This window comes from Giraffa tippelskirchi, chromosome 12 (assembly GCF_054371585.1).
Source record: "Giraffa tippelskirchi isolate mGirTip1 chromosome 12, T2T-mGirTip1v1.2.pri, whole genome shotgun sequence".
Classification (NCBI taxonomy): Eukaryota; Metazoa; Chordata; class Mammalia; order Artiodactyla; family Giraffidae; genus Giraffa; species Giraffa tippelskirchi.
Window position 1 is genome coordinate 1937246 of NC_137286.1, and position 251075 is coordinate 2188320.

At 51.2% G+C, this 251075-nt stretch overlaps 6 protein-coding genes, 5 long non-coding RNA genes and 1 other non-coding gene across 88 annotated transcripts; 7 read left to right on the forward strand and 5 right to left on the reverse strand.

Annotated features, from left to right (window-relative positions):
* Positions 1–18239: 18239 nt before the first annotated feature.
* On the forward strand, positions 18240–95318 carry PPP1R13B (protein phosphatase 1 regulatory subunit 13B). Of its 24 annotated transcripts, XM_081548567.1 has the most exons (19): positions 26727–26821; positions 52582–52736; positions 54275–54423; positions 58703–58850; positions 63978–64097; positions 68406–68482; positions 77359–77460; positions 79640–79814; positions 80914–81110; positions 83008–83148; positions 84591–84771; positions 88252–88421; positions 88779–89280; positions 90288–91048; positions 91530–91667; positions 91746–91879; positions 92483–92649; positions 93649–93848; positions 94354–95318. In XM_081548567.1, exons 4-19 carry the CDS (start codon positions 58703–58705, stop codon positions 94393–94395), a joined length of 3255 nt encoding a protein of 1084 aa, XP_081404693.1. In that variant the 5' UTR covers positions 26727–26821; positions 52582–52736; positions 54275–54423; the 3' UTR covers positions 94396–95318. The 24 variants fall into 24 exon arrangements, 19 of the variants coding, with proteins under 19 accessions (XP_081404696.1, XP_081404681.1, XP_081404683.1 ...); XM_081548570.1 differs by lacking the exons at positions 26727–26821; positions 52582–52736; positions 54275–54423 and adding exons at positions 18240–18862; positions 19128–19330; XR_014070873.1 differs by lacking the exons at positions 26727–26821; positions 52582–52736 and adding an exon at positions 26515–26614 and having other exon boundaries at positions 93657–93848.
* On the forward strand, positions 28165–38650 carry LOC145529056 (uncharacterized). Of its 2 annotated transcripts, none has more exons than XR_014070876.1 (2): positions 28165–31682; positions 38440–38650. It is a non-coding gene; the product is annotated as an uncharacterized LOC145529056 (long non-coding RNA). The 2 variants fall into 2 exon arrangements; XR_014070877.1 differs by having other exon boundaries at positions 38451–38650.
* LOC145529055 (uncharacterized) lies at positions 48414–56754 on the reverse strand. Its single transcript, XR_014070875.1, has 3 exons — positions 56615–56754; positions 56164–56303; positions 48414–49900 (listed from the first exon to the last, which is right to left on the reverse strand). It is a non-coding gene; the product is annotated as an uncharacterized LOC145529055 (long non-coding RNA).
* A 235-nt stretch (positions 95319–95553) lies between the features above and the next one.
* ZFYVE21 (zinc finger FYVE-type containing 21) lies at positions 95554–105643 on the reverse strand. Of its 6 annotated transcripts, none has more exons than XM_081548573.1 (8): positions 105449–105643; positions 98388–98438; positions 98072–98240; positions 97669–97744; positions 97486–97583; positions 97143–97178; positions 96207–96349; positions 95554–95999 (listed from the first exon to the last, which is right to left on the reverse strand). In XM_081548573.1, exons 1-8 carry the CDS (start codon positions 105584–105586, stop codon positions 95883–95885), a joined length of 828 nt encoding a protein of 275 aa, XP_081404699.1. In that variant the 5' UTR covers positions 105587–105643; the 3' UTR covers positions 95554–95882. The 6 variants fall into 6 exon arrangements, with proteins under 6 accessions (XP_081404699.1, XP_081404702.1, XP_081404701.1 ...); XM_081548576.1 differs by having other exon boundaries at positions 95554–96111; XM_081548575.1 differs by lacking the exon at positions 97143–97178.
* A 315-nt stretch (positions 105644–105958) lies between these two features.
* Positions 105959–117480, forward strand: XRCC3 (X-ray repair cross complementing 3). Of its 13 annotated transcripts, none has more exons than XM_081548611.1 (10): positions 105959–106162; positions 107040–107171; positions 108195–108276; positions 108599–108684; positions 111158–111295; positions 111591–111803; positions 114353–114507; positions 116041–116253; positions 116326–116372; positions 116471–117480. In XM_081548611.1, exons 4-10 carry the CDS (start codon positions 108630–108632, stop codon positions 116673–116675), a joined length of 1026 nt encoding a protein of 341 aa, XP_081404737.1. In that variant the 5' UTR covers positions 105959–106162; positions 107040–107171; positions 108195–108276; positions 108599–108629; the 3' UTR covers positions 116676–117480. The 13 variants fall into 13 exon arrangements, with proteins under 13 accessions (XP_081404737.1, XP_081404744.1, XP_081404736.1 ...); XM_081548618.1 differs by having other exon boundaries at positions 116914–117480; XM_081548610.1 differs by having other exon boundaries at positions 105959–105994.
* KLC1 (kinesin light chain 1) lies at positions 115019–185224 on the reverse strand. Of its 28 annotated transcripts, none has more exons than XR_014070888.1 (17): positions 184937–185224; positions 162290–162551; positions 160415–160645; positions 156963–157041; positions 156375–156594; positions 152844–152931; positions 152142–152243; positions 149822–149995; positions 149578–149677; positions 143545–143594; positions 142941–143008; positions 141276–141384; positions 130981–131115; positions 126585–126635; positions 124421–124551; positions 115522–115594; positions 115019–115318 (listed from the first exon to the last, which is right to left on the reverse strand). XR_014070888.1 is itself a non-coding variant. In XM_081548580.1 (17 exons), exons 2-17 carry the CDS (start codon positions 162548–162550, stop codon positions 115290–115292), a joined length of 1950 nt encoding a protein of 649 aa, XP_081404706.1. In that variant the 5' UTR covers position 162551; positions 184937–185224; the 3' UTR covers positions 115019–115289. The 28 variants fall into 28 exon arrangements, 18 of the variants coding, with proteins under 18 accessions (XP_081404706.1, XP_081404717.1, XP_081404711.1 ...); XR_014070885.1 differs by having other exon boundaries at positions 130954–131115; XR_014070886.1 differs by having other exon boundaries at positions 130981–131091; positions 156369–156594.
* Positions 185225–197882: 12658 nt separating this feature from the next.
* COA8 (cytochrome c oxidase assembly factor 8) lies at positions 197883–228876 on the reverse strand. Of its 6 annotated transcripts, XR_014070890.1 has the most exons (7): positions 228721–228876; positions 214879–215076; positions 213869–213932; positions 213634–213712; positions 212202–212339; positions 207212–207302; positions 200568–204240 (listed from the first exon to the last, which is right to left on the reverse strand). XR_014070890.1 is itself a non-coding variant. In XM_081548620.1 (5 exons), the coding sequence occupies exons 1-5, from the start codon at positions 228841–228843 to the stop codon at positions 199918–199920; spliced, it is 534 nt and encodes a 177-aa protein (XP_081404746.1). In that variant the 5' UTR covers positions 228844–228876; the 3' UTR covers positions 197883–199917. The 6 variants fall into 6 exon arrangements, 2 of the variants coding, with proteins under 2 accessions (XP_081404746.1, XP_081404745.1); XR_014070892.1 differs by lacking the exons at positions 200568–204240; positions 212202–212339 and adding an exon at positions 197883–199975; XR_014070891.1 differs by lacking the exon at positions 212202–212339.
* On the forward strand, positions 219253–221231 carry LOC145529061 (uncharacterized). The gene is made up of 2 exons (XR_014070893.1): positions 219253–220753; positions 220921–221231. It is a non-coding gene; the product is annotated as an uncharacterized LOC145529061 (long non-coding RNA).
* Positions 223128–228639, reverse strand: LOC145529062 (uncharacterized). Its single transcript, XR_014070894.1, has 3 exons — positions 228477–228639; positions 224267–224733; positions 223128–223639 (listed from the first exon to the last, which is right to left on the reverse strand). It is a non-coding gene; the product is annotated as an uncharacterized LOC145529062 (long non-coding RNA).
* LOC145530787 (U6 spliceosomal RNA) lies at positions 223633–223739 on the forward strand. The gene has a single exon (XR_014072079.1). It is a non-coding gene; the product is annotated as a U6 spliceosomal RNA (small nuclear RNA).
* An 86-nt stretch (positions 228877–228962) lies between the features above and the next one.
* Positions 228963–234906, forward strand: BAG5 (BAG cochaperone 5). 4 transcript variants are annotated; one of them, XM_081548604.1, is made up of 3 exons: positions 228963–229213; positions 230418–230611; positions 230695–234906. In XM_081548604.1, the coding sequence occupies exon 3, from the start codon at positions 230723–230725 to the stop codon at positions 232064–232066; it is 1344 nt and encodes a 447-aa protein (XP_081404730.1). In that variant the 5' UTR covers positions 228963–229213; positions 230418–230611; positions 230695–230722; the 3' UTR covers positions 232067–234906. The 4 variants fall into 4 exon arrangements, with proteins under 4 accessions (XP_081404730.1, XP_081404726.1, XP_081404727.1 ...); XM_081548602.1 differs by lacking the exon at positions 228963–229213 and adding an exon at positions 229505–229713; XM_081548600.1 differs by lacking the exon at positions 230418–230611 and having other exon boundaries at positions 228963–229713.
* Positions 234907–244806: 9900 nt separating this feature from the next.
* On the forward strand, positions 244807–245985 carry LOC145529065 (uncharacterized). Its single transcript, XR_014070895.1, has 2 exons — positions 244807–244925; positions 245464–245985. It is a non-coding gene; the product is annotated as an uncharacterized LOC145529065 (long non-coding RNA).
* Positions 245986–251075: the final 5090 nt, after the last annotated feature.

The following is a 251075-nucleotide window of genomic DNA, read 5'->3' on the forward strand; positions in this document are numbered from 1 at the left end:
TCTTTCACCAAGCATAGTGCATTCAATGGCAGAACCTGTCTCAGTACTAGATTCCTTTCTATAGTTGAACAATACTCCCTTCTGGGCTTCCCAGGTGGCTCAGTGGTAAAGAATCTGCCTGCCAACGCAGGAGATGCGGGTTCAGTCCCAACTCAAGAAGGAAGTGGCCACACACTCCAGTATTCTTGCCTGGGAAATCCCATGGAGAGAGGAGCCTGGAGGGCTGCAGTCCATGGGGTCATGAAAGAGCCGGACGTGACTTAGCGACTAAACAACAACAACATTCCCTCTGTGAACAAGCTGCATTTGTCTCACCGCTCACCAGCTGCTGGACATCTGAGTTGTTTTCCCCTTTTTTTACAATTGAGAGTCATTCTGCTATGAACATTAGTGTACAGGTTTTTATGTGGACACATGTTTTCATTTCTCTTAGGTATATACGTAGCAGTGGAATTGCTAGGCTATATGATAGAAAGAAGGCTTCCCAGGTGGCACCGATGGAAAAGAACCTGTCTGCCAATGCAGGAGACATAAGAAATACAGGTTAGATCTATGGGTGGGGAAGATTCCCCTGGAGGAGGAAATGGCAACCCACTCCAGTGTTCTTACCTGGAGAATCCCACAGACAGAGGAGCCTGGAGGGCTACAGGCCATGGGGTCGCAAAGAGTCAGACGTGACTGAAGCGACTTAGCACGCATGCACACGGCAGAAAGAATGTGATTTAAAGTCACCTAGAAAGGGGTAGTTTAGGAGTTTGGGATGGACATGTACACACTGCTATATTTTAAATGGATAACCGCCAGGCTCCTCTGTCCGTGGGATTCTCCAGGCAAGAATACTAGAGTGGATTGCCATTTCCTTCTCCAGGGGATCTTCCTGACCCAGGGATTGAACCCAGGTCTCCCACATTGCAGGCAGCCTCTTTACCAACTGAGCCACCAAGGAAGAATGGATAGCCAACAAGGACCTATTGTCTAGCACATGGAGCTCTCCTAATGTTACATGGCAGCCCGGACGTGAGAGGGTTTGAGGGGAGAATAAATACATGTGTATCTATGGCTGAGTCCCTTCCCTGTTCACCTGAAACTATCACAACATTGTTAATCAACTACACCCCAATACAAAATAAAAAGTTCAAAAGTAAAAAAAAATAAAGTCACCCCAAAAGCAGTAGAAGAATAAAAGTAACTCTGTGAGGGTCTTGTAAAGCAGACTCTTGAACAACATGGATGTGAGCTCTGTGAGTTCACTGATACCCAGGTTGTTGTTTCCTTCTTCACTCAGGACCTATCAGTCCTGTCTGACTCTTACGGACTGTAGCCCACCAGGCTCCTTTGCCCACGGGATTCTCCAGGCAAGAATACTGGAGTGGGTGGCCATGCCCTCCTCCAGGGGATCTTCCCCACCCAGGGATCAAACCCACGTCTCTTGAATCTCCTGCAATGGCAGGCAGGTTCTTTTACCACTAGCGCCACATGGGAAGCCCAATACCTGCCATAGCCCTACCCAATCCAAGGTTGGCTGAACCCCCTGATGTGGGAGCTCAGACGGGAGGGCCGCCTATAAAGTTATGTTCAGAGTTTTGACTGCAAGGGGCTCAGTTCCCCTGTTTCATTGTTCAGGGATCAACTGTGACGTAGTTGAATTTCCACCTTTCCTATTGAGGAGACCACGGTGTCTGAAATTTGGAAGGTCAGAGACAGAGTGTGTAGAGCTGCAGGGGCCACGCAAACCTCAGGGAGAGAGGAGCAGCCCTGGGGAGGGCCGCCGGGATGGGCAGGTGGGTGGGTGCCACGCGGCTTGGTGCCATACGCACCTCTGTGTCATTCATCTGCGACTGAGTGTATTGCTTGCAGCAGAAAGATACTTTGTTAATTAGAACATATTTGGAGTCACAGACAAATTTTGGAACTGAAAATGTAAGTTAGCAGGAAAACCGGTTCCGTTTACCATTTGTCAGGAACACAGCAGGAGAGGAGGCGGATTCTAGCATTTGGCTTTGCCTCAAGACACCATCTGCCTCCTTCCCACTTCCCCACTAGTCCTGGGACCATCGCTAGAGTCACGGGCTCAGGAGGGAGTGTGCTTGCCTTTTCCCAGGAGAGAGCCCTGCAAACCCTCAAAAGCAGCTCTCTTGCTCCCGTGAGGCTTGTCTGCTGCAGGCTGAACTTCACCCACCTCCTCAGCTGGTTAATGAACAGCCTCTATGATTCCTTTCTGGCCAGGCACCCTGGGGCACTCAGGGTGTGCAGGGAGGCAGGGGTGGTCTGCTGGCCTCTTGTAAGGAACACAATATTTGCCCCTTCTCCGGCCATCCACCCACCCATCCACCCACTCACCCTCCCACTCACCCATCCATCTACCCATCCACCCACTTACATATCCATCCATTCCTCCATCCTTCCATGCTTCCCCCATGACTTGCTGAAGTCTCCTCAGAGCCACCCCTTGGGCTCTATCCTCAGAGAGAGTCCAGTGAGAGAACCAGACACAGCTGTAAGCCAGCAGTGACCACCTGGGCTGAGGGGAGCCAGGGCAGAGGTCAGCCCTGGGAGCATCAATGGAGAGTTTCTGCTTGAGGGACCCAGAGAGGGAAAGGCTTAAATAAACAGCCTTGGAGTCAAAGCAGCAGAGAGCTGGAGAAAGGGGGTTGCTCTGCGGGGAGAGCAAACCTGACCAACCCAGGGGGTCAGCTTAGGATGGGAGCAAGGGTGCTACCAGCTGTAATGGCTCCTTCAGGGGGCACTCTGTTTTCAGGGACCACCCCCCAACCCCAGCTCCAGGACAGCAGGCAGTGAGGCCCTGGGGCTTTGGAGCCCCTCCAACCGGAACTTCCCAGTTGCGGGGGCTGGGGATGCGTGTGGTGCGCCCCTTTCTCCTGGAGACCCGGTCCTGTGGCCACGCAGAATGTCTGCTGAGGACCCTCCCAGGGCGGGGGCCGGGAAAGGCGGGGGACAAAGCTCTCCTTATCGTCTACGTTGTCACTGTCACCACGTCTAGGACACGGGATCGGAGAGGGGGTGGCTGTGGGCAGGGAGGGCCTGGCGCCGGGGAGGGGGGAGCGGGGAAGAGCAGCGCAGCGGAACCCCGCCTGGCCAGACAGAAGCCCCCGCAGATGGCAGCGTGACCTGCAGGAGGGGACTTCCGGTTTCCGACAGTAGGCCCCGCCCCGCCGGCCGAAGCCACGCCCACCGTCGCGTCCCCTCGCCAGTGTCTGAGCATCGGTCAGTCAGGCTTCCCTAGTGACTCAGACCGTAAAGAATCTGCCTGCAATTGCAGGAGACACAGGTTCGATCCCTGGGTCAGGAAGAACCCCTGGAGAAGGGAATGGCAACCCACTCCAGTATTCTTGCCTGGAGAATCCCATGGACAGAGGAGCCTGGCGGGCTACAGTCCATGGGGTCGCAGAGGAGGACACGACTGAGCGACTAGCACTTTCACTTTGGCCTCTGCAGACCCAGAGCACGCTGGCCACCCTCCTCGCCTTCTGCGTGGCGGTCCGCCCCCGGCCCAGGGGTGCCCATCCTCACTGGACCCTCCCAGTGCGGTGAGGCTATGCTGCTGACCCACTGCAGCTCTCTCCACCTGGGAGAGTCACAGATTCCCCCCGGGTGGGGAAGCCCAGCCTGGGCTCAGGACAACAGAAGCTCTAGGGCTGAAGCGGGTCGTGGGCCGGCCCTCCTGCCCCCCCGGGAAGAAGAGCCCAGCCACTCATGCGGCTCCAGCTGTCTTGGGCAGAATGTTAGGCCAGAGCTGAGACTCCGTCTGCAGGGGTCAGAAGCCCAGTTCTGGGTCTCATGTGCCATTCTGACCAAGGCCACACTGTTTCCACCGGGGTCCTCCAAGGCCCAGGCCTGGGGGTTGAGGGGGGAATTGACCGTGGGGCCTCAGGAGCTCTGGTTGCTAAGAGATAGTTGGAGGGAAAGCTGGTCCCAGGCTGTGTCCCCAGCAGCAAAGCTCTCAGGAGTACCCTACAGCGGCTGGCATCATCACTGGACACACCGTCTCACACCCAGCCACGCTCACAGATACCCTCTCTCACACACACAAAGGCCCAGCTGCTCCGTGCCATCTGGGTGGCCCATCCACTCTGGACAAAGCCCAGCACCACCACCTCCTGCCTCAGGTGGCATCTATGTCCTCTTAAGGGCAGTCCAGACACTGGCAGCAAAGATGGGGGAGCTGAACGCCACGTACAGGAAGTCAGACTTTATCCAACAGGCAGGCAGGAGTCAGGGTGGTCTGGTGAGACGCGGGTTTCAGCAGGCTGCTGTGTGAGCCCTCGGGAAGGGTGGGGTTGGGGACAGCATGCACAGTGAGTGGCCCTGCTGTCTGTTAAGGGGGACGGAGAGGCCTTGGCTCGGGGACTAGTGGACTGTGGCCGTGGGGCTGGGGGCTGGGGGCTGGGGAAAGCCGAAAGGCCTCTGACACTCTCCCCAGAATGCCTGGGAATGGCGCACACCTCCAGGGGTCTCTGGGGCCCCTGCCCTGTTCCCTGGAGACCCAGCCTTCCAGAAGCCCTCTGTGGAGTGTGGCTTGCTCCACTACTACCCCAGCCACGCAGGCTGCCGGGGACACTCGGACACCCAAGCTGCTGTCAGGGCAGGGGCAGGACAACACCGCAGTGTCCCTGAGACGCACACGGGCCTGAAACTGACCCGTAACTGCAGCTCCTGGAGGCTTCCGGAACCCAGATCCCCACCTGAGATCAAACCAAAGACCTGGTTTAAGGTCCCTCACTCGGCCTGCAGCCTCCCGACACTGACCCACTTTGCTGTGTCCTCGGGCCTCCCCCCGACCCCCGTGGGCCTTAGCTTTCGCATCTGTAAGATGAGAGGGGGCCTGAGATGTCTCGCTCACCCTCACTCCCATCCCACACACTTCTGGGTGCCAGGCCCTTGCAGAGTGAGGGTGTCAGGGAGGGACAGACAGGCCCTAGGAGGCTGACACCCCTGACAGTGACAATGGAGAAGGGGAGTGAGGAGTCTGGGGTGGGACATCAAGTGCTCCCAAGGCTGCAGTGAGGCAGGGCCCGCCCTTCCTTCCCTGGCACCCAGCTCTTGCCCACAGGCCTGGTTGATGAACAGACAGCTTGTCTTAGTAGCAACTACCAGCCACCACCCATAGGCGTGAAGCCTGTTGAGTTACAGAGGCCTGACTCACTGCAACTCCCTCTACCTTCCAGCAGTGCTCACCTGGGCCTTAAGGTAAGTCTAGGTTACCTCTAATTCAGAAACGAGGCGGCAGCGGGTTTGTGGGGTGCATGTCGGTGAGCGGCGGTGTAAGGCGGCCCTGAGCCTCGGTGGGGAAGGAGTGCAGGCCCGCGGGCCTGCGTGGACGGGGCCTGAGAACCCCTCCTTGCAGCCCCGGGCAGCCGGCCGCGAGAGCCTGTGGAGCCCACACCTTCCCTCTGGCCTGCCCTGAGCTTCGGAACAGGAAGTGGTCAGCCGGTTGCTGTGAGGATGTCATGAGATCAAGCCTGCCGGTTGCTTAGGCAGATGCCCCGGGTAGACAAGATGAGAAGGGGGTGGGCCGGGGGTGGCTTTGCCGAGTAGGATTCTGAGCAGGGAAGATGGGAGCAGGGGGACACCGGAGTCCAGAGACAACAGGAGCAGAGGCACGGGGTGGGGCAGGGAGGCAGGGGAGGGAGAGACCAAGGGCAGGCTGGAGGGGGCCGGGGCCACACCCCAGAGGCGCGAGAGTGGGGACCCCGGGGATCAGGAGCCAGGCCTCCATCGGCACACGCCCTGCCCACCCCCCGCCCCCGGTCAGCGCCAGGTGACCTCTGCGCTGAGCTCTGAGGGGCACCAAGGAGGCCTGGCAGCACCAGTCCCTTCCAGACCGCACACCACTGCCGTTTGCCTGCCAGGCCAGCCCCCGAGCAGTCCACTGGGGCTGTCTGGGACCCAGCCTGGTCGGTGGCCTCTGGCCAGGAGGCTGTGGAGGTGGCGAGGGGACCAGGGGCCCCAGCGGGCTGGTGGAGGAGATGAAAGTCCCTCTGTGATGAGAAATCTGGGCCAGCATGTCAGCAGATGGATTCTTTGCTGCCCGCGGGCCCAGGCGTAACTCCACGCTCCAGCCCCACCCTACCCGGCACTGCCTGGCACCTGTGTTCAGCTGGGCCCCGGGCAGAGGCCTTTGCTGCTGGAACCACAGACAGTGCTGCCCACAGGTGTGGGCAGTGGGCTCCAGGCCCCCTCCTGCGGGTGTGATTCCGGATGGGAGGTTACCTGTCCTCTCTGGCCTCAGTCTACTGATCCATCAACTGGGTATGTGGTAGCAGCACTCGCTTCCCAGGGATGGGAAGAGGTGAGGATATAAGATGCTGTGTGTGAAAGTGCCCTCAGGGAGCTAACAGGAGGCAGACTCAAACAGCGAGCATGCTGCAAAACCGTGTCAGAGTTACCCGACGAGTCCGAGGTGCTGGGAGGCTTCCCACAGGCAGCTCCTGGAACACCGGCCCCCGCAGAGGCCCTGCAGCATGGAGCGGCCCCCTGCTCCCCGCGCCTTCGGGAACTGGCCCTGGTTCCTCCTCTCCTCTGGGCGGTGGGTCCCGGCCCCTCCTCAGCACTAACCCGGGCCTTTGGGGCTGAATGGCTGGAGCTGCTCTCTGCCAGGTCTGGCCTGTCACCCTCGGGGGACAAGGTCCCCTGCACAGCCCCTAACCTGGGGCCTGTGCCGCTTGGGTGGGGGCAGGCCTGAACCCCTCTGCAGCCCCTCCACAGCTTGGAAGCACCCCAGACTGCTTCCTCTTAGGATGAGGGCGGTGGGCATCACCCTGCCCAGGCCCTAGAAGCCCCGGGGAAGAGCAGCAGGTTCCGCTGACAGGCTCCAAGCACTCAGTCACCCCAGAGTCTAATCCCAGTGACAATACAGGCTCCCGGCAGGAGGCTCTGCCAGGGCAGGCGCTCCCCACCCAATTTGTCTAATCTGGACAAGCGCCCCGCCAGGGGCAAGGGAGCAGTTAGAGCCAGGGACTCTGCAGGCTGGCGCTCAGGTTCAAGTCCCCGCCCAGACACTGGCAGCTGTGCGGCCTCAGGCAGGTTGCTCAACCTCTCCCACTCACTTCACCCACCCAAACAGCAGGCTGGCCGATGGTATCTTTGTCTGAGAGTCATAGTTTTACCAAGTTGGCAAGTGCCTACAAAAGAGCCTGGCCCTGAGGGCTGAAAAATCTGAATTTCAGAGGAGGGGCAGGACTGAGAAAGGCCAGGGCTGGTCAGACCGGCCCGCGTGGGCAGCGGGGCCCGGGTGCCACTCTCCAGAAGCCTGGAGCACCGAGGGGCTGGCCGCAAGCCCACGAAGGCAGCAACAGGCCAGGACCCTGAGCCGAGAGCGCAGCCCTGGCTCTGAAGGCAGAGAGCAGCGGGGTGAGCCGGCAGGCCCAGGAGGTTGCAGAGGCATGCCCATGGGAAAACAGCCCATGCAGCCACTCATCCACTCCCTCGCTTTCCCGTGCACCCATTCACTGAGCGCCTCTTACATGCTGGCGGCCTTCTGGGTGCAGGGGAGAGTCCCCCACCCCACCTCCACCAAGCATCTGTTCCGGAGGTGGGTACGGTGCCAGCTGGAGTGCAGGGAAAGGGCGTGCCAGGCAGGGGGGAGGGGTCAGGGGCCTCCCTGATGATACTGAGTGAGGAAAGCACATCCAGGGCCAGCTTCGTGGACCAGCAAAGGGTCCTGCCCCCGGGCATACGCTCTGCCCGCTGCCCTGAGAGCCTTGATCATTCTACCCTTGAATGTGTGTTACACGTGGAGTCCGACGCCCCGGGGTTGGAGCCGGGCTCAGTCTTCATGCCCACTGTTTCCCTGCCTCTCAGCTGCCCTCTTCTCCGCTGGCTGGTGCCCCAGACCCCATCAGAGCTACATACACACACACACACCAGCCCAGCCACGGCTAAGACCTCCTGCCCCCAGTGGGAACCGCAGTGCAGGGAGGGTCAGGGATGGTCACGCCTGTCCCGGGGTGTCTCAGGGTAGGACGTGGAGGTGGCCGTCCCTGCCCCGGGCTGGCAGCTACGCGGCATGTTCTGTAGGAGGTTTGGCAGGGCCAAGGTACTGAATAGTTCCTGAACAGAGGTGGTAACCCCTGGGGGGGTCGCCCATGGGAAGCGGAGACTGTTTCTCTAGTAGAGGTGACTCAGCAGCCGGAGATGTGTATGTATGCCGAGCGTGGGACCCTGGGTTCTCGTAAGGGTCTGCAAGTTCAGCAAGCGGCCCTTACAGGGAGCACAACATTAAATAACTTATTTGTTATTAATAACTTATTAATATATATATTAATAACTTATTTATATATATATATTTTGCTCTTTGAATAAGGAGTCCCACTGGGCCCCACAAATGACACAGCCAGCTCTGGTCATGCGGTCCTGTGGAATCTGGGCGGACTTCCCAGAACAGGAAAGGGCAAGTGCAAAGGCCCTGAGACAGAGTGTGGTCGGCATAACTGAACAAGGCGGCCGTGTGGCTGGATTAGACAAGGGGAGAGCTGCTGGGCATGAGGTGACAAAGGGGTTGGCCCGTGGCATTTGTGTCCACCCTGTCGGCTCCGGAGGGACTTTTCCTGGGTGCGATGGAGAGCCGGTGAGAGTTTAGAGGGGTGAAATGATCTGGTTCATTCTAAGAGGATCATGTGGGGTGATAGGAGGAGGGTGGTTGGTTCAGTGGGCAGCAAAGGCAGAGAAACAGAGGCATCATCTTGGAGGCCGGTGTAGTGATCTAAGGAAAGGGTGATGCCTTCCTGGCCGGGGTGGTTGCAGTGGAGGGGGCGAGACCTGGCCAGATTCTGAAGAGGTTTTCAAGGTAGAGCTGAGTGTTCTGGTAGACCGGATGGATGTAGAGCATGAGTCAAAGAGGACCCCAGGCCCACTGGGAGGATTCGTCCTGAGCTGTTGGAAAGACGGGGGTGCCCTCAGCCAACCTGAGGGAGGCTATGAGGCAAGTGAGGTGCGAATACCAGTTTCTGATGGCTGCTGTAACAAATGACTGCAAACTCGGTGGTTTAAAATGACCCTTTTTTTTTTCTCTTATAGTTATGGAGGCCAGAAGTTTGACATCAGCTTCGCTAGCCTAACGCTAAGGTGTCAGCAGGGCTGGCTCCTTCCGAAAAGCCGTGTCCTTCTCTTTCCTCGCTTCTGGAGGCCACCTGCATTCTTTGCCTTCTGACCCCTCCCTCACGTCCCTCCAACCACTTGCTTCTGCTGTCACGTCTCCTGCTTCCTGCTCTGACCTCTCCCCTCCCTTTCATAAGGATGCGTGTGACAGCGTTTAGGACTCAACTCATCTCCCTGCCTCCAGAGCCTTAACTGAATCACACCTGCAAGTCCTTTTTGCCATATAAGGTAATATCCATGGGTTTCTGGGATTAGGATCTGTTTATCTTTTGGGGGCCATTATTTGGCATAGCACAGGCAGTTAGAAACTAGATGTTCAGCTTTGGATATATTAAGCCATAGATGCTTATTAGATATGCAACGAGAGATGCTGAGAAGTTGGTTGTATAAAAGAATATGGAGTTTAGGGGAGAAGTCCCGGCTGGAGATGCAAATTTGGGAATCATGAGCGTGTAAACAGCATTTAAAGCTGTGAAACTGATTAAGATCATCTCGAGATCATCATTTCCTTGAGCTGAAGAAATCTCCCAAAAGACAGAGGTAGGAATGAGGAGAGAAAATTTAATGAGAAAATTAAAAGACCAAACCAGGGAGTCCCACGTCCAAAATGTCAGGAATTCCAAACACACAGAGAGAGAGAAAGAGAAAACAAAGAAAATTATCAAAGACATTTTTAGAAAACCTCCCAGAGGGGACTTCTCTGGTGAGCCGGTGGTTAAGACTCCAAGCCTCCACTGCAGAGGGCACAGGTTCAATCCTGGTCAGGGAACTAAGATCCCACATGCCATGTGGCATGGCCAAAAGATTAAAACAAAACAGAAACAAAACCTATTTTAAGGACTCCCCAGGTGGTACGGTGGATAAGAATCCGCCTGCCAATGCAGGGGACACGGGTTTGATCCCTGGTCCGGGAAGATCCCACAAGCTGCACAGCAACTAAGTCCGTGTGTCACAACTGCCGAGCCCACACGTTACAGCCCACAAGCTGCAACTACTACAGCCTGTGTGTCTAGAGCCGGAGCTCCGCAGCAAGAGGGGCCGCCGCCGGGAGAAGCCTGGCACAGCTCACCGCAGCTAGAGGAGGCCTACAACCAGCAACAACCAAGCACAGACACAAATAAACATTTTAAAAAATAAAAACTGTTTTAAGTAGTTGAGTTTATTGAGGTAAAATCTGTACACAATCAAATCTTTTAAAGTGTACAATTCAATGAGTTGTTAAACATGTAAATAATCATATAACCTCCACCACTATCAAGATATAGAACTTTTCTGTTATCCCCAAAAGCTGCCTCTGACCCCACGGCAGTCATTTCCCCTTAATCCTTCAGGAACTGCTGATCCGATTACTGTCCTTATTGCAGTGCCTATGACTGTCAGAATGTCATAGAATCATACAGTATGTAGTCTTTTGTGTCTGAATCCATTCACTTAGTGCAGTGATATCTTAAGTAAGTAAGTGTTAGTCGCTCAGTCGTGCCCAACTCTCTGCAACCCCATGGACTGTAGCCCACCAGGCTCCTCTCTCCATGGGATTTTCCAGACAAGGATACTGGAGTGGGTTGCCAGTTCCTTCTCCAATGCTATCTTAGACGCCTCCATTTTGCTATGTATACAACGGTTCATCCCCCTCTTATTGCTGGAGGCATATTTCATCGTATAGAGGTACCACATTAACCATGTGACTGAAGTTGGGTTATTCCCAGTTTGGGGTTATTATGACTAAAGCTACATTTAGGCAGGTTTTTGTACACAGGTCTTCATGTGAATTTATACCTTCATTCTCAAGGGTGAATGACTAGAAGTGGAATTGCTTATCATTTTACACACACTCACGCAGACACAAATTCCAGACTGAGAGCCCAGAAATAAACTCACATACCTATAGTCAATTAATCTGTGACAAAAGAGGCAAGAGTATACAATGGAGAAAAGACAGTCTCTTCAACTAGCGGTTCTGGGAAAGCTGGACAACTACATGTAATTTAACGAAATTAGAACACTCCCTCACACCATATACAAAAATAAACTCAAAATGGTTAAAAGCCCTAAATATAAGACATGACACCTTAAAGTTCCTGGAAGAGAATGTAGGCAAAACATTCTCGGATATAAATCGTAGCAATATTTTGTTAGATCATTTTCCCAAGGCAAAGGAAATAAAAGCAAAAATTAACAAATGAGACCTAATCAAACTTAAAAGCTTTTGGATGACAAAGAAAATCATCAACAAAACAAAAAGACAACCTAGGGAATGGGAGAGAATATTTGTAAATGATGTGACTGACAAGGGATTAATATTCAAAATAAATAAACAGCTTGTAAACTCAATATCAAAAAAGACAAACACTCCGACCAAAAAATGGGCAGAAGACCTAAATAGATGTTTCTCCAAAGAAGACCTACAGACGGCCAACAAGCACATGAAAAGATGCTCAACATCACTAATAGAGAAATGCAAATCAAAACCACAATGAGGTATCACGTCACACCTATCAGAAAGGCTATCATCAAAAATCTAAATAATACACGCTGGAAAAAGAAACTCTCCTACACTGTTAGTGGGAATGTGACTTGGTGCAACCACTATGGAGAACAGTAGGAACAGACCAGTATGAAAGTTCCTTATAAAACTTAAAATAGTTATCAAATGATCCAGCAATTCCGCTCCCAAGCATATACCCAGAACAGATGAAAACTCTAATTCAAAAAGATACGTGAACCCGGTGTTCATAGCAGCACCATTTACAGTAGCCAAGACGCGGAAGCAACCCAAGTGCCCAATAAGCAGACGATTGTTGTAAGATGTGATATGTAGACAGTGGAATATTATTCAGCCATAAAAAAGGTTGAAATATTGACCTTTGTAGCGACATAGATGGACCTAGAGATTATCACCTAGAGATTATCAACAGTCCGTACACCGGAGAAGGCAATGGCAACCCACTCCAGTACTCTTGCCTGGAAAATCCCATGGATGGAGGAGCCTGGTAGGCTACAGTCCATGGGGTCGCTAAGAGTTGGACACGACTGAGCAACTTCACTTTCACTTTTCACTTTGATGCATTGGAGAAGGAAATGGCAACCCACTCCAGTGTTCTTGCCTGGAGAATCCCAGGGACAGGGGAGCCTGGTGGGCTGCCGTCTATAGGGTCACACAGAGTCGGACACGACTGAAGCGACTTAGCAGCAGCAGCAGCAGAGATTATCACACTAATTGAAGTAAGTCAGACAGAGGAATACAAACATTTATATGTGGACTCTAAAAAATAATACAAACGAATATATATACAAAACAGAAACAAGACTCTCAGACATAGAAAAAAAAACCCAAAAAACCTTACAGTTACCAAAGAGGAAAGGGAGAGGGGGAGGGATCAGTTAGAAGTATGAGATTAACATATACAAATTAATGCACATAAAATACACATAAAATAGATAAGCAACAAGGATTTGCTGTATAGCACAAGGAACTATAATATATTATATTAACCAACAGTGAAAAATAATCTCAAATGTAGATATGTATATATACATATATATATACACATACCTGAATCACTTTTCTGCATACCTGAAGCCAAGACAGTATTGTAAATCAACTATACCCCAATGTCTTAATCAGCTAATTCTATTTTTACCGCGCCGGCTCTCCTTTGCGCGTCTGGGCTTTCTCTGGTCGCAGTGAGCAGGGGCCTCCCTTCGCTGTGGTGCACAGGCGTCTCGCTGCAGCGGCTTCTCCTGTTGCCTGGCGCTCCGGCGCTCTAGAGCCCACAGTGGGCTCAGTAGCTGTGGCGCACGGGCTTCGTCGCTCCATGGCATGTGGAATCTTCCCTGACCAGGGATCAAACCCACGTCCCCTACATTAGCAGGCAGATCCTTATCCACCGTACCAACAGGGAAGTCCTACTATACCTCAATTTAAGAAAGTAAAATACAGAGGGGAGAGGTGCATGAAAAGAGTAACATGGAGACTTACATTCCCATTTGTAACGTAGATAACCACGGGAATTTGCTGTCTGGCTCAGGAAACTCAAACAGGGGCTCTGTACCAACCTAGAGGGGGTGGATGGGGAGGGAGAGGGGAGGGAGGTTCTAAAGGGAGGCTGATCCATGTTGAGGTTTGATAGAAAACAACAAAATGCTGTAAAGCAGTTATCCTTCAATAAAAAGTAAAGAAAATAAAATACACAACTTTTCCCAAGGGGCTGAACCATTTTGCATTCCCAGCAGCCCTGTATGAGAGTTCCACATGCCCCACTTCCTTGTCAACACTTGACATTGTCATTCATTCATTTTAGTCTTTATAGCTGGTGTGTGATGGTATCTCACGATGAGGACCAATGATGATCTTTTCATGTGCTTATATGTCATCTCTATCTCTACTGAAGTGTCTCTTCAAAATCTTTTGCTCATTTTTTATCGGGTTGTTTGTCTTATTATTGAGTCATAAAAATTCTTTCTATATTCTGGATACACATCCTTTATTAAGATTATATTTTGCACAAGTTTGTAAGCAGAGCCCTAATACACACAACAATGATACTAATAAAGATACTAACACAGTCATTTCTCCTCTGGCATCAGCATCTAGTCTCCCTATGCAGTCTTCGCCTTCAGGCTTCTGTTTCCTTCTTAGAGATGTTGACCCTTGAAGATGTTCGCCTCTAAAAGAGATCAGTTTAATCAACAATAAAAATACAGTCTGGAGGGCTTCCCTGGTGGTCTAGTGGTTAAGAATTTGCCTGCCAATGCAGGGGACATGGGTTTGATTCCTGGTCCAGGAAGATCCAACATGCCCAGGAGCAACTAAGCCCAAGAGTCACAACTACTGAGCCCACACACCACACCTACTGAAGCCCACCAGCCCTAGAGCCCCGTGCTTTGCAACAAGAGAAGCCCTCACACACCAATGAAGACACAGCACAGCCAAAAATAAATAAACCTTTAAAAAAAATACAATCTGGAGGTAGCTCTGTTTATCCATCAAAAACAAAACGTCTTGAGGCATCCCTAGTGGTCCAGTGGTTAAGAAACCAGAGGCAGGTTCCATCCCTGGTCAGGGAACTAAGATCCCACATGCCCTGGAGCAACTAAGCTGGAGTACCACAGCTAAAGAGACTGTGCACAGCCATGAAAGATCCTGCCCGAGGCAACTAAGACCCAAGGCAGCCAAATAAATTTTTTTTTTACGAAGTGTTTTAATAGAAGGGCACATGTTTGGAGCTCCTTCATTGGCACACTCAGTTTCCCCAGCCAGACCGAACACGGAGAGGAGTGAAATGGCCCTATGGTACATCTCTTGCACTAAGGGAAGACTTTCCTGTGGGATTTTCCAGCTTACCTTAACTTTTTAAGGCCTTCATATATTACTAAGGACCTCTTTTAATTGTTGGAATTCTTGTCTCTGCTGACCTCAAAAACATTAACACACTGGGGAAAATTGTGTAAGAGAGACCCGAGTTGTGCTGACGTCATGGCTCTGCCCACCAATCACCCATGAGATGTGCGTTAACAAAACACTTGTCCTAGCAAAACAGTCCGTACACAGCTTAGCTCAGCTGTGAACAGTATTTCAGTTCAGTCGCTCAGTCGTGTCCGACTCTTTGCGACCCCATGAATGGCAGCACGCCAGGCCTCCCTGTTCATCACCAACTCCCAGAGTTCACCTAAACCCATGTCCATCGAGTCGGTGATGCCATCCAACCATCTCATCCTCTGTCGTCCCCTTCTCCTCCTGCCTCCAATCCTTCCCAGCATTAGGGTCTTTTCCAATGAGTCAACTCTTTGCATGAGGTGGCCAAAGTATTGGAGTTTCAGCTTCAACATCAGTCCTTCCAATGAACACCCAGGACTGATCTCCTTTAGGATGGACTGGTTGGATCTCCTTGCAGTCCAAGGGACTCTCAAGAGTCTTCCCCAATACCATAGTTCAAAAGCATCAATTCTTCGGCGCTCAGCTTTCTTTATAGTCCAACTCTCACATCCATACATGACCACTGGAAAAACCATAGCCTTGACTAGACGGACCTTTGTTGGCAAAGTAATGTCTCTGCTTTTAAATATGCTATCTAGGTTGGCCATAACCTTCCTTCCAAGGAATAAGCGTCTTTTAATTTCATGGCTGCAATCACCATCTGCAGTGATTTTGGAGCCCCCCAAAATAAAGTCTGCCACTGTTTCCATTGTTTCCCCATCTATTTGTCGTGAAATGATGGGACCAGATGTCATGATCTTAGTTTTCTGAACGTTGAGCTTTAAGCCAACTTTTTCACTCTCCTCTTTCACTTTCATCAAGAGGCTCTTTAGTTCTTCACTTTCTGCCATAAGGGTGGTGTCATCTGCATATCTGAGGTTATTGATATTTCTCCCGGCAATCTTGATTCCAGCTTGTGTTTCTTCCAGCCCAGCATTTCTCATGATGTACTCTATAAAAGTAAAATAATGAAATTCTGAATATTGCTTAAACCAGATATATGATATAGTTGTGCTGTGAAAAGGGAAAAGACGTTTTGGGAGAGGCAAGTAAGGTTGCTAAATTCTCATTTGCCATAGTAGGGAGACAGTTGATAATACATCGAACTGAAAACAACATAAGCATAATTTTCATAAATATGAAGGTCTCTCTCACACACACACAAAATAATTGACAGAGATTCCCCCTGGGGCATGTGAGTCAGAGATGGGCCTGTGAGTCGTCCATCAGAAGTATTGGCATACTATTTGCAATAGCTAAAAATCTGGTGAAAAATCAAGTCCAGAGAGTACTTCCCTGGTGGTACAGTGGGTAAGAATCTGACTGCCAATGCAGGGGACACGGGTTCGATCCCTGGTCCGGGAAGATTCCACATGCCACGGGGCAGCTGAGCCCGTGTGCTGTAGTTACAGAGCCCACAGCCTAGAGCCCGTGCTCCACGAGAGGAGCCACAATGAGAAGTCTGTGCGCCGCGTCAAAGACCCAGCGCAGCCAAAATTAAACAGGTAAATACCATTTTTGAGCACTCAAGTCCACAGATTATTTTGATAATAATATAAATTGGGGTTTTGAATTGGAACTTGAATCAGATCTTTCTGACTGTAATCACTTGTTACAAGTAGGGAGCATTAGAAGCTGATTGGGGAGGTGAGAAGCAAGCGATGGGCTGTGACCTATACATGTGTGTGTGGGTGTGTGTGTGCCCACGTGCCGTGTACATATCCCCCTTATGGCCCAGCAGGGCCCATCTGTCAAGGCCAATGTTCTCCAGCAAGGCTCCCACATGGCCTTGCCGCGCTCTTCACAGCTCATTCAGCAGCACCGCCCTCTTTGCTCAGGCAGGCAGGCTCTAAGGGTTGGCGATTACCCTTCAGGGTCACTCGGAGGCATGGCAGGTGTCCTTCTTCACTTGGAGGAAATTCCGAAACTTGTGCAGAATCGTCTCAGGCACCTGGGTACAAGTGGTAGCAGTCAGTCACTTTATCCCCATGTACCAAGCGGAGTGCCACCAGCTGCCTTCTCTGGGGGTGGCAGAAGGACAGATCGCCCTGTTCCAGCTTGTGTGCTGTTGTGTCTGTGCGGAGGAGGCTGAGGCGGGGGGCCGGGGGCAGAGAGACAGAGAGAGAAGAGAAGGCTCCGCTCTTCAGCCGGTGGGGGCTTTTTAAGGTCAGGCTGGCATGCCTAGGCACCCAAGGCTGCAGAACAATGGATAGGGGCAGTGGCTCTGAAGCCAGGGACCCTCCTGATCTGGAAACAGCAGCTTACCCAGTTCAGGGTGACAGCAAATGCCCGCTTGGCATTCACTGTGTGCCACACTCATCACTGTGTAATCCAGACAAAAACCCTTGAGGAAGGCACTGTTATTACCCCTATTTTACAGATGAACAAACTGAGGCACAGAAAGTTTACATAACTTACTCAAAATTACACAGTCAGACCTAAATAGCAGGTGGTGGAGCTCCACTGTCCAAGCACAGGTCCTGTCTGAAAGCTCATCTGGTTAACTTCTTTCCACAAAATATCCAAGCAGTAATTGTGAAATGGATTCTAAGCTCATAAAATAAGGCAAGGTGTGTATAGAGTGCAGGATTTAGCATCAGAACTATGTTTGAATCTTGTCTCCTGAGGGAGGAAGCCTATCTCCATGGCCTGTATCCACAGCCTCCTGGCACTCAGAACCCAGTGGGCTGGCGCAGTGAAGTGCCCTAGTGGGAGGTCAGGGGGCTTTGGACAGGCTGGTACTTGATCGAATGTCATTGCTCTCAAGGTCAGGGTCAGGTGTCCGCTTGGTACTCTTCTTTTTCATTTGCTGGGGTCTTCCCCTGCTGCTCCCCTCCAGCCCTGGGGTTGGTGACTGTCCCTCCTGCACTGGTCCTGGAGGGGTGGACTCTTCTGCTGGTTCCCTTAACCGCCCCCCCCCGCCCCCCGTGGCCCTGCCTATTTGGTAAGTAGTCAGTCCCCTTTGTAAATAATCCTCCTGGAATTTCCCTGATTCGCGGAAGCCATCTGTTTTCCCACGGGCCCCTGGCTGATGTGACAGCGTCGTGAATAATGGGGGAACTGGAAGCACCTGAAATGTGGGAGAGCAGGGGCGGGGGGGCGGGGAGGGCTGGCTGACCGGGGGCCACTGCACAGCGGCTGGGCGGGAGCGGGGGCCGGGATGTTGCGGGAGTGGAGGAGGGAACCAAGGGCAGGACGCTTGAGGAAGAACAGAAACCCGGAGACGGAATTGCCCAACCTGCCCTGGTCACGACTCCAGCAAGCTTCCTGAAGGCAGCGAACGGCAAGCTGAGGGCCTGGAGACCAGCACGGAGGACACAGTCAAGGCCGGCAATGAATGGATCCATAAACGACGGAATGAGTGTCCAGGCCCAGCACTGCCGTCTCTTCTTCCCATGGGGGCCCTAGGTGGACCCCAGGAAGAGAGGAGAATGCGATTTAGGCCTCACACCAGGACGAGGGGTGTGTGTGTGTGTCTGTGAGAGAGAGAGGGAGAGAGAGAAAGATGGGTGTGTGGTGTGTGTTATCTAGTGTGGTGTAGGGTGCTGTGTGTTCGTCTGTCCGTCAAGGCAAGGTACCGCGTGGACCCCCCAACCTGGGGTGAAGCCCCGCCCACCTGGAGGCCCCGCCCACCCGAGGCGGAGGCGGCGGCGCCGAGAGCCCCCGAGGCTCCGAGAGCGAGCGCGCCTGGCACCGCGGCCGCGGGGCGGGCGTCTGCTCTGCCAGGTTTAGCCCCGGGCACTGTAGGCCCCCGCGCCCTGGCCCTGCACAAGTGACGAACCCTCTCTGGGCTTCAGACGACACCGGCCTCACGAGGTGCCCGCAGGGATGAGCCGAGGCTTCGGTGTACAGGGCGCCGGCCGCGTCCTGAGCAGGGGCGCCCCTCCGCCAACGACGCCCCCCGCCCCCGCCCGCGCTGGGGCGGTAACCCAGCACCTCGGCCCAGTGGCAGCAACAGGGCCCTGTGTGAGCATGGGCACAGCCCCCCAGCTGCTCCCGCGCTGAGGTTCGGCGGCCTGCAGCTGCGGGCTCGGCCGTGCGCTCCCGAGGCGGAGGCGGCGCTGGGGCGCGCGGTGAGCGCCACTCGGTGCTGGGCGGCGGGGGACCCCGGGGCGGACACACCCCCGCAGGGCCGCGTCCAGCAGAGCGAAACGGAGACACAGACCGCTGGCTGCCTTCCTATCAAGTTCTTTTCTAACCTTGATCACAGAAAATATTATTCAGATGCCCCAGAGGAGCGAACGGAACCACGATTGGTTCGCAGCCAAGGTTTGTGGAAACCGGTTTCCCCGGGAACCGCGGGGGCGGAACACGAGCCTCCTTCCCCCGCGTTCCTCCCACACAGCCGGTGGGGAGGGGAGACGCAGCGATGGTGCGGGTGGAGGGCTGCCTGGGGGCGGAGTGGGAGGGGTAGGAGTTGGCCTGGGGCGGGTGGAGGTGGGAGGGCCTGTCCCGCAGCGGGTAATAAGCCTGGGCACAGAAGGCCTAAACCCCCAGGGCTTTACCTTATCCCTTGCCACCTTGGGTTTCGCAGGTGGCGCTAGTGGTAAAGAATCTGCCTGCCAATACAGGAGACACAGGAGACACAGGAGACGGGGGTTCGATCCCTGGGTCGGGAAGATCACCTGGAGGAGGAAATGGCCACCCACTCCAGTATTCTTGCCTGGAGAATCCCATGGACAAAGGAGCCTGGTGGGCTACAGTCCATGGGGTCGCAACGAGTCAGACACGACTGAGGTGACTTAGCACACCTTTGTCAGCAAAGTGATGTTTCTGTCTCTACCCCCGAGGAAGCCACTGAGGGGTCCCTGAGAGGCAGTGGGCAGGTATGATTTCCACATTAGAAAAACCCCTTTAGCGGAAAAAGGTCTGAGTGGAGAGGAGAGGTGAGGATGTTTCCAGTTGGGAGTAGGGCAGGGGGAGAAAAGGGCCGGGTGGGCAGCAGTTGGGGGGTGGGCCGAGCAGGGGCCCAGGCCTGGCCTGACTGCCTGCAGTGCTGCGCCAATGAAAAGGCCCCGTGGGGCGCGGACTCAGCCTGCTCAGAGGACAAGGAGTCCTGACTTGTGTGTGGCCCTTTGATGGGTATGACAAAGCAGGATGTCAGCACGGGACCTACTGGCTCCGGCTTGCAGGGGGCTCTGTGGGCACCAGACAGCCTGGTCTGACCCCCGTGCCCCAGCACCGGGCAGAAGCCTGGGGGCTGTCCCAGGTCCCTTTCTCTCCTTCCCAAGTCCCACCCTTCAAAGCACATTCCGAAGGGGACACCTTCCCTGCACCCAGCACCTCCACCTTAGTCCCCTTAAGGGGCCTCCCCTCGCCTCCTGCCATATGCCAGCCAGCCTCGCCATGGTGGCCACTGGGCATTGAAAAACACCAATCTGGTCTTTCTCTCCACCCAGAATAAGAGCCAGACTCATGGCCCACAAACCCCAGCCTGACCTCACCTCCCTCCATTCTCCCCTGCTCTGCCCGCTCCGCCCCCAGGCTGCCCCCAGAGCTCCCCTTCGCTCCTTCCTTTCTCACCCACTCTCCTCCTGCTTCACACACCCCTCCCCGGGAGCCCCAAAAGGCTGCCTGCTCAGTGTTCAAGCCCCATCGCAAATGTCACCTTCTCCTGGCAAAAGCAGCCATCTCTGTTACATGAATCTGGGTTTATTTCATTTTCTTTATATGCTTACCAGCATTTGAAGAGTTACTTTACTTGTGTTCTTGTTTACCATTTTCTCCCAGACCAGAATATAAGCTCTCTGAGGACAGGGACCATGTCTATCTTACTCAGGTTTACGTTGCCAGAGCCTAGACGAGTGCTGGGCACATGGGAGAATGCCAGTGAACGCTTATCACCCAGACGAGCCTGCTGGCCCCTGGGGGAGACAGATATGTCTCCAGATTGTGATGAGTGAGCCAGGTCTAAGCAGTCTGGGAGAAGGTGGCAGAGCTGAGCCCTCCTGGGGGAAATCTGGAAAAACCTTGAAGAAGAGGAAGGATTTGAATTGTGACAAGAGCAGGTAACAATTCCTGAGGAAATTAGCAGAAGCACCTTTGCAGGAGTAGGGTCCTGGAGGAGAGGAGGGCCCGGCCTCTGGATGGCTGACGTATAAGATCCAGATATGTGGGAATTCCCTGGTGGCCCAGTGGTTAGGACTCAGAGCTTTTGCTTCCTGGGGCCCAGATTCAATCTCTTATTGGAGAAACTAAGATTCTACAAGCTGAGTAGCCAAAAAAACCCCAAATAACAACAACAAAAACCAGGTGTGGGGTGCTGGGGGCATAGGAGATTAACCTGAGAAGGTAGACTGGGGCCAGGCTATGAACTGTCTTGTTAGGGTCTGAATTGTGTCCCTCACAAGATTCATATGTTGAACTCCTAACCCCTAACACACCTCTGAATGTGACTGTCTTTGAAGATATGGCCTTTAAAGAGCTAATCAAGATTAAACAGAGATCCTATGGTGGGCCCTAATCCAGTAGCCTGAGCATGCATGCTAAGTGGCTTCAGTCGTGTCTGACTCTTTGTGACCCCATGGACTTGTAGCCTGCCGGGCTCCTGTCCATGGGATTCTCCAGGCAAGAATACTGGAGTGGGTTGCCATGCCCTCCTCCAGGAGATCTTCCTCACCCAGGGATCGAACCGGAGTCACTTGTGTCTCCTGCATTGGCAGATGGGTTCTTTACCACTAGCGCCACCTGGGAAGCCCCAGTAGACTGATGACCTTATAAAAAGAGGGAGAGGGACTTCCCTGGTGGTCCAGTAGCTAAGGCTCCGAGCTTCCAATGTGGTGGACCCAGGTTTGATCCCTGGTCAGGGAACTAGGCCCCATGCTGTAACTAATGATCCTTCATGCCACAACAAAGATTGAAGACCTCACAGGCTGCAACTAAGACCTGGCACAGCCAAATAAATAAAGATTTTTTTAAAAATAAATAGAAAGAGGGAGAGACACCAAGGACAAAGAGACACCATGCACAAAGAGAAAAGACCATGTGAAGGGCTGGCAAGGTGGCAGCCATCTGCAAGCTGAGGAGAGAACCCAGACTTGCCAACATCTTGAGCTGGGACTTCCAGCCTCCAGTACTGTGAGAAAATAATTTTCTGTTGTTAAGATTAACACAGGTCTTAAGATTGAAATTTTTGAAGTTTAAATCCTACTATATTAACCTGGTTCAAAAATCAAACAGAAAAAGTCATAGTGACTAGATGATGAGCAGGTCAGCATCAACCAGTGAAACTGCATGTTGATAGTATGTGATGATCATGGCATTTTATCCCTGTGATATTCCTCCCCAAATCCCATAAACTCAAGCGAATCATGAAGAAAATATCAGATAGATCTCAAATGAGAAATATTCTCAGTTCAGCTCAGTTCAGTCGCTCAGTCATGTCCGACTCTTTGTGATCCTATGGACTGCAGCACGCCAGTCTTCCCTGTCCATCACCATCTCCCAGAGCTTGTTCAAACTCATATCCATCAAGTCGGTGATGCCATCCAGCCATCTCATCCTCTGTCATCCCCTTCTCCTCTTGCCTTCAATATTTGCCAGCATCAGGGTCTTTTCCAATGAGTCAGTTCTTCGCATCAGGTGGCCAAAGTATTGGAGTTTCAACTTCAACATCAGTCCTTCCAATAAATATTCTACCAAATAGCTAACCAATATTTTTCAAAATTGTCAAGGTCATATAAAATAAAGAAGGTTCAGAAAACTGTCACAGCCAAGAAGAACTGAAGGTGACATGATGGCTAAATGTAATGTGTCCTGGATGGGATCCCAGAGTAAAGGATGCTGGGTAAAACTAATGTGTGTGTGCTAAGTCGCTTCAGTCATGTCTGACTCTGCAATGTCATGGACTGTAGACCACCAGGTTCCTTTGTCCATGGGATTTCCCAAACAAGAATACTGGAGTGGGTTGCCATGCCCACCTCCAGATCTTCCTGACCCAGGGATCGTACTCGAGTCTCTTAACATCTCCTGCATCGGGAGGCAGTTCTTTACCACTAGCACCACCTGGGAAGCCCAAATAAGGTATTGTGTTCAGTTGCTAAGTTGTGTCTGACTCTTCACGACCCCAGGAACTGCAGCACTCCAGGCTTCCCTGTCCTTCACCATCTCCCTGAGTTTGCTCAAACTCATGTCCATTGAGTCAGTGATGCCCTGGACTTCAGCTATAAAAAATGTATTGATTTTGGTTCATTAGTTTAAATGAATGTACCACACTAACAGGCTTCCTCAGTGGCTCAGCAGTATAGTATATGCCTGCAGTGCAGGAATTGAAGGAGATGAGAGTTCAATCCCTGGGTCAGGGATCCCCTAGAGGAGGGCAAGGCAAGGCACTCCAGTATTCTTGCCTAAAGAATCCCATGGACAGAGGAGCCTGGTGGGCTACAGTCCACAGTATTGCAACGAGTTGGACTCGACTGAAGCGACTGAGCATGCATACACCACACAAATACAAGCTGTTAAAAGTAGGGGAACCAGAGTGGGGTTAGGGGAAGGAATATGGGAGCTTTGTATTATCCTTGAAAGTTTTCTGTACATCTAAAGCTGCTCCAAAGTTTATTTTTAAAAGTAACACTGAAAATGCTCACTCTGATTTCTGACCTAATCCACCCAGTTCCCAATCCTGCCTGCAATCGTTTATTAGGGTTCTTGCTCCTTCAAGAATTCCTTTATGCAAATTTGACTCTATACTTTCTCCCCAAATGGGCTTTTTGACTTGCTTGAAAGAGTATTTAATCATTTTTAATATAAAATAGTTCAAACATACAAAGTAGAGAGAAAAGCACATCCCAGGGACCCATCACCCACATTCAACAGTTGTCCAGGATTTGCCGAGTGCGCTTAGGCTGGATAGGATCTCCTGCCTGGCTCTCTCTCTCTTTTGCTGAACCATTGTGCATCTTTCAACAACCCAGATGTCTTCTTCCACCACCCTAAGAACCATATCCCACCATCAACAGTGATTCCTGAAGGGCTTCTTGTGAACTTTAATCTGGGTGATGTGGAAACACAGACGTCTTGGCAGGGTGTTTATCCATGACCTAATTATGTCCACGTGTGGGATGGTTTGGGCGTGGAGGAGGTCAGAGCTGGGAGGCCAATTATGCATGCCCTTGCTCTAGATACCAGGTGATGGACCAGGTGATGGGGCCTGGTGCTTGGAGGTTGCCGCAGAATGGAGAGGAGAAGGAGGACTAGCCAGAGCCCTTGTGGCCGGCCGCCGAGCAGCCTGGCTTCACATGTGTGCCTGCCTGGAGGACAGAGGGTACCTCGGTGTGAGGGCGGGGCAGCTGCCTCTGTCTGTGCCCACAGGTCCTGCAGGCAAGAGTGGGGACCCAGTGGCCTAGCCTCCCCTTCTTGGGAGAGTGAGCTCGTTTTGACCACCTCATTCCAGGTGGCACTTCTCTGCTGTGCCCTGACAAAGCCTGTTCTTGGCCTGTGCCCACCCCTTCACGACTCAGGACTGGAGCGTGTCAGAGCTGAAAGGCCCTCAGCAATCACGGACTCTAGACTTGCCCCAGTTGGACATGGGAAAACTGAGACCCAGAGAGGAGATGCAAGCTGCATAGGGCCACACGGGGAGCCAGAAGCAGGGCTGGAGTTAGAATCGGGTCTCTGACCTTCAACCTGGGATCTCCTGTTATTACCTAGAGCTCTCTCTTCTCTCCAGACCCGGTTCCCAGAAGAAATGTGTCACTAGCCATTGATGCCCAGCATGTATAAATTTAAAAATCTCTGTGTAATCCCTCTCCCAGGGGATTACTTGGGTTACCTCTGTATACTAAGCCTGCTTGCTAAGGATAGCATAAATACAGAAAACTACTATTTATGGAGCCGCTTCCATTGCCCACAAACTGTGTTGGGAGATTTTCATACACATCTGAATCTTCCTAAATCCCATGAGGCAGGTGTTATTTCTGTAATCTCCCATTATCAGTTCAGTTCAGTCACTCAGTCGTGTCCGACTCTCTGCGACCCCATGAACTGCAGCACGCCAGGCCTCTCTGTCCATCACCAACTCCCGGAGTCTACCCAAACCCATGTCCATCAAGTCAGTGATGCCATCCAACCATCTCATCCTCTGTCGTCCCCTTCTCCTCCCGCCCCCAATCCTATCCAGCATTAGGGTCTTTTCCAATGAGTCAACCCTTTGCATGAGGTGGCCAAAGTATTGGAGTTTCAACTTCAACATCAGACCTTCCAATGAACACCCATTATAGAGATGGGCAAATTGAGATACACAGAGAAGGTGCAGCTTGTCTAAGATCATACTTGAGGGCGTGGTGGAGGCAGTGTCTGTTTGACTGGAAAGTCTACACTCTCAACCACTAACCAACCACCTTGGCCTCTGAAGAAGCAGCCAAGAAGAGGATGGTGGTGGCTCCCCAGCCTCCTCCCTCTTTGTCCCTCAGCCCCACCCAGTGGCTCAGGCCCCTCAAAGGAGCAGACAGGCTACAGACAGACTCTGATCATCTCTGTCCCTAGAGATGTCCCTCTGACATCACCTGCTGTCATCTACATGGTCCATTCCCAAGGTGGGTTTAAACAGACCCCCACGCTCCTGATGCCCCAGAAGTTTCAGTGCTGCCTGCGGAGTGCACTGGTCACCGTCTCATCTCCCGTCAGGGTTCAAGTGAATGGCGCACAAAGGAGGCATGCTCACTGGGCAGTGAGGGTCTGTCTGCTCAGCCCCAGCCCAGCCCTGGACACGTGGGTGGCCCTGCCCTGGCCTCTGTTACTCAGGCTCAGACCGGGGTGCTGGTGAGACAGGGCTGTAAGGAGAGAACAGGGCCCTGCAGAGGAAGACTGCGTGCCGCCCGGGATGTCTGCGCCTCTGAAGGATGCTGGCACAGGTGCTGCAGGCGTCCTGGGCCGGGAGTACCGCCTGCGGGAAGTGCCAAGGCTGAAGAGCCGCCATGTGCCCGGGAAGGTTGGCTGGCCGTGGGGAAAGGGCCCCGGGAGGGTCTCAGAAGCCGCGGGCAGGTGGTGGTGGCGGGGAACAGGTGCCCAGGGCCCGAGCGCCACGCCGGCTCGTGGGTCCGTACTGAGCAATGCGGAGCCAGGTCATACGCGTGGTGTGGGGCGCACCCACCCCCTTCCAGCCCGAGCCCCGCAGCCCCCCGGGGCGCCGGGAGGCCGGGGTCAGGACACGGTCAGAGGGGCGCGCGCGCGTCGTGCCCGCGGGATGCGCCCCGCCCGCGCCGGGCCTCCCGAAGCCTGGGTTCGAGCCGTGGCCCCGCCGAGACGCGTTGCGGTGCTCCGGCCAGGTCCTCCCTCCCCCGGGCCTCGGTTTCCCCCACGCCCGAGGTCTCGGAGGAGCCGAGACCGCGGCGGCGCACGGCCAGGGGCCCACAGGCCGGCCCGCGGGGCGGGGCAGCGGCCAGGCTTCCGCACCGCGCGCGCCCCCCGCCCGCGGGAGCGCGGACGCGCTCGTACCTGGCCGCGCTCGGGAGCGAGGCGGGGCGGGGCGGGGCGGGGATGCCCCGCCCCCGGCGCGGGCGAGCCAATCCGAGGGGGCGGCGGGCCCCGCGAGGGGCGACGCGCTGGGGGCGGGGCCTGCGGGCGCTGAGGAGAGTCCGCGGGCTGGCGGCGAGAGGCGGGCGGCCGGAGGCGGTGGCAGCGGCGGCGGCAGCCGGTCCCGGGACAGCGACGCAGCGCGCCGGCGGCCGCGACAGGGCCGGCCAGGCTCCGCAGCCCGCCGCAGCCGCCGCCTCCCCTTGAGGGCCGGAGAGCGCGGCGGCGGGCGCGCGGCCTGTGAGGGCGACCGGAGCGGCGGGCACGGCGCGGCGCCGAGCGTCCTGTCAGGCGGCCGAGGGCGCCGCGGACCCGCGCCGCGATGATGCCGGTGGGTGCGGGCGGCGGCGGCGGCGGCTTCCTCCGCGGGCGGCCGGCCAAACCTCCTTCCTCTCGCGCCTCCCGGCCCCCGGGGGCCCGCGCGAGCTCGGCGGGCCGGGCGGGAGGGGAAGGAAGTGGCCTGGCGGGCGCGCCCGGTCCCGGCGCCCCCCCCCCCCCGCGGGCGGGCAGGTGGGGCGGCGCCGGCTGTCAGCGCGGGCTGGGCCGGGGGTCCGGGGGTCTGGGGTCCGGGGGTTGCAGCGGGGTCCGGGAGCGGGGGTCTACGTGGTCGGGGGCCCGGGGGCGGGGGGGGTCCCTGGCCGGCGCCCCATCGGCCGCCAGCGCGGCCCTTGCCTGCGGAGGCTCCGCGGCCGGGCTCCCCGGGAGGGGAAGCCGGAGGTGGGATTGGAGCCGCTCAGTTCCCCCCACCCCGCCCCGTCCGTCCTGGCGGGGGGTCGGGCGGGGAGGCAGGGGTGTCGTTTAGCGCTCGCCCCGTTTCAGGGTCTCGAGGCGCCTCTGCCCCCTCCTGTGCCTGAAATTTGCTGGTGTCGTATTTGGAGTCGGCAGTGTGGGCACCTCCGTGTGGTGTTCCCACGCTGGAAACCCACATTTCTCCGTAGTCCTTTTCGTGATTTCTGAAATCCTGTTGTATTTAAGAATTTACTTGGGGACTGGATTTTGAGAGCCATTTTAAAAAGGCATTCCCTTTTACCGTATCTTCGAGATTTGTACGTTTGGCGTTATCTGGCCTGTTGCCACCGTTTTGAAGGTTGAGCTAGGTTCATTTGTGGTGTGGTGCCGCCTAGTCCTGCCCTCAAGGATGCGTTCCACCGGCAGACAGTGCTCGTTAGATTGCCAGGCTCCTACCCGAGCTTTTCCTTTACCTATCATCTAAAGAGCCATGAGTGCTGAATTATAATTTTTCTATTCTGGCTTTTTGTGAAGTAAATGTCTTGATTTATGAAAAAATGAAGGGCTGGTGGTACCCAGTTGGATGTATTGGTTTTCTGAGTGCCTATATATTAAGTAAAATTCTCAAAGGCATTTGTAGTAAAGTAACAATTTAGCCTACAATTTCTACATTGAAAATCCATTTCAGAAGGAAAGTACCGTTTCTCTGCATTTTCTGCTTGAATACTATTATTCCACCGTGCTGCACCCAAGGACATTTAGATTAGAATTTTTTTCTCCCTGATCTTTCAGATCATTTCCTGTCTCTTGGTAGTCTCTTCTGCCCTTTTTGAACTGATTCCAACGCATTGCCTTTGCAGAGTCTTAAGATTTGACCTAGTTGATCCTTAGATACTTCTTTGGCATCAGAGCTTGTTGTATTTCTAAATGTTTGGTTTTAAATGAATGATTGTCTTGTAAAGAAGGAACTGGATCAGCATCAGAAGATCCAGAATCCAGTACTGGTTCTGCTACTTTTTAGCAATGTGACCTTGAACAAGTCAAGGTCTCCAAGCCTGGAATTAACTCGAAAGTAGGGATAAAAACAGACCAGTATCTGAGGGCTGTCCTGAGGATCAAAAAGGATGATGTGTCCAGAAGTCCTTGTTACAGAATGCCATGCAGATATGTTTTATGGTTAATATAGCTCTGAATTGTCAATTTCTAATTTTAACCTTTGCAAGATAAGGCATTTGGAAACAGTTCTCTCCCTAATTCTCACTGGCTACATTTGGAAAAGGCATTATGGTGTTTCGGAATTTTGAAACCACGTTTAGCTAAATCCTGTAATTGATACTAATAGTAATATTGAAGCACACCTGTAAAGTTTTGACTGATTTCATCATTGTATGATGTTTCGTTTTCAATACTCTGTTAAGGAATTTGGCTTACATTATTCATATGATACATTCAGATGTTTTATTTCTCTGCTCCACATAAGTAGAATTTCTAGTCTTTACCTTACCAAGTTTTCCTTTTCAGAATTTTGCTTGGCTGGCAGCTGGGAAATTTCTTTGTGATACTCATAATAATCAAATACTGTTTTTAAAAAACAGGCCTATTAAGTATTTAAAACACACTGCTTTTATTTTAAAATGCCTACTAAAAACAGATGGTATTTCTCTTAGTCCCACTTTCAAGGTGTTTACTTTTGTATTTCCTTCTTGTTCCCTAAGTATGATTTTTAAGATTGAGTCCTTCCTCTATAAATGTAGTTGGGGGTTGGTTGTAAATTTCATAAAAGTTTTAAGAACATGCCATTCTTACTTGGTACTATCTTAAACTATGCACCCAAGATATAAATAAGATTTTTCTTTATTATATATTTGGTGTTCATCATCATCATCTTGAATCATTGAAGGAAGATTAGATCATATTTTGCAGAGTTCATATAGAGTAGCACTACCCAATAGGAATGTAATGAGCCACACAGATGCGATTCAAATTTGTCAAGTAACTAGTATTATTTTTAATAGTTTATTAACTCAATATATTAAAGATATTATAACTAACATATAATCAGTATGAAAAATTTACTCATGTGATACTTTACTTTTTTTTTTGGTACTAAGATGTTGAAATCCAGTGTGAATCCAGTGTAAATCCAGTGAAGTTCTATATATATATCACACCTCAGTTCAGAATAGGACATTTCAAGTGCTCAGTAGCACATGTAGCTAGTGGCTACTATCTTGAACAACCCAGGTTTAGAGTGTGTGTTATTTTACTTATTTGAGAATTGGCAATTAGTGTGTAGTGTCTGTAATAACTTTTAATTGATCAGATGACTTACTGCAGCTGACTTACTCTCAGCTGTTGGAAATGAGTATCTTGCCATGTTCTCATCTGACACAATAAGGTCTTTGTAGAAGTCTTCAATTTGCTTGTTACATCAAGTTTCATGACTGTCAATTTTAAACAAAGTTATATTTTGGAATTTTCTGTTATTAAAATATCATTGCATTCTAGTATGTGTGGTCATTCACCTTTTTTCAATGGATAACATTTTAAAACAGTTTCCCGGGGGGAAAAAGAGACCACAGTTTAAAGATGACTTGTTGGCTGGTCGCTAACGTCTGGACCTGAAATCATTTAGGCCATAGCTAAACAACTTTGGTAGAAATAAGGATTTTAATAAAAGTAACCTGGTTCAGAGCATGAACAGGCTGAAAAACTGCCTTGATCATTAGCATCATTCTTTTGTACAGAATGAACACTTTGCAGCTGTAGAGCTTTTTCTGCACAGGTGAAATGTATCTGGAGCATGGTGCTAAGGGTACTTTTTCTCTTTCAAAGGACTGTTGACTTGGGTAAAGGAAGTTCTGTGGCTCTGAAGTGTGTATTATTTGTAAGAAAGGCTCTCTGGTGGTAGCGTTTCGGTCATGTTAGCAGTGGGACTCCTTACCTCCAGTAGGCACCATGCAGTGTGATTAGTTGATTCCACTTATTTCTGTCCTAGGTGCGCTTTCAACATATTCACTGTGGGCTGTGGGCTACATTGGTTTGTGCTCAATATTTAGCTCTTATTAAACAAACATTCACTTACTTCAGGTATTCACTTTCAATGATGTAGAAAACATTTTGAGGTTCTGAAATAGATTCCTTTTGAAACCATCAGTTTTCATGTAATTGACAAAACAGTGAACTGGAAGCAGAGAGGCTAAGGTTCTATTCCCCACTTGTAAATAACTCTGTGACCTTTGGACTTAAATTTCTTTCCTGACTGTAAAATGAGTTGGTCCTGGTCTTTTCCAAGTGTTTGTGTTTGGTCTCATAGTTGATATGTGGCAGATAGTTTAATGAGAGTCAGTAATATTCTCATTGGCTGCATCAGAGGTTGACACAACCTGTCACTTGTTTTGGCAGTCTTTTAGTAAATGCATTCGCTGCCCAAGTATTTTTGTGTGATAGAACTGATAGAAGAAGCTCAATGGATGTTCACTATTATTGTTAATAGTTAAGTCATTTGATCGGCTTTAATTTCTAGCCTAACTGTGTAAACAAAACACTAAGGACTGGAGATTATTATTTTTTTAATTCTAGTGACTCCTTGAACTGTGGCCCTTCAGGCTGCTCCAGGCTTCTCTGTCCATGGGATTCTCCAGGCAACAATACTGGAGTGGGTTGCCATTTCCTTCTCCAGGGGATCTTCCTGACCCAGGAACCAAACCTGAGTCTCTTGTGTCTCCTGCATTAGCAGGCGGATCCTTTACCACTAGCGCCACCTGAGAAACCCAGTTAAGTCATTTTGATGGGTTTTATTTTATAGCCTAACTCAGTAAATACAACACTCAGGGCTGGAGAAGTTTTTTGGTTTTTTTTAAACTCTGGTTTCTTTGAGACAAAAATTACAAAGATATTATTACCACTTAAGATAATCAAACTATTTCTAACCTTTGGAGTGCCAAAAAGTTCACAGAAGGAAAAGGAAAGCTTCAATCATACAAAGATGCATATATAAAAGGTTTATTATTACAGTTTTATTGAACTTAAAAATAATCTTTAGGAATAACTCTTCTAAAGGCTACAGTATTAAGTACAGCAATAAAGTTTTCCAGCTGTTTAACTTCCTACAATTTAATTTAGTAGTAATGAGCACTCAATGAATGGTGTTTGTCATTATGTGCTAAAACACTGTGTCCTATGGGCTTCCCCTGGTGGCTCATTGGTAAAGAACCCACCTGCCAGTCGGGAGATGCGGGTTCGATCCATGGGTCAGGAAAATCCCCTGGAGGAGGAAATGGGAACCCACTCCAGTATTCTTCCTGGGGAATCCCGTGGATGGAGGTTCCTGGCAGGCTGTAGTCCGTGCGGTTCCCGAAAGAGTCAGACATGCCTTAGCAACTGAACAACAAGAGCAGTTGCGTCCTGTAGGTTTTGTGGTGGTGTCTTCATTTTTATGGAGAACTGAGGCTCAGAAGGAAAAGAAACTTGGCTAAGGGCCCGCAGCTACTAAGTGGTAGAGCACTGTTTGAAAACAAACTATCTGACTTGGAAGTCTTTGCTCCTAGCCTTTGTGCCAGTCATTTACAGGAGTTTGCTATAGTCAAGGCATTTTGCTAGTGGTGCTAATAAATTGAATTAGGCTAAATACTTTCACCTGATGCTTAGCTCAGTTAGTGCTTAATATTTAAAAGGATCTCATGGTGAACCCACCTGATAAAAGACGACAGCTTTCGCCATCTTGAGTTTGGGGACGACTCTGTTTTAAACGTAAACGTAGGGCTTTCCGGGTGGCTCAGTGGTAAAGAATCGGCCTGCTGGTGCAGGAGATTGAGATTTGATCCCTGGATTAGGAACATCCCCTAGAGTAGGAAATGGCAACCCACTCCAATGTTCTTGCCTGGGAAATCCCATGGACAGAGGAGCCTGGAGAGCTACAGTCTGCCCGGTCACAAAGAGTTGGACATGACTGAGCATGCACAGACATGTTACATGTATCTTTCCTTTCTCAGCATCCTGCTTTGAAAAGTCTATGTCAGTGTATATGTCTAAGAGTTCCTTACAATTTTTAGCAAGACAGAAACTTAAAATATCATCAGGTTGCTGTGTTGAAGTTACATAACTGGTTGTCAGTGTGCATTTTTGTGTGTTTGCACAGATGGGCAGTAACTTCTCAGCAAAATTTCGGTGGGATTTTGATGTCTGAAAGTGCTGTTGCCATAGTTATTTCACAAACTGTGGTTCTAGGGCTGAACAGAAGAATGGTGGTATTCGGGTTCTATTGTGACGCTTTCTTGGCTTAATTGCTTTGTTTTACTTCCCTGCAAAGATAGCCATACGACTGTTGTTCATACTAATTGGTAAGCAAAAGCTGCTGTTACTATATTTTGTAAAATAAAAATCTTTGCTAGGTGACATCATACAGAACAATAAAAAACTAGAAAATGAGGTAGTTTTGATTAAAATTAATAAATGACATTCAGAATGTTAGTGTACAGTTGAAAACAGGGTCTTGCTAGCAGTATCATGTGTCCAGAGAAACTGTTAACTGAAGTTTTGACCGAACCATGCTTTATAACGTATGTTGTGATTGTAATCGTTGTAGCTCAAGCAAATGCAAAGGCCCTGTGGTAGGAGTAGGCCCAGCATACTGGAGAAACAAAGGGAGGTCTCTGTAGCCGGAGCAGAGTATGTGAGGGGCAGAGTGGAGGAGATGAAGTCAGGAAGGTGTTGGTGGTAACTGGATGGGTTAGGATCTTACAGGGCCTTGTGTGTTAACTATAAGGGCAGAGGACATGGAGAGAAATTTCTTTTGGAAGAAATGAAACACAGTGGTTTACTTGTTAAACACAGTGGTTTACTTATTGCATCATAAGTAGTTCTGAATAAGTAGTCATTGCCTGGGGACTTCACTGTAGTAGGTAAGAGTATGGGCCCTGGCATCCATTGGCTTAAGTGTGGATTCTGGCATCACCAATTGACTCTCTGACCAGTCCTCTGTCTTTAAACTGAGGATAATAATAATAGTAATCCTAGGGTTGTTAGAATCAGTGGATTATTATGGTGAAAGTGTCCTGTTGTGTAGTCAGTGTTCAGCAAATGTTATATGTAATAAGTTAAATTTCCTTTGGGTAGCTTTCTCATCTTTGCCTTAGTGAAATACATCAGTAGAGGCATTCAACCTGGTTGGCTTTTTTTTTTTTAAGATGTAATTCACATACCATAAAGTTCACCTTTTGATGTGTACAATTTAGAAGTTCTAAGTTTATAAGATTGTGTTGTAAGACAATCTTTGTATTACCTTGTTTTGTATTGTAATGTAATACAACCTTTGCTACTGTCTTTTCAGAACATTTTGCCTGTTCTGCCTTTGCAGTACTTGTAGTTGCTGTCTTAAACATTTGTTTGTGTGACTAGTTAATGTCTTTTTTGTCCTAGACTGTAATTTTCATCGTGGCAGAAGCTTTTTACCGTTTACCACCAGTGCCTGTCCCAGCGACTGGCCACATAGTTGGTGCTTGGTGACCCTTTGTTGAATGAAAGAAGGCACGATGTGGAAAGTAGTGTCAGCTCCCTTTGTGAAGAGGTGTGCATGTGGTCTGATGGGGTTTGCCCTTGATCCTGTGGGTGATCAGAAACCACCAAACGTTTTTAAAAAGTGGAGTGATGCAGTCAGATTTGTATGGTGGAGGGAGAATTCTGAAACCAAGGCTGGAGGAGTGGACCACGGAGTGAAGTGAAGTGAAAATCACTCAGGCGTGTCTGACTCTCTGCGACCCCATGGACTCGTCCATGGAATTCTCCAGGCCAGAATACGAGAGTGGGTAGCCTTTCCCTTCTCCAGGGGATCTTCCCAACCCAGGGATCAAGCCCATGTCTCCCGCATTGCAGGCGGATTCTTTACCAGCTGAGCCACAAGGAAAGCCCAAGAACACTGGAGTGGGTAGCCTATCCCTTCTCTAGGGGGTCTTCCCGACCCAATAATCAAACTGGGGTCTCCCGCCTTGCAGGCGGATTCTTTACCAACTGAGCTGTCAGGGAGGACCATGACGTGAGGCAAATTAAAAAGAAACAGGAAAAACAGTTAGGAGACCAGTTGGTACAGGTCAGACTTGACCGGAAGGTGAAGGGAAAGATCCAGTAGGAGGTAAAAGAGATCGGCTGGAGTGAGAGGGTGTGTGGAGTGTGTGTACATGTGAGTGTGTGTGACCAAGAGGAAGGAAGTACAGTGGCTGGAGCTGAGGATAACAGGTTTATTACTTCAGCAGCCGGGCTTGTCTTTCCTGTGATTAAGCTAGAGAACATGTAGAAGGAATAGGTTTAGAGGGCTAAGGGGATGAGTGAGGTTTATTTGGAGTATGTTGAGCTTGAGACGTCTGCTGTATCCAGGAAGATGTTACTCTTAAAGTAAAATATGTTAAGTTAAAAAAATCATTTGTCGTATATTAAGTGATTTTTAATGTTGCATTTTTGATGTTTGCTTCCTGGGCACACCACATGGGTATGGCATTCCTTGTAGTTGTTATTTTGCCTGATCAGCCCCACCCTGAGCCCCCACTAGACCCCCTGCATGGGGCAGTGGCTGGCCTGGGCCTCCGCCATCTTTATGGAGTTTATACACACACTGTTTATAGTAGTGTAACCTGTATCTCCGCATGGATGGTTTATGTTTTGCTTGTTGTTTACATTGCATGCTTATGTTTCTACCTAATGGCAGTTTTGAAAATAATATCAGTAAATAACAACTAAACTCTTGAATGATCAAAATATGAAGACAGATGAAGTAAAATTTGATGGCTTTAGGATTAATAGTAAAAAAGCCCAACGATAGGAAAAAAGAACATTTGTGATAGAAATACAGATGTAAACAGGGGGCCTAGTGGTTATCAGCCCAGACTCTGGAGCCAAGACTGTCTGGTTTCAACGTCGAGCTTCGCCACTTAACAACTCTGTGACCTTGGACAAATTATTTAACCTCTCTGTGCCTTATTTTCCTCTTTAAAAAGGGTTTAATAAGAGTATGTTTCAGAAGGTGGTTGTGAGGATTGCCAAGTGCTTGGTGCATTCTGTTAATGTAAAATAGCACTCAGTTGTACCTGCTCCTCTTAACTTTTCTCCAGTAGCTGCAAGGCCTCACGTCAGAGGATCCTCCGTGCCCTGTAGCCCACCTGGGTAGAACGGCTGTGTTCTTCCTCCTGAGAGAACTAGGTTGTGATTGTGACATCTGTCAAGTTGCTAGGACAGAGAGGGACGGTTTGCATTTCTCAGAAATAAAAGTTTACCTTCTCCTTCCAGTACCCTGTGTTATCGAGACCACAGCTCAGACCCAGCTCGTGTTCACTCACTCAGTTCTCTGTCCCTGAGTGGGAAAGCCAGCCCTTTCTTTCGGTCTCTACCTAGTTGGCACATTCCCGAGCACCCTGTATAAAATGCCCTTCCCTGACTGCGCTCTAGAGTGCTTATGGCCACCTGGCAGTTACTTGTGGAGACTCCGTGAGAGGGGGGCTTCGTTCTGTTTCCCCACGGCAGGATCCCCAGTGTCTCTGGTCGACACTCATTAAGTGCTTGTTTACTGAATGGCCTCAGCAGGCATTTAGGGAGCATCCCTTTATGCTGGCTCTGTGCCAGGGCTGGCATAGTCCCTGCTCTCAGGGAGCTCACGGTGGGGAACAGGCCTGTAAACAGTGCCGCTCTGGAAGATGGAGGTGGCATGAGGGGCAGAGTGCAAGCTACGGCAGGCTGCAGTAGAGGGGGGGTCTTCTTGCCCTTGGGACGGCAGGAGGGTTTTCACCGGAGGTGACGTTTGAGTGGAGTTGAGAAGGATGAGGGAGAAGGGGTGGGGGGGTGGGGAAGGGATTTCGATAGAGGCCTTCGCTTTTGTGGGCTTCGCTCATGGCTCAGATGGTAAAGAGTCTGCCCGCAACGCGGGAGACCTGGGTTCGATCCCTGGGTTGGGAAGATCCCCTGGAGAAGGGAAAGGCTACCCGCTCCAGTATTCTGGCCTGGAGAATTCCATGGACTGTATAGTCCATGGGGTCGCAAAGAGTCAGACATGACTGAGTGACTTTCACGTCACATTTTCAGGGCACTGAGATCTGAATTGGTGTGGTGTGTTGAGGGAATTGCTTAGAGCTTAAGGCCTGATGCAGCAGGGGGGCTGGTGAGGTAGACAAAGGTCAGATTCCGAGGACCTTGTATGACCTGCATACGAGTTTGAACTTCATCCTGAGAAACATGAAACTGTTGAAGTTTGTTTGTTTTTTAATTGTGTTCAAATATACATAAAATTGACCACTTTGGCCATTTTAAAGTATACAGTTCTGTGACATTTAAGTACGTTCACGTTGTTCAGCAGCCATCACCACCATCCATTTTCAGAATTTTTTCATCTCAAACTGAAACTGTTGCAGGATTTTAAGCAGAGTTGTAAATGCTCTGGTTTCAGTGAAAGTTGGCGCTAAGTGTCTGGAATCCATGAGAAGAGTCTGTTGGGATAGTCGAGACAGGAAAGGTCTCTGAGCAGTCAAAACAGTTGTCAAAGAGTCATACGTTGAAGGCAACTTCTCCAGAAGACCCTCCTCAGTCCTCACTTACCCTTGACTCTAACATGTTGCACAGTTTTAATTTACCTGGCTTTTAAATTTTTATAGAGGCTGCAGTCAAGGTTGCTGAAGGGGTATAACTGTGAGCGGACAGGCTGCTGGAAACCACAGAAAGAAACAGCTTTAAGAAACCCCAAGCTTGTGGTCTGAGGGTGGGCATCCTGACCTCAGTCACCACCAAAGATAGCAAGATGACAGATTACAGACTACACACAGGGTGGTGGTTAAAGTCCTCATGATGACTGAGTCATCAAGAAAAGGGTAAATAGCATCAGTAAATAGACATCAGTTGGACACATTTAGATGAGCTCTGTCCAGTAGCAACATAAGATGCGCCACAAATGCAGTTTAAAATCTTCTGGTAGCCACAGAAAAAAGTGGAAAGAAATGAGCGAAACTAATTTTAATGATATATTTTAGTTAACTCACTATATCCAAAAATTATTTAAACATGCAGTTAATATTAAAACATGATTAGTGAGGTATTTTATGCTCTTTTTTTCATACTAAGGCTCTCAAATTCCAGAAGTTACTGTATTTATATAGCACATCTGATTTGGACTAGCCACATTTCTAGTTCTCGATAGCTGTGTGCTGGTGGCCACATTGAATGGCCAGCACAGTTTCAGATTTGGGGCTCAGACAAAGGGGCTAGAGCCTCAGCTACTCAGAGAATGCTGTCATTCATAAGGATTAATTCCTCGAGGATTATCCATGGCTGGTGTTTTATTGTAGCAGTTTTCATTAACTGATTTCTGCTTTTATGTTTGAAAAACTGTTGAGAGACAATGTAACGCAATAGTTAAAGAGCAGGGATTTGGGGGTGAATGGGTTTGAATCTCAGCTCTTTTATTTCCTACCTGTGTGATCTTGGGTGAGTTACCTAATCTCTCTCTTAGTGTCCTCATCTGTAAAATGGAGGTCATGAAAGGACCTACTTTATTAGGTTTTGCAAGGATTAAATGAATTATTATATGTAAAGAACCTGTAACAGTGGCTGGTGTATGATCAGCACTATAGATGTGTATGTTTATCCCCCACATGTTCGGTATCTCCAAAATGTTGAATGAGCTTGATTCAGTAGACTTAAAAGACATTTTTGCTTTAGAGATTGCTTAGATAGGTATTTTCACAGATAAAAACATGTTAAATTGTAATTTTGTGAGGATACGTTCTAATTGATGTCTTTGGGTAAATAACTTTGTTTTCTGCAACATTGAGGGTGCTTAACAACCACAGAAATAGTGTAACTAATAATTAAAGGATTTAGGATTATGAATAAAATTAGGAAAATTTGAAGGGATGATTTTATCAATATTTAATTACTAGTACTGTTAAATTAAACTACTCTCTCTCAGAAATACTGTATCAGCCCTACTGTGTCTGAGAAGACTACCTAGTTCTAACTTTTTTCCTTTGGTATATTCAGCACTGAATTATTTTGAGAGTTTCATCTTCTACTCTTATTTGCAAATAAAATAGAAAAGAATAGCAAAAGTAAAACCAAAATATAAAAATGTCACTGTTTAGCATGTGGCAGATGTTTAAAAGGAGGTCCTTTATCACCTTTAAGAGTGAAACATGACTGGAAACATAACCAAATTAGGGTATGGTTATTTAAATGTCAGATTTTTGGCACAGAAGAAAGAAGTGCCTAATGGAAGTAATTTAATCATGGCCATTTTCACCTGTCAGTGATTGGTGGTCTATGGAACAGTTAAGCAGACTATCTACTTAGAACATAATCTCCATACGTAAAAATAAACTCAAAATGGATTAAAGACCTAAATGTAAGACCAGATACTATAAAACTCTTAGCAGAAAATATAGGCGGAGCACTGTCTTGACATAAATTGCAGAAAGATCTTTTTTCATCCACCTCTGAGAGTAATGAAAATAAGACAAAAATAAACAAATGGGGTGGATTTCCCAGGCGGCACAGTAGTAAAGAATGCCAGTGCATTCCCACAGAGATGCCAGTGCAACCCACAGAGATGTGGGTTCTGTCCCTGGGTCGGGAAGATCCCCTGGAGAAGGAAATGGCAGTCCACTTCAGTATTCTTGCCTGGGAAATCCCATGGACAGAGGAGCCTGATGGGCTACACGGTCCATGGAGTTGCAAAGAGTTGGACATGACAGAGCGACTTAGCACACACATACAAACAAATGGGACCTTATTAAACTTAGGAGGTTTTCCACAACTGTGGAAACCATCAACAGAACAAAAAGAAAACCCACAGAATGGGAGAAAATATTTGCAGTCAGAGTGACCAGCAAGGGATTAATCTCCAAAATACACAAACAGCTTATGCTCAAAATCAAAAAAACAAACAGCTCAATTAAATGGGCAGACCTAAATAGACGTTTCTCCAAACAAGACATCCAGGTGGCCGAGAGGCACAAGAAAAGATGCTCAACATCACTCATTATTGGAGAAGTGCAAATCAGACCTGTAATGAGGTATCAGCTCACACTGATCAGAAGGGCCGTCATCAAAAGATCTGCAAACAGTAAGTGCTGGAGAGGATGTGGGGGAAGGGACCCTCCTACGATGGGGATGTACACTGGTGCAGCCACTATGGAGAACAGTATGGAGGTTCCTTAGAAAACTAAAAACAGAGCTACCTAACCTTCAGTCCCACTCCTGGGAGTATATCTGGAAAAATCCATAAATTGAAAGGATACGTACACCCCGGTGTTCACTGCAGCACTGTTTACAACCCAAATGCCCATCGATGGAGGAGTAGGTAAGGAAGATGTGGTACCTACATACAATGGGGTATTTCTCAGCCATAAAGAACGAAATAATGCCATTTGCAGCAACATGGATGGACTTAGAGGTTGTCATACTGAGTGAAATAAGACAAATACCGTATGATATTGCTTATATGTGGAATTTAAGGAAATGGTACAAGTTTACAAATTTACAGAACAAAAGTAGAGTCAAGATGCAGAAAACAAGCTTGTGGTTGCCGGGGGGGAAGGTGATGGGAGTGATAAATTGGGAGATTGGAATTGACGTATATACACTGCTATATATAGACTAGGTCTTTAATAAGAACCTGTTGAATAGCATGGAGAACTCTATTCAGTACTCTGTAATGACCTACATGAAAATAGAATCCAAAAAAGAATGATTATATATTTACATATAACTGACTCACTTTGTTGTACAGCAGAAGCTAGCACAACATTGTAAATCAACTATACTCCAATAACCTGGAGGAGGAAATGGCAACCCACTCCAGTATTCTTGCCTGGAAAATCCCATGGAGAGAAGAGCCTGGTGAGCTGTAGTCCCTGGGGTCACAAAGAGTTGGATGCAACTGAGTGTGCACCCCAGTTAAAAAAATGGGGAAAAAACCAATAATCTGCCTGCCTCCTGCCTCCTGCAGGCACTCCCACCCCCCTTCATGGCTGAGTCCTCAGCCTCAGCCTACATTTTGCTTCCCTTGGCAGGTCTTTCCTGACGCTGGCATCCAGATCAGGCAGTCCTCCTGTGGGTCTCGTGGCTCACTGCAGTTTCCCACTGGAGTTTCCTGGTATCTCTTTGTCTCAGCTCCAGGTTCTGTGAGGGGGCAGTGTTGACAGGATGTGCTCAGGGCCTTGTTGGGCTCAGTAAAATACTCCTAAATGAATGAGTGATCGATCCTGTTAAGTGTGTCCAATTTATGTTATATACATTGTCAGCCTTTGCTTGACACTAGGTTTTGGTTTTATGTGTCTTATTACACTGCAGTGTCTTGTCATAAAACAGACTCAGGAGTATAATTTTAATCTCCTTATATGGTTATTTGCCTCTAGAATTGAACAGATCCTCAAATATTGTTAACAGGGAACACCTTATGGTCCAGTGGGTTTCTGGTAGGAGTCCTCCTGCAGAATTGCTGATAATCAGATAGGAAGGCTTATATGGGGTAACTGAGAGGGAAGGTGGGCTATTTTTATATTAGTGATAGCAGCTACTTATGCTTTCAGTAGTCAAGTCACAGTAGTTGAGTTCCATGACTAAATTTAATGGAAAGTTATCTTTTGTGTTTGTTTTGCCAGCTTTTTGTTATGCAAAACTGTTATTAAAGTCTCTTAATCTGCAGCTTTATGGTTAGTGATGCAATAGTCAGTGAGGTGTTGGCTAATATTCAGAGAAGTCTGATGCTAGAGGTTGCCAAGGTCAGAATTCTGCACCAATGAAGAGTCAGGACTGTAAACTTAGGAGTAGTAATTTTTTGGAGGCTCAAATACACATTTAGATTTTTGTATTAAATAAAATTTCACTGCCTTCTTATCGCGCCATCTCCCTCCCTGAGTGGTACATAGCAAACTCTTCTTTAAATGCCTTTCCTTTTGTTTTGAAATTTTCAATTTCTTGTAGATTGAAGCCTTATTAGTTTGTCATAAAACTGTGGATTACTCTCTCCATTACTACAAAGTGAGGAGGGGTCCAGGATGAATAACTGCTAAGGTCCTTTCTAGTGCTAGCTTCTTACGGTGTTATGTTAGTTGAGCAGAGGGGCCTGCATGCGAAAGCCCTCTCAGGGAAGTTCCTGGAGAAGCAGGTGGCTCTAAGCTTGCGTTGCATATGAATTCTGAGACGGAGAGGGGCCAAGTGGGCCAGCTGAACAGGAGGCAGTTCCCTTCTGGGCAGAAGAGCTGTACTTTCAGCAGGTACGTTCATGCCTCTGTGATGCGCCAGGGCACTGTGACAGGTAAGAGTGGCATGGGAGGGAAGGTAAACGTGGTGCCAGAAAACTGACGTTCAGCAGCTGTTTATACAATTGTTTATTAACTTTGATTATATGCCAGTGCAGTGCTGGGGATTGGAGACTGAAAGACACTGATTCACTATCTTGAAGGGGGTTGTAGTCTAGTTGACAGAAACATTCAAAACAGGTGTCCTGTGGGACCCAATGTTTGAGAACACAGGCTTTGGAATCAGGTAGGCCTGGGTCTAGCCCTGCCCCTGCCACTTACTGTGTGACCTTAAGTCACATGCCTGTCCCAGCTTTATCTCCTCTCGCTCAATCAATTCTGGTGTGGCCATAGGGAGAAATAATATATAACCTTTTTTAAAAAGAGGCAGAACTGTGTAAATTCTTGTGGAAAAATGCCTCAATTGAATTGTTGGCTGGAAAACCGATTTTCTATTTAATGTGGTCTCACTGGGAAAAAGAAGAAAAGAGTTTTGTGGTGAAGAGAAAGGTCTGCAAGGATATATACCAGCTGTTTAAAAGTGGGAGTCATTGGGGGAACTGTCTTTTTATTGCATCTGTTGTTAGATTAAAGAAGATTACATGTGTGTTAATTTGCTGCCTAAAAAATAAGAATAATAGCAAAAAGAAAAACCTCTTCCCCAAGATGTGTGGCAGGACTGGACGATATTATGCGTGGAGAATGCTCAGGTGAGGTCTAGCACATGGTGAGTGTCAGTCAGTGAGTGAGTGTTGTTACCACTGTTGCTGGACACAGCAGCTGAGGAGGAGGACAGCAGAACCCTTGAAGGTTGAAGCTAGGTTCTGTGGTTTGAATTTCCAAGATTGGTTGATTCCTTGATTGTAGGATCTTGGTTGTGTATGGGGGTCCTTGATTGTCCCCTGGGGCCCAGATCTGGGGACGAGGGTCCTTGTGGTCCTGAAAGAGGAGGCCCCTCAGAGGGGTCAAGTGTGCTAAGCCTACGTGAAGACCTCTCCACGCCTCTTTCCCTTTTTTGAGTATAAGAACGGTGCCTGGCTCATCCTGAAGGGAAGGAGAAAGGTGGCCTGCCAAGCTGTGATAGCTATCCTGAAAGAGTCCTGGGAGTCTCAAGGGCCTTGTGCCTTTCAATGTCATCCCTGGGTTTAGATTCGGACCTTGAGCAATATAATCCTCTCTGGACCCTGCTCCTTCTTCCGTAGAATGGAGATGAAGCTCCTGCTGCTCTCACAGACACGGCATAGATGGTTCTTTTCCTTGTCTCTGTTGGATGAGGGTGGGTACGAATTTTTTTGAGGTAGGATTGATGAGTCATCTTATAAGGCTTACTTTTCATCTGCTGGTGAAGTAGATAGTTGGAATGAATCTTCACTAAAAAAAATATATATCGGTTTCTGTAGTTTTGTTTTCTCTTTAGTCCTGATTTTTAAAATATTTGCTGCTTCGTGGGACTCTTCCCTTCAGAGGTTTTGTTGCCGGTGAAACAGTGTAGCTCCCGAGGTGTGATTTGCACTGAGGCCCGTACACCCAGGTGTACAAGAGACTGTCTTAGGTTGTTGCTTGCTGTCCTGGCAGTCTGTTTTGTTAGCTCCTTTTTTTTTCACTCAGAGTGGCCATGGTTTTAATTATATGGTCACCTCAGTTATATTCCAGTTGAATTCCTGGGACTTACTTATTTTTAACTAATAGGGTCACCAACCTTTGTTTTTCAGGATCCTGTTGATGGTCATGGAGTCATTTTCAAATTTTGTTACAGGGCTGATTTATGATCAGCTACCCTTTATAATTTGCACATGATAATATATTCCTGTGTCAGTTTTGTTTCATGGTTCTCTTTTGTAATTTAGTTTCAGTTCATTTCTGTAATTTTTAAAGTTCTAGAGTTTTTCTGGTTTTCACAGTGCCCAAAGCTGTTGCCAGGTATTTAAATAAAAAGGGGAGGAAATTAGATTTGAGAGAATATTGTATGTCAGACTTCTTGCTGGACAGTTCACAGACCTTCTCCTTCAATATTAAGTCAACAGTGTAACTAAATAAACTGATGAAAGAGAGGAAGCCTGCCTGGCTGAGAATCAAGAGACCTGATTCAGTCTTGGTTTTGTTACTAATAAGATTTATTAACCTTGACAAATTATTTCCTTCTCTGGGCTTCTGCTTCCTCATCTGTAAATGGGGAAAGAGGGGTGGTTATCATAGATAAGGCTGCTTTCTGGCTCTAGGATCTGATGTCTCATCTTTCTGATAGCTTAAATTTTAAATTCTCAGTGTATCTCTTTTAATTGCATTGGATTCCTTTACAAATGGATTAAGAAGCAAATGGTCACTCATGCTAACTCAGACTACGAAAAAATATTTTTTATCTTTTCCCGCTAACAATTTTAGTGACTATTGAAAAGAAAATCGAGGCACCTGTGTACTGTCCTCTCAGATTTGCAGCTTAAAATGTATACGTTTAATAGGACTGGCGTGAATGTTACCTTAGGGAACACATCATTTTATTTTTGTGTTAAAATGTGGATTCTTGTGAGCCACTGAGTGCTGAGCCAACAATAGTAACTTCTTTGCTGGCAGAGAGGGAAGAAAACGGTTTTGTAGCAGTGTATGGAGCAGCAGAATTTGGTTCCATAGGCCTAGGGGAAAGAGAGACTCCTGGAGGGCACAACAAAACCTTGTGCGCACCAAAACCTGAGGAAAGGAGCAGCGACCCCATAAGAGGCTGCGCCAGGCTTGTCGATGCGTGTTTGGGAGTCTCCTGTGGAGGCGTGGGTCAACAGTGGCCTGGCCTGTGGTTGGGATGCTGGCAGCAGCAGTCCTGGGGGCCGCAACGTGTTGGAGTAAGTCCTCTTTGAGGAGGTCTCCATTAGCCCTTCCATAGAGCCTGTAATGCTACCACAGGGACTGCAAACTGCAGGACAGGGCCATCTTGGGCCAAACTACAGGGAGGGATCACAGCCCCCACCCATCAGCAGAAAATTGGATTAAAGATTTACTGAGCCCTTTAGTGGTAAAGAACCCGCCTGCCAGCGCAAGAGACTGAGAGAGTCAGGTTCAATCCCTTAGAAGGAAATGGCAACTCACTGCAGTATTCTAGTCTGGAGAATCCCATGGACAGAGGAACCTGGTGCTACAGTCTCTACGGATCGCAAGTCAGACAGGACTGAAGCAGTTTAGCACACATGCACGCAAGCGTGAGCATGGCCCTGCACACCAGAGCAAGACCTGGTTTTCCCTGTACCCAGTCCCTCCTATCAGGAAGCTTGCATAAGCTTTTCATCCATCAGAGGGCACAGAAGCAAGAACTGCAATCTTATGGCCTCTAGAACAAAAACCACGATCACAGAAAACTAACCAAAATGATCACATGGATCACAGCCTTGTGTAACTCAGAAACTGTGAGCTATGCCATGCAGGGCCACCCAAGACAGATGGGTCATGGTGGAGAGTTCTGACAAAATATGGACTACTGGAGAAGGGAATGGCAAACCACTTCAGCATTCTTTCCTTGAGAACCCCGTGAACAGTATTGTTGGTGTTAAGTTGCTCAGTTGTGTCTGACTCTCTGCGACCCCGTGGACTGCAGCACACCAGGCTTCCCTGTCCATCACCAGCTCCCAGAGCTTGCTCAAACTCAGGTCCATTGAGTCAGTGATGCCATCCAACCATTTCGTCCTCTGTCGTCCCCTTCTCCTCCTGCCTTCAGTCTTTCCCAACATCAGAGTCTTTTCCAATGAGTCTGCTCTTCGAGTCCGGTGGCTGAAATATTGGAGCCTCAGCTTCAGCATCAGTCCTTCCAATGAATATTCGGGGTTGGTTTCCTTTAGGATTGACTGGTTGGATCTCCTTGCAGTCCAAGGTACTCTGAGGAATCTTCTCCAGCACCCGAGTTTGAAGGCATCAATTCTTCAGCGCTCAGCCTTTTTTATTGTCCCGCTCTCATATTGTACATGACTATTGGAAACACCATAGTTTTGACTATACCGACCTTTGTCAGCAAAGAAATATCTCTGCTTTTTAATACACTATCTAGGTTTGTCATAGATTTCCTTTCAAGGAGTAAGGGTCTTTTAATTTCATGATTGCAGTCACTGTCCACAGTGATTTTGGAGCCAAGAAAATAAAGTCTCTCACTTTTTCCATTGTTTCCCATCGATTTGCCATGAAGTAATGGGACCAGAATGATATGAAAAGGCAGAAAGATATGAAACTGGAAGATGAGCCCCCAGGTCAGGAGGTGGCCAGCGTGCTGCTGGCGAAGAGCAGAGAAGTAGCTCCAGAAGGAGTGAAGAGGCTGGGCCAAAGCGGAAATGACGCCCAGGTGTGGATGTGTCTGGTGGTGAAAATAAAGTCTGATGCTGTAAAGAACAGTATTGCATAGGAACCTGGAGTGTTAGGTCCGTGAATCAAGGTAAATTGGAAGTGCTCAAACAGGAGATGGCAAGAGTGAACATCAACATTTTAGGAATCTGTGAACTAAAATGGACAGGAATGGGCAAATTTAATTCACATGACCATTGTATCTACTACTGTGGGGAAGAATCCTTTAGAAGGAATGGAGTAGCCCTCACAGTCAGCAAGAGTCCGAAATGCAGTACTTGGGTGCAGTCTCAAAAACGACAGAATGATCTCAGTTGGTTTCCAAGGCAGACCATTCAGTGTCACCGTAATCCAAGTCTGTGCCCCGACCACTAATGCTGAAGAAGCTGAAGTTCAACAGTTCTGTGAAGACCTACAAGACCTTCTAGTTGTCGTTGAGTTGCCAAGTCGTGTCTGACTCTTCTTGACCTCATGGACTGTAGCACGCCAGGCCTCCCTGTCCTCCTCCTGCCATCTCCTGGAGTTTGCCCAGGTTCATGTCCATTGCATCGGTGATGCCATCCAGCCATCTCATCCTCTGTTGTCCTCTTCTCCTCCTGCCTTCAATCTTTCTCAGCGTCAGGGTCTTTTCCAGTAAGTTGGCTCTTCATGTCAGGCGGCCTAAGTATTGGAGCTTCAGCATCAGTAATTCCAATGGGTATTCAGGGTTGATTTCCTTTAAGATTGGCTAGTTTGATCTCCTTGCTGCTCAAGGGACTCTCAAGAGTTCCTCTAGCACCACAGTTCAAAAGCATCAACTCTTTGACACTGTGCCTTCTTTGTGATCCAGCTCTGAGAACCATATGTGACTACTGGGAAGACCATAGCCTTGACCATATGGACCTTTGTCAGCAAAGTGATGTCTTTGCTTTTTAGCACACTGTCTAGGTTTGTCATAGCTTTCCTGCCAAGAAGCAATTGTCTTTTCAATTTCATGGCTGCAGTCACCATCCCACCATCCACAGTAATTTTAGAGCCCAAGAACAGAAAATGTGTCACTGCTTCCACCTCATCCCCTTCTATTTGCCGTGAAGTGATGGGGCCATATTTGGTGAAAGTGAAAGAGGAGAGTGAAAAAGTTGGCTTAAAGCTCAACATTCAGAAAACTAAGATCATAGCATCTGGTCCCATCACTTCATGGGAAATAGATGGGGAAACAGTGTCAGACTTTATTTTTTTGTGCTCCAAAATCACCGCAGATGGTGATTGCAGCCATGAAATTAAAAGACGCTTACTCCTTGGAAGGAAAGTTATGACCAACCTAGACAGCATATTAAAAAGCAGAGACATTACTTTGCCAACAAAGGTCCATCTAGTCAAGGCTGTGGTTTTTCCAGTAGTCATGTATGGATGTGAGAGTTGGACTGTGAAGAAAGCTGAGCACCGAAGAATTGATGCTTTTGAACTGTGGTGTTAGAGAAGACTCTTGAGAGTCCCTTGGACAGCAAGGAGATCCAACCAGTCCATCCTAAAAGAGATCAGCCCTGGGTGTTCATTGCAAAGACTGATGTTGAAGCTGAAACTCCAAAACTTTGGCCACCTCATGTGAAGAATTGACTCATTAGAAAAGACCCTGATGCTGGGAAGGATTGGGGGCAGGAGGAGAAGGGGATGACAGAGGATGAGGTGGCTGGATGGCATCACCGACTTGATGGACATGAGTTTGGGTACACTCCGGGAGTTGGTGATGAACAGGGAGGCCTGGCTTGCTGCGATTCATGGGGTCGCAAAGAGTCGGACACGACTGAGCAACTGAACTGAACTGATGGGGCCGTATGTCATGATCTTAGTTTTTTTAATATTTAGTTTTAAGCTGGTCTTTTCACTCTCCTCCTTCACCCGCATGAAGAGATTCTTTAGTTCCTCTTCACTTTCTCCCATTAGAGTGATGTTATCCCCCTATCTGAGGTTGATGATACTTCTCCTGGCAATCTTGATTTCCAGCTTGTAACTCATCCAGCCCAGCATTTCTCATGATATACTCTGCATATAAGGTAAATAAACAGGGTGACAGTAAACAACCTTGTCATACTCCTTTCTCAATCCTGAACCAGTCTGTTGTTCCATACAGGGTTCTAACTGTTGCTTCTTGACCTGCATACATGTTTCTCAGGAGGCAGGTAAGGTGGTCTGGTATTCCCATCTCTTTCAAGAATTTTCCACAGTTTGTTGTGATCCACGGAGTCAAAGGCTTTGGCATAGTCAATAAAGCAGAAATAGATGTTTTTCTGGAACTCTCTTGCTTTTTCAATGATCAGTGGATGTTCACAGTTTGATCTCTGGTTCCTCTGCCTTTCTAAATCCAGCTTGAACATCTGGAAGTTCACAGTTCACGTACTGTTGAAGCCTCGCTTGGAAAATTTTAAGCATTACTTTGCTAGTGTGTGAGATGAGTGCAATTGTGTGGTAGTTTGAACATTGTTTGGCATTGCCTTTCTTTGAGTTTGAAATGAAAACTGACCTTTTCCAGTCCTGTGGCCACTGCTGAGTTTTCCAAATTTGCTGGCATATCGAGTGCAGCACTTTAAGAGCATCATCTTTTAGGATTTGAAATAGCTCAGCTGGAATTCCATCACGTCCACTAGCTTTGTTTGTAATAATGCTTCCTAAGACTCACTTGACTTCACACTCCAGGATGTCTAGCTCTAGGTGAGTGACCATACCATCATGGTTATCCGGGTCATTTGGATCTTTTTTGTACATTTCTTCTATGTATTCTTAGCACCTCTTCTTAATCTCTTCTGCTTCTGTTAGGTCTTTACCATTTCTGTCCTTTATTGTGCCCATCTTTGCATGAAATGTTCCTTTGGTATCTCTGATTTTTCTTGACGAGATCTCTGGTCCTTCCCATGCTATTGTTTTCCTCTATTTCTTTGCATTAGTCATTTAGGAAAACTCTCTTATCTCTCCTTCCTGTTCTTTGGAGCTCTGCATTCAGATGGGTATATCTTTCCTTTTTCCTTTTCCTTTTGCTTCTCTTCTTTTCTCAGCTATTTGTAAGGACTCCTCAGACAGCCATTTCACCTTTTTGCGTTTCTTTTTCTTAGGGATGGTTTTGGTCACCGCCTCCTGTACAGTGTTACGAACCTCTGTCCACAGTTCTTCAGGCACTCTGTCCATCAGATCTAATCCCTTTAGTCACTTCCACTGTATAATCATAAGGGATTTGATTTAAGTCATACCTGAATGCCCTTGTGGTTTTCCCCGTTTTCTTCAATTTAAGTCTGAATTTTGCAGTAAGATTTTTTGCCCAGAGGCCATCCAGGCTGTGGAGTAGGTTCATCTTTGGATTCTGTAATGAATCTCTGCTAATTTACTCTTCTGTATTCATACTTACAATGTTTTGCTTTTCAAAGAAACATCTGCGTTATACATTGGAGTTCTTCAATTTTGAAAACAATAGTTTGTTTGTATCTCATAACTTTTGAATAGAGATTGTTTCTTACAGTTTCATAGGGAAGAAGAACTTGAATAGTTCTGTGCTTTGTTTTGTTTTAGGTGTTCACTGCTTTGTTCTTAAACTCTTCAAGTAGAAACTTAAGCTTTGAAGTCAGACACTCTTGGGTCAGACACTCTGGCACTTCTTAGTCATATGACCTTGGGCAGTCCTTTACTCTGTCTGCAGTGACGATCATCCCAGCACCTAGTTCCATAGACTGTCGGGAGAGTTCAGTGATATGATATGGGTAAATAAAGAGCCTGTCTGCGAACATAGGAAACACTGAAATAATAGCCATTTTTACTATTAACAAATTGTGAAAGTCCTTTGAAGTGAAGTATCTTGTTATAAACTTCAGTTCTCGTTTTAAGCACCTAAGATATGTCAGTACCAGCAGAATTAAAAAAGAAACAGTGCGGCTCTGCGTGTGTCCTCCTTCCGGCAAGCAGTTTTTGTGAGCATAAAATAGAGACAAGCTATTTGTGATGAAAACTTACTTAAAAACCCTGAGATCTTGATTTTTTAAGTTAACAACAAAACTTAGGCAAGTCTTTAAAAAAAATAATGGGTTTTGTGTGGAAATTAGTAACTTAATGGTTAGTTTTCCTTTTATAGTGATTTCCAGATCCTGGTTACAGTTATTATTGAACAGTGCTAACATCAAACTTTTTCTTCCATGGACCTCACCTAATTAGGTGAAACCCTATCCACCATATCACTCTGCTGTACCAACAGTGGTCTGTCTTGTTTCATTAGGACATCTTATCATGGTTCACGTCATTAGTGCCTGAATTTAGATTCCATGAAGCCCAAGAGACATCTTTTGAAGTATTTTTTTTCTTTGTAAATGGCATAGATAATCTCCAGGCACTGAGACTTTTGTTTTCTGCACTTGAGTTTTGCTTAGTTTTTCCAAAGAGGAGAAACATTTTGAGAATGGTAACTCAGAGCATTATAAGCAAATTCAAAGTAGCATCGTGGTTTTTAAGAGCTGGCTCAAACCTGAAGGACAAAATAGAGTCATTTGTAAAAAGGTAGGAGGGCTATTGGACTTACTTTTCTTTGTAAATTGTGTTCTGATTTTGTACAGATAGATAGTATTGTCTGTACACATGATTATATTAAAGTGCTCTTCAGAGACATTGCTTTACTAATTATTCCTGTTTTGAGTTTTATTTCCTGCTGGCAAAAGGTTTAGTGCTTGACTTTTGGTATTAGCAGACATGAAAAAACAGGATTTATCTAATTATAAATCTTTATTACTAGAGAAAAGAAAAATAAATACAAAGAAATGATATAATATTTATTTAAAGTCGTTTCCATTGGGAAAAATACTGATTGAATAGGTTGAATAATTGGTATAGCTAGATATTTTTAAAATAACAGTTTATTGATATATAATTCACTGTGATATACTATCACATTCATACCTTTGAAGTATGCAATTCAGTGGTTTTAATATATCCACAGATTTGTGTAAACATCAGCACTAGCTAAGTTTAGAATGTTTTCATCACCCCAAGAAGAACTCTGGTAGCCATTAGCAGCCACTTCCTGTTCCTCTTTGCTTTCACCCCTGGTGACCACTAATCTGCTTTCTGCGTGGATTCGCCTGCTCTGGACGTCTTGTGTAAGTGGGGTCATACACGTGTGACCTTTTGTATCTGGCTTCTTTCACTTGGCATCGCGTTTCGAAGGTTTATCCATTATCTAAGGAATGTAGCATTCTCTTTGTTCCTTTTTATGGTCAAGTAATATTCTATTGTATAGACAGATATACAACATTTGTTTATCCATTCATTGGTTTTGACTGTTTCCACTTTTTTGCTGTTACGACGGTAACTATAGTTATGCTATAATTTTTTTGTTCCAGTTTTTGTGTAGACATACTTCTCTAGGGTATATACCTAGGATTAGATCAGTGTTTTTCAAAAATACATATAGGAGTATATTTTCTTGAATTTTACAAAGAAATATGTAGAAAGAGGAAGCCTTATTCTGAGAATTGTTAATATACCTAATTTAAAATTTTGTAAGGTCAATAAAATGTAATTAGAACATCTATTAGGAGATCATCTTTATAGCTGAATAATTAGAAAAAATGCATGATTCTTTATTCTGGTTCCCTTGTATGATTAACTCGTGCATTTCGGATAGTTTCAGCTGTAGACACTAGGTGAAACTTGGTTAATTGAGAAGTTATTTAGTAATGGCAAGTATATTCTAAGTACAAAGGTATCTATTAAAATTTTGCTGTTTTTTCTTTTGGAGTGGTCTAGAGACCATAGCTTTGACATCAGTCAGATCAGGGTTAAACCCTGGTCCGGCATTCGTTAGCTCGACGACCGTGGACAAGTTATTTAACCTCTCCAAGTTTCCTCTCCCTAATCTGTAAAGTGAAGGGTGGTGTTTGTCTCATCGAGTTGGTGTGAGAATTGAGAGTGTGTGGAGTGCAGATGGCAGTGCCTAGGGGTAAGCACTGGTAAACGTTGATGGACGCGCCCTCCCCCGGGTGGTGATTGTTCATTTGATCCTGGTGGGTTTCCTGAGGCCCTGAAAGCAGTATCTTCCAAACTTCATGGACCATGACCCACACTTAGAAACACGTTTTACAGGATGCCCCAGACTTACACTGGAGAAGGCCATGGCACCCCACTCCAGTCCTCTTGCCTGGAAAATCCCGTGGACGGAGGAGCCTCGTAGGCTACAGTCCATGGGGTCGCTAAGAGTCGGACACGACTGAGCGACTTCACTTTCACTTTTCCCTTTCATGCACTGGAGAAGGAAATGGCAACCCACTCCAGTATTCTTGCCTGGAGAATCCCAGGGACGGCAGAGCCTGGTGGGCTGCCGTCTGTGGGGTCGCACAGAGTTGGACCCGACTGAAGCGACTTAGCAGCAGCAGCCAGACTTACACACACTCTTGTGTCTTTCTACATGAATACAGGCAGTCAGTATTTCAGGAGATAGCACTTAACTTTTATCATGTGTAGTGCACTGTCTTATTTGTTTTTACTTTAAATTAGTAGACTGTTCTCTAGAACAGTTTTAGGTTTCAAGAAAAATTGAGGCCCAGTTTTCCCTATTACTAACATCTTGCTTTAGTAGGATACATTTGTTCTAGTTAATGAACTAATGTTCATACATTATTAACTAGAGACCGTAGTTTCCATGAGGGTTCACTATGTCTTTTGTACAGTTCTGTGGATTTTGACAAATGCCGAGCATCTTTTATCTTCCAATATAGTATCATACTGAGTAGTTTCACTGCCCTAAAAAATTCTTAGTGCTTCATTTACTCATCCTTCCGCCCTCAACTCCTGGCAACCACTGATTTTTTTTTTTTTTTTTTTACTATCTCTACAGTTTTTTATTTTTCAGAATATCATTTAATTGGAGCCATAACAGTATGTAGCCTTTTCAGACTGCTTTCTTTCACTTAGCCACGTGTGTTTGTTTCCTGTGTCTTTTTGTGATGCGATAGCTGTTTTTATTACCGCTTGGTATCGTGTATCTGGCTACAGCACAGTTTATCCGTGCATTGACCTACTGAAGGGTATCTTGGTGACTTCCAAGCTTTGAGAGTTATGAATAAAGCTACTATAAACATTCATGTGTAGGTTTTTGTCTAGATATAAGTTTTCAACTCATTTGGATCAATACCAAGAATCTTTCATTGTTAGAGCCCATGGTAAGAGCACGTGTAGTTGTGTAAGAAACTGTGAGGCTGTCTCCCGGAATGGCTGTGCCGCTTCACATCTCCACCAGCGAGTTCCTGCACCCCGCTTCCCACCACCGTGTGGCATCCTCAGTGTCCAGATTTGGGATGTTCTGTTAGGTGGGTGGTGCTTTCTTTGATGAGGTGTGTGGATCTTTTATCCACTTTTTGATTGGGTTCTTTGTTTTCTTATTACTGAGTTTTCAGTTGTGTATATTTAGAATACAAGTTCTTTATCAGTTATGTGTTTTGTAAATATTTTCTCCCAGGCTGGTCTTTTCATTTTCTTAATAATTTGTGTGTGTGTGTGTGTGAGTGTGTTTGGGGTTTTTTTTCGTTTTTATTTCATACTGAAGTATAATTGATTTACAGTGTTGTGTTATAAGATTGTTTTATATTGTTCTGCTCCATTAAAAACAAAACTGGCCCCGAGGGTACTAACTGATTATACAGCATGTTAGTAGGTCACAGCCTGTGGTTGAAAATCAGTGTTTGTCCTGTTTCCATAATGGTCACATGAACAGAGTCAGTAAAGCAACGGACATTCTGGGCAGTGATTCCCAACATTGATGAGTAAGGGTGTCAAGAGTTGATACTGCCCTTTTCCTATTCAGGGATTCTTTAAGTTTTGGAGACTAGATTAAATTTGCTCAGCTTGCTTCACCCCCACACATGCTATGGTCTTATGGCATACCTAGTCTTCATGAGAAGCTTCATGAGTTTTGCATTTCTACAAGGTTTTAGACAGGGTCCCCTAAAATGCATATGCTTTTAAATACTGGAGGGACTAAATAAGTTAGGTGAAGGGAAGCCGAGATGAATATTTTGTATTCCCAGGAATAGTGTATAGCCAGATTTCACCAGTTCAGGCTACTGAGAGGAAGTTTTCATGTGATGGAATATATATTTTTAAAACACTAAATTATTAAAGCAATTAAAAACATTGACCTTAACTTAACATAATTGATATGCTTTTTGAGGATCTAATTTAAAGGTCAGTTAACTGTATTAGTTTCTTCTTATGAGTAGATGCAACTCAAATAGTTAAATATATCTGTCCTCTCAAGAGTGTTAAATGTTTCTCACTTATTTAGGAAAAAAATTTTCATTGTTCTTCAAAGGCTAGTTCTAGTTCTTTGCCAAAATAATACAAGTTCTAGTCATGGCAATTGAATTTAATATGATCTTACTATTCATTCTTCTTTGGAGTGAGTTCTTTTCCCCAAAGTTTGCGGGAGTGTGTATGTGGGGAGAGAGGGGGCACTCACCCCCGGGCACCCTGCAGTGCCACCTTGTGGAAAGCGGGAAGGCTTTACCGAGGGATATCTGTGATGTGGAAGTTTGAGTGGGATCTGTCAAATATCACATACGTGTGTACAGGCTTCTGACTTTTACACTAGCATTTTAAAAAGGTTCTTTTCCTTCTTCTCATGTGGAGTAACTCAGCAACTAGAGGGATATAATATTGGTCTTTTTTTCCTATTGGAGACCTTGAAGATAGTATAACAAGGCAGACAGCTACCCTTTGTGACACAACCTACTTTAGAAATAATTATTTTATATACTTGGGGGAGTTTATTGAGTGCCTACTATGTGCCAGGCTCTACTCTAGGCAGTAGTGATAAGGCAGAGAACTAACTAAATCCCTCCTCTTCCAGGAGCTGAAGTTCTAGTGGAAGGAGACAGAGGATAAATAAATAAATACAGAGCTTACACAGGGGTGTAAGTTGGTGGTGAACGTGAGAAGAAGCAGAGCAGCCAGAGGCTGCAGTGAGACGGGGGAGGCCGCTTCAGATGGGCCGGTTAGGTGAGCAAGGGTCCTAAAGGCTCCACCAAGGCGATTCCTTACATCAGTGGTTGATTCCTAATGACTTTCTCTATGTGGCTCAGATGTTCTTGAGAGTGAGGATTAGGTGCCCTCTTAAGGGACTCGATGTGGTTATGCTGGTAGCTGCCTGCTAGGCTGCCTCCATCTTTCATTTACCCAACACCACTTGTTAATATATTTCGCTCAGGCGCTGAGTTAGAGAACACGAGTGCTGCTTGCAGTGGCCTATGGCTGTTCGGGGTTTTTAAACAACTTTTTAAAAAGTAAAAATATGTACAACTTGGGACACACTTAGATAATTTTAAGAGCAGGTAATGGGGTCACAGCTCAGCCCTGTGAGTCACAAACACTGTTTCAGTAGAGGATATAATCATGAAAACCATTGATAATTTAGTGCAAGAATGTTGTGCCAGAAATAGCCACGGTCTGTTATAGGAGAGCAAAAGAGGAGGCTCTGACTCTCACCAGGTCAGGATGTGGAGACAGTGTGTCAGGAAATGCTCCCCAGAGGAGGTGGACGATTGCGGATGATGGAGAAGGAGGGACAGGGCCGGCAGGGTCTGCCAGCGTGGCTGGTCTGGGCAGAGGGGACGGTTTGTGAAAAGGCGTATAAGGCGTCTTATCATCGTGCGCCTACTTGTCGGAGCACACGGTGTAAATCTGTGTGTGTTTTTCTAACTGCAGTTAACCAGACCTTTTATTTTCAATATATTAATCTTTTAGGGAGAATAACATTAACTTCTTTTTTTTCTTTGTCTTCTTAACCCTTAACCCTATTTGGTTTCATCTCTATACATACTATTAAGAAAGAAAGAAATGGCACTACCCCTTAGATTGTGACATGCTGTCAATTGTAAGATATCTTGTGATTTCAAAGATAGTTTAAAACATGTATCTAGAGTTAATGCACATGTTACTTGTGTTGGAGATCCTTCCATTTCTTTTAATCTGGGGAAACCTTGCTGCAGTAATGGTAGCAGCCCCATGCCTTTTCAGCTCTAATTTTAGGAGATGCTTTAGGAAGTATGTATCATCCAGGTCAATGCCAGCTTAATTTATCTCAAAAGCTTTTAAATCTCATGATTATAATGAAGTTAGCTTTGACTGAGTAGTAGACATTAGAGGAACTGGATTTTGCTAAGATTAGGAAAGATAGTGTTTAGTAAAGGCTTTAAAATGGAATTAAAAACTGAAATAATGTGTAGTGACTTTTGGATCAGTTATCTGGGAGTTCTTAACATTTAAGAGTTAATGTTCAGACTCACACCTTTGCCATTCTGCCTCCCCTCGGCTTCTCCCATCACGTTGAACTTATTCACGAGTCTTGGTAATTCAGAAAGCATCCCCAGAGTGTCATGCCGTCATTCATTCTGACAGCAGGTTCCTAAAGAAAGCTGCTTTCTGAGCAGAGAAGCACAAGCCGTGCCTTTATGGATGCCACTGTGTGCCCGTGGTGGGCGTGAGCATGCGAGACTGGCTCTGGCCGGAGGCCCAGCATCCCGAAGCACATGGTTGTGTAAACCTTCACTAGCTCAGAGTATGGAGAGCAAACCACAGACCCTGTAGTGGGTGTGGGGGTGCAGGATGAGGATGAGAGGGCTGAAGAACCGAGAGGCGGGACCCTCTCCTGGTTATTAGTGAGCTGTAGTTACAGCACTTAAAGTATATTGTTAGATCTTAAAAAGCATAGACTGTGGAGTCACATGGGAAAATATTTACCGCGTGTGGATTCGTGCTCAGCTGTGTCCAGCTCTGTGACCCTGGGGACTGTAGCCCACCAGACTCCTCTGTCCATGGGATTTCCCAGGCAAGAATATTCCAGTGGTGTGCTATTTCCTACTCCAGATTTACCATTAGAACTGTAAAATAAATATGTGTAAATAAAAATAAAAATCCATTCTGATGGTTCTGGTGAAACTGGTATAGCATTAAGGCCCTTCAAGTTCTGGACTCGTTTGTGCTAGATCCAGGACTTATCTGTTTTATTCCAAATTATACAGATTCCAAGCCACTTATGTTAGTATTTAAAAGACCCCCGACTTTTAAAAATTTGTCTGGATCAGTGAGCAGAAAGAACTGTTTCACTTCTTGTAAAATAGAACTGTGTTTATAATGTCTAGAAGAACTGAGTGAAAATGCTTGTTTACCGAATGGATTGGGTGTATCTTACTTAGAGCATGTGCGATATTTCTTCAGTTCTGTGGTGTGGAGATTTAACATTTTGTGTGTCATTCGTGGAGTTGACCAGATTTCAGGGAGCCTCGAAGGCATCAGATACTGATCAGGAAGTGGAATGAAAGATTCAAAAGTGAATTGCCTGGAGCCTAGTGAGGGAGGCAGACAGGTTAGCGCTGTGATGTAATAAAGATGTGTGTGAAGGGTTACTGGATCACAAAGGGAGGAACATGTAGCCTCCCTGGTGAGAGGAGGTGGTGAAGGGAGGTTTTGCAAAGGTGGTAGCATCTGAGCTGAATTTTGAAGGGTGAACAGGAGCTTATAGGCAAACAGGAAGGGCTCTGGGGTAGAGGGCCAGTGGCCTGGGAGAACTGGAGAGGAGGGAGCGAGGGTGAGCACAGGAAGGCACTAGGCCTGGAAGACCCGGAAGGTGGTGAGGAACGCTTCCCTGGATAGGAGCCTGCGGCTTATTCTCCCGTGCCGATGTCAGCCTCTGAGCGCTCAGGAAAGAGCCCGGTTTCCTGTTTAGAAACGAGAAGAAATGTTTGGGGAAGGATGGCTGCTAGGCGGTACAAGGCTCCTGAATGTTTTAAGCCAGGAAGTGACTTCACGTGGTTCACGTTTAGAGAGGGAACTGGTGACCGCGACGGGGCAGGTGGGGTGAGAGGAGACGAGGGGCAAGAGAGCAGCTCGTAACTGTGCCTGGTTTTGGTCAAATAAAACCTGGCCACCAGTATAAAGGTGTTTAAATCTCAAAAGTCAGCAGTGTAGGGCACTTCTAAGAAAAAAATATTTTACCAATAAACTATACTAAGATACTCAGTTGACAGCTGAGATTTTTGAGAAGGGAATTTGGGGACAAATACAGATTTTGTTTCTGACTTGGATCAAAGATTAAACAAATATTTTATGATATTGTCTGACTAAAGAAAATCTTTGGTTTAAATTTTACTGTGGGAGTAATGTTTTTAAAAATCCCTTCTCACAGGATCTCTTGAGTTCTTAGGTCAAAGTGATAGGTTTTTGGGTTTTTTTTTTTAAGATTTTTTTTAAAAATAATACTGGACAGTTTTTATTTTTTGAAATTATAATGTGCTTTCATTTAAGAAACATTTTCATTTTTTTACTGTGATATATTATTTCTTCAATTTAAAAAAATAAATTGGATTTTTGGTCTTTCTAGTACCAATTTTTAGGAGCCCTTTAGATACTGAGGGCTTCCCTTGTGGCTCAACTGGTAAAGAATCCACCTGCAATGTGGGATACCTGGATTTGATCCCTGGGTTGGGAAGATCCCCTGGAGAAGGGAACAGCTACCCACTCCAGTATTCTGGCCTCTAGAATTCCATGGACTGTATAGTCCATGGGATCACAGAATCGGACACGACTGAGCAGCTGTCACTTTCACTTTAGATATTGAGATTGACTTTTTATATGGAATATTAGTTGCAAATATTTTTCCCCAGTTTGTCTTTTTTGCTTTGTAAAAGATCCTTGTATTTAATTACTTGAATATATCTTACAATGGTTTTTCAATCATAGTTAGAAAGGGCTCTGTACTCCAAGATTGCAAAAAAATTTACCCAGTTTTAGTTTAGAATTTTTATAATTTTGTGATTTATTTTAAAATATTTGATTAGGAACTTATTGCTTGTATATAATATGCAATATAAATCCGTTTTTTTCCAGCTGGGTATATTAATTACTCAAGCGTCATGCACTGAATAGTCTCTCCCTCGTCAGTTTTGAGGCACCTCCTTCACCATTTGCCATTTTATGTTTCTGAACTTCATAGTCTGTCTCACTGATCTGTTCATGTTCTGGTACCTTACTGTATTGAGGCTTTATAATGTCCAGTAGTGCTAGTTCCCTTCTAATACTCCTCTTTGGGCATTTTCCTGACTTGTCTTACATTTTAATTTTTCAACATGAACTTTAGAGTGAGCCTAACCTGTCCTGTAAGCATTTTGGCCAGATGGAGTGGTGGTAGGAAGGTGGGGAAATCATTTTTAATTTGCAAGTTAATCTTTTTATTGCTTAATGACTCTAAGTTGTAGCTTTAATTTAATCTTTTTTCCTACAGATGATATTAACCGTGTTCTTGAGCAACAATGAACAGATTTTAACAGAAGTTCCTATAACACCCGAAACAACATGTCGTGACGTTGTCGAATTTTGCAAAGAACCTGGAGAAGGCAGTTGCCACTTGGCTGAAGTGTGGAGGGGAAATGGTACGTATCAGGCTCTATAAAGGTGACCAAGGACATGAAATCCGATGTTTATTGAATGCAGAAGGTTGTTCCTGGTTCTCTGTTATCTGAGGTAATAAGGAACTGAGAAATTAAAAACTTGTTATATCACATGGGGATAGGATGTTATAAATGCTATTTTCAAAAAAATGTGTTATAGCAAGGAGCTCAACCCAGTGCTGTGTGACAACCTAGAGGGGTGGGTTGGGAGGGACGTTTCAGAGGGAGGGGGCGTATGTGTGCTCATGGCTGATTTATGTTGTACGGCAGAAACCAGCACAGCACTGTGAAGCTGTTATCCTCCAGTTTTTTTTAAAAAGTGTTTTGTGATTTGCCCCTCAGCATATTCGTCTGGAATAAGCTGGGAAGGCACATCTGGCTCTTGTGTGAAGACTTTCTGACATCACTGCTGACCAGACGAGAGTTCTCGGTCTGCTGAGACCTTACAGTGTTTTGGTTTTTGCGTGTCAGGTTGTTCATCTGCTATTCTTTTCCCCAAAACAACTTTGTGAAGACAGAAACATTATTGCGTTCCCCTGTGTACAAAATCTTTTAAATATTAATAGTAAGCCCTTCATAAATATTTATTTATTAAATTGAGAAGAGTTAAGGCTGGCTCTTACATTTAAGGATTTGTCAGCTAGCTGGGCAGAGAAGATCAGTGCAGGTAATATGATTACTGAATGCAGAAAATTCTGCAAAATAACATGGACTCTAACGGAGGGGTTGAATTGAGCTGGGGTGAGATATGCTAGGTGAGAAGCAGTGTGAAGGAAGGACTGAGGAAGAGAATGGACAGGGTGTGCCCCTCAGACAGCACTGAGAGGAGGGGCCGCGGAGGGCGGGGCTGAGATGGGCAAGGCCTCCGCTCCAGCCGCGAGTGGAAACAGGGGCGGTGTGCACACACAACTCCGCGTCAGGGAGCAAGAGAGCGGCCAGTTGGACATGTTGCATTTGAGATAGGTGTCCCGGTGGATGTGTTTAAAGGACGCTCAGGGAGAATCAGTGAATTCTAAACACTTCTTAAAAACAATTTTTAACTGAGGTGTAATTGGCGTACAACGTTATGTTTGAAATGTACCACATAATGGTTTGATTTTTGTGTCTGTTGTGAAATGATCACCACAGTAAGTCTGGTTCACATCCATTGCCGTACACAGTTACAGAATATTTGTTCTTGTGATGAGAACTTTTAAGATCTACTCTCTTAGCAACTTCACACATGCAGTATGTAGTATTAACTATGGTCACCATGCTGTACATAACATCCCCAGTAAGAGTTCTTTATGTATTCTAGATACACGTCCCATATCAGGTGTATGATTTATAAATATTTTCTGTGTTATCCTTCAAATCTGGAGTAAAAACTTTAAGGACATGTTGAGAGAAACTTGACTTTGACAAATGGAGGACCATCCCCGAAGTGGCAGGAAGAGGCTAGGTGCTCAGGTGTCAGTCTGACACACAGGAAGGGGGTGAAGTATGGTGGTTTTAGGGGTGAATGTTAGAGCCTGGTTGTTCCATCATCGTGTGCTCTTCTCTAGCCTCTTAGCACTCTTGTCTTTGTTGCTTGTTACCACTTCTAATTCCTGGTCGGCCTCTTATATTAGCTTGGGAGAGCCCCGGTGGTCCCGGCTGCTGGAGGATGCTAGTCTCTTATGTGAGTCTTGAGCTGGTGCTGTCCCTGGCTCCACGGCCATCTGAAAGCATGACCCGGGGTTTTACCTCATGGAGAATGAGGCCTGCCTCCCCCGACACAGACGGTCACAGCCTGCCGCTCCCATTGTCTAGAGCAGTCCCCAGCACCCAGCCCCCCAACTTTTACTCTCCTTGCATCTTGGAGGGTGTCACATGCCCCTCCTCTTTGCTTCAACACTGTCATTGTGTTTACCAAAACAGGACAGTGGCTTTCACCTCTTCCTCTCTCATTGGACTAAAATTGCTGAAGGTGGGGACTTGTTTACCATCATACCTCCATGCGGTACCCAGCCTGGCGCTCATAGCGGGCCCTGAGTAAACACGTCGTTGAATAGATTGGAGCTGCAGGGTGAAGTCTTGGCAAGATGGGGGTGGACGAGGTTCAAAGGAAGGGAGAAAGCGCGGCCTTCCTCGGTCTTTTTACCCTGGAGGAGTGATTCAAGTGATTTTCAGATTTTGGAGAACCCTTTGCATAGAATTACTGCATCCATTATGCATGGTATACTCAAGTCATCAGTGTTCATAAATAGAATACTCCAATATAATCGTGAATGCTTTTTTAAAAGTTTTAGTATTTATTTGGCCATGTCAGGTCTCACTTGCAGCACGCGGATCTTCACTGTGGCACAGAGGGCGCAGGCTCAGTAGTTGTGGCCCGAGGGCTCAGTTGCTCTACCACACGTGGGATCTTAGTTCTCCCACCGGGGATCGACCTCACATCTCCTGCATCGCAAGCACCAGGGAAGTCCCTGTCAGTCCCCTACTGAGAGGAGAGTGTTTCTGTGTGGATCTGCGTATTACTCTGCTCGGGCCACCACAACAGTACCACAAACTGGGTGGCTTAACTGACAGAACGTCATCTATCTTTTCGCAGTTCTGGAGGCCAGAGGTCTGACTTCGGGGTATCAGTGGGGCTGGTTTCTCCTGAGGCCTCTCTCCTTGGCCTGTAGATGATCCTGCCTTCTCCCTGTGTCCTCATATGGCCTTCCCTCTGCGTGTGTGTGTCCTCATTTCTTCTTAAAGGGACACCAGTCACATTGGATTAGGGCCCACTCTAGTGACCCCATTTTTACTTTCTACCTCTTCAAAGATCCTGTCTCCAAATAAGGTCGTATTCTTATGGAGGACTAGGTTCAGGACTTCAGCATATGGGTTTCTGTGTGAGGGGACAGAGCCCAGCCTGTAACAGCCTGTTCATTTGACCAGCTTATTATCCCGCACTCATCTGGTTCCCTTCCTCAAATAGGGTGTCAGCTTTAATGCAAATCAGGTGGGCAAGTAGGACCTTCAGATTTTCTTTTTGGGAAATCTACTTGGTGTTATTTTTTTGCCTTTTCCAAGAATGCCTGAAAGATGTATTATAGATTTCTCCATTACATACAATACTAATGAGGTATAGTATTTATTACATGATATGTGCAGGGTAGTTTTGTTTTCACTTTAAAACACAAATGACATTTTAGTTAACCTTTATTTTAAAAAGCTACTGAAGCTTAGTTTGCTTTTCTTAAAGTTAATCTTTAAAATGTTTTTGTTTGTAAGGGAAAAAATTTTTTTTAAATAACTGGCTTAAGGAAAAATTAGATTTAATATTTATAAAGTTATGCTCAGACTTGGTAGATTTAAGTGAAGATTATGTGAAAGTCGCTCAGTTGTGTCCGACTCTTTGTGACCTCATGGACTATACAGTCCATGGAATTCTCCAGGCCAGAATACTGGAGTGGGTAGCCTCTCCCTTCTCCAGGGGATCTTCCCAACCCGGGGATCGAACCCAGGTCTCCCGCATTGCTGGAGGATTCTTTACCAGCTGAGCCACAAGGGAGATTGTAAGTTGATTTTAATTAATGTGAAAAAAATTTGTAAGCCAAAACAACAGTAATAAAAATATGGCCTAAGATAAAATTTTATCTTAAACTGAGGGACATGATTAGTCTTAAATTCCACAGCTATAGCATTATAATATACATGTTTTTAAAAAAATTTTTAGAGGCCTATATCCACAAAAATTGTTACTTTCTAAACTTAAACTAAATCATGTTAAGGTTGCACAGAAAACAACAAAGTTCTGTAAAGCAATTATCCTTCAATAAAAAAACAAAAAAACTAAAAGTATAGAATGGTAATATTGAATACTTCTTTAGTGTTCAATTTGTGCTTGCTTCTTGCCGTACAAATACTCAGTTTTGAGTTGAATTAACCGAGATGAGACGATTTATGTCCTTGCCTTTGAGGTTTGTTGACTAAGACAGAGCTTTCCTGCACATGTAGGAAGATGACACGGCAGCGGCATGGTGTGCGCCGTGTCTCTGTGAATGGTGGGGTTTTCTTCCTTGTGGAAGCCTGGCCCTTCTGTCGGGCGGAAAATTAAATCACACCTTGTGCTGCCACACGCGTGGCTCTTTCTCCTGACTTGATCTGAGCAGGAGTCTCTCACTCAGCCACGCTCTTGCGTTGAGAGGAGGAAAAGTACAGTTCGGCTCTGTCCTGCTCCTCCCAGGGCAGGCCGTTTTCTACCAGCCTCGGGACCTGCCAGTATCCTTCCTCACTTTCAAGCACAAGCAGCAGTGGGAACGTTTGAAGATTTCCTTTCTTTCCCTTTAAATTGAGATAAAATTCACATTGCATAAAATCCCCATTTTGGTGCACAACTTGGTGGGTTTTAGGACGTTCTCTGTGTCGTGCAGCCACCTGCGAACTCTGCCTCCCGTTCTCCCACCGCGGCCCCGGCACCCCCTGCGTCACCGTCTGCCTCTGTGAGCTTGACTCCTCTAGGTACCTCCTGTCGATTGGATCTAGAGCGTGGGACTGATCGGGCTGTTTTTCACTTAGCTTGCTTAAGATTCATCCATGTTGTAGCACTCATCAATACTTAATTCTGCTTTTTGGCTGAAATTACCCATTGTATGATATATACCGTTTTATTTATCCTTTCATCAGTTAGTGGACACTTGGGTTGTTTCCACTTTTTGGCTGCTGTGAGTATTGCTGCTGTGAACATTCTCGTGCAAGTGTTTGTGTGGGCTAGCTGCATTGCCAGGAAGTGTGTGTCAAGCCTTTGTACATCTGATTGCCACCTGTAACATTTTAGTGAATAATAAGATTGGGGCGGTTTGTTAATGTGTTCCTTTGAAAGAGTGGGCGGTACACTGCTTCATGAGAAATATAATAACGGATATTTTTTCCAATGTTCCCTATTTAATGTTGCAAAATTGCTTTTATGATTACTTCTTTGTGTTATAGTCTTGCTTTTATTTCATTAAAATAAAAATTTAGTGCTTGTAATATCCTTGAATTCTAATATATATGTGTGTATGTTTATTTAAATTTATTTTTATCATTTTTTACTTTTGATAGGATTCATTTTGTTTGTCTCTGGGAAAAGTAAGAATTTTTTTCTTTGTTTTTTCCTAGAGCGTCCCATACCCTTTGATTATATGATGTATGAACATCTTCAGAAGTGGGGGCCACGAAGGGAAGAAGTGAAATTTTTCCTTCGACATGAAGATTCCCCAACAGAGAGCAGTGAACAAGGTAGATAAGTGCTTTCCCCCCGTTTGCTAATTCTTGCCATGAAAGTTAACTTAAGAAAAATAGGAATAAATGTTAAATTATTCCCCTGTTCACTCACAAGCGGTGAGAGGGAGAGTTGGTGTCTCATGGGGTTTTGCCCCTGTTACTGCCGTTTATGGTTACTTCACACTTTAAGGTTTCCAGCCCTTGCCTCCTCAGGATCCTGAGTCAGTCACATAATGCATGAAACACGTGAGTGGGCCTGCTGCCAGAAGGGACTGTTTTTGATAAATGTCACATGGGTGAAATCTCTGGATTTTAAGAATAAATGAAACCATGAAAGCATCGTAAAAATTCTGAGAAATATATATATGTGTGTATATGAAGAGAGAGAAAGAACAAAAAAAACAAGAACACCACCTAAGTGAGGAGTTCCCTAGTGGCCTAGTGGTTAGGATTCCAGGCTTTCACTGCCATGGCCCAGGTCCAGGCCCTGGTCAGGGAACTGAGACCCTGCAAGCCTTGTGGTACAACAGCAACAACAAAATATATATATATATATATATACACACACAAGACCTAGGTGTGACACCAAGCCATAATAGAAAAGACAAACAGTTATTTCAACAACAACAAAAAAAAAACCTGCAGGCAGTAACCACCCTAAAGCAAAGTCAAAAGACAAATTATAAACTGGGAAACAGCATTTATAGCTCATAGTGCAAAGGGTTAGTTACCTTTATATAAAATGATAAGAAAAAAGCCAGTAAAATAAAATGGGCAAAATATGCAGACATGTAGTTCATAGCAAAGGAAACATGCACGGCCAGATGCCCAGCCATACTCCTAAAGAAGAAATGCAGGGCGAACACTGAGAGACTGTATTTCACCTGTCGCGCCGGCAAAGATTAGGACATCTGATAAGTGTTGGCAAGCACGCTGAGAAACAGGCAGTCTTCCACACTGTTGGCAGCGTCTGTAGAGGGCAATTTAGCAATATCTATTACACTTACAAAAGCATAAAACCTTTTACCTGGAAACCTCACTTTTGAGAATTATCCTATAGCTGTGTCTGCACACATACAGAATGACACATCCACAGTGTTACTCATGGGGCACCGCTGGTAGGAGCAGCCGTCATTGCCTCCAGGGGTGTCGGCTGAAGAAACCGGAGTGCGTCTGCGCTGTGCCCTGTCCCGAACCACCTCCTACACTTGTGCCCTGAGGAAGCACAGTGTACACACGTGCTGCCTTCTTTGTAACAGAGGAAAGAGTAATGGTGTGTTCTGCATTGGCTGGTGTGTGTGTGTGCAGTATCTTTGGAACCATCAGTAAGAAACTGGTCACATGGCTAGCCTCGGGGGAAGGAGAGAGGGAAAACTGGTCATGTATACCTTCTTGTTCCTTTTGAATTTTGAACAATGGGAATATACTACTTGTTTTGAAAACTTTATTGGAGTATAGTTGAATTACAATGTTGTGTTAGTTTCAGGTGTACAGCAAAGTGAATCAGTTGTGCATATACATATATCCACTCTTTGAAGATTCTTTTCTCATATAGGCTGCTACAGAACATTGAGTAGAGTACCCTATGCTACACAGTAAGTTCTTGTTATCTATTTTATATACAGTAGTGTGCATATACCAATACCAATCTCCCATAAATTACTCATTTTTTAATTAAAATTTAAATACGGGAATCTTTTTTTTTTGGAAAGCATGTACACTGTACAGTTAAGAAAAAAATCCCTTGTTGTTTAACAGTGATTGTGGATTACTTCTGGTATTAAAAAAAAAAAAAATTGGAAGGACATCCTTTTGTCAAAAGATTATTTTATTGCAGATTATCCCTGTTTGTTTCTTTTTGTTTTGGGCCGTGCCATGGAGCACGTGGGATCTTAGTTCCCCAACCAGGGATCGATCTTAGGTCCTCTGCATTGGAAGCAAGGAGTCTTAACCACTGGACTGCCAGGGAAGTCCCCATTTGTGTTTTTTTTTTTAAACCAGTTTTTGTTTTTTTTTTTAATGGGAAAAATATACAAACATGCTGCTGCTGCTGAGTCGCTTCAGTCGTGACCGACTCTGTGCGACCCCACAGACGGCAGCCCAGCAGGCTCCGCCGTCCCCGGGATTCTCCAGGCAAGAGTACTGGAGTGGGTTGCCATTGCCTTCTCCAATGCATGAAAGGGAAAAGTGAAAGTGAAGTCGCTCAGTCGTGTCCGACTCTTGGTGATCCCATGGACTGCAGCCCACCAGGCTCCGCCGTCCCTGGGATTCTCCAGGCAAGAGGACTGGAGTGGGTGCCATTGCCTTCTCCGATACAAACATGCAGTTCATAGCAAAGAAGAAATATATGTGGCCCGGGAATATACGGAGAGACGTTCATCCATACTGCTAAAGAAAGCAATGCAGGGAGCACAGTGAGGCACCGTATTTCACCTGTCACGTCAGCAACGTTAGAATGTTTAATAACAGTGTTGGCAGAAGTAAAGGACATCCCCCACTTCCAAGAGTCGGAATTCTCTCTGTGGAAGCTAGAGGGGAGCGTGGAGGACGTTTCCTTCCGTCACCTTTACACTTGGGGGAGCAGGAGCTTTGTGTGTAAAGGAACTCGACGCAGGTCATGTGCAGAGCGTTGACGAGAATGCGGAGCTGATGGAGTGGAGTTTGGAGTGGAGCCGCCTGGGTTCAACACTAGTCCTGCTGCTTGCTCAGTGTGGACCCTGGGCACCTGACTTCACATTCCTGTGCCTCCGTTTCCTTATGTGTGTGGTTCGTAGGGTTGTGTGGCAGTTAATGAGGTGTCCTGGTGCGGTGCTCACTAAACGTCGGCTCTTAACTATTTTCTGACTTTGGAGTGCAAAATCATCACATTTCTTCTTTACCATCAGAGATTAAGTGACACTTGATATAATTTCTCTGTGTTTTTATAGTATTCTAATTTGATTGTTTATTGTTTGGAAGAAGCAGCAATTATAGAATATTAAATTAACCCGAGCACCTTATTTCTTAAAAGTACTATTAACTAAGAATTTAATTTACACTGTACACTGATAGATGCCGTACCCCAGGTGTGTGTGTGTGTGATTTCCGCTAACAGAAAATGGCTTTGATGAGGCCCCTTTTGTGGACTCTGTGACTGTGTGCGGGTGCGTGCTCTCTCATTCCCACTTATTTAACCTCAGTTCCATTAATCGCCTCCCTAAGGGCCCTTGATTGGATATTGTATTCTTACTTGCCCTGTCTTCTCCATCAGATGTACTGTGTGTCTGTTTATGTACTCAGTAGCTTTGCTTTATGCATAAAAAGAGTAAGATTTTTTAATCTCCTAAGAGCCAGTCTTTGCTTCCTTGGGGGTGATAGCACTCTCTGAGAATGTATGGCTTAAGGTGAGGCAGTATTTTCCGTAATATAATGTTTCTTCAGAATTTTCAAAGTAGCAGGAAATAAATAGAAGAAAACATGTTATTCTTTTCTCTTTAACATTAGGTTCATGACCCTTTGAAGTTATGTTTTCTTAGTAATAAAGCAGGCTCTTGGGTGTGATAATTCTCAAAACAGCATCAGGTAAAGGCTGGAGAGATGAGTGAAGGTAGGAGCAGGCATTCAACACATCACAGTCATTTATATGACTTTAGATTCACCTGGTACAAAATTGTGCAGCACACTTCATTTGTTTTAAAAAAAAATGACAGGAGAATTTTGCCAGTTTAAATTTGAAACCCTTAAAATTAAAAAAATGTGTATTTTTTTATAGAACAAAGGAGAATTCAGAAGATAGTATCCCATTTCCGTTCCAACGCTAGCAGTGAAGATCAGTTTTGTGCATCAGTTTTTTAATTATTGGATATTATAAGTTCTATTTTTGTCTCTTTTAAAATTTTTATCAAAATATAGTTGATTTACAATGCTGTGGTAGTTTCAGATTTACAGTAAAGTGAATCAGTTATATATATACACATATCCATTCTTTTTTAGATTCTTTTCCCATATAGGTCATTATTTTAGTCTCCTAAAATAATAAAAGCTTTAATTTTTAATAAAAATAGATAATATGTGTAAGATACACATAACATAAAGTTTACCATCTTGACCATTTTTAAGTGTTAGAAACTTTTTGATATAAATCAGTTTCAAGATTCTGAAATAGAATATAGAAAAAAAATTCATTTAAACAACTTTATGTATACAGGTTGATTATATTTTTTCAACTGTACTAATTTTTGAGTTGTCCAGCCTGGTGTTTTATGCTTGTGCTTAGTAAATATTTGAATTAGTGAAGAAGTTATAAAATACTGTTTTTCTAGTATGGCACTCTCATTTCTCTAGGTGGCCGTCAGAGCCAGGAACAAAGAACTCAGAGAAATGTGACAAATGTACCTGGAGAAAAACGCACTGAAAATGGGGTAAGTAATATGAATTTTGTTGGAAAAGTTTAATTGCCTTTTATAGGCACTAATGAATTTTGGTTATAATTTAATTGTTAATGTTTATTTTGACGGTGCTGAATCTTCATTGCCGTGTGCAGGCGCTCTCCAGCTGCAGTCACCGGGGGCTTCTCATGAGGTGGCCTTTCTCGTTGCAGAGCAGGGCTCGGGGCACGTGGACTCAGGGCTCGGGCTCGGTAGCTGTGCTCATGGGCTTCGTTGCTCCCCAGCCTGTGGACTCTTCTTGGGCCAGGGATGGAAACAGTGTCCCCTACATTGTAAGGCAGATTCTTAACCACTGAACCACCAGAGAAGCTGTATAATCTATTTTTAAAGAATTACTTTTTGAGTAGTACTAACCTAAAACAGTAAAACTACCAATTATTTACCAGCAAAACAAGTTTATTTGGAAACAGCAAAGAACTGTAATTCAAGACATGCAGCTATGGACAGCCACATGCAAGTCCTCTAAAACAAGAGGAAACACTTTTTATAGAGGAGAAGGGGAATTTGGGAGGGGCTGTTATCAACAAAAAGTCTTTTGGAGGAAACTGGGAGTTTGAAGTTTGGTGGCTTTTCCGTAGCTGCATTGTTGCCAGGCAAGGAGGAGGTGGTTCTTTTCTGCTGGTGGCCGTGAGTGGCGTTTCTTCCTCTGGGGACACGGCACGCCTCTTCCTGTCGGGGTGGGGTCTGCATTGGTGTCTAGAGCTGTGTATGTGGGAGCTCCTTGCTGGGGCCCTGGCCCCGTCACCACAGGCTTCCCCGTGTTCTCAGTGTGTGTGTGGGAGCTCCCTGCTGGGGCCCCTGGCCCCGTTGCCGTAGGCTTCCCCTTGCGCTCTCACGGTGGCTGTCGTCGTCTCTGTTGAGCATCTCACTCGTCTCTGGGAAGGTGTGACGCAGCCCTCCTGAGCGGTCACGGTTTCATCATCCTCACGGTGCCCGTGCACTGGGTGGTCCCAGCAGGGCAGCGGCCTCCATGCCCTTTTCGTGCTGCTGCCACAGCAGGTCCTGGAAGAGCAGCCGCGTGCCTCGGTCCCCCGGAGGCAGATGAGCTCGTCGTCTCTGGACCGAGAGATGGCGTGCAGGCTTGCTTTGTGCCGTCAGTGTTGATGTCTTGATCCTTCTGTCAGATTTTAAAAGACAAGATGGCTGATGGGTTGAAGTCCATAGGTATCTCCAGGAGAGAGGATTTCCTTTGTCATATGGGATAGAGTTGGAGAAAAGGCCTAACATCGATTATAGGGGAAGAAGTTTGTCCAAGCAGATGGATTCTTTTTAAGAAATATGTGTTGAAAGAGCAGAAATGAATGAATGACAATGAGTGAATGAGAGAATAATGAAGAATGAGAGAAATTTTCATCATGGTCTTTTCTGGAAATTTTCGTAGTAACTTTTCCAAATAATTTTCAGGCTAAAGAATGTTTCTTTTTCTGGCCCTGCCCTGACTGGATTGTAGCTTCAGCAGGTTACTGCCTAGCACAGTGCTTGGCACGGCCACACACAGGTGAGAGGCACAGATCTGGAGTGCGGAGGGCCCATCTTCAGACACTGGCTTCAGAGCTTTCTAACTAGCTGAATTGGAGCAAGTCACTTTGCCCCTCTACTTTCCAACTTCATGTTACTGGCTTGCGATTTTCTTTTATTGGTTACCATTGTGACTTTAAATGATATACTTATATCTCTGTTTCTTTGTAAAATCAGCTTGAAACCATGTCTCTGGACCTCCCTTCTTGTAAGACGAGGGTGTCAGCACCCCTCCCCTTTTCTCCATCTCCCTTTCCCTCCTACCTTCTAGCTTTTTCAGCTGTACTTTTATGTTGTCAGTGCTGACAATATTTGTGTACTTTTATCTAAATATAATTAAAGACTTCTATACTTTGTTTATACACTAGTTATCAAGTTGACAAGCATTTAATGGTGTTTTAGATTTTTCAAATACTAGCCACTGTAGGGCCAAGTGGTGAACTAGATTATATTTTCTTCTCTTGAGTGCCCTCAGGGAGAACTGTTCCTCATGTCAGGATTAAGGAATCACCTTCCTTATACTCCAGTTGCTAAAGATCATTCCACAAATCCTCTTCTCATTCCTGCCTTCTGACTTACTGGTCCACTCTGAGTCTGAAGCCTCTGAGGGGTTCTGGCAGACGTATGTGCTTCAGAAAGTCTTAAGAAATAAAGGCCCAGGCCCCACAGGCAGAACTTTCAGTAAGACTGGGATGGGCCTGGAAGACTTCATATGACTGTTCCCCTGCCAGGTGTAGGAACCTCCAGGGTGCGTGTACCCACTGTCGGAAGCATTCAGAACTTACCTGTCCAACAGAATCTTGAAGATCCCTTTGTGTCCTCAGATTTCCTGTGGACAGATTTCCCCTGAACTTCAAGGGAGGTGAAATAAGTATATCAAATAGGCGGGGACTGTGTGTGTGTTTATATCATAAACGGAAGGGACTCAGGAGGAAAGGAGACCAGTAATATAGTATGGTGAGTTTTGATGCGATAGGTCCTTGATCTTTCCAGGATGAAGTTGTTTATTGTTAACGTGGAGATGATGTTTACATGTCAAGATCAACAAAACTGAAACCTGAAACCAAAATTAAAGCTGTGTTTGCAGCCTGTATGCGAGCTTATAATTAGAGGAAGGCTGAGAGCTGGCGAGGAGGCATGACTCTTGTGCTGGAAGCATGACATCTAAGAGGCATGTGTTTATGGCACACACATCTGCCTTTTAAGCCTAATAATACGTTACCTTTGTGAAGCACTTTATTGTCTACAAAGCACTTTTATGTGCATTTTTTAAAGTTAATAAGATGTTAAAAATATACTTCTCCAAAAATGTTTTTGTGTGCACCCTGGACCTAGAATAACAGCACCTGAGCCTGTGTGCCCCATGACTGCTAGCAGGTGCTGAGGCAACTGCTCTCCGCGAAGTGCGGGTCACAAAGTCAGGTGTCTAAGAAATAAAGACCCCAGCCCCACTGGCAGAACTGTTCATTCAGTAAGTGTGAGGTGGGCCTGGAAGGCCCTCATGTGACACTGTTGCTCTGCCAGTGTGGGAACCTCCAGGTTATATGTGCACACTGCCATAAGCATTCGGAGCTCACTTGAGCAATAGAGTTTTGAAGATCTGGTTTGACTTTATGGTGTAAAGGCAAATTGCTTTGTCCTTACTGTGTATGCCTGTATCAGGGGGTCCCAGGACCACCCCCAGTGTCAGCAGTTTGCTTGGAGGACTCACAGAGCTCAGCATATGGCCGTAGTCATGGCTGTGGGGTCCCCCAGCCAGAGGATGCCGTGCAGGAGCCACAAAGGGAAGAGGCACGAGGGCTGAAGAGGTGCGTGGGGTGACGTCTGGGGAAACCTGCCCAGCTCCCAAGGGTCCCCCCCCAGCGGAGTCACACGGGACGCGCTTCATTCAAACTGACTGTTTGCTTGAAACTAGCATCACAGTCGAGAAGGCGATGGCCCCCTACTCCAGTACTCTTACCTGGAAAATCCCATGGACGGAGGAGCCTGGTGGGCTGCAGTCCATAGGGTCGCGAAGAGTCGGACACGACTGAAGCGACTTAGCAGCAGCAGCAGCAGCGTCACAATATCATTTCTTATTCTGCGAAGAGTCGGATACCACTTAGCGACTGAACAACAACAACACAGCGTTTATTTAATGTGTTTTTGAATGAGTCATTATGCCAAAAGAAAGTTGTCTGGAATATGGCGTCATTTTTAGGAACTGTGGCGGTGAAGAGTCGTTAACTGAACAGATACTGTGCGCGGCGATGAATCCTTTTGTTTTCGTAGACAAATTTGCGGTCTTTGATAGTTTTTGGCACATATTGGAAAAATACATTTAGCACATGTTGGCAGAATGTTTTCATAGTACAATAAATGGGATATAAAGCAAAGTCTTTTTACTAATATTTGAAAGACTAAGTATCGATAAAAACATGTAATTAGAGGCTTAGGATGGAAGACAAGTATATTGCGTAATTGTCTACAATGGTTTGCGTTGAGAAACCTTATTATATGTTTTTAATAAATGAATTATTACAGAACCAATTTCAAAATTATATATAAAACAAATGATTTGAGGAGATGAAAATACATTTGACTAAAGCCATGTTATCAACTGACTTGTGATCTTGCGCTTTTGACCATAACTATCAAGTGAGTTGTAGTTAATATCTAAAAAAAATCTAGTTCTGATAGCCTATTTGTCAAGCATACATTATTTTGTTAGCTTTCTTAGTTGTGATTCAACATAATTAGTACAAATGAGACATTAGCCAATAAGTCCCCCTTTACGTCTAACTTTTAGCAAATTGAGCTAGCTTATTTACTGGAAATCTGATTATACTGCATTTGTGGTTGATAGCTTAATTAAGAACATTTTTATGCTTACCTTTTTCATTCTTATCAAAATAAAATACCATTATATGAGATTCTTTCTTCACCAAGAGGTTAACATTTTATTTTAAAAAGAGGATAATTACAGTATAAACCCTGACAACATCAAATGTCAGCAAAGATGAGGTGAAGCTAGAACTCTTGTATATGCTGGGGGAGTGTAAAATGATGCTTCACTTTGGAGAACAGTTTGTCAGTTTGTGTAAGTGAAACAAATGCTTAACCACACAACACTCAGTCCCCAGCTTCACTTCTTGACATCAGTTACCCAAGAGAAGCCAAAACATTTGTCCACATAAATACTGGTACGTGAATGTTCAAGATGGCTTTATTCCTCATAGCTAAGGAGTGGAAACAACCTAAATGCTCATCAGCAAATGAACGGGAAAATAAAAACTGTGGATACTACTTGGCAGCAGAAAGGAAGGAATTCCTGGTACAGGTAACAGCATGGATGAATCTAAAACGTTGTGGTGACAGACAGAAGCCAGACTCAAGGACGTGACCCTGTCTGGTGAACTTGTCGAGCACACAGGACTTGGTGATTGTGGCGCAGCCACCCCCAGGCCCACGGGTGGGATGGAATTGCCTGAGAAGCGCACTGGGGAGCTTTCTGGGATGACGGAGCCATTGTGCTGACCGGGTAGTGGTTACACTGCAATGTGCGGTGGTCAGCTAATGCAGCAGCATATTCAGATGGTGTGCTTATGGTCTGTAAATGATGCCTCAGTTAAAGTAAATGTGAAAAATTTCACTGTGTGTTTAATATACTAGCCTGTCATTTCATTTTGTTAACTTAACTACCATTATATGTTTTTGAAGTTTTGTATCAGAAATGGGTTAGAATATATGCTTATCAATTTTTTTAAGTTGCTAATCTTAAATTTAGGAACATAAAAATTAGAAAATCATGAGATTTTTATTAAGAGTGCTATGAAATTTTATATATATATATTTTTAAATAGCACATTATAGTATCTACATAGTTTCTAGGGGTCAGGAAATCAGGGCTTAGCTGGGTGACTTGGGTTCAGGGTCTCTTGCGACATTGTAATCAAGGTGTTGGCCAGGATCACAGTCATCCAGAGCTTGACTGGGCTGGAGGATCTGTTCTCAAGCCCATGAGATGATATTTTTACGCAGAATTTCTGTAAAGTCAGAAACAGTAGTGTAAAGAGGGCTCGGCTTCTCATCTGGACTCGTTGCTTTGGGGTAGGAGGCTTTAGGAGGCGATGTGTGTTCTCAGGCCTGCAGGTCGTAGGTGGACCAAGGTAGCTGACTGTGCTCCTGCTTCTCTGAGCTGCTTGCAGGCTTTCCGAGATGGTGCCGGCTGACAGCACACCTCTCACAGGGGCGCACGGGGACGTGCGGGTCCTCACCGCTGTGCGGGGAGAATGCTCTTTCTATTTCACAGGGAGAATATGAGGATAAAGAACCGAGCTCCGGTTCCATTCCTCATAGTTACACTTGGTGGGTAACCTAATTTCCTCCCATGTGAGGTTCTTACCTCATTCAGCAGAAGAGAGGCTCGCTCGTTAGGAAATAGGGAGCAACTGCATTTTACTTGTTTATTACTCACAGTGTCTGGGATTATATCTGGCATATCAAGGGCAAATGACCTACCATGATATCAAACACATATAGTGCTCAAACCAAAAAACAACTCAGTTCTCCTGACCCCTTCACCCTGTCAAGGCTGGAGGGCTGAGTCCTTTCTCTGGGCCTGCCGAGCTGTCCCAAGAGAACTTTCCCACTCATTTTACTGGTCGTGGAAGTGACTTGTCTTCCCTGTAACCTGGAGTTGAGCTCATCAGATAACCACCATAACGAGGGGCCTTAGAGCGCCCGAGGGAGCGGGCTTTGATTTCTCCTCATTAGATGCAATGAGAGAAATAAGTGAGAAATTAGGTCATAGGTTTGTCGGAATAAATTGAGTTCATATGGAGAATTTAAAATTATTCCTCTGGGGTTTAGTTTACATGGAGAGAATACATGCTGTTAGGCCTGTCATGAAAGGATCGAATTTGCATCAGAGGTTTTTGTTTTCTTTAAAAAAAAAAACCAAAAAGATGCTTTCTGCTAAATTTTCACATTGAACAAATTAGGGAATTTGTACTAAAGTATAAAATGTTGCATATCTGTTGACTTACAAGTTTATGGTGGCTTGTGTTTTTATAACCCATTTAAAATGAAATTAAGTTACATAGGTGTGTTCACTTTGAAGTAATTCACTGAGTTGAACACAGATTTATACAGTTTTCTGTTTGTAATATCTATATCAATAAAATTTCTATTCAACTTCAGATTAAGAGCTTTGTGTTGGGCTGGCCCACGTGACATATAGATGTTGTGAAAGTGAAGTGGCTCAGTTGTGTCCGACTCTTTGTGACCCTGTGGACTGTAGCCTACCACGCTCCTCCGTCCGTGGGATTTTTCAGGCAAGAGTACTAGAGTGGGTTGCCATTTCCTTCCCAGAGGATCTTCCTGCCCCAGGGATTGAACCTGGGTCTCCTGCATTGTAGGCAGACCCTTTACCATCTGAGCCACCAGGGAAATTTTCTGTTAAAGATATAATATCTGAATTACTTATGTCAATAGAATATATCTTAGTTTTATAATTAGAGATACACATAACATAATGCATACAAAGAGCGCTGTCTTGTTCACAAGTATAAATATCAGAATACGCAACAGTTCAGTTTCTCCACTGTCTTCTTTTCATTGTTATCTTAAGCCGTTGGTGGGGAGGGGAGACCAAAGAGGTGAGTTTTTGGTATTTTTCTTCAAGTTGTAAAATTATGAAATTAATGTAAATAGAAAGATTTGTTACAGGTACTTCATTTTTCTCTAGTCTAAAATATGTTTCTGAAAGTTTCAAAAATACCATTGGTTGAACTTCCCTGATTAAGAATCCACCTGCCAGTGCAGGGGACATGGGTTCAGTCCCTCGTTCGGGAAGCTTCCACATGCCATGGGACAAACTAAGCTTGCAAGCCACAACTGCTACAGCCCACACACCTAGAGCCTGTGCTCTGCAGGGAGAGAAGCCACCGCAGTGAGAAACCCACGCATTGCAACCAGTAGCAGCCCCTGCTCGCTGGAACTAGCGAAAGCATGCGCAGCGACAGACCGAGCGCAGCCAAAAATAAATAAATAATTTAAAAATTTCTTGTGGTGGTGATTGGAAAAATCTCCGTAGATGGAAAGTAGAACACTTTATTAGTAGTAAAGTAGAAATTTGAGTGCATTGTGACAGTTGGGGCATTTTTATGGAATGAACAAATCTCAGATGAAGTTTCTATAACCTGGCAGTTTACAGTATCTGGTTTAGAAGAGGGACTTGCTCCCCATTGCTTTCTCAGGACTTTAGATAAACAGAATGGAGGCTCCAGTTAATTAAATCCTGACTCCACTTTCTAAGAGTCCAGAATGGGCTTACTATCATATGATTTGGGGAGGACTGGAGTCGGAGGAACAAGGCTTGGTACCCTTGTGAAAAGTTACAAGAGGCTCAGAGTATAGAGGAGCCCAGAGATGGACAGTGGAGCTCCAACGAGGGGCTGCGCACCTGTGTGGCGTGACCCACGGGGCTGGAGAAGGCTGGAGGAAGACAGGCGTGGCTGGAGTCGGAGCTCTGGCCCTTTGTCAGCTCTGTGTCCTTAGCCATGTCCTTTCACTTTTCCCTAGGATTCCTCTGCAGTGTGGGCTCATCTGCCTGCAGAGGTTTGTTGTGAAGATTGTGTGATATAGTACACATCACATGTCCAGCCTAGAAGGGGGTGCTGTAAGAGATGGTCAGGAACAAGCCTCTGCATCCGTCTCTGTCTGTGCAACTGAGCTAGGGCACATTATTTGAACTTCTCCCTGCTTATTTTCTCATCTGTAGAATGGAGCTGTAATGATCTCTGCCTGAGAGTGTCATTTTAAGGCTTAAATGAATTCATAAGTGAAAAGTAATTACTTTAGAGCAAGGTCCATGATGAACACAATAAAATTGCATCCTGTCATTAACAGGATGGGGACATACTTTCAGATTCCAGCAGTTGCCCCTCCTCCGGATGTGGATAATGCTCTGTCGATCGTGGGTCAGTCTTTGGTGTAGGCCATACCTGTGGTGTTTTTAATGAGATATTTATATTTCAGAATCTTTGATGCATTTCACCTTCTCAAGACCAGGTGGCAGTGAAGTGACATTTGCCCTTAGGTGTCACCTGCACATTTATTTTTTAGTTTGTGTACTCTTAAACATTTGACATCCTCATTTACTCAAATAAATTTAATAGAAGCAGTCAACAATAAGGAAAGGTTCTTAGGAGAAAGTAAACTAATTTATGTTCCTCTAACTTCTAGGGAGCCTATTTAAAAATCTTGATGTGTGTGCATTCTGACATTAGAGAAGAATGATGATGCAGACAAACATCCATTCAATTCTGAGCGTGTTTTGTTCTCTGTAGGTTGGGAATCCACGTGTTGAACTTACCCTCTCAGAACTCCACGATATGGCAGCTCGGCAGCAACAGCAGATTGAAAACCAGCAGCAGATGTTGGTCGCCAAGGTACGTTCCTAAGCAGCAGTGGGGAATGGTCAGCAAGAGTGTTCTTCAGCATTATTTTAGATTCCATGGCTGACCCTTGTAAGTAGAACTGTGCTCCCACAGCAGTGAACACAGTGTCCCTCTTCATGATCTCTTCTGTGATAAGAAATGCACACTGTGGCTTCTTGACATTGAGGAAGTATCGGGCAAGAGCATCTGACCCTTGACTTGCACACTCAGACCCCCAGGACAGGAAGCGGTTGAACTTAACCCAGTTGTAGATAAAATTTGGAAAGAAAAGATGCTCTCCATCGTCCCCTCCTTTTTCCTCTGGGTGTGTTCTCAGCTGACGTGATTGGCATTAGTGTTCTAGAGGAAGCCAGCAATCCGCGATAAGACACTGGTCATGGGCCCCGAAGACAGTGGCTTCCCCGTACCCCACCCTGCAAGGACTCTGTTTGGGGCACGGTAGGCACTCATGGTATACACTGCGGACTAGATTTGTCACTGGAACCCTGTCACAGGATTTGAAACGATTGCCCACCCATAGTGAGGGCAAAGAAACCACAATGGAAGTGTTGGAGTTTGGAAGGGAGAGCGGTTCACTGTGGGGCCGGGCACGGGGCACAGTCGGCTGATGCCCAAAAGTCCAAACTCGCTTATGGTTCCCGGGGAAGTATTGTTTGTAATAGGCAAAATTTGGGGTGAAGACTGCAGAGGGTGTGACGGTCTTCTGATTGGTTGGTGGTGAGATAACAGGCTAGTGTCCAGGAGTCTTGTGCTCAGCCTGGAGTTACCATCCTCCACCCAGGTGGGGCCTAAATTTCTGCAGGGGGTCTCAAGATACATTGTGAAGTGTATCCCTGGGGGGACAGGGAGGCGGGGGGACCAGGACCCTGTTTCCTGACAGCTCCTGCTTTGTCTCCGCATTCCCTCACTTCCCTGTTAGTGACTGTTTGAGTCTGCCTTTTGGACTCAGGGAAGGTGTAAGAGTCTGAAGCCTTTTTCCTATAAACCAGAAATGGTGGCACAGAAAGGCTTTTGTACCCGGGATGGCCCCACAGGCTCCAGCTTGGTTTCAAAACTGTTCTGAATAACAGTTTAGTCTTGGACTAAAACATCAGACCTATCTCTCATGCCTGCTGAGAATGATTCCTGGTGTAATGATCTTAAATGTCCTGACATTGCTACACAGAGAACACGAAGACATCACTGCCCAAGTTCTTACTGATTTCTCTGTAGAGATCTTCTTAGTAACCAATTGTCCAATTCAGCTATTTTCATTTATTGAATGACCATGTGACTCTGTCCACGTTCATGTTAATAATAGTTTAAGTTGGACTTGTTTTTGGCAGTAGTCTTGCAGTTTATTGGATTTTTTAATAATACAAGGATAAAGAACAAGTAAAAGCTAAGTAAATTGGAAGATATATTCATTCCATTAATAATGTTTCTAAGGTGAAATGTACATGGTATTATGTCATCTAATTCTGCTTTTCTTTTTCTCTCCAAATATTGATTCAGGGGTACTGCTATTGAAAGGAATCTTTGATGTTTTCAGCAGTGTAACTCAAGTTAATATGGGTTATTCCATATTTAAGCGCATATTCCCTTCCTTAGGTTGCACGTGTCATGCCTGCACAGTCACATTTAAACCTCTCCTTAGGTATATTCATGCATACAGATAGGACCACAGGTAGTGCTGACTGTTACCCTGAAGGTATGCCTTCACATGAGTGGGGAAAAAAAACTATTGAAGATTATTACATATGCTTTTACTGTAGGACTGTCCTGTTCTTGTTTGATGATAAAATGTTTGCTTCCTTTTGAAGGAACTAATCCTAAAGAAAACAAGCACTTCCTCCAATGTCCCTGCCGCTTAACAGATTAGAGGTTCATCTCCTTGCTGATCACCTTATCTCTGTTCAATGTAAAATCTTTTGCTGGTCAGTACTAATTTCCTTTAGGAGGTTAAACAAGGGACCCGTGGAAGCTGCTTTGTAGGCACGGGAAACCTGGTACCAACAGCAGGAAGCTTGGGCTGCTGGGCTTCACACACAGGATGGCAGTGAGGGAGTGTCTAGCATTTCTTTAATATTCATGAAAACAGGAGATCCTGTGGAATCTGCTTAAACTGTTTTTAGTGTACAGAAGTGACCGTGCATTTCAATGTTCAAAGCTAGCTATTCTCTCTCGATAGGAACAGCGTTTACATTTTCTAAAGCAACAGGAGCGCCGTCAGCAGCAGTCTATTTCTGAAAATGAAAAGCTTCAGAAATTGAAAGAACGAGTTGAAGCCCAGGAAAATAAGCTGAAGAAGATCCGTGCCATGAGAGGACAAGTAGACTACAGCAAAATCATGAATGGCAATCTGTGTATGTGCCATGGCCCAGGGTGCCCACGCTCCCTCCTTAGGTGTAGACCAAGTGAGGCTGGCTTCCAGGCGCCACGGTCACAAGCTGATGCCAGAGCTTGCTGTAGGGAAGCACTGGGGCTTCGCTCCGCCAGCTGCAGCTGCTGGGACACGCGCTGAGACTAGGGGGTCTTAGAAGGCCTTCTGCAGCCTTAGCAGTGTATTAGGGAGACCCTTCTGCTACCTCGGTTGCAGCTGCCCTTTGGATTAAGGCTCGGGTCCTCTTAAGGCTCAACTCATGAGGTTCTGTTTTAACTGAACAACCTAAGTTTTGTCTGTGTATTAAGATAAAGCATACAAATGCTCACTTTGGGTGTACATGGATTGTTACTTTATTATTCAATTCAGTTACTACCTGCTTTAGTAGTAGTAGTGTTAGTCGCTCAGTCGTGTCCGACGCTTTGTGACTCCATGGGGTTCTCCAGGCAAGAATACCGGAGTGGGTAGCGATTCCCTTCTCCAGGGTGTCTTCCCAACCCAGGGACGGAACCTCAGTCTCCTTCACTGTAGGCAGGTTCTTTACCATGTGAGCTACCAGGGAAGCCCAGCACCTGCTTTATGTTACAGTAACAAGCAAGATAGATTTGGGTGGTCCTGCCCTCACACCGTGGTATCTTTGGTGCATTGAGCTTCCTAAGTGGCTTGACCAAGGTAGCTTTGGGACAGTTGCCCTAACTGAAAAACATTCAGGCACTTCCCTCGTGGTCCAGTGGCTGAGACTCCTCGCTCCCAATGCAGGCAGCCTGGGTCCAAGCCCTGGTCAGGGAACTAGATCCCACATGCCACAGTTAAGACCCAGCAAGCCAATGAAATAAGTAATTTCTTCAAAATTAAAATTCAATAACTAGTGCAAATAATTGTCTTCTGAGCAGTCATATGTTCCAAAGGCTTGTTGAAATATGTTTTAGATTATGCATCTTATGGTTTTCTCTCCAAGGATAATGCTAGAGTTGAGTTAAAGGTATAGAAATGAAGAAATATCACCAAAAAAATAGCAAAATACCATGAAAAAACTAAGTCAACTAATTATGTTTTTTTTCTTTACTGTTGTGAAATTATAGCTGCTGAAATAGAAAGGTTTAGTGCCATGTTCCAGGAAAAGAAGCAAGAAGTACAGACTGCGATTTTAAGAGTTGATCAACTCAGTCAACAATTGGAAGATTTAAAGAAGGGAAAACTGAACGGGTTCCAGCCTTACAATGGCAAGCTGACAGGACCGGCAGCAGTGGAGCTAAAAAGACTGTACCAGGAGCTTCAGGTAACTCCCCTGAGTTTGAGGAATGATTCTGTTAAAACTTCCTTCTTTTGGGCGTCCTTCCAGTGTAGGCTGTAAACCTCAGAAACTGGAAATGAATGAATTCTAATGTAATAGTAGGCACCAAATGTATTCAGTACAAAAGAATGTTTTGAACCACTTTGAGCTATAATTCACATAGTTTATGATACACCCATTTAACATTTACAAGTAAGTGGTTTTCAGTATCTTCGCAGAGTTCTGTATCCACCACCACAGTCGATTTTAGAATATCTTCACCACTTGCAAAAGAAACCCCACACCTTTTCGCCATCACCCCACAACTCCATACCCCTCTAGCCCTAAGCAACTGTGACTCTCCTTTTCCTCTCTATGGATTTGCCTGTTCTGGAAATTTCATATGAATGGAATCATGCAATTGTAGTTCTTTATGAGTGACTTCTTTCACTTAGCATGTTTTCAGTACAGAAATTTGATATGAATTTAATTGGTAATGTAATGAACTGGTAAAGAACTAAGCTTCAGATAATACCTAAGGCCTTGGTGTAAACTGTATTTTGACAAGATAGAGGCCTATTGTTAAATCCTTGTCTTTGTTAGCTTGGGCTGCCTTAAAACTGCAGACAGGTCTGTCTCATGGTTCTGGAGGCTGGAAGTCCCAGGTCAGAGTGCCGGCAGCCTCAGCTCATGGGGAGGGCCCCCTTCCTGGCCGCCTTCTTCCTGTGTCCTCACATGCTGTGCTTGCCCGCCCCCCTCCTGCAGCCCCACCATGAAGGCCCTACCCTCACGACCGGTCCAGCCACGCTGGGGCCCAGGGTGGATTTCGGGACGACACAGTCACAGCAGCCCTCAGAAGGTGTCGTGCCGCAGGTGGTTTGTCAAGAAGCAAGTTTTGCGCTTCTGTGGGCACTTGTTAGAAAAAGGACTCTATCACTTTACGAAATGGGGATTTTTAATCACAGGGAGTAAACGGGCTGATGGCTGCCATTAAGTTTTGTAATATAAATATTACAATATTAAAATGGCATGAAATGAAATGTAAGAATTTTTTACTTTTTATGTTTTTAAGCAATTGTTAATAAGTGCAGTTTTTAAGAATTTCTTTGGTAAAATATGATGAATGTTTTATATACATTTCCAACTTTTTGAGTGCAATCAAACTTAAAAAGTACATGTTATCTCCTGTCTGTACACACGTGCCAGTATGTATGTGCTGGCACCTGTATGCATCTGAAAGAGTTTGACACGACAGTGCTTATAACCTCCTGTGCGCAGTGCACTGTGATGTTTTCTGTTCTCTATTTCATATTTTTAAAGTTCTGGTTAACCTATTAAAATAACAAAAGGGACTTCCCTGGTGGTCCAGTGGCTGAGACTCCAAGCTCCCAGTGCAGAGGGCCTGGGTTCGATCCTTGGTCAGGGAACTAGATTGCACATGCCACAATTAAGAGTTTGTGTGCAGCAATTTGTAAAAAATGATACAAGAACATCCAGTTTGGTGTTTGGGCTGCCCATGGGTTTCCTGCGTAGGGCAGAACCAGACACCTCTCCCTAGGTCACTCAACGTGTCCAGGACGGTATCACTGAAGTGGCCCTCCCACCCCAATTCCCTAGGACCACAGGCATGTTGCCTGCTGTCATTACATGTACTAGTCCTTCTGTACACTTTGAAGACACATTTGCAGATATTTGCTCTTTTTTTGTTCCATAAGAATTATGTTCTGGCTTCATCCATGCTGTACCTATAAAATATTTAGCACCTGGGATCATGCCTGTATGTAAATACACATAAAGACCAAATGTTGCTTTTTTTCTTCTTCCTTTTTTTAATCCCCCTAACAATGAGAATTTGACCTTTTAATGAAGACAAATCATAAACATTGTATTTTCTGTTCTGAAGATTCGTAACCAGCTCAACCAGGAACAGAATTCAAAGCTCCAGCAGCAGAAGGAGCTCCTGAATAGGCGCAACACGGAGGTGGCCATGATGGACAAGCGGATCGACGAGCTGCGTGAGCGTCTGTACGGGAAGAAAATTCAGGCATGTGAAAAAGAAAGTATTTCTGCGAGATAAAACGCTGAAAATGGTTCACCCTCAGAGCGTGCGTCTTTGCTGTAAGGCCATCCTGCTGCCCCCACTGCCATAGCTGATAGAGCATGAATTGGCTGTAAACCATAAATAATGACAGCAGAAGTAAGTGCTTATTCCCAAAGACACAGTTGTTTCCTGGTGTGTGGGATCAAGCCAACCCGTCCGCACCCCAGACTGCTGTTGCTCACCATGCACCCTCCCCAGGGTGCACCCTCCCCAGGCGGCTCTGTCTCCCTCCACTGGGGAGCTTTGGCCCTGGAGTCACGGTGCCCCGTGCCTGCTATGTGCATAGAGTCCTTGACCTTGTGTAGCCTGATGCACTTACTGTGAACTGAGAGTCGCTGTAAGGATTCAACTGATGGGGGTGTCCCAGCCACATTGTGGAGGACAATCTGCTTTACTCACAGTCTGTTGATTTAAATGTTGAAAATACCATCACAGCCATGCCACGTTGATGGGTAAAATTAATCATCCCAAAAGGCTACACAGACATTACTGCTTATTGAACCTGATATGTCAGGGCATCTCCCCAAAGAGGCTGGTGCTCCTGCAGAGATGTGTCTCCAACCAAAAGGTTTTTGGCACCTTTGAGCGGTTGTCAAAATCACGGACCCTAGAGCTTCCCTGGTGGTCCAGTGGTTAGGACTCCTCACTCCCAGTGTAGGGGCCCTGGTCCAATCCCTGGTCAGGGAACTAGATCCCGCGTGCCACAAGACCCACATGCAGCAATGAAAATAAATAAAAATAATCTTTTTTTTTTAATCATGGACCCTTTCTCCAGAGTGACACATGCTCATGCATGCAGACTTTTGCAAACAGTTGGAGGAAAGGCACGGATGTCTCACTTAGAGCCTGTCTGGGGAACTCTAAGGGTCCGTGTCTTCCTGTCAGATCTCTGTTTTGCATGCTTTTGTGGTGGGGCAGTGTCCTTGCTGAGAAGGGCAGAGCTGCCTTCAGGGAGCTGCTCAGAGCCTCACCCATCCAGACTCTGTGTCCTGTATGTCTCCGTCAGTTCTCATGACACCCCAGCTTTTCGGACAGGGCTGCAGAGGCTCAGAGACGTTCAGTCACTTGCCCACGGCAGCACAGTGACTAAGTGGGAGAGCTCAGGCTTTGACGATGGCGCTCTGCCCGCCCAGGAGAGGGGCCCCAGGGGCTGTTCTGTCTCCGCTCAGCTCTTGGTCTTTACCGCTCACACCCAGGTTGGTGTTACCAGGGCCCGCCCATACAGGACTGGGCCAGGGCCCTTTCCGGAGGGCTCACCCTCTCTGGGCACCGGGCTCCCGGGCTGGTGGCGCTTCCTGCGTGTGCAGTAGACGCGCGGCTCAGGTCCGAGCCGTCCTTCCCGCTAGGCCGACAGCTCTCCTGGCTTCTTTCTCTCCACCTTACAGCTGAGCCGCGTGAACGGCACATTGTCGCCACAGTCGCCACTGAGCACGCCTGGCAGGGTGGCGGCGGTGGGGCCGTACATCCAGGTGCCCAGCACCGGCAGCTGCCCTGCCCCCGGAGACCCGGTGAAGCCCCAGTCTCTCACTGTCGGCTCGAGTGCTGCCCACGGAAGGTCCAAATCCGGTGAGTGGCCCCAGCCCTCTTCCGGGGAGAGCAGGTGAGCAGGGAGGAGAACCGTGGGGGGCAGGGGCCTCAGAGGGGCCCCACCTCGCACTCCAGCCCCGGTGAAGTGACCCCTGAAGCACGTCGTCATCTCAGGCAGCTTTTAGGGAGCTGTGCGCCACCATGGTAAGGACGATCCTGAGACCGGAGTGGGCCCTTTTTTGGACTCAGCATCTTTACTCTGGTTTCTCAAAACACCGCTTAGTTAAGAGCTGGGTCTCTCCCACCACAGGTCTTCTTTCCCTTGACGGCACTCGGTGGCCGGCAGGGGTGCCTCCCTGCCGCCGGGCGGCTGCTCATCCTGACCCAGCTGCCTCCCTAGGGGCAGAGCCCTGTAGCTCAGGGGTCCCCAACCTCAGGGCCATGGGCCGGGACTTCCTGTCAGATCAATAGCAGCCTGAGATTAGAAACAAGTGCACAATCAATGTAATGCACTTGAATCATCTTGAAACCATCCCTCACCTCCTGGTCTGTGGAAATGTTGTCTTCCACAAATGGGTCCCTGGTGCCGCAAAGGTTGCGGATCACTGCTGTAGCTGCTCTGCCTTCCCCACCAGCACGGGCTCCTTCCATCAAAAAGTCCACAAACTGTCCCTTTGGCCCTCGCCACCCTGAGTTGTGCAATGTGACTGGACTCAGGCCCCCGGCTCCGTGCGGTGCATAACCTCCCTGAGGATGTGGGGTCCCTTCAGCGCCCCGGTTTCCCAGCCAAGCACAGCCCTGGTCTCGTGGAGAGTCCGCACTCCTTTCTCAGAGGAAGACAGCACATTAAGAGCGCCGTGTTTGACCCTGATGCAGACAGCCCCGGGGCAGGGAGACATCACAGTGGGGGCTGCCAGCCACGGGGGTCACGTATAAGGCCCCAGGGCAGGGAGACCTCACGGTGGGGGGCTGCCCTTCACGGGGGTCATGCATACGGCCCCGGGGCAGGGAGACATCGCGGCTGGGGCCGCCCTTCACAGGGGTCACGGGGGTCACGCCCTGCGGGTGCAGCTGCCGCTCCTCACTTGCGACAGCAGGGCTGCCGGTGGGGCCGGGCCTCCATCCTGGGGTTTCACGGGTGGCGGGCGGTTTGTCTGTGCACTGCTGGTCGCTTGCCTAGCACCTGGTCTGAGTGGCCACGCCGCTGGAGGACCTGGGGCTTGCCCTGACCCCGGTGGGATGAAGCGTCCCCAGCCCTCCTGGGCCATGTGCCTTGGCGCAGGTCCCTTCGTGGCCGTGTCTCAGAAGCCACATGGCATGCGTGATCAGCATGAAACGCGAGTTGCAGCTTTTACTGATAAGCTGTTATTTATAGTTTGACCCACCCGATGGTAGGAGTAGATGGTCCTCGTGTCCGATGGCAGGTAATCAGCCCAGCCAGCTCCTGCTCAGCTTAAACGTTGCCAGCCCGCCCGAGCTGCCCGTGGCTGGCTGTTCCCTCTTCTTCATGTGCGTATGCTGGTCCGCCTGGCCAGAGCCGCCAGGAGGAGCCCCACACGGGGCCGGGAGGCCGTGTCCCCAGGGTTCGGCCGCAGCCCTGCCCCTCTCTGTGCTGCAGGGTGAGTGGGCATGGGGGCCCATGCCAGCCCACTGCCCGGGTGGAGAGCCGCAGTGAAAAGGCTCTGGGAAGACTCTAATGTGCTGTTGGCTGTCCTTCTGGTTCCGTGTCCCACAGATGGCCGTGGTCAACCCAGAGTGACCCACTTGTGGACAGTGTCAGACCTCGACATGGGGCCTGACTACAGCTCGTCGCAGCGCCCCGCAAGCCGGTTTGCAAAGCGTATGTTGGCCAGCAGGCCTGTGGGGGAGTTCTGCTGACGCTGCCGAATCCGCAGTTCTTCCAAACTGAGAAAGGCTGCTCCCGCTCAGACCTGACCAGGGGCCGCTGCACATGGCTGGTCCCCGCCTCCCAGGCAGGAGTGGCATCTAGGCTGGGCTGGAACCCAGAACTCCTCAGGAGGGGCCTGACAGGTGTCAGCCCAGCAGGGGTGTTCTGGTTTTGTTTTTACAGAATTAAGATGATTTTCTGAGTTCATTATGAGGCTTTTAGTTTTCGCTTCATGCAGAAATCTCCCATCACGCTTACAGATGGTTGACCGTTGATAACAAGAATAAATGGGTCTTCCTTCTGTACTTCCTGCCTCGTGCTGAAGAAAGAGAAGTCCTAGTCCCTCTCCAGTGCCTTTCTGCCTGATTTCCACAAACTCTCCCGTGGGCCTGGCCTTTCAGGAGCAGCTGGCAGCCACATTTCCTGTGACCCTTGGCGAGGCCAGCCGCCCCCTCCTGAGTCAGCTCTGTTTATTGCCCCATTAGCCTGGGGTTTGCCCTTGGTGCCTCCTTGGCGGAACTGCGTGTCTATGGCCCACACAGCCCCAGCCTGACGGCACCCAGGGCCGTGAGAGTGCACATACCTCCGGACAGGGAGCAGCGTGGCCCACAAGGGCCAAAGGATGGTTTGGCCTGAGGCCTGGGAGTGCTCACCAGGGCTGGCAGCCGGGCTGGGCTGAGCAGGGAGGCTGCAGGCGGGCAGTGCTGCAGCCACTGGCAGACTCGGCTTCAGAGGTGCCGCTGCCCGTCGCCCTCAGGCCCCCTCTCCAGGACGTGCGAGCCCGCGCCTCCCCTCTCCCCGGCGTGGTGTGAGCTGCAGCTGTGCAGGAGGATGGCCACCCAGCCGCCCCCGCCATGCTGGCAGGGGCGGGAGGGTCGGGACAGTGCCCCGGGCGTCCCTTCTCCCCTCCAGTCCAGCCCCTGCCACTGCAGAGACCTGACCCTCACTCCCTGAGAGCCAGCCTGTGCCCCCAGGGGACGCTGCTGCACCCTTTCTCAGTTTGGAAAACGCTGTTAGAAGGTGTGCCTTTTCAGTGGCTTTCCTGAAAACCTGGGTTGACTGGCTTTCTCATCACTGCAGCAGATTGATGGCCTGCTACTCCAATCACTGGGAACGGTACTGCTCTCCTGTGATCATGAATTATTTTCAGAGGATGGAAATTTCTAACAGACTAAAGTCAAATTTTTCTTTTAATCCCGGAAGCAGTACAAGTCAAACCTGTTACAAAGTCAAAAGATAAATCTTTTATTATTGCTGTGTGTAATTGTATTTGTAAATAGTGTTTGAAAACCAAGTGCCAACGCTTGTTTTCCTCATTGGTGTTGATGTAATGGATTTGACCTGTATTTCAATGGGAGCTGAGAATGTTTCTCCAGCCCTCTGGCCCCTCGCCGGGGTTGGAGCATCCGTGTGCTTGGTCAATGAGTCTCTGCACACGTGAGGGCCACGTGGGTGCTGGCGAGGCCCCTCGGCAGAGGCTGCCCTCGGCGGTCTTCCTGCAGCTGCCCGTGTGGCTCCATCAGAGTGTGGGGTCTTAGAGGTGATTTTTTTGCTTCTGGCAGAGGGTTATTCTTATGTTGGTTTAACTAATTTCAAGAAAAATTTTACTTAAATTCTGTGTTCTTTTCAAGCCAATGATGGAAACTGGCCGACCTTAAAACAGAATTCTAGCTCTTCGGTGAGACCACCGCAGATCGCCAGCATGGACTGGAAGGACGCGAGTGCTGAGGGGCCGCTCAAGCAGGGGGCCGTGTCTAGCCAGCCTGTGCCCCTGTCGGCCCTGAGTGCCCCAGAGAAGCTGGTAGGCCATCCGTCTTTGTCCAGAACACAAACAAGCCCGTAGCTGACCACACCCCCTTCAGCCTGCGTCTTCGTCTAAGGGGTAGGAGGTGTCAGGAGGCAAATTAGTCCTGTTAGTGTCCATGTTGTACCCAAGTCCGAAGGAGTTCATTGACCCTGAGCACCTGAGCTGGGCGCACGTGGGAGGCTGTTGGTCAGGATTGTCCACCTGCTGTGTGACCCCCCCGGCGTGCCCCTGCCTGCTGACAGGCCCATTTGAAGGAGGACAGTCCTACTTTGTACTCCTCTGACCGTGGGTGAAAACGTGCTGAGCTTGTCACAAGCTGACTTTGTGTTTCTCTCTAACGTCTTGATTTAGGGCGTGGAGATCGGTAAAGTGCCACCCCCCCTCCCTGGTGTCAGCAAGCCGCTACCCCCGAGCTATGGGACGTACCCAAGTCCTGCCCCTGTGGGCCCGGGCTCGACCAACTCCCTGGAGAGGAGGAAGGAGGGCAGCTTGCCCAGGCCCAGCGCAGCTCTTCCCACTCGGCAGAAACCCGGCCCGCTGCCCTCTGCGGGCGGCCCGCACCAGCCGGGCTCCTCACAGCAGATTCAGCAGAGGATTTCTGTGCCCCCGAGTCCCACGTACCCGCCGGCAGGGCTGCCTGCCTTTCCAGCTGGAGATGGCAAACCCGAACTCCCATTGACTGTGGCCATTAGGCCCTTCCTGGCTGATAAAGGGTCAAGGCCACAGTCCCCCAGGAAAGGACCCCAGACGGTGAATTCAAGTTCCATATACTCCATGTACCTCCAGCAAGCCACACCACCTAAGAATTACCAGCCAGCAACGCACAGCACCGTGAATAAGTCGGTTAAAGCAGGTATGGTGGGCATGTACTCCTTCTCGTGGGGCTGGGAAATCCTATTTCAGAAAATGCCAGTCTGTACCCTGAGTTCCAGGTCATAGGCTGTTAAGGGTTAGACTTGATTCTTGGTGACATGTGGCTGTGGGCGTCTGTGTGAGAGGGGGATAAACATGACATACACAGAATGGTTCTGCTGGTAGACCCCAGCTCCCTGACTTCCCGTCTGAGTGCCCGCCTGCCCACATTACTCAGGAAATCCAGGCCGTAGAAGGCTGACATCTCAGAATTTGCTTTTTTTCTCCTGCTTTGTAGTGACTTGTGCAGGACTTATCTGGGAGCTGGCGTTGTGGGGATCTGCTTGGACCTGATCCCCTGGCCCCTTAGCAGTTGCCGAGCCAGACCCCGGGGGTGATATGAGGGGAGGGTTTTGCTGCTTTGGGACCCTCTGGCAGAGCCCACGGGACGAAGAGCCCTGGTCTGGGTGAAGGGAAGTCCGCCCGGGCCTCCTGGGGAGACGGGTGCGAGAGCAGAGCTCGGCCCCCACGTGCGGAGGCTGACGGTTCCTCCTGGGTGGCAGGGTCTGGGCCTCAGGGCCATCTGGGGTCTCCTCAGAGTTCTCCCGTGTGGACTGCAGGTTCCAGAATCTAGTCTGAGAATCTCCAGGCACCCACAGGGGCCCAGGGGTTCCCAGGTGGACATGCTAGCCCTGGCCTGTGGGGGCAGGGCGCACCAGGGCCATCGGGGGCCCTTCCTTCCTGAGTGGCCTGTGGTCTTCGCCATTTGGCTCAGTCCCAGGGTCACGTGGTTCTCCTTGGCCAGCAAACAGCGAGTGCCTGTTGAGGGTGGGTAGGCCAGTCTGTAGCTTTTTTCTTCTTTCCTTCTGATTCCATACACACTGATAAAGTAGAGAGTCTCCCTCCCCAGGGGGGAGTTGGCGGGTTCCCGTGGCTTTCCTGCTGGGATGCCGCCCGCAGTCGGCCTCTGGTGGGCAGGCGCTGAGCGTGCTGGGCTTGTCTCCCCAGTGTACGGGAAGCCGGTTTTGCCGTCTGGCTCCACGTCCCCGTCCCCGCTGCCCTTCCTCCACGGCTCGCCGGCCCCGGGTGCCCTGCAGCCCCCGCCTCCCGCAGAGAGCGCCGAGAAGGAGCCGGAGCCCGAGAGCCCCGCGCCGCCTGGGGACGGGGCCGCAGTGGAGAGCCTGCCACGGCCACTCAGCCCCACCAAGCTGACGCCCATAGTGCACTCGCCGCTGCGCTACCAGAGCGACGCCGACCTGGAGGCCCTGCGCAGGAAGCTGGCCAACGCGCCGCGGCCCCTGAAGAAGCGCAGCTCCATCACGGAGCCCGAGGGGCCCGGCGGGCCCAACATCCAGAAGCTGCTGTACCAGCGCTTCAACACGCTGGCTGGCGGCATGGAGGGCGCCCCCTTCTACCAGCCTAGCCCCTCGCAGGACTTCTTGGGCTCCTTGGCTGACGTGGACAATGGGAACGCCACTGCCAACGGGAACCTGGGCGAGGCTGGCCCCACCCCGCCCACGGCCCCGCTCCCCACCCAGCCCGCCCCCGCCTCCGATGCCAACGACAACCGGCTCCCCTCCCCCGAGCCCGAGGGTCTGCTCTGTTCCCCGAGTACCCACCAGGTGGCCCAGCCGGCCCAGGACGACAACAACAACGTGGCCCCGGCCCCGCCCACTGGGCAGGCCCCGAGCCCTGGCGCCGAGGCCCCCTCTCCGGGGGAGGAACTGGTGCCCCCGCCACTTGCCGTGCCGCTGTCCTCGGCCTCTACGGTGGGTGTCGCCCCAGACCAGGGCACCGGCTTCCTGGCCGGCCAGCCAGAGTTTGTCCAGGACACACCTGGGTCGGGTGGTGCGGGCAGTGGAGCCAGCCTCGTCCTGGGGGCCTGAGGGTTCCTGAGGAGGGGGTACCGCTGGGATCAGGGCAGGCAGCGAGGGAGAACCTTCTGAACAGCGCTGGGGGAGAGCAGTGCTGAAGGAGCAGAGGGAGGTGGGAGCCCCTCGCCCTGCGCCCCTTGGCAGGGCAGCAGCAGTTCAGCTCAGCGGTTCCCCTCACTCCCTCCCTCCAGCACCTGCAGAGCCGCCCCTGGGAGCCAGGCGCAGGCTGGTCTGCAGTGCCCCCTTCTCACTCGGGGCGTCTGCAGGCAGGGCTCCGCCTCGGGCTCTAGGACCCCCCCTCCCGCCTCCTCCCCTCCGCTCCCAGCCTGCTTGCGTGGGGTCGCTTTGAAATCCAAAGCACGCTTCCTCCCCATAGAGTAAGCGGACCAACCTGAAGAAGCCCAACTCAGAGCGGACGGGACATGGCTTGCGGGTCCGCTTCAACCCGCTAGCGCTGCTCCTGGACGCGTCTCTGGAGGGGGAGTTCGACCTGGTGCAGAGGGTCATCTACGAGGTGAGCTGAGCGTGTGCCTGTGTGGGGCAGCGGCCCTGGCAGCGCCCGGGGGGCTCACACGCACGCCCCGTGTGGCAGGTGGAGGACCCCAGCAAGCCGAACGACGAGGGCATCACCCCCCTGCATAACGCCGTCTGTGCCGGCCACCACCACATCGCGCGCTTCCTGCTGGACTTCGGGGTCAACGTGAACGCTGCCGACAGCGATGGCTGGTGAGGCCCCGGGGGTGGGCGGGGGCAGAGGGGGAAGGAGACGGGACGGCCCATGGCCCGGGCTGCGCGTCCTCCCGGCCTCGGCTCTCGCGCTGCTTTTGTTAAAGGCTCCGCTCTGATCACGCCCGTCACGCGGCTGACCGCAGAACGCAAGCTAAGCCTCTGCTGATCCATTTGTTCTCAAGCGGCCAGAAAGCCTGTGTGGAGGGACCCACACCGTTGACTGTGAGCCTCAGGCCACGGTCTGCGCTGCTGCCTTTGAACATCTGTTTTTTTAAATTGTAACCTACAGCCGTTACCATCACAGCTGCTGTGAGGGCCACGTCCACAATGTGAGGACACATTCATGTCACACCACAAACACCCAGTTACAGGTTGCTTCTCGGTCCGCTCACCACCCAGCCTTTTGAGGCCCTTTTCAGAAGTATGTGTGGTTGTGGTGTGTGTGGGGCAGGGTGTGTGTATGTACTGTCCATGTGTCCGTCCTAAAAGTGGGCGCAGAAGTCAGGCCCCTGCAAAGGCAGCGACACAGCAGCTCGCTGGGCAGTGAGCGGGCGCCCTGGGGGCTGCCGGCAGGGTGTGAGGCCTCGCTGTGCTCCCCAGGACGCCCCTGCACTGCGCCGCCTCCTGCAACAGCGTCCACCTCTGCAAGCAGCTGGTGGAGAGCGGCGCCGCCATCTTCGCCTCCACCATCAGCGACGTCGAGACGGCCGCGGACAAGTGTGAAGAAATGGAGGAGGGCTACATCCAGTGCTCCCAGTTTCTATACGGTAGGGGCTTGGGCACGGGACCTTGGGCGCGTTTCCTGGACCGTGGTGGGCACGCGCCTGCCGTTGCCTGGGCCGAGAGAGGCCCTGAGTTTACCCGCGGGGAAGCCCAGTCTGTCTCCTGGGAACAGAGGTCACCCCGGCCCTTGGGCTCATCCCTGAAGACCTGTTTCATCCTCATGGTCAGGATTCCATGCCGAGTTGCTCAAAACAAAGTCTTCCCCTCTCTGCCAGCTGTTCTCTGGGCAGAGGGGTGGGGGACAGGGCAGCCAGGATGCCCTGGGTGCGCAGCGGCCCAGAGCGAGGCCTTGAGGGCGCGTGTCCCGGGTGGTCTCTGTGGGGCCTGTGGGTGAGGGCTGCGCTCCTCTGCATTGAGCCGTTTTCAACAGGGCTGGAGCGTCGATCCTGTGGGCTAAACAGCCACAGGCTCCACCACGCGTAACTGGAGCACCTGGGGCCCGGCCTGCCTTGGACCCTGGGGACAGTGACACCCGGAAGGGCGGCTCCAGGCCCAGCCCCCGGGACAGAGGCTGTGCGGGGGCGGGGGACGCCTGTCGCTCTGGTGGAGCGTACTTCCCACCCCCAAGAGCGTACACGGGTCTTCAGTCATGGGCTTGTGGGTTGTAAGTTTCACCCTAAGAAACACCTTTTCTTCTCCCTGGAGGAGGGCACGGCGACCCACTCCAGTATTCTTGCCTGGAGGACCCCATGGACAGAGGAGCCTGGTGGGCTATGTTACTTAGGGTTGCAGAGTCAGACACGACTGAAGCAACTTAGCATGAACGCACCTTTGCTTCTGGGCATGAAACTTCTGCCACGGGCCTCTTGCTGGGACATGGAAGAGACTGGTGGCGTTATTCAGGGGGCGGCAGCTGGCCCAGCCTCTAAGCGCTCCACTGCGGCCCCGGCGGGCTGCCCGAGGCCAGCGGCGTGTCTCTGGGCCGGGCGCGGGGCCCTCAGCAGCCCGCCCTCGAGACCTGACTGTCGGCTCTCCTGTCCCAGGCGTGCAGGAGAAGCTGGGCGTGATGAACAAAGGCGTGGTGTATGCTCTGTGGGCCTACGAGGCCCAGAACAGTGATGAGCTGTCCTTCCACGAAGGGGACGCCCTCACCATTCTGCGGCGCAAGGACGAGGTCGAGACCCACTGGTGGTGGGCCCGCCTCGGGGACCGGGAGGGCTACGTGCCCAGGAACCTGCTGGGGGTAAGACCGCGCCCCCTCCCACCGCCCGTGGGGCGCAGCCTGGCTCAGACCCTGCCGGCAAGACTGCCTTTCCCTAAGCTTCCTGGGAGCCCCGGGGCGCGGGGAGCCAGGGGAATCTGCCCTGGAGGAGGCCTGTGGGGAGGCCGGAGCCCCTCGATGAGGGCTGCTCACGGCGTGTCCTGCTCCCGGGGCCTGCGGGCTGCGCCCTCTGCAGTGATGGCCCCTCAAGCCCTGGGCCTCCCTCTGCTCTCGTGCTCCGCGCCCGGTGGGCTGGCAGCTGCTCTCATCCCGCAGTCACTGGACACCTACCAGGCAGCTCTGGGGGCCTTACAGACAGTACTGGCGTCAGGTGGTCCTGAGTGCCGAGAGAAAAAGGCACGGGGCCTCTGGGCGTTAGGGAGGGGTCTCCATAGGAGGGCGGCCTCTGAGCGTCAGCCTGGCTTCTGCACAGGGCTCCTGCCCAGCAGTTGTCCCCTCGTCCTAAGTCCTGTCCATTGCCTCCCAGTTGTATCCACGGATCAAACCCCGACAGCGGACACTGGCCTGAGCTCCCCCTGCAGCACCACACAGGCTCGCCAGCGGCGGGGAGTGGCTCGGGCTGACTCTGCCGTCTCCTGGAAATGGACGCTGGACGCAGCTTCAGGGGCTCCTGCAGCAGACCGTGTCCGCGGTGTGAGGACCCCCGGGTGAGGGTCTGCCCTCAGCTGAGAGAGAGGCCTTCACCTCCAAGGAGACTGAATTTTGCCAATTACTGTAAATCCAAATAAATACCCAGCTTTCTAAACCACCACCCTTGTTGCCAATAAGAAGCCCTGTCATTGACCCCTGATTGGTTGCCAATGAAGACGATGCTCTTACGGACGTGGGCCCCAAGGCCCCCTCATCCCCGGTATTGCCCCATCCCCCCAAGAGAGCCTACCGCTGCTGTGAGGTGTGCCCCCCCCGGAGCCCCTCCCTCCCGTCCACAGGAAGTCAGAAACCCGGCTCCTTGTCCATCCTCGCGTGCATTTTTATTCATCACCAAAGGAGCCCTGTGTGGAAACCTGTCTAGCGGGGGTGTCTGAGGTGTGGGCTCCTTTCCCGTTCCAGGCCTCGGTCTAAGTCACCAACAGGCCACAGGCACAAGGGACCTTGGGACCAAGGGACACCACCTGGTCAGAGGTTTCACTGCAGCGCCGCCATCCTGCAGCCCCCACTGCCCCCATGTCCTTGCCTCTCCCGAGCGTGGTGCCGGCCCGGGCGGCAGGCGGGTGGATGGGGGACGCCTGTGCGTCTCGGGGCAGGGCCCCGACTCCCGGGCCCTCTGCCCCGGTTCCAGACTTGGTGAGGCGCTTGCCTGAGGTTTGAACTGTACGTACAGGCTTTTATATACCAAAAGTATTTTTTGACTAAACCACTCAAAACTATCAGAACCATTTTGGAAGTGTTTTTTTCTCTCATTAAAGTCCAGGCCCTGAGCTTTATTTTCCATGTACGAGTCTCGTGTGTAATTTACGTATGGACATGTGTAGATCCTTTAAACACTGATTGTACACGATGCTCCCGAGAAATGAGCACCCTCGGGGCAGCCTGCGCTGAGGCCGTGTACATGCACGCAATAAACCGCTGTCTCTCACGGGCGGCTTCGAGTCTTGTGTTCTGGAGCCGGAGCTGAGCTGAGCGGGAAGCTCGGGTTGTCTGGACACAGAGAGGCAAGGCCTGATCCTTACTTTCAAAATAAGTTTTAATTGTAAGCTTTATATACACATTGCTGTACAGTTATTTTAAAGTGAAACAGTAAGTGAAAAGTACAAAATATAAAGCATGCTCCTTCCCCAGTGACGTGTCAAAGGTTTGTTCATGGCCCTGGGTTAGTGACACGCTCAGCGGGCAGTGTGAGAAGCAGTACAGATGAGGCCAGGTGACTGCTGCCCGGATCACGTCTGGAAGCACCAGTGAACATCAGGGGGCCAGAACCTTCTAGTGAACGTGGGCACTCACAGAACATGGTGGAGAGTGTTAGCAGTAGTGTAGCTCCGTCTCTTCCCCCCGCAGTTAGGTATCAACGGGTGATTGATAGACAGGTTCTAAAGCGCGAATGGTCTCGAGCGTTAGCCGACTGCGTACGTATTGCACTAGGCAGGCTCCGGGGCTTGAGCTGCGTCTCCACACCTGTAGGGTGAGTCGTGCCTGTGCGCCGGGCGAGCAGGTGCTGCTGCCCCAAGCGGACCATCCAGCCTGTGTGGAGTTACTGGTCCCGAGACTCGTAGAGGAGCTTGGCCGCCTACCAGGTGACCAGAAAGAAAGGTGTGTGCCTGGCTGAGGCGGGTGGGGGCACCTCGGCTGGGCGGAGGCGGGAGCGCGCGGAGCAGGAGGTACCTTGTGCATGGCCGCCAGCCACGCCGTTGCCTGCCTCCTGCTGCCGTCGGCGTCCTCTCCGGCCATCAGCGTCAGCTGCGTCACCCCCTCTGCCCCAGGGGCCGTGTACTGCAGGGTCATGCCTGTGGCCCTTGCGTTGCCTCCTGGAGTGAGAACAAGGTAAGGATGCCCCGAGCGGCCTTGAGCACCAGGGTGCTGGCCTCCCCAAAGCAGTGGCCCGGGTGCTTCCTCCCCGACCCTGGTGCTGGCCTCACAGCTGGCCTCTTGGTGGGGCCTGTGTCATGGCGGCAGCTGCCTGGTGGCCGACCCTGAGCTCACAGGGCGGGCAAGGGCCCGGGTCAGACACTTAGCACCCCATGGCTGAGACCCTGCGAGAGGCACAGTGGCGTTGGGAAGGCCACCGAGGTGGTGGAAGCAGGCCCTGCCCCGGGCTACCCCACCTGTCTCGCTGGCCTCACACCCACCCCACTGCCAAGCGCCAGGGTCAAAGCGGAGGAACCATACGCCACCCCAGGATACAAGCTCCTGGAGGGCTGTCTTTGGGGGGTGACCCTGCAACAACCACCTGACGCCAGTCCCCGCAGCTCAGAACCCAGCCGGAAGTGCCAAGACCCCAAGGCTTTCACAAGCCACGGTCCCAGCTGTTGTCAGCAGGTTTATCCCAGCCTGGGCTCTCTGAAGGGGCGCCGCCCCCCACCCCAGCCCCGCCCGCCGTGGGGAAGGGCCGGGCCCCCTGAAGCGACTGCAGGGCGTTGGCAGGCGGCCCCCCGCTTCCCATTACAACCCTGGCCGGGGCCGGCGGACACTGGCCGCCGAGCAGGGCTCCCCCTCAGGAGAGAACAGCCGAGCCCAGGGGACACAAGGCTGGTTTGGCCGCCTCAGGCCCGAGCGTCTCACCGGGAGCCCCCTCCCCACCCGCCCCGCAGACACGCTGACCTTCGGCGGCGGGCCGGCTGGTGTGAGAAGGCGCGTCTTTACGGCAGGCAGAAGAGGAGGACAGCAAGGCCGGTCAGAAATCAGAGAGGGCTCGGGTCAGCCTCCGCGCTCGGACCCGAGGCCCAGGAGTGGGGTTCAGGGGAGAGGGCCGGGCCGAGCTCCCCGAGGAGGGCCGTCCCCGCAGACCCTGGGGGGCGGCGGAGCTGGGGGCCCCGCCGCAGGCCCGGGGGAACCGGGTGATGCCAGCCGCGAGAGACGGGACGGAAGAGCGCGGAGCGCACGTCCAGGGAACCTCTCCGCCTCACACGCCCGCGAGCGGAGCCCCCCGGCCCGCGGCGCCTACCTCCGGGAGGGAGGCCCTCCGTGAGCATCTGCACGGCGGCGATGCGCGCCACCTCCACCTCGCGGTGATCGTCCCCGTCCCCGTCCAAAAGCAGGAACCTGCGGCAGACAGAGGCGTCCGTGCCACGGCCGGCCCTTCGGGGCTCCAGGCGCCCAGCGCCAGGCGAGCAGCACCCGCCCTCACCTCTGGTTGCTGGAAAGACGGCAGAACATCGTGTCCGGCTTCTCGGGGTTTCCGAAAGTCACGAGGAAGGTGGCTCCTGCGGAGGGACCAGACGTGAGCACGCGGCAGCCCCCCCGCGCCGCCCCCTCCAGGCCAAGGACACACGCGGAGGACAGAAGGGGGCGTGACGGGGTCGGGGTGCAATGCCGGAGGCCAGAGGCGCCGCCTGGGCTCCCCCGGCCCGGATCGCAGGGCGCCGACCCGCCCCCAGGGGACCCCCAGGGCCGCCCGGCCCGCTGCTGCCAGGAGGGGTGGGGGAGCAGGCTGCCAGGTCCTGGGGGCTCCGCCCGCCCGGCGCCCCGGGGCGGCTGGGGCCACACCCGACGGAGGCCCACCCACTGACCCCCGTCCGCCTGGCGCTCACCGCTCAGCAGCAGCTTGAGCTGCCGGTCGTAGAAGTCGGCCTCGCGCCGCGACACCGGCGCGCACCCGGCGCACTGCCGCACGGGGTCCACGAAGCACATGCGCCGCAGCGCCACCTTCTGGCCGCAGCACTTGTCGCAGAAGCACTTCCCGCACCGGCGGCAGTGGTGCTGGGGACGCGGGACGGGCCGTGAGCACCCCGCAGGCCGCGGCCACCAGCGGTCACCACGATGCCTCGAGGGGCCCCGGGGTCTCCCGGGGCCAGAGCCCCGCCCCCACACCCCACCTGGGCCGCCCTCCTGCCCCGCCCAGCTCACCTTCCTGGTGAGAAAGTCAAACTTGGTGTCACACTGCATGCACCTCGGGCACTAGGAGACAAGGTACAGGGGGTCAGGCCGCGCGGCCAGTTGTCGGAGGTGGTGCCAGGCCCGGCCGCCTGGGGCTCGGGAGGGGAGGCTGGGGACAGTGCTCCCGGGACCGGCCAGGGCCCAGCCTGGGGACAGCCACGTCGTCACCCAGCCACAACCACACAAGCGCTCAGACCCGTCACCTGACAGCGGGGCTGGGCTGGCCCCCACGCGGCGAGGCCCGGCCTCCGCGGTGGGAAAGCTGCTCACACAGTGAAATGCCGCCACCAGGCAGGGAGCCAGGCGCCCCGACCGTGTGACCTTCACCTAACCCCGCCCGCCCCCAGTCCGTCCTGGCCAGCAGGGCCGACCCCGCCGCCCTCTGCCAGGCTTCACTCGGGGCAGCCAGAAGCCAGGCGGGCTCTGCTCCTGCTCCCCAGACAGGGCTTGACCTTGACACCCCCCCACGCCCCCCCAGGCCCAACTCAGGGCAGGGCCGGGCCCACCGTTCCTAGTCAGTCTAAAGCCGAGTCCAGCGCCCTTCTCCAGCCTGCAGATGCCCCCTGCCACTCGCCCCACCCGCCACGGCCCCGCACTGAGCAGGCGTCTAAGCTTTATGTGATCCTGTGACTGATGTTGTCTTGTTTTCTCTTTGCTCTTCAGCAGCTTTCCCCCCAGGACACAGGGTCTGCTGCTCCAGAATCACCCGCAGGGTCTGCCCGCCTCGGGCACGAGCTGGCGAATCCCAGTGCTGCTGCCCCCACCAGCCCTGCCACTGCCTCTCACTGTGACTTCTGGAACGTTCCCTGTTTGGCACTCGGGGCAGGGCCTCCGTGTGCCACACCCTCCCGGGACCTCACACGTCCGCCCGCCGGTGTGGCTGACCCTGCTCCCTCCTTTCCGAGAGGCTCACATCTGAGCAACTGAGAGACCAAGCTCTCTAAACTAAGACCACAACAGAAGGTAAAATACACTCCCTTAAAAATATTAGTGAGCTAGACATTTTGTATTAATCTAAATAAATCAATGATGTTATTCAGAAAACAGATTTTTAAACAAGGTAATTTTCGTAGGGATTATATAAGAGAAAAGAAGCTTTTAAAATTATCAAGAGAACTATCTGTCATGAAAAGAGAATTAAATAAAGAAATGAGAATAGCGGGTGAAGACCTGAGAGTTAAGAATTCACACCTGGTCTGAGGGACCAGCTACGCCAAAAGGAAACGACAGCCCAGCCCGGGGCCCAGCGCCGCGCCCTGAGCAGCTGACTGGACCCAGAGGAGCGGCCCCGGGGTGCGGAACCGCCATCCGGGGAGATGGGTCCGGAAACCAGGAGCCTGAGGCCCAAGGTTCCAGAGACGCCAGCCCCTGAGGCCCAGGCACCCAGGTTTGTCCCCACGGCGCCCCCAGGGCGGGCGGGGGCTGGGGTCTCACAGGGGAGAAGCAGGACCCACAGCACGCGGTGAGCCGAGAACACACACGTGTGTGCACACAGACACACACACACGTGCCTGGGCGTGCGGCCACTGCCGGATCCTCCCCGGGCTGCGCCCCCCACCAGGTCAACGAGCCGCCAGCCACCTCGGGGCCCCTGCGCGGCCCCTCGGGACTCTTACCCACAGAGAGGGGAGGGAGCCGGAGGTAACGGGGGTCTCCACAGGTCCCCACGAGAGGTCGGGGAGCCGGGGAGGGGGCGGGGGGCACAGGCGGCTCCCCCCGCAGCCCGAGGTCAGAGCCGGGCAGCCCCGACCCGTCCCCTCGCTGCTCCAGGAAGCCAGCAGCTGACTGGGCCCACCCTGCCGATGCAGGAGACTCCCGACGACGTGGGGGTAAGTGAGGGGACAAGGAGTCATAAATGAAGAGACCAGAGAGGGCCGCGGGAAGCTGGGTGGGAACAGCAGAGGCCTTCGGGGACTGTGGCCACCCCTCGGCAGCCCAGCGCAGAGGCCCTGGAGGCCTGCTCGGAGATGGCGGTCTCTGCCGACCAGCTGCCCCAGGAGCCCTGGGGATGCTCAGGGCAGCTCCTTCAAAGTACAACAGTCAGAAGACAGAGACTGGAGAGACTAAAGGCATGTTTAAAGAGAAGCGACTTTAGAAAGAATGGAGCTTTCGGACGGCCGCCCGCCCTCCCTCTGAGGCTGGAGCACAAGGGACCGCCGCCTCCACGCTGTCCTCCCAGACACCAGGCATTGAGAGTGTCTCTCAGGTTCCTCAGAAAGAAGTAAATCATAAAGGTGAGTTTCAAAGTTACATGTATTAACGCATCTTTGTTGAAAAGCAACCTTTTCTAGAGAGTAAAAGTGTAACTCCTACAAATATAAAATGAACCCACGTCAAAGATTTAACTCAATTAACTGAGGGAAGCAATGAAATATTAATAAAACAAGCTCACAGGGAATCTGAAGAGCAGACCCACAGCAGCCCCAGGGACGAGGTGAATCTAACACTGTTCATGGGGCAGGGGCTAAGGAGGGGAAGGACGGGGTCCCTCCCAGGATGGGCCTCCCCTTTCCTGCAGAGCCCGGGGTGCAGACAGCACCTCCCGCAGGATGGCCAGGGCCGCCCCCAGCGCTCCTGAGTGAGCGGGCGGGCCTGCGGGGCCCCTGGGCCCCACTACGAGGGACCCACTTGGGATCCTGGAGGCTAGAGACGGGGACCCGTCGGGTAGTGTTCTCGGGAAGCATCCTGCGAAAAGCCCTCTCCTCACGTGCCCTGGAGGAGACACACAGACACCCCAGGCACCCTCCACAAGCCGGACGTGGGCTGAAGGGGGCTGACCCACGGACCGCTTGTCCCCTCAGGGGCCGAAACGACGTGCGCACGGACCTGACTGACCTCTCCTTCCTTCGGGCCCTTGAACTCTGACCCACCTCTTAGCCTGAGACAGTCCAGGGGTGATGTGCCGGTCCTGCTATCAGATCACACCAGCCGCCCCCCGCCTGCCCTTTCCACCCCGCTCCTCACAGCCGGGGCCGCGCCCCCCATGGAGAAGCCCCCTGCCACCTGCCCCCAACAGCTTGCAGATCCCTTGGTCGGAACCACCCCAAAATGACCCTCTGAAACATAATCTCTCCCCGCCCAAGTCCACCTTTGCTTCTTGTTTGACACACCTGTGTCCCCCATTTGCCTCTGCAGAGCATCTGATGTCAAGACTACTACTATCTGTTCAAACCACCGCACAGCTGCACTCATCTCACACGCTAGCCAAGAAATGCTCAAAATTCTCCAAGCCAACCTTCAACAGTACGTGAACTGTGAATTTCCAGATGTTCAAGATGGATTTAGAAAAGGCAGAGGAACCAGGGCTCAAACTGCCAACATCTGTTGGATCATAGAAAAAGCAAGAGAGTTCCAGAAAAACATCTACTCTGCTTTACTGACTATGCCAAAGCCTTTGACTATGTGGATCACAACAAACTATGGAAAATTCTGAAAGAGAATTTGGAATCTGGAATAGCAGACCACCTGACCTGCCTCCTGAGAAATCTGTATGCAGGTCAGGAAGCAACAGTTAGAACTGCACGTGGAACAACAGACTGATTCCAAATAGGAAAAGGAGTACGTCAAGGCTGTATATTGTCACCCTGCTTACTTAACTTATATGCAGAGTACATTATGAGAAACGCCAGGTTGGATGAAGCACAGGCTGGAATCAAGATTGCCAACAGAAATACCAATAACCTCAGATATGCAGATGACACCATCCTTATGGGAGAAAGCAAAGAAGAACTAAAGAGCCTCTTGATGAAAGTGAAAGAGGAGAGTGAAAAAGCTGGCTTAAAGCTCAACATTCAAAAAACTAAGATCAGGGCATCTGGTCCCATCACCTCATGGGAAATAGATGGGAATCAGTGGAAACATGACAGACGCTACTTTCTCAGGCTCCAGAATCTCTGCCGATGGTGACTGCAGCCATGAAATTAAAAGACGCTTACTCCTTGGAAGAAAAGCTATGACAAATCTAGACAGAATATTAAAAAGCAGAGACAGTACTTTGCTGACAAAGGTTCGTTTAGTCACAGCTATGGTTTTTCCAGTAGTCATGTATGGATGTGAGAGTTGGACCATAAAGAAAGCTGAGCACCAAAGAATTGATGCTTTTGAACTGTGATATTGGAGAAGACTCTTGAGAGTCCTTATACTGCAAGGAGATCCAACCAACCAGTCCATCCTAAAGGAAATCAGTCCTGAATATTCACTGGAAGGATGGATGCTAAAGCTGAAACTCCAATACTTTGGCCACCTGATGCGAACACCTGAGTCATTGGAAAAGCCCCTGATGCTGGGAAAGACTGAGGGCAGGAGGAGAAGGGGGCGACAGAGGATGAGATGGTTGGATGGCATCACCGACTTGACGGACATGAGTTTGAGCAAACTCTGGGAGCTGGTGATGGACAGGGAGGCCTGGCGTGCTGCGGTTCATGGGGTCACAGAGTCAGACATGACTGAGCGACTGAACTGAACTGACATGAAAGCAATAGCCCGGAGCCACCGTCACCGCGGTTACACCGGCACCCAGGTCGGCAGGAAAGGGCGCGTGTGCGTGGGTCATGGCCGTCTCCGATGGCTGCACACCGGACACTCTCCTCGCGGGGGGACACGGGGATGCAATCACATGAGGCCCAGGCCTCCTGCTGCGCCCCCATGTCCCACCACTGCCCCCCCAACCTCACAAGCTCTTGGAGGCACACAGAAAAGCAAGTCCATTATTTCTGGGGGCAGGAACCCCTCCGAGAAGCCAAGAGTCACAGATTATGCATACCTCCAAGTTTTCCAACATCTATAAGGGACGTCGCCGTGGGCCCAAGGTACCAGGGTGGCACAGGGCCAAGCACCGACTCAACAGTCAACAGACCCCCGAGGGGTGATGGGTGCAGGGCGGCTCCAGACACAACCGGACACTCGTCCACGCACAGCCAAGTGGGCATGGATGAAGCGGAGGAGAGCATGTCCCCCCACCACCGGGCCAAGCTCTGCCTACACCCTCCCCCTGCCTGCTCCAAACCACACACACACACGGGATCGTGGCCCTGGAAGCACAGGGCAGGCTGAGCGCCGCTGAGCCGGGAGGGCAGCAGGGGAGCCCCCACCTCCCCCTTGAGCCGCCCTAGATCAGATGGAAGCCAGACTCCATCCGACTCTCCCAGCCCGAGCTGCCCCACCCGAGTCAGCTCTCCTCTAGAACACTCCCCTTGGTCACTGCAGACGTGGCCCCTGCCCAGTACATGTCAACACACACTTCCTCAAACTCGGGCCACGGTCACTGGGAGGCCTCCCCCCTCCTCAGAGCTCCCTCCGCCTTCTTTGGCTGCTGAGACGGCAAACTGGGGTGTGTTTCTGGAGGGCACTCCGCCAGCCTTCCAGCACGAGAAACTCCCCCTGGGGAGGGCGCGCCGCGGGGGACAGCACCTCTGCCTGACCCCTCCGCCTCTCCCGAGAGCCCGCAGACCACCAGGCCGGCCCAGACGCCCCACTGCTCAGAGAGGACACCCGAGGCAGGGGAAGAGCGAGGCGGTCATTTCAGGAAAGGACAGAGGGCCCCGAAGACGGACGGAGGGGCCCCAGAGCAAACGGAAGAGTGAAAGAGGAGGGCGCCCAGGCCGGCTTCCACTCACACACTGTGAGCATTTCACGGGGCTCAGTCGGGGGAAGAAATGTCTAAAATGGCCCTGGGGACAACACGGGGAAAAGGCCTGGGCTGAGGGGGTGGAGATGCTGTGAGCCCCAGGACTGGCTGCGCCCTGGCTCCGCCCCCACGGTGGAGACCTCAGTCGGCCTGGACCTCGGCCCCTTCACCTGCCGCCTCCCAGGCCAGGTGGTGCTGCTGTGACTTCCCTCTGAGTTGTAGGGACACCTGCCAGACTCCCTCACCAATTCAGCTAAACGAGCTCCGGGACCCGCGCTGGCTACAGAACGAGAGCGCTGATGTTACCCTTTTCTCTCTTTAACCGCCTTTCAACAGCACTAACCAAGGAGACCGTGTAATGAAAAGTTCATTCCATGAGTTCAGAGACTACAAGCACCTGGAGAACAAACGCAGAAAAGAAAGAGTACAACTGGGGCGACAAGAAGCCCAAGAGGAGGAGACGACGGGGCCTAGCCCGGCCCAGTGACCCCCGCGGCCCACGCCCAACGCCCTGCCTTGGAGCACCGCGGGCTGGGGCTCGGTGACCAGGGGGCGGAGGGAATGAACCCTCCCCTCGTCCTCCCCGCCGGCCAACCGCCCCTCCTAGCTTCTGAGCGCTCCGGTGCCTGGAAAACACCCGAGCGCATCCCCCCGTACCTCCCCACCCTTCCCTGCGGAAAACCTGCCACCGTGATTCCCGGGGCAGGGAGGAAAAGCGGTCCGCTAGAGCGCGAGGGGCTGTAACTTAAAGCATGTTCCCAAAGCGTGGTCTTTTCCCGTCTCTGAGACGCTCGAGATTGACAGGAACGCACCAGGCTTCTCCGCCAGCCCTCGCACAGCTGAGAGCCACTGGCTTACGGGATCCGGTCCAAACTCCTGAGCGCAGCACACAAGGGCGCAGAGGTGCCGCCCCGCCCCGCCCTGCCGGGGCAGGTGCGACTCCCCAGGCAGGACGCCCTGCAGACAACCCGCCTGCGGACGCCCGCTCGCACTCAGTGCCCCCCAGCACCGCAGCCCACGGCGAGGGCCCTGCCCGAGCGCCGATCGCAGACAAACGCTGGCGCCCCAGGCCCCCGCGCGGGGAGGGGGCGGCAACTGTCAGAAAAGTTCCAGCCCAGCAGCGCGACCGCGGGGGGCGGCCGCTCCACAGACGACGGCGACGGCGGCAGGGCCCGGGCGCAATCACGGAGGGAGGTCGGGGCGGGGGCCGCGCCCCCGCGAAAGAGGCCAGGCGGCGCGCCCGGGCGGGGGTGGAGTCGGGGGTCCGCCGGGGCCGGGGGCGCGGGGAGCCGAGGGCGGGGCGCTCCGCCCGGGAAGGCCGGGCGGGCCCGGGGAGCCGGCGCGGACGCCAGGAGGGCCGGGGGAGCGGCCGGGGTCCCGGGGCTGGCGGGCGGCCGCCACCTACCTCCTTGTCCGGGACCCACGGCGGCTCCTCCAAGCCGAAGGGGCTGCCGTAGGCGCGGTGCTCAGGCACCATGCGCAGGCCGCTGGGGGAGCGCACCAGCTTCTTGGCGTCGCGGCGCGCGGCCACCTCGGAGGACATGACGCCGCCCGAGCGCTCGCCCGCTGCCCCCGGCCAGCAGCTGGGCCCGAGCCCCCCAGGAGCCCCGCCCCGCCAGCGTGGCTGACAGCGCCCGCGTCCAGTCGCCACGCCAGGCCCAGAGCGCGGACCAATCGGCGCTCGGGATCCGCCCCGCCGCCGGGTGCTCCAATCGACGCAAGGGTGCCTCCCCCGTCCCCCTGCGGCCGGCCACCAATGGTCAGCGAGGACCCGCCCGAGCACGCCCCGCCCCCTCGGGGCGATTGGGACTTTGGATTGGCTAGTCAGTCGGCGACGTGGGCTCCGCTTCTCTTCTGATTGGCGCATCCGGCGCGGGGCGCCCTGCGCTCATTGGAGGAGGAGGCAGCAAGGGGTAGGGCGGTGCGAAGGAGTGTGCGGAGCGCGCGCTAGGTGAGGACGCCGAGGGGCCACTGCAGTCCCGGGCGGCCAGAGGCCGGGGCGGCCTTGGGCACCGAGACCCCCGGGGCGCGGGCAGGGCCCGGCTGGGCGCCCGCGCGGCCCTGCTGCCGGGGTTCGCGGCGAGGGCCGGCTGGCGCCCCCCCAGTGCCCCTATCGGCGGTGCGCAGCCGCGGACGGGCAGGAGGGACCGCGGAGCGAGGACCCCCGCGGGTCCCGGGGGTGGGAGGGGGCCGGGCAGGCTGGCGAGCGGGGCTGGGACGGAGGGCCTCGGTCCCGGGGCGGTGGGCCTGCGCAGCTGCAGAGCCTGCTCGGGCTGTGCGGCCGCGCCGGGGCCGCGGGGTGGGGCGCGGAGGGTGGGGTGGGCTCAGAGCGCGCCGGGTGGGAAGCGCAGGTGTGCGTGGATGGCAGGGTGCGGCTGCAGCGTCCCCTGGTCAGTTAGGACACGCAGGCCCCGAGGACTGGGGAGTGAGTGATCAAAGCCGCAGGGGCTGAAAAGAGGAGAGGTCCCCAGAGGAGCAAGAGGGTCCTGCGGAGGGAGCGGGGCCAGAAGTCCAGGCTGGCCGGCTCTGGAGAAACCATAGTGCTGGCCTAGGCGGGGGAGGACCTTTGTGGCCGCCCACGGCGTCTGGTGAAAGCTCCGTCCAGCAGCCCTGGGATGAAGGCGTGCTCATTGGCGCCCTTTCTGGGAGGGGAGCAGGAAAAGAAAGGAAACGTCTTGAGAGGGAGCTGGACGCCCTCAGGCGGGTCAGCCTCTGGATGACCGAGTTCTGTGGTCCAAACAGTTCTCTTTGGAGTTGTTAACAGATGGGCAATGCAAACGCGGGGTCAGGGGCTTAGAGCCCAGGCCTGGACCTGCATTCCAGGCCACCCACTTGCTGGCTGTGTGACCTGAAGCTTGTTGCTTAACCACCGTGTGCTTCTGTTTTCCCGCCAGCAATACAGAGGTTGTAATACTTCTGGTGTGATGTTCATACGTGTCACACACTTGGAAGAGACTGTTTGGTAAATGTCAGCCCTCAACCTTTGATGATTTTAGAGCAACAGCCTGGACCTGTGTGTATTGATTCTTTGCCTGGATTCAGAGAAAGAACAGTTTCAGTGTGTGGGGATTTGGCCGGCTGCCTCCCCCAGGGCTCCTCCTGCCCCACCCAACCCCGTCTGGTACCGGGTTAGTGCCTCAGTTCAGAAAGATCTTCCCTCCTTCTCCCACTGAGTCCTCACTGTGGATCAACTAAAGCTGCCAGGAACCTGAGTGTTGTCCCCAGAGTGGGGGTGGGCCCGTCCCAGCCTGTTTTGGCGGCACAGAAGTCCTCGGGCCCCCTGAGAGCCCCAGAGACACAAGAGTGATTCCACCTGGGGAGGAGTCTCGTGTTTGGCCCAGGGTTTCACGTGCCTTCACGCTCGCTCAGCAGCAGCACCTGCTGTTAACTGTCTCCTGAGACCCCTGCTCGGGATGCTCCCGGGAGCAGCCCCGGTCTGCCCAGGCCCGCCCGTGCCCACGGTGGGTGCTGCGGGGCACACACTTGTCCCTGGCGGCTTCACCCGGGCCCCTCCTGGGGCTCTCGGTGGGGCTCCCGGGCCCGTGTCAGGTACCAGCAGGCACTCTACTTAGGCTCGAGGCCCTGTGGTCAGTCCCCACTGGCTCTCCTCCGTGTGTCCAGCTGTTCTCAGGATCGAGGTTTACATCCAGGCACCTCCTGGCCATGTCCCCGCACAGGCTTCCCTCCCACGGTCATTCAGAATCTGGACCTCCAGCTCCCAGAGCTGCCTCTGAGGGCCCCGTGCCTCCCCAAGACAGCTGATGGGTGCTGGGCAGCCAGGCCCTCGCTCCTGACCAGACTGATGAGGGGGCAGGTGGCCTGTCTAAGCTTCGGGGACAACCCCATACCGTCAGGGTCAGCAGTGTCCGTGTGGAAGGCCAAGTCCACACTGTGCCGCCCCCCTCGGCATCGGGAGCCCCGGGGCACAGGCCTTCCTGCTGCTGGCCGCCAGGCCTGGCCTCAGCTGAGTGGCCATGGCCTGGCACAGCCGCCACGCTGCCCCGGGCCGGTCGCCAGGGTGAGCTGCAGGCCAGGTGGGCGAGGTGTCCGCTGTCCTTTGTTGGAGCAGCTCGGCTCGGCTCTGCGGTCACCGCGGTTCCGACCTTCCTAGCATCCGCGGGATCCAGCACTCGCCTTCCCGCTCTCCCCAGATCCCCACGGAGACACACTCCACACTCGGAAGCGTATGCCAGGGAGTGCAGCGTGGGCCCCGCTTGGGTGAGCCCCAGAGAGGTGGGTCGGGGAGGGCCAAGGCTGGGACACAAGCCCGCTTCTCACCTTCCTGAAGCGGATGAAGCAGGCTGACCTTCGGGGGGTGCTTGGGGGTTCCTGAAACGCACGCCAGGGTGGGCTGAGCCCAGGCTCCTGAGTTGCTGGCGAGAAGAGCCTGGGGCTGACCTCAGCGCTGTCCCTGGGACGGTGGGGGGGCATCCCGGGCCCCACGGTCGGCCGGCGCCCCCAGGCTCGGCCGCTCCGCTGCTCTCCGCTCCCGGGCTCTCCGCTCCCGGGCCGCTCGAGGGGCTGCCAGCGCGTGGGAACTCATGTCCCTGGGCAGGCGTCCGTCTCGGGTTGTCCCCGCTGAAGAAATGGATTTGGATCGGCTCGACCTGAATCCCAGAATCACAGCTGCAGTTAAGAAAGGTGTGTTTGCTGATGTTTATGTGACGTGATTGTGGAAAAGTGTGAACGTGCACCCTTTATGGAGAACAGTTTACAGGGTTGCCTGTCCGAGCCTTGGGAACCCTCTGCCTCCTGGCCCCGGACGCCGCCCGGATGCTGGCCTGTGTTGGGTGTGTGTTTCACTGAAAGACTTTTCTAAAGTTTATTTTCACTGAAGCGGTACATGCAGTGTCTGAAGTGAAACGGGACTCCTCACTCCTTGTGAGTCTGTCAGCGGCGTTTTCGTCTTTACGGCCGGGTTTCTAATGCTGTGCTTCTGTTGCCCTGTTTGCTGTGTCTGACCTACGGCTCCTCACAGGCCTCCGTTTTGGGGGTGAGAGCTGGCTTCCTCACGCCCCCCCTGCCCCTACTTGGTCCGCCCGCCCCCCCCCCTGCCGTGGGAACACAGTTTGGGCCACGTCAGCCACCAGAGTTGTCACTGGGACATCACGGCTGTCACAGAACCTGGGCTCACGACTGTTTCCTTTCTTGACCATATTTGGTTTCCCCCGAAAGTTAGTGCTGTCTCCCTTTTCATGGGCGTGTTTCCTCTGCACTTCTGATTGTTCCTGCACCGCGCAGGGCGCAGGGCGTCTGTCAGGCCCAGGGGCTCTTTTCTAAATGCTCGAGGAGTCTACTGGCATCTGGGCACATCCGTCCCTAGGCTGTACCAGCTCCTCCACTGCCTGGCTGGTGCCCTGTACTACCTCCACCTCCCCCCGCACCGTCCCTGCACCCCCTCCATCCCCCCATCCTGCTCCCCGCACCCCCTCCATCCCCCCATCCTGCTCACCCACACCCCCTCCATCCCCTCATCCTGGCCCCCGCACCCCCTCCATCCCCCCATCCTGGCCCCCGCACCCCCTCCATCCCCCCATCCTGGCCCCCGCACCCCCTCCATCCCCCCATCCTGGCCCCCGCACCCCCTCCATCCCCCCATCCTGGCCCCCGCACCCCCTCCATCCCCCCATCCTGCTCCCCACACCCCCTCCATCCCCCCATCCTGGCCCCCGCACCCCCTCCATCCCCCTCATCCTGCTCCCCGCACCCCCTCCATCCCCCCATCCTGCTCACCCCCTCCATCCCCCCATCCTGCTCACCCACACCCCCGCCATCCCCTCATCCTGGCCCCCGCACCCCCTCCATCCCCCCATCCTGGCCCCCGCACCCCCTCCATCCCCCCATCCTGGCCCCCGCACCCCCTCCATCCCCCCATCCTGGCCCCCGCACCCCCTCCATCCCCCCATCCTGGCCCCCGCACCCCTTCCATCCCCCCCATCCTGGCCCCCGCACCCCCCATCCCCCATCCTGGCCCCCGCACCCCCTCCGTCCCCCCATCCTGCTCACCCCCTCCATCCCCCCATCCTGGCCCCCGCACCCCCTCCGTCCCCCCATCCTGGCCCCCGCACCCCCTCCGTCCCCCTCATCCTGGCCCCCGCACCCCCTCCGTCCCCCCATCCTGGCCCCCGCACCCCCCCCGTCCCCCTCATCCTGGCCCCCGCACCCCCTCCGTCCCCCCATCCTGGCCCCCGCACCCCCTCCGTCCCCCTCATCCTGGCCCCCGCACCCCCTCCGTCCCCCCATCCTGGCCCCCGCACCCCCTCCGTCCCCCTCATCCTGGCCCCCGCACCCCCTCCGTCCCCCCATCCTGGCCCCCGCACCCCCTCCGTCCCCCCATCCTGGCCCCCGCACCCCCTCCGTCCCCCCATCCTGGCCCCCGCACCCCCTCCGTCCCCCCATCCTGGCCCCCGCACCCCCTCCGTCCCCCCATCCCCCAGGTGGTTGTGAGGATGCTGTGACATCAGGTGCTCAGCAGTGTTCGGGGCGGGGCTGCTCCTCCCTCCTGAGGCCACGTGGGTAGTTTTGTTTTTCCCTTTGATCACAGTGAGCATCTCCAAGTGAAACGTCCAGTGTGTGTATCTGAGGCTCTGGAAGGGCCGCCTTTGTGCGTGTGAGCTCTTGTTTGTTTTTCTGGATCGATTGGATGTATTGTTAGCCTTTTTTCTTTTTCCTACTAGTTTAAAAATAATACACTGATCTAAGCTCAGAATTACTCCCTTTCCTCCCAAACACCAGCTCTCGGGCCCCGCACCCCGTAAACTGCCCCATGGTGCTGCCAGCGTGCTGGCTCTCCCTCTCCCCCACTGGCCATCTGCGGGCGGACGCAGTGGACGTTCGTCTGGGTCCCTTTCTGCGGCCCCTCCCTGGTGATGCACAGGCAGGCCTGTCTCAGGAGATGTGTCCGGGGCCACTGCTCCCAGCCCTGGGGACAGGCCCCTTCCTTCCTGACCTGTCGTGGCCACACTTGGTCCAGGGGTCCGTGCAGCTTCAGGGAGCAGGTGGGCCGACACTGCCCGCCGGACCCCCGGAGCTGGCGGTCACCCGCTGTCCCTGCGCCACTGTCGCCGTGGGCACCACGTCTGACCGCGTCCTGTGACTGGTTCTGTGATTTCAGCCAAACTGAGGTCAGTGAAGGAGGTCCTGTATCTTTCTGGACCAGATCTGCAGAGACGGACCCGCCTCTCCAGTCCCGACGTGCGGCTCCTGCTGAGGGCTGCCGCCTCGCTCCTGCGGGGACACGGCGTGTGCACAGGTGCTGGGCCCTCTGTCCCTCCGTCAGCCTGGATGGCGGCTGTGGGCACGGGGACCGTGTGCGAGCGGGGGGGCCGCAGTGCCAGGGCCCTGGCATGGGGCGTGGGGGCCTGGGCGGGATGCCCGTGGGGCTGGGGCCCTGGCATGGGGCGTGGGGGGCCTGGGTGGGATGCCCGCAGGGCTGGGGCCCTGGCATGGGGCATGGGGGGCCTGGATGGGATGCCCACAGGGCTGGGGCCCTGGCATGGGGTGTGGGGGGCCTGGGCTCACCTGTTTCCGCCCCTCCTTGCCCCCAGCACTGCACCTGCTCCAGCAGGAGGGGCCGTTCCCTGAGCAGCACCAGCGCCTGAGCCTGGGCTGCCCCGTGCTAGACGCGCTGCTCCGCGGCGGGCTGCCCCTGGACGGCATCACCGAGCTGGCTGGATGCAGCTCGGCCGGGAAAACCCAGCTGGCACTGCAGCTCTGCCTGGCTGTGCAGCTGCCGCGGCGCCACGGAGGCCTGGGGGCTGGTGAGTGCCGGGGGTGGGGGTCCCGACCTGCTGGCCCCAGGGGCCGTTTCCCATCTCTTCATGCCTCGGAGTGTGAGGGGCCCCCTGCTGCCTGAGTGCAGAGCCCAGGGCTTGCCTGCAGGGACAGCTGGCCTGGAGTGTCTATAAATGGGTGCGTCCCCCCCAGGGGCCTGGCCCACGGCCACTGTGACCGCGTTAAACATGGGTCTGATGGACGTCTTGCTGAGAAAGTGACTTCCCCGAAGCAGATCCAAAAGCCCTAACTTTGAAAGGCACGGCCACCCCGCTCTGGATGTGCGTAGACGCTGTGTGGTGACCAGGGGCTCGGCCACATGGGGGGCGCGCAGACCGCCTGCCCGACGACCCGGGGGCAGGGCGCGCATGCAGCCCTGACCACTCAGCAGCGGCTCTCCAGGCTCCTCACACCCCCCATGTCTGAAGTTCTGTGGGAGCAGGACCAGGTCACAGCAGGTCACATGCTCACAGACGGGTGCAGAGATGGTGGGGATGCCCCAGCCCTTCTTGCAGCTCCTCCCAGGGCTGTGGTGACCGACACGGGGGCTCAGCCAGCGCTCCACCAGGTCACAGGCCCTGCTTCTTTACTGACAGTGAGATGTGATCCACACACCAGGAAATTCGTTCCTAAAGCGCGCGTCAGTGGGTCAGTCCTCTCGCTCAGCTGCGCATCCACAGCTCCCCTGTAGCTCTAGGCAGTGCCTCTCCCCACAAGGGCGCCCTGTCCCTGTGAGCGGGCGCCCGCCACTCCCTCCCAGCCTGGGGGACCCCCATCCACTTTCCATCTCTGCAGACTTGCCTGTTCTGCACGTTTCAAATAAATGGGATCGTGGAACGTGCCCTTTGTCCCGGCATAATGTCTTTAGGGCTTACCCACCGAGGCACGTGTCAGGCCGCCCTTCCTAGGGCTGAAGAACGTTGCATCCTGTGTCCTTTTTTTAAAACGTTTATCTGTCTTCGTGTTGCACATGGACTTGCTCGAGTCGCGGCGAGCAGTGGCCAGTCTTCACTGTGGCGCAGGGGCCGCTGGCCGCTGCGGTGTCTTGCTGTGGAGCACAGGCTGCGGGCACACAGCGTTGGGCACACAGTACGCGGGCTCAGCCCTTGTGGCCCAGGGCTGCTTCAGCTGTGGTTCTCAGGTGTGGCAGCGGCAGCTCAGGGGCTCCAGAGCACAGGCTTGGTTGTTCCGAGGCGCGTGGCGTCTTTGTGGACCAGGGCTTGAACCGGTGTCCCCACGTCGGCAGGCGGGCTCTGACCCACTGCACTGCCAGGGAAGCCCCCAGCTTAGATACTAGCCTTCCATCCGCTGACGGTCACGTGGGTTGTTCATGCCTTCCGGTGGCGCGTGGCTCTGGGTGGACACCTGGGTGTGATGCTGGGCCTCGTGGTAGCTCCCTGGCCCCAGAGACCGTTTTCAGCAGCCGCTGCGCCGTCTCCCTTCCCGGGAGGCTGGAGGAGGTCCCCGGCCCCCGGCGTCCGAGCTGGCCCAGCGTGGGCGCACCCTCCCTGTGGCTCCAGCCGCCCTGCCCTCATGACCAGTGGCGCGGGGCATCTCGCCACGAGCTGCCGCTCACCCGCGTGTCTGTGGAGAAGTGTCTCTTCCCGTCTTCTGCCCATTTGAACCCTCGGGTTGTCTGTCTGTCTGTGACGGAACTGATCTAAATGATCTCTGAGTCATCTGGATACTAGACTCTCCTATCAGATACGCAGCTTGCAGCATTTTCTTTCTGTAAGTTGTCTCCTCACTTTGTGATGGACTTTTGAAGCTGTTCTTCACTTTGATGATGTCCAGCTTCCCTGGCCTTTCTCGCTTATGCTTCTGGTGTTGTATGTAAGGGTCCACTGCCTAACCCGAGGCCCCGATTGACGCCGGCGTTTTCAGAGCGCCGTGGTTTGGGCTCTCGGGGTTGACCCACTGAGTCAGTTTCACACGTGGTGTGAGGTACGAGTCTGCTTTCGTCCTTCTGTGTGCAGGTGTGTCTGTCCGTCTGTCCCAGGGCCATGTGTTAAAAAGACTACTCTTTCCCACTGAACTATCCTGGGACGTCTGTGGAGCACCCGTGGCCCCTGGTTCTTTCTAGCTGCGGGACTCGGGCTGTATCTTCTGGAGGGGATTCCAGGCCCCGGCGGTGTATCGCCGGTGTTTTGTTGACTGCCTTTTCCAGGCGCAGCAAAGACCGTTCCCTCCACGTAGCCCAGAACCATGGCAGGAGCCTGCCAGTGGAATCCGGGAACCTCTGCTCCACGGGGCCTGGGAGGGGCACCCCCGTTGTCTGCAGGAGAGGGTGTTTCCACGGGGCCTAGGAGGGGCACCCCCGTGTCTGCAGGAGGGGGCGTTTCCAAAAGCGCAGGGCCCCTGAGAACGCCACCCACTCCCACCTGAGACAGCCCAGGGGCAGACCCCCAGGGTGACGTCCCGTCGACGAGGTGGGAGGCAGGCACCGGCCAGCCCCGTCCTGGGTCAGAGGGAGGACCCCCGGGGGCAGCGCAGGAAGGGGGCCGTGTGCCCCGCTGACCGCGCCGCGGCCTCCCAGGGGCCGTGTACGTGTGCACAGAGGACGCCTTCCCCAGCCGCCGTCTGCAGCAGCTCATCGCCCAGCAGCAGCGCCTGCGGCCAGACGTCCCGGGGGATGTTATCTCGAAGATCAAGTTCGGCCACCAGATCTTCATCGAACATGCAGCCGATGTGGTGAGTGAGTGAGGGGAAGTCGGCCCGTGCCTGCCTGCGGGGGGGGTCACAGCCTGGGGGCATGGGTCCCGCTCAGGCCAGCGATAGTCGGTGCCTAGACCTGGGATGAACTGGCCATCCTGGGGGTTTCTGCCAACCTTGGCCCGAAGAAAGAGAGGAAGGGCGGGCACTGGACACACCACCTCCTGACCCTGGGCAAGCCCCCGTGCCCCCATCAGGCAAGTGCCTCCGGCTTCTGTTCACCCGGCCACAGAGATGCCCGCTGGCCGCAGAACGGGACCCGCTGCCCCAGCCAGAGTCAAGTGGGGTTCTACGTCTCTCTCTGAAGGAGGGGCCCCCAGGGCCCCAGCTGTACAAGCCCCCTCAGACTGCTGGCCGCCAGGCTGGGCTGCCAGGATGACACCACGTCTGGAAGCCATGCCCGGGGAGGGGGCGGGCGGTGGAGAGCAGCATGCCCCCACCTGGGCCCTTCCCCGCTTAAGGGTTGCTATAGAAAAAATTTCAAGTAAAGGAGAAGACATATAAAGTTTAATTTTTAGAAATTTACAGTAAAGTACATGATCACACGTAGCCCGGGGCACTGACAGAGCGGCAGCCCAGGCCAGGCAGGTCGAGGGCACGCGGCCGTCCTGGGGTCTCGCAGCTGGGGTTCGCGGCGTGAGGCGTGGAGGGGTCAGGGTGCTGGGACGGGGGCGCCGGGTCAGTGCTGCGGGTGCCGCCCCAGGCCCTCCGGCCTCGCGACCTTCATGGCATCACCGGGCCCTTGGGGCGTGCACAGCAGCTCAGGCTGGACTCCTCTGCGGCCAACTCACTGCAGGGGGGGCGGTGGGTCAGGGCCCCCACCCGCGGGGCTGCGCCTGGAAGCAGCTCAGGCAAAGCCCCGCCCAGTGCCTGCCGGGGACCAGGACCCTACACCCCAGCACAAACGGCCTCGAGCCCAGGCCCCCTCCGCCTCCCCGGGGGCGGGGTCTCCACACCCAGCCACTCTGGGGGGTCCCGCCCCGGGTGACTCACGCTCAGGCTGGCGTCCTCCAGGCCGCTGCTGCTGCTGTCGTTGTCCACACAGAGAGGCTCTGCCGGCGACGCCCTGCGGGTGAAGCACAGAGGGACCCTCACTGCAGGGCGGGGACGCAGACGCGGGCAGCTCTCGGGCGTCCTAGCGGGGGTGGCTGCAGGGCGCACCAGGCGGAGCAGCCCTCAAGGACCGCGGCTCCCAACACAGAGCTAAGGGCCTCGGAGGACGGGCGGTGCTGGCCCAGGCGCCCTGCAGCCCCAACCCTGGGCCCCGCTTGGCATCCTGGTGCGTAGCCTGGGCACCGCCCGGGGGTCTGCACGCCGTACACAGGATGGCTTAGGCCCTCACTGCGCCCCACTAGCTGGGTGTGGGCAGCCGGGGTGGCAACAAGTCAGCCTTGGCGATGCCACCGGGTGCAGGCAGCAGTGCCTGGCCCGTGACGGCCCGGGGGGTTGTGGGGGGAGCAGGGCAGGATGGGGGGGCTCTGAGCAGGCGCTGATGGGCCCTCCCGCCCCCAGGACACCCTGCTGCAGTGCGTGAGCGAGAAGGTGCCGGTGCTGCTGGCGCGGGGCATGGCCCGCCTGGTGGTCGTCGACTCTGTGGCAGCCCCGTTCCGCTGCGAGTTCGACAGGGCGGCCCTGGCCCTCAGGGCCCAGCATCTGCTGGCGCTGGGGGCCAAGCTGCGGCGGCTGAGCTGCGCCTACCGGAGCCCCGTGCTGTGCATCAACCAGGTGGGCCTCCCCCCCAGCCCTCGGCGGGGCCAGGCTGGGAGGTCCTGTTGCTGACTGGTCTGTACCCTCCAGGTGATGGAGGCTGTGGAGGAGCAGGACTCAGTGGCTGGGCCGCCAGGGTGAGTGGACGCCCTGAGGACGGGGAGTCTTGAGGCCTTGGGCGGGGGTGGGAGGCGCTGGTTTCACAGGTAACGCATGGTGGTGTTTCCCGTCTCAGGACGTCCCCAGCCCTGGGAATAACCTGGGCCAACCAGCTGCTCGTGAGGCTCCTGGCCGACCGGCAGCGCCCCGAGGAGGCGGCTTTCGCCCAGCCTGGCCGCACTCTTAGGGTGGTCTTTGCCCCCCACCTGCCGCCCTCATCCTGCTCCTACACCATCACCGCAGAGGGCGTGCGGGGGATGCCTGGGTCTGTGTGTGGCTGACCGCGGGGTCCAGAAGCAGCCTCGGGGTGGGGAGCTGCCCCTGCTGCAGGAGCCAGCTCTGCCCGTCTGCGGAAACCCCTTCTGGGCCCATGAGGATTCGTCTACAAGGACAGCAGGTCCCGGTGTGCTGCAGCGGCTGGGATCTCGGTCCTGGCCTTGTTGGGGGGAGGGGGGTCCACTCTGGCAGGAGCTCCTGCCCAGACCCAGCTCCCCCACCATAGCCGGTGCTTCTGCACAGAACACAGGCCCTCTGGTCAGCTTGGCCACGACCATCTGGTGTGGAAGCACGAGGCCCCGCAGTCACCGAGGACACACTGGCCCAGTTCCGGAAGAGCTGAGTCGCCCTCGCCCACCGTCGCCACGCCTCTGCCCACCTCTGCCAGGCAGCTGGCACAGCAGCTGTGGATGAACGCATGCCGAGGGAAGGCGCCTGCCACCCTGGGGCCTCAGCGGCACTGGCTCTCTGCTGGGACTCCCCCATCTGACGTCTGCCCTCCTCACAGCCGCTCTGCTCGCAGGGTCCAGGCCGAGCCCCGCCGCGACACAGCCCCGCCCCGCGGGCTCACGGCCGGGCCGCCAGCCCTGGCCATCAGCACTCTCTCTGCTGTGTGTTTCTCTAGGACAGGATGATCCGTTTCCAGCTTTCGTCATGTTTTCAAAGTAGCCTGTGACCCTAAAAGACCGAGTGGCTAGTGTTGAATAGGAAAAGGTTCTTTCAGGGCTGGAGTTTTACAGAAGAGCCTTTCTGCAAAGTACGGGGACTTTATAACAGGAAATAAATTTTATTTTTGTAATTAACTATAAACAGTTCCAAACGATTTCCTAGGCAAGTCGCACCCACAGTGAGAAAAGAGAACGAGAACGACTGCCCCAGTCGGAAGGCAGGCCGGCCCACACGGCAGAGTGGGCGGGCACAAGTGCACCCACCCCCCCGGGGCCACACCCACCCACCGGCTGAGGCCGTCCCAGGGTGCCCACCACCACAGGCCGTGGGACTCTGCAGTGGGGCTTCCTCTCTGTGTCTCAGGAAGGAGAGCCTGCCCGCCTGTCCCCAGCGACCAGACGGTCCTCGCAGGCCCGCGACCCTGAGGGTTGACTCCACACCCCTGTGTGAACCCCCCGTGTCCCCTGCCGTGCTGGCGAACTAAGTGCAAATGGCACACGCATCTCTGTGTTGGGGATTCCACGGAGGGTGTGTCTGCCTGGCTACTGCGCCGACTTGAACCTCACCTCGGCTGGCGTTATCCGAGTGCCGCTTTCATGTCCAGAAACCCCAGGATTACTACATCGCTCAAACACAAGCGCAAATAGAAACCCATCAGAAGCTGGCCCCACAGACGTAGCAGGCCTTCCCAGGAAATGGTATCAAGTGTAACGACAGGGAGCTGCAGGCTGTAAACTGAGTCCTCAGCCAGGCTGCTCCTTCCCTGTGAGGACGACTGGGGACATGATATTCCTAGCAGTCTTCTGACCAGACAAGAATACTTTTAAGTTTCAGAAACGAACCAGCTGAATCCCTGCAGCACCTGGGGGAGGGGCAGGAGGCTGAGAAGGCCCGGGTCCGCCCCGACACTCGTGCAGACACACACTCCTCCACAGCCTCTGGCTGGGGTGAGTCTAACTTGTCAGAAACAATGTGGAAATGGGTGCTGGCCCCCAAGGGTCCCCTCACTAGGAAAGGAGGGAGGGAGAGAGGGCTGGACCCCCAGCTGCCCTCTGAGAATAACACGGGGCTTCCCTCAAAGGCCAGAACAGGGAGCCTCCCTGCTAAACAGGCCAGCTTTTAGCGGCCTGGCCCCGCTCACCCAAACACTGCCTCCACGTGGCCTTGCAGAGGCCCCCACACCCTCAGGAAACGAGGCCAGCGGGCTCCACGCCAGGCCAGGGTCAACTAAGGGCCCTGCAGAGGAGGCCTGTTTTCACCAGCTGGGAGCATTCTGTCCTCAGCCCCACGCTTGCTCTTTCTGAATGCCCTTTGTTTTTCCAGAGACAACGGTCACTAAGGGAACCTGGGTGGGTTTCATACATCCTGAACCAGCTCCGCGGCTGGGAGAAAACACAAACGCAGTGGAGGCAGGAGCTGTGGCCCCCCCCGGGCTGTGAGGTGACTGACACATCACCCCCCACCTAAACGGGCACCCGAGAGGGCCACAGTGCCCACGTGGGGACACGGCTCTGCTCTTCCTCTTTGCTTTCAAGCACCTCTGCGGGGCACTCAGAACGAACGACCCGACCCCTGAGCAGCTGCCGTGCACAGGTGCGGTCAGGAGCCCCAGCCTGGCGGCCCCCCCGCCTCCAGGGACGTAGCGGCACTCATAAGCAGGCCCCTGTGCAGGGTGGCCCATTCTTCGATTAGAGACACGCCCGAAGTTTAAAGCCCCACCTCGCCATGACAAGACCCCAGGGTGTTGCTGCCTCCCCCCCTGCCCCCTGCTGGGCTGAAGGACTTGGGCAGCAAGGGCACCCCCAGAGGGAGCCCCTGGGAGAGGCCCAGGAGTCACACCACCTGACCCAGAGCAGCTCGTGAGGGCAAGGGGGCTGGGAGCACCTTTGCTGGGACATCACCCACTGATTAACAGGAGGATAAACTAAATCTGGAATCTGACGGCACCAGGAGGCCCACCCCCCCAGACCCTCCTCAGCGTGCACGCGCCCCGTGCACGGTGGGCGTCACCTGGAGTCGCCCTCAGCGAACCAGCTAGGGGGTCATGGTTCCCTTGAGCAATCTCAGGGCTGATCTGAAAATGCGTCCGTCAGAACCACCCTGTGGTTACTTAATCCTACAAAGAAGAGCTTTTAAAAGGAAAACACGCATCTCCGCGTGCCCGGTGCACAGGGCCCAGGAGGGGCACAGGCTGCAAAGGGGCTGCAATGCCGGGCAGGGGGACAAGAGAGCAGGGGGGTGGAGGGCAGGGCCTGCCCGCAGCCACCAGTTCCCGTTCTACAAGGACGTGGTTTAAGGTTCCCGTCTCCGTGAACAGCCTTAACACAACACAACTGAAGCAGCTTTCAGAGCGGGGCGGAGTCGGCGGGCAGCAGGCACGAGGGCTGCAGAGCTTAACGGAACTTAGGAAACGAGGCGGCCCCTGAAGTGGGCAGGGCCCTGGCCAAGCTCTGAGGGTCTCTGTGCATTAGCCTCGGAGCTTGACTTAGCTCTGCCTCCCCCACGGGCCTGGCACTCGGAGCCCTCGAGTCTGCCAGACAACTCCTTCGTTCCTGCGTGAGAGAACAAATGCAGAGGTCATTCTTCCCCAGCACCTCATGTGACACCGGCCTCCCACAGTCTTGACGCTGACTGACGTCACAAGAGTCCTGACGCTCAGACATGCGTGTGCAAGAAACAAGAATTGCGCCAAAGAACTGTATCAGCTCCCGACCTTTTGAAAACAAAGGGGCTTTCCTTCACCATCCTCACCAGGAACGCATCCTCCAGGCCCCATGCAGCCCCTGACCAGAGGGAGTGGGGGTCAGCACCCCTGACCAGAGGCCTGTGCACAGCCACCTCGGGTGCTGGGGGGAGCAGGGGGTCAGCACACCAGCTGGCCCGCCACCACCTAAGGACATCACAGTCACCAGGGGGACTGAGGCAACTGGGAGCTGGGTACAGTGCCCAGGATGCCTAGTCCAGGGGACAGCTGCCCGCACCAGGTCATAGAAGGGCCAGGGGCCTGGCCACACACGGAAGACAAAGAGGCCACATCTGATGGCGAGGGGGATGCCAATGGTCTTAAATGCAAAGATGGCCGGTTCGTGTGAGACTTGGACAGGTGACAAAGGGACTGTATTCACCTTAGTAAAGTTTTAAGTAACTTAAAAACACTGAGCAGCTTAGCCAGACGTTGCATTAGTTTCACACTCCAGCACCGCTGGGGGCTAAAGTCATAAATCAATACCTGTTATAACTGGTCAAGTTTTGTTATTACTTTATCATTTAATTTAGCTTTTAATTGTCAATCAACATTTTGAAGACCATTTATACGCTGAGAATGTTCCCAAAGCGAGCGCTCCCACAATTCAATAGTTAAGTCCATGCCGACTGTGAAAATGTCATCATGATGTCTACTTGTCTAGGATCAGGAATGCTAAAACGCTGACAGGCTGTGCTGGGACTGTGGCGGTGCGGAGTCAAGGCCCCACCAGCACGGTCCGGAAGGTGAAGGAGGCTAAAGCGGGGTGGGGCTCCTTACTTGGAAACAGTCTCCGGCCGCCTTGCCGCCCATGTTAAGGACATTGAGAGAACAGGCCCGCTTCATGCTGCACCGGCCGGCAGATGTGCAAGGACAAACCATCAGCACACGAGTCACCAGGAGTGGGGAGCGCAGCAAAGCCACCCCTCCACGGCCTGTCACCACGGTGTCCTGGGCCGTCCCTGACCAGGAGCAGGCCTGCATCTCGCCAGGTCTGGGAGGCCCACCCAGTTCCCAACACGGATGCCCCAGATATACTGTATTCCACACCCATTAGATAAAAACCACAGTTTCTCTGCATCTTCCTCAGCAAAATGCCTGTCTCGGAGTGCCACGTATAAACCTCGACGTCCTCAGAGCCTCCCTTTTCGAAGCCTGGCTCCTCCCAGAGCCGAGGCCCTGCCACTGCCGCCCGCGGACCCATAAACGCAGCCCTGAGAGACTGCGCCAAACAGGGCCCCGCAAAGCTCGCTACTGAGGTCAAATGCATGAACGTGGTATGTATTTCATATATTTTTCCATATTAAATCTAAGAAAAAACAAATAATCTTTTATTAGTAAAACCCTGAGGCTAGGGTTTCTCTGCCTAGAAACCAAAATTTAAAACAAATTTCATGGCTTTAGATTTACACAAAACATAGTGATTGATACATTTACTTTTTCCTTTGATTTGACACCTTTAAAATACTTAATATATCCTGCAAATTACCTACAATCTAAACTTACAATTATGGATAGCTGTAAAATACTGCATTGCTTACTGCCACTATGGATGACCTCAAACAGAAAGTCATCTTAGCTTTAAAAGCTAAAAGGACCAACAGGAAGGGTGATTTTAAAGTGTTTTAATAGGCTCAGTAATTCTGCATCTGAACTACCAACGTCAACAGTGACCACTATGCTGAGCGCGTGGCCATGAGGCTGAAGCACAGGTGTGGAGGCTGAGTACAACCAGACGCACACGCGTGCACGCACGCACAGGCACCCCAGCTGCAGGGACCAGAGGCCCAGGAACTGGCTGTGCAGCCACCGCACTGCAGGTCGAGTTCCAGGCACACAGCAGGCACGTCCTGAGGTCTCACTGAACAAACTACACCGAAGACAGAGCCTTAACTGACTTATCCCCAAGTAAAACTCGCTCCCCAAATTCCCCACCTATGACAGGACACAAACATCCCAGTGAACCCAGAGCCCTGCACAGCTTTTCCTCTGTCCAGAACCACTCAGGAGCAAAGCGCAGAATCCACCCCAATCACAAGTGCTGACATCTGGGCATGCTTCACGATTCTCTGATGTAATAGGCCAGCTAGCATTTTCTAAGATACACCACCTTTGTCCTCAAACTTCTCTTTACAAGATGAGATGAAAGAGTAACCTGATGGCTGTCAGCACCTCTTCTAAACCGCATCCCCACCCTGACTTAAACCCTCAGGGTGTGCAATGCCAAGGCATCCAGGGCCTCCTGGACTGTGCCCACCACGGGCCACAGACCCCACTCCCACAACCCCCAGCTTGGTGCCTCTCTCTCAAATGTGGCCCGACCAACAGCACTGGCATGACCTGGGAACTTGCTGGGAGGGCAAATCCCCTCGTGTGCCCCCTGCCCATCAGAAACGCAGGGACGGGCCTCGGCCCACGAGACGCTGAGGCCCGCTTGGGTTGGAGAGCCACCCGTCCAGTGAACTAAGATTGTTAATCTTATCTAGAAAGATTACTTTGTTTTATGCATTTGATGGAATAAACCTTCCAAATTATTTTTCAAAAAGTTCAGTAAGATACCATCCTAAGTTATATTATATATGAAAACTGTTAGTCTGTTCCTGTGTGGGGGTTCATTTTCATCAGGTCCCTCAGCTCGGGACTGCCCAGCACTATTAGCGCCATGAACGGACCGCACCAGGGAGCGGCCACACATGCCACCTCAAAGACAAACTATGAGCTCCGCCACATCCCAGGACTCAGAACTGGGCTCCGCATTACAAACAGGCTGTAAGACACCCAGAACCTCAAGCAGGCCACACGTGTGGCCACCCCGGGGGCGGCCTGTAGACAGTGAGCGCGTGCTGTGCGGTCCCCACACTCCTCAGAGCCGGCTGTGCGGTCCCCTCACTCCTCAGAGCCGGCTGTGCGGTCCCCGCACTCCTCAGAGCCGGCTGTGCGGTCCCCGCACTCCTCAGAGCTGGCTGCGGAAGGAACAGAAACTCGGCAGGCGCCCAGAAAGAGGCTCAGCCCTCCCAGCGTTGGGAACAAGAGGTTCAATCTTCCAAACGTCAGAGGGGCAGGCAGCACCCCATCGTTTTAGTTCTGGAAATCAAATAGGGGCCCCTCAGGACCTCCTTCCCTAACTGCGCTTGTCTCCTCCAGGCAGAACCGCCACCAGCACGACAACCCCACGTCCAAACCCTGCAGTGGTTTCACAGTGGATATCAGTGGAGCTCACACAACTCCCTGTGCAGACGCGGCTGTGGACACTTCTGAGAAGCAGGGCAGCATACAGATCCAACCATCCCTCTGGCCTCCAAAGCAAGTCCTCCACCAGCCGCACCGCCGTGGGGGCAGAGCTGAGGCGGGTCCCTCTCCCCACCAGTGAGGCTCAAGCCCGAGGGTGGGGCTGGGCGACACCAAGGGTCTTGGGACTCGGACCCTCCCTGAGGGCGGAGGAACGAGACGGGACATGCCCGACAGCAAAGGGACCCAGCTTTACAGTCCCACACATCAACCAAAGGAGTAACAGGTCAGAATTATTACAGCACTCAACGTGAAATGCTTTAAAACTGAGTCATACTAAGAATCAACATTTAAAAAGTAGGTGCCATTTTAGGGAGGCTGAGTTTCACAGACCAGCTGACAGCACAACCCAGTGCTTCTGGAAGAAATGCATCCAGAAAGAGGAAGCCCCTTAGACCAAAAATAACCCGGAAACCAGGCGACCTGTTAACACTTAACAGAGAAGGACAGAGAGCCCTTCCTCTGATGACCCTCATAAAAGACAAAGAGTATCTTAGAACCAAATTCCTCTGACAACTTAAAAGCTTTTGTTCAAAAGACCCTAAAAGATTCATCACTGAGACCCTTTTCTAATCACGTGGCAAAAGCTAACATTTTTTAAATCTCCAAAGAAATTCATTATAACAAAAAGTCTTGTCAAACTATTTTCTTCCTACAGTAATACCTGTATGATGGGATTTAATATACCCATAGCTGGCATTTGATTTCAAAAGATTAAAACTGGCTTAAAAAACGCATAGTGCATGTTAGGAGAAAATAACTTAGTATGCTCAGTAGTTTAATATTAAATTCTTACTTTTCACTGCCAAGGCTTTCTCTGAACATGTAACAAAACTAAAGAATTCCATAAATTTCTTTTAAAGCCTTCAGCTATTTTAGACTCTAAACAGGAAATTTCACAATTATTTCTCAACTTGTCCTGGCAAATAATTAGATTGCAACTACTGAACCTTCCATGGCTGCCACGTGGGGAGCAGGCTGGGCTGTGTGCTGAAGCCGGTGGGTGAGGAGGCGCGCGGGGTGGGGAGCATGGGGGCTGGAGATAGTTACCCGGGGTCCTTTGGCTCACTGTCTCGGGAACTTCCTCCCTTCAGCTTCCTAACCAGCTTCTCACTGCTGCGTCTAATTGAAGCCCGGAGTTTGCTAAAGGAACCACTGCGCTTTAAAGATCCAGAGCCATCCTGAAAGAAACGTGGACAAATGTGAAGCTGCAGGGGGTTCTCCTTCCAAAAATCCACATCATGGTCGACCTGCCGGTCTGTGACTTGCTGGTTATATGATTCCTACGGAAATTACCAATTTACATGTATGTAAATACACTTCAAACAGAAGTCTTCCCAGTTTAAATTTCACTCAAGATAACCCAAAGAATATGAAAACTTTTGAACATGAAAAAGCTCATTCAAAAAAAATAATTAAATCCCCCAAATAAAATTTATTACATTACTGTTTTGAAACAAAAGATACATAGAAAGTCTCAAGGAAATTAAGGCAGCTTCTAGAAATGTCACCAAAATCAAACTCCGTGTTTAATAAGCATGGCGGCACTGGGTCCACATAAGGGCACAGGACCCAAACCACTTAGGCTGACACAGCAGCTCCCTTTCAACAGTCCCATCTGCGTGCAACAGACACAATGCTGCTTCATCTGGTTTTAAAGGGCTGTTTCATTACATGCTGATGATAAAAGCAGTGGGAAAGGTAAACAAAACATTCATTCTATACACATAGCTAAAAACCCTTAGACCTTTGTAGGAAACAAGTAAAAGTGCGCCCAGCTTTCCCATTCTTGATTCAGACATTAATAACCGAAACACGTGGCAGTATCTGGACATGAAAATCACACACTCAAGAGTGAAAACGTGTGTATAGAGCAACTTTTATTCTCAGAAGGAACCACCTGGTTAGATGAACAGGAGCCCTGCCCCTCCCCCTCTAGAAGCTCCGAAAGGCCGCATTCCATGGAAAGCGCGAGAAGTTCTACGAGGCAGACAGACACCAAGACACAGGTCAGTTGGAGTGAGTTTATTAGAAGTTAGAAAGACACAAATACACAAATCACTGAACACTTAAAGATTAGTAGAGAAAAGCAGAAGTGCCAAAACTCCACATGAAGACTACACAGCCGATTCTACTCGAGCACGATCCAAAGGGGGCGCCCAGGGCCCAGCGCAGTCCCGCCAGGGCGGCCGAGCGCCCGGGAGAGCACATGCCCTACTCTGACAGGCTAGGAGGGTCGCGGTCAGCATCATGCCATGGCGGGGACACCAGGGACTATTAACTACCTCTCACAAAGGGGACGGCTAGGCGCTGGTCGTCTAGCTCGTGTATCACACAGTAGATGGTTTATTAATACAGTCTGTATGACTAAGTACATATCTGGCAAAGCTACATGTATACAGAGATAAGGAACCCCCGACAGGACAGCAGCACCAGAAGGAGTGGCCAGTCAGACAGAGAATCCTAGGGATGCTAGACAGCAGTCAGCACTGGAGAGAGAGGAGAAGCCCGTCATGCAGGAGACAGCGGGTGTCGCACAGGGCGGCTAGGCCTGTCAGACAGAAACGGAGAGAGAGCCCGGTGAGAGCCAGGCCAGAGCCGCGCCCGCGCAGCACAGCTCGGCCTACAGTATTTCTAGGTCACAGCCCCTCGGCGGTGTTTTCGCTGCTTCGGTGTTTGGGGTTACCTTCTGCCTGCCCCTGTCAACCCCGTATGAGACAGGTCCTGGACATTATGTAAGCTACCTTTACTTCATCTACTCTTCACGCCGAACTGTCGTCAAAGCAAAATCCAACATTTTAGAACATGGACTGGCACCGTGGCAGAAATCTCCTTGAAACACAACAATGAAATGTCTTTCAAGTTACTGTACATAAGGAGATTCCGAAACAAAGAAGCACAGTGACCACAAGGAAGACTCCACGGGTGCGAGGAGTGCACTCATGTCAGCCTTGACTCAGGAATCCTCCTGCAGCCCTGAGCTACAAAGGGACCTCTGAACTCAGACAGGACTTCCTCTAAAATACACTGACATTTCAGACATTTCAGAAATTTTAAGAAACACTGGCTTTCAAAGTTTATAGCACATTTTAAACATGCAGTTGATAATCCAAAGCATTCAACTTGGAAGCGGATCTCCGCGGCGGCACGCATCCTGGTCCTGGCCGGCGGGGAGCCCGCCCGCGGGGACCTGCGCCCGCCCGCGCTGACTCACCATGCGATGCTGAGCAAGTCATTTAACCAGCCCGAGCTTCATCTTTCTCATCTTTAAAATGGAAAAATAAAACTTGTTACCAACTCCCCATCAGTGCTGGGAGGACAAGAAAACATAAGTTCTGCTGCTCTTCAGAAAAAGCATATTATTAAAATGTTAATATAATTCTGTAAATAGTACACCTTCCGTTCACTTCAAAATTCAGTGCTACACTGTAGGAGTGTCATTCATAACCTTCCTGCCCTGGACACTCCAGAGCACCAAGAGTCCCTTCCCTCCGTCTCACACACGCACACATTCACTCTCCCCCGCCCCCCACAGGGCAGGCTGGGGGGGCAGACCCGGGGAGGGGTGCCCGCCCTCCTGGCTCTCACCCCCTGGGGCCCGCACCGGAGAGAACCATCGGAAGGACAGCACGAACCACCCAAACTGGGCGGGTTTCTACTCAGCACAGACTTGAGGGGTGGGAAGTGGCCCTGCATTCAACTTGGAAAACCATCTAGATCTCTACTCTGCCACAGAAGAACGCCTGCATCAAAGAGTGGGCTTTGGGAAAGACACCGACAATACGAGGAGCAGGTCAAGAGCCGCACAGCGGTGCGTATTAGCTACGGACTCGGGGGACTTGGTACTTTTGAATTCTCTTCCTTTGGTATGTTCTCGTTGTCTTCCTAATGTCATTTTTAAAAATAAAAATTAAACTATTTGTAACTAACAGTGTATCTCACTCCCAGTAATCCTGGGGAAGAGCTCTTGAGTGAGAAGCTTTCAGAATCATTAACATGGGAGGCAGCGTGATAAAAATGCGGATGTGGAGTGGGGCTCCTCCAGAAGGACCCCAGCAGAGAACCGGGCACTCCAGGCTGACACCCCACTCAGAATGGGAGATGTGCGGTGTTTCCTGGTAGCCTGGTGGGACCACTGCCAATGCAATTCCTTAATCACAGTGCAGCCCTGAAGCTCTGCATGGCCACTGGGGACCCAGGTCCCCACGACTGACATACGTGGGCTGCAAAGACCCGCGAGGCCAGTTTTGCCCAGAAAGGCTTACTGTACACGGACTGTGGACTGTGTCTTTAGAGACAGGACCATTAGAGACTTATCCTGACAGTGACTTTTAGACCTGAAGAGTCTACCTACAGCAATGCTTGATGAAGTTACACTTTCAGGTGCTTCAATATGATCTTTATGGTACATTAAAAAAAGACCAGAATTGTATCTCTCTAAACAAATTATCTACCGTATTGAGAATCTGATCCAGAAACTTCACCTGAATTATCAGAATATATCCAGCAGGCTTACTGCTCTTGTATTTGCACAGCATACGACTCAGCTGGGTGCTGAGCCAGCCGTGCAGTATCTGCACGGGTCATAATCATAGCCCACTTGTCTACCTTTCCTGGTCAGTGTTACTTCTGAGTGTTGAGAAGGCCTGCGCCTGGGGTCCTGTGAAAACCCAAGTGAGGGCTGCTCAGCGCTCTCCCTCCGCAGAGGCTTCCAAACTTTTTAAGGAGCACTGACACCCTTTTGTGTTTTTGACCACTTGGCTCACATTTCTTTATTAGGGGACAAATTCTTTTACCCGTGAAATCCTTTTTTAAAAAATTAAAATCTAATGTAGAACCGCAATATAAAACAAAACCTAAATAGCATTTTCTCATTGTAAGTGTGTACCAAGTTCTTATGATAGTAAAGAACAAGGTGGCTGCCTCACAGACCTGTGATCTGAAATGTGAAGTTACCGACAGGTCCAGCCTCAGCACTCACCTCAGCTCTCAATTTATTACTATTTTATCCTGACCGCATAACACTGAGAAAATCTTAATGCCCACAGGAAGAGTGGCTGCAAACAGCAACAATTCTTCATCTGTTTGCCTTGGAGCCCCAGGGAAGCCTGCACTCACGCTGAGATGGCATCAGGCACTTAACCTCACACCTGGGCAGAGAAGGTGGGGACAGCATGTGTGAGCCCTAAACCCAGGTGATGCTTACAACGGGCTCCTCTGATTCAGCAAAGCTGAATTTAAAGAACACCTAAGGGTGCATACGGCTTTCTTGCCTCTTCTTAAAAACACATGCAGTGAAAATAAAACGAGTCAACTGCTGAGAAAGCAGCATGGCCCCCAAACCTCAGTGCTTCCAGGGGAAGCTGGTCTGAGAGATGAGGCCTGCGGGGGTGGGGTGGGTCTGAGCGGGCGCTTGCTCTCCCCCCTGGTGAAGCCCAGGAGCTCTCTGCTTACTCACTGCTTCACGGAAGATCCCATTTGAAGGGTGGGTTCCTTATGCTGCCTGAAGTGATTTTAGGTGCTGCACTGGATGACCTAAAATCTCGATTCTTTTCAGCCAATGAACCCACTGCCACGCCAAACGCCCTGGAGTGGATTTTGTCAAAGACACAGAGCCGCTGGTGTCCAGGAGTTAAGTAAAAAGGTACCCAGTGCCCACCGTGTGCCCGTCCTGAGTGACAGCCTGTCCCAGGGAGAGGAGATGTGAGACGAAAGAGGGAGCAGGCAGGCACTGGGGGGCAGGGAGGTGGGGGCCTCCACCCTCCGCACCCACGGCTCCCACGGCCCACCTCTCCACGGGGGGTGAGAGCAGCTCTCCTCACCCGGGTCTCAGTCGTGAAGACTCTAAGAGAACCCTGAGGTGTCAATGATTTTATTATCCCATGATGTCACTGAAAGATTGACCTAGAAATACTGTCTCAAGAGAAAGCTCCCCCAGAACTTCACTCTGAAGGATCAAACCCTGCCCCCTGGCTTCTCAGGACTAGCGGGGGGCGGGCCCTCTACACAAAGCACGCGGACAGCAGCCACCACGGGGAGAGTACAGTACACAGTGCGGGCTGGACGCAGACACCGGCAGGGCTGTGCCGCCGCCATCTCGCTCTGGACGACTGCCCAACGGGCGAGTGGTCAAAGCACATGCTGATTGGTTGTCTTGGCACAGGAAGAACCAAAGCCAGGAAGCTGCCAGATAAAGACAGTAAAAGGCGTTCTCCCTCAAAGTCTGGCCAGTAATGTTCCTGTGTAAAATGTTAACCTAGAATGCTGATCCTTGCCCTACTGCTACAACCAGAGAAAATCCCAAAGAATAGATTCAAAAAGACAGACTGTAAGAAAGACCCTAAACTATTTGGCAAAACATCTGCACAGTTAAAACTGTTCAGGTTGTATTTTTTATTGTTGTTTAGTCCAACTCTACAACTCCATGGACTGTAGCCCACCAGGTTCCTCTGTCCATGGAATTCTCCAAGCAAGAATACTGGAGTGGGTTGCCATTCCCTTCTCCAGGGAATCTTCCCGACCCAGGAATAGAACCCAGGTCTCCCGCATTGCAGGCAGATTCTTACCACTGAGCAACCCGGGAAACTCTCATCAAATTGCATTGCATGACTTCAAACAAAAAAAAAAGAACAGTACACCTGACTGTATTCAAAGTAAACTTGCATTCAACCCTCTCCCATAAAAGTGAAATTCCAAAGATGCCAGCTCAAGGTGTTACAAAAGCTCACTGGAAAACGTGCAGAAGGACACGTGCTCTCTGGCAACCCTGGAGAAGAGCAATGGGAAGACGTTCCTTGGAGGCAGAGTCTGCCAGGAAGGTGACAAGTGTCCGATGCAGGCACAAGCTTGCAACCCAAAGGCCCCTGGCAGGCCCTCCGTGGACTGAGCCAGGACAGGAAGAGCGTGCGTGTGCTGAGTCGCTCAGTCGTGTCTGACTCTTTGCGACCCCATGGACCGTAGCCCACCAGGCTCCTCTGTCCACGGGATTCTCCAGGCAAGAATACTGGAGTGGGTTGCCATGCCCTCCGGGGGCTCTTCCCCACCCAGGGACTGAACCTGCGTCTCTTACGTCTCCTGCATAGGCAGGTGGGTTCTTCACCACTAGTGCCGCGTGGGAGGCCCTGTCCTGTTCTCTTCTACAGACAAGTTCTACTTGGGATCATCATTTTCCTTTGAAGGATTGATTAATTCTAACAAAATCTACAGCAGCCTCGTCAGTGAAATTAGGAGCACTGAAGTTAGCAATGAAAATGGGTTAAGTTAAAAAAGCGAGTTAGTTCTCTGCCGCACTAATCCTAACATTAAAATCAAACCAGATGATGGAGTATGCTTTAAACAACCAGGACACTCAATCAGCATTACGTGCTCAGAGGAAAGCCAACAGCTCTCACAGATTCCTAAAGAGAAGACAATTATCTCTTCAAACAAGTAACAGACTGCAGTATTAGCAGAAGATTCGAACTTACAAAAGGCTTAATTTGTACTTAATTTGAGAAAAGGAGGCTGCCTACAAGCGAGCCGGGAGACGCCGGGCCGCGGCCTCCGCGGCAGGGCTGGACGGGCGCGCTGTGTACTGTACTTACCCCGTTCCACTCTACGCTCATACTCACTTCCTCCCCTCCGTCAGGGCCGCTCTCGTACTTGACCACGTCCACGCTGAGGCTCTCCCGGCTCCTCCGCTTCTCTGTGTTCTCAGGGTCATTCAGCACTTCGGCTACCCTCTGTTTGTGAACATTGTCAAGACCCTGCGAGCCAGGCAGGGGGACAAGGGTTTGATCCATTAGCACTGAAGTTTTATTTATTTATTTATTTTTCAAACTTTATCTCTTTATTTAAGTTTGGCTTTAATAGTTTATTAAAAATTCTTGAATTTGTAAATATTAAAACACTGCAATTTACTACTGATGCAAGAATGACAATGTACTAGCAAGAAAATCAAAGCAGAAGCTAAACTATTCAGAAGCAATAGCAACTCCATAATTCAAAGACAACTTGAACACGCAATTTTAAAGAGTTTAATAAGGCTCAAAGCAGCCGCTTAGCCGGCAGTGACGCTATCCCACCGGCAGACGGTGCTGCAAAGTATCTCAGGTACAGCGGGAAGCCCATTTTACCAATGGCTGTCGCGATCTCATGAAGATCTTTTTTGTACAGTTCTTCTGTGTATTCTTGCCACCTCTTCTTAATATCTTCTGCTTCTGTTAGGTCCATACCATTTCTGTCCTTTATCGAGCCTATCTTTGCATGAAATGTTCCTTTGGTATGTCTAATTTTCTTGAAGAGGTCTCTAGTCTTTCCCAATCTGTTGTTTTCCTCTATTTGTTTGCACTGATCGCTGAGGAAGGCTTTCTTATCTCTCCTTGCTATTCTTTGGAACTCTGCATTCAGATGAGAATATCTTTCCTTTTCTCCTTTGCTTTTCGCTTCTCTTCTCTTCCCAGCTATCTGTAAGGCCTCCTCAGACAGCCATTTTGCTTTTTTGCATTTCTTTTCCATGGGGATTTTCTTGATCCCTGTCTCCTGTACAATGTCACGAACCTCTGTCCATAGTTCATCAGGCACTCTGTCTATCAGGTCTAGTCCCTTAAATCTATTTGTCACTTCCACTGTATACTCATAAGGGATTTGATCTAGGTCATACCTGAATGGTCTAGTGGTTTTCCCTACTTTCTTCAATTTAAGTCTGAATTTGGCAATAAGCAGTTCATGATCTGAGCCACAGTCTGCTCCTGGTCTTGTTTTTGCTGACTGTATAGAGCTTCTCCATCTTTGGCTGCAAAGAATATAATCAATCTGATTTCGGTGTTGACCATCTGGTGATGTCCACGTGTAGAGTCTTCTCTTGTGTTGTTGGAATAGGGTGTTTGCTATTACCAGTGCGTTCTCATGGCAAAACTCTATTAGCCTTTGCCCTGCTTCATTCTGTACTCCAAGGCCAAACTTGCCTGTTAGGCCAGGTGTTTCTTGACTTCCTACTTTTGCATTCCAGTCCCCTATAATGAAAAGGACATCTTTTTTGGGTGTTAGTTCTAGAAGGTCTTGTAGGTCTTCATAGAACCGTTCAACTTCAGCCTCTTCGGCGTTACTGGTCGGGGCATTGACTTGGATTACCGTGATATTGAATGGTTTGCCTTGGAAACGAACAGAGATCATTCTGTCGTTTTTGAGATTACATCCAAGTACTGCATTTTGGACTCTTTTGTTGACCATGATGGCTACTCCATTTCTTCTAAGGGATTCTTGCCCACAGTAGTAGATATAATGGTCGTCTGAGTTAAATTCACCCATTCCAGTCCATCTTAGTTCGCTGATTCCTAGAATGTCGACGTTCACTCTTGCCATCTCCTGTTTGACCACTTCCAGTTTGCCTTGATTCATGGACCTAACATTCCAGGTTCCTATGCAATATTGCTCTTTACAGCATCGGACTTTGTGTCTATCACCAGTCACATCCACAGTTGGGCATCGTTTCTGCTTTGGCTCCATCCCATCATTCTTTCTGGAGTTATTTCTCCACTGATCTCCATTAGCATATTGGGCACCTACTGACCTGGGGAGTTCATCTTTCAGTGTCCTATCCTTTTGCCTTTTCATACTGTTCATGGGGTTCTCAAGTCAAGAATACTGAAGTGGTTTGCCATGCCCTTCTCCCAGATAATCACGATGGTGTGATCACTCACCTAGAGCCAGACATCCTGGAATGTGAAGTCAAGTGGGCCTTAGAAAGCATCACTACGAACAAAGCTAGTGGAGGTGATGGAATTCCAGTTGAGCTATTTCAAATCCTCAAAGGCGATGCTGTGAAAGTGCTGCACTCGATATGCCAGCAAATTTGGACAACTCAGCAGTGGCCACAGGACTGGAAAAGGTCAGTTTTCATTCCAATCCCAAAGAAAGGCAATGCCAAAGAATGCTCAAACTACCGCACAATTGCACTCATCTCACATGCTAGTAAAGTAAGGCTCAAAATTCTCCAAGCCAGGCTTCAGCAATACGTGAACCGTGAACTTCCAGATGTTCAAGCTGGTTTTAGAAAAGGCAGAGGAACCAGAGATCAAATTGCCAATATCCGCTGGATCATCGAAAAAGCAAGAGAGTTCCAGAAAAACATCTATTTCTGCTTTATTGACTATGCCAAAGCCTTTGACTGTGTGGATCACAATAAACTGTGGAAAATTCTGAAAGAGATGGGAATACCAGACCATCTGACCTGTCTCTTGAGAAACCTGTATGCAGGTCAGGAAGCAACAGTTAGAACTGGACATGGAACAACAGACTGGTTCCAAATAGGAAAAGGAGTACATCAAGGCTGTATATTGTCACCCTGCTTATTTAACTTATATGCAGAGTACATCATGAGAAACGCTGGGCTGGAAGAAACACAAGCTGGAATCAAGATTGCCAGGAGAAATATCAATAACCTCAGATATGCGGATGACACCACCCTCATGGCAGAAAGTGAAGAAGAACTAAAGAGCCTCTTGATGAAGGTGAAGGAGGAGAGTGAAAAAGTTGGCTTAAAGCTCAACGTTCAGAAAACTAAGATCATGGCATCTGGTCCCATCACTTCATGGCAAATAGATGGGGAAACAGTGGAAACAGTGTCAGACTTTACTTTTTTGGGCTCCAGAATCACTGCTGATGGTGACTGCAGCCATGAAATTAAAAGACGCTTACTCCTTGGAAGGAAGGTTATGGCCAACCTAGATAGCATGTTTAAAAGCAGAGACATTACTTTGCCAACAAAAGTCCGTCTAGTCAAGGCTATGGTTTTTCCAGTGGTCATGTATGGATGTGAGAGTTGGACGGTGAAGAAAGCTGAGCGCCGAAGAATTGATGCTTTTGAACTGTGGTGTTGGAGAAGACTCTTGAGAGTCCCTTGGACTGCAAGGAGATCCAATCAATCTATCCTAAAAGAGATCAATCCTGGGTGTTCATTGGAGGGTATGATGTTGAAGCTGAAGCTCCAATACTTTGGCCACCTCATGCGAAGGGTTGACTCATTGGAAAAGACCCCGATGCTGGGTAGGCTTGGGGGCGGAAGGAGAAGGGGACGACAGAGGATGAGATGGTTGGATGGCATCACCGACTCGATGAACATGGGTTTGGGTAGACTCCGGGAGTTGGTGATGGACAGGGAGGCCTGGCGTGCTGCAATTCATGGGGTCGCAGAGAGTTGGACACGACTGAGCGACTGAACTGAACTGAACTGAACTGTCGCGATCTCATTACTTCAACTGATGAGTTCATATTATAATGTATTTTATTAATCATTTTTACTGCTTATTGCAGTTACTCTTATACTACTTACTAACTGGTACAGAAGTGTTTTAACATCTGGTTGAACAGTACCAGTGCTAACCGCCTGAATGTCAGCGCTGTCTCCTCCAATTAGGACAGAAGCCACCAGGCTCCTGTGGGAGGGTAATCCCTAGGCCGCCGCCCCCGCCCGCTCTCCAGGGCTTGTTCCATCACTAACCCCACTTTCCTGCATTTTCAGTGTTTCCTCCTCCACTCAACCCTTCTTCTAACAGTATGTTAAAACGTCCAAAACTTGAAAGCAAGTTTTTTTCTCGATTTTATATACTCTGCTCTCTCCATTTTTCTCTCCTTCCAAACACAACCAAACTTCTTTAAAAATTATCTCCTTTTCTCAACTGCCTTCACTTCCTTCTTCCAAATTATTCTCAATCCCCTGACATCTGGGACTTATGATCCCACCTGTCCGATGCAGCTGCTCCCACCAAGACCAGCGAGGCTTCTCTTTACTAAACCCAGCGGACTCTCTTCCTTCTTGTCATGAACCCTCAGCAGCATCCCACCGTGCCCTTCCCTCCTCGGCTTTCAGCGCACCACACTTCCTAGGTTTTATCCTGTCTGCTGACTCCTCTTTCCCTGCCCTCTCTATAGTCTCCACATTCTTCCTCAGCTCTCTTCTCAAGGATCTCAGCTACCCTCCTCCCACCTGTATGCTGCTGCTGCTAAGTCGCTTCAGTCGTGTCCGACTCTGTGCGACCCCATACACGGTAGCCCACCAGGCTCCCCCATCCCTGGGATTCTCCAGGCAAGAACACTGGAGTGGGTTGCCATTTCCTTCTCCAAGCACTGAACTTTTATTGAGGATTTCTTTTGTTTATTTTTATTTTTTATTGAAGGATAACTGCCTTACAGAATTCTGTTGTTTTCTGTCAAACTTCAACATGAATCAGCCATAGGTATACATATATCCCCTCCCTTTTGAACCTCCTTCTCATCTCCCGCCCCATCTCTCCTCTCTAGGTTGATACAGAGCCCCTGTTTGAGTTTCCTGATCCATACAGCAAATTCCCATGGTCATCTATTTTACACATGGTAATATAAGTTTACATATTACTTTTTCCATACATCTCACCCTCTCCTCCCTTCTCCGCATATTCGTAAGTCTATTCTCTATGTCTGTTTCTCCACTACTGCCCTGTAAATAAATTCTTCAGTACCATCTTTCTAGATTCTGTATATATGCGTTGCTGCTGCTGCTGCTAAGTCGCTTCGGTTGGGTCCAACTCTGTGCGACCCCATAGACGGCAGCCCACCAGGCTCTGCTGTCCCTGGGATTCTCCAGGCAAGAATACTGGAGTGGGTTGTCATTTCCTTCTCCAGTGCATGAAAGGGAAAAGTGAAAGTGAAGTCACTCAGTTGTGTCCGACTCTTAGCGACCCCATGGACTGCAGCCTACCAGGCTCCTCCATCCATGGGATTTTCCAGGCAAGAGTACTGGAGTGGGGTGCCATTGCCTTCTCCGATATATGCATTAGAATATGATATTTATATGCGTTACAATATGATATTTATCTCTTTCTGACTTACTTCACTCTGTATAATAGGTTCTAGGTTCATCCACCTCATTAAAACTGACTCAAATGCGTTCCTTTTTATGGCAATTTTCTTAAATTTACTGAGGTTTGATTTGTGACCCAAGATGTGATCTATCCTGGAGAATGTTCCATGTGCACGTGAGAAGCAGCTGTATTCTGCACTTGGATGGAATGTCCAAAAGATTATCAATGAGATCCATCTCATCTAATGTATCATTTTAAGACCTGTGTTTCCTTATTAATTTTGTCTGGATGCTCTGTCCATTGGCGTGAGTGGGGTGTTAGAGTCTCCTACTATTACTGTGTTACTGTCAATTTCTCCTTTTATGTCTGTTAGTGTTCGTCTTACGTACTGAGGTGCTCCTATGTTGGCTGGGTGCACAGAAATTTACAATTGTTATGTCTTCCTCCTGGACTGATCCCCTGATCATTATGTAGTGTCCTTCCTTATTTCCTGTAATATTCTTTAAGGTCTCTTTTGTCTGATTTGAGGATGGCTACTCCAGCTTTCTTTTGCTTCCCATTTGCATGGGATATATGTTTCCATCCTCTCACTTTCAAGTCTGTATGTGTCTTAAGGTCTGAAGTGGGTTTCCTGTAGACAGCATATATATGGGTCTTGTTTTTGTATCCATTCAGCCAGTTTGTGTCTTTTGGTTGGAGCATTTAATCAATTTACATTTAAAGTAATTACTGATACATATATATTCCTATTGCCATTTTCTTAATTGTTTGGGGCTGATTTTGTAGATCTTTTTCTCCTCCTGTATTTCTTGACTGTATAAGTCAGTTTAACATTTATTATAAAGCTGGTTTGATGGTACTGAATTCTCTTAACTTTTGCTTGTCTGAAAAGCTTTTTATCAATTTTGAATGAGATCCTTACCGGGTACAGTAATCTTGGTTGTCGATTTTCTCCTTTCAGTATGCTAAATATATCCTGCCATTCCCTTCTGGCCTGCAGTTTCTGCTGAAAGATCAGCTGTTAAACCTATGGGGTTTTCCTTGTATGTTACTTGTTGCTTGTCCCTGCTGCTTTTAATATTCTTTTTTTGAGTTTAGTCTTTGTTAGTTTGATTAGTATGTGTCTTGGTGTGTTTCTCCTTGGGTTTATCCGTATGGGACTCTTTGCACCTCTTACACTTGATTTACTATTTCCTTTTCAATGTTGGGGAAATTTTCAACTATAACCTCTTCAAAAATTTTCTCATCCCCTTTCTTTTTCTCGTCTTCTTCTAGGACCCCTATAATTCACATATTGGTGCGTTTGATATTGTCCCAGAGGTCTATGAGACTATCCTCACTTCTTTTCATTCTTTTTACTTTATTCTGCTCTTCAGAAGTTATTTCCACCATTTTACCTTCCAGCTCACTGATTCGTTCTTCTGCTTCAGATATTCTACTATTGATTCCTTCTAGAATATTTTCAATTTCAGTAATTGTGTGGTTTTTCTCTATATATTTATTCTTTAATTCTTTGAGGTCTTTGTTAATTGATTCTTGCATTTTCTCCATTTTGTTTTCAAGGTTTTTTATTATCTATCATTATTCTGAATTCTTTTTCAGGGAGTTTGCCTATTTCCTCTTCATTTATTTGGACTTCTGTGTTTCCAGTTTGTTCCTTCATCTGCCTTTACATTCTTTTTTTTTTTTTTTTTAACTTATTGTATTTGAGGTCTCCTTCTCCCAGGCTTCAAGGCTGAACTCCTGCTTCCTGTTGGTTTCTGCCGTCCTAATGGTTGGTCCCGTGGTTTGTGTAAGCTTCGTAGAGGGTGAGATTTGTACTGAGTTGTTGTTTGTTTGTCCTCTGCTGGGCAAGGCTGAGTGAGGTGGTCATCCTGTGTGCTGATGATTCAGTTTGTATTTTCGTTTTGTTTGCTGTTTAGATGAGGCGTCCTGCACAGGGCGCTACTGGTGGTTGGGTGACGCTGGGTCATGTATTCAAGTGGTCTCCTTTGTGTGAGTTCTCACTCTCTGATACTCCCCAGGGTTAGTTCTCTGGTGGTCTAGGGTCTTGGGAGTCAGTGCTCCCACTCCAAATGCTCAGGGGTTGATCTCTGTCAACCTCCTCCTACCAGCACTGTGCTGTGGGTTTTGTCTGTGCATTCACTGGGAAGACAGTGACCAGCCTCAGAAACCCGTGTGGGGGAAGGCAACTGTCCTCTTGCTGAACTGCTGCACCGGCCTCTTCACAGCCTTCTCTGTCCTCCATGCATCCCAGGACTCCGCCAAGCTGACCTTCTGACTCTACTTTTGAGCGTCTATTGCGGATTTCTGAGATGACTAAACACATGGTAGGGAGAAAAAGCTCTTAAGCGTTGGAGGGTAAGTGAGAACAGTGATTCTTAAGAACATACAGACTTGTACATTTCACTGTAGAGATTTTTACCTCAAATTTTAAAACACTATGAATGAATACTGAGCTCCAGGTAATGAGGTGCATGCTGAAGTATTTAGAAGGAAGTGTACTGAGGTATACAACTCTGAAAGGCATCCCAACAAAAGGACTGACGGATGGACGGGGGAGAGACGCTCACGACTCAATCTAGCTGGTGAGACCGGGACAAGGTCTCTTCTCCAGGTCTGGGAAGTTTCGTCGTGAGACGCTGGGGAAATGCCCAGTTTCTAACACTTTAACACCAAGTGCTTGGTGTTTCACACCTCCAAAATAAGTACAGGTTGAAAACTCACAGATTACATTGTTCTGAGTACAACATTTTAAGAAATTAACCCCTGGCTTACAAAAGGCATTTTCAGGGCAAACTCTCCTGCTCCTGAGAGAGACGGGAAGCAGAAGCCTCGCACCTTCCTCTCAGGATCACCCGCGCACACCTGAGTGCGGGTCCCTGCATCAGCGCCCGGCAGCGAGCTTCCCATGTGCGCTCCAGAGCCACCTGATGCCCAGGTACAGCCCGTCTGACGTTCTAGGTGGAACTTCAACCCAGACGGCTCAGGCAAACACCGTCCCTTCGCTGACCCTCACAGTTTCCTCCTCAAGGGGCACAACCCCAAACAGACCACACACTGCTGTGACTTCCACGGTGAAGTGGACCATGGCCCTCCTGTCAGGAAAGGCCGTTCTCAGCAAAGCACCGGCAACCCTTTCTTCAAACGCCTACAGCTCAGCTCCGGACTTAAGACGCTGCTGGCTGGTAACATTACGCAGTGCTGGTTCACAGCAAGGCCCGACGACAAAGGGGCATCACAGACCGAGAGCCAGAAGCCCATGCCGCGCATACCCAGGGCACGTGCTCAGAGTCCCCTTCCCCAGAACAGCAGCCCCTCAGTCGGAGACTCAGGAAGGGTGACAGGAAGGGGCTCCCGCGGGGCACAGGCAGGGAGAGGACCATGGACAGCCCCTCTGCCGGGCCTTCTCTAATCCCTCTGCACAGAATCTCGATGGGTAACTTTCACCCCAGCCCCAAAGTCGCCATAAACTGCATGATAGCCTACACATACACCATTCTGGGGAAAAAACCACATCAGCCCCTCCAGTCCTAAAAACAGAAACCAAAACCTGCGATCTTTATACACGTACACATTTATAGTAACATATTAACCTCTTAACTCTGGTAATTAAAGGGCACAAAACAAGCCTTTTCCTTGTACGTTCTTTACAAACCGTGTTTCAGCATAACTAAAACACCTCAGATGATGAAGCAAAGTGCTTCAGTAGTCCTTTCTATTTCCAAATAACATTCCATCGCATGGATATACCACATGGTGTATCCATTCATCCATCGATGAACGTGTGGCTGTCTGGACGTTCAGCCTACTGAAACCAAAGCTGTCATGAATGTATTCACTCACAGAGGCCATACCTGCCTATTCATCTACTGGCCAAAATGGATCTGTCATCCCAAATCAACACTCAGTGCTTCCACGGGGATTCAGACACACACAGAGTGGAGGGAAATTCAAGTCAGTTGACATGCACATCCCCTAAGACAGAACAAGATGACACTGCTTTCCTGCTTCATCTCACGCTGTAGACAGGGTCCTTCCCCCGGTCGGAGTTACTCAGAACCGTGGTGTCCGCATTCTGGCCAGTGGCCCCTCGAGTGGCGCTCAAGTGTCCTCTGGAGCCCTGCGCTTACGCGAGAAGGCTGGGACGTGCCTTATGGAGACACCGAGCTCCCGTCAGGCAGGAGTCAGTGCTGCCAGTCATGACATCAACAACATACACTAAAGAAGGTGTCTCTGACTGAAGCACAGCGTAGACAAGGCTGTGTGTCAATCTGGTGACTAAGAGTGACCAGAGACTTGCAGGAACGTGACTGTGCCTCCCAGGAACAGGGGTTCAGTACTCACTGGCTCAGAGCATCTTCACAGAACACAGTGCGGAGAAAGGAGGACCAGCGGCATCTGCCCCAGCAACCGGCTGCCCTCTCTCGGGCAGGCGCCAGGAGCGGGCGTGCAGGGTCAGACAGGAGCTCCAGGCCTCACTCCCGGAGGACCCTCCCAACTGTCCTCTCCGGCAGCTGGGCCCTCCACGTCCCCACCAGCCGTGCGCAGGGCTGCAGTCCCTATACCTCCTCCTCAACACTTGCTATTTCTGTTGTGTTTTTCCTTCTAGCCGTCCTAGAGGGTGCGAAGTGGTGCCTCACTGCAGTTCGCCTGTGCATCCCCTGATGACTAACGACCTGGAGTGTCCTTCCATGTGCTGCTGGCAACTCTGCAGCATCTTCAGAGACATGTAGACTTAGGGCCTGAGTTCATCTTTTCATGAGCTGGTCCTTTTGATCTTATACATTCTGGAAGTTAGACCGCGTCAGAGATGTGGTCTGCAAACCCATTCACCCCCTCTGTGGGTGCCTTTCTGTTTTCTTGACCGTGTCCCCGAGGGCACAGATGTTCCTGACTCTGGCGGTTCTGACTGACTTCTGCTTCTGCAGCTTGTGCCTGTGGCGTCATATTCACGTCACTTGGGCAACCCAACTGTATTTGTACAAACCAAAACAGTAAATGTTTTCTATCTCTAAAGCAGTGTTTCAACAAGCCTCATAGAACAGAATCAGACGCAAAGCTGCAAGCAGAGGCTGCTGACTGACCTGTTTACGAGACCTCATGGCTGCCTCTTCCAGGGTTTCTGCAGCTTCAAATTTGCCTTGACGTCTGTAAAGTGCCCCAAGGTTTTTTAAAGTAGTTGTGACAGTTGGACTGTAAGAAAGCATATAATACACAAAATGATTCAATGTAAGTTTCAGAGTAGCCACTATCAACAGCACATAATCTAAAGGACAAACATACTGACTAAGATTAAATTTCTACGGGACATTTTAGCTGTAAAATTCTAAAAAGCTCTTCTAACTCAAGCATCCCCTGCCTACAGCACTGAGCCCTGCGGCTGGTGGGACAAACCCTGGTGCTCTTTCCGCTCACACAGCCTACTCAGCAGTCTCAACAGGAAGGTCTGTACTGGGTCTGTCCAGTGACCATCAGGCTTCCCCTGGAAGCAGAGCTGACTGCCAGGCAGTACAGAGGACACACATTCTAACACTGCTATCCACCTTCTCTTTTCCCTCTGCAAGGAGAGGGGAAACAGAGCGAATCCAAAACTCATCACCAGTGGGACCTGAGTCAGAGAATGACGGCTGTGTGTGCAAAAGAAGACCAAGCAGTGTGGACACAGATGGTGTGTTTCTGTGCTGCTGACAGAGCAGTCTCATTAACAAATGAGAAATAAATCTAGCTCATTTTACTACAGATACACTCCAGGAGACTGTTCTCTTACTGATGACAGGAGCTTTAGAAATAAGCTGGGAACTCCCTGGTGGTCCAGTCAGTGGCTAGGACTCTGCACTCCCAATGCACGGGGTCTGGGTTTGATCCTAGGTCAGGGAACTAGATCTCACATGCTGCATTGCAACTAGGTTGGAGGGCTACAACTTGAGAATCTGTGTGCTGCAAAAAAAGACACTGCAGGATACGAAAAAGATTCCATGTGTGCTGCAACTAAGACCCAATGCAGCAAAAAAAGATACAATAAATAGTTTTAAATAAATAAATAAAGCAGCTATACTCCATGTTTTGAGACAGTTTACACAGTACTGGGAGAAAGCATGAGAAATTCAGAAATTATGGTAAAGTGCTATGGGGAGTCAGAGGAGGGATATTTATTCCAAACTAGGGGCTCAGAATAAAAGAGTTTTCCTGAAATAGTAATATAAGACTAGTAAACTGAGTCTTAGACGATAAGTGAAAGTTAAAGCAGGAAAAGACTACAGACAAGAAAAGTGTTCCAGTCAGAAGAGGAAATGGCACTGGGCCAGGCTGGCGGGCTGCTGGTGGAGGAGCCACATTGCCCTCTGCAGACAGGAGGCCCTGAGGCTGCGGGAGATGGGGTGTGCGCCTGGACACACCTGCAAAGTGCTGGCTTCGCAGGGCTGCCGGCCTGTTCCTGCGAGTCTGCCCTGTGGCCTTAAAGGCTGTGTCTCCGCTTAGCCATCTCTTCTGCAACCTGGGAGCCAGCCTTAGACACAGCGTTAAGGAACAGGGCCCATGTTTTTGCCCATGGGATCATGTTAAGGTGGGTTTTGTATATGTAAATTATCTCACTTACAAAGTTATGGAGTTTTATTGGAATCTGGGGAAAATAGGGCCTGTGCAGCCACACCACCCTGAGGAACTTCACACATAAGGTGGTTTACAGGCTGCCCTTGAAGCATTAGTGCCTCCCACAGCTGAGTGTCTGTTTCCCAGGAAGGCAGACTCACCTGTCAACTTTGCAGGCCTTGTACCAGCCACCGTACTCTCCAAAAGACGTCCCATCCTTCTGCTTTCCCTAAATTGCAACAAAGAATTTCAAGTAGATAATTATCAAGCAATATACTCAGTTTAATCAGTTTAATATAATCAGTATGGATGTGAGAGTTGGACTATAAAGAAAGCTGAGCACCGAAGAATTGATGCTTTTGAACTGTGGTGTTGGAGAAAACTCTTGAGAGTCCCTTGGACGGCAAGGAGATCCAACCAGTCCATCCTAAAGGAGATCAGTCCTGGGTGTTCATTGGAAGGACTGATGTTGAAGCTGAAACTCCAATAATTTGGCCACCTGATGCGAAGAGCTGACTCATTGAAAAAGACCCTGAGGCTGGCAAAGATTGAGGGCAGGAGGAGAAGGGGACGACAGAGGATGAGATGGCTGGATGGCATCACCGACTCGATGGACATGGGTTTGGGTAAACTCCAGGAGTTGGTGATGGACAGGGAGGCCTGGCGTGCTGCGGTTCATGGGGTCGCAAAGAGTTGGACATGACTGAGTGACTGAACTGAACTGATACTCAGTTTAGAAAACTTTACAAAATACTGTGTTCTTACTTTGCATTCTTCTCTCTCCTCAGCATGCATCCAAATGGGTTTATTTTCATCTAGGGAAGAAAAAACAACATGCTATGAATTGAGGCATAACAGGGTCCACTATGTAGAAGTTGTCAAGTTCCAGCGTTTGCCAAGGTTTCTGTTTTGTTTTCCATATGATCCTTCTCAGATATTACTTTTCACAACAAGGACAGACTAGGCGTCACACTGGAGAATAAGGACTCTGACGGCAGAACCAGACCCAAGAAACAAGGAGGAAATGACCAACGCGCCATTCTGTGAACAGAAGACACGGAATCAAAGATGCCTAACTAGACAGGGAGGCAACTGTCAAAAACACGGACAAATGCTCAAGTCCTTATAAGGAAACTTTTTGTTGTTGTTTCACTGACTTGCTTCTCCAAACATTTACTGAACGCCTACTATTTTCTGACAGCTGGGGATTCACAGATAAAAAAGAAATGACTTCAGTTCTCCAGCACCTAACTGTGAGGTGTGAGAGTGATACTGTCTACTGTGGGCTATTTGATGGTGTGTGTTTTGTTTTCTAGCCTCTTTCCAAGCAGGGCCAAAACTGTGCTCCTAGCGAGATGCAGAAGCTATTAGACTTCCCTCAACACAAGCCAAGCTGAATGTCTACGGCAATCCTGATCCTAGTGCATCTGGGGTTTTACAGCTCCTCTGCATAGGCTCCCAGGGCCCAGAGTCTTTAGCAGAGAGAAGGTATGTTTCTTTGCAGGCCAGTCTCCCAGCGGAGCTTAGGTAAAAAACCCTATAAGGAAACTTTCAATGCTACAATCTTCACATAACACTTGGGACCATTTAGAATTTGAGGAACCCAACATTAAACAAAGCCCAAGTAGTAAGATGTTGAGAGAAAAAGTGAAAAAACTATAAATCAACATTCCTTTAAATTTTTATTAACTTTTGAGAATGCTGACACATACCATTCATCCAAAACTTCCAAACAACTAATGTACCCACAACACGGCAGGCAAGCAGTCTTACAAGTTAAGGTTATGACATGAAAAATGCTTAAGCTACTAGCATAAAGGAAAACATTCAGTAGATGTGATTATATGTAAAGTGTTGTTTCAACTATACAAATCAATAAGAAAAAAAGGAAGGAGAGACACTAAAAACACTGAAAGACATATCTGGGTAATGAAATGACAGTGATTCTCCTGTTCCCATCTCTGCACTTATTTTTGAGGTTTCCCGCAATGAGGACATATTTCAGGCTTCGGAGAACAAGACCTGTGTCCCACCCAATCCAACCATTCATAACTTCCCGATCTGGGAGAAGCACTTAGCCTACAGGGTCCTCGCTCCTAAAATGGAGTAAGGTGTGACCCACTTCACAGAACTTCTGAGAAAAGTAACATTACAAATTTGAACTTTTTTTTTTTAATTGAAAGACTAGTGTACATGATTAACTATTAATATGCTTATTTGGCATCTCATAGGAGAAGAGTAAAACTAGTTTTAAACACTGGTTTTAAAAGAGTGAATACTTGCACAGAAAAGGAAACCATAAACAAAATTAAAAGACAATCTATAGAAAGGAAGAAAATATTTGCAAAGGATGCAACTGACAAGGGATTAATCTCCAAAATAAACAAACAGCTCTCACAATTCAGCAACACAAAAAAGAACAAACAACCCAATCAAAAAATGGGCAGAAGACCTAAATAGACATTTCTCCAAAGATGACATACAGATAAACAACAGGCACATGAGAAGATGCTCAACATCACTAATTATTAGAGATATGCAAATCAAAACTATAATGAGGTACCATCTCACACCTGTCAGAATGGCCATCATTAAAGTTTACAAACAATAAATGTTGGAGAGGGTGAGGAGAAAAAGGAACCCTCCTACACTGTTGGTGTGAATATAAGTTGGTGCAGCCACTACAGAAAACAGTATGGAGGTTTCTTAGAAAACTAAAAACAGAGTTACCATATGATCGTGCAATTCAACTCCGTGGCATATACCCAGAGAAAACTCTATTTCAAAAAGATACACGCACCCCTGTGGTCGGAGCGGCACTTTTTACAGGACCGAAGACCTGGAGACAAATGAATGGGTAACATACATACAATGGAATACTAATCGGTCATTGAAAAAAAAAATGAAATGATGCTATTTGCAGCAACATGGATGCAACTAGAGCTGATCATACTAAGTGAAGTCAGAAAGACAAGGACAAATACTATATAATACCACTTATATGTAGAATCTAAATTATACACAAATGAACCTATCTATGAAATAGAAACAAGACTCACAAAACAGACTGGTAGCTGCTGACGGGCTGGGGGAAAGTGGAGAGGGAGGCCAGGGTCAGCAGGTGTAAATGATCATATAGACAATGGATAAACTACAAGGCCCTACTGAACAGCCCAGAGACATTAAGTATCTTAAGATAAACCATAATGGAAAAGATACTTTAAGAAGAATGTATATATATTCATAACTGAATCATTTTGTTGTAAAGCAGTAATTAACATTTTAAATCTATACTTCAATTAAAAAAATAAAGCAAAAAAAAAAAAGAACAGTGAGACTATCCAAAGAAATTCTGAAAAGGAAGATTAATCAGAGAACCCTTGACACATCACATATTCTACCTTCACCCCCTCCCACACCTGCCTCACTTCAAACCACGACAGCCAAGAAGATGTATAACTGGTACAAGAATCAGTATCTGCATCAGTGGAAAGAACAGTTCAACACAAAAACCACCCCCACCATTAAAAGCAGCAATAAAACCCCTGACTTGATAAAGAATTTAGAATATGACCAATATGACCTTAATAGATGGATTATTCAGTCGGGGTGCTGGCACAAAAACTGTTTAAATATTTGAAAAAACCATCCCAAGAAGAAGAAATGCAAAAAGGCAAAATGGATGTCTGAGAAGGTCTTACAAATAGCTGAGAAAAGAAGAGAAGCAAAAAGCAAAGGAGAAAAGGAAAGATACACCTATTTGAATGCAGCGTTCCAAAGAATAGCAAGGAGAGGTAAGAAAGCTTTCCTAAGTGAACAACGCAAAGAAATAGAAGAAAATAGCAGGATGGGAAAGACTAGAGATCTCTTCAAGAAAATCAGAGCTACCAAGGAAACATTTCATGCAAAGATGGGCACAATAAAGGACAGAAATGGAATAGACCTAACAGAAGCTATTACGAAGAAGTGGCAAGAATACACAGACGAACTATACAAAAAAGGTCTTAATGACCCAGATAACCATGATGATGTGACCACTCACCTAGAGCCAGACATCCTGGAATGCGAAGTCAAGTGGGCCTTAGGAAGCATCACTACAAACAAAGCTAGTGGAGGTGATAGAATTCCAGCTGAGCTATTTCAAATCCTAAAAGATGATGCTGTTATCATCACAAGGAGACCAAAGTGCTGCACTCAATATGCCAGCAAATTTGGAAAACTCAGCAGTGGCCACAGGACGGGAAAAGATCAGTTTTCATTCCAAACCCAAAGAAAGGAAATGCCAAAGAATGCTCAACCTACAGCACAACTGTACTCATCTCACACGCTAGCAAAGTAATGCTCAAAATTCTCCAAGCCAGGTTTCAACAGTACATGAACCGTGAACTTCCATATGTTCAAGCTGGATTTAGAAAGGCAGAGGAACCAGAGATCAAATTGCCAACAGCCACTGGATCACTGAAAAAGCAAGAGAGATCCAGAAAAACATCTATTTCTGCTTCATTGACTATGCTAAAGCCTTTGACTGTGTGGATCACAATAAACTGTGGAATATTCTTAAAGCAATGGGAATACCAGACCATCTGACCCGCCTCCTGAGAAATCTGCATGCAGGTCAAGAAGCAACAGTTAGAACCGGACATGGAACAACACACTGGTTCCAAATTGGGAAAGGAGCACGTCAAGGCTGTATATTGTCACCCTGCTTATTTAACTGATACGCAGAGTACATCATGCAAAATGCCTGGCTGAATGAAGCACAAGCTGGAATCAAGATTTCCGGGAGAAATATCAATAACTCAGATATGCAGATGAAACCACTCTTATGGCAGAAAGCGAAGAGGAACTAAAGAGCCTCTTGATGAAAGTGAAAGAGGAGAAGGAAAAACTCAACATTCAAAAACCTTAGATCATGGAATCTAGTCCCATCACTTCATGGCAAATAGATGGGGAAACAATGGAAACAGTAACAGACTTTATTTTCCTGGCCTCGAAAAATCACTGTGGATGGTGACTGCAGCCACGAAATTAAGACACTTGCTCCTTGAGAGAAAAGCTATGACCAACCTAGATAGCATATTAAAAAGCAGAGATATTACTTTGCCAACAAAGGTCCATCTAGTCAAAGCTATGGTTTTCCAGTAGTCGTGTACGGATGTGAGGGACGGACCATAAAGGAAGCTGAGTGCGGAAGAACTGATGCTTCTGATCTGTGATGTTGGAGAAGACGCTTCAGAGCCCCCTGGACTGCAGGGAGATCCAACCAGTCCATCCTAAAGGAGACCAGTCCTGAGTGTTCATTGGAAGGACTGATGCTGAAGCTCCCACACTGTGGCCACCTCATGTGAAGAACTGACTCATTGGAAAAGACCCTGATGCTGGGAAAGACTGAAGGAAAGAGCTGAAGGAGACAACAGAGGATGAGATGGTTGGATGGCATCACTGACTCAATGGGCGTGAGTTTGAACAAGTTCGGGACTTGGTGATGGACAGGGAGGCCTGGCGTGCTGCAGTCCATGGGGTCACCAACAGTCAGACACAGCTGAGAGTCTGAATTGAACCAACACTGTTGTTTACTGAAGCTTTAGCTATATGTACTAACCTAATCCTATTGTAGACAAGAATCCACCTCAGTTAGGCGAAATGGATTTCCTGACAACAAACAGGGTCATGCATTTCAATGCTGCACCACAGTAAAGAAGGCCTGTGACCTGAGAAACACGCCCCAACAGCCCATCAGGGCACACCTGCACCTTTCTGTCCTATGTTCTAACATTTGTGTGGAGGATAAATCCAAGTACAAAAAAACCACTTCAAACTAGAACCCAATTAACTGGGCTCCATGCTACTATTTTTAGTAGAGAAAAATTAGCAAATCACAAGGAAAGTTAGCAAATCACTTCCCTGAGTAAAACTTATTTGAAGCAGCATTAAGTTGATGACCTGGAATCACCCCAAACCCAGCAAGGCTTCTGCAGTGAGAGGACACGAAAGCTCCTTGTGGACCATGAAGTCCAGGGAGGTGAGCTGTGATCCAGTAAGAGCCCAAGGCAGACAGAGTCTGATTCCAGAATGACAAGCCTGAGGCATTACCGTCTTCTGATAGTTAAATACACTTACTGCTCCACTTGCTGAGAGAGACTAACTAATACACTTCTCAAAGGTTTTCAAAAGTGCTTTCCAGAAATTCTCCATAAAAGGAAGTATTTATTAACCATAACCTCTTTTCCCCACGAATCCTAAGGTTTCCAACACACTGGTAACAACTGTCCACATTCTCAAACCCTCTTGTCATGGCCACTGAAGGGGGAAAGATGCCTCACGTAACATACAGATACTGTTTTACCGAGCAGTTAAAGTCTGACAAAATATTTATTCCAAAACTGTGTATTAAGCACCTACAATACTTTAAGGACTATAAAGGAGATAGGCCTCGGCTCCTTATGGCCGTCAAACAATCCAGCAGGACTGGGATGGGTGGAGAATCTGCATTTCTGACAGGTCCCAGGTGGTGCTGAAGCTGCTGGGTTCCTGCTGGCACTCTTGAGAGCCACTCGGCCACAGAACAATTCAAGAAAGCAGTTAAGGACTCCAGGAAGGCTCTCTGGAGTTACTGCATCCAGGCTGTACCTAAAGCAAGCGCAGACTCTGGGGGAGGGCAACCTGGAAACACATGAGGCAGGTGGGCCATCACCCTGCCTGTGATGACCTGGCTATCACCGAGTTTTAAGCTGGAAATCCCTATGTTTAACGCACCCTACAGCTGCATCTGCTTAGAAACAAAAGTGCATCTCTTACCATCCACTGAACCAAACTCCCTTTCATGTGCGCGAGTGAGGATCTCTTTGTACAGGGTTTCTGCTTGCTTGAATTTTCCTTGCTTCAGGTAGCAGGAAGCCTTAAAATAAAACAAAGTACTTACTACTCTTCATACATCAGGGAACCACACATTCTCATCTCCAGGTTAAACTAAGAAACAGCAGTGAAGTTTAAGAAAGAAAGGAATCGGACTATCTACAGAGCTGACCTTCTGTCAACATACCAGGTTATTTTTTGTTTTGGCCACATTGGGGTCATCAGGCCCCAGTTTTGTCTGGTAGATCTCGAGGGCTCTCTGATAATAATATTCCACTTCTTCGTACTTGCCCTGGTTCTGGCACAGTAGGGCCAAGTTATTTAACTGCTTGGCAACATCTGGGTGATCCTTTCCCAAAACCTAGGAAAAAATAGCATTAGAAACACTTGTTATCTGTTTCACAGGGTACGATCCAACCCACTCCCTACCATGAGAAGGCTCTTCCTAAACATCAAGAGGACTATGCCTTGCTTCCAGGCTTATGATACTTAAACAGCCACCCATGCAGTAAAAAAATCATCAGCATTTGCTGAGTCTTCTTCTTGAGGGAGGGAGGAAAGTGTGCTGATTTCCTTCCCAAGCTTTGGAGTCCTGAATCCTTATAATAATCCTACACGGTAGGTACTATTATGGACATGCTGAAGGTGAAGAAACTGGATTTTATAAAGGCTGTCTAATATGGCTGCCAAGTCCTCAACATGCCCACACTCACACCCAGCCCGTTCTGACTCTAACGGCATTACACTCGTTCCTGTGACGAACAGCCTCAAAGGGAACTTCCAACTCCTCAACTAACATCCTACGCGTACCCTCTTTAAAACCAGATTCTGTAATCACAAACCAGGTCCCTCAGACTTCAGACTTCACCGCAGGGCTCTTCAAACTCGCATGTGCTGCCCAGACACACGGCACTCTGCTCCCAGCCCACCAGCTCCCCACTCCCACCAGCGATTCCTCTTTCAGGTCTCAGGTCCCCTCCGGAGGGGCCTCCTTCTATCCAATTTGGGAGCCATGAGTCTGTCCCCACCCAGTTAAGTCATAAGCACATCACTTGGGTTTTTTTCTCTTTGCTACTATCACTACTCAAAATTGTCTTATTTACCAATTTAGTTCTTTATCACCTGACTCTCCCCTATTAAAATGCAAGCCTCAGAGTGCTTTGTCTCAGTGTCTAGATGTAATGTTATCTCAGCACCTAGAAAGGTGCTGGCACACAGGTGGATGAATCAACACTGAACTTCCTCCTCAGGACCTGAACAAGCCTTCGGTCTCGCCCTGTGCCCTCACCTGTGCGGCCCCGAGGCAGCCGCCTCTCCCTTCCTCTGCACTGCCCTCTTCTCCCTGGCTGGGAGCTCTAGGACTCGGCTCCAGACCGACTGATGGCGGGAGGCCACGTCAGCACAGCCCCAGCCCTGGACCCGAAGAAGCCACTGCTGTGCGCTCTCCCTGAGCTCTCAGCCACAAGCCAACGTCTGCCTGGTGGACCGTGCTCCCAGGGAAGAGGCCGTGGCTAATTTGAAATCATCAACTCTAACCAAGTGAGGGTCCCCAAGTCCTCAATAAATGTTTGCCAGGTGAGCGAATGACAGCAAATAAACACACAAAAAAACCGAATAGACCATCATCTAGAGTTCATAATCCACAACATGATACATTTGTGATTCTCCCTGATTTTAACCCCAGCCCACTCAAAACCTGAGTGGATAAATAAAAAATAAAATAAAAATCATCTTATTTCTTAATAAATAGCATGCAAATGACAGCATGGACAAAACTTTACCTGTATAATTTGATAATGAGCTTCTTTTCATTTTCCCTTTCCCAAGTCCTTGCCATTATGACTCGAAATTAAATGATTAATCTCTCAATGATAAATAACATTTGATAATATGATAACATTTGATGATAATGACACACACAAATTAAATTATCATGGCGCAGACCTGCCCAGTGTCTGCAACATTTGAATACACAGTTATATGGAGTATTGTGAAAATTAACAAGATCCATTCTTAAAATACCTAATTACTATAAACTGTACTGATAGTAAACATCCATGACGTTGACTTAATCTATAGTTCTGAGTTATTTTTTAGTTCTCAAAAGAAAAGCTATTGCATTAAGTTTCATAAGCATATTTAGTGACCGTTTAATTTTCACGTTTTTCTTCTTGACAGGCACGTGGCCCACTGTAAATGAAATGCCCCACGCCTGGCACTCACAGGCCTCAGAAATCCCTTCTTCAGCCAAGTCACTTCTAGGCCACTCTAGGCCTCAGGCTGGGAAGGCCTAGAACTCAAGGCTCCACCCTCTGCACCCCGACTCCCCCGAGACTCCCAGGCAGGGCCCGTCGGCTGCATCTCAGACTGCACACCGGACTGAAGGGCTTATTTTTGGTACATAGCCAGTGAGGATGTATCACCATGGTCCTATCTCAAAACGCAGAGTGAATTATTTAAAAGCATGAAGCGCGGCCTTTTGGGAATGAGGACCACCCTGGGCGCACCTTTTCTCTGATCTCCAGAGCTCTCTTACACAGCGGCTCGGCTTCTTTGTACTTCCCTCTTTTGCCGTAAAGCACTGCGAGGTTGTTCAGAGTTGCTGCCACCTATCAACACAGGGAACCGGGAAGAACAGTAAACACCACGGCGGGGACGTCAGGCATCACACACACGATCCCCAGTGTGCGAGGGAAGCGCTCCAGCCGACGAAGGATGTGACTCCACTCAGAGGCGAGAGAGCAATACCACTGTCCACAGCGGGCCATAAAGTAACACCACAGACCATTACACAAATCAACATCAACACGATCTTGATTTTTTTTAAAAATTTCACTGGAAGCCACAAGGCCAACCAAAATAGATCTATATGCAAATGTGACCAGATTTTAATAAAAAGACAATACAAAATCTTTACGAAAAAATTTATAGAAGTACATGCAATTTGATTCAAGATCAAAAACACCATAGTGATCCATTTGAGGTGGGTGATCACCAACGTAAGTGCACACTGAAACCCGCCAAGTGTGAGTCACCCACACCAGAGCTCATCCCTGGCTCTGAGCGAGGAAGTCCTACCTGTGCCGTCCAGTGAAAGGGCAGCTCTTAAATCTTCCCTGTTGAGTTTAACAGTGAAATGAGTTGGGTAAAAAAAAAAACGTATTAGGGACAGTAAAATTTGAAAAGGCTGGAAGAAACAGTATACAAACCGCAGGATGATCTTTGCCCAGAGTTTTCTCACGGATGGCCAAGGCGTCGTTCAGTAGGTTAGCTGCATCTTTATATTTATTCTGGTCTCTAAATTAAAAAGCACACAATTAGATGTTAAGATGCAGTTCACTACATCTTTTTAAAATGCAATTCTGGAACTAAGGAAATAAAAGTTAAGTTTCAATTATTAAAAAAAATTAAAAGTTAGCTATTAGAACTATTAAAAACACTCCTAACGTAGGAGAGAAAAGACTCCCTCAACAAATACGCTGGCAAGGAGAGCTGGGAATCGGGCCTGCTAAGCTAGACCGCTGGGACAATACCGCCCCGTGTGCCGAGGGTCTGCACCTGCCCGCTACCCTGCACAGGTAAGTGTGGCCGTACACACAGTGCAGGCAGACAGAACGGATCCAGCTGCCAGCCGCATGGCCTGGCGTGTCACATGGCCTCCTCAACCAGCCTACTGCAAAGAAGGACGTAACTCACAGAGCCGCTCCAAGAAGCTAATGATTTGCCAAAGCAGCAGCTCGGGACGATGCACACATACACAGACACAGCTGTGCCCGCTGACACAGGGCGGGGCGAAGGGGCCTGCTGATGGTGGGGAGACAGAAGCAGCTCGGGCCCAGCCCGGCCCCCTGGGTTTAAGTGCTACCGACCGACCGACGGGGCTGCAAACCGGTCATGCACTGTGTGAAAGTGAGCACACACACTGCCCCAGCATGTGAGGACAGCCGCCCAGCAAGGCTCTGCCCACGGCCAGGGAAAGGCTGAAGCTCCTGGGTCCTCACAGCACGCTGACTCCGCCGAGTAAGTAAGGTTGTTCTTTTATATTATGTTAAACTTATATTATCATCTTATGTTATGCTATATTATTAACATCTTATATTAAACTGACTCAAACTTTCTGTGAAAGTCAGCAGGTATGAAACAGTGTTTCAAAAGCTAGCAGCCCCAGTTAAACAGAAGAGCCGCAGCCGCCTCCCAGTGTTGTGAGAGTGAACTGGGATGAAGCAGGCGCACTGAGCACTGCTGCAAAATGGTGACCTGTCAGAGAACGTCCGGGACTATCAATCAGCCAAGAGGGCGCTCACGCCAAGAGCAGGAGCCCCAGACCCCAGCTGGGACCAGTTAGGAACCTGGCCCTTCCCCAGACCCACTGAATCAGAAGCTCTGGGGTGGGGTGGGGCTCAGCACGCATTCCACAAGCCCATCCAAAAATTCAAACTCAAATGAAACCCAATGCACACCTTGCCAGCATTAAAATAAATCCCAATACACAAGTGAGCAAGATCACAGAACTTTCAAAGGCCCAAATGACTACAAACGCAGAATCACAGAACACAGATTGACACACAAAGCTGTATGCCTACGTAATGAAGGGCAGGAGAAGACCAGCCCCGCGCCGGGCTGGCGATGGTCGTGGAATGTGATCTGGCATCACCGTCCTGAGCAGCTGGGCAATCTGTATCAACAAGCGTGTAAGGTGTAGACTCTTACCGCTCAGGGATTAACACTGAAAAATATCCAAGATCTTTTGCGCAAAACTTGAGCAAAAGGTGTTCATCAGTATAATATTAATACCCTTCCCCCAAAAAGCTTCAAATTAAATGTCCCTTAATAGAAGAAAGTTGAAATACTGAGTTACGGTTCAGCTCTAGGACTCAGTACTGAATACAATATGAATATAGACACAGCTGCTGTTTTCAAACATTTTGCTGACATGAGTAAACTTTCACACTACAGTACGAAGGAAAAAGAGAGGCCACTGAATTCCTAGCACGTCTATGTGACCATGCGTTCTACGTACAACGAATCCCAGTCACGTTCTACATGCATTTTTCACCTGACTCACTGAGAATAAAGATATCTAGGATTAGCCAGAAACACTCAGTCTCTCTCTCGACAGTTCAGTCCTGTCTCTTCACTCCTCTTCACAGACCCTCGGGCTCCTGTCTGCACCCCGCTCAGGTGCCCAGCTCCAACCCCAGCAGATCCTACAGCCCCGCCCCCACCCCGCTCTGTCCTCCACTCTCCGACACTCTCTTCTGAGACCCAGACGCTGGGCACAGGCACGTTCAAGCACATCCCTGCAGCCTCATCGCCTACTGCCACCACACTCCCACTGCTCCGCCCCGTGGGAAGCAGGAATGAGTCCCCAGCACATCATCCTGCAAGGCCCCAGAAAGCACTCGCACTCCTCCACTAGGCACCCCCTAATCCTCCCAACTAGAAGCCATCTCTCCGATCCATCAACACTTCTCTGTGATTTTATTTTATTATTTAGGCCATGCTGCAAGGCTTGCAAGATCTTCGTTCCCCAACCAAGGACTGAACCTGGGCCCTGGCAGTGAGAGCGCTGAGAGCCCAACACTGGACTGCCCTGGAGCCCACGTCTGTTCCTTTGTTAACGGCCGTCTCCTTGCTTCTGTAATCACATGTGAACATAACCAGCCTATTCTCCCAACAACGTTCTAAGCTCCTTTAGAAACATTTAGGTAATGCTATCTGACTATTTCACACACATCACATTTCACAACCCCTGCAACCCTTCTGAGGCTCAGAGAAGCTAAGGGCTCCGGACAACACCTTCAGACTAGTGGCCACTTAGCAGAGATATAAAGTGAATTCTCCTGACTTCCAATTCAGTATCCTGGTTTCTCCTTGGGAACAAGTGTTATGTATTCACCTGTACAGCCTCACAGGAATCAGCCCAAAGTTTTACATACACTTGGGTCTCAAAAATGTCTGCTGAAGAGTAAACAATCAAACTAATGAAGAAACATGATGCAGCTCCCTGAAACCCAGCACGCTGGAGCAGCCACTGCAGACCATTCCTGTCCTGGGAGTGACCGCCCCTCCTCAGGCCCCCACGCACCCAGCCTGCTCCATCTCAGCTCAGTTCAACAAAGGGCTCTGGTGGACCGCCGCCCCAGGCCACGGGAAAACTACCGAACTCCAGTCAGTAAGTTTACCAAGGGCCTGAGTCAGAAAACATGCTCAAGGATGTAACTCAAGGCAGAGACGAGACAGCCTGGTCCTCAATGTCAAGGGATCAGGATTCCAGGAGGCAAGACGACAAAACTCAAACGAGGATGCCAAGCACAGGGCAGGAGCCATGAGAGAGGCGGGGCCAACAGGGGATGGGCGCGCGGAGCCCTGGAGCCGGGAAGGAGGGCTGACGGGGATCAGGGAGGTGGGGGGAAGGCAGGAGGAGTGGGGGGCTATTCTGGGTGAAGGAAGCCTGGTACACCAAGTACCGCAGGGAAAAATAACCAACAGTCTAGTGCGGCCGGAGAGAAGGAGGCTGGCCTGGGCGTCCCAGGCAGCGTCCACTCTACAGGGTGACACTCCTGCCAGAGCGTGGCTCCGTGTTCTGAACTGAACCACTGGCTGTCGTGAAGACAAATGGACGGTAAGGCTGGAGAAGTAGCTCACAGCAGTTTATAAAAACACATTCTTGGAGGAGTTTATTAAAAACGTTATCTAGGTAAAGTGAAGGGGGTAAAGTGAAGACTACTAGCCTGTACACCAAGGCCAGGATGTTCAGCATGGTGGCCACGTCAGGGTGGTCGTGGCCCGAGGTCTTCTCCAGGTCCTCCAGGGCCTGCTTGCAGAGGGGCACGGCCACCTCGTAGCGCCCCTGCGAGGCGTACTGGATCACCAGGTTGTGCAGGGTACGCAGCCGCGCGGGGATCTCGTAGCCGCCCTGCTGTGCGGCCGCTGCGGCACTGCTGTGCTGCTGCTGGACTGCGGGGAGAGGCCAGTTCAGACGTGGGGAGGCCGCACGGGGCACCGCGACCAGAGCCGCCTCCGCAGCCTGGCAGGCGGGGGTGCCGCGCGCTGAGGCTGCCTCGGCCCCAGGAGGACGCCCCCTCCCACACGCGCCGAGAACCCAGACCGCGGGGGAGCTGGCGGCGCACGCCCCTTTACCAGGGGCCGGCTGAACATGCAACTGCATCTCAGAGAAGGCGACCTGCGAGGCAGTCTGTGTAGGTTCACGCTCTTGCGAGGTGGGCTGCAAGCACGCCAGCACCCACTAATAACAGCAATTACCCTCAAGAGGAGAGGCCACCTCCCGTCCACCGGCCGCCACTCACCCACCACTCCCAACTCACTTCCTTGACCGGGGTCATCGTCATCATTTGGGAAGAGGTCATCCAAAGGTTCCTTGGTGGAATCAGCGTCTTTGTCCTCCTATGAAACCAACCCAGGACAGTATTAGTTTCACAAATATTATAAAAGCTGCACTGGATATCTTAGAAAAGACAGTTCTCTTTCCAGATCAAATCTAAGATTAGCCACAATTTGCTTTATCCATCGGTTTAGGAAAGAGCAGTGGGAAGCCTGCTGGCCTGAACTTAAAGTACCTGTGCAGGCTGGAGCCACAGACAGACCACGAAGGCACCTCTGTGCCTGAGTCGCCACCCGGGCCCCAGGAAGTGCAAAGAGCAGGGAGCGCTTTCTTATTTTATTTGGAAGCAAGTGATTAAAATGGCAAATCTCTTAGGACTGTGGACCTGGCAGGCTGGACACCCCCTCCCCACCCAGCAGCACACAGGACCCCTAAGAGCAGTGTGAGAGCCTGTGACTGCGTCCCCCAGAGACGAGCCCTCAGATAAAGACAGCGATCAGACAATGGGGTTAACAGACAGCTGTTCAATCAGGTAAGAACTCGGCATCACCCTGGCCCAGACGGACAACAGGCACCTCTGGAGGGAACACCCTGAGAGGCACACACCACTTTTCCAACGTTCCCGTCTAGGACGCAAAATCTAAATACACTCATGAGGAAACACTAGAGAAATCCAAACAGGAACAACTCGTGACGTAACTGGCCTACATTCTTCAAGAACACCAATGTTGTGAAAGACACAGACAGACTTTCTTCTCCCTGTGAAAGGAACTGTCCCAGAGGAAAGATGACTGAAGGGACATGGTCCTGAGCGGGATCCTGGGATGAGTGAGAAACGCCACCAAGGACTCTGCAGAGATCATGAGTGAAAGTGGACTCTGAGCTGCAAAGGAGAGGAGGCACGGCACCCTGTTCAGCCTCCTGAGTCTCCCTGGCCCCCCACAGGAGACCCCCTCAGGCCAGGGAGACGCACCAGCAGCGCGAGGAGGAACAGGAACAGGGCAGGAAAATTATCACGGGAGCACCCTGAAAGGGGAGGCAGGGCTGGCTCACTGCATCTCTTCTCCAAGCCAGACATGTTTCCAAAATAGAAAGTCTTCACTGTCTGAATCTGAGAGGGCAGCTTTCTGCTGCTCAGTGTCACTTCGTTTTCCAGGTGAATCAACTACTCTGTTATTCCCACAGCAGCCTACAGGAGTGTGTCTTTTAAATCAAAACATCAGTTGCTCCTGACTTAGAGATGCAAGAGAGAAGTACAGCAAGTCTAATGAAACAGGGCGCTTTGGACTAACCGTGCCCCAAATCGTGCTGAAGCCGCAACCGCCATGTGATGGCATCTGGAGACGGGGCTCTGGGAGGGAACTGGTTAGAAGCCTCACAAGGCTGAGACCCTGGTGCTGGGCCCTGAGACACCAGAGTGAGCCCCCCCGCCCCTGTGCCCCCATCCACGGTGTGAGGACACAGTAAGAGAGCAGCTGTCTGAAAGCTGGGAAGTCCTCCCCAGAAACCAGCCCTGCTGGCACCCTCATCTCTGAGTCCCCACTTCCAGACCTGTGACAAAACTCATGGTCTGTGGTATAAGCCACCTGCTGCTGCTGCTAAGTCGCTTCGGTCGTGTCCGACTCTGTGCGACCCCATAGATAGCAGCCCACCAGGCTCCACCGTCCCTGGGATTCTCCAGGCAAGAATACTGGCGTGGGTTGCCAGTTCCTTCTCCAGTGCATGAAAGGGAAAAGTGAAAGCGAAGTCGCTCAGTCATGTCCGACTCTTAGCGACCCCATGGACGGCAGCCTCTCAGGCTCCTCCGTCCATGGGACTCTCCAGGGAAGAGGACTGGAGTGGGGGGCCATTGCCTTCTCCGTAAGCCACCTAGTCCATGGCGTTTTGCGCGGCAGCCCAGGCTAAGACACACAGTAAGTGCAGGTCTGCCAGTGCAACGCACCAACTATTCTAACAGCCGGGATGCGGGCCCAGACTGGAGACTCAGATGTAGAACTCAACGGTATACAGATTACGTAGTGATCACGACTAGAACTATACAGACATTAAACAAATCTTAGCTCCACACACAGTGTGAAATCCTGGATTGGATTCTAGAGAGGGAAAGGGACACTAATGAAGGACTGGTGAAATTCAAACAAAGGCTGTAGTTTTGTTCACAGCAATGTGGCAACAGTACTTTCTCACTTTTAACACACGTACTGCTACGGACTGAAAGTCTGTCCCCCCACCCCCTCCCTCAAATTCCTATGCTGAAGCCCTAATGCTCAATGGGATGATATCTGGGGTAACGCGGATCAGAGGCAGTCCTGAGGGCGGGGCCACCATGACGGCATCAGCGCCGTGACACCAACAGGAGAAGACACACAAGCACCAAGGAGGCCGTGTGATGACTCCCCAGGAGGAAGGCCCTCACCAAGACCCCAACAAAGCTGTCCCCCTGCTCAGTCTCAGATCTCCAGCTTCCAGAAGCAGGAGAAACAAGTGTCTGCTGTCTGAGCCATGCAGCCTGCCCTTCTCTGGAGACATGGCCTGAGTTAGCTCAGACACACGCTGTGAAGACACAAGATGCAACATGAGGGAAACCAAAAGTGAAGTGGCTCCGTCGTGTCCGACTCTTCGCGACCCCACGGACTGTGGCCCACCAGGCTCCTCCATCCATGGGATTCTCCAGGCAAGAGGACTGGAGTGGGCTGCCATCTCCTTCTCCAGGGGATCTTCCCGACTCAGGGAAACTGAGTGAAGGGTATATGGAGATTCTCTTCACAGTACCATTTCAACTTTTCTGTGAATCTCAAATCATTCCAAAATAAAAAAGGTTATTTTTCTAAAAGTTAACTGAATCAGAAACAACAGTAATCGAGACTGGGATGAAAATCCAGAGAGCGCCAAGAGAAGGAGAAAAGGACCAAGACCCTGGGGAGCCCTAACATTCCAGGAACCCCAGGAGAGGCCAAGACAGACGCACAAGCGAGGGGGCAGGACCAAGCGGTGCCCGGGGGGCGGGTCTCAAAGCCGAGAGCCACCACAAACCACAGAGGCACCCCGAGCCTGGATGACAAGGGGCTGGACGGGCACTGCTGACGGCACATCCAGCCGCGGGCTGGGCAGGGAGCCGATGGCAAGCTCCAAGGGCACCCAGCAGATCTCAAGCTGGGTCAGCCCTCACCCAAGGCAATGGCTCCTCGGCATTTATTTTGTATTTACCAAGCTCTTTTACATTTTCTGACCATCGTTCAAAAAAACACATATGAGAAAAGTACTCCAAAGACAATGTATGTGACTCACCCAGGGACTCAGCCCCAGGACCCTTAATCCCTGGTCGTGTTAAACGCAGGCTCTGGAGGGGAAAGGAAAACATGTCTGGCCCCACTGAAACCGCCCGCCAGTGGGAAGGCGTGACTGTCAATCCTGCGGTCCTGTGGAACCACTCACTGATGGAGAGATGTCGTCGTCATATTTTTTCAGCTGATTCATGAATTCCAGATGCTTCTTTTCTTCCTCCAGCTGAGCCACAGACTGCTCACTCTTCTGCAGCTTCTGCTGAGTGTTGGCCAGCTCGTCCCGCAGCCACTGGTTCTCCTGGCACAGACGCCGGACCTGTGCACGCAGCTTCTGCTTCTCCGACTCCACGGCGTTCAGGTGGTTTGACAGCGCCATCATGACCTGGACCGACAGAGACGCTGATGGCACGGCGGCACTCAGCCTAACAAACGCCACCTCCCGCCTCCACAAGCGCCCTGGGGCTGCAGCTCCAGCTGACCCTCGCAGACGCATGCTCCAGAGTACACACAAGCACAGTTTGCTGTTTACTATTTCCACCCTTCAGTCACCGGCTACATGCAGGGCATGATCAAGAGTATTACACGCTCATCTCGCTCACTCTCTGCCTCTGCATCTCTGCCCACCCCACTCCCCCACCTGGTGAAGACACAGCAAGGAGGTATCCATCAGCAAACCAGCAAGAGGGCTCCCACCAGAACCCAACCGTGCTGATACCCTGACCTCGAACTTCCAGCCTCCAGAACTGTGGAAAATAAACGTCCACTGCTAAAGCCCTGACCTGATGGCATTCTGTTCTAGTAGCCGGATCTGACTGGGACAACAGCTAAATTAAACGCCTCTTCCTTCTCTCTTGAAAAAAAAAAAAAGAATATTGACATGCTCAATACATCTATAAAAAAAATTACAATTTTTTTCTATCTGAATGCACCTCTAATGGACTAGCAGTGGACAGACAGCTACTGTTCTGATGAAGCTGTGTGGTGCCAAGAGAATTTCTGAGAGACTCTTTGCCATCAGCAAACGCACATGCACAGATCCATGTGCAGAGTGGGCTGGTGATGGGGCAAGTCGTCCTCGCCACTGCAGGGCAGGGAGGGAGGCTCTGTGGCCAACAGCGAGAGCCAGGACGCCCTGATGCGCTCGCAGGGGAAGGTCCCCGTTGGGCTCTGCTGGGGGTACACTGATGGGCCTCAGGGAAGCACCAGCCTGGGGCAGAGACAAGCTCCTGGGAGGACAGGGCTGCGGAGGAAGGCTGTCTTTGGTCGGTCTGTCCTCTCTGCAGTCCGTGCACCTGCCCTGCCTTCTTCTTATCCTCCCAGGTCTAAAACCTGAACGTCTAGGATAGGGGGCTCTTTCCTCCTCCTCCTTTTAACTCCAGTATCTGCCAAACTGACAAAGGAGGTTCACACTCACAGACAGTGAGCTGCTGGCCAACATTGATTCACCCTTCTTCCTTAGGCTTAAGAACCTGGAACTTTAAGGGGAAAGGCACCATTCTCCCGTGTCCCTCACAACTAGATGTGCCCATGGAACCAATGAAATGTAAGCAGAGTGTGGGGCACAGTTCAAGGAAGCAGGGGGAGGCACGACCCTCCTGCACCCTTCACAGTCCCAGGACAGGGCCGCATGGCTGCAGCTGGACTCTGTCTTGGTTCACGAGACAGGCGGGCTGGGGTGCAGGGCATCAGGGGCAGGACCCAACAGCCGTGTAGCCCGAACCTGTCTGGGACAGCCCACCTCGGTTATGTAGTCTACACCTGACTATGACACCTGAGCCGCTGCTTTTGCTTTTTGTGCAGCCGAATCAAATCCTAACTGACACGAAGGGTTACCTCTATTTTCACTCTACTTTTTAAAACTGAGGCATGCCCAAATCAATCATCATTTGCATAGCATACATAATCCACATATAAGCTGCTTTCGATTATTCTATAAGTATCTGCCCTCTAGTTTAAACCTCATATTTCAAACAAAGTCTCCATTTTCCCAGACTGGAAAGTTCATGGTCATGTCATGAGACCATACCTGAGCCTCACTCAGGCCAAGCTCCAACATCTCCAGTGACTTTCGGATCATGTTTGATTTCTCCTCGACCAGATTACTTTCGTCATCTTTCTTCAAACACTTTAGTGTCTCCAGTAAACTCTGCAAAATGGAATTGTGCTCATTCTTCAGAGCTTCCAGCCCCTGGATTACTTGCTTCGTCTTGGAAATAATTTCATCCTGGGTGAGCTTCTCCAACTTGTCTTCCTTCATGTACACCATTGTGGACATGTTGTCATACATTCTAGAATGGAAAAAGAAACGAGACATCGCATTACAGGCTTAATTTACGTTACACCTTTAGTAAAGTACATATATGAAGACTTTTAAATCAACATTTTTACAGGTGAATAATAAGTATATTATGATTTATTTCCTTGAGGTACTGTATCTACACTGTTTCTGTTTTTCCTTTGCAGATCAAATTAATTACTTTTCTGGCTTATGTCTGATTTTTTTTTACAGAAGAAATGACAGTAATGACAAACATTAAAAGCAGCAGAACATCCAAATGGCATTTCTAAGACACATGGTCTCAGTGAACAAAATTCCCTCTGAATGTTTACCAGCTTTTTTCTCCTTAATGAAATGCAGAAGGGTCAGTAAATTCCGTCACATATTTACCAGATAAAACCTTAAGAAGGAGTCACAGCTACAAAAAGAGAAACCAGCAAAGGGACGCAGAGCAATCAGAGCAGCCAGAGGACTGCGCCTGACTGCAGCCTGGGGACGTGGGAGACACAGCTGCACGACCAGTGCCGTGAAGACTCCGGGGGACGTCCTGGTGGTCCAGGAAATAAGCGTTTGCCTGCCAACTTGGGGGACACAGCGTCCACATGCTGCAGAACAACTAAGCCCATGAGCCACAACGACTGAGCGCTCACTCTAGAGCCGGGAGCCGCAGCAAGAGCAGCTCACACCGCGACCAGAGAAAACCCACCGGCAGCAACCAAGACCCAGCACAGCCAAACGGTAAACAATTAAAAACTGCAAGACTACACAGAGAAGGGAAAGCAAAGTGGAGAAGGGCACAACATACAACGATGTCAGCAAAGCAGAGACGATGGCTAAAATGAAGCAATGGCTCTTTTTACTATCATCTCTTAGTTTTTAGCGTCTGCCTTTAAATCCTATAATTCATTTGTTTTAAGGCCATAGACAGTGACCATCAGGAAAGCCTGTTCAGGAGAATGACAGGGATGGAAGTCGGAATCCATTATGCCAGGGTGATTTCCCGCAGAGCACCTGTGACACCAGATTCTTTGTTCTCTCATTATCTTATATCCCCATGGGTGTGAGTTCCATTTAAAAGGCAGGAGGACTTTATCCCACAGCCCACTGGATGCACACTACCCAGGACAGCTCCTATACCCACAGACCATCTGGTGAATGGATGGACTGACAGACGCCGGGCAAAGGGAAGTGGTTTTTTTGCAGGATCTCAGTTCCCAACTAGGGACTGGACTCAGGCCACAACAGTGTAAGCACAGAGGCCTCACCACGGGGAACTCCCAGAGAGCAGTGTGGAAGCAGTGAATACAGACCAGGCGTTCCAGGGTTCGGGAGTGAGGCTCGAAGACACCTGCACTCTGAAGGCAAGAGCAGGGGTGGGGGAGGAGGAGAGGGAGGCGCCCCCTCACTGACACTGGGGGGACACAGACACACTGCCCTCACTTTCCAGCCCGCAACTGGCCTCAGGTTCCCTGCCTCTCCCCAGAGAGCCAAACGCCTCGCCAGCAACTGCTCTGTCATATCTGTACAGACCAAATCCTGTTGGGTTGTAAGCATGGGCAGTGTCACGCCTCTACAGGCTGTAGTGGTGGCTGAAAAGGGAAGTGGGGACAGTCTTATTTACGAAAAAGAGAAAGGGGAACAGAGTGTTTACATAAAAGTAGGAAAACCACACAAAGTAGACTTTAGTACAGGAACAAAAGCAAACAAAACGAAGGCTGGCCACTCTAAGGAGATGCCTCAATTAAGTAAATCCATTTAAAGAAACCCAACTTTAATTCTTTAAGGAACATGTAACAAAACCAGCCACAGGGCACTGCATGCTCACACTCCCGTAACAGTTTTAAGCATACACAAGAATCATGAGTCCAAATGTTGTAGAGCCATGCATATCCACGCGCACACCCCCCCCCCCAAAAAAGTCACTTAAGGCAGATTTTTTAAAAACTCTTAAAAGAAAATTAATCATACAGTCCAAACGCTCCTGGGGCCACAGTTCTCATGGTGCTGTGGGCAGCTCGAGGCCTGGCTCTGCTTGGCAAGGCCTGAACCTCCTGGGCGCTGCAGGCCCTGGTGCATGGGGGAGGGTGCAGGTGAGGCAAGAAGCACAGCGGCCCCACAGCAAACAGGCAGGACTCAGTACCACCCCCACCCAGGAGTTGGGGTATCAGGACGCCCCTGACAGATGACCCCTCCAGGTCTGCAGACACAGGCCTACAGTTCAGCGCTTTGCTGGACAGTTCTGTGGTAGACTGCTGCAGACTTCAGTTAGGAAGTGATTCCTTCTGCTATGCTGATACCACCTCCCCTTGTAACTTTTACCCACTGAGCCAACCTCTGCCCTCCACAATAAACACAAAATACCTTCACTACCTCATCCACAAGATAACGTTTCAAATACTGTGTTACAAGAACAAGACTCTCCAAATTGTCCATCTCCCCAGCTCATACCTCACGCTACTCCTCAAGCACACGCCTTTATCCTAACGGCTTCCTTACCTCCCATCGGGGTCACCATCACACGGACACAACTCTGCCCGCTGCTTCATCACAGGGGAGCACACAGTGGCACCTAGATTCAGTCTGTTCAGTATCTCTCTCATTTGCAAGCTACGCCATTATAACCGAAGGCGAGGCATATAAAAAAATAGCACTAAGGCAACTGTCTACAGAGGGGGAAAGATGTATTCCTACCCTCACTATACGCTAAAATAAATTCCATATTGAATAAAGAATTAAAAGGTTAAAAAAAAAACCCACAAGAAACTAGAATAAAATTTAGGCAAAGATCTATACACATACAGGTGAAGGTAAAGAGTGTTCTATGAATAAAATAGCAGAGAACTAAAAGAAAAGACTGATAAGAGTTTGTGTAAACTAAGAAACTCTGAGGGAGTTCCCTGGCAGCCAGGTGGTTAGGGTTCTTTGCTCTCACTGCCTGGGTTCAGTGCCTGATCAGGGAACGAAGATCCCGCAAGACACACGACCTAGCCAAAAAAAAAATCTCCCACTCAAGTCTGATCTGGAAACCACCTTTCTGAGGAAACACTATTTTGCAGACTTAAATCTGCCTCAGATTTAAGGCAGAGGATCACACTGACGTCTAAAAGCTAAAAAATACTAGACACCTGGGTTCATCAGCCCTCCCTCCAACCTTGCTGAGGAGTGTGCCCTGAGGAGACTACGCAGAAGGAGGACTCAGCCAGCACAGGCCTGGCACTGCTCACAGGCACCCAGAGAAGTAGCTTCAGAGGCAGCGCATCCAAGTCCAATCAGACACCCTGCCTTTCGCTCACCTGCCTCGTGAACTCCTGGAGCCTCGATCTCACCGCATGTCAAGTGGCACGGATACACAGCTGACCTGGGACGTGGTTAAGGGCTCAGAAATACTCCCCTCCCCCTCAGGGACACACACAACATCTGGCCTCAGGCTATTCTAATTAACCATGTGAAATTGTTTCAGTTCAGTCGCTCAGTCGTGTCCAACTCTTTGCGACCCCATGGACTGTAGCACGCCAGGCTTCCCTGTCCTCCAGAAGCTTGCTCAAACTCATGTCCATCGAGTTGGTGATGCCATCCAACCATCTCATCCTCTGCTGTCCCTTCTCCGCCTGCCTTCAATCTCTCCCAGCATCAGGGTCTTTTCCAATGAGTCAGTTCCTCACATCAGGTGGCCATAGTATTGGAGTTTCAGCTTCAGCATCAGTCCTTCCAATGACTACTCAGGACTGATTTCCTTTAGGATGGACTGGTTGGATCTCCTTGCAGTTCAAGGGATTCTCAAGCATCTCCTCCAACAAAGCATCAATTCTTCAGAGCTCAGCTTTCTTTATGGTCCAACTCTCACATCCATACATGACTACTGGAAAAGCCATACCTTTGACTAGATGGACCTCTGTTGGCAAAGTAATGTTTCTGCTTTTTAATATGCTGTCTAGGTTGGACATAACTTTTCTTCCAAGGAGCAAGCGTCTTTTAATTTCATGGCTGCAGTCACCATCTGCAGTGACTTTGGAGCCCAAAAAAATAGTCTCTCACTGTGAAATTGTTTACTGTGCTTTTATTTCCAAAAAGAGAATTCTTTAAAGTCCCATTATTCCTCTGGGAAAGCAACGCAACTAAATACTTAACTGCATGATCTCCAAGGCAGAACCTGAGAAATCTAACATCTGAATTAAGTTCCTAAAACACAAGAAGTCCTTCTTCATATCAAATCTCTTAAATCCACAGTTCAACAGGCAAAGTTATTATTACTAAGTTTCAGCTGTCAGGATTCAAGTCCCCAACAAATTCTCTTCTCTGACTGCAAATGGTAACAGTCACTAAGTAAAATAATGAAGACAAAAATAATCCTAAAGCATTAGTTTTATTTAACTTTAGAACTATTTTTGTTTCCATTATTTTAAACACTGATTCAACCTTTGCAATTCTTATCCTGCTACTGCTAAGTCACATCAGTCGTGTCCGACTCTGTGCGACCCCATAGACAGCAGCCCACCAGGGTCCGCCGTCCCTGGGATTCTCCAGGCAAGAACACTGGAGTGGGTTGCCATTTCCTTCTCCAATGCGTGAAAGTGAAAATGAAGTCACTCAGTCGTGTCCAACTCTTCGTGACCCCGTGGACTGCAGCCTACCAGGCTCCTCCGTCCATGGGATTTTCCAGGCAAGAGTACTGGAGTGTGTTGCCATTGCCTTCTCCCAATAGTGCATATAACAGATTTTTTTAAAAATATTTCTTTATTTGGCTTCATCGGGTCTAGTTGTGGCACAGCTGCTCCATCCTTGTGGCACTGACTCTCTAGTTGTAGTTTGCAGGTTTAGGTGCCTCACGGCATGAATTAGGGAATACTTAGTTCCCAACCAAGGATTGAACCTGGGTCCCCTGCATTGCAAAGCATAATCTTAACCACTGGACCAGCAAGGAAGTCCCAGTGTAACAGTTTTGACAGGCGTTCTTAATATACAGGAGTTGCAACAGACGTAGAGAACGGACTTGTGGTTGTCAGGGGGCTGGGGGAGGCATGGAATGGGAGTTTGGGATTCGCAGATGCAAACTGTTATATATAGAATGGATAAACAACAAGGTCCTACTGTAGAGCACAGGGAACTATATTTAATATCCTATACCAACTATAATGGAAAAGAGTGTGTGTGTGTGTGTGTGTATATCTGTAAATCAACTGTACTTCAGTAAATCTCACATATACACACACGCGCGTGCACACCACGAGTCTCATGTCCAAGGATTTATTGCAATCATTCACTCATCTGACCACACTGTCGTCAGAAATTGAGAACTAATAAGAATCTAGCTTATCTGCACATTCAGACCCTCAATTAAATGCTGCCTGGAGCATTCTGTAACCTAAAAATAATTATTTCTTTTTAAAATGCCACTTGAAAAACACAGGTTCTCCTTTTGAAGGGCTGTCCTGCCCCTTGGAAACACAGGAAACCAAAACACGAGCCCTTCACTAAGAAAGGGACTAAGTCACTGCACGCTCAAGCTTGAAACCAGATGGACAAGGCAACCGCCTCACTTCTGTTTGTATCATACATTCTTCATAACACAGGCAGGGTGAGGATCTGGGCCTCGACAATAACTGGAAGGGATGACCAGCAACGGTAACACACACACAGACATTTTCGAGTACAACAAAAACACTAACTTGCACATTCTGCTCCGTTACCTCTGCTTTGAAGTAATCTGAGAGAGGTAATACGAAAAACAGAAAACACCTCATACCACATACCACAATTCATTATTCCTTTCAATTTGTTCTTTAACATAACTTGTCTTTTATGACAAGAGTGGTTTTTTACTTTCTCTAACACACCAGGGATAAAAAGAGAAATCTTCAGAGTTACAGCTAACTCCTGCTAGGAACAACGGGAATGGAACAATTTAGAGTGGACAATTCGGTAAGATATTAGCTTGGGGCTCTAAACTGAGAAAAAAGACTGCCAGGTCCAATGAAGCCTGCAATGGAATGTGAGAACCAAGCTCGGAAACACTCCAGAGAAGCTGAAGGCTCCCCCAACCTCCACCAGGCCTACGGACCAGGCAGCCGGGCCCTCGCCTCCAGGGGAAGATCCAACCAGCCCAGAGACAGTAACATCCCTTCACTCAATAAATATTCACTGAGCCCCCAGTTCTTCGCGAGACACTCTTCTAGGCTTAGGGGTTAGACTTACCGAAGAACTATTTTTTAAAGAAAACATCGTGGTGACAAAGGAATATCCTACATGCTGGGGGCAGGGAGAGGGCATGTAGATAGAATCAAAACAATCAGAATGACTTCAGACTTCCCGAGAACAACACTGGAAGCAAAAGGCAATAAACAAATGCCCTCAAAATTCTGAAACAAAATTATTTCCAATTCAGAACTCTATAGCCAGCCAAACTCTCAGTCAACTGTGAGAAGAAAAGAATGACACTTTCAGTCACAGGTCTCAAAAACTGTTACCTCCCATGCAGCCTTCCTCAGGCTACTGGAAGAGGTGCTCAACCAAAACAAAGGGTAAGCCAAGAAAGCAGGAAACGGCCGAGGAGGACACACGGGGAGGGGTCGAGCGCCAGGAAGACAGCCCTGCACTGAACCCAGGGACCCTCACAGGGACCCGCGCTCAGGACTCCGGGGGCTCAAGACTCCGGGGCGCGTCGGCACTGAGGATAAGAGTAAGGAGATAAACAAGTATCAACTCCAAAGAAAACAAGAGATTGGAGAGGGAAGAGTAAGCAGTTTATTGCATGACTCAGCTATGGCACTTTCAAACAGTCAAGACTGACCCAAGCAAGTTAAAGGATAATTCTATGGGGAGGTTGTGGCACCAAAGGACACAGTTAGGAGGGGCAAGAGAACAGGCAAGTTCTAAACATCTAGAGCGGGAAGTCAAAACTGAAAAACCATGAGACAGCAATATAAGCATGTTATTTACAAATGGTGGTCATTATAGAAAAACCATCCTTTCATTTAAAAGAAGTGAAAAGTTACTTCTGGGGAGAGGGAAAGGAAGAGCGACAAAAACCCAACATGACAAAACTATCAGACTTTGAAAATACCATTCTCATCCCATCTCAGCAGGAGTCCGGGCTCCCCGCCTGACTTGAATGAGCCATGTGGGTCTCGGGCATCTTGCTGAGGTCATGTGCGTGGGTCCCCCCGCTGCAGGTCACCTCCCCACACACCAGCAAGTCACTCAGTGCAACCCACGCTCAGGGGTGGCAAGAAGCATTAAGAACTCTTCCAGACACCGGGTAAGTTTTGCAAAACTCTCCTGCCTGGGAGAGGGCCTCTTTCCTCACTTGTGTATCATTTATACCAGTATCGACTGTGGGAGCTTGTTTTATACTTTTGTTGTTGTTTAGTTGTTGAGTCATGTCTGATGCTTTTTGACCCCACGGACTGTAGCCTCCTCTATCTGTGTGATTCTCCAGGCAAGAATACTGGAGTGGGCTGCCATGTCCTCCTTCAGGGGATCTTTCCAGCCCACTTTCCTGCATTGCAGGCAGATTCTTTAGCACTGTGCCACTAGGGAAGCCCATTTTATACAGGCTGTCCCTACAGAATACCAATCATTAAAGATACCACACTATACTGTGTTGCTCAAACCGTTCCAGCTCTGGCCATGGGAGCACTCTCCATTGCTTCTGTGCCCCCTGACATGCCCATCCTTTTGTTTGTCGAGCACTTTCTGGCACCACAAGATCTTCCAGGCGCATCTTGTCTTCTCCCTACCTTAGCCTTAGAATCAGCCATTAGTCCAAAGAATCTTGATTTGTTTGACAGAATGGTTTAGAAATCACTCCTGGGCCCAGTGGTCTTCCTTCCAAAACCCATAAACCCAATCCTGGGCCCAGTGGTCTAACCATGAGAAATATACCAGATAAATACAAATTGAGGGGTATTCTATAAAATACTGACCAGTACTGATCAAAGGGCTTCCTAAGTGGCACTAGTGGTAAAGAACTCACCTGCCAACACAGGAGACAGAGAAGATGCAGGTTTGATCCCTGGGCCAGGAAGATCCCCTGGAGGAGGGTATGGCAATCCACTCCAGTATTCCTGCCTAGAGAATCCCATGGACAGAGGAGCCTGGAAAGCTACAGTCCATAATGTTGCAGAGAGTCAGACACAACTGAAGCAACTTAGCACTTATGCACTCACCACTCAAAACTATCAAAGACCGGGAAAAATGATAGCTAAATATGATGCCCTGGATGGAGTCGTGGGACAGAAAAAGAAGAAAACTAGTAAAACCCAAATAAAATGTGGAGTTTGGTTAGCAATTATATACCACAGCTGATTTCTCAGTTGTTACAAAGGCAGGACAGTGATACAGGAGGTCAACACAGGGAACCCAGTGCACAGGTCCCACTAGGAACACTTCATCCTCAGGAATGTTCTATACCATCTTTGCTACTTTTATGTGAACCTAGAACTATTCTAAAGTAAAAAGGTTATTTTTTAAAATCAATATGCAAAGCATACAAAAAGGTACATGTATAGCTTTGATAAAAATAAAACCAAAAAGTAAATATGCAACACGTGTATTAAGAACTGACATCAACCAAGCAATTTTGTTTTTGAGCATTTTCATATGTGTGTTGTTTTAAAAGAACAAAAACAATAAACAGCCAGTAGGCACTTTAGTCGACTGACACTATAATTCCTATTTACCACGGAGGAGACAGACAGTTGATGGGATTTAAGCTCACACTATCCAGACAGGAGCCGAATCCAAGCCTGTCCACTCTGCTCAGGTGTGCCTTTGCTCCAGCACCACACTGCTGTGCTTCTGGGGCTCACCACTCAGGAAACAGTGATACCTAACTGGACTGTCTGGAGCGCAGGCAATGGAACTTCTTAAGACCTCATACAGAAAGGGTTTGACACTTCTGCCACAATAAAAATAGGCCAACCTAACACTGAGACAAGAACAGAAACGCTGAACACACTGCATATTTTATAAGACCAAAAATTCTAAAGCCACTCTTTAAAGACCACTCTAGATCACACAGATTGGAGGTTCTGTCATACCAGATTATCACTTTTCATGTGACAATCTTGTTACCCTCTCTACCACCTGACCATGTATTCACTCTCTCCTCCTTTGGAGCACAGACAATGAGATTATACACACACAATCAAATATCCTGCTAATTAACAGGCAATACAATTTCTAATAGTCTGACAACTTGCACCACAAACTCCCCCCTCTCAAAAATTAATAAAAACAAAGCAAAGACCAGAGATGGAAAGAGCACCACCGTGGTCACCTTACCTCCCAAGGTTTTATGATGTGAAATTCCACCAGGAGTGAGTTAAAAAGCTCAAGGTAAAAGACAGTTAAAAAACAAATACAAAGAAACCCAAGCACTCCAAAAGGAATGTGTAGAATTAGACTAGCGGTGGTAGTATTTGCCCAAGTATATAGAGAATATACTTTTTAAAAAAAATCACTGAATTATACCCTTTAAAATGGTTAATTTTATGTTATTATCAACTTCTATCTCAACTTTTAAAAAAAGAAATGGGGTGGGGGGGAGCAACAGGTCTGTATGCAGAGTGAATCACAGCCAAGAAAGAAATGTGAGTTATTCTGACAGTTCTCGAGTGCAAAATGAACTTTCTATAAACACAGCGGAAGATAGCATAGAGAAATAAAAATAAGACGGAGGGAAAAACATAGAAGTCTTTGCCTTGCAAAGATTGATAGCAGAAAACCATATTTAAGATGTGTTTCCAAGAGCTGACCCAGTAAGAAACCAGCAGCCAGCCAGACCCATGGCCCATCTCTCTACACAAGCCCTGAGGAACAGGAGGCAGGAAGGTCCTGATGCAGGGGGAAGTGAGGAGAAGAGGGGGAGTGAGGGGAAGAGGGGGAGTGAGGGGAAGAGGGGAGTGAGGGGAAGAGGGGAGTAAGGGGAAGAGGGGAGTGAGGGGAAGAGGGGAGTGAGGGGAAGAGGGGGAGTGAGGGGAAGAGGGGAGTGACAAGAGGGGAGTGAGGGGAAGAGGGGGAGTGAGGGGAAGAGGGGAGTGAGGGGAAGAGGGGAGTGAGGGGAAGAGGGGAGTGAGGGGAAGAGGGGAGTGAGGGGAAGAGGGGAGTGAGGGGAAGAGGGGAGTGAGGGGAAGAGGGGAGTGAGGGGAAGAGGGGAGTGAGGGGAAGAGGGGAGTGAGGGGAAGAGGGGAGTGAGGGGAAGAGGGGAGTGAGGGGAAGAGGGGAGTGAGGGGAAGAGGGGGAGTGAGGGGAAGAGGGGGAGTGAGGGGAAGAGGGGGAGTGAGGGGAAGAGGGGAGTGAGGAGAAGAGGGGAGTCAGAAGAGGGGAGTGAGGAGAAGAGGGGGAGTGAGGGGAAGAGGGGAGTGAGGAGAAGAGGGGAGTGAGGAGAAGAGGGGGAGTGAGGGGAAGAGGGGAGTGAGGAGAAGAGGGGAGTCAGAAGAGGGGAGTGAGGAGAAGAGGGGGAGTGAGGGGAAGAGGGGAGTGAGGAGAAGAGGGGAGTCAGAAGAGGGGAGTGAGGAGAAGAGGGGGAGTGAGAAGAGGGGAGTGAGGAGAAGAGGGGAGTGAGGAGAAGAGGGGAGTGAGGAGAAGAGGGGGAGTGAGGGGAAGAGGGGAGTGACAAGAGGGGAGTGAGGGGAAGAGGGGAGTGAGGGGAAGAGAGGAGTGAGGAGAAGAGGGGGAGTGAGGGGAAGAGGGGAGTGAGGAGAAGAGGGGAGTCAGAAGAGGGGAGTGAGGAGAAGAGGGGGAGTGAGGGGAAGAGGGGAGTGAGGAGAAGAGGGGGAGTGAGGGGAAGAGGGGAGTGAGGAGAAGAGGGGAGTCAGAAGAGGGGAGTGAGGAGAAGAGGGGGAGTGAGAAGAGGGGAGTATGGAGAAGAGGGGAGTGAGGAGAAGAGGGGAGTGAGGAGAAGAGGGGGAGTGAGGGGAAGAGGGGAGTGACAAGAGGGGAGTGAGGAGCAGCAGGGGGGAGCCTCTAATGTGTCTGAAGAAACAACCCAAGTTGTAGTCAGGGAAGTTTGGTCCCATGATCTGAATGTTTGTACTCCCCCAAATTCCTATGTTGAAACCCAGCCCCTACCATGATGGCATCGACAGGCAGCACCTTCAGGAGGTCCTGAGGGTGGAATGGAGCCCTCATGAGTAGGACTAGTGCTCTTATAGAAGAGACCCTAGAGGACCCCCTCACCCCTCCCCAATGAGGGCCCTGGGAGACTCTTCCTCTGAAACAAAAGCAGGCCCTCATCAGGTGCTTAACCTCCAATCACCAGGACCTTGGACTTGCCAGTCTTCAGAATTATGAGCAACAAATTCCTGTTGTTTATAAGCCACCCAGTTCATTGTATTTTGTTATAACAGCCTGAACAGACTAAGACATTCAGTATCATGGAACCCAAGATCACCGTGTTTTGTGGGTAAAATGATACAAGTGTCAAAACTTAAAAAATTAAATGACTTATTTGCAAAACAGAAATAGATACAGAGAGGTAGAAAACAAATGTATGGACACCAAAGAGGGAGAGCAGGGGAGATGAATTGGGAGATTGGGATTGACACATATATACTCTCGACACTATATATAAAACAGGTAACTAATGAGAACCTACTGTATAGCTCAGGGAACCCTACACAGTGCTCTGTGGTGACCTAAATGGGAAGGTCAGATATTAAAAAAAGAGCAGATATATCTATGCATTGATTCACTCTGCTGCACAGCAGAAACCAACACAACACGATAGAGCAATAAAAAAATTTTTTTTAATTTTAAATACATGAATGACCCATGAATTCCACCCCTGGGTATATACCCAAGAAAACTGAAAACATGTTTATGTAAAAACTTACACATGAATGGTCCAAAAAAATAAAACTCTAGACAATGTAGAACTTGTAAACAAAAATTTCGCCATTAATCATAACAGTAAATGTGTGGAAACAACCCAAATGTTCTTCAACTAATGAATGGATAAACAAAGTGTGGTACAGCCATACAGTGGAATATTATTTGGCAATAAAAAGGAACAAAACACTGATGCATGTTACAACACAGCTAACCTGTGCTAACTGAAGGAAGCCAGACACAAAAGGCCTCATGTTGCATAATTCCATTTATATGAAATGTTCATGGAGCTGGAAAGCAGATTAGTAGTTGCCAAAGGCTGGAGGGCGAGGAGGACAACCAGAATATTTTTTTTAATTAAATGATACAGAGCACAGAAAACAGCCACACAAAGCCCCACCCTGAGGCCCGCCTCATCCCCTTTAGGTCTGTCAGGGCGCCACAGAGAGCTTCACTGCTCCATCTGTTCATCCCCTGCCTCCTTGTGGCAAACAACAAACATCTAAAGCCCTTTTCAAGGCATTTTAAAATTTCTAATACACAATTCATTACTTATTGCAATTAGAAAAGCAAAGTAATCAATAGTAATGTTAGAAGTAAAAGTGTACATACTTTTTGGTTCTGAAATTTCAGAATGAAAATTATACCGTGTGGAGTCAATGGGAGAATACAACTTATTTGAAAAGTAAACAGTAATTCAAGAATTTCCAAGGGATGGCTGGTTTTGTTTTGGTCGGGGCAGGGGACGATAAGCAGGGAGAAGGTGTGTCACTCTCAGTTTATATAATATAACAAAGTTAAGGTTCACACTGAAGCAAAATTCAAAAACATCTCCTGCAGGGTCTCAATCTTTTTCACACCATGACATTTATGGCTAAAAATGCAAATGTCACGGCCTTTCATGGTTTGTTTTACAATAGTGAATTTGTTTCCTAAATATAATACCACATTATAACAATAAACATATTTTATTCAGCTCTACATGGCCTACCCTTTACCCATGAAGAACCACCATAATCTCCTCATGGGAGGAGGTACTCTCTCAGGAAACTTTACCTCTGGGCTAGGAAAAGACAGAGGTAAATGACAGGTATAGGTCCAGAGTCTGAAGTGTTCCCGAATAGAGACTTGACTGACTCCATCATTTTCTACTAGAACCACAGCATCTCCTCTGATCTAACTTTATCTAATCCTTTTACTTCCTCTGCTAAACTTGAATCACAAGGATGAACTGAATGAATGAATCCTGCTGCCTTAAAAATCAGAAAAACCTAAAAAGTGAAATGCTTTAAAATTAAAGTCTCCACAATTACAGCATCTAATTTGAACGTGTTTCCATCCAGAAGCTATAAGCCACTGGATAAAACAAAAGCATGTATTTTCCTCCTGGGTAAGTCCACCATAAATGTCCCTGCAGAATCAGAAAGGAAGGCAGTCAGAGCTCTGGGTAAGTCCACCATAAATGTCCCTGTAGAATCAGAAAGGAAGGCAGTCAGAGCTCTGGGTAAGTCCACCATCAATGTCCCTGTAGAATCAGAAAGGAAGGCAGTCAGAGCTCTGGGTAAGTCCACCATCAATGTCCCTGCAGAATCAGAAAGGAAGGCAGTCAGAGCTCTGGGTAAGTCCACCATCAATGTCCCTGCAGAATCAGAAAGGAAGGCAGTCAGAGCTCTGGGTAAGTCCACCATCAATGTCCCTGCAGAATCAGAAAGGACGGCAGTCAGAGCTCTGGGTAAGTCCACCATCAATGTCCCTGCAGAATCAGAAAGGACGGCAGTCAGAGCTCTGGGTAAGTCCACCATCAATGTCCCTGCAGAATCAGAAAGGAAGGCAGTCAGAGCTCTGGGTAAGTCCACCATAAATGTCCCTGTAGAATCAGAAAGGAAGGCAGTCAGAGCCCTGGGTAAGTCCACCATCAATGTCCCTGTAGAATCAGAAAGGAAGGCAGTCAGAGCTCTGGGTAAGTCCACCATCAATGTCCCTGCAGAATCAGAAAGGACGGCAGTCAGAGCCCTGGGTAAGTCCACCATCAATGTCCCTGCAGAATCAGAAAGGAAGGCAGTCAGAGCTCTGGGTAAGTCCACCATCAATGTCCCTGCAGAATCAGAAAGGACGGCAGTCAGAGCTCTGGGTAAGTCCACCATCAATGTCCCTGCAGAATCAGAAAGGACGGCAGTCAGAGCTCTGGGTACTTATCCCCACAGCCCTGCTCAGAGCCTGACTGAGTGTAGTTCTGTTTTGCAATCGGCCACCTGTGTACAGAGATCCTCTAACTCTATGATAACCTAACCACACCACCTGTGGAAACAATTTTACAAGGCAGCTGGGTCCCTCACCAGCGGGTGAGGTGCCTCCCTCTCCCCAAGTAGGGCTCCAGGCCAGGGCCGAGAGCACACCGAGGTTGTTCAGTGTGACGTGGGACCACAGGCCCATCTCTCTGGATGCAAATTTTAAGCATGAGAAACTACAGGGAAGGGTACTACATGAAAATATAGGAGAACACATGTTTTCCTAAAACAAGGATGAGTGAGCCCAAATGATGCAGATGTCTCTGTTACAAGTCCTTGGTTGAGCAAGTGAAAAGGAAATACCACTTCACCAGACAGTGTGACTAAGAGAATTCATAAGAGGGTGTTACGGGTGACGGGCCAAACAAGTATAAATACAGAGTATTCATTCTGTGGTTTAAAAAAGCATTTTTATTTCAAAATGAAAAATGTCAGCATATTAGCATAATACCGTAAGACTAAAAGTTTTATGTACTTAAGTGCTAATCAATAACACACATATGGAATAATTTTCTTTCTTAACTAAAAAAAAAGAATTTTTAAAATCTTTGAATTCTCTTAAGAGAAAGAAAATGGGAAAAGAGAAATAGACAACTCACTTAAACCTTTACATCTTTCTGTATTCTAAGTTTTCCCTAAAGACCACACATTTTTAATGGTTTTCAAACAAAGACTACAGAAAGCAGGAACCATGAGGGAAAAAAAACCTGATAATGTGGACTTCATCAAAATTTAAAACTACTGATTATTTAAAAGTGAAAGTGAAAGTCACTCAGTCATGTCCGACTCTTTGCGACCCCATTGACTATACAGTCCACGGAGTTCTCCAGGCCAGAATACTGGAGTAGGTAGCCTTTCTCTTCTCCAGAGGATCTTCCCAACCCAGAAATCAAACCGGGGTCTCCTGCATGGCAGGTGGACTCTTTAAAGGCACAAGCAAAAAACAGTTAAGCCCCAGACTGGGAAAAAATATCTGCAACACATGGCAAAAGACACAAATCCAAATACCTAAAGAACTCCTACAATCAATAATTTTTAAAAATTTGTTTTTAAATGGGCAAAAGACTTGAACAGACACTTCACAACAGCAGGTATATAAAAGGCAAGTATGTTAACAAATGCTCACCATCATTAGTCCTTGGGGAAAGGCATCCTAAACTCATCACAAGACGCCACTAGCCAGCAGCTGCTATGATGAAGCAGACGATACCAAAAGCTAGAGAAGAGTGTAAAACGCACAACTGCTTTGGAAAGCTGGCAGTGTCCTCAAGGTCAGTCCTACATATATCCTATAAGCGATTCGACTTCTTGGTATTTATGCAAAAGAAATGAAAGTGTGGGACTTCCCTGGCAGTCCAGTGGTTAAGAGCTTCCACCCCAGGGGACACGGGTTTCAGGGAACTAAGACCCCACATGACCTGGCCAAAAAAAAAAAAAAAGTACGTCCACAGTCCTTCCAAGAATGAATGCCCCAGATGCACATCAGGAGGAAAATGGCTAGACTGTGGTAGATCTGTACAGGGAAACACTACTCAGGAACACAAAGGGACAGACCACTGGCCCACGCTACTCCATGTGTTGAATGTTAAATGGTTATGCTGGTAAAGAAGCTGGATGCAAAATGTACACGCTGTTTAATCTCATTTATATGATATTTTAGAATAGACAGAACTGCAGCTAAGTCGCTCCAGTCGTGTCCGACTCTGTGCGACCCCATAGACGGCAGCCCACCAGGCTCCTCCGTCCCTGGGATTCTCCAGGCAAGAACACTGGAGTGGGTTACACTAGTCTGGAGTTATAGAAGAAAATCAGTGTTGCTGGTGGGGGAGTGCAGGCCACCTCCAGGAGCTGAGAGAGCCAGCCCTCAGCACGAGACAGCCATTCGGGGAGAAAACCAGGACGTCAGTCCCACAACCAAAACAACTGAATTGTGCCACAACCAAAAGAGTTTACAAGAGCACCCTGAACTCTGGAAGAGAACTACAGCCCAGCACAAGACGGCAGCCACGTGAGCTCTGAGCAGAGGCTGCAGCCAAGCCATGCCTGGACCCCTCACCCACAGAGACTATGAGACAACAAAGGTTATTGTTTTAAGCTACTAAATTTGCAGTAATTTATTATATGGTATATGGAAAACTTTGCCAAAGAAAGGCAATGCCAAAGAATGCTCAAACTACCGCACAATTGCACTCATCTCACATGCTAGTGAAGTAATGCTCAAAATTCTCCAAGCCAGGCTTCAGCAATACGTGAACCGTGAACTTCCAGATGTTCAAGCTGGTTTTAGAAAAGGCAGAGGAACCAGAGATCAAATTGCCAACATCCACTGGATCATTGAAAAAGTAAGAGAGTTCCAGAAAAACATCTATTTCTGCTTTATTGACTATGCCAAAGCCTTTGACTGTGTGGATCACAATAAACTGTGGAAAATTCTGAAAGAGATGGCAATACCAGACCACCTGACCTGCCTCTTGAGAAACCCATATGCAGGTCAGGAAGCAACAGTTAGAACTGGACATGGAACAACAGACTGGTTCCAAATAGGAAAAGGAGTACGTCAAGGCTGTATCTTGTCACCCTGCTTATTTAACTTATATGCAGAGTACATCATGAGAAACGCTGGGCTGGAGGAAGCACAAGCTGGAATCAAGATTGCTGGGAGAAATATCAATAATCTCAGATATGCACACGACACCACCCTTATGGCAGAAAGTAAAGAGGAACTAAAAAGCCTCTTGATGAAATTGAAAGAGAGTGAAAAAGTTGGCTTAAAGCTCAACATTCAGAAAACTAAGATCATGGCATCTGGTCCCATCACTTCATGGCACATAGATGGGGAAACAGTGTAAACAGTGTCAGACTTTATTTTTGGGGGCTCCAAAATCACTGCTGATGGTGATTGCAGCCATGAAATTAAGACGCTTACTCCTTGGAAGGAAGGTTATGACCAACCTAGATAGCATATTTAAAAGCAGAGACATTACTCTGCCAACAAAGGTCCGTCTAGTCAAAGCTATGGTTTTTCCAGTGGTCATGTATGGACGTGAGAGTTGGACTGTGAAGAAAGTTGAGCACCGAAGAATTGATGCTTTTGAACTGTGGTGTTGGGGAAGACTCTTGAGAGTCCCTTGGACTGCAAGGAGATCCAACCAGTCCATCCTAAAGGAGATCAGTCCTGAGTGTTCATTGGAAGGACTGATGCTGAAGCTGAAACTCCAATACTTTGGCCACCTGATGCGAAGAACTGACTCATTGGAAAAGACCCTGAGGCTGGCAAAGATTTGGGGCAGGAGGAGAAGGGGACGACAGAGGATGAGATGGCTGGATGGCATCACCAAGTCCATGAACATGAGTTTGAGTAAACTCCAGGAGTTGGTGATGGACAGGGAGGCCTGGCGTGCTGCGATTCATGGGCTCGCAAAGAGTCGGACATGACTGAGTGACTGAACTGAACTTAAACAGAAAACTAATATAAATTTCACACACAAAAAAGCTTTAGAACTTAATGATGTTTTAGTTAAAAAGGATAGAAATTACAGAAAAATCTTGAGGACATTATGCCAAGTGAAACAACACAGTTACAAAGACAAAAACTGCATGACTGCAGCTATGTGAAGTGTCTAAGGTAGATAATGGGGCAGGCGCTTCCCAGGGAAGGCAACGGAAGGCTGAGCTTAGTACTGCTGTGATCCGTGGTTCAAAACTTGAAACATGCAAGAAAAAGACAAGTTAGAAGACTGACTCCACAGCTCTGATTGATGAAACCTTATCAAACGTCTCTAATCCTCAATTTCCCCAGCAACAGGATGGAAGTGATTACTGCAACAAGTTCACCCAGCGCAGTGATACATTCACCACTACCAGTTCTATCAGTAGTAGTATAGTAACTTCAAAGAGGCGGAGCATAAATTTCCACAATATACCATCAAAGGTAACAATCCAAGGTTGAACTTGAGGTAACTGGGATATTTTAGAACCAGGGAAATAACTTCTACTTTATATGCACACTTAGCTTAAACTGTTTGTTCTTTTGATAGTCACTACATCTGCTTTATTAAGTTATCAACAATACAACACGCCAAGCATACTGAAAAGCTCTCGTCTGCCTGCAAAAATCAGTTAAAAATAAAATCACAGGACTTCCCTGGTGGTCCAGTGGTTAAGAATCAGCCTGCCAAGAGAAGCCACTGAATCAGAAGCCGGGGCAACAAAGAGCAGCCCCGACTCGTGACTACCAGAGAGGGCCGGAGCACAGCGGTGAGAACCCGGAGCAGTCATAAAGAAAAATTAATTGTAAAAATATTCCTAAAACGAAATAAAATACAAACTCATAGTTCATTTTTGATCTAAGAGTATATTAGCCAGCAAGCTACAGGACAGAATGGCATAAGAACACCTTGGGGGGAAAAATGCAGATCATCTCTCAAATAGCCTGCCTGCCTGGGAAAGCAATGTAGTCTCAGAAAACTTAAAAAGGTCACTAATAGCCCTCCAGAACCAAATCCAATACTTTTCCGTCCAAATCTTCCTTTGCCTCTCAGCCAACGGGATACTGCCCTCTCCCCCTCCTCCTCTGTGTCCCTGGGCTTCCCTACCCTAGGGTACTCTGCAATCACTACCAAATGTCAGATGCTCCCAAAGCTTCATCTCCAGCCTAACTCTTTGTCTTGAGTTCCAGATCTGACCTCTGACTGCCCACCCATAAGCACTGTATGGATTTAACCTACCCAAACCTTCGCTCACCATCTCCTCCTCCCATTTTTCCCATCGTGGTGGGCGTCACCTGCCATGAGTCACACAAGTGAAAGACAAGGAAGTGATCCTAGATGCATTCCTTCATGTTATAGGCCAAGCACCAACACTGAACACACCACTGCCCTTGTGGAGACTGTGAATGTAGGCAGAGGAGACAGATAATAAACTAAGTAAGAAAATGACTAACCAGGGAATTTCCGGGTGGTCCAGTGGTCAGGACTCCATGCTCTCACTGGCAAGGGCCCAGTTCAATCCCTGGTCGGGGAACTAAGATCTCAAAAGTCAAGCAGTATGGCAAAAGAAAATAAAGAAAAAGATAGTAAGTAAAATGAGGTAGTATTGAGAATAGTGAGCAGTGCCAAGGAGCACGTGGGGAATCGAGGACACACTGATACCCAAAAAAGCAGGCTCCGGATGCACCTGGACACACCTGACTGAGGGCAAGACGAGAAGATGGGGGGAAAGGTGGGCTGGGGCACCTCCAGAACACTGCAAGAACGTTAGCAAAGGGGTGACGGTCTGAACCCTGCCTGCAGCCCCACCCTTCCCCGAGTCCACGTGGCCCATCCGTCCCTCTTTAATTCTTCTTCTGCTCCTGGGCTCCTCTCACCCTGCCTGGTAACTCGAAGCTGTGTCCTGGGGAGCGCCCCGAGCCCTCTGGACACACTGCCTTTCCTGCTCTCACCCTCCACCTCGCCCCTTCCCAATCTGCAGCATCACCACTCCCAGGCCCGCCCCACTTTTCAAGTCTCACAGCCAGACTCGCTCACGCAGAGCACTCAGCACACATTTACTGTCATCATCTATAGTCCAGACTTCGAGCTGCCCCCGAGGACAGCGACTCCTCAGCAGAGCACCTGCCACTCAGCTGGTTCTCAATGAACATTTAAGACCGTGCCTTCACATCTTAATAGGCTAATCATGTTTATCCTATGCCACAAAGCTGACATCTAAACTTCCCAGCACCTCTGTACTGATCATGTATTTGCTAATAAAGCTCTGGTTTCTTATCATAATTACATTCCAGGTTATATGAATCCTACAGTTTATTTAACTTCTCATTTTCTATTTCTAGTTTTCTTTTTATAGAGTTAGAGTCTGAGATAGTTTATAGCCCTACATGGAAAGCTACACACTGACTTATTTTTCAACATTATGAAACAGCTTAAGAAGGTATAATGTTGAGTCCCCTGGAGGGAGGAAGTGAAGGGCGCAGTGGCCAGGGCAGGAAACCAAGTGAGAAACCATGAGACTGGGACTTGTTTCTGGCTCTGCTCGTGCTTTTCTGTGAGCCAATGAAAGTGAAAGTGCTCCAAATCCTACTCCAGCCAGTTCCTCAACACCTATGACACCCACAACATGGCTGTGGATGCCGTGTCCTGGAACCCCTACCACACCAAGGTCTTCACGTCCTGCAGCTCTGACTGGACAGTGAAGATATGGGACCACACCATCAAGACCCCGATGTTCATCTACGACCTCAATTCAGCTGTGGGTGACATGGCCTGGGCACCATACTCGTCCACTGTGTTCGCAGCAGTCACCACCAACGGGAAGACCCACATGTTTGACTTGTCCATCAACAAGTACGAGGCCATCTGCAACCAGCCCGTGGTGGCCAAAAAGAAGAACAAGCTCACCCACGTGCAGTTCAACCACATCCACCCCATCATCATTGTGGGCGATGACCGAGGGCACGTCACCTGCCTCAAGCTCTCACCCAACTTGCCCAAGATGCCGAAGGAAAAGAAGGGCCAGGAAGTACAGAAGGGGCCAGCTGTGGAGATCGCAAAATTGGACAAACTGCTGAACCTGGTGAGGGAAGTGAAAACCAAGACCTGAGGGCCTGGCCTCTGAATCTGGCCCATGTCTTGAACCTAGTACTTGTACCCCTGACCCTGGTACCCCAGCCCAGCCTTGGTACCCAGTATGTGTCTGACCCTACCCCTGATCAGGTCCCAGCGCCCTGCTCCAGCCCTGGTCCCATCACCTCACCCCAGGACTTGGTCCTCAACCCGTTACCCTCTCCTACTTTGCACAAATAAACCTGTGTCTGGAAGTCCAAAAAAAAAAAAAAAAAAAGAAGGTATAATTTTTTAAAACAATGTAAAATTTAAGTAACTGCAGTTGAACTTTTACTTACTATGAAATATTTAAGGTATTATGTGCCTCTCCTCGGGGCCTTCTCCTCCCTCCTCCTTGCTGGCGATTCCCATGCATGTCTTTCTTCACTATGCACTGTCAACAGTACTCTTAGAAAACACTGCCAAGCTAGGTGACCAAGCCAGGACACGGTGAGGTGACCACAGTGCTTTCATGTCCTCATGACAGCACAGGGTGGCCAGATGCGTCTGCAACATGAGGTTGCATCCTTGGATGACTCGGAGAAACTGGCTCTTAAGAGAGGGTCCTCCCCCCACATACAATCCCACACAACCTGGAATTTTTAGCATTTAGTATTTCTGTACTCTTAGAAGTACCTAGGAAACAGAACAATGGATCAAATTTCCCACCTTAACAAGTCTTGCTGCCAGTCCCTGAATAAGATTATGAGATTTAAGGACGCTGTTCCAATTTCTAATGGAACTATTCACTGAACTATTACAATGTATATACTGAGCTAATTATTCTGATCAATGGCTTAGTCATGCTCTACAAAGAAAGTCTAGAAATTTAACCCATGCAAAGAATCCAAGAACCAACTGCCTCTTCACACAGCAATTTAAATGGTGATCACAAATGTTCTGCTCTCACACTTTTAGAAAAACATTTTTTTCCAAGAACTCCTTATCAAACGGTTAATATGCAAACTCTGAATATGTTGCTTAAGGAAAAAGTAAAAAAAAAAAAAGCAGCAACAATACATAATCTCTAATACAAAACTGCCTGGCTCTACAAATCTTTTCATTTTTTAGAGAAAAAGGTGCAGCAAATGTGACCCGAGCACGTATTCCAGGGCAGGGATGCTGCAGGTTAAGCAGAGGCAACTCCAACCTAGGCGAACGCTGCGGATGCGGCGTTGAGGGTCTGTCACTGGAAGAAAGGTGTCGCGAGCGGGCGGGGTCCAGCCGGCCTCTCCGGAGGGACCCCGCACGCTTCCGAGCCGCCGGCCGCCCGCCCGGGAGCGTGACAGGCGCGTCCGCCCAGGGCGGTGCCGCGGGAGAGGGCGGAGGCCGGAAGGAAGGGGACGGACTCGGACAAAGCCAGCCCGGCCGGCCGCCCCATCCCCGCGCGCCCCGGCCCCCTCCCGGGGCGGCTCCCGGGACCCCAGCTGTCCCCGCGGCGGGGCCGGGCCGCGGATGCAGGGCCGGGGATGCAGGGCCGGGCCCGAGATGCCGGCTGGGCGGGGCCGGGGCGAGGTGGGCGGGCGGAGGGCGCCCGGACCCGCAGGGGCCGCGGCGGGAGGGGGCCGGGGCCTGCAGGGGCAGCGGCTCTGGGGGGCGGCCATAACCGGGGGGAAAGCGGACGCGCCTGCCCGAGGACCGCGGCGGCCAGGGGGACAGGGGCGCGGCCGCCGACTCACCGTGCTGCTCCCGCGGGGCCGCGCGCTCGCGCTGTCAGCACCGGGAGGGCGCGGGCGCGTGCGCGGAGCCGGGGCCGCCGGGGGCCGCCGCCTCAGGCGCGGCGCCGCGGTCACGAGCTAGGGGCGCTGGCGCGGCCGCCCCGCAGCATCCTCGGCCGCCCGCGCGCGCTGTCTCCCGCGGCTGCTCCTCGCAGCTGCAGCTCCGCGCCCGGCCGACTCCGGCTCCGCCGCTCGCGCCGCCGAAAATGGCGTCTCCGCGTCCCTCCCCCGGCTTGGCGCTCACGCCCCATCATGCCGCACGCCGCCGTGACGTCACCTGCCCCGCCGCCAGGGGGCGGGGCGGCCCGGGAGCCCGGGGCGGGGCGGGCGGAGCGCGCCTCGGGGATGGAGATGCGGACCCCGGCCGGCCGCCGCGGGCAGCCCGGGGGGCCAGGGAGGGGGCCCTCCTGGGGCGGCCCCGCGGGGGCACGGGGCAGAAGGGGGCCTGAGGAGGGCGCTGGCCGAGCACGGCCGGTCAGCACCACGCCTGGGCCTTTCTCTGGGCCTTTCCCTCCTGGGCGCGGCCGGCTCGCGCTCTCACGTAGCAGGAATAATGTTTATTCTCATGCTTTATGTGCTTATTTAAATCTTTCCAGAACCCTCGAGGCGGGGTGGGCTGGGGGAGCTTTCGCCAGCCCCACCAAAGGAAAGGGTCCAGAGGCGCTAAGCTAAGCCAGGAGGCCACTGTCTAGGAAAATCCAGTCTTTGGTGGAGACCTGGCTCCCAAGCCCCCATGCCCTGCCCATCGTTTCATTCCCTCGCCCCTGGGCCATTGGGTCTTAGAGGGCCCCGGCTCAAAGGCACTGTCCAGGCTCTCCCCTCCCCTCGGCCACCAAGGCCTCCCAGGAACCGCACACCAGGCTCACGAGCGGGGTGAGCTGCCCCCTACTTCCTGGTAAAGGCAGAGATGCCACCTCTGCTGCCAGACCCCACCGGGCAGCCATCGCCAGGGCACAACCCTGGCCGCGCGGTGCCACGACCTCCAGCCCAGCCCGAAGGGCAGTACTTCCAGGTCAGGCCGCGCTGCTGGGCCCCATCCTGCTGCATCGCGGCTCTGCGGGCCTGACTCAGCAGCCAGCCCTGAGGACGTGCTGATTCAGTGGGCAAGGCTCAGCTTTCCTTGCCTGCCACCAGCTTGGGAGAACCCCGTCCTCCCCACCCCACCCCCGTGCCTGCAGAGGTCCCAAGTGGCATGATTAACCAGGAGGGCTTTCTGCGCCAGCCCCCCCACCACACACACACACTTGCTTTTGAACTGCTGAGCTTTTCAGATGTTACCACCCCAGCACCAGCAGCCATTTTAACCCTGCAATTACTGAGTCACCCAGGAGGAAGTAAATGCCCCTAGATTTTCACAGGGAGGTCCGGCTCCTTTGCTTTCATTTATAAATCCGAAGTTGAGCTAAAAGAGGGGACGCTCCTAAGGTGACACAGCAATTACTGGGCAGAGAGAGACCAGCAGTTAATCAAACAACCCCTCCACACTCCCTTACTGGATCAGCCACACTGCAGCTTGATGTGACCTGCTCCTCAAAAACCGCCTTAGACTGGGCATGGCGGGCAGGTGCGACCAAAGTGCTGCAGAGAAGGAGGAGCAGGCTGAGTGAGGCTTCCTCCTCTGTCTGTGACTCGAATCAGTGACTGTGCCTTCCACTCACCCATCATGGAAGCCAACGAGGGACCTGAGATGCTCGGGCCTTTTTCTGATGGCTGGCCAAGAGTGGATGTCTTTACTATTGCTCAAGCACATCCCTCTGCATCCCCACTGCTGCCAAGCTGTTCAAGCTCGTTCTTTTATTCTCTCTACAAATATCTGTTCAACTGCCAATGGTCAACATGCATTGGTAAACAGGATACAGAAGGCACCTTCTCTTGCTCGTGCAGTACTCACTGATGCCCAGGTGGCTCAGTGGTAAAGAATCCGCCTGCCAAGCAGGAGATGCGGGTTCGATCCCTGGGTCGGGAAGATCCCCTGGAGAAGGAAATGGCAACCCATTCCGGTATTCTTGCCTGGGAAATCTCACAACCAAGGGGAGCCTGGTGGGCTACAGCCCATACGGTTCCAAGAATCAGACACAGTTGCAAGAGTCAGACATGACTGAGTGACTGAGTACTCAGGCACACACGATCACCGCTGGCAGAGGCGAGGTAATGGGGTGAACTCTGAGAAAGGCAAGTGGGCTGAGATATAAACAATAGGAAGGGGCCAACTGCAAAACTGCTGGGGATACAGGGGACACTCCAGGCAAAAGTCCTCGGGTGGGAATGAATCTGAAGTGATGAGGAAAAGAGAAAAGGGCAATCACCCACCACACCCGGGGATCCTCCTGGAAGCACGGCGAGGCACCCTCCTCTGGGCAGTGGGGCAGGGCGCCCATCCTCACCCAGGGTCTCCCACTGAGACCAGCAAGCGTCTGTCCATCTGTCCGTCCTCCCTGAGGATCCCGGGCATCCTGTCTCCTTCAGTCCTCTGACTCTAACAGTGCCTCCTAAGAGAAGTGCCGCTGTCTCCATTTTACAGATGTTGCAGCTGAGGCCCTGCACATTCGGAGGTCTGCTTGCTGCCCCCCGGGGAAGAGGCGTTAAGTCAGCTTTAGGAACAAATGGGAGGCCCTGGGTCTCTGTATGCAGGCACCCGCAGAGCCAGGAGTTGATGCCTTTGTGGTGGGGAAGCCTCTGCAGGGGCAGCGAAGCCTTCATCTGTCCTTCCCATAAACCTGGAGACGGGCAACACGTTTGCACATCCCTGTAGCCAAGAGCCTGCCGGACCAGCCTGGGTCCTGAAGGGGTGGGGCTGTCCCTGTGGGGCCAGCGGGCACTCCACCCCGTAGGCAGGACTAGGGGTTCCTCCCTCCTCACTCCCAGGTAAGTGCCCTTCTGTTCTGGAAAGGCAGCCGTGGCAGCAGCCTCATTCTCTCCGCCCGCCTCTGTCTCTCCATCCTCCTGCCCTGTCCTCTGCCCTCATCTGTTTCTGTCCCCTTTCCACCTTCCACTCCCCCGTTCTAACACCTGAGACATCAACAGGCAACCTGTAGGTCGAGGCTACTGTACAGCCCACAGGGCCCAGATGGAGCAGTGACTGAGGTCCCTGGTCAATGAACAGTTGGAGGGGGGCGGGGGGGGAAACTCGCTGAAGGCTAAACTCCTGCTATTTGCAGTCTCTGAGGCATCACAGACAGGCTGGGAGGGTTCAGTTCAGTTCAGTCGCTCAGTTGTGTCCGACTCTGCGACCCCATGGACTGCAGCACGCCAGGCTTCCCTGTCCATCACCAACTCCCGGAGCTTACTCAGTCTCATGTCCATTGAGTCGATGATGCCATCCAACCATCTCATCCTCTGTCGTTCTGTTCTCCTACCTTTAATCTTTCCCAGCATCAAGGTCTTTTCCAATGAGTCAGTTCTTCCCATCAGGTGGCCAAAGTATTGGAGCTTCAGCTTCAGCATCCATCCTTCCAATGAATATTCAGGACTGATTCCCTTTAGGATGGACTGGTTATCTTGCAGTCCAAGAGACTCTCAAGAGTCTTCTCCAACACCACAGTTCAAAAGCATCAATTCTTCAGCACTCAGGTTTCTGTATGGTCCAACTCTCACATCCATACATGACCACTGGAGCCAGGATTTATTGAGAACCACTGATGTCGGGTGCAAAGCTGGGCAAGGGGAGAATGCCCCTGCACAGGTGAGGCCAGGGCCTGCAGCAGCTGAGACAGGAGGCTAGGCAAGGAGGGTGGGCCAAGTGCGTCAGGGATCAGGGGACCCCTGCAAGAGGGGCATTCACATGGCAACTGGTATCCTCCCAGCTGAGAAACTGCAGGAAGAAAAGCGTGGTACCCAACAAACCACACACAGCCTTGTGTCTCCAGTGGACAGTGGGGCCGGGCGTTACCATGGTGTTAAAGCATCCATCTTTGCACTGTAAATGTCTGTGGTTGTCTGTGTCCAGAGGTAGCCCTTTGGGGGAGACCGGGATCAGGGTTTCCCTTTGATCTTGCAGGGTCTTCAGAGGTGGGGGGAGGAGGCAGCGGCCCTGGTCCATGAGGGCTTGAGAAGGAGGAAGGGAGGGAGGGAGGAGGCGGTTAGGAAGCCGGCCTGCCCGTGGCAGCCGGGAAGGGCCGTGAAGTGGTACCTGGGTGGCGTCCCTCGGGTCCGGAGGGTGACCTGACCGGTCGGCCCAGCCACACAGGTGTTGCTCCCGTGGAGGGACAGGGAGGGGGGAGGGTAAATACAGGCCGTTAGGCAAGGACCCCCAATTCCCCGCCGGCCCCACCTCGCGCGCCCCTAGCCTGGGCACCGCCTGCCAGCCCGGCGGGAGCAGCGTGGGCATCCTCGGGCCTTCTCCCGGCCGGCGCACCCGCGTGGAGGGGCAGCCTGGCATCCAGACCCACCGGCCGACTCCTGAGCGGCCGGCCTCGCTCTCTGAGGCAGGCCACACCCTCTCGGGCTTCGGAAATGGCATTTATCAGATTTCCAGGGACTTTTCCTTTAAAAGAACTGGCGCTGCCGGGCTTCACTGAGCTCGGGGAACTGCTCGCTCAGACCAACGGGAAAACAGCGGCACTCTGGGTGGGAAGGGACCCGGGGAGGGGGGGCGGGGGGGCGAGGAGGGACGGGGAGCTGCAGGGAGAAGCTCCGCCCTCTCGGGGTTTTTTTGTTTTGTTTTTTTCTGATGTGAACCCTGGGGTCTGCTGGAGAAGTCTGAGCCCACAGGAGTGCCCTGGGCCCCCAGCATTCCTGAATGCTGAGTGCAGTTCATGATTTCTTTCTTTCTTTCTTTTTTAGGAAAAACCTATACAACGTAGGATGCACACTTCTTTTTTAAAATTTTTATTTTGTTTATTTATTCGGGTGTGCCCAGTCTTCGTTGCAGCATGCGGGATCGATCTAGTTCCCTGACCAGGGAGCGGGGAGTCTTAGCCACTGGACCTCCAGGGAAGTGCCGGCACACATCTTAAGGAGACCATTTGGTGCGTTCTGATATATGCTCACAGCTGCGTCACTGAAAGCCCCATCAGAAAATGGAAACCTCCCATCACAGCACAAAATTCCCTCACGTGGCTTCTCAGGCAATCGGCCAACCATATTGTGTTTTGCTGTCTCCTTTGGTTTCACTGTAGATGAGCTTTGGGTGCTCAAGTATTTTACGTAAAATGGAACCACAGGGTATCTACCTGTGTGCCTGGCACCTTTCTTGCAACTAGTAGTTTGCACCCCTGTTGTTGCCTTCCTCCTGTTGCCTTCCTCCTCCTCCTTGGGCTGCTTCCACTTTGTTTACTGTGAATAAATCTGATCTAATCTTTCTCCTACAAGTCTTTGGGGAACATGTTGTTGTTGTCCAGTCATGTCCAACTCTTTGTGACCCCATAGACTGCAGCACATCAGGCTCCTCTGTCCTCCACTATCTCCCAGAGCTTGTTCAAACTCATGTCCATTGAGTCGGTGATGCCATCCAACCATCTTGTCCTCTGGCATCCCCTTCTCCTCCTTCCGTCTATCTTTCCCAGCATCAGGGTTTTTTCCAGTGAGTCAGCTCTTTGCATCATGTGACCAAAGTATTGGAGCTTCAGCTTCAGCATCAGTCCTTCCAATGAATATTCAGGGTTGATTTCCTTTAGGAATGACTGGTTGGATCTCCTTGCAGTCCAAGGGACTCTCAAGCGTCTTCTCCAGCACCACAGTTGGAAAGAAATGGGGGACATACATTTTCCTTTCTCAGGTGAATACCTAGGACTGGAACTGCTGGGTATAGAGCAAGGGGCCTGTTTAGTTTTATAAGAAACTTCTAGACCTTCTTCCTTTGTGACTGGCCATTTTACACCCCAGTGTATGAGCATTCCTCATGTGGCAATCTGCTAGTCTAGCACTCTTGAAAAGATGGTTTGGAACAGAGGGCAGTCATACCTCCCAGCAGGAATCCCCAGGGGTGCCACACCTGGATTATGGTGGGGTGATGCTGGCCAAGCAGAGATGGCTGCTGGGAGGCCTCAGGCCTCCTGCAGGAAGAGCCACAGTTCCTCAGAGACAGCCAGCCCCCAGGTGCGAAGTCCCTTCATGAGACGTCCTGTAGGCCTCGGATTCTGCTGTTAAAAACCAATGATGAAAGACTTCCCTGGCGGTCCAGTGGCTAAGATTCCAGACTCCCAGTGCAGGGGGCTGGGGTTTGATGGTCAGGGAACAAGGTTCTAGTACAACCAGGAGGCCACAGGGCACAACTGAAAGATCCCAGGGCTGCAACTAAGACCTGGTGCAGCCAAAAAATAAGTAAATATTTTTTTAATGATTAAAAACGCTGAACATGTGCTCCAAAGCTGCAGGAACTGGAGGTGTGGTGTGGTGCAGAGTGAGGAGGCGGCACGAGCCATCATCTCAGGAGAAAAGATGGGTGGCGGTTGGGTGGTCTTAGGACCGGCCCCCTGCAGGCCCAGCTTACATTTTCCAAAGAGGGCAGCTTCAGTATCTCCCCCCCACTCCACCACCCCACCACCACATTCTTCTTGCCAAGTGATTTTGACACTCCTCCCAACAAAGACAGTATCTCTGTCCCCTCCCTGTGAATCAGGGCAGGCCTGCGCTACAGTGGAAGTGACACTGTGTGACTCTATGAGAAGCCAGCTCTCACGGGCTGATCCTGCCTCCGCCTGGCTCTCTTGGGAAGCTCACTCTCAGCACCTGGCACCATGCTGCTGGGAGGCCTAAGAGCTCCCCAGGTGAGACCACACAGCAGCCTGCATAGACGGTCAACTGACAGCCAGCATCACCTTCAGACGTGTGAGTGCAAAGGCCTCCAAGCTGTGCAGGCCCCCAGCCCTGGTGTCCCCCAGCCCTTGAGACGTTCCGGAGCATAGATGAGCCACCCTAAGTGTGCCCAGCCCAGACCCTTGACCAGGCTGGCCATGAGCACAGACCACTGCATTGTGCCGCTGAGTTTGGGGGTGGTTTGTTCCCCCAGCAGGACCCCGTTCCTCCGGTGCTCACAGCCCTTGGGGAGCCCCTGACACCTGGGGATGGACAGGGGCGGCCCTGAGGGTCCTCAGCACCGGCTACGAGGCCCCTCCCTGCGCAGAGCTGAAGTGAGGTCCTCCTGGTGGTCACGACACAAAGCGTTAAAGGCAGAGGGTGGGAGGGAGAGAAAAAGGGAGCACTGCGTTCAGTCCTGAGCTGTCCACTTACCTCTGTAATCAGCAGATTCCTGCTGGAGTCCAGAGATCCGGACCCAACTGTGCCTGTGAAGTGCGGATAATCACGCCGCCCACCTGCCCCTGGGAAACTTGGGAGGAGCATGTGGGTGGGAGAGGTCTCAAGAGTGCCAGTCCCGTGTTTCACCCTGATCCCCGGGGCACCGCTGACCAGTGGCAGCACCTGGGGGCGCCTCCTTGGGGAAGGGGCTGGACCAGTCTCCAGGGCGACTCCCCCTGCTCCCTTGGGGGAGGTCCCAAGGCCTGGGCTGTGGTCCCCGCTGCCCCGTGCCCCCTCCCCCAAGGCCCTGGGTGGATTCACGGCCTGGACTGGCCCTGTCGTGTCCCCTTGTCTCCCTGCCCCTGTTCACCTGGCTCCACACTTCATGGGCCAGCATAGTTGGCCTCCTCCAGGCAGTCCTCCTGGTCCTTCTCTCTCCCGGGGACTCTGCTGCCTCAGCTCTGCACTCCTAGTGCAGGAGCAGCCTGGAGGCGGGTGGTCAGGCCCCTGCGGGAGAGACCATGTCACCATCTCCCCATCAGCTGTGCTTGTGCAGAATGCCGAAGGCCCAGGGGTCTACAACATCTTGGTCACCCCCTCTTTTCACCTGAGATGGCTGTGGTTCCAGGGAGGGGGCATTGCTTTGCTCAAGGACACAAATATGGGGCTCCTCACATGGCCAGATGCATAGCTTACTCGTTTTAAGACAGAAAAAATAGCCCTGCAGGTGCCAGGTCTCTCCTGGAATCAGCACAGGCTGCAGCGCCCCCATAAACAGGAGCTGTTGGGGGTTTAACCTCTGCACGCTGACGGCGCCATGTCGCGCCGACACCTCAGGACTAAGCCTTCTCCTGCCTCTCCACAGCACCAGCCTCATCCAGTGAGACCAGCTGTCTCCCAGCTTTACGAGTGCCCTGGGAGCACAGACCCGGCCCTTCCTCCTTCCGCCCACCCCAGGTTCCCCTAGGTCAGTGGAGCTGAATGAATGAATGAGTGTGTGAATGAACAAACAACGAACGAGGATACAGTCAGCAGCCCGCGTGCTGATCTCACGTGTCCCAGTTGGGAATCCCTGTCTGCCTTGCCCCTCCCCACGCCCCCTGCGGGTGCCCTTGGACTTCCGGGTACCTGGTCAGGCAGGGCGCTCTGCCTCCCGTGGCTTTCTCCCTTCTGTCTCAGTCTGGGGTGTGGTCAGGCCTCAGTCTGGCTCCCTTTATAGGAGCAGAAATGGCTGCAGCAGTTCCCGACATCACATCTGTGCACCCCACTGTCCAGAAGGAAAGAGCCCCTCACCCCTCATCCATCCATGATGCCCGGCCCAGGGCTTCAGCGGGATTCTACCTCCCACGTCCCAAGCTCCCTGGAACCAACCCTGGAACCAACCTCTGGGAGAACACCTTGAAAGGGAACGTGTTAGTCGTGTCCGACTCTTTGCGACCCCATGGACTGTAGCCCACTAGGCTCCTATGTCCATGGGATCCTCCAGGCAACAATACTGGAGTGGGCTGCCATGCCCTCCTCCAGGGAATCTTCCTGACCCAGGGCTCAAACCCAGGTCTCTTGCGATTCAGGCAGAGTAAGGCGATGGGAACCTGCCACCGGACGGGGGACAGAATGGAGGCTGGGGGCAGGTCCTCTGTACAGGGGGCTCTCTGAGCTCACGAAGGCCTGTTTCCCTCTGGGGGTGGGGTGCGGTGGGGAACCTCCAAGCAAACCTCCAAGCAGACGTGTGCTCTGGCTCAGCCAGTCAGGTTTGTTGAACCCTCAGGCCCCATGTCCCTCCCTCCCGACTGGCCTCCGTCCTTCCTCTCCCAAAACCCCAGCTGCTGGACACACCTGACTATGCATGAAGCGCGACTGTGGGTGCTGCCGACGAACGTTCGCTCTCTTCGTGGATTTCTTGGTCCCCGCTTGACCAGGTGGACTACTCACTGTCACCTTTGGGAAAAGAGGGCCCGTTATCCCCTCCCACTAGAGTCAACTGCAGGTCGGCCCAGCTGGGACCACGTGATCTGAGAAACGCCCAGGCGGAAGGGCACGGGGGGCAGAGGCTAGTCGGAGTGGACTTAGAGGGGTGGCACCCCCCACCCCCCCACGTTGGCCGCCGCGCTGGTCCTGAGTGCAGGGGGGAAGGCCAGGCCGGCAGAAACCCTGGAGCCAGCAGACCCAGCCGCCGCGCCCAGGGAGGACTCTCAGCCCTGGGATGGGCCTCTGTCTGTGCCGGCCCCCTGCTCAGCTCTGCAGGATAGAGCGGGGGAGGGACAGGGCTGAACAGGGAACTGTGCGAAGGAACACATCACAGCAAGGACTGCAAAGGAACACACTGGCCTTCACAAGAGCCGAGGTGAGCTCACCTGGGCTGGGCTGTGCCGGCCCCTCTAAGCCACACCCTCGGCCTCTCGCTTCAACCAGCACCGTGACCCTGTCTGCAGAGAAGCTCAGAAACCACAGACCACCTCATCCCGTGTTCTGGCACACCCATTCTCCAAGAGCCAGCCAGGGCAAGAAGCACGATCCCACTTCACAGATGGAGAAGCTGAGGCTCGAGAGTGGAAACTGGCCATAAGGCCTCAACTGAAGTCTAGTCCCTGGGCCCCAAGTCGAGTGCCCACTTGGCTGCTGCAGTGAGAAGGACTGAAGCCTCTGCCCACATTTTTGCCTCTGAAGATTAGATTCAGGAAGAGGCTTTTAGTAGGGCCTCTGGAAATTTTCATTTATTGATTCATTCTAGAAGCTGCGGATCCATCAGACATAAATCTCCTTCTCCTTTTTCAGGGCTGCAAATCGACCCAATCTCAGCCAAAATGCAGTGCATTCTCCTGCTTGTCTCCTTACTCACCATAAGTCCGAAGCCCATCAGAGTATGTTTTCTGTGGTGGCCAGAACAAAAGGCCGCAAACTGGGGGCCTTTAAACACAGAAATGTGCTCTCTGGAGGTCAGAGGTTGGGACTGAGGTGCAGGCACGGCTGCTTCCCTCTGGATGCTGTCGCAGGCCTCTCCCCAGGTTCCGGCAGCTCCTGAGGTCCCTGGCTTGAAGATGCTGTGTCACTTCAGCTTCTGTGTCCGTCCGTCTGTGCACGGCCTCCCCTTGTGTGTCTCAGTCTTCTTTCCCTCCCCTTTCAAAGGACACCCTTAAATCCAGGATGATCTCATCCTGATATCCTTATCTTAATGACCTCTGCAAAGTCTCTGCTTCCAAATCAGGTCACCATCCCAGGCAGGAAGGGTTAGGATGTGGACGCACTTTTTGGGAGCCACCAGGACAGTCAGGCTCTTCACAGAACCAGGAAACTAAGGTGAGCCACATCGTTGTTTAAAATTTTCTGGTAGCCACAGTAAAAAAAAAAAAGGTGAAAAGAAGCAGGAGAAACTAACCTTACTAAGATAGATATACATATTATTGTTCTTTCTTCAGCAAATTTTATCACAAAAAAAATTGTTTTTAATTGGGGCAAAATATGTTGTTGCTGAAGAAGGCAATGGCACCCCACTCCAGTACTCGTGCCTGGGAAACCCCATGGACGGAGGATCCTGGTGGGCTACAGCCCATGGGGTCACGAAGAGTCAGACACGACTGAGCGACTTCACTTTCACTTTTCACTTTCATGCACTGGAGAAGGAAATGGCAACCCACGCCAGTATTCTTGCCTGGAGAATCCCAGGGACGAAGGAGCCTGGTGGGCTGCCGTCTCTGGGGTCGCACAGAGTCGGACATGACTGAGCGACTGAGCAGCAGCAGCAGCAGCAGCAGGTTGTTGCTGTTTAGTCACTCAGCTGTGTCTGACTCTTCGACACTCCATGGACTGCAGCACGCCAGGCTTCTCTGTCTTCCACTAACTCTGGAGTTTGCTCAGACTCATGTCCATTGAGTCGGTGATGTTATCTAACCATCTCATCCTCTCTCGTCCCTTTCTCCTTTTGCCTTCAATCTTTCCCAGCATCAGTGTCTTTTCCAGTGAGTCGGCTCTTCGCATCAAGTGGCCAAAGTATTGGAGCTTCAGCTTCAGCATCAGTCCTTCCAATGAATATTCAGGGTTCATTTCCTTCAGGATTGACTGATTTGATCTCCTTGCAAAATAGACATACTAAAATATTTTCTGTTAGCTACGGTAGGTGTACAGTTCAGGAACATGAAGTACATTCGCATTATTGTACGACCATTGCCATGGAACTTTTTCATCTTCCCGGGCTGAAATTCTATACCCACTGAACAATAACCTCTTCTCCTGCAGCCCCTGGAAGTCACTGCTCTACTTCCTGTCTCCGGGAATTTGATGACTGCACGTACCTCATATAAGTGGAATCACACAGAATGTATCCTTTTCTGTCTGGCATATTTTACTTTATACATTATCCTCAAGGTTTATCCATGTTACAGCCTCTGTCAGATTTTCCTTTTTTTTTTAAATTTTAATTAACTTATTTGGCTGCACACAGGATCTTCAACCTTCATTGCAGCATGTGGGATCTTAGTTTTCTGACCAGGGATCAAACTCAGGACCCCTGCAGTGGAAGCACAGTCTTAGCCCCTGGAACTCCAGGGAGTCCCAGAATTTCCTTTAAGGCTATTTAACAGAGCCCCTTGGACTGCAAGGAGATCAATCCTGAAGGAAATCAACCCTGAATACTCATTGGAAGGATTGATGCTGCAGCTGAAGCTCCAATACTCTGGCCACCTGATGCAAAGAGCCAGCTCATTGGAAAAGACCCTGATGCTGGGAAAGATTGAGGGCAAGAGGAGAAGGGGACGACAGAGGATGAGATGGCTGGATGGCATCACCGAGTCAATAGACCTAAGTCCACAGTCTGAGCAAACTCCGGGAGTAACGAAGGACAGGAAGCCTGGCGTGCTGCAGTCCACGGGGTCACAAAGAGTCAGACACGAATGAGGGACTGAACAACAACAAATGTATCTTACTGAACCCGATATATCTAAGTACTATTTCAGCACGTAATCGATTGGACAGATAAAAAGCTGTGAGATGGTTTGCGTTCCTTTTCTCACACTAAGTCTGGGCGCAGGCTCACTGCGCAGCTCAGCTCAGACCGGCCACATCTCCGATGCCTGCGGCTGTGCGGCCTCCGCTGCGGCGCTTCTTGCCAGGCAGACATCCTGGGAAAAGCGGAGTGACTGTGGCTGGCTGGGAGCATCTCCTGGATCCCCGCCCCACTCAGCCAGGTACTGACTCACCTGACCAGCCCATCTGTCCTCCCAGGGACACTGCTTCTTGCATCCCCTCCTCAGTTCTCAGCTGTCCTACCCCACCTGCTGCTCAGCCCACACTCACACATTCCGACCGCCAGCCCCCGGGACCAGAGAAGGAAGAACACTCCTCAGTGCACCTCCTGGCCTGGCACTAAGGACTTCCTGTGATGACAGAAATGTTTCAAATCTGTGATGCTTGACACAGTAGCCACGAACCACACGTGGCTGTTGGGCATTTGACAAGGGCTGGTGCAATGGAGCACTAGCTGAAGCTCCAATCCTTTGGCCACCTGATACGAAGAACTGACTCATTGGAAAAGATCCTGATGCTGGGAAAGACTGAAGGCAGGAAGAGAAGGGGGCGACAGAGGGTGAGGTGGTTGGGTGGTGGTTGGATCACCGACTCAATGGACATCAGTTTGAGCAAGTTTGGGGAGGTAGTGAAGGACAGGGAGCCTGGCGTGCTGCAGCCCAGGGGTTTGCAAAGGCACGACTGAGCGACTGAACAAATGCAACCGAGGGACTGAGTTTTAACTTCACTTTATGCAAACAGCCACGTCTCACTTCTCGGCCATTTGGCTAAGATCAAAGGCCTTCCCTGTGGCTCAAATGGTAAAGAATCTACCTGCAATGCTGGAGACCCGGGTTCCCTCCCTGGGTCAGGATGATCCCCTGGAGAAGGACATGGCAACCCACTCCAGTATTCTGGCCTGGAGAACCCCAAGGACAGAGGAGCCAGGTGGGCTACAGTCCACGGGGTTGTAGAGTTGGACATGACTGAGCAATGAACACACAAACACAAATAGCCACACACGGCTAGTGGCTCCTGGACTGGAGAGGCTACTTCGTGCCACCTTCCTTGCTACCCCGAGTCCTGGCAGGAGCTTAGCAGGCCTCCCCAGCCCTGGCCATCAGCAGAGTGATCAGGCCACGGCCTCCCTTGCTCAGAGCCCTCTGTGGCTCCCTGGCACACTCAAGGGAAAAACTAGGGTCAGTGTGGTGGCCTGCCAGGCCCTGGCCTACCTCCCCAAACCGTTCTCCCCCGTGGTTCCCGTTGTCCCACCATGCTGGCCATCCTGCGGCTCTTGGCTCTGCCCGGCCCCCTGCGGCCCCAGGACCTCAGTCACTTCTGCCCAGATCTGGTATCAGGCATCTTTGCCATCTGCTCCCTTCTGAACCCCACACCTGCTTATTTTTCCAGCTGAGCATCTGGTTACCTTTTGTATCACCTACTCCTTACTGCATACATGTCTGCTCCTCCAGAGTCCCCTGCCAGCTCTGTTCATGGATGGCCCCCCTCCCCGCAGCAGCCTTGTGCATCAGGCACTGAACCAGACACCTCCAACCTGGGCTCCATCCATCCTCCCTGCCGGGGGGGCGGGCCCAGGACCCGGCCGGGCCAATCAGAGCAGGTCTGATTCCAGAGCGCCCTGGGTGCAGGGGCCCGCCCGCCTGGCCCCTGTGCTCTGAGGGCCTGCTGAGCCCCTGCGAGGGCTGCTCCAAGGATGCCAGGCAGTCATCTGAATGAAGCTCCAAGAGCTGTGCCCGGCGGGAAGTAACACTGGCTCACTATTACTATTCCTCAGTAAAGGGGTCCAGGGTTACAGCGCTCTCGTTAGCACATCTGTGTGTCCAAGGCCGACCCTGTGCCAGGCAGCGTGGGGAGCCAGGCGGGGATTAGGCACGACGACAAGGAAGAAGGCTGCCTCCCCTGGACAGGGCAGTCACATCCCCTGGTGACCTCCGGGCCCCATGTCTCAGATTCTGGAGTTCGGGCCCGGAGGCAGCCGGGCTCTGTGGAAGCCCTCCGCCATGGCAGGGGAGCTGGGTCTGTGCAGGCGGCTCAGCAGGTGTCCTGCCAGTGGGGATGCCCCCCGGCCAGGGCTGTACTTGATGTCTGACCACTATGGCTAGGCCTGGGGAGGCAGCAAGGACACACTAGGATGCTCCTTTCTTTTTAAAACAAAAGTCTTGTTTGTCTTCTGCTTTTCCCAGCAGATGGGCCATGTTGTCACAAGCCAGTGCCTGCAGCTGCGGCCGGAGCCCTGAGATGAGGCTCGTCCACTCCAGGGGAGGGAGTGCTCTGCACAGGGGTCAGGCTTCCAACGAGGGCGGTCACGGAGGTGGGTTTCCTCAGGGGAGGGATGGTGGGGATCAAAGCGCGGGCTCATTCAAGGAGGGGCGGCCCTGGAGGACCCCCGTATGTGACAGCGACCTACAGGCACCTCCCGCTGAAACTCCCGCTGGTGCTGGGGCCCGGCTTCCTGTCCCCCTTCCCTGTGGAGGCAGGAGGTGCTCAGGAACCGGCCCTTCGGACATTATTAGGTGCGAACTTCCGCATTTGTGAGAAGCCTGGTCAGTGCCGGGCACTGTCCCACACACACACTTGCAGCATGCCCGAGGGCTCTGCCAGGTGAGTCACTGCAGCCAAGGAGGCTGAGGCCGGGCCGGTCTCCCTCTCAGTGCAGGCCGGCACAGAGCCGCTCCTCAGGCCCTCCAGAGGCAGCCGGTCCAGTACTCGGGTTACGACAGGGAAAGATGGTTCACTCAGATGCATCGTCAGTGACCCTCGCCAGATGGGTCGAGTCCCCTGTACTTCCGATGATCATCCTGATTCCTTTGTGGGGTTGGAGGGCAGCAAATATGAGCAATTAAAAAACCAATGTCTACAAACAGCACCCGATGACCAACCTAGATAACATATTAAAAAGCAGAGACATTACTTTACCAACAAAGGTCTGTCTAGTCAAAGCTATGGTTTATCCAGTAGTCATGTACAGATGTGAGAGTTGGACCATAAAGAAGGCTGAGCGCCGAAGAATTGATGTTTTTGAACTGTGGTGTTGGAGAAGACTCTTGAGAGTCCCTTGGACTGCAAGGAGATCAAACCAGTCCATCAGTCCTGAATATTCATTGGAAGGACTGATGCTGAAGCTGAAACTCCAATACTTTGGCCACCTGATGTGAAGAACTGACTCATTGGAAAAGACCCTGGTGCTGGGAAAGATTAAAGGTAGGAGAACAGGATGACAGAGGATGAGATGGTTGGATGGCATCACCGACTTGATGGACATGACTTTGAGCAAGCTCTGGGAGTAGCTGGTGATGGACAGGGAGGCCTGGCGTGCTGCAGTCCATGGGGTCGCAGAGAGTTGGGACACGACTGAATGACTAAACCGAACTGAACAAACAGCACCCACACACAGAGGGGGAGAGAGACAATTTTATTTTACTTTTTAATTCAGAACAGAAGCATTAAATCTTATCAGAGATGTTTTCTGGGAAGATCAGTATAAAATACATCACTGAGATAACTTTTATTCTGTAATTATTTAAAAGTCTAATAAAATATTTAAATATGGCTGTGACAGAATCATCTTAAAACAACCGAATTTTTTAAAACTGAGCATACAAATTTAGAGTCAAATGTGTGTATGCGCTCAGTCCTGTCCGACTCTTTGCGACACCATGGACTGTAGCCCTTAGGCTCCTCTGTCCATGGGGTTCTACAGGCAAGAACACTGGAGTGGGTGCCGTTCCCTCCTCCAGGGGATCTTCCCGAACCAGGGACTGAACCTGGGGCCTCCTGCACTGCAGGCGGGGTCTTTACCACTAGCGCCACATGTAAATAAACCTAATTAAAATTTACTTAATAAACAAGGGTTTACTATAATGGAAAATAATAAAAAAAGGAATATAAGTATACATATATATACGTATAATCGAATCGCTTTGCTGTACACCTGAAACTAACACAATATTAGAAATCAACTGGACTTCAATAAAAATTTTATTTGCACTGTGACCTAAAGTAACATTTAACAGTCATTTAATTTTAAATGTTTAAGAACTGAAGAAAAAGGAAAATAGCACTGTCATTTCTTGTTAATTCACTCAGCATTTAAGAACCTAGCAATACGGTTCACACCATTAGTCAAGTAGCCACTTGGCATTAAATTATTACAAGAAGACAACATACAGTTGCTGCATTTCAACCACGCTTAAGACCTGTGCTGCTAAAACGCTTCTCGAGCCCCCAGCGTCTAACTGCCATGTAATTTATTTGACATAAACTACAAAGTGCAAACGCCCGGAGACCCACTCGGGACCCTGGGCACCTGGACTGGGGGTGCTCTGCACCGCGGCCCCCTCTGCCGCCCTGTCACCCGGGTGTCAAGACACCCGTCGTCCCCTCCCCACCCCCCAGCCCGGGACGCGGCCACTGTGGGCGCTGCTGCTTCAGACCATTCTCAAAGCAAACTCGCCTTTCACAATTTTTATTTACAAAGTCTAAGAACCACACACGCTTTTTGTCTGAATACAGAACATGCTTTCAGCTCAACCTGAAGCCACTCTTATTAGGCGGCGGCGTGTGGGCTCTCTGCCGGGGGCGCAGGCTTCTCTGGTGAAGTGCACGCGCTTTCCTCTCACTGTGATGAAGTCACTCTTGAAGCGTCCTGGGAACCATGGGGGCAGCAGCATCTCCTGGCCCCAGCCCCGAGGAGCTCAGGTGGGACGGGAGCCTCAGTCTCTGCCCGGCCCTGCGTCATCCCGCCACCCCGAGGGCCCAGTCTGGGGATACAGCGGCCCTGGCTGTCGGGCTTTCCCCAGTGTGGAGGCCCACGGAGCCCGTTCCTGGAGACCTCTGGCTCCTGCCTGTTACTTGCCCCTGACCCTTGCCCAGAGCTTACCTGACTAAGGTTCTGTCCCTGGGAACCTCAGGAGGGCTGCCCCGAGGAGGCAGATTATGAGCTGTGCAGGAAGAGCTGCAGAGGGAAGAAGTTCTTGGACAAGACAAATACAGGGAGTGCGTCACCAGGCCAGCAGCCGAAGCCCAGAATGCATTTGCTCAGTGAGCCCATAAATAAGCTGTCAGGGGGTCCAGGCTAACCGCCAGGACCTCAGCATCTCGGAGGGTGTCTCAGGACACACTTGTGTCTGCACGGCTGCTCACCAGCCCACAGGTGACCATTTTCAAGCTCTCCCTCAGTCTTTACAGAGACGGTAACTCATAACAAGAGGGATCTTTAACTGTTTGCAACTGGTTACTGTGAAAAGACACCCTCAAAATCTCTAAAAATTGATGCGCAAAACGAATTAGAAACCATACCACTGGAATTGCTGGGAGATGCTGTCCAGTCGCTCGGTCGTGTCCAACTCTGAGACCCGATGGACTGCAGCACACCAGGCTTCCCTGTCCCTCACTGCCCCCTGGAGTTTGCCCAAGTTCCTGTCCATTGAATCGGTGATGCCATCCAACCATCTCACCCTCTGCTGCCCTCTCCTCCTCCTGTCTTCAATCTTTCCCATTTAAGACTTAAATAACCTGAAAGCCAGTGAGTCTGACCAGATGGGAGCAAGAATTAAAAGCCAGCGAACAAAAAGAAAAAAAAGCCAAAGAACGGTTCACGCCTCCAGGCTCGCTCACACGGAACCAGGGCCCTGCCTGGCCCCCTAACCTGCTGTTGTCTCTGCAGACCCGCGGTGTCACCGCACTGGCGACGGGCTGTGTCGAGCAGGGGAGTGGTGAGTGAGATGGGGTGATTCCTGGGAAGCCAGGTGTTTCAGGCTGCTTGGTGCGTGTGCTCCACTCCATGGGGCCACCTCTGTGGACGCCTGGGCTAGGAGCCCACAGAGCTGACGGGCCGCGCAGCCTCACCCGGCACCACGGCGTTCCCACGTCCGTCTGCCTGGCCCTTAGAAGCCTGGGGTGCAAGGCGGTGGGCGGGGGAGGTGATGTGCTTCCCTTGGTCTCCGGAATTTCTCCTTGGAGATCATCTCCGGTGGCAGTTAGTAAGCTACAGAAGTAACCTAGCCTGTCAACCACTGTCACACCTCATTTTGCAATAAAACCTTTGCCTTTTGGTAAGATCCAGATGTCTTGTCTGTCCTTGAGGACAGCCCCCCCCCCCGCCTCACCCACTGCTATGGCTCCAGGACGCAGCACAGAGGGAACCTCATCACTTTACAGCCACAGAAGAGCCTACTTCAAACAATGCTGCTTTCACAACGACTGAAAGAGAGGGACACGGCCCATAGCAATCTGTTCTGGAAAACTTGGGGAACAGGCTCTGCCTCACTGGGATAAACGGAGAAAACTCCGAGGCACCTCTTTGGGGCCCTGGGGTCTGTGCAACTCCCAGGACAGCTGCGTGTCTTCAGGGCCTGGACCCGGGACCTCCAGTCACCAGGGCCCAGGGGTCAGGGGAGGCTGTGGTGATGCCGCGGCCAGCTTTCAGACCGTTCCCGTCGGTGGGGTCAAATGTTTCATTGGAAGTTTATTAATATTTTTATATCGCTCTCTTCCAAATTATGCGGTGCGCTCAGTCGTGTCTGACTCTTTGCAACCCCCTGGACCACAGCCAGGGAGCTCTTCTGTCCATGGGATTCTCCAGGCAAAAATACTAGAACAGGTTGCCATTTCCTTCGTCAGGAAAGCCTCCCAACCCAGGGACCAAATGTGCATCTCCTGCATTAGAGGTGAATTCTTTTACAACTGAGCCACCTGGGAAGCGCTCTCTTTCAAACTGGTGTAATTCAAAAACTCAGAAGACAGTGATTGCGTTTTATTTGCTATCATGTCAATGGCCAAGAGCGAGTGTGGAATTTGCAGTCAGGAAGGAGCCACGTGGGCCTCGGCGCACGTACCAGGACCCGAGTCCTCCGGCCTGCCCTGCGCTCACAGGTTTCAGAACCCTTGTAAAACGAGTCCCAGAGGCAGCTGCTTCTCGAGGAAACTCAGACGAGGAACGGGGTGGATGGGTCAGGGTGGGCTCCTAACTGCTGGTCTTCTTTTGTTTCGGTCTAAGCTTGTTCCAAATCCTCTCCAGGGCCACTTTTCCCATAAAGAAGGTGATGGCAAAATTACGCTTGTACCAGTCCCTATAGGGGAACAAGATGAGTTCAGGTGACACACGCCCAAGACCCGAGGGCCAGCAACCAGGCATCTGAACTGCCTCCTCCCCGGCCCTTCCACACCATCTCTGCCTTTTCCCGCCCTCATGAAAGCTCGACTGTCCACAAAAGCCTGCTCTCCTTGCACCTGGGCTTTCGTCAGGCTGACGTGCCCAGTGGCCCTCTGTCCCACCTCTGGAGGCCGCTGCAACCCCCCTCTGATCTTTGCTAGAAGCTTCAAAAGAGCCTTCAGAAGCCTTGAATGCCCCCCCTGTGGCCTTCTCCAGGAAACACAGCACAGAGTGAGGGGGACATGCCCACTTGGCAAAAGGACTGGAGGCTCTGTAGGAATGCAGGGGGGACCCTCCGGGCTCTGGCCCCTTATTTGCATAAGACGCACAAGCCACAAGCACTTCATCTTGAGACACTAGCTTATCACAAATGCCAACATCATAAAGTTCCATATCTTCTTTTTCTAGGTGATCTGGACTTTTGGGTAACTTGTGTCTCTAAAGCTTCTCATTGAAATAAAATACTAGGATGGAGTTACAGGCAAGTGTGCCTGTGAGTTACTCTACAGAACATGTTGGAACTTGCAAATTCACCACGTTGTCAGCAGCTGAATGGGTAGCACTTGGCAGGTTTCCATAATGGAACACACACATTCCAGACTCCCAGTGCTGAGCCCTTGGAAGCAGAATGCAACACTGCCGATGCTTTTCATCCAAATGAGCCAATGAGGGAACATGGGACTCAAATGACTGACTGGGTCTCAGCATGGAAGACACAGAACACCAAGGGCTTAAAGGCAAGAGGTAAAAATGCTTCCTGGAGCCTTCACAGGACAAGCTAGAAATCCCTCTCCACAAGTGATGTGATAAATGGGAAGCAATGCCCTAAAAAAATAACAAAGGCTTCTAGGAAAAAGAAAACTGGTACCCCGTGGAGACGAAAGTTCCTATTTGTTAAGGAAAAGCCAGATGTCACTGCAGCATGCAGACAACCCGGCTGACAAAGAGCAGTGAGCAGACAGACTAAGCCCTCCCTGTTTCCATAAAGAAAGCAGGGAGGGAGGAGGTGAGCCCACGGGGAGGGGGTGCTCAGGCTCCACCTCTGCCCGACCCGCTCTCTACTCCTCTCTCTACTTGGGGTGCCGCAGGGAACACATCGAGCTGGCCAGAGAGGAAGCAAGAGGCCAACCTACTTGTTCACACCAGAAATCAAAGGTCCAGGGAAACCTGGCTTCACTGAATAATTCATCTAGTTCAGAGCGACACATGACAGCGTCTGCAACAGACTCTGGACGCTGCAGGACTGGGCTTGACATCCGCATGCCACTCAAGAGCTCCTCCAGCCTCAATCATCAGCCCGCTCTCCAGACCCTGCCCCACCTGCCCATTCGGCACGGTCACTGCTCCAGGAATGCCAGAGCAAACCTCAAACCATATCCTGTCACTACGTGGGAACATGCGTTACTGTGCATTGTCAAAACGCCTTTTAAACACACAGAACCGCAATACCATCGCTGCATCTGATAAGGTGAACAGTAACTTACCATTCACAGTCACTATGTATTAATACAACCCAATACACAGTCACTGCTTGGTTTCCTCTGTCAAAAATCAGTATCTTTGTATAGGTGGTTTGCCTGAGTGAAGTCTCTCTTATGCTGTAATAGTCCCTCCTCCTCGTTCACTGTTCTCAATCCTAGTTACTTGCTGAAACCGCAACATCTGTCCCATAGCACCTCCAGCATCTGGGGGCTGTGTCCTCAGGCCCTCACTGAGGCACGGCCTGTGAACCGCCCTCTCCCCATACGCGCCCTTTCATCTCCTTCCCGAAACCTGGCATCAGACCTGGGGGCCGGGCAGACGGCAGCCCCCGTGTGGGTGAGGACCTCACAGGCGCTGCTGGGGGCCTCCCCCGCGTCTCCCAGCCACAGCACAGGCCACGGCCTCGCCCCGCATGCATGAGGACGCACCGGGAGTCCGGGCGCCGTCAGCAGGCCCGGCCACGGCGGAGCCCCCGCGGCCTCGCTGCTCAGGGCTTTCGGCAGCTGTGGGCGATCGCGCCCAGATCTATCCCTGTGTCAGGAGAACGGTCCCTTTCTGACTCCACCGCTCCTGCTCTGTCAACAGCCGTCATCCCCGCACGGCTGAGACGGCTTCGTCTCTGGCCTGCGGGAGCCCCTGGTGTTGCCTGCTGGGCTGCCCACTTTCAAACACGAGATGCCGTGACGCCTCCGGCTGCCCCTGCCCTGGGCTGTGCTCCTCTCACCGGCAGCGAGAGTGGGGGCAGAACCACTGTCTACACATGAGCGGTGCACATCGCAAGGGCACCGGTGCGATAACTGAAGCTGTCGACTTTATTTAAAAGGACAAAAACTAAGTTGACAGCAACATCTACTTTTGTGTGTGTGTGTGTGTTTATTCTTTTTTTTTTTTTTATAAATTTATTTATTTTAGTTGGGGGCTAATTACTTTACAGTATTGTAATAGTTTTTGCCATACATTGACATGAATCAGCCATGAGTTTACATGTGTTCCCCTTCCTGGACCCCCCACCCACCTCCCTCCCCATCCCATCCCTCTGGGTCATCCCATTGCCCCGGCCCTGAGCCCTTGTCTCATGCATCGAACATGGAATGGTGTTCTGTTTCACATATGATAATATACAAGTTTCAATGCTATTCTCCCAGAACGTCCCACCCTCACCTTCTCCCTCAGAGTCCATAAAATTGTTCTATGCATCTGTGTCTCTTATTCTGTCTCGCATATAGGGTTATCGTTACCATCTTTCAAATTCCATATATATGCATTAGTATACTGTATTGTTGTTTTTCTTTCTGGCTTACTTCACTCTGTATAATGGGCTCAAAAATGCCAAATTCAGGCAGCAAAATAATCCCTGCCAACATGGACGTGATTTTCAGATTTTCAGGAAAAAAGCAGACACCCACCTGTTATAACACATGTGCTTCTGGAAATTTTTACTTAAAAATTCCTTGTAAAAGTCAGCCATTTCTTCTGCATTCAACGTTGCTTTCTGACCTGAAAATTAATTACAACTTAAATGTTAAGACTTAAGGGGAAGGTTCTACAAACAATTATTAGAGATAATGGATGAATTCAGCAGGGCTGCAGGATACACCATCAACATACGGACATCAACTGTATTTTGATACACATGCAATAAACAATTTGAAAATAAAATTAAAACAATTCTAGGGACTTCCCGGTAGCCCAGGGGTTAAGAATTCGCCTTGCAATGCAGGGGACAAGGGTTCCGTCCCTGGTCCCACATGTCGAGGAACAGCTAAGCTCGTGAGCCACAACTAGGTAGGTCTGTACACCACAACAAAGACCCCAGCTGCTGCAACTGAGACCCAACTCGGCCAAATAAACATTCTTTTAAAGTTATGTTTGTTGACACTATACTGTGGTCTATTATGTGTGCAATAGCGTTATCTCTTAAAAAACACACATAACTTAATTACAAAATAATGCCGTTGGAAAAATTGTGCCAAAAGACTTGCTCTAGAAAGGGTTATCAGAAACATCTAATTTGTAAAAAAAAAAACAAAACACAGCATCTTCAAAGTACAAATAAGGGATGCCTGTATAGGATGCCATTTATCAGGAAACGTCCAGAACAGGTAAATCCGTGGAGACAGAAGTACAGGGGTGGCTGCCGGGGGTTAGCAGGAGGAAGCAGTTGGGAACAACTGCCAACGAGTCTAGACTCTCTTCTCGGGGATCAGACAGTGGTGGTGGGTGTGCAATCTTGTCAGTGCTAGAATTACTGAGCTGTACACTTTTAAAGTGTGCGTTCTATGGTAAGTGGATTATATCTCAGTGATTAAAAAAAGACTTAGGGAGGAAAAACATCTTCCTCTATCATTCGACGGTGGTCACCTCATGGGAGGAGATGCCCAGCGTGGTGCCCACTCTCAGGAATCCCCCTGCCCTTCCACGCTCACCAGACCTGCAAGGCACACAGGACAGGGGCCACAGCCTGCCGGGCCGCAGGAGGGCTCCTGTGGCGCGGGAGGGCCCAGCAGACAGGGGCTCAGGGGCTCAGGCCACGCCGCATGGGCCTCTGGCCTAGAAGGCCCAAGCTCCTGCACTCGCAGCGCGCACCACGCAGAGGGCGAGTCCACCCGCCCCCGACGGGGTGTCTCCAGGCGGAGGCCGAGTCTCCTGGCTGCAGAGCGATGATGATGCTTCCAGCCCACCAGGATTTGGGGGAGACACAGCCGGGAAGGCAACTCCCAGGCACAACTTTACAAGAAACAGGAGGGACGTGGAGCCTGACGAGGGGCTGGCATGCCACCTGGACACCCCCTGCCTGCGTGAAGTCCTCGCTCCTCTGACCCAGGCCCCTGCTGCTCCTCAAAACCTCCATCTAGATCCTCTCCCAACCTCCCCAGGCTGCCTCCCCCCAGCAGAAGGCTTCCCCCAGGTCCCTGTGGAAACGCCCACTCCGTCTGCCCTCCCAGCTTCTTTCAACGACCCGGGAGTGCAGAGGGCATTCACTGAGCGGGTCACCCTCCCAGCCCACCCAAGGAAACCAGCCCCACAAAGGCGGGGCCATGGCTCTCTTGTCCAGCACTAGTCCCCAGGACTAGCCTGGGCTGTGGCAGGTGTTGGATAAATACTGGAAATCAACCAATGGATGGATGCTAACCAGGGAAAGAGAGGGAACAGCCACCTCCCAAGGAGGAGAGGGAAGCTGAAGGCTCCAGGGAAGGTGACTGTCAAGCTGGGTCTTGAAGGATGAATAGGATCCTGCAGGGCAGAGAAAGGGAAGCGGTCCAGGAGAGCAGATGAGGGTCTGCAGACACCGGGTGGGGAGCCCACGGGGAGCGGCCGGCAGGGTGGGAGCACGGGGCTGGCAGCCTCAGGGGGTGGGGCCTCAGCGGTCCCTCCAGGGAGAGGCGAGTGGGCGCCCTCCTGCAGCGTCCCCAGGCGCTCCCAGGATGGGAGGAGCGTAGAGGAAGGCAGTGCCGTTCAGGGCGGCTCCCTGGACGGGGTTCTGACCCTCACTGGCCCACAGTCGGCCTGTGGCGTCTGCCGTCTCCAGGACGTGGCTCACCACAGCACACCTCACAAGGCTGTTTTGAGACAAACTTTGAGTCATAGCCGCGTGGCAGGCGGGCGGGGCCGGAAACAGAGGGGCACACCCATTTCTGCTGCTGGCAGAGGGGCAGGAGCCCCAGGGTGCTAAGGACAGGCAGGGTGCCACCTTCCGCTACTGGTCGAGTATGGGGTCCTGCCCAAACGTTCCCGGGTGACGCTGAGCAGAAAGCAGACACACCGTAACTGCTGAGTATTCACGCAGTATTCAGGATTCCACGCCTGTCAACAATGCAGTGTTGACACTGAACTAGTAAAATGAAGAGAGAGAGGTGGGACAGCCTAATTTATGACACACTCACTGAGAACCGAGAGGGCGTTTCATAAGCACCAGCTCACAAAAGGAAATCCATCCTGATGGCACCCCCACACCTGCATAAACACTCCAGCAGTGAAAGGAACGAGGGGCGAGAGTCCTCCCACACCTGCCCCACAAACGAGGCTCAATCTGGGGACAGGCAGAGATGAAGTCATGGTATTCTGCTTTTTGCACTTAAAATTAAGTCAATAATTTTCCTCTACTGCTGCAGAAGATTCCAGTGAACGTCTAGAGCCAGCGGGCCCCATGGCATTATCTAATCTAAAATTATCAGATGCTTCCCTGCTGGCTCAGATGGTAAAGAATCCACCTACAATGCAGGAGCCACAGGAGACACAGATTCAATGCCTGGGTCGGGAAGATCCCTTGGAGGAGGGCACAGCACCCACTCTTGTGGATTCTTGCCTGCACAATCCCATGGACAGAGGAGCCTGGTGGGCTACAGTCGCACAAGACTCGGACATGACCAAAGCGACTTAGCATGGCATGGCATAGACGCTCCCCACTGTTTGGCTATGAGAGACAACGCTGCATGGAACACGGTGAACCCTTTCTCTAAGGTAAATTCTTAGATACTCTGTGGCCATAATCGCCCTGCTTCCTGGCATATGCGTACTTCATGCAACTGAATCCTTCTGGAAGGGAGCTGGGAAAACATCTTCGCCTTGAGTTCAGTTCAGTGTTACATGGGGCCTGGCTGCTGGTTTAACACGTACTGCAAAAGATGGAGCTTGAGCAAACTTTTTTCTTGGAGTCACATTATTCATTTGTAGGTGTCCTGTTACCTCTACGAATTTGTTAAGGCTTTTCATAGAGTCCAGACTGCCTCCCCACCTCTGCCACAAACGCCCCCATCCTGCGGTCCACTGCTAACGTGTCTCCGGGACGCGGGCCCCTCTGTCTGCCCAGCCCTCGGGCCTGCTGGGCACTATGTGTGCGGCTGCCGCGCTCACTGGACAGAGCCCAGGCCGGGAGGAGCCTCGGGCTGCTGACGTCCTCAGACTTGGCAGGGAAAGCCCGCTTACGGCGGCGGCAGGAGAAGTGCGGCCCGCGCCAAGGCCTGAGCGCTTCCCTGTCTCCTCGGCAAACTCTCCTTTCCAGAAGGAGAGACCACGGCGATCGGCGATCGCTACCCAAGCCAGACAGTGCCAGTTCTGACCTTCTTGAATCCTCTGCCTTTACCGTCGAGCTCAGGGACTCGCCACCACTCCGCTAATGGAGGCTCACTTTTATCCTGTTAGATTTTCTACAGTTGGGAGCGATGTACTTAACTTTTTACTTCATGAACAACTGATTCTTAATAATTAACCTTCTGATCCATTTGGAATATATTCGAATTATAGGGAGCATGAATCTAAATTGATCCTTTTGGGCTAAAAGTACTTACTTTCTCCAACATCATTTACTACACAAACCTCCTCTTCCCTGGGTTCTGTGGGACCCCTACACTCAGGCATCACACATGCGGGTTCTGGCCTGAGGGGGTGACACACCCATTACTCCCCCCTTCTGCAACACACACATAGCATTTCCTCACTGCAAGCTGGTAACTGTTTAAACAGCTGACACAGCGGGCAGCTCCCTTCATGAGTCCTTTCTTCAATACATTCCTTCCTGTTTTCTTACCAAACTAATCTGAAATCTAATTAAGGCCCGTCTTTCAATACTCGGTCATGCCATCAGTAGGAATCCACAAGAGTAACAGAAGACCCAGAACAACTTGCCCCTGTCTGTTAAGGAGAGGGCTCGTGGCCGTGGCCTGGGACCGATTCTCCAGGACGGGGCCTGGGCCCCCCCACTTACTCACCGTGTGACTAGGGTCAGACAACTTGCCCTCAGGCACCCCATCCGCAACATGGCAAAAGTAACAGTTGTTGTTCAGCCGGTCAGTCATGTCCGACTCTTTCCGACCCGCCGGGACGGCAGCACACCAGACTTCCTTGCCCTTCACCATCTCCCAGAGTTTGCTTAAACTCATGTCCATTGAGCTGGTGATGCCATCCAACCATCTCGTTCTCTGCCACCCCCTTCTCCTCCTGCCCTCAATCTTTCCCAGCATCAGGGTCTTTCCCAATGAGTCGGCCCTTAACTTGCATCTGGTGGCCAAAGCACTGGGGCTTCAGCTTTAGCATCAGTCCTTTCAGAGAATAACATTAACTAACAGTATCCACTTCAAGGAGTCACTGCAGGAAAGAGGAGAACATACGAGCAAAGGGCAGCACAGTCCTGGAATCAGGGCCGTCATTCCAGGCTTTGGGAAGAGAGCCTGTCCTCACCTCAACGCCCCCGCCCTGGCCTCACACTTGGAGGAGGATTCAATGGGGGCATGTAAATAGGACATAAAACGTCTTAGTTGTACCTGCTTGTGATTTAGCCTTGTATTTGAAAAAAAAAAAAAACAACATGAAGATTGTCATCATAAAAAATAAAACAAAAATTAAAATATTTATTGCTGGGGACTTCCCTGGTCATCCAGTGGTTAAGAATCCGCTTACCAATGCAGCAGATGCAGGTTCAATCCCTGGTCAGGGAACTAAGACCCCACACGCCAAGGAGCAACTAAGCTCACACACCACAGCTAGAGAGAAGCCCGTGCACAGGAACAGAAGGTCCCTCGTACCACAGTGAAGATCCTGATGCAACCAAATAAATTAATTAATCAAAAAGTATATTTAATGCCCAGCAAAACAAAAAGACAAACAAAACCTGCTGGGACACCGCACCTTTGCTGGCTCCTGCCCTCCCAGACCCTGGATGGGGCCCCTGCAGCAGGCGGGCACAGGGCCGAGCCCAGCATGGGGGCTATTCCACCCTCCCCAGCCCCGAATCCTAACGCACGCAGGCAAGGCTGCAGCGAGCAGAGTGACGGTGCTCTAGCCCAACACAGACCTGGCTTTTGGGGTCAGTGGTTTCAGGTTTTCCATCAGAATGTTTTCACAAGAGACGTCTGCTTAACCACCAGTATAAATCGTTACTTAGGTCTAACATCAACAGCCGGAGAAAACGATGAAAGGTTATTCTGAGCACTAGACTCTCCATCCACAAAGAAAGGACAGCACAGCAGGCAGGGGGAACTGAGTGCAGCCTGCACTCAGCACATCAGGTGCACGGCCTGGGGAGCGAGCCGGGAAAGGGGCGGGATGGGCAGGGGCCGGGCCGGCCTCCAGTCCACACGGAGGAGCATGGCTGTCCTTCTGCCGCCACAGGAGATCTGAAAGCCTCAACAAGCTGAGGGGCAGCTATCAAAGCTGTGTTTTGCAGAAGAGTCTGGCTACACTGCAAAGAATGGATTTCAGGCATGAGTGGCTAAACTACAGCCTGTAGGCCAAACCTAGCCTACCACCTGGTTTTGTAAATAAAGTTTTATTGGGGCAAGTTCACACCCATTAACTTATGTATTTTCTACAGCTGCTTTCACAGAACAACAGCAGAGTTGAGTAGTTGAGTAGAGACTCTCATGGCCAGGAAAGACTCGACTTTTTACTGTCCAACTCTTTACAGAAAGCTTGAAGACCCCTGATTCCAAGACTAGAGGCCAGGGAGCCAATTAGGAAGATACTGCACTAGGCAGGGTTAACGAGGGCCCGAATGAAAGCCGTGTTTCCAGGACAGGGAACAGCGAAGGTGCTGAGGAGTGGCTAAGAGGTAACCCTGGGGGAGAGATCACGGGGTGGGAAGAGGCTTCCAGGAGGCCTCCGTGACCTCCAGCTCGCGGCCGGTGGGACCAGGAACTGCCATCAGGGATCTGGGAGGAGAGGCCAGGGCAGGAGAGAGAGGCTGCTGAAGCCACGGGACCTCGGATGTAAGTCCAAAGGTCAGCAAGAGGTCATGGACTGGAATGACCCAGAATGATGAGCGGGTTGACCTCGTCCAGAGGGAGAAGAGGGAACGTGGGGAGGACGGACACACATCCCACCGAGAACTTGCCTGCCCCACGGAGCCAGACCTGTCCCCTGAGCTTTCGCTGCTTCATTCAACACTCCCCAGGCCCCGCTTCTCTTCTTGGCTGTGCAGAGAGACAAGTGGGATCTTGGTTCCTTGACCGGGGGTCCGACCGGCGCCCCTCGCAGTCTGCCACGGAAGCCCCCAGCAGCGTTTCCTCTTCGTCCTCCCATACGGTTACTCCAGCAAAACAGGGCGAGCAGAGAAAGGACAGACTAACCTGCTTCAGTTCTCAGATCCAGGCCTTTGGCTTTGAGTCTTAAGCGAACAAATTCTTCTTTTTCCTAAAAGAAGACAGCTGTCAGAACTCCCTTTCCTCGTCCCTCTGTTTTCCTTGGCTAGGACAAGCTCTCAGCGCTCTAGAGAAGTCTGGATGTGGGTTTCCTGAGAAACGGCCCATCTCAAAGCCTGTTTTAAACCATCTCAACTTAGTTAAAAGTTCCCTGCTTGAGAGAAGATTTGAAACCGAGAGCTTTAATAAACTTAGGGAGGCAATGTCTGTTTATAAATCCACAGAAGATAAATACGCTCCATTTGGCTTAGCCTGCCCAAATGGACAAACACACCCCCGCCGAAGTCTTCCTTCTGGATTAGAACAGTTACACTTCTTTCTCATGGAGGTTACTGATGAGCATGCGGTTAAGACTTCTGAATTCTCAGGAGGAATGGCAACACATCCTAGGCCCCCTTGCTGTCATAAACACACACACACAGACACACACACACACAGACACACAGACACACACACAGACACACAGAGACACACACACACAGACACACACAGACACACACACACACAGACACACAGACACACACACAGACACACACACAGACACACACACACAGACACACACACACAGACACACACACACACACACACACACACACAGACACACACACACACACAGACACACACACACACACACACACACACACACACACACACGTACATACACGGCAGTCCCGCAGTTCTAGTTTCGGCCCTGCTACTCACTCCCTTTAGTTCTTTGAGAGTCTCAAGACCTGTGAGTCTATGAAGGACCAATGTTTCTTCTCTACAGTTACATACTGATTTTAAACTTCTATGTATATATACACACAGGTATATGTATGGAGGGGAGGGACTGAGAAGCTACCAAGTAACTGAAAGGCTGAGCAGATACTAAAGATTCAGCGCCCCCAAGTGGCCAACTGTAATATTTCTCATTCTGACCTGAAACCTAAACATACCTTATGAAAAGTCAAATTCTGGTCTGCCCAGAACTGTTGGTTCCATTCTTGTGTTTCTTGTCTCAATTCTCTTAGCTTTTGTTCCAATGGTGATTCATTTTCAGGGACGTAAAAGTGAATAGGTCGAAGGTTTGAGTATTTATCTGGAGGTCCAATCCAATCATGGCAAGATTTTCTTGGAGGGCAGAATCTTGAGACCTTCAACAAAAAGCGTGGAGTTAATATACGACTAAATGAATCTCTAGTATTATAAAACGAACAGTCTGGATTTATTAATGACCCTTGTTAGCTTCCTCTTTTTAAAGACTATGTGCCAGGGAATATCCAAATTAAAATAACTATAAAAATCAGCATTAACACAAACAGTTCAGTTCAGCTCAGTGGCTCAGTCACATCTGACTCTTTGCGACCCCATGGACTAAAGCACACCAGGCTTCCCTGTCTGTCCACCACCAACTCCCAGAGTTTACTCAAACTCATGTCCATAGACTCGGTGATGCCATCCAACCTTCTCATCCTCTGTCATCCCCTTCTCCTCCCACCTTCAATTTTTCCCACCATCAGGGTCTTTTCCAATGTCAGTTCTTCACATCAGGTGGCCAAAGTATTGGAGTTTCAGCTTCAGCATCAGTCCTTCCAGTGAATATTCAGGACTGATTTCCTTTAGGATGGACTGGTTGGATCTCCTTGCAGTCCAAGGGACTCTCAAGAGTCTTCTCCAACACCACAGTTCAAAAGCATCAATTCTTTGGCGTTCAGCTTTCTTTATAGTCCAACTCTCACATCCATACATGACTACTGGAAAAACCATAGCTTTGACAAGACGGACCTTTGTTGGCAAAGTAATGTCTCTGCTTTTTAATATGCTGTCTAGGTTGGTCATAGCTTTTCTTCCAAGGAGCAAATGTCTTTCAAGAGGCTCTTTAGTTCTTCTTCACTTTCTACCATAGGGTGGTGTCGTCTGCATATCTGAGGTTATTGATATTTCTCCTGGCAATCTTGATTCCAGCTTGTGCTTCATCCAGCCCAGCATTTTGCATGATGTATTCTGCATATAAGTTAAATAAGCAGGGTGACAATATATAGCCTTAACATACTCCTTTCCCGATTTGGAATGAGTCTGTTGTTCCATGTACAGTTCTAACTGTTGCTTCTTGACCTGCATACAGATTTCTCAGGAGGCAGGTCAGGTGGTCTGGTATTCCCATCTCTTGAAGAATTTTCCACAGTTCATTGTGATCCACACAGTCAAAGGTTTTGGCGTAGTGAGTATAGCCATGAAATTAAAAGATACTCGTTCCTTGGAAGAAAATATGACCAACCTAGACAGCATATTAAAAAGCAGAGACATTACTTTACTGACAAAGGTCCACATAATCAAAGCTATGGGTTTTCCAGTAGTCATGTACGGATATGAGAGTTGGACCATAAAGAAGGCTGAACGCCGAAGAATTGGAATGCTTTCCAACTATGGTCCTGGAGAAGACTTGTGAGTCCCTTGGACTACCAGGAGATCAAATCAGTCAATCCTAAAGGAAATTAACCTTTAGGTTAATGATGAAGCTGAAGCTACAATACTTTGGCCATCTGGTATGAAGAGTCAACTCATTGGAAAAAGACCCTGATGCTGGGAAAGACTGAGGGCAGAAGGAGAAGGGGGCAAAAGAGGATAAGATGGTTGGATGGCATTACCGACTCCATGGGTATGAGTTTGAGCAAACTCTGGGAGATGGTGATGGACAGGGAAGTCTGGTGTGCTGCAGTCCATGGGGGCACAAAGAGTCAGACATGACTCAGTGACAGAACAGCAATAATACCAAATATGTTCAATGATGGTACTGGAATAATTTACATCCTCAGACCAAAAAAAAAAGTGTCAACTCGTGCTTTATACCATCTACAAAAATTAATGCAAGATGGATCAAAGACCTTAAATGTAAAATGTAATCCATAAAATTCCTAAAACACAGTAAAAATTCTACACCCTTAGATTAGGCAAAGATTTCTCACCTACAACACCAAAAGCATGGAATAAATGAACTGGACTTCACCAAAGTTAAAATTGTCTCTTCTCCTAAAGACACTATTAGGAAAGTCAAAAGACAAGCCACAGGCTGGGAGAATATACATGCAAATCTGTAAAAGGACTTGTTTCTAGAATATACAAAGATGTCTCAAAACTCCGTAATAAGAAAACACACAACCCAATTTAAAAATGGACAAAATATCTAAAAGCTTCCCAAGAAGATATATAACAAGCACATAAAAAAAAAAAAAATGCTCAACATCATGAGTCAATAGGGAAATGCAAATCAAAACCACAATGAGATACCACTCCACACCTATTAATATGGCTATTAAAAAAAAATAAAACCTGCCAAAACAAGAGCTGTCAAGAATGTAAAACAATCAAGCTCTTAAATATTGCTTGTGGCAATGCAAAATGGTACAACCACTTTGGGAAAAAAGCCTGCACTCCATTATAAAATTAAACACACACTCAACGTACAACCCAGCAACCCCTTCCCAGGTTATTTACCCAAGTGCATGAGTACATATGTTCACACTAAAACCTAGATATGACTGTTTAAAGTGGCTTTACGTATAACCGCCCAAATCTGGACACAGCCCAGATGCCTCTCCACTGATGAGGGGAAGACACCGCAGGGTGTGTCTGTGTGACAGACACCACTTGACGACAGAGGGGACTACAGGTGACGTGCGTGAATCTCAAAGGCACCGAAGAGGCCGCACACCGGGTGACTCTATTGCCAAAGCATCTCGAGAAAGACAGGTGCTGGCGTGGAGGAAGAGGGTGACTACAAAGGAATTTTCTGGGGGTGGCGAAGGTCATCAGTACCTTGAATTGTGGTGTATGTGTCTGTCAGTAGTAAATTTTATCGTATGTGAACTGGACGTCAATAAACCTGATATTTTAAAAAATCGGCTAAGTAATCAAAAGACTAGCTTTCCATTTGCTGATCAAAGATCAATGTAACCATAATTCATCGGGAAAAATAACACTAAATTTGGAAATCTCTTGGGACTTTCCTGATGATCCAGTGGCTAAGAACCCGCCTGCCAATGCAGGGGACACGGGTTCCATCCCTGGTCTGGGAAGACTCCACATGCCATGGAGCAGCTCAGCCCGTGAGCCACAGCTGCTGCGCCCGCACCCTCGAGCCCAAGCCTCACGAGAGGAGCGGGAGCACCGCAGTGAGGAGAGGCCCGCTCACCGCAACTGCAGACAGCCTGCGTGAAGCAACGAAGGCACAGTGCAGCCAACAAAAAAAAATACGTCTTTTTAAAAAATAAATAAACTACACCTCAGTAAAGGCAATAAAAAGAGTGGTAAAACTTACAAGGAGAGAAAATTACTATATTGAACGTAATTAATAGTTCTTTTACATTTAGCAGACATTTCATTCAGGATATTTCAGTCCTTCACTTTCACCACTTTCACTAAAGATAGAGACGCAGGGTTTGTAAAATTGAAGATAAAACAGCTTTTTATCTATCGGTAAGCGGCTTACTGATCATTTAACTTGAGAAACGTGGATTTAATAGCTAATAATTTCGCAGACTCATGCAGCTCGGCAGGGCAGCTGTGTGTTCTGCAATGGCTCCCTTGGCAGGAGCAGCACAGGAGAAAGGCGAGGCTGGGGCGCTCAGCTCTCTGCGCAGGCCTCAGCCTTCCCGTCCACGGAATGGGTCTGACCATCTCTTAGGTCCCCAGACTCAACCCCTGACAGTTCAAGGCCAAGCGGAGACTGAGAAAGGAAACCAAGCCACTGTTTAGGAACACTGCCAGTTTTTGCTTGGAAGACCGCCGCTAATCACCACCAACCCACACCAAGCATCCTGAGAACCTGGCATTGACTGAAGCAGACAGCTGAACGCAGCGCCGACAGCCGGCCTTCTACTTGCCTCGGATGCTGTGACCTCCCTAAATCTTCTAAGTTCCCAAGCAGCCTAAAAATAGGAAGAATTTAAAACATGACCAGGATAGCATCAGGTTTGGTCGGAAGTGGGTTACAAAGCTTGGGGCAGCCACTCAGCATGAACAATTCAGACCACAGAGAACATTCCAGGAGGTTACATCTGCTCTGCCATCACTCCTCAAGGTTCAGCAGGTCCAGTTATAGAATATCCAGGGTCATCTATTCATGCGAAAAGCTTTTCCTCATATCTGAGAACACAGCATTAGGACAGCATTGGCATTCATAATATTTTATTAAGAATCTGTGGTAGGTTCAGCTCAGCATCTGAATGCTTACTATTTAGAAAATTATTCTGAGTCTAAAATAAGTGAATGAGCAGGAAATCTTGAAAAGTATATATGATTCCCTCAGACTTTCAAAGTTTTCTAGAAAAGTATCTTTTTTAAAAACTTTCAAAATTTTAAGGACCCTTGACAGATTAGGTAAAAAAAAAAAAAAATAGCTTTTGAGCGGGGGAAAAAAGATTGATAGAAAATGTTCAATCACTGAAAAGAAGCTATGATTGAGTAATAAGTTTAGGATTTGATGACAAGTAGAATACTGCCTAAAATTCACCAAAATTTGCCCAGAAGTAATGGAGCTCAGGAAGCTCCTGGTGGTCCAGCGGCTAAGACGTCACGCTGCCAGTGCAGGGGGCCCGGGTTCAATCACTGATGGGCAACTAGGATCCCACATGCCTCGTGGCATGGCCAAATAAATAAAAATACATTGGAAAATAATCATTCTGTCCCATTAGCCTCATTTCTGAGCAATGAATAGTAAATCTTAGCAGGTTCTAATGCCTCCAATACTTTTTTTTAAAAATCATCTTCAGACTTTTGGAGAACGAAGCTGCTAGAACTAAAACCTTCTACCCATTTCATACTAACTGATCTCATGATTGATGCAAATACTTTTGCTAAGATGAGTTTTTCTCACAGCTGCAGAAGCAGCAAGAGCCTGTAGCGGATGAAAGTTAAAGGGAGTCAAACGCTATCTTCTAGAAGCCTCCTTCTTAGTGGCTCAGAGAATAAGCTTACGGAACTCCAGGCTCAAGCAACACTTAACTCTGGCATTCTCACACCAGGTCTAGTGGGGACTGAAACAGCTGCGGCTGCACCAACTTCCTCCCGCGGCAGCTGCTCCAGGCCCAGGGTGGCAGGCAGACGGCTCCAGCTCAGAGCTCAGCCAGCGTGAGCAGCGCCAACTGCCTCCAGACTGCCGCCAGAGCAACCTCTCCACAGCACCCACCCTACCTGTGCTACCCCCACCCTTCAGATCCTTCAGTGACCACTCACCACCCTCAGGACAAAGTCTAAAATCCTCACCCGGGTCTAGCAGCCAGGCCTGGCCCACCTCTCCTTCCTCACCCAGAACGGAACTTCCTTTCATGACAACAGGGCTGACTTCGGACCTCCGCCCTCCACAGGCCTCAGGTTCCAGGGTGCATCCCCAGGGTGTCCTGAGCCCCCTGGGAGGAGAGGAACACAGCTGTTTCCCACTGGATGGCAAGCCCACGGGGGCAGGATCTGCATCCTCTGGAGGAACAGGTGCGAGTCGGAGGAATGCTCTTCCCAGCTGCTAAAAACTTTTCTGTTCCTTTTCTCTACGCTTACGCAGAGAAACCCCTTCCTCTTCAAAAAGCTTGATTTGTATGAAGGCCTGGTGGAGAGACATCCAACTAGACCTGGCGGTCACCGATGACCAGCCCCAGAACGCTGAGCAGCTCTGAGCCGGCTAGAAGCCGCCACCACCAAGCCGCTCCTTACATAACTGCGGGTTCTCTGGGAGACTCTCCAAGGCTGCATAGCGGAGACGCAGAAGCGTGTGGGCTAGCTGCAAGCTCTGGAGGACACGAGGTGGAGGTCCGGGGAGGCCCAGGTGCTGGTGGGCAGGTCAGAGCTGCGGGGGAAGGGGAAAGCCAGGCTGACCACTGCTGGCGAGGGGCAGAGGGAGACGGGGGATGTCTAGGCACAGCTGGCACCTCCGCGCGGCTGGGGCGCACTCCACACCAGACTAGCTCTGCACAGCTATTTCACTCTGCATTCATTTCTTCTTGCAGACTCAAGACGTCTGTATCTGTGACCATTCTGACTTTCGTCTGGGTCTTCTCTTGGTGTCACTGGGAAGCAAAGCTAAGCCATAAAGAGGCACAGCCAGGGTGGAGTTTCACACGAAGGCCCAGCAAGTCCCCACGAAGGGCCTGAACTCATTCTTTGTGTGTGGAAGGAACAGGGCCCCCAGCGGGCAGAAAGGCATCCGCACCTGCCCCTCAGACCGAGACTACGTTCCTCTGCAGCAGGGACGGAGTACACTGACTTGGTATGAGACCGTCTTAAGAATCCTTTTTAGTAAATGCAGGACTGCAGCGTAGAATGCTTTGTCTGTTATTCTAAGAACGATATATGGTCACCACATTTTCCTTTCCTTTTAAAAAAGCCCTTAAAAAAAAACCCATTTTTATGCAGATATTTCTGGACTTTTCCCGCACAGCTTTTGCATCTGTGATATTCAGGTATTCTCAGAAACTGACGGCGAGTCACACAAAGGGATTCAGTGAGCGGAGACAGAAACAGGCCTGGGCCCCGCGCGTGAACTTTCGCCCGCAGGCTCCCTTCTGCTTCACGCAGGCCCTGGAGGCTGCAAAGCAGCCTGGGAGGAGCCAGTCCCACCGGCAGCAGGCAGACGGGGGGCAGGTTCCGCCCTAACGGTACACGGTTACCTTGCAGAACTGTACCCCACCTGTCCCGACAGGTTCCCTATGAAGAAATGTTCAAGAAGCTACCCCAAGCTGCCCACACGTGATGAAGCAAGTCAAAGAGGTGCAGGCACGTGGGTACTGTCCCTAGGTATCTCTGGGTTATTGCTGATAAACTGCTTTACAGTTTATATGTGGACTCTGTGAACCGACTCCTTCAATCATTCTCAGTTTTCCATTATAATTTGAGAGATCGTATCTTCAATTACGGTGGAAGAAGTTCCTCTGCTCTCCCCTATAAACATCCATTCTGTCTTTGTTCACCCAACAACTGCTATTTAAAAGGGAGGAGAAGGAGCAGCTTGGGGGAGGAAAAGAATCCCTTTGAGGTTTGAATAATTACCGTAATTTACAGTTCTCACAGAAAAGCACACAATGCCCAGCTTCCTGAGGCTCGGAGTGGCAGGGGTGTGCGTGGGAAGGCGTGGGAGAACCGCCAGATCCGCCTGTTCCGACTGGTCACGCTGGGCTTTCATTACTGGGGGTGGGGTGGTGGTGAACCTTCCAGCTTTTTCTCTAATTGTAAACTGCCAAGCCTGGCAGCCCCACGCCGGCGGCGTCTGCGGGCGCCGGCCTGGCTCTCTACCCCTCTGCCTCACAGCAGGCTCCCTCCTACCCTGGGCCTCGCCTTCTAGAAGCCGGAACTTGGAGCAGGACACCTTTTTCTGCGGCGCCCTCCGACCCAAAAGTGCCTGCACACAACACAAAGCTTCTGTCTGAGTTAACACTTCACAGCCAGCCACTGGGGACATCTGCGGGCAGTAATGCCAGGAACAGACGTTGGCAAGATTCAGTGTGCTTGGTGTGTCTCCTGGCCTAGAGTCCTGACTCCTCTGGGCTGGGAACTGAAAACCTTTTGGAGGGTTGGAGCCCCCAGCCTTCCCCTGTAGACGGACGCTAGACAAACCAGCACACCAAATTCACAGCACACAGGAGGACCAGTGCATCAGGACCGAGCTGGGTTTACACTGGGGGCGCAAGGTTGGTGAACGTCAGCAAGTCAGTCACCGATGAAGTCGCCTTCTGAAAATAAAAAAGTCAAACCCGCACGAAGTGAGGGCTCTAGAACGCAGATGTCTGTTTATAAGAGACACACAGTTACACTACACGGTGGGAAGGCAGTCAGCAAAATCCAAAGGACACACTCCCCTGAGCCCCCCAGATAAACTGCTTGAAAAAAGCAAAGGGAGGACCTCTCTGGTGGTCCAAGGGCTAAGACTCCGAGCTCCCAAAGCAGAGGACCCAGGGTTCAATCCCTGCTCAGGGAACTAGATCCCACATGCCTCAACCAAGAGTCTGCATGCTGCAACTAAGACCTAGAGCAGCCAAAAAAAAGACAAAAACAAAACTGTTAATGGAAGGGCACAGAGGCAAACCCTATAGATTAAAAGACAATGTAAAGAATATTAATCAGTCATAGTGTGTACACCTAATTTGGATCCTGACACAAGCAAATTGTAAAAGGAAACATTTCTGGTATTTCTAAGACAAAGAAATTTGAACATTCAAAATTTGCTGGAATTAAGGAACTATTGTAATATTTTAGGTGTGACAATGGCATTAAATTTTATATAAATATATATATTTAAGTCCGTATCTTTTAATGATACATACTGAAGTACTTGCAAATGAAATGTGATGTCTGCTATTTGCCACAAAATTATCTGGAAGGGGGGACGGGATGGGGGTAAGGATGGAATAAACAGCCATGACTGGATAACTGCAGAAGCAAAGTGCTGGATACAGAGCCATTCTTCATATTCTTCTTCTGCTGCTGCTTAGCCACTTCAGTCGTGTCCGACTCTCTGCGACACTATGGACTACCATCTGCCAGGCTCCTCTGTCCATGGGATTCTCTAGGCAAGAATACCAGAGTGGGTCGCCATGCCCTCCACCAGGGGATCTTCTCCACCCAGGGATCAAAACCGGGTCTCCTGCACTGCAGACAGATTCTTTATTGCTGAGCCACCAGGGAAGCCCCATATTCTTCTCTTTGCACATTTGAAATTTCCCATAGTTCTCGCTTCGGCAGCACATATAATAAAATTGGAATGATACAGAGAAGATTAGCATGGCCCCTACACAAGGATGACACGCAAATTCGTGAAGCGTTCCATATTTCTGTGCTCAGGGCTGGTGCACTGGGATGACCCAGAGGGATGGGATGGGGAGGGAGGTGGGAGGGGGGTTCAGGATGGCGAACACATGTAAACCCATGGCTGATTCATATCTATGTATGGCAAAAACCACTACAATACTGTAAAGTAATTAGCCTCCAACTAAAATAAATAAATTTTTTTTAAAAAGTTCTGAAAAAAATAATAAATTTCCCGTAAGTAACAAAAAAAAGAGAAACCCAACAAATCAACATAATTTTCTGCATTAACAGAACAAGGGGAAATCATGTGATCATTTCAACAGGTGAGGAAAAAGCATTTGGAAACGTTAGAACCCTGGAGTAAGAGTGGGAAATCTTGGCGTCAGTCCTGACTCTGTGACACCAGGCAAGTCACTTTACCTCTCCAGGTCCCAATTTCCTCACCTTCATGATAAGAGAGTTAAACGACATGGTTTTAAAGTCCTCCCACCTCACCTTTGCTTTCCAGCTATTTATTGAAAGTTTTTTAAATACAAGAAATATCCATGTTACCCGTAATAGTCGATGACTTGCTTTCTCACCAGCTTCCCATGTATCCTGAGTCTCAACTTCTTCCTATGAAGTTTGCTCCCAATCTAAACTTGGCCATTTTGAAGATCCTTCTGCTGCTTTTCTGGCTGCACCGGGTCTGTGTTGCCACGCCTGGGCTCTCTCCAGCTGAGCGAGCGGGGGCCACTCCCTAGTTGCGGGGCCCGGGCTCTGGGCACGGGCTCAGTAGTTGGGGAGCGCGGGCTTTGTTGCCCGACGGTATCTGGGGTCTTCCTGAACCAGGGATGGAACTCACGTCCTCTGAACTGGCAGGCAGCTTCTTAACCGCTGGACCACCAGGGAGGTCCTGGAGATCCGTCTCCTTACTGAGAACGTGACACGCGATGTGACATCAGTAGTTCTCTGTCTTTGGTCAACACTACTCTCTCTGCTCAGGGCCTGTTTCTTTGCTCTTGTTCATCTAAAAACTACTAGAAGAAAAATTTTAGTTCATCTTCCTTTAAATAAAGGAACTAAAACATACATATTCCTGTGTGCAAGCATTATGATCTTGAAGAAATTATTCAATCTTACTGTAAAAGTAAGTAATGACTGAAAAGTAATCACTCAGTATTTAACTTATATGCAGAGTACATCATGAGAAATGCTTGGCTGGATGAAGCACAAGCTGGAATCAAGATTGCCGGGAGAAATATCAATAATCTCAGATATGCAGATGACACCACCCTTATGGCAGAAAGCAAAGAGGAACTAAAGAGCCTCTTGATGAAAGTGAGAGGAGAGTGAAAAAGTTGGCTTAAAACTCAACATTCAGAAAACTAAGATCATGGCATCTGGTCCCATCACTTCATGGCAAACAGATGGGGAAACAGTGGAAACAGTGACAGACTTTATTTTGGGAGGCTCCAAAATCACTGCTGATGGTGACTGCAGCGATGAAATTAAAAGATGCTTGCTCCTTGGAAGAAAAGCTATGACCAACCTAGACAGCATATTAAAAAGCAGAGACATTACTTGACCAACAAAGGTCTATCTAGTCAAAGTTATGGTTTTTCCAGAAATCATGTATGGATGTGAGAGTTGTACTATAAAGAAAGCTAAGCACCGAAGAATTGATGCTTTTGAACTGGTGTTGGAGAAGACTGTTGAGAGTCTCCTGGATTGCAAGGAGATCCAACCAGTCCATCCTAAAAGAAATCAGTCCTGAATATTCATTGGAACATGAATTTCATGCTGAAGCTGAAACTCTAATACTTTGGCCACCTGATGCAAAAACTGACTCACTGGAAAAGACCCTGATGGTGGGAAAGACTGAGGGCAGGAGGAGAAGGGGACGACAGAGGATGAGATGGTTGGATGGGATCACCGACTTGATGGACATGAGTTTGAGTAAACTCTGGGAGTTGGTGATGGACAGGGAGGCCTGGCGTGCTGCAGTCCGCAGGGTCGCAAAAAGTCAGACAAGTCTGAGCGACTGAACTGAACTGAATTATTCAATCTCATCTGTAAATAGGGATGATCAAAGCACCTACTGGACAGAATTGTGAGGCTTAATTAAAATATGCAAAGCTTTCAGAACAGTGCATGCAAATGCTTGAGAAATGTTAACTATAAATGTCAATGACATTCAGACTATAAGCAAACACTAATGCATATGACATGTAGCCATGGTTCTCTAACTTGTGAACTTATTAGACTTGAACCTAAGAATCCTGATGTTTTAAGGGAGCCCAGCCTGGTGCTCCATGATAATCTAGAGGGGTGGGAAGCGGAGAGGGGAGGGAGGCTCAGGACGGAGGGAATATAAGAACAATTATGGCTGGTTCACGTTGTTGTATGGCAGAAACCAACAAAACATTGTAAAGCAATTTTCCTCCAACTAAAAAATAAATTAAAATTTAAAAAAGAATCCTGATGTTTTATCTTAACAAAACTGGGGGAAAAACAACTAAACCAATGGAGAAAATAAGTAAATTTCCTGATGCCCAGGCTGCATCCCAGACCAACCACATGAGACTCTCCCGGGGAGGGTCCCAGTACATTTCACTCTTCCAGATGATTCCAAACATGCAGGCAAAGGTGTAAAACAATGATGTAAACAACAAAGGTAAAGAATAAGCAGGTATGACACAGCTAGAGAACACGTGATTTGACAGCTGAGTTTAAGTTGGATTTGGAAGGAAAAGTGGTACTTAACACTAAGTTCTATAATGTTTTTCTACGAAAAACTGCTAGTCAGAGAATTCCCTGGCGGTCCAATGGTTAGGACTCTACATTTTCACTACCGAGGGCCCAGGTTTAATCCCTGTCCAGGTAACTGATATCTCACAAGATGTGCTGTGCAGCCAAAAAATAATAATGACGATAATTTTGAAAAAGCTGGTAGTCTGGGGCTTTCCTGGTGGCTCAGTGCTAAAGAATCCTCCTGCCAATGCAGGAGACATGCATTCCATCCCTGATCTGGGAAGATCCCACATGCCGTGGAACAACTAAGCCCCTGGGCCACAACCACTGAGCCTGTGCTCTAGAGGCCACGCTCCGCAAGGAGAGAAGCCACGGCAATGAAAAGCCCCGCCTCCTAGAGAGTATCCCCCGCTTGCTGCAACTAGAAAAAAGCCTTCACGGCAACAAGACCCAGCACAGTCAATAAATAAACCAAATTTAAGGAAAAAACAAAAAAACAAGGGACTTCCCTGGTGGTCCAGCGATTAAGAATCCACCTTGCAATGCAGGGAACACAGGCTCAATCTCTTGTCAGGGAACTAAAACCCCACATGCCGTGGAGCACCTAAGCCACTAGGACCACCACTAGGACCTGAGGCAGTCAAATAAATTAACAAACAAACAAACTGGTAGCTAGAGATTAGAGAGGTAAATAAATCATGTAGGTCCTAAAAGCCGACCTCCTTAACTCAAGTGAAGAACAAAGAATTAATTAAAAAAATACATAGAGTGAAGTAGAAATACAGGATTAAAATATATCTATTTAGATTAAAAAAAAAAATGATTTACAGGCTGTGACTTCTAAGAAGACCTCATATTTAAAATCAAAGACTGCGAGACAAGCCTCTCCATGCTGCAGGAATTGAATTACCTGGAGAACTGGCCATGTGCTCAGGAAGCAAAGAAAGATGAGGCCAAACACACAGGAATTACACATTTCCCTGAGGAAAGAACTGTTCTTTAATGTCCCAGCCAATACCTTGCATAATGGGGAACACATCCCAAGAAAAACATAAGTCATAAGGCTAGAACTGGGAAGGTGTGACTCATGGGTCAGCTGCTCCCCTTTCAGCATCATCGCCTTCACAGGTGCAGGCAGTCTGACAGGTGTGCACCGGCTTGTCACCCGGACTGCAAAAGGCAGACAGGGCTCGTCTCAAGGAACAGACCCACGGTAAGACTTACTTTAACAAAAGGTTGGGTGTCAACGGAGAAACCTCTGTTTGGGCACTCTTTTTTTCCAGCACTTGGTCACAAAATAAGTTGGGCTAAGTCCTCGCCCTGGAGGCAGTTGTTTGCCCTCCCAGAATATTTTCAGATACCTGTTGAGTATCTTTCTGTCCAAAGAGTGGGATGCTGGGTGCATTTTATGTTCTAGGAATAGAAGTCAGAGGCTGTGGCCACTGAATCAGGGAACTGAGCCAGAGGCTTGGGGTCCCAGTGACCAGCTGCCCTGCTAACAGGCAGGCACGCTTTGGAATTAACAGGCTCTTTTAAACCCTTCTTTAAGGATGGTTTAAAGAATGATTTCTGGCCTCCCTCCTTAGCCTGTTGGCAGATGAAGTGTTAGTATTTGGATGCTTGGTTTAAACTTTTTATCTGCAGCCCATTCCACGCCGATAGCCCACACTTTCATATGACAGCTGGAATGACGGTCTAGGGCTCCCTCAAACAAAAACATCCTTCCCCAAAGCCGGGCAACTTCTAAAAAACTGCTTGCCACTCCTTGCCGCTGCAGATATTCTTCTTTGGAGACGTTTGGTAAGGAACAGGCATATATGCAGACACCGTTTCCAAACTAGACCCGTTCAACGTGTTGAATGGTCCTACGAAATACGACAGTAAAGTTTGCCACCACTTGAAGAAAAGCACTAATAATCTAAATGCAGCAAAACGCCCTGGCGCGCACACACACACTGTGAATATCAAGAGCTCTTTAGCCATAAAGACTAGTTATTCTCGACAAGAAATAAGGCACAAATCAACTTACTAGCGGACTCTGCCCCTACTTGACACAAGTTCTGTCAAGAGCCCCGGGGTGGCGGCGACGCAGGAGCCCCGGAGGCTCGGGACCGCCCCACTCTCCCGCCAACTGTGTCCGCGCGGCGGACCGCCGGGCGCCCGGCCCGCGCCGGCTCAGGGACCCCGCTCCTGGGGAGCTCCGCCGACGCGGGGGACGCTACCACGGGTGTCCCTGGGGGGCGCGGCCCGGCCTCTCCGGGAACCCCACTCACCCGGTTCGGCGCCGCATCCCTGCGCTCGGCGCCGCGCTCGGGGGCGAGCTGACCGCCGCGGCCCGAGAAGGCACGGCAGAGAGCGGTGAGGACGAACCTCCCCGCGGGCCGCCGGGGCGCCATAGCTGTCCTCCGCCGACTCCCGCGCCGCACGGCAGAGTCGCGACGTCGCGGGGCGCTACCTTACGGCACCGTCGCAAAGTCCGCGGGAGGGCACGGGGAGGCCGACCGTGCGCTCGCCCGGCGTCTGACAGGCTGAGGGGGTGGACTGACGGCGCGTCAGGGCAGCGGCTCCTCGGGAGCTGCCATTCTAGGCGGCTTCTGCGCTGGGCGGCCAGCGGCGGGCTCCGCCAGAGGAAGGGTGCGGCGCGGACACCGGAGGACGTTTTTCCCAAGGCAGGGGGCGGGTGATCGGCCGGGCCCGGGGCGACGGCGGGAGCTGCGGAGTCGCGGGGCGTCGGCGGCGAGGCGCGCCATGGCGCGGGCTGCACAGGTGAGCGAGGGCGGCCGCAGCGCGGCCCCTCTCCCTCCGCGCGCGGGCGGTCCCCGGACGATCCCCGTCCCGGGGGTCCCGCCCCGCCGCGGCCCTGCCGGAGTCGACGCCGTCCCCGCCCCGGGTCCGACGCGGCCGGGCCTGGTCCCGGAGCCGGCACCCCACCCACCCCAGGCGGCCGGGCCCGAGTCCCCTCCCTCCCCGTCGGCTCGCCCGGCCCGGCCGAGCGCGCCCGCCGCCCCCGCGGGCCATTGTGAGGTCAGGCCGGCGGGCGCGTCGTGGGGTCCGGGCGAGACGCCCGGAGCGGCCGCCGCGGCCAGTAGCTGCCGCCGCCACCGCCGGCCCCTTCACCGGCTGCCCCGTCCAGACCTAGCCGGGAGAGCTAAGAGAGATGCAGCTTGGGGCCCGGCTCCGGTGCCGCACCCCGTAAAGGGCTGACCTACCACCTGGCCACTTCACCCGCGGGACGCCAAGACCAAGCCCGCTCAGACCGCGTCTGGGTAAAGTGCCGGGAGGGCAGGGCGAGAGGGGAGGAAAGAAGCCAGGCAGCCCGCCGCTCCGGGGCCTCTCCGGAGGCGCGTTCTTGGCTCGGACACCCGCAGGGGATTAGTTTCGACTGAGCATCCATCCCCCGCCCATGAGCGTTTGATAGAAACCCAAGAACGTGGGGGGAAAAATGCGTTAAGCCACTCTGGAGCTTTAATGGGAGGCTGATGAATGAGTTAGTCATCGTTGTGTCATTGTCTTGGGGTGTGTTTTGCAGTGGGGGGGAGCATAACAGGGCCTAGGGGGTACCAGGCCTCCAAAGCCCAAGATGGTGCCTCTATCATAATGCCAGGCGCCTTCCCTGTGGAATTTCAAGCCTCTGCAGGGAAGGTTTATGAGGTACAAAAAGGGTGGGGCGAGAACCAGGGCGTCTTTCTGGAAGTGTGTAGCGGTGGAGAGGCATGTGGAAACGGGGACTTCCGCGAGTGCCTGCGAAGCCCTAGTGTTTGTTTTTCAGTGGCTCAGTTCCTTTTACTGGAAGCTAGGCGGGGTCTGCTTAGATGTACCCCAAACGCCCGGAAGGTTAGAAGAGCTACTGGTTTACTTTCCACAAAGGTGCCTTGCTCTTGCCAAAAAGCAGCTCTCACTGTTAATTAAGACCTAAGGTGCTTGTGCTTTTTCCAAGCTGACAGCTCAACCTCATGCCATACTTATGTAGGCACACGCTGTTCTCTCTTACGACTGAGGAAAATTGAGGTTGCCAGGCCCAGCGCTCCAGCTTATCTTCCACACTGCAATAACCCAGTCTCAATCACTGCCGCGTGGAGGTTGCTTGAAGGAGAGGGGTTGATAGACTGATTTCTGTACTGAAGTGTGGTCTTTGGATTGCAGTGACAACAGGCCCTTTCCTAGGTATATCTTTTTAGAATGAGATAATACACAATCACCATTCCTCAGGCTTTGTGGTGTAACAAGTTATTTTTGTCATCTTTTAGTGCTTGTGAAACTGAACAGAACAAAAGTATGGAGATGGGAAACCAACACCCTTCTATTAGTAGGCTTCAGGAAATTCAAAAGGAGGTAAAAAGCATAGAACAGCAAGTACTTGGTTTCAGTGGTCTGTCAGATGACAAGAATTACAAGAAACTGGAGAGGATTCTCACCAAACAGCTTTTCGAAATAGACTCTGTAGATACTGAAGGAAAAGGAGATATTCAGCAAGCCAGGAAGAGGGCGGCACAAGAGACAGAGCATCTTCTCAAAGAGTTGGAGCAGAATGCGAACCACCCACACCGGCTCGAAATACAGAACATTTTTCAAGAAGCGCAGGCCCTGGTGAAAGAGAAGATTGTGCCGTTTTATAGTGGAGGCAACTGTGTAACTGATGAGTTTGAGGAAGGCATCCAGGATGTCATTTTAAGGCTGACACACGTCAAGACCGGAGGCAAGGTCTCCCTGCGGAAAGCACGGTATCACACCTTAACCAAAATCTGTGCCGTGCAGGAGATTATCGAGGACTGCATGAAGAAGCAGCCTTCCCTGCCACTCTCTGAGGACGCGCACCCCTCTGTTGCCAAGATCAACTCTGTGATGTGTGAAGTGAACAAGACCAGAGGCACCCTGATTGCCCTTCTGATGGGAGTGAACAACCATGAGACGTGCAGGCACTTATCTTGTGTGCTCTCGGGGCTGATGGCTGACCTGGATGCTCTCGATGTGTGTGGCCACACAGAAATCAGAAACTATCGGAAGGAGGTCGTGGAAGATATCAACCGGTTACTGAGATACTTGGACTTAGAAGAGGAAGCAGACACCACATATGCGTTTGACCTAGGACAGAACCATTCCATTCTGAAAATAGAAAAGGTCCTCAAGAGAACGAGAGAAATCAAAGCTGACCTCCTCCAAGCACAGAATCCTCCTGAATTGTACCTGAGCGCCAAAACAGAACTACAGGGTTTGATCGGACAGTTGGACGAGGTGAGTCTTGAAAAAAACCCCTGCATCCGCGAAGCCCGGAGAAGAGCGGTGATTGAAGTGCAGACCCTCATCACCTACATTGACTTGAAGGAAGCCCTGGAGAAAAGAAAGCTGTTGGCTTGTGAGGAGCACCCCTCCCACAAGGCAGTCTGGGATGTGCTAGGAAACCTGTCGGAGATCCAGGGCGAAGTGCTCTCCTTCGACGGCAATCGAACCGACAAGAACTACATCCGCCTGGAAGAGCTGCTCACCAAGCAGCTCCTCGCCCTGGACGCGGTGGACCCGCAGGGCGAGGAGAAGTGTAAGGCCGCCCGGAAACAGGCCGTGAAGCTGGCGCAGAACATCCTCAGCTATCTGGACCTGAAGTCCGACGAGTGGGAGTACTGAACAGCCGGAGGGCCTGCGGCTCCTGATTCTTGTTTTGCACTTTATGCACACGTCTGTAGAGAGCTTTCAGTTCGTTGAGCCTAAATGTGATTTATACATGCATATATCAATCTCAGTATTTAATGATTTAAGCAAATTATATTCAGTATCTGCTGCTTTTGATGTTGCAAAACAAATATTACAGCGTATTAACTTTTGCATTTGGATCACTATCCTTATGTTGTGGTGTGGTTTTTTGGGTTTTTAAAAAAATCAGAAAATGAAATGGGGCAGCTTTTAAACCTTTTTTTTTTAGCTTTTAAAACATTTTTAATGGTTGTTCAAGCATTAAAATACAGCTATTTCAGAATCTAGAAATATGTGATAAATACTAAGACAATTATGAGGAAGGGGGAAATTTTTGGTTAAATGGAAGTAAGGTCCAAGCACAAACGCAGTACAATGATATGTTTTGTTATTATGCTAAATAAAGCAGAAGGATTTTTTTCATTCATAAAACCCAGTGGTCCCACCCAATTTAATAGGGTGGGAGTTTGTTTTTTCTAGATGGTTGGTTCTTTGATAAATTTGCTTTTATTTGAAATACTGTGTGTGTATGTTCCCCTGTACCCTGCCTTTGGGGGGGAGTCTTATTTTTGTGAGCAATATGAGAAAATTATGAAAATTAGTAGCAAAAACACCTTTGAGACTGCAGCGAAGAAGGGATGAAGCACCAGCTGATACTTTCAAGTTGTTTTTGTTTATAAGATCTAAATTTATAATTTCCCTTAGAAATCAGTAAGGATAAGAACACTTAAATGAAGCTAATGAACTTTTTTTAAAAAAAGATAAAACACCCACACCCATAGTAGGATAATGAAAAGTGGAAATCAGTTACCAATTATCAGGTTATGCTAAAATAAGCAAAAAAGTCTTCACGCAGCATAATGGGCTTCCTTGAAATGGACAGCCTTGCTCCACATTCCTGATGCGTGTGAGCGCAGAGACTGTCAGTGGGCCCGCAGAACCAGGTCTCCTGGCTTGCTGAGCACCTAGCCCCTGCTGCGCTCCTCAGCCCGTGTTACTGGCACGCGGATGTTTCTCTAGTGCCTGAAAGGGCCAATAAGGTCTATCACTGTGTGAAATTTTTCTTCTTCCGCTAAAGGGTATACATATTTCTGTATATTTTGAGGAACTAGTTTTACAGTTGCCTGTTGATGTGAACAAAAGAATTTCCCAAAGTTCTGAAGTGCCTTGATAACATGCTGCCCCAGTATCATAACAACAAACTGCTCTGGAGTCACCCTCACAAAGTAATCGTATCAGAGTACATCTTTTGAACTCTGAAGTAATTCATTATTTTCTTTCAGATACTAATTTGTTAACTTTGTAAACAGCTGAAAAATAAGGTGGATAAAGGAATAGCCCTAAATACCTAAAAGATTAAATGTGTAGCCCTAAGGAATTTTCACTTTGCCTCAGTACTGCCCAATAATGAAAAGCCCTTGACGTGTCCTTCCTACCAGAAATATCCTAGATTCATAGGATGGTGGAGTCAAAGGGCAATTGGAGGTCTTTGGCTGACGAGCCTCCCGTCTGCACATCCAATGGGCTCTCAGTGCCCCTCATTGGTAGCTCATTCCAACCAAATGAAATCTTGAAGAGTTGTTAAATTCAAGCACAGTTTGAGTTATATCAGTGGGCGATCAAGGCGGTAACCTTGCTTCAGACGTACCCACATCCTGCACCAGGCCTCCTGCTTCATGTTAACCTCAGATTTGAAAGTTCATTGTCAGCGCCTCCTTTGAGTGTCCACCGTTACCTGAAAGCCCATCTTCCCCTCCTGTTCATCTCCAGCAGTTTCCCGTGACTCGCAGAGACAGCTCAGACGGCTCAGCTTTGAGTGTCGGGGTGAGTACAGGATACTGAGCCGTCCGGTCATCTCGGATTTCCCATGTGGATTATTTTGGTCCCTGAGGTAATCAGATCGGCCTTGAGTGACCGCTGAGGAGCGACGTTGCCTGACTTCAGTCCGCTCTGGCCCCTTGTGCCTGATGACCCTCCTCCCTTAATGAGCCCTCGCAACACTGGGTGTAGCTTTCTGTGTCCCTTGTTGAGAGGCGGCCTGTGACCATGGGCTGCTGCGTGTAATTTTTAAGTTGGGCTCACCACATTGTATTGTATTTTTATGATCTTACATGAAGAGAATCTGTACTAGAAGTAAAACCTACCTACCCTCTCAAAGTGTTTGGCCTTGAGTCTGCATTAAACTGTATCATACGTGTTCATGCAAAACAAAATGGCTGGCAATGTCTGCTTTCTTTACCTTCCCCTCAGCATTGCTTTCAGGTCATTCTTTCTCCAAATGGACTGATCAGCCTATAATGAAGTAGTTACGAGAATAAATGTAATAAATGTGTCTACTAAGTACAATTTAATGCTCTATTTTGCTGAACTGCCTTGGTATGATATATTGATATTTGACATGATTTAGTACATTTGAAAGGTTTAACCAGTATTTTTGTCATTTGTTTTACTTGGCCGGTTTTTAATCTGTTTCTTTGAGGCTCTAAGCTTATGCTGTACATACAGGTTTTTCTAAACAAAGCTCTTTACCTTTTAACTCATAGTGGTTTTCTCAAGAATAATTGGAGAGATATTTGCCATTGATGTCAATGTGTAATAGCTGTGTGTCATTCCAGAGCGTTGGTTCCCATCCCCCTCCATCAACCGTGTGACTGATGTAATACCATGTCTTAAATAATTCAGTATTATTTTGAGATATACATACTACTATACCCTTAATTATTGACGAAATAAAAAAAAAAATCTCTTAGCTTATCTGTGCAGTGGAGAAAGGATGTGAGTCTGAGGTGTGAGTTCTGTTCTCACCTTCGGGTCCTGTCTGACTCAGGTGTGTCCTGGGCCAGGCCGGGGCCCGGGGGCGCCTTCACTCTAGTCGGGGGCAGTGATACAGGAAGGCAGCTCCACTAAGCACAGACAAGAGTTGGGGGGAGTGGGTAAAGGGGTAAGTGTTCCCATTTAAACAACCCAGGAAGTGTGAGGGCCAGAGAACCGGAGCAGCCGTGGCCTCAGCCCTGCTTTCTTGGGGAGGGGGCCCTCCAGCCGCTGAGCACAGGAGTTGCCCCAACATGTAAGAGGGAAAGCTTTGGAAGCGTTCTGGAAAGAACCTCTCCCCGGAGAAAAGGCTTGAGTTAGTGTGCTGTGGAAACTCATTAATGGAGACCTACTTCTGACCATTCAAGAGTCTCGTGCTCCCCCAACCCAGCCAGCTGGGCGGCTGTACTTCCCACCGGTGAGTCCTTGCGGCGTTTCCAAAACGCTCGGGCGGTTGCCCCATTGTCTGCTTCCTGGCTCTTCCTCCCCGAGGACCTGTCACCCTCGCTCATTACACGGGGGCAGCGGCTGGTTTTGCCTCTCCCCAGCCTCTTCCTGCAAGCCCTCCTCTGTCTTCTCCATGTTCCTCCCAGTGATTCAAGTGGAGAAGCCGTGCAGCCAGTCCTGCCCCGCGTACGTGTGACCTGTGCAAGGCCAGGGCCAGGAGAGAAGTCGTACAGGTTCAGAAGAGAGACTCGGGGGAAACAGCATCCTCAGTCCCCTGCCACCCACCAAGCTGTGCGCTTCCCCATCAGGCTTGGGTTACCAACGCATGAGGAACCGCTGTCAAGGCCTTGCCGTGCACTCAGTCCTGTGGGCTGCCTGATGGCTCAGCAGGTAGAGACTCCGCCTGCAATGCCAGACACATGGGAGATGGGTTCGATCCCTGGGTCAGGAAGATCCCCTGAAGGAGGAAATGGCAACCCACTCCACTACGCCTGCCTGAAAAATCCAGTGGACAGCGGAGCCTGTGGGCTACAGTCCATGGGGAGGCAGAGGGTCGGACACGACGGAGCGACCGAGCACAGTGTGTCTCAACCAGACGCGGGGGCGGTAGAGAACTTGGTGAACCAGCCGTCCCGCCTCTGTCTCAGGCGGAAACACCTGGATGTCGGGACTGGGCAGGTGTGTTGGAGAGAGAGCGTGGGCGCCAGAGGCCAGGGAGGCTGAGGTTTGGGGCTCAGGGACCCCCGAGGCTGGTCAGGAGTGAGACAGCGGAGACCCCAGAGCAGGCTGGGCAGCGATGTCGCCCAGGGGCTGAGGGACACAGCACAGCCAAGCTGGGCTCTGGCTTCTGGGTGCAGAAGCGCCAGCTGTGGCCCCGCGCGGGGCAGGGGCAGGGGTGCGGGACCTGGCTGTCAGCGTGTCTGGTGGGGCCTCTGCTATCATTGCATCACCTCATCTTTCAAGCTATCGCTGAATGAACCTTTCCATCTGCCGGGCCCTGTGAGAAAGAGCTCACATACGTGTTAAACTCGGGGAACCCTTCTGAGGCGGGTGTTGGCACTACATGTATTTCACTTGCCCAAGGCCTCAGGGTGAACTGGGAGGGCAGGACAGCCCGCGGCCCATGCAAGCACAGGGCCTACCCGGAGGGGACCACCCCAGGCTCTGATTTCATCCACGAGTGCCAGCTGGACAGGAAGGGGCCGGGGGCACTGAGGGTCAGGACCTGGCAACTTGTGGTTGGCATGTCCCCCCGGGGAGCCACAGACCTGAGACCTCGGGTCCCATGGCTCCCAGTTTGAGAAACACTGAATGCCACACCTTGTCTTCACTCCTGGGTCACAGCAGATGGCTGCTTTTGTATAATAATCCTTTAAACTCCTGTCCCTTTTCCCTGTAGCCTCCAGCTTCCCGGTCCTCACGCCCACGTGAGTGTCCCACCTCATCCTCCAGGGGACTCAGGACGAGGAGGGAAGGGTGGCAGGGCGGGCCATCTGTGGGTTCTGCCGCCTCCTGCCCATCCAGGGGGCATGGCCTGGTACCCACCCCCACCCAGGGCCCACTGCCCGTCACTCCCCAGCCTGGCGGTGCCCTCCCCAGCAGAGCCACCTCTCCGTCCTTGCTGCCTCAGGCCCTGGCAGCGGGAGGGACTCGGGTCTCCTTTGGACACACTCCTCTTTAGAAAGTGTTCTCGGCTCCTGGCACATAATACATGGCCCCCAAAACACTTGCTGAAAAAGTAAATGGAAAGTCTCAGATCTTTACATCGCTTGATGAAGTGTCTGAAATTGGGAATTCCCTGGCAGTCCAGTGGTTAGGATCTGGCACTTTCACTATCAAGGGCCCCGGTTCAACCCCTGGTCAGGGAACTAAGATCTTGCAAGCCGCATGGCATGGCCAAAAACCAAATCAAATCAGTGACCCTTTTTTGCGCATCAGGATTCCAAGACCCTTGGTCCCCTGCACCTGCAGCTGAAATCCTGGTATCACCAGCAGGAACTTGCCTCATGCCCACCTCCCCACCAACGCTGGTGTGGCGGGAAGGCTGGCCAGGTTGGCGTGTAACAGTCTCGCCTCTGAGCAACCGCACTTGGCTGAGCGCCCAGCTGGTTGAGAAGCCAAAGGGACGTGGCAGCCCCCACATGAGGGCCCCTGGGGTGGGCCTGTGGCTTCCTCCATCACCTCATCTTGCTGGCCAGGCTGATGGGGAGCATGTGCTTATGCCCTGGGCCCCTGTGCTGGGGGCCCGCCCTTCACACTGAGACGCCCAGAGTGGGGAGCCTCGAGGCAGCATTGGCGCAGGGGCCACGAGTCTGGAGCCAGGCATAATGGGGGTCTGGGAGAATCTCGGCAGGGAGCAGGGGGCTGGGCGGGGGTGGGGCTGTCGAGCCAGGGGAGGATTAGGGTCTTTGAAGACTAGGAGCTTTGTTGAATGCTCGCCCCAGGGGCAGAGAAGGGGCTGAACTGCGAGCAATGGGCCAGGGCAGCCAGAGCAGGGGGCCTACAGGGAAGCAGGGGCTAGAGAAGCAGGCAGGGTGAGGGACCTGGGGGAGGATTTACAGGGCTGGTGAAGGTGGCACCAGGGACTGGGGGCTCCCAGGGTTCTGGCCTAACAGCAGGAGGGTCTCCTCAAGGGGACAGGGCCACATAAGCAGTTCAGGGACCCCTGGGTTGAGCTGAGTAACAAAATGGGCTGGCTATTAAAGGTGCAAAGAGGGAATTGCCTGTGGCCCTGCGGTTGGAACTCCGTGCAGTCACTACCGAGAGCCTGGGTCGGATCCCTCGTCCAGGATCTAAGAGCCCCCAAGGTGCGGTGTGACCAAAAAAAAAAAAAAAAAACGCTCTGACAGGCACAGAAGCCAGCCCCGTCCTGGGGTAGCGGGGACCTGGTTTCTGGCTCCTGAGCCCGAGGTTTTGTCGGCGCTGTCTGCAGCCTCAGGCCCCGCTCCCTGAAGGCCCAGGCCGCGCTCAGGGGCCTTGTTTTCTCTGGAAGGCCCAGGTTCCATCTTTCCAGAAAAAGGCATCTGGCCCTCACCCCCAACCTCAGGTGTCCCAGAAGTGGTCCAGGAAGCAGTCCAGTGCGGTGGGTTTGGGGAAGAGCGTGCCGGCTCACCGACGGCTAGTGCCAGGGCCGAGGTGCAGCGGGGGAGCCCGCAGACTGGACCCACCAGGCCTCGCTGGCTTGGGGAGCTAAGGGCACCTGGTGGGGCCCGACCCCATCCTAGACCAGAGTCCCCCCCACCCCAGAACAGAGAGCCACATTCAGGCGCCTCTGGGACCCAGTACTTCTAGGGTGGGAGACGCGCCAGGCCCAGCCCGCAGCAGCTCTGCCAAGCCTGGCCTGGGGATTTTTGGTCTGGATGGCCGTTTAGGGGCTAGAGTGTGCTTGGGCCAGTGTGGGCCAGCTGCCTGCCCCTGGGTGTTGGGGCTGGGGGTCCCTCCAGATGAACCCCTGGACGCCTGTGTGAGTCCCACTGCGCGGCGCCTGCCGGGGCGGGTGGGAAAGGATAACCTAGAACGACCCGCCCCACGGCCCGGGCCCCCACAGAGCCCGGCCCGCACCTCGGGGCACCTGCTCCCGCGAGGCCCAGGCCCTTGGAGCGCGGCCTCCCGAGCCCGGCGCGACCCCGCTCCGCGCCCCGTCCGCTTGTTGTTCTCTGTGCGGCCGCCACGCGGCGCCCGCGGCCCGGGATCGCCAAGCCCTGGACCCGCCCGGGCCGGGTCAGGGGAGCAGCCGGCCGCGCAGCTGTCGGGCCGGGGCCCCGCCGGGCCCACCTGCCCTCGGGATGCTGGACAGGTGGCCGCGGCGCCGCTTGGCTGCGGCTTCTGCCCGCAAGCTGGCCGTGCTGCTCCTGCGGGTTCCATGACCTGTCTCAGGGCGACCTTGAGCTCTGACAGATCCTTGCAGAGGCCTGGGCCTTTTGCAGATTCTGACCCGCCCCTCGGAGCTGAGGGCTGAGCGGGACCATCCCCAGACGGGGTCAGCCCCCAGACCTACAGTTCACGTGGCACCATGCCATCAGGGTGGAGCCGGGAGGCCTGGCAGGCAGGGCAGGCTCGCCCCCTGCCTGCATCTATCTGCATGCAGGCTGGTCCTCCCTCCTAGGCAGTTGAGGGCAACCTTCACGCCCAAGCCAAACGCCGCTTCCTGCATGTACCAACCCCTGCCCCCTGCCCCGTGTGCTGGCCCTCAGGGCTCCCAGATGCTCTGGCCATGGACAGACAGCGCCCCCATCCCTGACCCCAAGCTGGGTGATCCCAGTCTGTTCTCTGGGCCCCACTGGGGCTCCTGTATTTTGAGGTGTAGGACAGAAGGGTCCAGGAACAGGCCAGTGGCAGGTGGCCGAGCGCAGGTGGGGGCCTGGGCCCTCGGGGTCAGGAAAGGCTGCTGTGGGCACTGGGGAGGCGAGGCTGGGCCTCACCACGCCCGGGTGTCCCCTGGTCTTCCTGGCACCCGAGGAGCCCTGTCCTGCTCCAGGCCCCCGCTCCCCGCTGCAGACCTCCCTGGGCTGTGTCCGCAGCAACCATGGCAGCTCAGGCGACAGTGTGCCAGGCCAAGGTCTTGTCCCCTGGGAGGCAGGCCTCTGGCCCCGTGATGCCCGCGGCAGCTGGGCAGGGCAGGTGTGGGGACAGAGGCACTGGCTCCAGCTGCCTTGCCCACCCCCCCGGGGTCTGGTGGTGGCCCAGGGTGCAGGGGTTCCTTAACTCCTGGCCCCCAGCCTGGCCTCAGGGTGGCGGTGACCTGTGCCCAGGGCAGGTCTCGATGACACTGCCGCCTCAGCACCAGGAGCAAGGCCGTCTCTGCTGCCCCTGTGCTGACGGGCCGCCTCCCACCTTGCCCTTTGCCCTGAGGACCTGGCACGCTCACTCCCGCCTCTAGACCACCGTCTGCCCCTCCACGAAGCCCCCTCCCTCTGCCACCGCTCCACCAGGCTCCTGCCCAAGGAAGCGCGGGGGGACCCCTAAGACCCGCTCTGCCTGCCCCAGGTCCAGCCTGCCTTTCCAGCGCCCTGCCCCAGGCCTCTCTCGCGGCTCCTCCACAGAAGCTGTTGGAGCCCCGCGGGGCCCGGGGCAGCCCCAAGTGAACCGCGTGGGAGAGGCGATCTTGAGTGGCCAGAGAGGCTGCGTGGACTGGGGAGGCCGTGGGGGGCTCAGAGGTCAGACCCCCACGAACAAGCCTTGGCCTCCTGGGCCCTCAGGCCTTTACACTGAAGCCTGCTTCTGCTGAGAGCTCAGGCCTTTCCCTGGGGCCTCGGGATTCTAACCGGCACAGAGCTCACCTCAAGGATGGAGGTGCTCATGGGCGCAGGAGGCAGCTCGGAAGGACGCAGCTCCTCTGTGGGGAAGGAGCCAGCACGTCCACAGATGGGGGGCGTGGGGACCCCGGGCCAGGCCTGCTGTTGGATGCGGTGGGCAGGGGCTCCGTGAGTCTGGCTGTGACCCTGAAAGGGGGCCTGGGAGTCCACCAGCCCCTCCTGCCCAGCCCTGCCCCAGGGGACCCGGCCCTCCCCACCAGCCCTCGGTGGGGTCCTGGCCGGCAGGCCTTCAGGGCCCCGGGGTCAGCTCCCTCACCGAGGCTTTGACGTCAGCTGATGTCAGACTGGGCCGCCCAGGGCTGCAGGGCCTCTGCGAGCTCCCCGAGGCCCCAGACACCGCCAGAGGCCCTGCTGAGGCAGCTGCCCACAGGCCTCCCCAGGCCACTGTCTGTGAAGCGGGCAGTGAGGGCCGCTTCACCTTGGGGTTGAGGCCAGGGTGGCCGCGGCAGAAGCCCTGGTGTTGGAGCCCCGAGGGACCCGGGGACCAGGTGAACCGCTGTGGCCCTGCTCAGTCTGCCCTTCGGGCCCGAAGAGCCCCTCCCCTCCCTGCTTCAGCAGGACAGCCAGCCTTGAGGCAGCCCCTTGCCAATGCCTCTGAGGTCCAGCCCTGGGCACTGAAGCCCCTCAGGGTCCAGGGGCATCTCGGAGCCGAAGCTCTGCCCTGCAGCCTGCCTCCCATCACTCCTGCTGGGGTCAGGCAGAGTGCCTCGTGTGGCAGCACATGTGTGCACAGGTGTGTGGTGCTGTGTGTTCATGCATATGTGCTGTATGCATGCATGTGTATGTGAGTGCTATGTGCATTCATGTGTGTGTGTGCATATGAATGTTGTGTGTGAAACAGACAGGCCACCACAGCACCCCCAGAAGGCTGCGGGTGTTCGAGGGTCCTGGGGTAGAGGAGGGGTCGGAGACTGGGAGCAGCCCCTGACCGGGGCCGGGCTGGGCCGGGCCGGGGAGGGTCGCCCGGCAGCCAGCTCGAGGTGTCCTGGGAACAAGGCCCAGGAGGAAGCCTGCACAGCAGCAAAGGCGGCGCCATAGCAACGGGGCACAGAGCGCTGGCCTACTTACACCCCGCCCCCGCCCGCTGGCGCTCGCCCCAGGGAGGGGTGCGGGGCTCCTGGGATGCACCCCGGCCTTTGGGGGCTCAGCGCCCTGGAAGCCCCGCGCTTGCTCCACAGGTGAGGTGATGGGACAGAACTGTCCTGCACCTCATGGTGCTCAGCCCCCTAAGGCTCCTCCCGTCTCCTGGGGGCTGGGCCCCAGTGGTTGCAAAAGGGCTTTGGAAGTTTCCAGCCCAGAAATTTCTGAGCTCTCTGTGCTGCTAGAGTGACCGCAAGCTCCGAAGTTCTCTGACCCCAACCAAACAAGTCAGGCCAAGGCCCCCAAGTCAGGACAGTGTCTGGGCGGGAGGGGCAGCCAGGAGCACTGGGGACGGGTCCTGAGCTGGCGCCTCTGCCCCCAGACACCCTCCCGGCCTCTTCCTCGGCACAGACAGGACGCAGGGGCCAGGTTCTGCGCACGGCAGGTGGGCGGTGCGGAAGGCTGTCACTCTTTGAAGGAGACCCCCAGGGCCGGACGTCAGCCCTGCTGACAGAACCAGGCCTCTTGTGCCTGCCTCCTGGACCAGCCTGACATTCAGGGCCATCCCCCTGGTTGCCTCCGCCTGCAGGAAGCCTGCCTGGCCTGGGGCCCTGGTGCACTCAGAGCCTCAGGGCTGCGGATGTGACTCCAGTGCCCAGGGAGACTCAGCAAGCCCCAGAGGAGATCTGGGGCATCCATGGGGCTTGTCCGTGACGTCCACGTGGCCTGCACCACTGGCCGTCTTGGGCTACCCCAGCAGGGCCTCACATAGGGGTCCTCTGTGGTGCACAGGAAGTGCCCTGAAGAGGGAGGCAGCTCTGGAGCATGGGGCCATGGGGACAGGGAGCCCTTGGCCCCGCAGGAGGTGGCGGTCACCCGACACCCACCAGGTGTGCTTTCCGATTGAGAACCAGGGGTTCTCCGGCCCTCCCCTGCGGAGCGCCTGCTCTGTGGCCTCAGGCCTCGGCCCTCACCGGGCAGGCCTCGGCTTCCCCACGGGCACAGACGTGTGTCTCTGGGTGTCCAAGCGCCCACTTCAGTGCGGCAGCTCCCTGCCCAGCTCCGGAGCCCGGGGCCACTGTGACTCACTGTCCCAATTCCCCCCAAGACTGGGAGCCCTGCCCCACCCATCCACTCACTCCTTCATCCACCAGATGCCCTCCTGCGTCCCAGGGCCAGTGCCCAGTTGCACAATGAATGAAGGAGTGGAGAGAAATGAATGAGTGAGGCCCTGGGGGGCAGCTTGCGCTCCCATGTGCATGGGGGGCACCTGTCTGCACACGAGGGCATGCGTGTCCTAGTCCAGGCGCCAGCTGCAGTCATCCTCCCCTCCCCCTGCCCCCCTAATTTATGCCATGAGGCCCCCCACGCCCCCCAACACTTGCTGGCCCCCCGCGGGGCAGCAGCTTTGTCCCCAGGCAGATTCCCAACGGCCGGCAGCCTTTGGGAAGAAAGGGCCCTTCTCTGGCCAGCGGTGAGGTCACCAGGAGGGGCCTGGGCTTACAAAGGCCGCCACCCCCCAACCCCCCTGGCTGGCAGCTGCCTCTTTGTGCTCAGTTCTCGGCTGAGGAGAGACCCTGAGGGGCCCCTGCTCGGCCTTGGAGGGGCCCGGGCTGGTCTCTGGGAAGTTCAGGGGGGAGGGGACAGGAGCAGCCTCTTCCCCGGCCTTAACCCCCCCTCGCCCCCGCCCCTGCCTTGCTCCTGATCAGTGACAGCACCTGTTGAGGTGCAGACCCACCCGGGTGCCTTGCTGGGGCCAGCAGCTGGGGGGGAGTCTCAGCCTGGCGGGGGTGGGGGGGTCCAGCTGTCTGTCTGGGTCCCCAGAACCGGCAGGCGGGGGGGAGGGGCTCTGAATCCATTATCTCCCCGGATCCCATGACGCCTGGCATGTGAACCTGTGCACTCATCTCTGCGTGTGTGTGTGTGTGTGTGTATGTGTGCATGCGTGTGCACATATGTGAGCTGGGGTGAGGGGCTTGCAGGCCTTTGCCCAAAACCACCCAGCCGCCAGGGGCAGTGGGGCTAGAGAAACCCCCACACTTCGGCCAACTGTCCACAGTGAGGGCGGGCCCCCCTCCAGAAGGCACTGGGCACCTCCTCGGGCAGAGATGGGGGCGGGGGGGCTCAGCCCAGGGAGGGGTCAGCAGAGACAAGGCAGCAGAGAAGAGGGACAAAAGCTGAGAAAGGGCGGGGACAACGCCGGTCCTGTGGATGCAGAGCTGGCGCCTTCGGGCCCATGAGGACCGCCCAGTTCAGGCAGAGCCCAGACACCACTGAGCGGGAGAAGGCAGGCTGGGCAGGGTCCTGGACACCTATCTCTGGGGGCCGCGGGGGGACACGGGGGTCTCGGCAGCCCAGGTGCAGGCAGATCTGTGAGGGTGAGGGCTGGGCCAGGAGCTCACCAGGAGCTCAGGGACTGTCGGCGGGGCGGGGCTACCAGCCCCCTCCCCCAGGCACCAGCTGGCAGCCTGCCTGGCCCAGAGCTCCTTAGCATTCTCTCCACAGAGGGAGGAAGCGGAGCCGGAAGGGAGCCAACACCGCCCCTTGTCTTGTCCCAGACAAAAGCCGCTGCGCTGGACGCTGGGGCCGGCCACCAGGGGTCTGGGGCCCTGCCAGGCGTGGCCGCTGGCAGAGTCGGCCCTGGCCAGGTGGGGTGCCAAGCCTCCGGGCTGGGGACGGGTGGGGCAGACGACCAGGTCCTACTGAGGCCTCTAGGCTCTGCGCATAACCCGGTGAGAGCCCTGTGCTTGAACCTGGAAGGCTCATCCAGGAAGCCTGGTCTGTGGAGCAGAGGCCCAGTGGAGGCAGCCGGCTGGGAGGCTGGGGCAGCCTGAGCCGCAGGAGCCCGCGCCCACCACCCTCCCACTGGGAGGCCAGGCAGCCAAGGGCCTCAGTGTTCTGGGGGACAGGGGAGCGGGGGCTGGGCAGCCTGGGTCCCCTTTCCTCTCGCCCAGGAAGGTCTCCAGCCCGTTGCCCGGGGCCCGGAATGTCCATTGTGCCCGTAGCTTAGCAACAGGCCTCAGAGGGCCCTGCGCCCCTGCCCCACGGCCGGCCACCCGCATTCCTAGGCAGGGCCCTTGCCCTCGCGGGCCCAGGCCTTGCTCACCGAGCGTGTCCAGCGGCCCCGAGCCTTCCTATCGGTGCGTGTGGCAGCCTGGGTCCTGGGCAGCCATTGGCCCGCTGCTGGCCCTGTGGGTGGCCGTAGATGCCTCATCCCCTGGTTCACACCCTCCCCCCGTCCCCCCATCCCCCCAGATTCACCTTCTCAGCGAATGCAGTGACAGGGACAGAAGGCAGCCCAGTGGCGTCCGGGGCCGGCATGGAGGAGACAGGCTAGGGAGGGGCGGGGGGCCCCGGGGGTGCGTGTGTGGGTCCAGGACTCCCCGAGCTGGTCTGTCCTTGCCTCCAGATCTCACTGCAAGAGGGTGGAGGCCTCAGCTACCTTCTGGGGGCTGCAGATGAGGTCAGGCCTTGGAGGACAGCAGGAGGCCAGGGGGCCGGGGTGGCGGGAAGGTCTGGAAGGAGGAACAGGGCGGGTGTCTGGGGTCGGACAGGCCAGGAGAGGGGCCGCCTCGGAGCGGAGCGCGGAGGCGGGCCGGGAGGGGTCCCTGCAGCCCTGCCAGTCCCGCCCTCCGAGGCAGGGGGGCAGCTCCTGAGTCCATCCTTCCCCACTGCAAGCTGGCTCCCCGGTCAGCGGCCCCTGGACCTGCGCTGGGAGGAGCAGAGTGCATGGCTATGTGTGCCCTGCCGGGGGCCAGCCCCCTGCATGTCTCCTGTGGCAAACGGGGCGAGACCCGCGGCTCCCTGCCCCAGCACTGGCGAAGCCCAGGACAAGCCACCACCCTTGCCTTAGGAGGAGTCTGGTGACCCTGGGCATTGACCTGGCTGGCCTCTTAATGGTTGCCTGGAGCATTGCTTCTTAAAAAAAACAAAAGCCGAAAACAAACGTTTTACTATGGAAAATGTCAGAGATGCAGAAGCAGAGAGAATCCCAGAGGCTGCCAGGTCTCGGGCAACCAGGATTTCAGCTCCCCCCTCCCCCACCTAGGTTATTCTGAGGCAGACTGCAGCCACCCTATCATTTCACAGTATCATTGGCACGCCTAAAAGTCGTTCCCAAACCCTCAAGACATCCACTCAGGCTTCCAATGTTCCAACTGTCTTATTTTGTAAAATAAAACATTTGGTTTGTTCAAATCAGAACCAAAAGAGGTCCCTGCTGCTCTCACTCTGGGATCTCGGGGCCTAGTGTGATGAAGCCGCTGAGAGACACTGCATCCCAGAGGGGCCTGGGGCCTGCGCACAAACATTCCAACCAAAGGAGGCAAAATTAACCTCTCGCTGACAACAGCACGGCCTCGGAAAGAGCCAGGTGGATGGTGCTGGAAGCTCCCCGAATTGTGACCATGTTGTTTAAGCCCATCAAGGTTTGGTTTAAGAAAGAAAAGAGCAGTGTGAGAGGGCCCAGGTCCTCTGATCGGCGTCACTGGGCCCTCCACCCCCCGAGCTCCAGATGCACGTGCTCAGGCGTGGGCCTGGGAATCTGCACTTCCCTGAGTTCCCAGGTGACGCGGAGGCAGCTGGTCCGGGCCCCACCCCGCTCCGTAGCACACACCTGCAGCCTACATTCAGGAAAGGTTCTGTCACCTGAAACGTGATGACTGCCTGGTGCCTTTGTAACAATTAAAGAACCAAACACAGTGGCGGGCATGCCCACAGCAGAAAGATACAGATACATGTACAGTCGTAGCGTTAGTCGCTCAGTCGTGTCCGACTCTCTGTGACCTCCTCCAGGGGATCGTATCTATATCTCTATCTGTCTCAGTCAGAGGTACTTGGGGCTTCCCCGAGGCTCAGTGGCAAAAGAATCTGCCTGCAATGCAGGAGACACAGGTTTGATCCCTGGGTTGGGGAGATCCCCTGGAGAAGTAAATGGCAACCCTCTCCAGTATTCTTGCCTGGGAAATCCCACAGACAGAAGAGCCTGTGGCTACAGTCCATGGGGTCACCAAGAGTCAAGACTGAAGCAACTGAGTGCGGGCCAGAGGGACTTCCTGAATTGCTACAAGGATGGGTTTGACATTTTAATGTGCCACTTGGTGGCAGCGTACCCAGGGGCCAACAGGAACACGGGCTCCGAGGACCTGCGAAATCACCCTCCTCAGTCCTCTCAAGGCTACTCTGGGAGGAAAAGAGGAAGACATCAGAAAAAGCTGGGTGCAAAATAAGATGAAAGAGGGTGAACTTCTCTCCACACTTGCCAGATGGACCGCAGACTTGGCCCTGAGCTTCCTAGTGGCTGAAGCAGAGGGAACAAGATTGGCTAAACTAGTGCTTCTCAAGCTTCCGTGCTGTCGGAACCACCCGGGGCATCTGTCCAAAACATACCTTGAGATTCTTACCAAGGTCTGGGATTGAAGCCAAGCTCGAGATTCTTACCAAGTCCTGTGCCCACCCCCACCAGACTGCATCCCGGGGGAAACTCGGTGTCCCTGGGGTTAGAGTGTGGGGGGGCAGGACTCAGAGCCCTGAGCAGGGCAGCAGGCGAGGTGAAGCCGCCCCCCACCCAGCGGCAGCCCCACGACCTCCAGCTCTCCAGCAGGGTCACGTCTGGACGCTTCAGCAGTTGGCAGGGCAGGTGGCCGGCAGAGATAGGACCAAAGGCCAGGCGGTGGGAGGACACTTCTGTCTCCCAGGGGTGGGGAGGGCAGTGGGGCCGGATTCGTCCTGGGGAGGACCGAAGGAGACAGGAAGCGGGAGGGCAGGCGGAGCTTCGGATCCTGCCAAAGGCGAGGCCACGCAAGCATCTCGCCTCCCCCAAGGGGCACACTGTGTCCAGACAGGGAGGGACGGGCCCACACCTGGCTGGGCAGGGGGGCCCCGCCCAGGGAGGGACCGAGGGCGGGGCCTGAGGCCCGCCTGTGCCAGGGGCGGGGGGCAGGCACACACAAAGCTTGGTGGAGTGTGGGGGCACCAGGGCCAGTCCAGGCCTCAGGGCCTGGAGAGACCTGAGCCTCCTGTGGCCTCGGAGGGGTGGGGCCGCCCGCTGCCCACGACACCTCCATCCTGCAAGGCGTCGGGTCGGGGCTGTGGGGGGCGCCGTGGAGCCTTCTCTCAGCGCCAGGCCCTGGGGCCTGGGGAGCAGCATGCCCCTGAAGTGCCCGGCCTTGGGGAGTGGGGGAGCACCGGGGCAAGCAGGAAGGAGGGAGGCGGCCGGCCAGGCGGGGACGTCAAAGGAAGCGGGGGCGGGTCAGCGGAGGCTCCCCACCCGGTCTGTCTCCATCCTCTCAGCTTCTTCTAAACACGTGCCCGCAGCCGGCCTGCCCTGCTCTTTGAAGGGCCAGCTGTCGGGGAGAAAGCTGATTATCGTCCGGGGCTGGAGGCTCTGACAGCTCCCGGGAGCGTGACCCAATTTCGCGCTATTCTCAGCCTGGTGGGAGCCAGTGCTTCCCTCCCGCCGGCGCCGCCGCTTCCCAGGCAGCCTGACTTTGAAATGCCCTCGTCCCGAGGCGGGCCGGAGACACACACGCGCACACGTGCGCACACACGGGGGGAGGGCGAGGCCCCGCGTGCTCCCGGGTCCCGGCCCTGCAGCTCCTCCCCTAAAATCACAGGGTCTCGCCTTCCACTGGGACCCGAGGTTAGGCCATGTGACCAAAGGCTTGAAAAGCGCCTGCATGACCGGGCTCGCCCTTACCGCGCCTGGGCCGCAGGCCGCCAGAGGAGCCGGCCCCAGGAGGAGGGGGAGGGGCAGTTTACATAAGCTCGGGCCCCACACGGGGAAGAGCCGGCTCTGCTCGGCCGAGTGCCGCCAAGCCACAGGCCCAGGTCCAGAGCAACTGGCTGCGGCTTTAAGCCTGAATGTTTTTTTTTTGGAGCGGGGTGGGTGGGGGGGTATTGGGGGGGTGATTATTTGTTATGCAGCATGTTTGTGGGGACAGCTAACTAATACACCTACTTCTGAAACTGTGGGGGTCAGCTGAATGCTGCCTGCCTGTTCTTGGTTTAGTTACACAACTAACTATAGGCACAGGGAGTGGATGACCCGGATTTTCCAGAAGAGTCTCAGCGTCTTCTGATACACATGCAAGTGTCCCTGAAGGTGCAAAAAGCTATTCAAGTGCTACAAAGTGCAGAGGACATTTCTCAGATGGATTCAGAAGCAGTCCTCAAATTCTGGCCTTGGCAAATGCAAGATCAGAGGTCTTCCTGGAGGCGGCGGTGGCTCCCACGGGTGCTGACCATCATCGAGACACTCTGTGGAAACGGACTGTCCACACACCCATGTGATGCTTAATCTCGTGGCAGCCGTCCCTTCCCCCGCCCCCCGCCTCCCAGGCAGGCGGGAGGGAGGGATGATGTGATTCTAGAAGCCTGAGCCCTTAAGCACATCCTCGGGAGGGCAGCGTGGGGTCTGGCCATCCTTGCTGGGGACGGGATACCTGTGGGGCGCCATCCAAAGTCCTTGTTCCCCTGTGACTGCGGAGGCCGCGTGCTGGCAAGGCCTTCTTGTTCCTCCCTTCCCCCGCTGCTTGCTTTGCTCAGAGCAGGCACTTCCCTCCTGCACTGTGTCTGGCTCCCCGGAGCCCTTGAGGACAGGACAGGCTGCCCTGGAGGCCTGGGTGCTCAGCACCCCAGGGTGCTGGCAGGTGCTCGGCCTGTTTGCTGGGTGAGGGCACCCGAGGCTGATGAAGAGGGTTGCCCTGAGGACTAGACCCCCCCACCTGCTCGCTCCCTCTTGGGGGCACTGGGAGTCAAGACCTCCAGCAGGGCCAACAACCCCCAACCCGGGACCCTCTCACCTGAGGCGCCACTGGAAGGAAGGGGCACACCGCCCCTCCGGCTGGCATGGGAGCCCAGCAGCCCCAGGGCAGAGCGGAGCACTGGTCCTGCAACCTGCATGAGCTCAGAGGCCTTGCAAACGTGGCTGGCAGTTTCCAGCCCGAGGCCGCCCTCTGATCCAACCTCGCTCCAAAGCCGCCGCTCCTGGCGCTTTCCACTCCCAGGCCATGGGAAGCTGTCCTGCCTGGGGAGGCCGTCTGTTCACCTGCCTCTAAGTCCCATCTGCCCTGCCACATGCAGGACTGTCACCTCTTCCAAGGAGCCTTCTAGGATTACAACAGCCATCTCTCTCCTTTGGCTTCTGTGGTCACACCCAACAACCACACATGGGGACAGTGTGTCAGATGTGGGAGGTCCTGGGTGGACTGGACCTCGGCGAGTCTCACCTCTGCAGAGCAGGCCTCAGTTTCTCCCCCCATGCGTTGGGCTGGGATGGGATGGGAGCCGCATCATCCCCACCCCCAATCCCGGGCCAGGGTCCCAAGCAGCCCACCCGTCTCCCACACGGGCTAGAGGCCCGAGCCATTCGTTCCTGGGAGAACAGAGGCCACGGAGGCAGAGAGAAGGGGATGGGGAGGGGGCAGCACGCAGCAGAGGCGCGGGGGCGGGGATGGGAAGCCCCCCAGCCCTGACCACACTCTGCGAGGCGGGTACAGCCTCCAGGGGCCTCCGACCCACACCGCCCCAGGTTGGGCACAGAGCCCGAGCCCCCTGAGGCAGGTGATGGAGTGAGGGGGCACGGGGGGACCTGGGGGCTTCCAGGGGAGCTGGCTGGAGGCGGCCCCCACCCCCGAAGTGGGCTCTGATCCCAACCTGGGGCGCTCCGGACAGGTAAGTCTCACAGCCAGGCCGGCTGTCTCCGGGGCTTGGGCCAGGAGCAGGGGGTGGGGTGGGGGGGCAGGACAAGGCAGGGATGTGTCACACCCCCTCAGCCGGGGCTGTGTGGGTGCAGGACTTCCCGAGGAAAAACTGAAGGCCAGGGGCGCGTGTCTGGGCTGGACGGGGATTTTCCTGGTGAATCCTTGTCCTGTGACCAGCCCCAGGCTGCTGCCTCGAGGGGATGACCAAGTGACCCGCTCATCTGTCGCTCACCCACCAGGGGCCCTGGGTGGCACATGCCCCGTCTGAAGGATTTAAGGGAACGCCTGGCTTCTGGCCATGTCTGCAGGGGCTCTCGGCCAGGGTCAGCCCTACAGGGGAGAGCGCTATTGTGGGGTGCCGGGGAGCAGGGAAAGGTTGAGTGAGACCACCTGGGGGCGGGGGTGAGAGGCACCGGGATGCTTGAGGGGCTTTGAAGGATGTGCAGGAGCTCACTTCTGGCTCAGGACCAGGTGGGGCTCCAGGCTGAAGCCCCTGGGATGGGATCGAGGTCCAGTGGAGCTCTGGGGGCTCGTGTGCGGGCCCAGTCGAGGGGCTGGAGGGCCATCCTTACTTAGAAGAGCAGCTCT

Excerpts from the sequence above, each read along its gene's own strand:
- PPP1R13B (XM_081548552.1), top strand. The coding sequence starts at position 57,161 with ATGTTTGGGGAAGGATGGCTGCTAGGCGGTACAAGGCTCCTGAATGTT. Across the intron at positions 79,815-80,913 it reads AATCATGAATGGCAATCTGT|CTGCTGAAATAGAAAGGTTT; the intron begins GTATGTGCCATG and ends GTGAAATTATAG. Across the intron at positions 91,880-92,482 it reads GCTGCCGACAGCGATGGCTG|GACGCCCCTGCACTGCGCCG; the intron begins GTGAGGCCCCGG and ends TGTGCTCCCCAG.
- ZFYVE21 (XM_081548573.1), bottom strand. The coding sequence starts at position 105,586 with ATGTCCTCCGAGGTGGCCGCGCGCCGCGACGCCAAGAAGCTGGTGCGC. Across the intron at positions 97,179-97,485 it reads GGAGGGCCTCCCTCCCGGAG|ACGCGCCTTCTCACACCAGC; the intron begins GTAGGCGCCGCG and ends CCTGCCGTAAAG. Across the intron at positions 96,350-97,142 it reads CAGCCGGCCCGCCGCCGAAG|GAGGCAACGCAAGGGCCACA; the intron begins GTCAGCGTGTCT and ends TTCTCACTCCAG.
- XRCC3 (XM_081548605.1), top strand. The coding sequence starts at position 107,030 with ATGATTTTAGAGCAACAGCCTGGACCTGTGTGTATTGATTCTTTGCCT. Across the intron at positions 107,172-108,194 it reads CCAACCCCGTCTGGTACCGG|ATCCCCACGGAGACACACTC; the intron begins GTTAGTGCCTCA and ends CGCTCTCCCCAG. Across the intron at positions 111,296-111,590 it reads GGGACACGGCGTGTGCACAG|CACTGCACCTGCTCCAGCAG; the intron begins GTGCTGGGCCCT and ends CCTTGCCCCCAG.
- KLC1 (XM_081548580.1), bottom strand. The coding sequence starts at position 162,550 with ATGTATGACAACATGTCCACAATGGTGTACATGAAGGAAGACAAGTTG. Across the intron at positions 160,646-162,289 it reads TTGGCCTGAGTGAGGCTCAG|GTCATGATGGCGCTGTCAAA; the intron begins GTATGGTCTCAT and ends CTGTCGGTCCAG. Across the intron at positions 141,385-142,940 it reads AAGGCCTGCAAAGTTGACAG|TCCAACTGTCACAACTACTT; the intron begins GTGAGTCTGCCT and ends GCTTTCTTACAG.
- COA8 (XM_081548619.1), bottom strand. The coding sequence starts at position 228,843 with ATGGCGCCCCGGCGGCCCGCGGGGAGGTTCGTCCTCACCGCTCTCTGC. Across the intron at positions 215,077-228,720 it reads GGGATGCGGCGCCGAACCGG|GTCTCAAGATTCTGCCCTCC; the intron begins GTGAGTGGGGTT and ends TTTTTGTTGAAG. Across the intron at positions 204,241-207,211 it reads AAGCACATGTGTTATAACAG|GGACTGGTACAAGCGTAATT; the intron begins GTGGGTGTCTGC and ends GTTCCCCTATAG.
- BAG5 (XM_081548600.1), top strand. The coding sequence starts at position 230,723 with ATGGAGATGGGAAACCAACACCCTTCTATTAGTAGGCTTCAGGAAATT.